The sequence below is a fragment of the Prunus mume genome, linkage group LG6 (genome assembly GCF_029339155.1).
Source record: "Prunus mume cultivar Tortuosa linkage group LG6, ASM2933915v1, whole genome shotgun sequence".
In the NCBI taxonomy this organism is placed as follows: Eukaryota; Viridiplantae; Streptophyta; class Magnoliopsida; order Rosales; family Rosaceae; genus Prunus; species Prunus mume.
Window position 1 is genome coordinate 19,133,516 of NC_142703.1, and position 287,281 is coordinate 19,420,796.

At 38.1% G+C, this 287,281-nt stretch overlaps 24 protein-coding genes, 3 long non-coding RNA genes and 12 pseudogenes across 38 annotated transcripts; 19 read left to right on the forward strand and 20 right to left on the reverse strand.

Annotated features, from left to right (window-relative positions):
- Positions 1-726: 726 nt before the first annotated feature.
- Positions 727-5,201, forward strand: UFD1 (ubiquitin fusion degradation 1). Of its 2 annotated transcripts, XM_016795404.2 has the most exons (11): positions 773-845; positions 1,015-1,097; positions 1,362-1,413; positions 1,968-2,045; positions 2,385-2,409; positions 2,496-2,528; positions 2,638-2,759; positions 2,891-3,021; positions 3,612-3,835; positions 4,554-4,807; positions 4,931-5,201. In XM_016795404.2, the coding sequence occupies exons 3-11, from the start codon at positions 1,411-1,413 to the stop codon at positions 5,027-5,029; spliced, it is 969 nt and encodes a 322-aa protein (XP_016650890.2). In that variant the 5' UTR covers positions 773-845; positions 1,015-1,097; positions 1,362-1,410; the 3' UTR covers positions 5,030-5,201. The 2 variants fall into 2 exon arrangements, with proteins under 2 accessions (XP_008236827.2, XP_016650890.2); XM_008238605.3 differs by lacking the exon at positions 1,015-1,097 and having other exon boundaries at positions 727-845.
- A 1,135-nt stretch (positions 5,202-6,336) lies between these two features.
- Positions 6,337-10,960, forward strand: BPC4 (basic pentacysteine 4). 5 transcript variants are annotated; one of them, XM_089054675.1, is made up of 5 exons: positions 6,337-6,497; positions 7,809-7,945; positions 8,868-8,959; positions 9,055-9,963; positions 10,571-10,960. In XM_089054675.1, the coding sequence occupies exons 2-4, from the start codon at positions 7,915-7,917 to the stop codon at positions 9,919-9,921; spliced, it is 990 nt and encodes a 329-aa protein (XP_088910801.1). In that variant the 5' UTR covers positions 6,337-6,497; positions 7,809-7,914; the 3' UTR covers positions 9,922-9,963; positions 10,571-10,960. The 5 variants fall into 5 exon arrangements, with proteins under 5 accessions (XP_088910801.1, XP_008236825.2, XP_088910802.1 ...); XM_008238603.2 differs by lacking the exon at positions 10,571-10,960 and having other exon boundaries at positions 9,055-10,113; XM_089054676.1 differs by lacking the exons at positions 6,337-6,497; positions 10,571-10,960 and adding an exon at positions 8,328-8,496 and having other exon boundaries at positions 9,055-10,113.
- Positions 10,961-30,350: 19,390 nt separating this feature from the next.
- LOC103335589 (FMN-linked oxidoreductases superfamily protein) lies at positions 30,351-35,665 on the forward strand. The gene is made up of 10 exons (XM_008238602.2): positions 30,351-30,822; positions 30,958-31,074; positions 31,202-31,438; positions 32,158-32,410; positions 32,497-32,753; positions 33,469-33,741; positions 33,983-34,264; positions 34,474-34,594; positions 34,859-35,028; positions 35,126-35,665. Exons 1-10 carry the CDS (start codon positions 30,574-30,576, stop codon positions 35,222-35,224), a joined length of 2,058 nt encoding a protein of 685 aa, XP_008236824.2. The 5' UTR covers positions 30,351-30,573; the 3' UTR covers positions 35,225-35,665.
- An 857-nt stretch (positions 35,666-36,522) lies between these two features.
- On the reverse strand, positions 36,523-38,674 carry LOC103335588 (amidophosphoribosyltransferase, chloroplastic). The gene has a single exon (XM_008238600.3). The coding sequence runs from the start codon at positions 38,532-38,534 to the stop codon at positions 36,780-36,782; it is 1,755 nt and encodes a 584-aa protein (XP_008236822.2). The 5' UTR covers positions 38,535-38,674; the 3' UTR covers positions 36,523-36,779.
- A 6,065-nt stretch (positions 38,675-44,739) lies between these two features.
- Positions 44,740-44,981, reverse strand: LOC148916335 (protein RADIALIS-like 1 pseudogene; annotated as a pseudogene).
- Positions 44,982-45,454: 473 nt separating this feature from the next.
- On the reverse strand, positions 45,455-45,690 carry LOC148916336 (protein RADIALIS-like 1 pseudogene; annotated as a pseudogene).
- A 283-nt stretch (positions 45,691-45,973) lies between these two features.
- LOC148916337 (protein RADIALIS-like 4 pseudogene) lies at positions 45,974-46,350 on the reverse strand (annotated as a pseudogene).
- A 1,105-nt stretch (positions 46,351-47,455) lies between these two features.
- On the reverse strand, positions 47,456-47,721 carry LOC148916338 (protein RADIALIS-like 1 pseudogene; annotated as a pseudogene).
- Positions 47,722-53,916: 6,195 nt separating this feature from the next.
- Positions 53,917-57,103, reverse strand: LOC148916339 (uncharacterized). 6 transcript variants are annotated; one of them, XR_016128279.1, is made up of 5 exons: positions 57,049-57,103; positions 56,900-56,954; positions 56,686-56,744; positions 56,510-56,582; positions 53,917-54,766 (listed from the first exon to the last, which is right to left on the reverse strand). It is a non-coding gene; the product is annotated as an uncharacterized LOC148916339 (long non-coding RNA). The 6 variants fall into 6 exon arrangements; XR_016128280.1 differs by having other exon boundaries at positions 56,900-56,970; XR_016128281.1 differs by lacking the exon at positions 56,510-56,582.
- Positions 57,104-73,421: 16,318 nt separating this feature from the next.
- Positions 73,422-73,718, reverse strand: LOC148916340 (auxin-induced protein 15A-like). Its single transcript, XM_089054416.1, has one exon. It carries the CDS (start codon positions 73,713-73,715, stop codon positions 73,422-73,424), a length of 294 nt encoding a protein of 97 aa, XP_088910542.1. The 5' UTR covers positions 73,716-73,718.
- A 5,714-nt stretch (positions 73,719-79,432) lies between these two features.
- On the forward strand, positions 79,433-87,676 carry LOC103319286 (disease resistance protein RPV1-like; annotated as a pseudogene).
- Positions 87,677-93,586: 5,910 nt separating this feature from the next.
- LOC103335587 (uncharacterized) lies at positions 93,587-96,521 on the forward strand. Of its 2 annotated transcripts, none has more exons than XM_016794869.2 (3): positions 93,587-93,748; positions 93,899-93,964; positions 96,214-96,521. In XM_016794869.2, exons 1-3 carry the CDS (start codon positions 93,701-93,703, stop codon positions 96,238-96,240), a joined length of 141 nt encoding a protein of 46 aa, XP_016650355.1. In that variant the 5' UTR covers positions 93,587-93,700; the 3' UTR covers positions 96,241-96,521. The 2 variants fall into 2 exon arrangements, with proteins under 2 accessions (XP_016650355.1, XP_008236821.1); XM_008238599.3 differs by lacking the exon at positions 96,214-96,521 and adding an exon at positions 95,756-96,116.
- Positions 96,522-97,296: 775 nt separating this feature from the next.
- LOC148916341 (putative ribosome-binding factor A, chloroplastic) lies at positions 97,297-100,572 on the reverse strand. Its single transcript, XM_089054588.1, has 4 exons — positions 100,028-100,572; positions 98,858-99,031; positions 98,094-98,305; positions 97,297-97,565 (listed from the first exon to the last, which is right to left on the reverse strand). The coding sequence occupies exons 1-3, from the start codon at positions 100,376-100,378 to the stop codon at positions 98,159-98,161; spliced, it is 672 nt and encodes a 223-aa protein (XP_088910714.1). The 5' UTR covers positions 100,379-100,572; the 3' UTR covers positions 97,297-97,565; positions 98,094-98,158.
- An 8,709-nt stretch (positions 100,573-109,281) lies between these two features.
- Positions 109,282-110,097, forward strand: LOC148916342 (auxin-responsive protein SAUR71-like; annotated as a pseudogene).
- Positions 110,098-118,549: 8,452 nt separating this feature from the next.
- On the forward strand, positions 118,550-119,544 carry LOC148916343 (uncharacterized). Its single transcript, XR_016128145.1, has 2 exons — positions 118,550-118,870; positions 118,993-119,544. It is a non-coding gene; the product is annotated as an uncharacterized LOC148916343 (long non-coding RNA).
- A 12,718-nt stretch (positions 119,545-132,262) lies between these two features.
- Positions 132,263-133,109, reverse strand: LOC103335584 (protein SMALL AUXIN UP-REGULATED RNA 12-like). Its single transcript, XM_008238596.2, has one exon. The coding sequence runs from the start codon at positions 132,985-132,987 to the stop codon at positions 132,673-132,675; it is 315 nt and encodes a 104-aa protein (XP_008236818.1). The 5' UTR covers positions 132,988-133,109; the 3' UTR covers positions 132,263-132,672.
- A 7,312-nt stretch (positions 133,110-140,421) lies between these two features.
- LOC103335583 (transcription initiation factor TFIID subunit 14b) lies at positions 140,422-143,713 on the reverse strand. Its single transcript, XM_008238595.3, has 6 exons — positions 143,479-143,713; positions 143,001-143,089; positions 142,686-142,907; positions 141,958-142,145; positions 141,752-141,873; positions 140,422-140,817 (listed from the first exon to the last, which is right to left on the reverse strand). Exons 1-6 carry the CDS (start codon positions 143,590-143,592, stop codon positions 140,728-140,730), a joined length of 825 nt encoding a protein of 274 aa, XP_008236817.1. The 5' UTR covers positions 143,593-143,713; the 3' UTR covers positions 140,422-140,727.
- Positions 143,714-160,402: 16,689 nt separating this feature from the next.
- Positions 160,403-161,001, reverse strand: LOC103335582 (auxin-responsive protein SAUR21). Its single transcript, XM_016795356.2, has one exon. It carries the CDS (start codon positions 160,868-160,870, stop codon positions 160,583-160,585), a length of 288 nt encoding a protein of 95 aa, XP_016650842.2. The 5' UTR covers positions 160,871-161,001; the 3' UTR covers positions 160,403-160,582.
- Positions 161,002-162,442: 1,441 nt separating this feature from the next.
- LOC107881484 (auxin-responsive protein SAUR21 pseudogene) lies at positions 162,443-163,178 on the reverse strand (annotated as a pseudogene).
- A 1,030-nt stretch (positions 163,179-164,208) lies between these two features.
- On the forward strand, positions 164,209-165,230 carry LOC148916344 (auxin-induced protein 15A-like). Its single transcript, XM_089054209.1, has one exon. It carries the CDS (start codon positions 164,526-164,528, stop codon positions 164,823-164,825), a length of 300 nt encoding a protein of 99 aa, XP_088910335.1. The 5' UTR covers positions 164,209-164,525; the 3' UTR covers positions 164,826-165,230.
- An 810-nt stretch (positions 165,231-166,040) lies between these two features.
- LOC103335782 (auxin-responsive protein SAUR21 pseudogene) lies at positions 166,041-166,885 on the reverse strand (annotated as a pseudogene).
- A 1,062-nt stretch (positions 166,886-167,947) lies between these two features.
- Positions 167,948-168,801, forward strand: LOC103335842 (auxin-induced protein 15A-like). Its single transcript, XM_016795385.2, has one exon. The coding sequence runs from the start codon at positions 168,109-168,111 to the stop codon at positions 168,406-168,408; it is 300 nt and encodes a 99-aa protein (XP_016650871.2). The 5' UTR covers positions 167,948-168,108; the 3' UTR covers positions 168,409-168,801.
- A 778-nt stretch (positions 168,802-169,579) lies between these two features.
- On the reverse strand, positions 169,580-170,326 carry LOC103335783 (auxin-responsive protein SAUR21-like). Its single transcript, XM_008238808.3, has one exon. It carries the CDS (start codon positions 170,040-170,042, stop codon positions 169,737-169,739), a length of 306 nt encoding a protein of 101 aa, XP_008237030.2. The 5' UTR covers positions 170,043-170,326; the 3' UTR covers positions 169,580-169,736.
- Positions 170,327-171,161: 835 nt separating this feature from the next.
- On the forward strand, positions 171,162-172,441 carry LOC103335784 (indole-3-acetic acid-induced protein ARG7-like). Its single transcript, XM_008238810.3, has one exon. It carries the CDS (start codon positions 171,559-171,561, stop codon positions 171,859-171,861), a length of 303 nt encoding a protein of 100 aa, XP_008237032.1. The 5' UTR covers positions 171,162-171,558; the 3' UTR covers positions 171,862-172,441.
- A 93-nt stretch (positions 172,442-172,534) lies between these two features.
- LOC103335785 (auxin-responsive protein SAUR21-like) lies at positions 172,535-174,411 on the reverse strand. The gene is made up of 2 exons (XM_008238811.2): positions 173,905-174,411; positions 172,535-173,306 (listed from the first exon to the last, which is right to left on the reverse strand). Exons 1-2 carry the CDS (start codon positions 174,200-174,202, stop codon positions 173,284-173,286), a joined length of 321 nt encoding a protein of 106 aa, XP_008237033.2. The 5' UTR covers positions 174,203-174,411; the 3' UTR covers positions 172,535-173,283.
- Positions 174,412-174,984: 573 nt separating this feature from the next.
- On the forward strand, positions 174,985-176,133 carry LOC103335786 (indole-3-acetic acid-induced protein ARG7-like; annotated as a pseudogene).
- Positions 176,134-177,073: 940 nt separating this feature from the next.
- On the forward strand, positions 177,074-178,158 carry LOC103335787 (auxin-induced protein 15A-like). The gene has a single exon (XM_089054151.1). It carries the CDS (start codon positions 177,450-177,452, stop codon positions 177,750-177,752), a length of 303 nt encoding a protein of 100 aa, XP_088910277.1. The 5' UTR covers positions 177,074-177,449; the 3' UTR covers positions 177,753-178,158.
- A 12,721-nt stretch (positions 178,159-190,879) lies between these two features.
- Positions 190,880-191,991, forward strand: LOC148916345 (uncharacterized). Its single transcript, XM_089055110.1, has 4 exons — positions 190,880-191,114; positions 191,204-191,307; positions 191,499-191,588; positions 191,662-191,991. The coding sequence occupies exons 1-4, from the start codon at positions 190,880-190,882 to the stop codon at positions 191,989-191,991; spliced, it is 759 nt and encodes a 252-aa protein (XP_088911236.1).
- A 1,790-nt stretch (positions 191,992-193,781) lies between these two features.
- Positions 193,782-196,247, forward strand: LOC103335789 (indole-3-acetic acid-induced protein ARG7-like). Its single transcript, XM_089054216.1, has 2 exons — positions 193,782-194,430; positions 194,520-196,247. The coding sequence occupies exon 2, from the start codon at positions 195,609-195,611 to the stop codon at positions 195,888-195,890; it is 282 nt and encodes a 93-aa protein (XP_088910342.1). The 5' UTR covers positions 193,782-194,430; positions 194,520-195,608; the 3' UTR covers positions 195,891-196,247.
- A 688-nt stretch (positions 196,248-196,935) lies between these two features.
- LOC148916346 (auxin-induced protein X10A-like) lies at positions 196,936-197,951 on the reverse strand. Its single transcript, XM_089054218.1, has one exon. The coding sequence runs from the start codon at positions 197,644-197,646 to the stop codon at positions 197,371-197,373; it is 276 nt and encodes a 91-aa protein (XP_088910344.1). The 5' UTR covers positions 197,647-197,951; the 3' UTR covers positions 196,936-197,370.
- A 599-nt stretch (positions 197,952-198,550) lies between these two features.
- Positions 198,551-199,433, forward strand: LOC148916347 (auxin-induced protein 15A-like). Its single transcript, XM_089054217.1, has one exon. The coding sequence runs from the start codon at positions 198,815-198,817 to the stop codon at positions 199,094-199,096; it is 282 nt and encodes a 93-aa protein (XP_088910343.1). The 5' UTR covers positions 198,551-198,814; the 3' UTR covers positions 199,097-199,433.
- A 419-nt stretch (positions 199,434-199,852) lies between these two features.
- Positions 199,853-200,690, reverse strand: LOC148916348 (indole-3-acetic acid-induced protein ARG7 pseudogene; annotated as a pseudogene).
- Positions 200,691-202,083: 1,393 nt separating this feature from the next.
- LOC103335844 (putative disease resistance protein At1g50180) lies at positions 202,084-205,844 on the reverse strand. The gene is made up of 2 exons (XM_008238880.3): positions 204,543-205,844; positions 202,084-203,707 (listed from the first exon to the last, which is right to left on the reverse strand). Exons 1-2 carry the CDS (start codon positions 205,603-205,605, stop codon positions 202,320-202,322), a joined length of 2,451 nt encoding a protein of 816 aa, XP_008237102.2. The 5' UTR covers positions 205,606-205,844; the 3' UTR covers positions 202,084-202,319.
- On the forward strand, positions 203,145-203,900 carry LOC148916349 (uncharacterized). The gene is made up of 2 exons (XR_016127818.1): positions 203,145-203,273; positions 203,375-203,900. It is a non-coding gene; the product is annotated as an uncharacterized LOC148916349 (long non-coding RNA).
- Positions 205,845-212,525: 6,681 nt separating the features above from the next.
- LOC148916350 (uncharacterized) lies at positions 212,526-213,924 on the forward strand (annotated as a pseudogene).
- A 9,179-nt stretch (positions 213,925-223,103) lies between these two features.
- On the reverse strand, positions 223,104-224,517 carry LOC148916351 (putative disease resistance protein At1g50180; annotated as a pseudogene).
- An 18,316-nt stretch (positions 224,518-242,833) lies between these two features.
- On the forward strand, positions 242,834-244,145 carry LOC148916352 (indole-3-acetic acid-induced protein ARG7-like). Its single transcript, XM_089055366.1, has one exon. It carries the CDS (start codon positions 243,510-243,512, stop codon positions 243,789-243,791), a length of 282 nt encoding a protein of 93 aa, XP_088911492.1. The 5' UTR covers positions 242,834-243,509; the 3' UTR covers positions 243,792-244,145.
- Positions 244,146-245,440: 1,295 nt separating this feature from the next.
- On the forward strand, positions 245,441-247,176 carry LOC148916353 (uncharacterized). Its single transcript, XM_089055111.1, has 2 exons — positions 245,441-246,240; positions 246,393-247,176. The coding sequence occupies exons 1-2, from the start codon at positions 245,441-245,443 to the stop codon at positions 247,174-247,176; spliced, it is 1,584 nt and encodes a 527-aa protein (XP_088911237.1).
- A 4,035-nt stretch (positions 247,177-251,211) lies between these two features.
- Positions 251,212-258,567, reverse strand: LOC148916354 (putative disease resistance protein At1g50180). Its single transcript, XM_089053803.1, has 2 exons — positions 257,074-258,567; positions 251,212-252,453 (listed from the first exon to the last, which is right to left on the reverse strand). Exons 1-2 carry the CDS (start codon positions 258,137-258,139, stop codon positions 251,384-251,386), a joined length of 2,136 nt encoding a protein of 711 aa, XP_088909929.1. The 5' UTR covers positions 258,140-258,567; the 3' UTR covers positions 251,212-251,383.
- Positions 258,568-287,281: the final 28,714 nt, after the last annotated feature.

Here is a 287,281-nt window from a genome sequence, read left to right on the forward strand (position 1 = left end):
CTCATTCCTTTGCGAGTTTCATATATCTTTCAAAGAATGCCTCGTGCCATCTCTATAAAATAGTACACGCCTTGCACTGCCTTACAACATCTTGTTGTCAAGGCATACGTTTTCCATGACCTTACCTTAGCTAAACAACTGTAAGCTTGAGGCGATTCATTGATGTATTGCCTCGACGAGTACCTTACAATGTATTTTAATGTGTTGTTTAAAATAGAAAATGTAAAGGACTCATTAGTGTAGGGGTTCAAGTCCTAGCATCCGTGTAGTACTTGTGAGTTTAGTATGTTATTGCTATTTTCAATAGGAGAAGTCTTTAAAAAAAAAAAAAAAGTCTTCGTAAAATTAGGGCTACTCTTTGTTGGATTATTAATTTTACAAATTTATAAATAAACCCAATCCTAGGGCACTATTTAAACATAGAAACACGACTTTTTGGGTGTGTTTATAAATGGATTTTGAGTGTGTGTAATGATGGGTTTTGAGTGTGTTTATATGTTTAAATAGTCAATAATTTAATTTTGATGAACCATTGAGCCCAAGCCCAAAAAAAAAAACATTAGCCATTGCTCTTGTTATGCAATCCCATATTTCAGGCCCAATGATATCCATATTAGAATCGGACTTAGATTTGGGTTTGGATTTGGATTTGGACTTGGATTGTAGGCCGACAGTGAACATAGCGTGCACCAAACGCACAGAGGCGCATCTTAGCCTTTTCTTGCGCAATCGGTTGTCTAATTCTAGTATTCTACACATTCCACAGCACATCTCCCCGGAGAGATCAAAAGACAACCAAACACACAGTGACTTGATCGTCTTCTTCTCTTCTCTCTCCTCAGACGGTATCGCAATTCTCACCTTCGATTTTCCACTTAATTACCGTTTTGTTTCTCGTTTAGTTTTCCAATTCATAATCTATTTAAATCCTAGATCCATCAAATTTTGCATGCCCAGCAAAAACCCATCAAATTTTGGAGCTTTCTCTTTTGACCACATGTTTTTCTTTTGAAGAAAGGTCAAAACTGTGTTGCTTTTGGGTTAAGTTTTGAGTGAAGGGTATTTGAAGTTCTCCCCTTTTTTGGGTTGCTGCACTAGTAAGACATTGATCAATTATCTGTATTTAGAAATTTAATACAATATATTGATTATATCTTTCTTACTGATATGAATGTAATTGTTTATTTGATTACTCTAGCCTGAAGTTTTCGCTCCGAGTACAATGAGAAAAACTAAGGAAAATTTGATAGAAGTTGGAAAAGTTGGAAACTTTCAATATTTGTTACTATGATCTGGGCATTAATTTCTTGTTAGGTTTTGTATAAGTATTTAAGCTTGTGCTTTTCTTTTCTTTTTGGTAGGGAGCTTTTGGAGGTTGTTAGCCAGTGTGCAAATCCATACGCAGTGAATATGGTATGAATTCAGCTCAGTATATATAAGTATTTATCCAAAAATAAGAAAAAAAGGTTTTACTTTTCACTGTTTAGGCACTTGATACCAATGGGTAGGTGATGATGTTCTGGGTGGAAGAGTATATTACTGTTTATATTTGTTCCTTCTTTAGTGAAAACAATGTTTTATGTGAAGTCCTTGGCCTTGGTTCACTGTGAGTAACACTGATTCAGTGCTTCAGATAATAATTGCTTGAGTGGTTTTGAGTTTAACTCATGGCTTAGTATCTACTTTGCATTTTCATGTTTTCGAAGAAGTTACTGGTTATGGACTCTTTTTCGTTTAGATTGATGATGGGCATGTGTTATTGCAGACCAAACTATATATTATTGGCACAAATTTTTTTTTAAATTTCAGTTTATGAAATAAACATGTTAACAGCTACCATTACTGCGTTTGTACTTGAAAAGATTTTTCTCATTCATTTTTCTTCATTTGGATTTTGTGAAAGTTTTATAACCTGTTGTCCTGGATTAGCCTTGAATTTTGATAAAAATTATTCTGTAATGTTGCAGTATTTTGATGGTTATGGGTATCATGGGACTTCATTTGAGCAGACATATCGATGTTATCCTGCATCTTTTATTGAGAAGGTTGGAATGCTGTCTTATTTTCGTTTTTCTTTAAGAATTGTTACTAAACTGTCATACAGCTCTTTTATCAGTTCTATATAACTCTGTGCAAGGCTTTCTGCGCCAATTATATTACTGTTGCATGATGAATGTACACTTGATTATTAGGTTTCTGTTGTCTACTGGATCACCTCCCCCCCTCCCCATTCAGACATTTTTTCAGTTTTGGAGATATTTTTCTTTTAAGAGAAAAGAATAAAAGATTAATATCCCCCTGGGGAGTGTTTTAAGCAGCCAAATCCTGTACACTTTCCCTGTTGGTCCTATATCTGATATCAATTTATATTATCTGTTTTGCAGCCACAAATTGAAAGTGGTGATAAAAGTAAGTCTCCAATGTCTTGTCAGTTTCATTAGTTAGCTCTTCCTTCAGTTGTGTATTCCTGATTTGTTTATTTTCTGTTTTTTCAGTTATAATGCCTCCCTCAGCCCTTGATCGCCTTGGTTTGTTGTTTCACTTTAGTCATTGTTTTGGTGATTTCTACTTCAAATTAATTTATTTTGTAATATGTGTCGCCTCTGATCTAGAGTACTTATATTGAACATGATGCAGCATCTTTACATATTGATTATCCAATGTTGTTTGAGCTTCAAAATGATTCTGCTGAGCGGGTCTCTCATTGTGGGGTGCTGGAGTTCATTGCAGAAGAAGGCATGATCTATATGCCTTATTGGGTAAGAATTCAGTGAGTTTGAATTTATGCCTGGCTTAACTTGAACAAGTTACTGTGCGGTTGTTTTTGGTAGCCAAAATGTCTTCTGATCTTTAATTTGAGTTGTTTCTATTTTGAATTGGCTATACTTAGATGATGGAGAATATGCTTTTGCAAGAAGGTGATATTGTGCGAGTGAAAAATGTGACTCTTCCAAAGGGAACATATGTTAAATTGCAACCCCATACAAAGGACTTTCTAGATATCTCAAATCCAAAAGCGATGTAAGTTAATGTTTATTATGCTATTGCTTATTCATTTATGTATGTATATTGGAAAAGGGGATTCTTGAAGGTGAGCTTCACTTTGTTTTCTTGTATTAAACTTGGTTGTGTTATTTTCAACATGTCTCTGCAGTGTGTTACACCTGTGTCATTTCAATTATTTTCGGAGACCCTAGGCATGCATGGAACTTAGGAATGTTTTGGTTTTTCTATTTCATCCTTATTTTAGATTATGGGTTCTTCGATTTGTGTGAGGTAGGAGGAAAAGTTTGCTTCTAGAGGAGGATTATTGTAGGAGGAAATAAAATCAGTGTTATAGCAGAGGAATGAATTGATATGAGCTGTTTCTTAGAGGACAACAAACAAGTTAATTATGCATATTTGATTTGTTGCCATGTTATTGTTGAGATATTGCCTTTCTTTGCAAGTATCTTCTGTGAGTGGTGTGTCTATTTTATGCTGAGTAGCTGTTCCATGTTCATTCCAGGAAACTATCTTTTTTTAAAACAAATAATTTCTGCAGGTTGTTTGCTAAGTTTTCTGTAAACTATCTGATGTAAAAGAAGTTGATTATGTTGTTTTTCATGCAGCTTGGAGACAACACTGAGGAATTTTTCTTGCTTAACCACGGGGGATAGTATAATGGTAGCATATAACAACAAGAAGTATTATATAGATATTATAGAAGCAAAGCCTTCTCACGCAATAAGTATTATTGAGACAGACTGTGAGGTGGACTTTGCACCTCCTCTTGACTATAAGGAACCAGAAAAGCCTGTTGCATCTGGTCCTCTAAACAAGGCAGCTGCTCAAGGTACATATTTATTTCCGCATTGCCGCAAGTATCTCTGGCATTTGCTGTTTTTTATAATGTGGCCTTTTCTTTCCCAAAAAATTACTTCCTGTCCATGCTCTTTCCTGAGATTGAGTCAGCTTATATGTGAGCTTTATGCTAAAAACATTGTTCTAATGAAGTTAGACATGGGCATTATACGATACGTTTGATGCACTTACTTCTAGAGGCTACACAGGTATTGATTGAAATATCTTACTAGGGAGTTTATTGAGGAAGAATCTTACTTGGTAACTGTGTGAGTTTTACCAACTTCACTTGCCACTGGCCCTGCCTCTCTCTGCGAATTATTTAAGAATTATCTACATTGTTTGCTACAACTGGTGACAAATATTGGTGATTAGAGCTTTTTTGGTGGAGTCTTTGACAGAATCCCCATAAAAACCAGTTTTCTGACCTTCATCTACCTGGTAGAATATATTCACCAAAAAGAAACTTGGCAATATAAAATCCAGTAAATTGTGAGATACTGTGAAATGTTTACAAAATTTTCTGCTTGAAGGTCTGAAATTGAAAATATGAAATGGTGGCATACAGTGATGACTCTTAAAGGTTTTCTTCAAGTAACAGAAATTACATAGCTTGCGCTGCCTTTAATTTTGATTACTCCATGTATTTCGAATTAATCTAACTATTCCATTGTCCAAGTTAATTTAGGAATTATATGATTGTCTTGCAGTTGAAGAGGATCCTGCTGAGACGGAGCCGAAATTCAACCCTTTTACTGGAGCTGGGAGACGCTTGGATGGGAAGCCTTTGAAGTATGAGCCGGCACCAGCTTCTTCGTCAGGTTCAAAAGACAAGAAACCTATGGTCACTAATGGCAATGCACAGCCTTCTATGGGATCTAGTTCACAAGCTACCAGTCGTCAAGCTCAGGGAAAGCTTGTTTTTGGAGGAAATGCCAACCGTGCTCCAAAGGAAACACAAAAGGTACTCACTTTTCTTGCTTCGACTTCCATCAACTTTCTTTGGAATTATATTACAAACTTTAACCCAGTCCGAAGCTGACTGTAAATCATTTGCACTTATTTTATTTTATAATTAACTCTGCAGGAAGCTGTAAAGGAGACTAAAAAAGAGGAGCAGGCTGAAAAGAAAGAAGACCCGAAGTTCCAGCCTTTTACAGGGAAAAAATACTCATTGAGGGGTTGATTGGATTGTGAAAACCATGTGTTACTTTTTAACTTATGTTCCACAGATTGGGTGAATATAACAAAATTATGTACTGATCTCAGATGTTGTATTGTTGGATAAAAACAGTAGATTTGTCAAAACTGAGGATAGAGTAACTTCAGTTTGTGTAGCATTTTGATTTTTGATTTTTGATTTTCTCCATGGGATCCACCTGCTTCTTAACATCATGATTACAATTTACAACAATGAACTTATAAATGTGTCAAATTACAGTTACAACTCACTTGGGCTCTTTTAATATTTTGATGTGGGATTCTGGACGCAGCATGTGTCCTCGGTACGAAAAAGGGCCTCGCGCCATACGCATCCAAAGCACGACAAGCTATAGACCAGAGCACACAAAACTGAGTGATGGAGTTGAGAGTCATGAGTGAGGGAGCACGGATTCTTCTCTTTTATTGGAATTTTCCAATGTCTAGGTCCAGCTCAGGAGGTAGTAGGGGCCTTTTTAGATTCTTCCCTTTTACTGGAATTTTCCAATGTCTAGGTCTAGCTCAGGAGGTAGTAGGGGCTTTTTAGAGGGAGATGGGAATTGAACCCAACTAGACCTTTCCCCCCAAAATCTAATGAAAAAAATCATGAGTAACTGTATTGTATCTTTCTGGAGACGTACCCTTGTATCCCTTAGCCCCTGACACTAGAATTCATATTTCTCCATGTCAATAATGCTAAAAAATAATTTATAATTTCATATTATATAGTGAGGTACCAGTAAACTGAGATTTATCATAATTTATAATTCCGAACTGTATATTGTATACTATTGGAAGTTCATCATCAAACCTATATTGTCAACATACTACTATACTAGTAAAGCAACTCACTGTTCAGAATTCTAGAACATACTATTCGAGCTTTGACATTTTCAACCCTATTGTTGCGGTCTGAAATCTCCATGAATTTGAACATGTACTATAAAAGAAACAGGTATTTAAAAGGAGTTTGGATTTAAGAAAACTCAGTTTATTTAGTCTTGTAACGTCAAAATTCACTTCCTTAGATAATGTCATGAGTTCAAATCTCATGGACGACAGTTATAATTATAAATAATACAAAAATCATGTATTTTTGTAAATAAAAATTATATTTTAATTATAAAATTTATAATTATAGAAATCTTATTAAAGATTAATTATGGTCACCATTTTTGTTCATTTTCTCTTAAATTGATGGGAGGCGGGTAAAATGGGGACGCTGTCGTTTTGAGCTGGGAATCGTAACGACGTCGTGCGGTACAGCCCGAAAATGATTGAAGCACAACCCGAACACACGTACCACGCCCTCCTCTCTCTCTCTCTCTCTCTCTCTCTCTCTATGCGACTGTTTGTTTAGTCAGAAAATAAAAAACCGAGAAACGGAAACTCTTCGAACTTCCAACTTCAAAGCAGGCGAATCGATCGGAGCCGATGCGGATTCTTAAATTTATGTGAGTGATTTTCGTTCACTTTTCATTCTTTGGAGCTTTCAAGCTTCAATCTCGGAGATCCTCATTCAGAATTTCCTGCTGGAAAACCTAATTTCACTGAAACTCCAGCGCTTCATATTCGAAGTCATTGATTTGTCATTCATTTACAGTTTGATACAAAAATAAAAATTCTCCTGAAAAAAATGGTAGATTTTACTCAGAATTAGCTTCCTATTTGACTGAGATTGAGCTGTGCATAATGTAATTGCTTATGTTTAGCTCTTGCTTGTTTGAATCACTTTTTCTTCTGTCCTTTTCGCTCTTGGATATTAGCACGTTGAGTTAGTATGCGAGGGAGTGTGTGCTTGTTTGTTTGTTGGTTTGCTAAGCTACATCCTATATGGTGTATGCAACAGACAGATTAGTACTTGAATTTAAGATTTGTATTTATTTAATCAATTTGAAAAAGGAAAAAAAAAATTCTCTAGTAGCTGTTGTGGAAATGGAAAACATGAATCCTACTGTGGATTTAGGTTTCTAAACCTTTTCTTCTTTTTTTTCTCTTCGAAATCGTGAATGTTTTGAGCTCATGAATGATTGTTTATGGAAGTTGAGAACTGAAACATACTGCTTAGGATTGTAACTGGTTTTCTTTTGAGTGAATATAAACCATTCTGATGAGTGACTTGACTTGTTGTTCCCTTTTGAGACCATAAGTTACTGGCTAGTTTTGGATTCGCTTAGCTCAGTTTGGTGTGTCTAAGTAGTATTTAAAATGTCTGTTTTTCTTTGGTTAGATTATGGGGAAGTAAATTCAAGCTAATTAGTAAAATTGGTTGTTGGTTCTAGAGTGATGATTTTGAGTCTTTCAAGAAGGGGACGCTGCTGTGTAGGAGAGTAAGTGCAAGATGGGAGGATGATTAAAACAGAGATAAGGATATCAGTTTATTTATTTTTCTTCGAAAGTTTGAAATAGTGGAAATATGTTTTCAGTTTTTTTTCTTGAAAGTATCTTAGTTTTCCTTCACCAAGCATTTAGTGCTACTATAGTTTCACCAAAAAGTTACAAAAATTTCTTTTATTGGTGTTACCCCACTGGATGGGGTTCTTTTTAGTGTTTGGTGCCCTTATATGTGTAATGACGTAGTACTTTGAAGTTATGATTAAATCACTTCTTTATCACTCTGACTGGAATTTTTGTGTACTAATATTTTGATTTAAGCATGCTTGCATGCTGTTCTTTCAAAACAAAAAGTATTTACATGTTCTTGCATATGTGTATGCCTCCTTCAACTAATTCATTTACTTCCTTTTTCTCTTTGAGCATTTCAGATAGGAGATCTAATATATGGTAACCGCAACAGATTTTGCCATGTTTGGATGACTTATTGTGTACCTGTTACTTTAGCTGTATTAAGCATGGGGATGTATTCGTGGTATGCAGTCAGCAGATAGCAGGAGAGGACAGAGTAAGTTTTGAAGTATTCTAATTTTCTTCTTGTGTTCTGAAGTTAAAATAGTATCTTTTTTTGTTTGCTTAACATGGATTTTACTTTATTTTTGGGTCAAAGTGATTGCTTAACATGTATATATTACACTTGCTAAGGTATGAATGCAGCAACTACTAGAACTCATTCTCAATGAGGATTGTTGCCATTGTTATCATCCATGTTGCTTGGCTTAACATATTCTTGCTAACTGTATTTGTACTCAATAAATGTCCTTTAAGTTTCACTAACAGCACTTGAAGTCCAACTGGCTCATTTTCCGCCTAAACTATGCATTAGTTTCAGATTTCAAGACTTTGGATTTGATGATTAAAATCTAAGAATCCCCAGTAACAATGGGCAGGTGCTCTTTTGGCTAGCTCAAGTGTTATGGGATGGGACCATTACCAAATAAAAATTAGAGAGAAAGACATACATAAGGGACTCAGGTGGTGATGCTATTAGCAGTTGTAATTTGCCGTAAGCATCTAATGGGAGTTGGACCCTTTTCATTTTGTTGTCTTCTTAATGAAGTAAGTTACAAAAGAAATGCCAATATCATTGAGCCAACTCTTCACACTATTTGAGATATTTCATTTTTTCGGGTGGAATTTGAGATATTTCTTGCTACATGATTTGATAGGTATATGATAATATTTCAGTAAATATGGTTCTTCCTTTATAACTGGATTTTGTTTCTAACTTAATGTTTAGTGAATTGGTAAGATGATTATATGTAGAATCCTTTCTATGTGCTTCTTGACAAGACTAATGTGTTTTGGGTTTGTAACTGTGATTACGATTCTTTGCTTCTCTGTGATACGTTCACAATTCACAGTTGTATAGTAGCTTAGCATTGATTCCAGATGTTAACAAATGTATAGTGGCTTAAAACTGATTTCAGCACTTGCTGCTAATAATTCAAAAATGGATGATGGTCGGCAACATGAAAATGGGAGACACAAGATGGACTATTACAGAGGGGCGGCCTCTCCGGTAAGAAGAAAGCATGTACTACCATGTGGTGTTTATTCTTTGTTACATTATGCAATTATGGATCCATTTGAATGGGGTAGATTTGACATGTGCAGTGGAATATGGCGACCCAGCAGCAAGCGAAGGAACCAAATGCCTTAGTCATGAACAAGAAGATCATGTCCATTATTGCTGAGAGGGATGCTGCTATTCGAGAACGGAATGCAGCACTTACTGAAAAGAATGAAGCCTTAGCTGCAAGAGATGAGGCTCTCCGTCAGAGAGATGAGGCACTTGCTCAGCGTGATACTGCCATGATGGAACGAGACAATGCCTTTGCAGCCCTTCATATGCGGGACAATGCTGTGAACTTCCCATTGGGTGGTGGAGTTCAACGTGGAGCCAAGCGCCTGCACCACCCTTCAAACCATTCGGTTACACTGGCTGAGGCTCATTACAGCACAAAAGATATGCATATAACCGATGCCTTCCCTATTTCAGTTATATCTGCTGAAGCTGTCAAGTCACGTCAGACAAAGCGAGCAAAGGAGAACAAGGCATCCAGGGCATCAAAGCCGTCACGAAAGAAAGTAGGCGAAGATTTGAATAGGCAGGCTTCATCTGATGGGATAAAGTATAAATCAGAGTGGGATACTCATGATTTGGGATTGAATCTTGTCTCTTTTGATGAGTCTACAATGCCAGTGCCAGTTTGCTCATGCACTGGAGTACCACGCCAGTGCTACAAATGGGGGAATGGTGGGTGGCAGTCATCGTGTTGCACCACCCATATGTCCATGTATCCACTACCCCAGATGCCAAATAAGCGCCATGCCCGGATGGGTGGGCGCAAGATGAGTGGAAGTGTTTTTACAAGATTGCTCAGTCGGCTAGCAGCAGATGGTCATGATCTGTCAATACCACTGGATCTGAAGGAATACTGGGCCAGACATGGGACAAATCGCTACATAACGATCAAGTAGCTCACGAACAATAATTTGGAAGGAAGTATGTTTCCTGTTTAGGTGCCTTCTCTCTCTCTCTCTCTCTCTCTCTCTCTCTCTCTCTCTCTCTTTTTCTTCCCACTCTCCCTCTCCTGTCTCTAAATTTAACTGATATCTTCATTGGCATGTGGTTGTATTGAATGATATCAAAGGGAGATCTTTTTTTAAAAAGAGTATTTCCTTGCCCATTTGGTTAACATAGACATTTGTAGGGTACTAGACATGTAGCACTGTACCTGGCTTCCTTCTGTCCAACCTATTTCTATAGGATATAACACACGGCAAAAATTTAGGGCCCATGGCTTCCAATAAAATAACCCCTGGGTTTTTGAGGTGATGTGAAAAGAGGCACAATATGTGTATTCTGTTAGCACTCCAAAATAAGCCTCCTAGACGAAACTTGCATGCACCAGTGCTTTTCCTCATAATTTTCTCCTGTATACTTTCTCCGTATCTCTAGCAAAAAGAAAAATGATACTTTCTCCGTATCTCTAGCAAAAATAAAAAAGAAATGATTACCAAACGGCCATTACAAATCTTAATGGTATTAGCATATATGAGTTGCTAACATTGTGTGAACTATGGACCAAAAATCAGTTAAAACCACATCATCTTCGTTGTTCTCCAGATCTAAATCTTTCTTAAGAAGAACTACACAAAGCAGCGCAACCACCTTTTTAGACATTGACATCGCCACCAAAGCGATCTTAACCCTTCCAAGTCAGAGCAGTTAAAGATTCATGTTCAGCCTGCACAATTTCAGGCATTAGAGAAACAGCAGGCCATGGTGCAAATTCAACATGCAGTATCCACTTGAACTGATTCTCTCTCTCTCTCTCTCACACACACACACACACACACACACACACACACTGTTTACCCTTTTTGAATTTGAGCATGTTGAAGGCTAAGTAAAATTCCCCATTAATCTTTTAACCATTAATGGTTTCTAAGATTCTTTTATGTGAGTGTGCTACTGTTGCAATTTAATACCCTAACAGACTTGAATAATTTTATATATTTGCGCCCCAAGTAATAGACTTTAAACAAATGATTGTGATTTTGGGTGAGGAAACTCCAAGAGAGTTCTTTATGCCTCAAACTGATGAGGACTTAACAATTTATCTAGATAAAAATGGTAAGTAAAGCAAAATACACGGATTTATGAAAGATATAACAAACTAGTCTAAGCAGAACTGCCTGAAGTACAAAGCACAAAATGAATTGCCAAGTCTGGATATGCCTTAGATTGTTGGACTTTGACTAATGCTTAAAAATACAATCACAAAGATGATTTAAGATCAGATTGGACTGGACTTCTATTAATTGAACTGGATGTTTCTGCACTGTAATTGCATGTAATCACCTTCAACTAATAGAGATTAGCTGGAAATTGATACCAATGTTGAAGTTGACAGAGATATAAACGAGTTGAAGCCATAAATAGGCTGAAAAAGTGAGCAGAATTGCAGACTGATACCGATTCTGGTTGATTTTGAGTAATTTGGTAGCGTTCTAGACAATTTTAAGACATTAAGATGTTCTTTGTAAATTTTGTTGAGGTTTTCATATGATGAAAGACTTGACTTTTGCCTGATTTATCTAATTTGCTGAACCAAATTTGTAAGAGAAATTAAATCTATTTTGAGTTCTAGTTGGAATGCTTTTTCTGGGTTGCAAAAGAAATCTTGTTTTTCTCCTTGACTGTTTGGGCTTTCCTTTGAGTTAGATTGCTTCGTGATGAAGATTGCTTGCTTGCTTTTGGTTGTTGCAAGATCGTATGATCTTTGACTGTTTGATCAGTTTAAACTGTCACAAATATCCTGATGAAGCAATATTTCGACAATTTGTAATAAATAGCCGTGATTCTTAACTAAAGCAAGACTGAACTCTCTTTCCAGCTTTTGAGGTCATCAATTTTATTTGGACTTTATTCACCAATGGTGAGGAATCAATCTTGATATACCTTAATGACTAAGAAATTGTGAATTGCGTCTAAACTAATTCAATTAATTTGATACTTGGATTATATCACCATTGGTGGTAACTTACTTCTCAATTTATGGTAACTTCTCAATTTATCAAATTAACATGATTTATTTTAGTCAATTTAATCTATTTTGTTGAATAGTATGGGCCATTTACCCATTTTTTTGGTAACCAAAGCCTAATACTCTTTGTAAAATGAACCCAAAAGCCAATTTGGGCTGGTGCACAGAATTTAGGACCAAATAATGCCCCCTAAGTCTGAATCATTTTCTTAAAAACGGTTTAAGACTTAAATGACAAGCCTTTTTAATAATGTGCGCTCTATATTGATCCTTTGAATCGCGCCCCACCCACACCTGCTTATTGATTGGACCTTTTGGGAAAGTGGGTATTAACAACTAGTTAATTTTGGGCAACTCTTATTCTCCCACAATCTATCATCTTTAAGGTATAAAGCTGCAACCTCCTTTACTATTTCAAATCACAAATAAACAAAAATTTAACCTCTTCACTTCTTTGAGTAAACCCAAACTGAAACCTTTGAAACCTCTTCACTTCTTTGAGTAAACCCAAAAATTTAACCTCTTCATTTCTTCCTAATTATGTCTTCAATTCCTTACTGATGGCCTCTCCTAAGTCTCATGCTCGTAGTTTTGTCTATTTCCCCCATCCTGTATATTTCAAGCGATGGCGTTGACAAACATGCCATTGAGATTCAGAGTAAACTTCATCCATATACCAAGAACAACAAGCTTGATGAAAACATTCTTCATATGATTGGGAACACACTTCTCATAGGCCCTCATTGGTTGGGCCATGCTTTTCAAGGACGATGCTAAAGCCCCACTTTGCTATCGCAATTCCTCTTTATCCTTTCATACATGGGTCAGCAAGAATTTGAGCAGATATACCCCTCCATTGAAGTGAGGAACAACGCAGTGAAGTGGTCTGATTGGTTTGATAAGCTATCTCCAAGATATGAGAAGCATTGGAAACAAGCTGGTATTTATGATGCTATACTTTTGTCCAAACTCTCATAAACATGGATAAGAACCTACTTGTTGCTGCCATGTGCTTTTGGAATTCTTCCACAAACACTTTTGATTTCCGAGTGGGTCCAATTTCTCCAACTTTGTTGGATATGACTAAGATATTTGGGTTTAGGCCCCATAGAAGGCCTGTGGATTGAGATTACCACAGAGAGAAGAAAGGTGAGAAAGTGGCGCATACCTTTGACATCCTAAATGCATAAATCAACCAGCACTGCTCCTTTTCCAATTATTTGAAGAAGTTCAAGAATGAGAAGGATAAGAATCAAAGGCACATGCTATAACAACCCGATCCTTAATTAATATTTAATTATTAATGTATTTCAATAAAAGACCAATATACTCCTAGAATATTTTAATATTATAAAAGTTGACTTTTTGATCGGAAAGGAATTTTAGGATTTCAGTTATACCGTTGCGTAGAGCGCAGCGAGATGAGTCCGTAGACACGTAGTGGACTCAAATCGGAGTTGTAACGAAGGAGTTATGATTAAAAGAAGTTCAGTGGCATAACCGTAAATATTTTGAACTTCAGTTTATATAAACCCAGAAATTTCTGGATTCGGGGGCACAACCAGCCGACTTTGGGAGCTGTTTCCTCTCAAATCCAACCTCCGATTCAGGCAAGACCAGTGCCAAACGAACCACCAAACTTCCCTCTTCCAGCCCCAACCCTTCACCGCCTCGATCCACAGCCATAGTCACTGGAATCCGCCACGAAACAGGCGGTGCTGGGCGATTTTTGACAGAACTTCCAACCTTTTGTTCTTCGTCGTCCGGCCACCAAATCGGACGAGTGAGGTATGGTTTTCTGGTTATTTTTCATGCCTAGCTGCTGGTTGGGTAGGATTTCAGAGATTTCAAGCGTAGATAATTCGATTGTTTAAGTTAGGTTTCAGCAGATTTTCGGGTCACTGTTTCGGCTACTTCCGGCCAGTTTTTGGGGTATATCCAAGAGCAAAAGTTGTTCCAAATAGGGTATTTTACCTAAGTTAGGAGTTTGGGCCGGTGGTTTGGAGTTTTTGAGACCGCCAGAAATTGATCAAGCCACCCACGCGCTGGGCGCATGTGGCGGCGTGGTCAGATTGGTAGGGACCATTTTCAGTTCTAGAATGATCCTTTGGTCGTCACGAGCGCGTAGGAATTCGCGGATCTCAATTTGGTTAACGTTTGAACCCCGAACGGATCTCGTATATTGTGTGATTTCCGGGTTCAATAGTTTCAAACCGTTGGATCGTAACCATTTTCGGATATGGTAATCTAGACTTGGCCAGGATCGTATAGTGTTTGACGGATCGTAAAACGGAGTCTCGGATACTCTAGGAATGCCAACCCTAGAATTAGGTTTACAGAAATGCATTCGATTAAAGATCAGAACAGAAGAAAGAACTACGTGTGGCTTGATCCCTCGAAAGATACGTAGGCAGCCTATAATTATCGAGCACACCACGAGTTAGGGCTCGGGTTTATGTTACTTGTTTTGGGCATTTTGGTCATTTGCGACCCACGGTTCCCAGGTGTTAGTTTTAAACAGGTTTCGACCCGGATTCCAAAGTTGAAATTGGGTTAGGTCATTTCAATTGGTATCAGAGCATTAGGTTAACTTCCTGTAGACATTGCATTACTTGTGCATTCTTATTTTTAGAATTGCTGGACATTTCTTATGGTTGAAAAATTTGTTGAGGTTTTTATTTGAAAAACTTGTTATACATGTTATTATATATATACTTGTATGTCGAGAACTGAGGTTTAGCAAGTTGAGCATTTAATTATCTGTTTATTCATCACCTATTTATACTTGCTCATATAATTAATTGTGTTATAAGAGTATAAATATGATATTGGAATAATATGCAAGCAGAGAGCAAGGTGGTTAATTAACTAGTTAAGTAGTTGATGCATATATTTGGTGGTTGAAAAGGAAGTAATATAACTTTTGGTTTTTATCAGATTTTGGTATGTATATATATATGGATATATTTTAAGCTTAGTTGAGAACCAGTTTATTGAATAAGTTCAGTTCAGAACCAGTTTATTGAAAGTTTATGTAAATAACAGATTATGGTTTTTAAATCCACCATAGGGTACCCCCCAGTTGTCTTGAGATAGTTTATGCCTCACGAGTATCGAGGACGCCTGAACCGTGTGGTGCAAGGATTGAGGCTTAGGCTGACTAATGGTCCCCTAAGACCTGCGAGGAATGCGGCTCGGATGGACTTGGTGTCTCCGGGACCTGCGAGGATTGCGGCTTAGATTGAAGTTTTATCTCTAAGACCTGTGAGGAATGCGGCTCGGTTAACTTTGTGTTTCCGAGACCTGCGAGGATGGAATTGACGGATATATGGAATTGACGGTATTAAAGGAATTGATGATATCAGGAATTGACGGATCAGATATGGGGGTACACCTAGGTGGAGAGGATTTAAGTTTTGAGATGTTTTTAAACTAAATTAAGAATTTTATACAGTTACCATTATTTATTTAAACATCACAGTTGTTTTACAAGTAATAGATGGAGTATATACATGCATATATATATATATGTGTGTGTGTGTGTATTTACTTATGGACTTTATTTATTTTAGTTTAGTTTGCTTTAATTCATCTTAGTTTATTTTATTTAAGTTGTTTTATTTTATTTCATGCAAGTTGTTGGCTTTCATATTTTACTATCGGATATGGTATTAAACAGTTCCAGTAATACTAGCATATTTTGCTCCACGAGTCTTACAGATTATCCAGATTGTGAGAGCGAATTGCGGATCAGTTGACCAGATGTCTCCTGAGTCCAGCAAGGATTACAGAACAGGATGAATTATACATTCAATGTTTTTCAGCAGAACTACTATTTGATAATCATACATAAGTAAGAATGCACGAGTTAAAATGTTTGAGGTTGCCAGAGTATTTTTATTGATCTCAAAGTTGACATGAATCTCCTGAGCAGATTGAATTATTTGATTTGTTGCAACTTGAGACTTGAGTGCTACAATGCTTGATTCCTTTTGGATATAATTCATTACATGCTGGCAGTTGTAATACAGATACATATTTAAACATATATGCTTGTTTTACAAGTAAAATGTTTTTGGGAATGTTCATTTACGAAAACTCTGCCAAATTTTCGATAAAGTCGCACTTGAATTTCAGTTAATTTCAGTTAAAAAGGGCAAATTAGTCTTTTGTGCCCAACATTAGCCAGTGTCGGACACTCCTAGGAAAAAGGGGATTTTAGCTAAATATCAGATTAATGACAGCAGAGTTTTAAATTTATCAGAAATTTAGTTAATTAGCAGATCTTTCCAGAGTTTTATACTTTCTTAAGCCACCTCAGGTACCCATATATACATAGGTTGCCTTCAGATTTTATTGATTATCTTATAGATACAGTTATTGAGATGCAAGTGGAGAGTACAGTACTAGAAGAGCGTACTTAAGCACCCGAGTAGCATCGTAAGCCCAACACCTCCACCCCATCCAGTGAAGGATAAGTAAATTTCGAGGAAGAAATTTTTATAAGGGGGTAGATTGTAACAATCCGATCCTTAATTAATATGTAATTATTAATGTATTCCAATAAAAGACCACTATACCCTTAGAATATGTTAATGGGAGTTTCACTAAAATACCCAAAATGGGGGCTGAAATTATAAAAAAACCCAACACCCAAAACACTTTATAAACACACCCAAAACACATCATTACACACACTCAAAACCCATTTATAAACACACCCAAAAAATATACAATTGTTGATTTTGGGTGTGTTTCTATGTTTAAATAGTGCTTAGGTTTTTTTTTTATAAATACATGTCTAGGATTGAGTTTATTTATAAATTTGTATATTTTAATAGTATAAAAGTTGACTTTTTGACTGGGAAGGAATTTTGGGATTTCAGTTATATGGTTGTGTAGAGCGCAGCGAGATGAGTCCGTAGACACGTAGTGAACTCAAATCGGAGTTGTAACGAAGGAGTTACGATTAAAAGAAGTTCAGTGGCATAACCGTAAATATTTCGAACTTCAGTTTATATAAACCTAGAAATTTCTGGATTCGGGGGCACGACCAGCCGACTTTGGGAGCTGTTTTCTCTCAGCTCCGACCTCCGATTCAGGCAAGACCAGTGCCAAACGAACCATCAAACTTCCCTCTTCCAGCCCCAGCCCTTCACCGCCTCGATCCGCCGCCATAGTCCCGAATCCGCCATGAAACAGGATCTTGGACAATTTTTGACAAAACTTCCAACCTTTTGTTTTTCGTCGTCCGGCCACCAAATCAGACGAGTGAGGTATGGTTTTCTAGCTATTTTTCATGCTATAGCTGCTGATTGGATAGGATTTCAGAGATTTCAAGCGTAGATCATTCGATTGTTTAAGTTAGGTTTCAACAGATTTTTGGGTCACTGTTTCGGCCACTTCCGGCCAGTTTTTGGGGTATGTCCAAGAACAAAAGTTGTTCCAAATTGGGTATTTTACCTAAGTTAGGAGTTTGGGCCGGTGGTTTGGAGTTTTTCAGATCGCCAGAAATTGAATCAAGCCACCCACTGGCGCGTGTGGCGCGTGTGGGCAGATTGGTAGAGACCACTTTCAGTTCTAGAATGATCCTTGGGTCGTCACGAGCGCGTAGGAATTCACGGATCTCAATTTGGTTAACGTTTGAACCCCGAACGGATCTCGCATATTGTGTGATTTCGGGTTCAATAGTTTCGAACCGTTTGATCGTAACCATTTTCGGATATGGTAATCTAGACTTGGCCAGGATCGTATACTATTTTGACGGATCGTAAAATGGAGTCCGGATACTCCAAGAATGCCAACCCTAGAACTAGGTTTACATGTTCGATTATAGAATCGGGAGAAGAAAGAATTACGTATGGCTTGATCCTCGAAAGTGCGTAGGCGACCTACAATTATCAAGCGTTAGGCATTTTGGTTATTTGTGACCCACGGTATCAGTTTTAAATAGGTTTTGACCGGATTCAAAGTAGAAATTGGGTCAGTCGTTTCACATGCTATTTCGATGTATTGGTTAAACCATTTTTCTTCCCTAATGAACTAAAGTAGTTTTGTTCGAGTGCAAGCACTGCGAAGCACTCCATAACCATACATATGTAGCTTTGGGTCCATCAGTTCTGGACCATCTTTCAAGAACCTGCACATGCCACAGTGGATAGCTCCTTAAATGTCAATGCTCTAGGTGCATTTTGGATGATTCAGGTCTGACTCTAGGTGCATTTTGGATGATATGGGAGCAATATGTTTTCAAGATCCGGTGAGCTCTAGGTTTAGTAAGGGGAGGAATGGATGGGTGATGGTTGGTGAGGGAGGTGGTGACCCATGGGGGAGAAAGGGAGAGAAAGATAGAGTTGAGTTAGGAAGGGTGGGCCATACTATATATATATATTTTATATATTTATATTATTAATGATTTTGAACTTTTTTTAACTGTACATTGGATGGAATGTGGGGAAAATTAAAGGTAAGGGTAAATTGGTAATAAAAAATAGTTTAGATCCCTAATTTTCTATATAAAAAGAAAAAGGAAAAAAAAGAAAAGGGGTAAATCAAAAGTATGCTACATGTTCAAGGGGCATTTTACTAGTTTAGCATTTTAAATATAAAATGTTCTTAATTATTATTTTTTTATCATCAAAATCCAAACCCTAATATCAATGTTTGGTGAAGAGAGATTGATAGAAGAGCAGGCGTGAGTAATAAACAGATTAATTAAAATTAGCATAAAATAATGCCGAGAGGTGAGTAAGATAGCTCTTGCAAAGCTCAAACCAATAAAGACACTCTCCAAGAGCACAAATATCGATTAGCATAATTGTGCCAACAGAGTAGAGCCCAATGAGAAATCCCTATTTTCTATGTCTTTTTGTGTCTCTTATATAATTTTTTGAGTCCACTCACTTAACCCCAACAATAACACTGTTAACTTTCAATAAAATTTAAATAAAAAAAAAAAGTTAAAACAAAACAATAAAGTTAACCACAAAATTCCCCACCCAAGTACCTAACCTCGCCAGCCACGAAACCTTATCGGTGTCAGCACACTCACCTAAGCCACACACAACCGCCACCTTGCTTCCCTTCCCTGCTTCCACCACCACCACTTCCTCTCCCTCATCTCGCCTCAAATTTAGGTTTCAAACTTGGTTTGTGGGTTTCAATTGGGTTTCTGGTATTCATGCACACACCAAAAAAAAAAAAAAAAAGGCATGAAACATTGATCTTATAATTTTATTGAATAAATTGGATGGTCTTGATGAGTTGGTGTTGTGAGGGAATTTCAAGGAAGGGAAGAGGTGGGTATAGGAGAGTTTGGTATATTGGTATATAGTGACATTGTGGCTAAGGAAAGAGGTCAGGGAAGGGGAATAAAGGGAAGGCGTATGGTGGTCACGAGGGGTGGTGGCTGATGCTATGGTGTTTATTTTCTCTTTCATTTTTAGGTTTTTCTTTATAGATTTTATTAAATTACTGGTGTAAATTCATGGTTAAGTGGTGGGTTATGTGTCAAATAATTAGATAGGAGATGTTTGTGCAAATTTCTCACAGGAGAATATTCGGGTGTAGATTCTTCACATTTCGAGCTTCCTTCGTTCTCTTCCTCTATTCCTGTGAAACAAATATGAGTAAAAGACCACACCCAGGAGTGTTGGCCAAAGGCCCTCCGATGCCTAAGTTAGTTCAATTGAATCTTTGAGAAAAGATTTAGGTTTAAGATACCCTCGAATGCTTAGTGTAGCCATGTATTTATAGCCTCCTTGTGTGGTTAGGATTATTCTTCCTCAAAAAGATGATAGGAATTACTCTTAGAGATTTGGTGGAGATTGGTTCCTTGATTTAGGGAGATATTCTTATCATAAATAAAAGATAATTCCCCTAATTAAGTAGGATTTAATTAGAGTAATTAGTTTGGCCTAAGGAATATTCCTTTTCAACAGGTCATCTTTTTATTGGCCGGTGAAATTTATGCTCCCATAAATCCCCCTCCCCCAAAAAAATCTTCTGCATGGCGCTTGTGAGGTATGGAGGAGATGAGAAATATTTTTTGGGCTTTCCAACTGTCTTTCTTCATTGAGTTAGGCTCCAAATTGGAGTAGGCTTTTGACTTCTTCTTGGAGTTGGGCTCCCAATGAGAATAAGCTTGTGATTCCTCATTGACCTAGGATGCCCAACTTTAATAAATACAAGGCTTCTATTCACTCATCATCAAATTGCAAACTTGTTTTCTTTACTTTCTATCTTGTGAGAGAGATCTTGGAGACTTGTACTGTTTGTCGAGGAGAGGAGTCGTCGTGCACACCAAGGTAGGTTGAATTTATTATTTTATTATTTTTCTTCACGCGAGGACAGGTTGGGCTCATTGGTTGTAAATCATGACGGCACGGATGGCCAGGCGTGACGATGGCGATGGCGATGTCTATGCTGGTGGCAAAAGTGAAGCCGGGCGGCGGTGGTGGCTGCTGAGCATTCTTGCTGCGCTTTTCTTCCCCATTTTTTGCCACGACATGGGCCTGGCCTATTTAGGTTAAGGAGGCACCGACCAACTACTTGGTTGCGAACTTGCTGCTTGGGCCTTGAGTTGCTTTTTTTCAATTGGCCGAGTCGTGGGCTTGTTGCTACGACTTGCGGCTTGGGCCTTACGGACGGGCTTGGGTGCTCCGCGACTAAGGCCAATTCTTCCCCCTCCCCACACACCCCCAACTTTTTTTGGTAGCAATTGCAAACTAGGGTTTTGATATGCAATTTGACTTGCAATTTTTTTTTTCTTTTGTTTCACAGTTGTTCAACCATCATATCTTATGAGGGAGGTAGTCGATCACTGAGCTCACATGTGCCCTTATATCTGTGGGGTGGTTCCAAGGTGCACAAGAAAAGATTTGTGACTAATCTGCATCTTGCTACGTCCGTGGCTCACTTCCAGAAATGGCGTGCCACCGATGCTTCTGCTATACCTAATGATGTGCATATCAAGCTGGCAGCGTCTTTGATTGATGATGCACATTGTGTGGACTCGAACGAACCAGATGCCAGAATTATCACATTTTGTCCTTTCTACTTCTCATTAGTTTCAAAGTTCTTCAGGAAGGTGTTCTACGCCATGGAGTGTGCCCCAAGCCAATGTACTCTGAATGTCTACCGGGCGATAATGTGTTTTGAGAATCTGAGCCGTTTCTTCAAGGGATTTGACAGTGCGATAGTTCTTCTACTTCTTCGAAGTGAGGTCAAGTTGGTTGATCATATCCATTATGTTGGTGACCTTGCCACTTTCTCTCGTCTTTCGTTAGAGATGCAAATTAAAATGGCTGTCAATTTGTTTCAAATTAGAGTAGTTTTTACTTTTGAGGCCATCCAGAAATTGTCTGCTGATGCCATTTATTCTACTTAGGTTCGTGAGTTGGAGAAGATGATCTGACTGCCAAGGTCTCGGCAGGGCAGATCCACTATGAATCGAGGATGTCCGAAATGAAGGAGAGCATGTCTGTGCTAAAGGTTCTCTGCTTAAAAAGATAGTGAACTCAAGTTTTCTGCTGCTACCTTGCATGGTCTCAAATAGGTCTACTTTTGTCATAAGTGCAAGAATACACCTTATGACCAAGTTTAACGCCTACAAAGAGGCTGCTGAACAATCCAAGTTTGAGGCTATTATTGACACATACAAATTGGGCTACATGGATTGCAAGAGTGGGGTTGCTCATTATTATCATATTGAAGATGAAGATGTTGAGATGTTCTGCCCATACATGCTTCCTTCTTAAGGTGTGCATATCAATGCTACGAATATGGAGGTAGCCGAAGAGCAAGTAGCTGATGAGATTGTAGTTAAGGAGGAGGATGCCAAGGAGGGCGCAATTGACGAGGTGGCAGCAGACTTGGCACAGCAAGCGGCTAGAGTTCTTTGAGCAGGATGGTTGCATCGATGAGCAAGTAGGTGAGCTAGAAGGAGTAACGGAGGGCACAGTTGATCAGGTGGAAGTTGAGGAGGTCGCTGACTAGAAAATGAAGACTCTTTATCTTTTCAAGCTTTGTAATATGCTTTCCTATTTGTAATAATTGATCTTGTTTGACCATCTTCTTTCTTTTGAACTTAGCCGGTTGGTTATTTTACTATGAAAACTTTAGTTATTTGTCTAACTTCAATTCGAATTGTGTCTTGTGAATCGCTTGAGTGAGCGGCTGGAGCCTTGGTTACTTATTTCCCTTGGGATGTTTGAATGTTTACCCACTGCTTGCTTGAAATGTGCTATTCTATTTCTCCAATATGATGCTTCATGGTAGTCTCCATGCATCTCCTTAGGACAGTTCTTATGGACGATGGCTTGGTTGGCTTACATCTCCCTTAGGACGATTTATAATGGTGCTTGCGCTCCCTAAGCATGCTTCTTATGAACGATGTCCTGGTTGGCCTGCATCTTCCTTAGAACGCTTCATGATAGTCATCATGCGTCTCTTTTAGGACGCTTCTTATGGACGACAGCCTGGTTAGCGTGCATCTCCTTTAGGACGCTTCACAGTAGTCACCATGCGTCTCCCTTAGGACGTTTCTTATGGGCGATGGCCTAGTTGGTTTGTCTTTCCTTTAGGACGCTTCATGGTGGTCACCTTATGTCTCATTTAGGACGATTCTTATGGACAACATCCTGGTTGACCCGCGTCTCCTTTAGGATGCTTCATTGTGGTCGCCCTACATCTCATTTAGGACGTTTCTTATAGACGACGGTCTAGTTGGTCTGCGTCTCTCTTAGGACATTTCATAGTGGTAGTCATGTGCCTCCCATTGGATGCTTCGTATGGACGCTGGTCTAGTTGGCCTGCATATCATTTAGGACAATTCATAGTGGTCATTGTACGTATCCCTTAGGGTGCTTTCTTATGGACGACGACTTGGATAGCTAGCGTCTCCCTTAGGACGCTTCATGGTGGTGGCCCTGCGTCTCTTTTATAACGCTTCATGGTGGTCACCTTACGTCTCCCTTAGGATGATTCTTATAGATGAAGACCTGGTTGGCATGCATCTCCCTTAGGACGTTTCATGGTGGTCGCTCTGCGTCTTCCTTAGGACGCTTCTTACGGAAGATAGCCTGGTTGGCATGCTTCTCCCTTAGGACGCTTATAGATAACTGCAAACTTCTTGTGAACGAAAAACTGAACTTGTATTGATGTTTGTGAGGTTACAAAGCTTTATTTGAAATTGAAATAACTAAATAAATAACCTAAAATCATTAGTAGCTGCTTTTCTTCTTCAGAAGTGGGCATGGCTTAGTCACCTGCTAGGAACTGAGCCAGTAGGCAGAAGCTTAATGGGTAATATCTTTGGAGGTGACATGCATTCCATTGTCTTGGAATCTCCTTCCCTCTTAGAGTGTCAAGTGTGTAGCTTCCTTTGCCCTCCATCGCCTGATTACGTATGGGCCTTCCCAATTGGATTTCATCTTCTTCGATCCTTGTCTTTGCATAGTAATGAAAGCCTTTCTAAGTACAAGGTCGCCAGGTTGAAATTGTCTAACCTTGGCCTTCTTGTTGTAGTAAGACTTCAACTGCTGCTAATAAGAGGCAACTCATACAATGACTCTCTTACGTTCTCCCCCAAGTAGGTCAAGGTTGAATTTCATTTGTTCAGAGTTCTGATCAATACTTCCCACCTCAATGCAAATGGAGGGGACATAAATGTGCGAAGGAATGATTGCCTCAGTTTCGTAGGCTAAGGAAAATGGGATTTCGTCGGTCGATCTCCTTTTGGTGGTTCAATAAGCCCATAGTACTCCAGGGAGCTCATCTATCCACTTTCCTTCGGTGCCTTATTGTTCATTCTTTAGGCAATCCAATACAATCTTGTTGGATGCCTCGGCTTGGCCACTGCCTTACGAATATCTCAAAGTAGACATGTGTTGCTTGATACCATACCTTTTCTGCACACTTGAAATCAAGATATCTCGATGGCGATCAATTAACCAAAAAGGAAGCGTGGTTAATTGCCTCCACCCAGAACGATTCGGGCAGCCTTGCATCAATCCTCATGCACCTCTCACCCTCCATGAGAGTTCTGTTCATCCTTTATGCGGCTCCATTTTGTTGGGACGTCTTTCTCGAGGTAAAGTGACTCTTGACCCTTGCTCTTGCAAAACTCAAGGAACGTGCTATCCTTATATTCACCACAATTGTTACTCCTTAAGAAGACCTTGGATATCTCCTTCATGAAGTAAACCCAAACCTTTCTTGAAAAATTATCCATGAATGTCACGAAGAACAACCGAGTAGCCCCTCCCCAAACCCCCGCGACCACTCTCCCCACTGATTCCTTGGACAAGCTCATTCCCTTGTCTCTCAACATTGCTTGTCTCTCCTCCAAACGGCGCAATTTCAAGCCCCCTTGGACTTCACCGACTCTCTGTACTCCTCGATCCTTAACAGGATTTTGCAGATGTTGTGGATCTTCAAGATTCGTTGAATTTCGAGGGTAGGGTTTTTAATTTTCTTAATAAGTTATTAATATTATTTTTAAATATTTCAGCATTTTTATATTTAATTTGAATTTCATAATTTGTAACAGTTAAATCACCAAAATACCTATCTCACATCATCAAATTAACACTTATTCTCATCAAATTAACTGAATGGGGTAACAAGTTTTAAACCTTAATGGTATTTTTTAGGTTTATGTAATTGAAAATATAGATATCAATGATGTAAACACAAAATGCAATAAAAAAACTACTCTATAACAAAACAATGTAGATATCAAATGATGTAAACAAAAACAAAAATTGCAATAAACAAAAAAAGCCAAAACTTCAATTAGAAATAATAATATATAACTGTTTATACCTAAAATTCTCAACCTAGGGGCGCACAAGATTTGCTGACGTGTCACCATTCTTCTCCCGAAGTCTCTGGCCCAAAATCCAAGGACCAAATCGAATCTGTCAAGCCTCTCTAGCCCAAGGCCGTTCTCGGCCCAATTGGAGATAAGATGGCCTAAAGGTGACAACCCAGCCCATACCGAGCATTTCACTAGGTCATGACCAACGGTCACAGTACTCAAGGTCGAGGTCAAGCTGACACAAGATGATGGCCACGACGTGTCCACTATATTGAGACACGCATAAGGGTCCCACTGAGGGAAACTTGAAAAGGGGTTTCTCGAAAAGTGAACTTTTTTCCTCGTGTCGAAAAACATTAATTTAAGTGTGATCACGATGCCGTGGGACCCATGGCAAATCATAATTATGAAAATGGGCTGATTGGCCCTACCTGAGCTAGCGAATCGTCCTCCAATCATAGTAAGCCGTAGATTGTATTCTCGGCCTTGACCTTTGATCATTGGAGACCAAGGATAAGGGTCGAGGATTAGAAGAACGTGTCCACTATCTAGAGAAGCATGCCAATTGAAAGCCACTAAAGCCAGAAAAAATAAACAGTTGACCGAGGGGCCCACGACCGAAAAGTAGATGCAGCCCTCCAAATCCTTGCCTTTGCCAGCCCTTTCTCCAATTCCTCCTATAAATACAGACCCTCATGCAACATTCAAAAGGTCCAGAACCAACCAAAGCCTCCCACAGAGCAAATTTATCTTTTCCTGTCATTTATCTTCCTGTCGTGTTTTTTCAATATCTTTAAATGCTTTCCTAGGAGTAGTTGTAAACTTAATTTTCCATCCATCAATATATCAACCGACCTTTGATTTTCAAGGAGCTGGAGCACCATCTTGGTTACTTTTCCGTCCACCCCATATATCATACAACATTCGTGATCTAGCGAGGCATTGGAGCACCATCCAAATCTACCGACCGTCGTTTCCAACACCATCAATGACCTTGTAGCTCAGGCCATGAACCTGACAGCCGAGAACTGTTCCCCACTCGGCCATAATCTCTTTAAGCATAGTCATATCAAACAAGCGCAATCTACACATTCATCCATTTATCTGTATCATCATCAATCGCACAGTAATCTGTCCTAACATGCCCATGCACACCCTATCCAACACAAAGTAAGACGACCTGTGTTGGCGCATATCTCCTCGGCCCGAAGCGCCAAGTAGTAAGATTTGCGTAACCAACAATAACAAAATAGTATAGATATCGATGATGTAAACAAAAATTGCAAACAAAAAAGAGAAACTGCAAAAATACAATATGGATATCAATGATGTAAACAAGAATAAAAACAGAAACTGGATCAACAACAAAAAACAAAAACTACAATTAAAAAAAAATACTGTATAACAAAGCAATGTAGATATTAATAATGTAAACAACAGCAAAAACAAAAACTGCAACAAAAACAAAAATCAATTCTCTAGAAATAGAAACCATAATGCATTTTGTATTTTTAAGTTACTCTTATGTTGGTATTTTTGGGCTTATAGAATATAAACTGCAACACAATTTGTATTACTCTTATTACTACTATAAAACTGCTCTAAAGACACATATCAAAGTGCACAGAAGAAGGGTTTATGCCTTTTCAATCTCATTTAACACAAAAAATACTTAAAGATGTCTTTTACACAAAAGACACAATAAATGTATGTCTAAGAACGAATTTATTTGTGCATATTGAAATTGGACACGACCTTTGTGTCCAATGCTAATATCAGCTTTAATCTTATCACCTCACTGTCAGTGAGACAAATTATTATAGTTTAAAAGCATGATTAATTGTGCTTTTCATAGGACATGAAAAACTTTTGTGCCTTCAGGTTTTATATACTTTTAAAAATAATAATTTATTCTATTTATCAACTCCTCATTTTAGGAGAAAAAAATTTATCTTCTCCTCCTTTTGCCTTCTCCCCTACTCCTCCTCCACCCTTTGCTTTCCCAAAGACCATAACTCTTATCTCTAGAAACCCAAAATGAGCCTCCTTTATTCTCCTCCTTCGATCTTACCGATGTCTCCCTTCTCCCCCATCTTCCTCAACCACAGCATCCCCAATGTGAAAAGCACTTGAAGCAGCTGAATAATAGGACCAAGAATAAGAAAATTTAAAGAGATCAATCAGATGGAGACAACGATTCCAATAATTCCATGAACAATTGTAAATTGAAAGAGGTGATATATATATATATATCTCTCTCTCTCTCTCTCTCTCTCTCTCTCTCTCTGTTGGTGCTGCTCTAATTTTTTATGGATGGTCGACTACGTTCTTTGTGCAATGAACGAAAATGAAATGTTTGTGTTATGTAGGACAAGCCTAACAAGTTTGTAGTTATTCACTATTCCAATTGTAAGACAAAGCAATTTTGCTTTGACTGTATTGAAAGATGGTAAGTAAGAATTAAATGTTGACAGTTTTAATTTGAGTGAGCTAATTGTGTATTTGCATAATTTTATTTATACCCAATTCTTAAATCTAATCTTGTATTTATTTGTGTGAGTTTGGTTGAAATTTTAAATTTAGTGAGCTCATTGTGTTTGCACTACTTGAGAGAGAGAGAGAGAGAGAGAGAGAGAGAGAGAGAGAGAGAGAGAGAGAGAGAGCGAAATGGTGCTGATTTGGATGGCAGAAGGATGTAAGAAGTGGCGGTGGTTGGCAACCCTATTTTTTTTTTTTTTTTTTTGAAAAAATAAAAACATTGGGCACAGATGAATGGTTTGTGTGTATGTACAAAAGTCAAATCAAAAGCAGCAATCGATATTGTCTGATATATGTCATATACATGCCCAAAAGTATTGAGTTTTATACACCAAAAAGTAAAATCATGCCCTATGAACAATAGAAACTCCTATAGAGGAAGCCGACTATTTTAAAGTGGCTGTAGTGTGGCCATTAGTATAGAGGATGAATAATTGTGCCTTTTTGCATTAAAGAGCAAAAATAACAATTGTGCTCAAAACCAGATATTTTAGTAGTGTATATTGATATTTTTTAGGTTTATAAAATAGATTAAAACAAAATTAAAAGTCAAAAGCAACTAAATATAATTGCAAGAGCAAAAACACCTTTATATAGCTAATAGAAACTACGATAAAATACTATCGAATTCAAGTGATATCAATGAAGTAAACAAATATTGCAAAAACAAAAATAAAAAAAAACAAAGAAATCTAATTAGCTACTATACTCTATAACAAAACAATATAGATATCAATTATGTAAACAAAAACAGAACCTGCAAACAAAAACTGAAACTACAAACAAAAATAGAAACTACAGCAAGAACAAAAACGAAACTGCACTTCAGAGTTTGGTGAAAAATGCATCTATTAATAAGTTCGGAACCAAAAGGCAAAACCATGATGAAAGAACTAAAACAATTAAAAGACATATCAATTGTTGATAGAATTGTATAAGTTCCATATACTTAACATATTCATACTAAAATCCTAATGCTTCCTAAACAAATGTACATAAAATGTAAACTGCACAACAAGTTCTGAGCAAAAATACACCTATTAAAACGTTAGGGGCAAAAAAAATACAATAACATGATGAAAGTACTAAAACAAGTAAAAGACAGTGCCTTGGATATTGTGGTGCTACAGTGACGCAACTGCTGGACTATTCGAACCAAAATTGGCCACAAACGTCGGCTGTTTAGGTCAGGTATTTTAGGAAGATTATAGAGGAGGTGATGGCAAGCAACTTTTGTGAAGGAACGACATCGAGATACGGCCGTTTTGGCGATGGAAAGTCGCCATAAAATTGGGTCTGCAGCTGCCATGTTTTCCAGTCCAGAGAGGGAGGCTCGCATATGATTTTGGCTTTCAAACAAAAAGGTAAATTGTATTTTTCTTTTATAATTTAGACACGCCCAACAAATCTGGGCCCTTGATTAAGCTATTTCAAAACAAAATTTAAAATCCACTCACTAAACCCAAAACAAAAATGCTCAATTTACAATATCCTTATTATTAAACTTTTTTTTTTATCACTATATACTAATTTTTCTTTCATTCTTCCACTTTTTGAAGAAAATACTATGCACATTAAGGACCATTTAATAACCATTTAATTTTCTTTTTAGTTTTCTTTTTTTCTTCTTTTTTGGTCCGTAAGTACGGGTGGGTATCAAGACCCGAAAACCGGAATATTGAGCCACATTGAATAGAAAAAAACGGAAAAAAAACCCATGTTGACTTTATTAAAAAGTCAACAAACCGAACCGGAACTATTCAAATTGGTTCTAATGTCGATTTCACATCTTATAAAACCGGACCGGACCATACTAAACTAGTTGCATATTTTTTAAATTATTTAAGTCCAATGCTTAATTTCTAATCACATAAGTAATATTTACCCAAGCCCAACTTCAAAGAACATTTCTTTTCTAGGCCAAATCATCTCTGTTTGCATGAAATTGAATCATTTATGAATTTTTAAGCCCAATAAATAAAATTTTAGTTGAAATTTATAAATAAATAAAAAAAAATTATGGTTCAAAACCGAAAAAATCAGAAACCTCATTGGAACTGGTGTAAACTGGACTAACCGATTTCATAATTTTTTTTTCGACTTTTTCTATTTAAACTCCACACTTTTCTTTATTCACCCCAATACTTATATTCATTACTCTTAAGTTTTATTATTGTGTAAAAAGACAAAAAAGGTCATCCAACTTAATATTTAACCATAATACATGAACTTCTATGAAATGCTTTCACGGGATTTAGCCAATTGTCTTGATTCGTGGGATATCATTGAGAAATAGGAATCCATGTTATCAAAAGATTTCCTGCGATTATTTCTAGTATGAAATGAGTCAATCATCCACTTTGGTATCTTATTGAACAAAAATGGTAATATTGTTCCTCCATTGATCAAGAATTTATATTTTTGGGAAGTCTCATGATCATCCAATAAGAAGGGTTTTAATTTTTTGAAATGATCGATTTGAAGACATATACACACACCCCACAGACCCCACCACTCTTCATATTAAATTTTAGAAAAACACGACCTCTTCTACATCCTATTGCCATATTACTCTTCTCTTTCAAGAAACTTACTATACTCTCATCTTCTCTTTACAAACTCTAAATACTTTATACAAATAGTGACTTGTGGGTCATCAATTGAGATATGTAATATGAGATTATTTCTTGGTTTGGGACTCCTCCTAGAATTATTGAGGATGCTGTGATCAAAGATTTGTTGTAATTCTCTTTGTGAAGGGCAAGATAGCGGGGTGTGTGGTTAATGAGTTATTTTATTTTATTTTCTGTTGGGTGTGTATTTAGGGGTAGTTTGGGAAGATAGTGTGATTTTCTTAGAAATTGTGAACATTTGAATTAGAAGTTTGGGTGAACTTAGAATATGAGGTGAACAAATTTTCTTTCTTTTTTTATACCAAAACTGAATCGAATCACACCAATTAAATAATATCAATTCCAAGTCCTATGCAAATAAAAATCGGACCAAACCAAACCGCGTTCACCCCTATCAATAAGTGCGTAACGTTTTGATTTGGGGCTCAAATAATATTTGAACGTCGTTTCGTATCACCTGGTCTCCATAAACACCCAGCAAAACCCTACTCTCACTCAGACTCCAATCCAATGCATCGGTGCTCCCCCAACAATACCAATAAACTCTAAACCAACCCTAACGAGGTAGCACGGGTCAACTCGGTCTGCCATGGACGAGTCTCCCGCCGAAACTGCCCCGGTCCCAGAGGTATCGAACGGCTGGGCTGACCGAACGCCGGAGGAGCTGGTAGCCAAGTCCATAGCTCCCGTGAAGAAACAGTTCCTTTGCCCTCCGCCTATCAGAGCTTGCTCTAACGAGCAGAACGGCGCCGTTTCGGGTGGGAAAACAAAGCCTGCCCAGACTAGCGTAGTGAAGGAGAAGAAGTCCAAGCGGCAGCTCAAGCGCGAACGCCAGCAGGTTTTTGTTTGGATACGAGAATAGTGAATCCCTTATTTGGGATTTGAAATCAAAGAAAAGGATGGGGTGGGAATTTGAGTTGTTAGCTGAGAGCTTGAGACAATTTTGACAAGTTTGTTATCTTCAACATTGCAGGCGGTGAAATCGGCTGTAGGCATCTGCCCTGAGGTAGCAAAAAGAGGAGATGTTAGTCGGTGTCCGTACAACGACAAATGCCGCTTCAGCCACGACATAGAAGCGTATAAAGCTCAGGTATTGAAGATTGGATTTGAATGCTTGTGTAGTGTTTTTGAGTTTTTGGCTCGTTGGGTTTTCTTGTAAATAAAATGTTATGTGGCGATTGACCCTTGTAAGGATTCGATGTTGTTGTTGAATGTAGAAACCTGAGGATATAGAGGGAGATTGTCCTTTCATGACTGCCCAAGAGACATGCCCATATGGGTTGGCATGTAGGTTCTTGGGTTCACATAAAGATGGCGTTGAAGCTGGAGATGTGAGCGCTCACAGGAGAAGCTCTGAGATGAATGGATTAAGCAAAGATGTTCAAAAGCTTTTGTGGAAGAATAAAGTGAAGTTCCCCAAGGCAGATGCCGAACTCAAGGCTCTTGGTCTTCTGGTATTAACATACATTATCCGTGTTTTCTTAAATCTCTCTCTCTATCTGTATGTTTGTGTGGGTGTGTGCCCATTTATATGTATGCTTGTACAAATGGGAATTTATTGGTTTTGATTCCCTTGCTGCTATATTTTGATTATTTCTATGATAACAATTCTCCGTGGTTCTTTTCTGTTATCATGGTGCTTTACCTGCACCCTGAAACTAAGGTATCAAATGATATCTAATTAAATTCGTAGAGGGGTGTATGGGGTGCTTGAAAAAACTATGGGTTTTGAATATGATGCAGGAAAAAAAAAAAAAAAAAAAAAAAAAAAGGTGTAGTTGTACATCCATACCTCCTTAATTCAAAGGTTTCAGATAGAAAAATGCTCTGCTTAAATGTTTGAATTGAAGACGCAGGAACTTCTACACTTTTAAGTTGAAATAATCTACTGAGTAATTATAATGTTGGTGTTCTTTCTTGTTGTAAAAAGCCACAATCTTATCACATTAATTTGTTTCAAGTGAAGCAATGGCCTTTGGCTACTGCAAAGGGATAATTAAATATCTAAGTTATAATAAGTGATAGTCGGCCACCACATTTATAAATGTCTTCTTTCATTCATGTTTTTGTCCTTGCCTTAAACATTAATAGTGGTGACAGGGAATTTGTGTCTGGTTTACATGCATTTCTGTGATTTTCACTTGGATTTAATATTTCTATTATTCTTCTGCAGGGGCATGCTAATTCAAAAATAAAGATTTTGGAAAATAAGAAGGATGACCAGGTTGTTTCAAATAACTGTCATGTTACTGACGGAAATGGCTGTACTGAATTGCCCAATAACTCAGATGATAAAATGGAATTGGCTGCTGAAATAAGAGAGGAGAATGGTGTCGATGAAACATTTTCATTGGAATCTCGGCCTTCGAAGAAGCCAAGATCTGTAATTGAAGAGGAGATTTTATCTGGTGAAGTAGATGATGGAGGTATAGCCCTTTTTTTCTTCTTTAAATTATTTTATTTTGTTTTAATAGTTGGGTCCATCCAATTTAAGGTGATTATACTGCAATAGGTGCGAATGCTACAGCAGAAGTGGTTGAGCCAAGCTGCACATCACCTGAACCAGAGGCTACTGCTGATATTGTATCAACAGAAAGTGATAGAAGCCTAAAATTACACCCACGTGAAAAGAAGCTTATTGATTTTAGAGAAAAGCTGTACCTTGCGCCTCTGACCACTGTTGGAAATCTTCCATTCCGAAGGGTGTGCAAAGGGTTAGGAGCAGATATAACGTGTGGTGAAATGGCAATGTGTACGAATCTTTTGCAGGTTTGTTCTATGCTTTTGCCAGCTGATTATTGTAATTGCATTTTCTGAATTTTTTTTTTAAAAAAAAAAAAAACTAATGGTTAGTCTAAATCATCTCGAATTCTCATACTATCATAAAAATGTCATTTCACCTGATGACGCCACTCAATGCTGTTGATCTCATATACTTCACTGTGTGATTAATTTGATGATCCGCAATGTTTGCACCATCCCACAATCGGAAATTTGAGTTTTATAAATTCTTTCAAAAGAATACTTTCATCATTTGAAGTGAAAATAAATAGTACTTTATACCATTCCCTAGATGAATTATATCTTTTCTCTGTTGTTTGTGGAGTTTTATACTTAACATTAAGGCTAGTGAAGCTTGTTCAGATAATTTAACTTGCCTGATATGGATATTGGTGTCATTTGATATTTGTTCTCAAGCGTGCACCGGAAAGCATGCGTTTTCATTTTCTCTTTGACTTGCTAAGAAAAGAAATGGCTACATATCCACAGCTCTACGATGTATGCCACAACACATAGGCGGTGTCAAGATCAGCAGTGTTTGCGCTTTAAACTGGAGTTGTGCTAATCATTTTTCTTTGTTTCATATGTTACCTTTTCTATTCTTTTTTTTTCTTTTTTTCTGGTTTTGTAATTTAATTGGTAAATGCTGTAATCTACCCTCCAATGTCACATTTTCCTAATTGCAATTCTCATATGGGAATAGGGTCAAGCATCAGAATGGGCACTTCTGAGGCGACATTCATCTGAGGATTTGTTCGGTGTTCAGATATGTGGAGCATATCCAGACACTCTGGCACGCACTGTTGAACTTGTAAATCAGGAATGTACGTTGGACTTTATTGATATAAATATGGGGTGCCCAATAGATATTGTTGTGAACAAAGGTGCTGGATCAGCTCTCCTTACAAAACCAATGCGGATGAAAGGCATTGTACAAGCAGCTTCTGGTACAGTGGACTGTCCTATAACTATTAAGGTACTGAATTGTATGCCAGTTCTATGCAACTATGAACAAAACATTCTACATAAGTTTGCAAGATAGCAAGTTTTAGCTGAAGGATGTGTCACATTTTTGTTCAATTGTTTGGTTCCGAAATGTGATGTTCACTGCAATTTCTAGCTTTAATTGTGTTTTCTGCTTGATTGCTTCTTATGTGAATTTCTAGTGTTTAAAGTTGTTCAAGAAATATTATACTGCTGCTTTCTTGTTGCTCTAGGTCAGGACAGCCTATTTTGAGGGGAAAAATCGCATTGATTCGCTTATTGCAGACATGGGAAACTGGGGAGCCAGTGCAGTAACAATACATGGTCGATCTCGACAGCAACGCTACAGCAAGCTTGCAGATTGGGAATACGTATACCAGTGTGCCAGAAAGGCCCCTGATGCTTTGCCAGTACTTGGAAATGGAGACATATTTTCGTATTTAGATTGGAACAAGCACCAGGCTGAATGCCCTGAGCTTTCTACATGCATGATTGCTCGAGGAGCACTAGTTAAGGTCTGTGTTTTGCATTTTGTCTTGTCCACAATCTTCTCCCCCTGATACAACTACTTTTGTTTATTTTTTGATGCATCTTTATTTATGTTGTAGTAAATTCCTGAAATTTACATCTTACATTTGTGTTTGTGCGTGCATATTCTAAACTTTAAGTTTCTGTTGAACCATGTTTAAAACCTATGAGTTCTAAACATCCATGTGATTTGCAGCCTTGGATTTTTACTGAAATAAAGGAGCAGAGACACTGGGATATCAGTTCTGGGGAGCGTTTGAATATTTTAAAAGATTATGTACGTCTTGGCCTTGAACATTGGGGCTCTGACACTAAAGGTTTGTATTATTAGTTTATTTAACATACTGGCTGTAGTTTACTTAGCAACCGTGCCCTCGTAGGAAGTTTAATGCTTTTATAAAATTACGTGATATTGAGCTGAACAGTTACCCAACTCCATGTTGGTTTCTACTTGAAAGTTTACTTTTCTTTTTTCTTTTTTCTTTTTTTGAAGTTGTCAATAAATGGTGTAAACCTTTTCCAACATCTGTGCTTATCGAAGTTCTGTTTTCTGCGGGCTTTTATCCTGTCGTATGTCTCAGGTGTGGAGACAACTAGGCGTTTTCTGTTAGAATGGCTTAGCTACACTTGTAGATATGTACCTGTTGGCCTTCTAGAGGTCATTCCTCAACGGCTGAGCTGGCGCCCACCGTCCTATTTTGGTCGTGATGACCTTGAGACACTAATGGCCTCTGATTCTGCTGCGGACTGGGTATGGCTTTACCTTCTCTTTCAGCTGATCAGATCCACTGACCCAACCTGCTTAACATGTAGTTTGATTGCATTTCTATTTATTCTTCCCCTTGCAGGTTAGGATCTCTGAGATGTTGCTCGGCAAGGTTCCAGATGGCTTTACATTTGCCCCAAAGCATAAATCCAATTCCTACGACCGAGCAGAAAACGGCTGATTTTCTCTGGCTTCTTGATGTTCTCGTGTATGAACCAGATGATCTTCCGCTTAATTGTCCATGTGGATGAACCAGATCTAATTTACTTGCCTCATGCCTCATGCCTCATGCTTCATGCCTCATTCACTATATGCTAAATGTCCTCACAAATAATTCTGAGGTATGCCCTGACTTGGGGGAAACAAAGGGAGAAGCCAACAGTTCATAATTTAAAGTTCTCCTTAGGTGCCAATTTGTCCATCGACCCTTGAATTTTGAAGCTGTTCGATTAAAATCTGATATTGGTGTTTCGCTATTATTCTTATTTTAAAAATATTTATTTTGTATTGATATAAAGTAGTGGCATGTAATTGGAATCTATCTACTGCCGCATTTGTAATTTTGCCAAATTTGGTTCGCCTGAAGAAAACGAAAAATAGAGAAAAGATGGGTTAAAATGAACTTTATTTGTCTGCAGTGAGAAATTGCATAAGAAAAACATCCCGACTCCCGAATGCGAAATTAGATTCGATTCTTTTTCGCCTAAGAAGGTCAATAAAACAGACTACAAAAAGAACAATCTCCATCCATTCTTTGATGGTACTTGGTATCTCTTCATTTCTGTCCGTGTTTGAGTGTATATTGAAGGTCAAGCCAAGATCTGCCAAGTCCCATAACTAATCAACTTCGGAAAAAATTGAGTTTTGAGTTAATTTCTCACTCATCTTGCTACATATATATTGTTCTTGGAAATATAATTATCACGCTATAATAAAAATTTGTGAATTACCTTGGTTCATATTTTTTTCAATAACATATGATACAGCCAATCCTCCTGTAGTACCATTATACAAACAAAAGATGGAATGCATCTAAGTCCATAGATGTTAAAAACTTCAAGAAGAAAAATGGTTATACCAAACTTTTCACTAAACAAACATGACACATACGGATCATAACATGGAAGACAATTTACGCGATACGGTTTGGATACGGTTCGGCCAAGCAACGTATATCAAAGAAAAGATAGATGAAAGGATAAATCTTAAGTAATAACAAACATGATCAGAGACTCAAAAATGATATTTGCCTATTTGTCCCAGTAATGGGGACTAACCTTGGCCCTAACTTTCCTTGCAGTGAGTTTAAATCTTAATAATAGGGACTAAAAATTAAAATGCACTAGCAAGAAAATTTAAAATGCACTAGCAAGAAAATTTAAAATGCACTAGCAAGAAAATTTAGAGCTGGTCAAGAGACATAACCAAAGCTAGAACTAGAAAAAAAAAACTAACAAAACTGGTAATGTTAGAGCTGAATTCAGACAACTTAACCAACTGTGTATCATCAAGAAAATATAAATTCAAACAATTATCAGATGCAAAATTGAAAAGGAACCATGTCTTGGATTTTGGAACCCAAAATTCAAGAAGCACGTAGCCATAATTTAGATCATTGAAGACATCAGTCACTCACTGCAATGGATTCCCTGTTCTGCTCCTTTGATAAATAAAAAAAAAGCCACCTATACCATAAACTGGAGGCACCGCAAGCAATGGCATGTCGACGAGCACTATTAAAGAACACTACCCTCAAATTCCTTATCCTTCTCCTCTTTCTGAGTCTGGTTTGCTTGAACCCAACCACCACCAATGGACTCAAAACTACCATTCAACCCATCATCCACAAAATCACCAACCTTTTTCACTTTAACCTCTCTAGGCTCCACAGGGTATTTTCCAGAGAAACAAGCATAACAAAAGTTAGGAGACTGATTGCCCAACATCTTCTCCAATTTAGCAATTGGCAGAAAAGCAAGTGAATCCGATCCAATAAACTCCCTAATTTCTTCAACACTCATCCTATTTGAAATCAACTCCTCAGAACTTGGTGTGTCCACCCCATAATAACAAGAACCAATAATGGGCGGGCTTGCAATCCTCATATGAACTTCCTTAGCACCTGCCTCCTTCAACAACCTAACAATTTTCGAAGACGTGGTTCCTCTCACAATTGAGTCATCCACAACCACAACCCTCTTCCCCTCCAACACAGCCCGGACCGGGGACAGCTTGAGCTTCACACCAAAATCCCTAATCTTCTGTGATGGCTCAATGAAGGTCCTCCCAACATAGTGAGACCTAATCAAACCCTGCTGAAAAGCCACACCGGCTTTAGCAGCATAACCAAGTGCAGCCACCACCCCAGAATCAGGCACTGCAATCACAACATCACAATCAACCGGTGCTTCAGTGGCAAGTATCTCACCAAATGCACGCCGGGATTCATACACTGATCGTCCGAAAACCACAGAATTCGGCAGAGCAAAGTAAATGTGCTCAAAGATACATTGCTTTGGCTGAGGATGAGACATAAGGCAAAGTGATTGAACCCCCTCTTTATCTACCACCACAACTTCTCCAGGAAACACCTCTCTCTCATATGTGGCTTCAATCAAATCAAGTGCACAAGTCTCAGATGCAAACACAACAGAGCCATTGCTCCTCCTCCCCATAACCAAAGGCCTAAACCCATGCGGGTCCCGGACCGCAACAAGCTTATCTTTGGTCACAAACACCATAGAATAAGCCCCCTCCAGCTGCTCACAAGCATCAACAATTCTCAAAAGAAAAGGTCTATGCTTTGAAATAGCGATAAGGTGAAGAACAACCTCTGTATCAGAGCTGGTGTTGAAAATGGACCCAGTGTCTTCAAGCTTCGCTCTAAGGGCACGGTAGTTGACCAAATTGCCGTTGTGGGCAACCCCAACAGACCCAAACCTGTACCCTGCAACAAAAGGCTGGACATTTTTCAGCATAGAGGCCCCTGCAGTCGAGTAACGAACATGCCCAATTGCCAAGTCACCAGGCAATTGGTCGAGCTTGGTCTGATTGAAGACCTCAGACACGAGCCCCACGCCGGTTATAGACTGAAGCACGTCGTCTTGCACACACACGATTCCAGCCCCTTCCTGGCCACGATGCTGAAGGGCGTGTAGGGCCAAATAGCAGAGGCGAGAGGCTTCTGGGTCGCCATATATGCCCACGACCCCACACTCCTCCCGGGGCTTATCGTCATCATCGTAATCAATAAAATCGCCATCTGGGTTTTGTTTGTTTGCTGGGAAAAACTCGGAAATTGGGTTTTTGGAGCGGAGGGTGAAGGAGGAAGCTTTGTGGGTACGTGAGAGAGAGGAGGTTTTGAGAGAAAAAGAGGGTTTAGGGAGGGTTTTTGGGGAGAGAGAAGGAGGGGTTTTGTGGGTTAGAGGGAGGGGTGTGGGTTTGGAGACAGAGGACGAGAGAGGGGAGGGCTTGGTGGTGGTGGAAGCCATGGGATAGTTGCAGAGAAGGTGTGTGTTGAGTAAGTGCAAGCGTAAAGCGACAGTGGAGGGAGGGAGAGGGTTTTGGGACTCGGAGTTAGAAGTGGAGGAGGAGTTTTGTTCTAGGTTTTTTTAGGAGTTTGATGGAATCAAGTACATTGGATTGAAATCACCCTTTGGTGAGGTAGCTGCCTCACAAACAAAGATTCGCATTGGAAAACACTTTTTTTTGGGTGTGAAAATACTTCGAGTCACCCTCGTCGTTTTGGGGCAAATTAAAAATTAAAAAATTAAAAAAAATTAAAGAGAGGTTGGTTTCTTCTACTATCATTGCTATTATTTTCCAATTCTAGCTTATTAGTCTAATTTCACGAGGGAGCTTTTTAAAGGGATTCATATTTTAAAGAAAAGTACGGGATGATAGCAATTTTCCAATTCTAGTTTTTTTCTTAAAAATAGTATTCACTTATATGTTTGATCACAATTATATAACTACATCGTTTTCGCTTTGGTTCTTTTTATACATGTAATCTACTTAAACCTACAAAATAAATGGGGATCGTATTGAAGGATGATCAACATTGTGTGAGGCACACCTGTGTTGGTTTGCATAATAAACTTCTTGAGAATGAAACTCTCATGTCTAATCTAAAGAGATAAGAATGGAAGATGTAGAGATGGAATGAAATATCTTCATTCCCATGTTTGGAAATGAAGACTAGGAAATGTCACTTCCTCTCATTCCATGTTTGGTTTGTGCAGTATTATGAATGTGAAGTTGTTGAGTTTTCCAATAACACCCTTTACTTCGTTATTTAAAGTTACTAATAAAAAGTGGTATTTAAAAATTAGAAATGGGTAATTTAGTCTTAAAAAGTGCATTAAAAGCTTTTTCAAGTGGGAGAAAAAGATTACCAAACTTTCACGTTCATCCCCATGAGTCAAGTATTGCAATTTCATATTGCACTTACCAAATATGAGAATGCAATTTCGCACCTATTTCTAAGCTTCTGAACATTGAACTGAACGGGCATAAAATCAAGATAAGATGAAGAAGAACAAGTAGAACCTAATTTCAGGTTTATATTGTACGCAACATAGGGTAAGTTGCAAAAGGAGGAAATTGGAGTTGAGAGACTGACTTCATTTCATTGACTTCAACATCTGTAGTCTTTGCTTTCGGCGCAAAGGCACAACACCACAAAGATCTCCTCACACACCAGATGGCAACACGACAAAAATATGGGGTCCATCCATAGTTGCTTCTACTGTGGTTTCTTTTTTACTATTAAATTATATATTTTCAATTGAGAAAGTAGGGCATCCAAGCATGTCATGTCACACATGGCATGAACTTGGTTGAAAGCCATGCATGGCGGGTCCCATACATAGACCAAGAAAGAATGAGTCAATTGAGACTTACACGAAAGAGGAGAGTGTGAAAGCGTTCCCTCATTACTCACCGACTCCCTCCAAGTCTCCGGAGCTACTCAAGTGGTCATCAAGTCAATCTTCTCATGAATGGTGGGCTGGTTTGAATGATTCTTCTGTAGTGGGTTCCGGTGAGATCAAAATACATAAGGATTTAATTTTTGTGACAATGATCGCACATTTACGTGGTCCAAACTATCAGATGTAATAATATCTCCCGTTCAATACTCTCTAGGTTTCAAAACCTTCTTATCGGAGCATTAATTATGTAAATAATTAATGCTCCACTTATGGTGTGTTTATTAATTAGAAATTGAAATTATAATTAGAAATTGAATTTCAATTATTAATGATTTCTATGATTACTTTATATCAAAGAATTAAAAAGTGAGTAGAGTCCATACAAAATCAGGAGAATTAGATTCTTGGGTGGGATGCGGTATTCTAATTTCTAGAGAACTAACCCATTAGGAATCCATATTTATTACCCATTATATCCTCACACAATTTTTAAAATTCTAAATTTATCATTTACTTTAACCCAACAATAGGAACATTTTAATAATGAGTACCACTCTTATCCTAATTTCACATGGATAAACAACTTCAATAGGAATTCAAAATCTAATTATTCACAATCCAACTCATCCTCAATTCAATTCCTCCTAACCAGATTACAAATTAGTAAACATGCCATTAGATGAAAAGATTCCAAATCTATGAATTTGGATGAGGTGTTTATACTATAATCTGAATATGGAAAGATTTGGAAAAGATAAAAAATAAAGAATACAAATAATTCCTTGTATATAAAGAATACAAATGGTTCCCTGCATATAGTCATTTCAAATGTACTATATATCTAATTATTTCAAATACATTCAATTCTATGTGTTTCTTTATTTTTTAGAATCTTCCATTTGTTGCCGTCCTTACACAAGAATCACTCCATGTCCTAGTAAACCCCTCTTTTTGGAGGTTTTTTGTTTGAAATTACTTATGTAGGAACTTTCTTCCCCTTATTATTAGTAGATGTTATCCTTATGCATACCATACGAATATTGGACCAAAATGCATGGTAACACAACAACCTTGACTTGCCTTTAATTTACAAGTTGTAAATATTGCATATCCTTTGGATTAAAAAAATAAAATTGCAAGTTAGTACAAACAAAAACTTAGAAGTAGTACTATTTTTGTCGAGAGCTGATTTCCCATTCTTGTTTTGTCTACTTATACTCCCTTGCATGTTATAGTAAAAAGTAATATATAAAATACAAAAGATAGTGTGTAAGTGGACAAAAAGAGAGTAGAAAAAGCAGCACCATTAATAGATAAAATTATATCACAATTCAAATTAACAACCATTAGTTTAACAAATAATTTAATTAATAATCTGACAACATAATATCTTCGAGAAAATATATAGAAACTTTTCGCAAGTTCAAACTACTTGCAACTTATAGTCAATTCATGTTACATAAGCCTTAGAAAAAGCAGCACCCTTAATAAATAAAATTAGATCACAATTCAAATTAACAAACATTATTTTAACAAATAATTTAATTAATAATCTGACAACATAATATCTTCGAGAAAATATATAGAAACTTTTCGCAAGTTCAAACTACTTGCAACTTGTAGTCAATTCATGTTACATAAGCCAATTGGTGGTGGGGATCGACTCAAGCCTCTTATTTGGACTCAATCCATTCATTATGTGCAAACAAGTAGAATATTCCAAAACTTCACAAAAACGTCTTTTTGCAATTTGTGTGTTTGAAAGTGAGTCTTCAAGTCCTGCAAATCAAGAGAAGTGGCTAACAATTATGGGGATGACAAAGCAGCTACCACAGCTTCAAGACAAGAAGGGATATACCACAACCATAGTCATTGGCCACTAACTTGCCACAAGCCAGCCACTCCATGCATGCCCCACATAACATGTTATCCCAAAATAACAACAAAATATTGATCAAATCCATATGTATTCGTGCAATATTATCTTTCCAAAACAAACGTCCCATGACCAACACGGTATATATATCTTCTTCTAGTGTCTTTTAATGCAAAATAGCAAACCCTAACAATTGCATGTAACTCATGAAATTGAAATGTATATGATTAAAGGAAAAATTTATGATGGAACTCTTCTTTGATCTTTGTTGTTGATGAGTAGCTTACTGAAATTTTTGTTGGTGGGTTACTAATCCTTCATAAGCCTTCGCGGTGTGCATTTGGTGTCATGGGAAGCAAGGCCAAATTCTTTGGTTGCTCTTGTATGTTGGGCAAATTTGTGAGCTTTTTTTAAGATGACACAAGTCTATCATACCACCCGCTAACGGATTGTAAATTTGTTCCGACGTTCAATAGTATCTAATTTTTTTGTATAATGTGTGATCATTAATTTTTTTTAGTGCCTCAAGAACACGGTGGAAGGAGACGGAAAAGAACCATAATAATTTACCTTGCTTTGTGCCATTTTTAAAATGCCGCTTTATAAAGGTGTTTTTTATTTGAGAACACTTGGATGTTCAATAAGAGTTTCAACGTACTTCTAGTAAATGTGCGTATGAGCATAAAGAGTTCCTACCTTTTTTCTGGGTCATACTTCATTCATTGAAAGTGAAGCACATTAAAAGATGTGGAAAGCCCAATGATGCCCAACGGAGAAGCACAAAACGGGAAGTTTACACATGGTCAAAGCCCATATATGAAGATGCAGCCCAAAAATAAAAATAAATAGAAGACTCCAAAATAGAGCGAAATTTTTCAGTGAGGGTGTATGGACTCCTTATGTGAACTTTCATATTAGCCACGTGATCATTTTATTAAACTTAAGCGAAGTTACTATTCAGATGAATCTAGTGGCTAATACGAAGGTTCACATCTATGGTTCATATAAGGCATCCTTACCATAAAACGATTCCTAAAATAGAAACCCCTAGATATGAAATTAGGCTATAGTCACACCACCATAGCAAATCCATTGCCACCATGGAGAACTATTTGGTAACTAGACAAGGGTGAAACAGTGCACACTGAAAAATGCACTTCCATAATTCAAGAAAATAATGCACACTGCACGTTAAACACATCCCACCACCAAAACGTGTCACCAAGGAAGATCGACTATAGAGACATTCATGAAGTCGAGGAACATAGGTTGGTGGTTGAGAGTTGGCATAGGCAACAACCTCATGCGAGGGGATTGAGGATGCCATAATAGAGAGGGGGGATAAGGGGAATGTAGAAGTGGGAAGTGGAGGTTGAAAAACAATGTTAGTGGTTGGTGGAGAAAGTGTAGAATTACGATTTTAAGATTTGGGCATAACTTAGGAGAAATTAAATTGAGGGGGAAGAGGAAAGGGAAAGGGATCCAAAAAGAGGCAATCCAAGAAAAAACCACATTCTCAAGTGGGGAGGAGCCACGACTCTCAATTTGGAGGAGGGGGAGGACAACAGCAACATTATCCCAGCGGTTGGCAGTGTCCTTGTCAAACACAGCCAGAGTTTTTTCAAAATCTTTGTTTCGCTTAGCAGTCCAAAAGAAACTAGAGCCAATTGAGGACATTCAACTTGATGCCATTGAAAATGGTATTTTGTGGAGGAGAATGAGGGTCCAAAGTGAAAATGGTGGTGAGAAACAAATAGGAAAATTTAGGAAAACATTTTATGCATACTAAAAAGTACTATGAAACAATGGTTTCCTTGAAGTTGTAAAGGAACTCTAATGTATAAGCAACCCAATTTGCTTCAATGACATGAAGCTGTGAATAAAGAATTCAATTTACTTCATCGAATGAGTTGCAAGCACATTCTCATGTAGGGACAATCATTTGGCTCACGGCATGCAGGCCGAAGTAGATAACCTGAGGTCCTATGGACCAAACCCCAACATGGCCCAATAGTTAGGCTTGCTCTAAGGTTGGGTAAGGCTTGGGCTTAGGATCCCTGGCCTGACTAGGCCTACCTGGGCCAGGCCTAGGACTGTCTGCCTATGTTTTTTTTGTTTTTTATTTTAAGATTTAATTGATACACTCCCTAACCTCATTTTTTTTTCCTGTAATACGGATGGGCATTTGTCCAGGCTCAATAAACATGATATCTTCAACAAGAAGCTCATAATGCTTATTGACTTCCTCTGGCTTTTTTCACCAACTGCCTCGGTAACATTATCCTAGTGGTTGGCAATGTCCTGGTCAAACACAACCAGAGAGTTTTGAAAATCTTTGTTTTGCTTGGTAGTCCAAAAGGAGTTGAAGCTAGAGCCAGTCGATGACATTCGACTTGATGCCATTGAAAATTGTATTTTTTTGGAGGAGAATGAGGGTATAAAGTGAAAATGGTGGCAAGAAACAAATAGAAAAATTTAGGAAAACTTTTTATGCCTACTAAAAAGTACCATCAAACAATGGTTTCCTTGAAGCTGTGAAGAAACCCTAATGTATAAGCGACCCAATTTGCTTCAATGACTTGAATCTGTGAATAAAGAACTCCCTTTACTTCACCGAATGTGTTGTAAGCACATTCTTATGTAGGGATAATCATTCGGATTGCGACCTGCTGGCCAAAGTAGGTACCTCGAGGTCCGATGGGCAAAATTCAGGCCCGACCCAATAGTTAGGCTCGCTCTAAGGTTGAGTAGGGCTTGGGCTTAGGATTTTTGACTTGACTAGGCCCACTTAGGCCAGTCCTAGCACCAGCTGCCTTTGCGTTTTATTTATTTATTTATTTATAAAGATTTAATTGCAACATTCCCAAACCTCTTTTTTTATTTATTTATTTATTTATTTATGTAATCCGGAATGGGCACTTGTCCAGGCTCAATAAGTATGATATCTTCAATAAGAAGCTCATAATGCTACTTGACTTCCTTTGAGTTTTTTCGCCAACCGCATTGGCAACATAATCCAAGCGGTTGGCATTGTCCTTGTCAAACACAGCTAGAGCGTTTTCAAAATCTTTGTTTTGCTTGGCAGTCCAAAAGGAGCCATAGCCAGTTGAGGACATTCCACTTGATGCCATTGAAAATGGTATTTTGTGGAGGAGAATGAGGGTCTAAAGTGAAAACGGTGGTAGGAAAATGTAGGAAAACTTTTTATGCCTACTAAAAAGTACCACGAAGCAATGGTTTCCTTGAAGCTGTGAAGAAACCCTAATATATAAATAACCCAATTTTCTTCAATGACATGAAGCTGTGAAAAAAAACTTCCTTCTTCATCGAATGTGTTGTAAGCACATTCTCATGTAGGGATAATCATTCGGCTCATGACTTGGAGGCAGAAGTATGTAGCCCGAGGTCGATGGGCCAAAACTCGGCTCGGCCTAGCCCAATGGTTAGGCTCGCTCTAAGGTTGGGTAAGGCTTGGGCTTAGGATCCCTAGTCGAACTAGGCCCACCTGGGCTCAGCATAGGACCCCTACCTATGCCCTAATTAAAAAAAGAAAAAGAAAAAAGATTTAATTGATACACTATTTAACTTCATTTTTTTTCTTCCTCTAATCCGGTATGGGCACTTGTTCAGGCTCAATAAGCATTATATCTTTAGCAACAAGCTCATAATGCTTCTTGACTTCCTCTAGGTTTTTTCGCCAACCATCTTGGCAACATTATCCCAACGATTGGCAGTGTCCTTGTCAAACATAGCCAGAGCGTTTTCAAAATCTTTGTTTTACTTAGCAGTCCAAAAGGAGCCTAAGCCTGAGCCAGTTGAGGGGATTCCGCTTGATGCCATTGAAAATGGTATTTTTTAGAGGAGAATGAGGGTATAAAGTGAAAATGGTGGTGAGAAACAAATACGAAAATTTAGGAAAACTTTTTATGCATAGTAAAAAGTACCATGAAACAATGGTTCCCTTGAAGCTGTGAACAAAGAACTCCCTTTACTTCACTAAATGAGTTGTAAGCACATTCTCATGTTGGGATAATCGTTCGGATAGCGTCTTGCGAGCCGAAGTTGGTAGCCTAAGGTCCAATGGGCCAAACTCCAGCCCAGCCCAGCCCAATGGTTAGGCTCCCTATAAGGTTGGGTAGAACTTGAACTTAGGATCACTTGCTCGACTAGGCCCACCTAGGTCCGCCCTAGAATAGCATGCCTATGCCTTTATTTTTTAAAAAGATTTCATCGATACACACCTTAACTTTTTTTTTTTTTTTTTTTTTCTATAATCCGGGATGGGCACTTGTCCAGGCTCATTAAGCGTGATATCTTCAACAAGAAGCCCATAATGCTTCTTGACTTCCTCTGGGTTTTTTTACCAACCACCTTGGCAACATAATCCAAGAGGTTGGCAGTGTCCTTATCAAACACAGCCAGGCCGTTTACAAAATCTTTGTTTTGCTTAGCAGTCCAAAATGAGCCATATCCAGTTGAGGACATTTGGGTTAATGCCATTGAAAATGGTATTTTGTGGAGGAGAATGAGGGTCTAAAGTGAAAATGGTGGTAGGAAACACATAGGAAAACCTTTTCTGCATACTAAAAAATACCACGAAACAATGGTTTCCTTGAAGCTGTGAAGAAATCTTAATGTATAAACAACCTAATTTTCTTCAATGACATGAAATTGTGAACAAATAACTCCCTTTATTTCATTGAATGTATTGTAAGCACATTCTCATATAGGGATAATCATTCGGCTCGCGTGCCGAAGTAGGTAGCCCTAGATCCGATGGGCCAAACCTTGGCTCTACCAGGTTCAATGGTTAGGCTCACTCCAAGGTTGGGTAGGGATTGGGCTTAGGATCCTTGGCCCAACTATGCCCACTTGGGCTCGACTTAGGATCGCCTACCTATGCCTTTTTTTATTTTTAATAAAAATATTTAATTGATACAATCCCTAACCTTTTTTTTTTTTTTTTTTTGTAATCCGGTATGGGCACTTGTCTAGCCTCAATAAGCATAATATCTTCAACAAGAAGCTCATAATGTTTCTTAACTTCATCTGGGTTTTTTTTTGCCAACTGCCTTGGCAACATTATCCCAATGATTAGCAGTGTCCTTGTCAAACAATGCCAGATTGTTTTCAAAATCTTTGTTTTTCTTGGCAGTTCAAAAGGAGCCAGAGCCAAAGCCAGTTGAGGGGATTCCTCTTGATGCTATTGAAAATAGTATTTTTTGGAGGAGAATGAGGGTATAAAGTGAAAATGGTGGTGAGAAATAAATAGGAAAATTTAGGAAAACTTTTTATGTCTAAAAAGTACCATGAAACAATAGTTTCCTTGAAGTTGTGAAGAAACCCGAATGTATAAGTAACCCAGTTTGCTTTAATGACATGAATCTGTGAACAAAAAACTCCATTTACTTCACCGAATGTGTTGTAAGCACATTCTCATGTATGGATAATTATTCAGCTCGAGGTAGCTCGAGGTTTGATGGGCCAAACCCAGGCCCAGCCCAATAGTTAGGCTCACTCTAAGGTTTGGTAGGGCTTGGGCTTAGGATACCTGGACCCGTCCTAGCACCGCCTATGTATTCCTTTTTTTTTTGTTAATAAAGATTTAAATGATATACTCCCTAACCTCTTTTTTTTTTTGATAATCTGGGATGGGCACTTGTCCAGGCTCAATAAGTATGATATCTTCAACAATAAGCTCATAATGCTTCTTGACTTCCTCTGGGTTTTTTCGCCAACCACCTTGGCAACATTACCCCAACGGTTTGCAGTGTCCTTATCAAACACAGCCAGAGTGTTTTCAAAATATTTGTTTTGCTTGCCAGTCCAAAAGGAGCCAGAGCCAGTTGAGGACATTATGCTTAATGCCATTGAAAATGGTATTTTATGGAGGAGAATGAAGGTCCAAAGTGAAAATGATGGTGAGAAACAAATAGGAAAATTTAAGAAAACTTTTTATGCATACTAAAAAGTACCATGAAACAATGGTTTCCTTGAATCTGTGAAGAAACCCTAATTTATAAGCAACCCAATTTGCTTCAACGACGTGAAGCTATGAGTAAAGAATTCAATTTACTTCACCGAATGAGTTGCAAGAACATTCTCATGTAGGGATAATCATTTGGCTCACGACTCGCTGGCCGAAGTATGTTACCTGAGGTTCGATGGGCCAAACCCCTATTCGGCCCAATGGTTAGGCTCCCTTTAAGGTTGGGTAGGGCTTGGGCTTTGGATTCCTGGCCCGACTAGGCCTAGGGTGACAAGACCCGCCCCGAATTTCACAGAACCCAAGACGAATCCTGCGGAGACCTCGGCATCACACCCATGCCGGGTTCACTCCTCGAAACTATGTCCTCTTTTACCAAAGAGGATTAAGGGCATGAGACTTTCTGCCGAAATTTAAACAAAGTCTCCCCTGTAAATTGAACATTTCCCCAAAATTTCCACCTGCATAAAATATATTTTTATAACCCAACCGGCAGCATGCACAAGATAACAACATGCAATTCAGCAAAATGGCCTCCAACCTTCAGATACTTCAAAACAAATTACCAACACATTTCTTACGCCAAATAATATAATCAAACGCACTTATGCAAGCCAAAAGTAATTTATATCATTTAGTTTTTCCCAACCAATTTAGCATACGAGGCTCCAACCTCCTAACACAAACGCATCTCATTCTCACTAAAATAGTAGGACCAACTACCAGGTCCGTATCATACTCAACAAAACCACCTAAGTGGAGTCTAATCTGTGGCTGCACCTAGTAACTTCAGGCTGTCTACGTACCCTACTAAGGGATCAAGCCATACGTAGTTCTTTCCCTAAAACCCATTTTTCCTCTGAATCACAACTCAACAAACACAATCACATCTCCCCTCATACGACGGGACGCACCCGGACACATATGGGATCTGTCAACACGCCGGCTACTCCTATGACACGTGCGACCTCAACATAATCTCCCTCATACGGCGAGGCCTTTGGCCTCGTAGGGTCTGTCAACACGTTGGCTACTCCTCGACACGCGCGACCTCAACACAATCTCCCCTCATATGACGGACGCACCCGGCCTCGTGTGGGGTTTGTCAACACGCCGGCTACTCCTACGACCGCGACCTCAACTTTGGGCTGGCTACATTCTCACCAGCGCACACAATCATATCTCTCCTCATACGTCGGGGCCGCCGGCCACGCGTGAGGTGCATCAACTGCCGGCTACTCCTCGACCGTGCGGCCTCAACAGGGCCCGGCTACATTCTCACCAGCCCGCACACAATCATATCTCCCCTCATACATCGGGACGCACCCGGCCACGTATGAGGTCTGTCAACACGCCGGCTACTCCTACGACACGTGCGACCTCAACAGGGCGGCTACATTCTCACCAGCCCACACACAATCATATCTCCTCATACGTCGGGGCCTTTGACCACGTATGGGAGTGCATCAACTGCGGCTACTCCTATGACACGTGCGACCTCAACACAATCACAATATCACCTCTCATACGACCAGGGACGCACCCGGCCTCATATGGGGTATGTCAACACGCCGGCTACTCCTACGACACGTGCGACCTAACAACCATAAGGTGGTACTTACAGTATACTCAATAACCAGGGAGGTACATAGGGTAGTGTGTATAGCACTCCAAACTGACATCTAAACTCTTTTATACCTTTGTATACACACATGATTATATGTAAATATAAACTTCTATTTCATAAACCTCAACCCTGGAATAGCATCCAATAATCCCCTAATTATGAACCGTAACTACTATCCTAATCCCAAATAACCCACATACAATCAAGACCCGTCACTACGGTCATTTTGATCTTCCTAGGAAGGTAACACTACCTAGGAATTCTCACGGTCAATCCCGGAGTCAAACTACCCACCCTTGGTCAAACGGGCCCATGGGGTCCACAACCTCCAAATTCTAATCTGACATTTCCTATAGGTTCTACAAGGTCTAGGACACACGTTCTGCAAGTTTGGTCCAGATCGGATGGTCGGATCACTCACGATCGCACGATCGGACGGTTACTAAAACTCTAACCCTGGGTTGGCATTTACGGAGTATCCGGGACTCCATTTTACGATCCGTTGGATCCTACACGATCCTAGGAATACCTAGATCAACATATTATAAACTCAGGACCATCCAACGGTCCAAACCTAGTGAACCCGGATAATGCATAATAGGCGATATCCGTTTAAGACTCAAACGACGTCCGAATCGAGATCCGCGAACTCCTACGCACTCGTGACAACTTGAGGATCTCGTCGGAAGGTATTATAGCTCCACCACTCTTGCCCACACGCCGCCACACGCGCGCCCGCGCGTGGGTGTGTAAATAAATTCCAACGATGTCCTCCGGGAAATCCACAAAGGCATCTGTGGTAATCATTCAGGCGCTCGCTCTCTAGCGCATAAGGCCATTAGGCAAGGATACTTCTAGCGACAAGTGTCAGCGGTTTGCCAATATCCCTCAACTCCCAGCTGAACCTTTAACAACCATGGTTAGTCCTTGGCCATTCGCCCAGTAAGGACTTGACCTCATTGGACCTATGCCCGAGGGCAGGACCAGTCAAATCTGTGATCGTGGCCGTCGACTACTTCACTAAGTGGGCTGAAGCCGAGGCCCTAGCCACCATCACTGCGGCTCGCATTGAGAGCGTTCATCGGCAAAATATCGTGTGCCTCTTGGCATCCCCAGCGCCATCGTCACGGACAACGGTAGGTAATTTGACAACATAAAATTTAAGCGATTTTGTTCCAACCTCAAGATTAAACTTTGCTTCGGCTTCCCACCCCATCCTCGGTCTAATGGCGGTCGAGCCGTGAACAAAATTATCAAGAAGACCACGAGACCAAGCTTGCAAAGCCAAGGGTTGCTAGCGAGCTACTTCGAGTTCTTTGGGCCTACCGCACCACCTTACGTACCTCAGCGGGAGAAACACCGTTCTCTCTTTCCTTTAGGTACGAAGCCGTGGCACCAGTGGAGATTGGCCAGCCCACATACGAACCTCCACTTATGAAGGCCGAGGCCAATAACGAGCGGTTGGCCCTCAACCTTGACTTCATTGACGAGCTTCGTGACCAGTCCAATATGCGCAGCGTCGCGTACAAGCAGCGTGTTGCCAAGTACTACAACTCAGTCAAACCCGAGTTTTCTGGCGGGGCTGGGTCATCGCATAAGGTTTCCTTGGCCACTAAGAATCCTAATGAAGGTACCACAGGGCCCTACGTGGGAAGGTCCATATGAGATCACCAAGGTTAGCTGCCGGGACTTATCGACCGGGATCCCAAGGGCAAAACCTTGCCTCATCCTTGGAACGCTGACCATCTCAAGTACTACTACAAGTAAACATACCTAGACCCTAGGACATTATGTTTTCTTATACTTCGGTCTTGAGACTTGACTCAAACCTACGATTGTACTTTCCGCCCTTCGGCACCCATCTAATAGAAGCACCCAACTGGGCCCTATTTCTACTCATTCACACTTCAGAAGTTGGCAGAATGCATAAAGTAAAAAGATACCAGGCAATCATAAATATACACAAGCGCTCAGGCATCGGCATAGTCGTCCGCCTCCTTCTCGGCAGTGTGTCAAGATCCACGGTTGACTCCCCTCCGCTCGCATCGGCACCTTCCCTCGTCTCGGCGGAAGGACTCGTGGCCTCGGCAGAGGAGTAGTTGCAAATAGTGACTCCTACAGGAAGGAATGGGAGGAACATCAGGTGTCGAGTTTATATCCAACTATGGATTAAACCTGCAACTAGTTTCTCCTATCCATCTTGCTCCTCGACCATCGCGTCGGCACAAGGCTCTTGAACACAGCCGAACCCTAATACTCCTCCACGGCCTCGGCACAGCGCGGCGCTCAGCTCCTCGGTCCTCCTCCTCTCGGACTCGAGGCCTAGCCTCCTCCACCGCCTCTAGCCGGGGCTGTCTCCTTTAGCTCCCGCTCCAACCTCCCCACCTTGGCTTTGAGCGCATTCCTCTCCCGGATGGCAGCTGAGCCTCGGCGGTAGCGGCTTTAGCATGTCTCAGTGGCGTCTAGCCAAGTCTACCTCTCTCTCCACCTGGCTGGGGTGAGGTACATATCCCCAAAAGCTTGCAAAAGATATGTTCATAAGCGGACCATTTATAACTACACTACTAGAAAGTTAAAGGCACAAGACTACTTACACTGGCGGTAGAGAACACCGTCTTACATGCCCGATCGGAGAAGGCGTTGATAAGAGGCACTTCTGGCGATGCATGGCGGGGTTACCTCCTTCGCCTCCCGTCGAACCGAGGCAAAGTCTATATCCTCGGTACTGCGAGGAACAACTCCTCCATCTCGGCGGCAGGCTGGGTGAGGATCTAAGTCGAATGGCGCGACCTTCCACCCATGGCGTCATGGATCAAAGACTCAAACCCCTCCGCTTCTTCTCGGCTCCGTGTGGCTCATCATCCTCTTGCAGGGCCCATTGTGACAGCCGGGCTCTTTGTCCCTCGGTTGTCTTTGGGCGCACCCTTTGCACCTTCTTGGCCCTATTGGCCCTATCTTTCTCTCTTCTCTCTGCAACTTTCGTTGCCTCTCCTTGGATCCACCACTACCTTGGTGAATCCTCGCCCACGATCACCACCTTCTTCGGCACCTTAGCCACTGCAACCACAAAACCGAAGCAAAGGTGAACACATATACAAAGACAAACATACAAAAGGGAGGGAGAAGGCCAATACTTACTTCCTTGAAGCAACCCCGACTGTAGAAGAAGAGCGGTGTCACAATATTCTTGACTCATGCGCTTCACAGGGCACTGTCTCCTCACGACTCTATCTCTTCCTCTTCCTCCACGGACCTTTGGCCTACACTTCACAGAACCTGCACATGGACAAAGGCGTTAGTTTTCACAAGCTTCGGACGACAATACATATTCATACCAACACATTCAACACAAAGACAGGAGTTATAACCAAAGACCTATAGATTGAAATTGGGTGGGCACATGTTTCTTTGACGAGTCGTCAGTCGGCACTCCCAATCACCAAGGAAAAGAACCACCGATTTCACCACGTCTTCTGCGACGATGGTGGTTGTCCTATCTCCTTCACCTTTCGACGGTTGACCTACACCCAGCCAAAGTTGCCTGTTGCTGGACACTAAGTACAGATGCATGAACTGCTCAAGGAGGCTCCTCGCCGCCAACCACCATGCTATGTACACCCGTGCGGTACACACCAGATGTTGGGGTTATCTTGCTTGAGGCATAGCCCAATCTGAAAGCATCATTTGCACCCAAGGATGCAATGGTAACCTCAATCCATGTTTGTACATGGCTGAGAACACCATAACACAACCCTCGGGAGGGAATCTTGCCGCTTCAATAGGTATGGGCAACCTCAGCCCCACACACTCAGGTATAAGCGTAATCTACCTTAAGCGACTCTAGATCATACAGACTCATCATATTTTTCCCCATTGAAGGTATGGGGACTTGGGGAGCTTTGACTTTCTCTTTCAGAATTATCGACATCTACAAACATAAAAAAGGGAAACTAAGGGGTATGCGGAGATTGAAAACACACTACAAGGAAAAACACTTTTGGCGACCACCACTTTTGGTCGCTAAAAGCTGTAAATTCGTCGCCAAACCCCTTTAGCGACGAAATAATTTCGTCAAGCTTGGTCGCCTAAGGCTCGTGGCTGAAAGTAAAAGTGACAAAAGGCGACAAAAAAAAAATTTCGTCGCCAAAACCTTTATGCGACCAATTGGTTTCGTCGCCTTACAATGATCAGTTGGTAGCCTATAAAGAGTTCCATAAAAATACCAAAATTTGCATGAGAGAAAGGATTATGTACGACCAAATAGATTGGTTCGTCGCCAATAGTTTTTGGTGACTACCAGATTTGGTCGCTAAGGCTTACTTAGTTGGTCACTAAAATATGTATATTTAATTATTTTATTTATATTATATTTTATGATAATATTAACCTTTTGTGCATTAACATATTGTAATTTTGAAAAACAATACATTTAGATAAATAGATCAATAGAAACTTACATGAATAAAAATTTCTCTCATTCAAAAGTACACAAGCATCCTAGTGATTCAAGTACACATAACATATCCAAATTCCACTGAAAGACTGGAGGCCAAGCTCCATATATTCTTGCCCTTGGTAAACCCAAGTTCTACAATCATTATTTCTCCACTCTAAGACTATTACCAAGCCTGTATACTATTTTCAACAAAACAAAATACATGTATACTATGCCTTTTGTATCCTCAAGTTTTGTAGTCATGATCTTTAATAGGGATTGTGATCTAATATCGTGGAATTCCCAAACACTGTCAATTGTTTGCTTGATCTTCTCAAACTCATCATTTTCCTTTACAAAAGAAACAAAATAAGGAAATGTCAATGGTCAAGAAGATGCCAAAACCAAGAAAATTAAAATTAATATATATAAGAGAGAGAGAGAGAGAGAGAGAGAGAGAGAGAGAGAGAGAGAGAGACAAAGCTGAAATTCACAATCTTAACTAAATAAGCCATCAAAAAAGAGTTCGACATAAGAAAACTGATTGCAGGTCATCAATAAACCAACTTAAAAAAATTGAATTCATTTTTCATACCTCTCAATATCAACTGTCTAAGCATACCTTTGTGATAATAACAGAAATCAAATCATCAATTACCACAAATAAATAAGGAAAACAGTTACGAAAAACCAATGTAAAGACTAATATGATGCATGGCACAAACCCATTAGAAAACATAAATCATAAAATCCAAAGTATAATCCACACGTTAAATGGAACTAAGTGTAATAGGAAGAAGAGGTTCTTACCTCAAATGGTCCTCTGTCCAAAACCCCAAACCAAATCCTTCCACCTCCTCAAATAAATCTGAGATGGAAAAACAGGATACTACCCTAGTAAAGTTAAAGACACCTAAATGACATTGTTCTAAACACATTATAAGATAAAGAGAACTGAAGGGTAGATGGTCAGGGGGCATAATGGAAAATAACTCTAAGCCATCAGAAATCTTTGGGGAAAGACAGTGGGTATGGTTATATGAGTACATAGAGGTTATAGAGCTTTTTCTCACAAAGGAAGCATCCCATATTCTATTCAACCTGTTTAGTGAACTAAAAACAATAACAACAATAGTGCAGAAGTCCTTGGCAGAGCTATGTAGGTATTTTGGTTTAGGACCAGCTTTAATTTAAAATATAATTCTTTTTAGTGTTAAAAATTAATAAAAACACAAGGACAATGATATATCTAATTGCTCAAACAGAAAAATTATGTTGTGGACCAAAGGGGCAGCAGCAAGGTAAAGTGAAAACAAGCTGCAATACCCAAGCACCTTAAGACTTAATTGCATTTCCTACAAAGAAAGAACTCTAACCCACCTGCAATGCCAATGCCATATCATTTGAAAGTTAAAGCACAAAACACTACCTTATCAATCTAAATCACTATAATCATCACTGTGATTACTAGATTGCCATCATTTTGTAATCAATCACAACCTTAACTGGAAGACCTTAGTGCCTAACAATATTTCTTCTTATTATAGTTCATCTTGCACATTTACAAACACATAAATAGGAGCACCATACTACACTAAAATAAAGAGAAAAAGATCAACCTTGTTTATCTTCAAACTACACACTGTTTAGCTAACAGTTTCAATTGGATAATGGGAACAAAATTTTAAGCAAAAATGAGATACACCTCTTTTCGTTAATGAATATAACTCTTAAAAATCAGTTTAGAAATCACTCTCCCTCACTCCCTTTTCCAAATCAATGTCCAAGAAATTAATATAGGTATTTGCAGTCATCAAATAAGTTCACGTGTATAACAGATTCTTAGAAACTTATTGCTTCAAATGAGAATTTGGTTTAGTTTCAAAAAGTAGAAAGCAATTCCTTATAGCTAAATCTTCTAGCCAAATCAAAATGGCTACTGCTACATCAAACCAGAGAAAAATAGAAAAATAGAAAAATAGAAAATCCAAATCAAATAGGCAATGTATGTTTTTAAATAGCTCCTCAACCTGATTGCTAATTCACAATCTCCATTAGCCAAAAATGAGAGTAAAATTTCATCTCAGATGTTTGAAAATCATATACGCAAGTTCAACTTCAAAATCCTAGTCATGTTAGACCCAATCTTTTCTTAGGCATTTTCCTACAAGCAAGAAAGCAAAAAACATAAATGTCCAACTTCAAAATCCTAGTCATGTTAGAAAAACTTTCCCAAAGGACATACGTATAATGTATAACAACAACCTTTAGAATACTCGCTTCTTCTCGGTTGAAATTTAAACACTAGCAAAAAGATATTTTAAAGTGGAAACAGGGGAATACAAAATTACATCAATAACATATACTTATTCACAATACATAACAAAATATCTCTTGCAGACTAGAGACCTTATCAATTTAAGTGAATTCATTGAAGTCCTCCGATATATAAAAAGAAGGAAAAAAAAATATAATGCAGGGTCTTTAAAAATTAAGTTTCAAAAGAATATGAGCCAAACAAGAATTTTTAAAAGGCACAAGAAAGAAATAAAATGGTGGCATAATTTTTTATTTCTAATAAAGAGGGAAAACAAAGGATGCTCAAACCTACCATCTGCAACAATAGATTCATAGCCTAGCGTTGGTCTCTTGGTTGTCTGAAGGGGCCTTCAAGTCTTTAATAGCTATAATTATCCATAATGGAAAATTCTCAAATGGCAGTGCTCAATCAAGGTTGCTTCTCTTTTATTTCTTCTCATAGTTTACATAAATAAAATATAAAAATACCTTAAGAATTAAGTTCTTGAATGAAGGCTTAGCAAAGAAATCTGAAAAATGCTGAATCACTTTGCAAGATCCAGCAAAGAAACTAAGTATCAAATACAAGACACCACCAGGCAACGCAAGCACAAGAAATCTTCATAATAATAAAAAAAGGTAAATCTTAACATTTCCATGATTCCAAACTCGTAACTCAAAATATTTAGAGAAGTTTTCATACCTAACATAGAGGCAGCAGATGAGAAGTGGTTGAGGAGTCGTCGACCACCTCGTTACTAAGACAAAAACCAACTAAATTTTATTTTTACAGAATCAAAATCAAATAATTACAGAAAAATAGCTAAATAAACAAAAAAATCATAAAAGCACCTTTGAATCAGAGTTGGTATGTGCCTGAGCACATTGCAGAGAATCTCTAGTATATATTCTGTAGCAGCAAGTGGTTGGCATTGTTGAAGGATGATTTTGGGAAAGAGAGTGAGAAATAAGGGCCATGAGAAATCTGAAGGGGGATGAAGAGATAGTGGGTACATAAGAGATTGGCCGGCATCGTTGGAAGATTTCATTGCGAGCGTCCGTGGAGGACTTAATTGAAGGCATCGGTGGTGGAAGACGGCGGAGAGAGTGATACGAGAGAAGTAAATTGGGAAGTAACGGGTTAGGGAAATTTTTTTAATTTATAGTCTTCCAGAATCAGCCACCAAGCTATTTGGTTGCCAACATGTCAAATAAGGAAAACGACACAGTTTTAATACTTTATATTCTTTTTCACAGGAACAGCGACCAAAAAAATTGGTCGCCAAGTTTCAAGAAATATTTGGGCGGTATCTCACAAAATATTTTCGCGGCATCTCAAATTTAGAGACGACACAGGCAACCTTAGAGACAACATAATTTGGTCGCCAATAATTTTCAAGCTTAAAGGCGACCAATCTTGTGATTGGTCGCTAATTCCTCCCCTAGCGACCAAATCTTTTGGTCGCCATTCGGACATATTTTCTGGTCAATTAGTTGATAAATTTGACGAAATTATTGGCGACGAAATAAAACTTCGTCTCCCATAACCTTGATTGGCGACCAAATTTGGGTTGGTCGCAAAAGATTTCGTCGCGAAAGAGGTTTTTTCTTGTAGTGACAAAAGCCTAGGCATGTTCTTCATATGTTCATGGAAGTTCATCTACGTTCATACCAAATTCATGCAAAACTCAAGCAAAAGAGGCATTTCAATCCAGAAAGGGAGAAAGAACACAAGGCATACCTTGTTATCACCACCGTACACGGTTGCCGAAAATCGCCTGGCTCACGAAAATATCTTTTCACGCCTTGCCGGAAATCGCTCCGCCGTACCTGATCCATATCGGTAATCACCCTTGCTCGTCTACTCAAATCTTTCGAAAATTCCAAGTGCTCACTCCTTCAACCCTCCACAATCTTTTAAAGGCAAACGAAGGATCCCTCGATTCTTGCTCCAAGCAATAACTCATCATACCGTTGGGACACCTTGATTTCCACAAACAAACGTTTCTATACCACTGCCACATGGCACTCGTGACGTCATAACTTCCCTTGGAAGGCTCCCTTCGAAGCGGAAAAGAATCACCACCCGTGATGGCGTCACAACTTCCATTCGAAAGGCTCCTTCAGAAGCTTGAAAGGAATCGCGACTGCGATGGCGTCACAACTTCCCGGAAGGCTCCATTCAAGCTTGGAAGAAACCTCGCGACCGCGCAATGGCGTTACAACTTCCCGGAAGGCTCCGTCCGAGCGGAAAGAATTCATAACCCGTGATGACGTCACAACTTCCCGCCAAGGCTCCTTCCAAAGCTTGAAAAGAATCGTGACCCGCGATGGCGTCACAACTTCCCGCCGGAATGCCCCCTTCCGAAGCTTGGAAGAAAGCTCGCGACGCGCGATGGCGTCACAACTTCCCTTCGAAGGCTCCCTTCCGAAGCGGGAAAGGATTCATGACCCGTGATGACGTCACAACTTCCCTTGAAGGCTCAATTTGAGCGTGAAAGGAATCGCGACTGCGATAGCGTCACAACTTCCCGGAAGGAGACCTCGTGACACCCGATGGCGTCACACCTTCCGCCGGAAGGCATGATGACATCACAACTTCCCTTCCGGAAGGCTCCCTTTTGAAGCTTGGAAGGAGACCTCGCGAGACCCGATGACGTCACACCTTCCGCCGGAAGGCATGATGACGTCACATCTTCCGTTCGGAAGACTCCCTTCCGAAGCTTGGAAGGACCTTGCGACTCGCGATGGCGTCACACCTTCCCTTCGGAAGGCATGATGGCGTCACAACTTCGCCGGAAGGAGACCTCGCGACACGTGATGACGTCACACCTTCCCTCGGAAGGCATGATGATGTCACAACTTCCCTTCGGAAGACTCTCTTTGAAGCTTGGAAGGACCTTGCAGTCGCGATGGCGTCACAACTTCCTTCGGAGGCTCTTCGAAGCTTGGAAGACTGGCGACTTCGCAATGATGTTACACCTTCCCTTCGAAAGGTACCCTTGGCGTCATACCTTCTCTTCAGAAGGTCACCTTCGGCACCCCCAAGACCGAAGTCCCAAAAAAAAAAGAAAAAAAGGGGTGTCTTCTAGTTTTCAAACTTGGGGGAGTAGGGGACTACCCTTGGCACCCGCCATGCTGACACGCTTGGTTTAATTACACAACCTCTTTACAAGTTCCCAGGCCAGAAGCCACTTCTTGATTGACAACTTGAGGGACTCTGTTTACACCATAATTAACCAAGCGTGCCTAGCACTAAAGTGACTAAACACCAAGGCGGACATGCCTTCTTCCCGCCAAAGGAGATGCTCTTCCGAAGGACAACCACTGCGAGCTTGAACTGCCAAACCTAAACCACAGGAGACCGCGTGCCATCATCACGAGCAACTTGCACAAAGTCCCACATCGGAACTTTGTGCAAACCTCTACTTTTACTTCTATAAATAGAGAGCGATAACCAAGAAAGGGCAACTTCTCTCTCACTATTCTTTGTTACTGCGGTACTACCTAGCTAACTCAAGCATCGGAGAGCCTTCGGCTGGCACCACACGGTGTCCGAAGCTTAATGACTCCTTCTCCTATTTTTGTCTTCTGCAGGCTAGTCCTTTACTAAAGGCCCAGGCCCTTCTCTTGCTAAAGACAAACCCCTATCTCTAAGTTGACCCTTTCCAAAATAGAGCATCAACAGTATTCCTAAGTGGTTCAAGTTGGTCGGTAATGAGTACAATGAAGTGGATTTTGAAGTGCCCCAAATTTTCAGTTGTGATTTAGAAGGGTTAACGTTGTGTTGTGTTTACTCTTCAGGACAACCCAAAACCAAAAGATGGTCTTGGCATTATGGTTAGAAATGTAACGCAGAACTACTTTGCACGCTGGCCAACAATTGCCTCGGTAAAAACAGACATTAAACACTGAAAATTATTATCTTTGGCAGGGACAACTATCGAGCGATAGGCTCAGTTTGCAAGGTGGGGATAAAGTCTTGCTTTCTGTATTTACTCAGATTGATTTTGTGAGAGTGAAGAAAGCAAGGGTCAATCTAGAATGGGACAAAGTTATGAAGGAAAATATGCATAATTCGGATCCTCATCTATATGAGTTGGACCAAAATCCTGATTGGTTATCGAGAGCACCAGATCTGACGAGGACCAAATCTCAAGAGGTTGATGTTGAAGGTAATATGTGCGAGGTTCACTCAGGTTGGAATTACTTATCGGGTGCGGGCTTTGAGTGATCAGATTAGATGTTAAATTATCGAAAATTTTGAAAAAGCAGGTTCTACAGATGTTCGCATGATTGGTATTTGGGGGATGGGCGGCATTGGAAAAACAACTCTTGCCAAAGCCATTTGTAACAAATTTGAACGTAGCTTTGTGGTAAGAGTTTCCTTGAGCGTGAGGGTGTAATTGCAAACCAACCCATTAATGGTCTGGTTGGTTTGCGAAAAAACTTCTAAATGATATCTGGAAAAAAAAAAGGACCACATAAAGGTTGATTATGTTGATGTAGGGATCACTATGATACCAGCAAGACTTCGTTACCAAAGAGCACTTGTCATAATTGATGATGTAGATGAAGTACAACAAGTAAAAGCAATAGCTGGAGATCGTCATTGGTTTGGTCCTGGGAGTAGAATTATTATAATCACAAGAGATGAACGTTTGCTAGAGCAAGTTGAAGTGGATATAAAATATATGCCGCTAAAGAAATGGATGGAAAAGAAGCTCTAGGGCTCTTTAGTTGGCATGCCTTCGAAAGAGATTATCCTGATCAAGAATATGTTGACCTCTCAAACTGTGTAATTTGTCACCGTCAAGGTTTGCCACTCGCACTTAAAGTTTTAGGGTCTTTTCTGAATAGAAGAACCACAGAAAAGTGGGAAAGCCATTTGGACTTCTTTTCTGCAACGGAGGAATCCCTATCCTCATTCAAGGGTGCCTTGTAAATGTTAGTAAGGAAAACAAGTTGATGATGCATGATTTGCTTAGAGAAATGGGAAGAGAGATCTTTCGTGAAAATACCCGAAGTCATCCTAAAAACTTTACTAGATTGCGGAAATCTGAAGACATAACAGATGTATTGAGCGCTGAATCTGTAAGTACTTTCCTAGTAAGGTTTTAGAATGCATCATGCAAGAGTAGCATATGTATCCCGTGTCTATAATAAATTAAATTTCCTACATCTGTTTCGTTTTTCATTTCTTTATATGTATTCACTAAGATCAAAGCTGATCAATTAATCAACAAAAAATATGTGCTTTGATTGCAAACACAAAGTATAGGTCGTAACATGTCCAATACTGTTAATTATACCTTTCGTTAACGTGCATATACAATTTGGTTAACACATAAATGGATTTTCATGTTTGTAAATAATTTTTCATAAATAACCCTTTTCTTACTCAGTAGCTTTTGTTGTTGGGTTGTAGGTGAAGGAGTTTAGGAAATATAGGACTTAGGCTAATTGGCCTTTTGGTTGTAGCTATTGGCAAATAACTAGGCTATTGGCCTAGCTTCAGCTTATTGTTCCTTTGGCTTTTGGGCTTTTTCACTAGCTTCACTTGATTACATTAAGAGGGCTTAATGCCTATTTATATAAGTGTTTCTAACCACAACTTTGTGGTTCCTTCTATCTAGTATCTGACCATATTAACTGAATACAAGATTTTTTACAAGATTATTCTAGTATCAATATGGATTTGCCGACTCTATCTTAGTTATTTACTACATTTTTCTGAAGTTATTTAGCACAAATGTGCATTATAATTCTAGCATTTCCATTCTAATTTTGTTTTTGTGTAACAGTTGCGTGAGAAGTTGAAAATCCTTGATCTCAGTCATTCCCATCTAACAAAATCACCAGACATTTCAGGACTCCTAAATCTCGAGGGATTGATATTGAAAGGTTGTGAGCGGTTTGCTAAAATATGAAAACTATGAGAGAATATTTGTTTGTGGAAATTTTGTTTGTATTCTTCTCCTTGTAGGAGGTCATATTTATAATACAATAAAACCTGAATGGGCAAGTAAATAATAAATTCCTAAATCTATTTACAGTAGGAAATCAGGAATTAAAGTAAATCAATTACAAATAAAATAGGAATCCTTGGTGTGTGAGGAAAGTAAGTTAATATCCACAAGTCACGCTAACACTCCCCCTCACGTTGGTGCATAGATGTCGCCAATGCCCAACTGATCCAGTGAATTGTGGAATGCTTTACTGGAAATCGCCTTTGTCAAAATATCCGCAATTGATCCTCGGTTTCACAAAGGAAACTGAAACACTTTAGCCTCAAGCTTCTGTTTGATGAAGTGTCGATCCACCTCAACATGTTTAGTATGATCATGCTGTGGATTTTGTGCAATGGCTATAGCAGCCTTGTTGTCACAAAGAGATTCATTGTAGATGTAGGTTTATACCCAAGTTCAGATAAGCAACTTTCTTAACCAAAAGAAGTTCACAAATCCCTTTAGTCATGCCTCAGACTAAGCTTCGCCTGGATAAAGCTACTACATTCTGTTTTTGCTCCTCCATGTCACCAAATTACCTCCCACGAATGTAAGTAACCCGATGTGGATTTTCTATCTGTTACATTACAATCTGCATCCCGAATAACCATCAATATTTAGATGACCATGCTTTGAGAACATAAGTCCTTTTCCAGGTGCAGGACTTCAAATATCTAAGTATCAGAAGAACTGCATTCATGTGGTCTTCACTTGGAGAGTGCATAAATTGATGACAACGCTCACTTTGCATAAGCAATGCTGGTCAGTATGTGACAAATAGATCAATCTTCCCACTAACCTTTGGTATCTTTCTTTGTTAGTTGGAACTTGATTCGGATATTCTCCAACATGATGATTCTGAACAATAGGAAGTGTCAGGTTTGCAATCTAGCATTCCTGTAATCTATCAACAAGTCAAGATATATTTCCTTTGAGAGATATGCCTTGCTACGATCGAGCCACCTCAATTCCCAAGAAATACTTGAGTCCACCTAGAGCCTTCATCTCAAACTCTGTAGCCAGATAGTCTTGTATTGTGAGATTTCCTGTTATTATTCCCAGTAATAATCATATCATCAACATAAATTATTAATCTTTACCTTCCTTTAGATGTTTCAAGAACAAAGTATGATCTGAGTTGCCTGTTTGAAACCATTGTTCTTCATTGCCATGGTGAACCGTCAAACCATGCACGTGGTGTATTTCAACCCATACAATGCTTTTCGTAGCCTGTAAACTGTTTCATCTGAGTAGTATTATAACCGGAGGAATGTCCATATACACCTCCTCAGTGAGTTCGCCATGCAGAAAAGCATTCTTTACATCAAACGGTGTAGTGGCCAATCAAATTAGCTGCAAGGACAACAAGACTCTAACGGTGTTTAACTTTGCAAGCTGGAGCAAAGGTTTCTTCATAGTCTATACCATAGAGTCTGTGTGCCCTTTTGCCACAAGTCTTGCCTTGTATCGCTCGATAGATCCATCTGCATTGTGTTTTATAGTAAACACCCATCTACATCCAATAGTCTTTTTCCTCGTGGTATAATCTCCAATGTCCAAGTCTGATTTTTCTCAGCAGCTTTCATCTCCTCTTTTATAGCTTGGACCCACTTAGAATCTTTCAATGCTTCATAGACCTTGGTTGGAATATGGATAGCAGACAACTAATGCACAAAAGCCTTGAGTGGTTCAGACAGCTTCTCAGTAGATACATGATTTGCAATTGGATACTTGGATGTCTTGCCAATATCAGGTGAATAGCGGTTTGGTGGCTTCCCACGATTTTGCAAAGGTAATTAATATCCAATAGTTTTATCCTCTAAATGCATAAGTCTAGTAAGAGTAGTTACCTCAAGGATATTCTCGGAGATTAGTGCATTGATCTTTGTTGAGTTAGAGGGTTCTTCATCTTGTTGTTCTGTATTATCTGTAGGTGTGAGACTCGGATCAGAAGTATCTTTGTATGGATCATGTGGGTCAGGTAATTGATCGCTATGAATGGGCGATTGGTCACTTTCGGCAGAGTAATCTTGTGCTCCAGACTCGGGATGATCAATCATTTCTGTACATAGGAGAATTTCTTCGTTTTCCAAGTTGCTCCAATTCTGCTCTTCATTTCGTATCTCCCCCTGAAGCGTAGAATTGGATGATGGGTCATGGAAGAACAGCTCAGATTCCAGGAAGGTCACATCCAAAGTGACATGATGCGTCGGGTATGAGGTGATAACAGCGGTAGCCTTTCGATGAGTGGTATAACCCACAAAAACACAACGAAGCGCACATGGATCAAGTTTGCTCGTTGATTTTTGTGGAGATGAGCGAAAACCACACATCCAAAGATTGAGGTGTAGTACCAAAGCAGAGGCGGAGGCTGTGTTGCAAAGCACCTGTAAGGGAGTTTTAAAGGTCAATACACCAGAAGGCATGCGGTTGATTAGGTGAACTGCGTGACAATAGCATCATCCCAGTGATGGCGAGGAACATGGCGCCAATCAGAAGTGCTCGAGGCGGTTTCAAGAAGATGTCGATTCTTTCGTTCAGCAACACCATTTTGTTGCGGTGTCGAGGACAAGTCGTCTCATGGATAATTCCATGTTGTTGGAAGTAAATCGAAGTCATGATTGACAAATTCTCCACCATTGTCGGAGCGAAGAATCTGGATTTGAGCATTAAAGCGAGTTTACATCTGTTTGTGGAATGGTAGCGAGAAAACGCGTTTTATTCTTGACAAATAAAGCCATGTCATCCGTGTACAATCATCTATGAATGTGACAAACCATCGAATACGGAAGGAGCGTGATAGGTGAAGGTCCCGGACATCGAGTGAATTAACGTAAATGGAGTAGTACACTTGTTCGTACTCAGCGGGTAGGGCACACGGTGACTCTTAGCCAAAATACAAGTATCACATGTGAAGTCGAGTCCTTGAAACACGAGAATAAATCTGGTATAAGATGCTTCATATAACTAAAGACGGATGTCCCAATCGACGGTGCCACAACCAAATTTGCTTTTGTTTGCTATCAAAGGGATCGTCCTGCTGTTAGCCATGCGGGTGAAGTCATCGACATAATATAGCCCCCTCTCTTAACACCACGACCAAGAATCTCCTTAGTGTGAATATCCAAGCAAACAAAAACTAGGGTAAATGAGTACACAACAATTCAATTATTCAGTAAGCTGACTAACGGACAATAATTTAGTGGATAAAGATGGAACAAGTAAAGTATTAGACAGTGTGAGAGATGATGAGAGTGCAACAGTGCCAGCCCCTGTCATAGGATAAGTAACGTCATTGGCATTTGCAATCTGAGTTAAATCGAGGTTGTGTAGTATTCAGAAAATCATCAGGATCAAACGTCATATGATCGAGTTGCACCGGAATCAATTATCCAACTCCTGGAATCAATCTTATTGGAAGTATGGAATCCATAACCAGTACCATTACTGGTCGTATTATATTGTCCTCGATCTTTAAGAGTAGCCCACCAATGTCAGGTAGCCATGCAATTTAAAACAAGTCTCACGAGTGTGTCTCGGATCACCACAATATGCGCAATCTAGTCCATGTGCCGGTGTCGTTAGTTGAGAAGTCATAATCTGTGCGCGGAAGATGCATAGGATCGGTAGAGTAGGAATTCGGATCGGGATTTGAGCCTCGGTTGGGGCTGAGGTCGGAGTCGAAATCGGGATCGAGGTCTGAATCATAGAAAAATTCGAGGTTGTGGTCATCATCGGAGTTAGGGTCGAGGTCGTCTTCGGAGTCGGGGTCGGGGTCGTCGTCGTCATAGTTGAGGTCGGGGTTGGGGTCGTCAAAATAGGATCCTGATTCCGGATCGGGTTCGGGGTCATCAAAATAGGATCCTGATTCAGGATCAAATTCGGGACCAAAGTCTGCATCTGTAGGAGCTGAGCCATTTGGGCACTCAACTCAGCTATGGTTGGTTGAGAAGGAGAGAAGGAGTTGGTGGTGCTACCTCCATGAAGGTTGAAAAAATCATCAACCCCCATAGCAGTGGCGGGGGTTTGAAACTAGAGTCAGCAATTCCAAGATCGCCGCTCTGATACCATGCTAAAATATGAAAACTATGAGAGAATATTTGTTTGTGGGAATTTTCTTTGTATTCTTCTCCTTGTAGGAGGTCATATTTATAATACAACAAAACCTGAATGGGCAAGTAAATAATAAATTCCTAAATCTATTTACAGTAGGAAATCAGGAATTAAAGTAAATCAATTAATTGTCCACCATTTTGTCCATATGCTTCACATAAAATGAGTCATTCATGTTACAATTCCTAAGACTCATCATATTGACCCTAGCTATATTAGTAAATCGGCCTGCTTTTCTTTGACAAATATATATATATATATATGTATCACCTTCTTTCTTTTTTGTCGAAGAAATCTATGGAAGAAAAAAAATCATTAAAAAGTGCATTACATAAAATGCAATCCGATTTTGTAGTAGCTTACACATAGTAGAGATATGCCAGATCGCATGAGAGTAGGGGTGGGCATCGGGATGGAAAATCGAACACCGAACCGAACCAGTGAAAAAAACCGGTTGATCAAAAAATTCAACAAAGCTGGATCGTAGAAGCTATAGCACAGAGAGCTATATAAAGCTAACTCCTTTTCAGAGTGAATAATAATCAAGAATCAATTCCGTTTCTCTCTAGCTTTATAGCTTCCTCATAGATGAAGAGGCCCCTTTCTTTCACCTAATTGGATCAACATTTGGTGGGAAGGGTGGTGCAAGTGGAGGGGAGGGAGGGGCTGCCGCAGATGGATGGGGAAGATTGCGGAAGGGCATACAAATATTTATTTTATTTTATTTTTTCAATTTTAAAAATATTATTATTTATGATTTTTAATATTTTAAATTTGAAAATGAATTAAAAATTAAAAAAAATTTAAAACAAGTCCGCAATTAACAGTTGTACATCTATATATATAAAGCAAAAGGCAGAGAATGGTAAAATATTCAAAATACCAGAAAATGTCATTGGTTAATGCAAACATTAAGAATTGAAATTATTAATTAAATGAGGATAATATGGTAAATTCACACTCTTTCATATTAAAACAAATGTAAATTAAAAGAAAAAATCAAATAATAGATCTTATATTTTTTTTAAAAAGCCTCTCGCAAAAGCGCGTGTGAAGAAGCTAATATATATAAAGTAAAATGTAGAGAATAGTGAAACATTCAAAATACCAGAAAATACCATTGGTTAATTCAAACATTAAGAATTAAAATTATTAATTAAATGATGATAATATGGTCAATTCACTTTTTTCATATTAAAAAAATTAAAATTAAAAAAAAATCAGATAATAGGTCCTACTTTTATGGAACATAACTACTGTGTTATCTTTTCTTAATTCTAAAAATAAAATAAAAAAGAAAACTAATTGGCACATGCGTGAGCATGTGCCAAGGGGCTAGTGTATATTTAAATATGAAATTAAAACAGGTCAAAACTTATAATTACTTATGTCGCGGGTGGGTATCAATTTAAACATATATATATATATATATTATTATGTATATAATACATAATAATATATATATATTATGTATATATATATATATATATATTATGACAGTAAGTATTTGATCGATACACATTAGGTTTACTTTGTACTAGCTCCAACTATGCATGTTTTATATATCTTGAATTGTTCTGTATGCTTTTTATTCAATTAAAAAATATATATATATATATATATATTACTTGTGTGGAAAATGTTTATCCTAACCTATTACATTTCCCTAAAGGCACTGGTGAAGTAAAATTTTCCATGTCGATTTAATTGTGCACCATTTTGTCCATATACTTCACATAAAATGAGTCATTCATGTTACAATTCCTAAGACTCATCATATTGACCCTAGCTATATTAGTAAATCGGCCTTCTTTTCTTTGACCAATATATATATATATATATATGTATCACTTCCTTTGTTTTTTGTCGAAGAAATCTATGGAAGAAAAAAAAATCATTAAAAAGTGAATTACATAAAATGCAATCCGATTTTGTAGAAGTACACATAGTAGAGATATGCCAGTCGCATTAGAGGAAGAAGATATGTTTTCTGGTTTAAAAGGGAAGGGTGAAAAAGTGATCGTGGGATGAGGGGTCAAGCCAAGTAGCATGCTAGGTGAAGTATCTTCATCTTCGGGGTCGGCCTAATTGCTTTCATCCCCAAGTCGCATCCTAATTTGGGACAAGTCTCAATATGATTGCCACACACCAAGCTCGGATCAGGTGAGAACCTTATATGAGAATCAATCGTAGCCGTTGAAATGCATCTAAATGGTTTAGGAGAAAAAGCAAGCTTACGGTGCAAAGAGGTAGGTTGTAGTTTCCCCTTGGCCCATGTTTATGTACAAGGATATTAACTTTGCTTATATGTGCACTACAGACCTTTGTAGACTCTTTTAATTTACGGTGAGATCTCAATAGATGGACTTTATCAACTGTGGTCATGTCATGATTGTGTATCTCATTGAATCGTACAACAATGTAATTATTCTTGTCTTTTACCTTCAAAATCGCAAGTTTAGCCTTGCAACCAGTTCCAGTACAATCTCGTTGTCTTCTATTACGACTAACAGTGCTTGTCAACGAATATCCTTACTTACAACATACATATTCTTTCCTTGTTACCTCTCCTATCAATGTGCACGTTCTCGTTGTAGAACACCGAATGCTGAATCCGCCTTTCGTGGCATACATATTATAGAAATTGAACACATCCTCACAGCAATCAAATTCAAGTCCCAATTTTGGTTTCAACTCCGAACTTACTTCCGGTGTCACCTGTCTTTCACACTCCATTTCACAATTCTTGCAATTTAACCATGAATATCACATCACCACCATCATACCAACATTGGCACATGCTTTCAAAGAGCTTTAAAATATACATTAACGAACATATAATATGAAAATGAGTCTATGGTGAAACATTAAAGACCTACATACAAACTACCGTAACTCATGTTGATGCCCAATACAAAATTGACAAATACAATATATCACTTACCTCGTAAGTGATTTCCAACTTCAAACTTTCAACAAATATGACAATGTCGCCCTTTTAAATATGGACATCAACCCCAAAAACTTTCCTCAATTCTTTATAAATTACAAGCCTTTTCAAGAAATGGAAGCAACAAAGCTTTCATGGTTGTGGCATACATTACATTAGAAGCTAGAGTAGTATATTGGTTGGACTGTACCTCCAGTAATGACCATTTATTCCACTTGGGCTGCACGTTATGAAAGAAAAAATAAATGAGTAATTACTAAAGTAGAAAAGGATTGAGTATTCTTAGTCCAACAATTTTTTATTTTTTATTTGTCTTTATGTTTCATTATTATCTTTGTTTATTTTATTTTTTGAGAAAGAGAAGTCATTCATAGAACCAATGATGTACAAAGAGCGACATGATACAGTGACCTCGTTAAAATCTTTCTAGGACAACCTCATGGGACAAACTCCAAGGGAGGAAAGAGTATCACACATGTCATGGACTAACATTAGAGTCCAATTTAGGTCACTTTGGACCATTACAATAAAAGAACAAATAAAAAACGAAAACTAACATAAAGGCCTCCGACAAGAACCGTAACTAGAGACCAACATAGTAGACCCACATGAGAGGACCGCAGAAACCCCAAATAGTAAACCCACAGGAGAGGACCGCAGAACATCCCAACTTTCAAAAGAAGCCTTCTATGAGCAAAATTATAGTTCTTTGACACCCACACAAACTGCAAGGCATGCCATAGCAGAAACCAGGAGAGAACACAGAGGAGGAACTCATAAACAATAGTAAAAAGTGTTAATGTATGGTTTTTTGTTATTTTCTTTTGGCTTCCCTTGACAACTTTGTAATAGGATGTGTATTGTTATTTATCAAGCTCAAGTTTAGATTAAGGAAAACCTTTCTTGGTGTTCTTCTCTAATTTCTGCTCTATGGAGGTTCAAGCAAGTTGACAAAGGTATTGTGCATTGCATATCATGACATTAAACAGTCTTCATAAAATGATGACTAGTCATCCGTTTCTCAGATGACTAGTCATCCTTGCTCTGTAGGATTTCCAGCTGGATAACAAACTGTTTTGTCATATTCTTCTTTCTCTCTCTCTACTGCCATGTGGGTTTCTGACCTAAGGAATTTTTTGGTCTGTAAAGGCTACGATTTTGGTCATTTGGCGGTTGTCTCTTTTGGGTGGAAGTTTTGGAAAGTTTGGCTTGCCATCTTTCGCTTCTTCTTCCTCGAGAAAACCATCTTATTTTCATTTATGAGTTTTTCGAATTGATTTCTTTTTGAAAAACTGCATTTGAAACACGAATCTGCATCTAGCTACTTAAATCATTCTCTCATTTATACCTAAGTGAGATTCAAGACTGATTTCTTCAAGAGTATGGTTTCTTGAAGAAATTGGTCGTTCTCCTTTGAATCCAAATTTTGGTTTCGATTTGTGTTGCAGCTTGCAAGCTAATGCCATGGGATGAACGACCTGGAGAAGGAGCTGCCATTACCATGAAGAACTGAGCTTCAAGCTTTGCTAAGTTGGAGAAGAAGATTGCACAAAGGAGGTATAACTCATCTTCCTAAATAGATCTAGGTTTTTCTTGAGCTTCCTTGTGTTCCTTTGTAAGAATCTTTTTCTACTTAGTGGATTGCCTGGTCGGTTGATGACCCCTAGTTTTTCCCAATGGTGGGTTTCTGGGTGAACAGTTTCTGGTTTCCAACTCTGTAAATTTTCTGGGTTTGTGTTCTTGATAGTTGACTAGTCATCTGGGTTTGTGCGGTTGACTAGTCATCTTTTTCTGTTGTTTGGTGTTTGCTTGATTATGCTATCTTCACACACTTTCACCATAGTTGTTGCTAGCACAAGAGATGCCTAGATTAACGGGTCCGTCTGAGTGCCTAGGTTGTCACTAGTAATTCTCTAGGCTTGTAGGTACATCTTTGTATACTCTGTGTATGTTATTGTTTGGTATAATTCATATATGACAGTTGACTAGTCATAAGAGTATTTGGTCAAGGTCTAGAGTGTGAAGTTTGCTGCGTTCTTGGTTGAATATCTTTTAAATTTACCCCTCGTCACTTAAGTACCATTTTCAAAAAGACCCCTGAGAAGCACTCCACTTCAACTCATAACCTGACGAAGAAAACCTCCTATGACCTGGCATAGTTCTTGATCGTGCGCAGAGTAAAGAAAAGCATCACATCCCAACAACTACCACGAGGGCCGCTGATGCCACCCCAGTTAAAACAGAGACAAAACATCAACCACCAGGTTTCTCAACTCTCCTCAGGGGAGACACAATCCAACATCACTACTATCACTGCAGTCGATACAAAGACAACACCAATCATCTAGAACACTGCAAAAACAACCAAACAAAACAAATAGACAAACAAACCTAGATTCAAACAAATCTAGACTATCTGGGGAAGAGAAGTGGGGATAAGAGGAAGGGAAAAGATGAGAGAAAAAGAAGGGGAGATGAGGAGAGGAAGGGGAAGATGGGCGGAGGGGAGGGTAGTGGCCACCTACCCTACTTCCTTGGGTTGAGTGTCGTGAAGGAGAAAGGGGACCATGGTGTAGCTAGGATTTTTTTTAAAAAAATCATGGATCCTTTTTCATTATTATCCTTATTAATTAAAATTACGGTTTAAGTATTTGATGTGTACAAGTCCAAGTTATGATTTGTAGTTTATCCAAATAAAAAGTTCTAATTTATAGATCCCAAAATATTTCAAACTGTGGGAGAAAATCTACACGTCAATAATGCCGTGCCACTTAAAATGAAAAGAGATGATGGAGAGAGAAACAGTTTATGATTTTTTCTATTTAAACCCTACACTTCTCTTAGTTCACCCCAATACTTAAATCATTCAGCTGTATGTTTTATTATTGTGTAAAAAGACAAAAAAGGTCATCCAACTTAATACTTAACCCTAATACATCTATACACACACCCCACACACCCCACAACTCTTCAAATTAAGTTTAAAAATACAAACTCTTCTACATCCTATGCTCATTTGATGTACATCTTGATGTATATTGATCCCTTACTATTAGATGTTTTGTCACAATAGTTTTATTTTCATCCGACTTACTGGGTTTTGTAAACTTTTATATATATTATCAGGTTACACCATCTTTCAGAAAATACATGATATGTTCTCCTCACTTATTTATAATTAAGTAGAGTTTGTTTAGCAACCAAAAGGCTAACGTATCTGGCCTTTCGGTTGCTGCTTCAACAATAGACATGGTCTATGTATTTGTATGCATATTGGGGCAGAATGATAAGGAAATATCAACTGAAACAGCAAGCTATGCTTTCATCCACATGGAGAATAGATAGCCAGAAGCAAAAATACATACCAGTTATGTTCTTATCCCTCGGAACGTCAACTAACAATGCAGGACCTATTGACACAAAACATATATAATCATCAGAAAATATCAGTGACACAAGCAACACAAGTAATAAGCTCTTCCCCCTTGGAAAACCAATTTTCCATGTCTTCAACTTTTAAACACCGAGCAGCCCCACTTTCCTAACTCATACAACCCCAAACCCACCATACAAATAAATAAACATATTTTCTGCTCTAAAGGTAGCTTGTGAGGTTTAAATAGAAAATCTCTTTTATTTCTTATTTTTTCAACTTGGGGTGTATTTAAGGGTAGTTTGGGAAGATAGTGGGGTCTACTTAGAAATTGTGAAAATTTAAATTAAAAGTTGGGGTGAACATAGAACATGGGGTGAACTAAGAGAAATGTGGGATTTAAATAGAAAATCTCCAGTTTATTTGCTCCACCTAAATTACGTCAGTTTGTCTGTCAATGTGAGACAGTAAGAAAAAAAAAACAGACATTTTTTGCTCCCAAAAAAAATTTACACAATGTGGAAATCATACCTGAAAATATTGTCCTATTTGATTTATGAAATTTCTCTCCATTATCACTCTCACACCTTCGAGTTAGAAGATGAGGGATCTATTCCATGCAAAATTTTCTTAAGCTCCATTAAAATCTCTTAGAACAAATACATCTTTCACTCCCCAAGGGAAAAAAATTAAAAAAAAGAATTGTATACACAATGTTGAAACTGTTTGCTTTACAAAAATGTGACAACCAATTTGTGAAATTGTTGTCCGTTATCCACTCTCACAATGAATTCAAGCGAGAAAGGAGATCCATGAAGTCATCTTGTCTGCAGGGAATTGTTAGACCACCCATTGGATGATCAAATCCGAATTCGTCTTCAGCCTCACTTAGTAACTCTTGGAATAAAGGTTGGTTGAGGTATGATATAGGAATGACGAACCGCTGCCATTCGCCGTCCCCAACATAAACTGCTAAATAACCTTTAGGGACATCTGATAAATTAGGTGAAGCTCTTCGCTTCGTATTTGAAAAGGACCGCTGAAGAAGCTGCTTACTAGGACGATGGAAACCCATGGTTCTATTTTCCAGAGAAATGTAGGGTAGAAGATATTGAAAACAAGAGGAAGAGATCTCAAAGCACTTACAAAAACCAAAAAACTGAAGCAGTTTACTTCAGAATGTGAAGACAGTTAAATGGATGGAAACAGCATTGCTTTCCCTCAGGTAGTCCATGAAGGGAATATTGTGGGAATGATGTTGTATATAAAATCTCTAAAATCAAACTTTGAGAGTATAAATCACCTAGCATGCCATATTTAATATGAAATCAAAGTAAGAGCAGAAGCATTAAATAAACTAGGGATTCATGCAAGTCTCATTTGGTCCCAATCTTTATAAATCTATGAAAGTGTGCACCAAAAACTCTCTAAATCCTATTTGAGAGAAAGATAAGATGTTCAGACCCTTGGAGCGAATCTTGAAACCAAAAATGGTGTTCAAGTAGAGGGAGTTGTCCCTTTGTTGTTGGCTCTCTCTTTGATGTTTGATGAGTATATTTTATATTATATATTTAACCCCATTCTTATTACATTTTGGTTAATATTTTGGAAGAATTTTGATACTTTGAATTATATTTCCAATATAGGACTTTCGACTTCCTCTAGAACAAAACATAATCAAATGGACAAATTTTGGAGTAATTCCAGTTGGAGGATGTTCGTGAGTCACTTAGCTTGATTGTATCAGAATTGCATACTTTTCTACCAAGCGATTATTTTCTGACGATAAAATAAAGGAGCAGTGTGCGGTGCTAGAATAGTGACATTTTGGGATTTTATTGCGTTTTTGGAGCCCAAGATGACCTCGGATGGGTTCATGGCCTCCTGGAGAAGTGTTCGGAATATTTTTATCTTTAAAACGAGCTATCTTGGGCCAGATTTGGAGGAGATTTGAGATTAAAACATGGCTGGGCAGATTGTAGGCAGATTCTCCTAATCCAATTTGGACTTTATTTCATAGTCTTATTTTATTTTAACTTAGTTTCCTTGTGGAGATTGGGTAGCTAGGTTTAGGAGGTATTTAAGCTCCTTTTCACAGCAATTTAGGGGATTCTCTCTTTTGACTTCTTTTTGGCTTTTGGAGCTATTGCTAGGGTTTTGAGATTTTCGCGACTTTCAGGTGTTTTCATTCTTATTCTTCTTAATGATATTTTCTTGGATTTTAATTATGAGTATGCGTAACTGAATCTCTTTTGCTAGGGTGAAGCCTTGAACCTTAGCATGAATATGTTATTTTTATTTAATTGCTTATGATTGAGTGCATGCCTACTTTAAATTGTTAATCACTGTTTACTTGATGTGATAGATTCAAGGGGTTAGGGAGAGAGAGCTTGATGTTTTCTCTCTTCCAATTTCACAAACTTGAAAAACCCTAGGATGATAGGATATTCCATAGCTACACACTTAGGATCAAAAATGTCAAGAGAGTGACAAAAATGCCCCCAAGCCCTAGTTTAGCCACACCCCTTTTTTTGTGCGTCATCTTTTGCTATCTTCGTCCAACACATTAATCCTATAATGTGTCACATATGTGCCTAAGTGCATATGCTCAAATCCCTTTTGAATTCCAAAGTCATATGAGACATTTAATTAAAGTTTCATAACTTTAATTGAATAATTAAATTAATCTAATCAATTTAATTACTCTAGTGACTTAACTAATTTAATCACTCACTTGTCTAATGAGTGTTGGTTCCGGTCATCCTTAGTTGATCGTGACAAGTGTCGGGTCAACCATTTGACTTTTGACTTTTGACTTTGACCTTTGACTTTCATATTGACTTTGACTGAGTCACAAAATCATTCATTCTCTTCATAATTTCCCAATCGATTCCTTTTCGGTGTGCGATCTTATAGGTTCTAATTAGCGAGGTAGTGGGTATGAATGATTTACTCTAAATCAAGTGTGAATTGTATCCCTCCATATAATTCTCCCTATTGGCTAAGGCTAATTATAATTAGTCCTTACAGGGCTTCCACAAGCCATGAGTGACACCTAGCAGTATAGCTACCCAAGCTAAAAAGAATTCATTTAGAGAACCTAGTTAGTTTGTGATTACAATGCAATTTGATCCTACTCTAATTCAATACTCCATGTCATATTCTCGGAATATGGTAAACTTGTGTCAAAATTCTTAATATGAAATCTCTTTATTATATGATTCAATTTGATGAAATTGAAAACGTTCTTGTTTCAATTCCATCAAATACTTTGGCCAAAGATTCACGAATCATATCTTTAGAGTATTCTCTCTTCTCACTAAAAGCAGAGATTTCTTGTTGTACATTCACCTGTCCTTGCGTACACGCTGAGAATCCTGAGGAACACCTTTAAGTCACATCATTTTGACACAACCGTATAGTGCTCTTAAAGAGAAACAACATATACACAAGACAATTGTGATGTCTCAGGTCTAAGGATTAATTTGCATTATCACAACTTAGAATTCTTTGTTTGATACTTGTGAGTAAGACTTCCATATAAGAATTCTAAAGTTGATCGCATGCAGTTGACTCCATCTTTTATAGAGCACCTACACATCTGTCTCAGTGTCTCTACACGAATGACTTGAGACTAGTCATCCTCCCAATTGAGTAGACATAATGTTTGCTAGTCTTTGCGGGTCACCATTGTCCAATTGCTTATCCTATGATCAGGAACATTTTATGATACGATATTTATATGAATGGAAAGGTCTCGTGCATCTAACTTCTTTAAACCACTTTGTGTACGTTATGTATCTAAAGCAACGTTCTTGCCCTTTTACTATTATATATTATTTCCATGGAGAAACAAATATGGAGGAGCCGGTTGGCTAGGGATGCCGTTAGCTAGAGAGAGAGGGGGAAGAGAGATTTCAGGTATTTTTGCAGGGTTTTGGAGCTAGGTTTAGAATTAAGTTTCAGATTACCTTGAGTATTGAATGAAGCCATTTATTTATAGGGCTCTAGGGCTCTAGGGTTTTTCATAGAATAAACTCTATCTTATTTGGAAAAAGTTTATTCTTTCCCCAAATTGTAGAGATTGAGTTCATTAGAGATTTGATTGGGATCAGCAGATCTAACAGATGATGATATCTCCAAATTAAGATAATATCTCCAAATTCAGTAGCAGTCCAGCAGATCGTGCAGCTAGGAGCGACAGAAAATTGTTGGAATATTGATTTCAACCGATGCACACTCACAAACTTTAGTTGCACAATCTATCAAGCATTAAGATTAAACAATGGAATGCAGGGGAATAAAAAACTGAACATGAATCAGAGGAGCTTCTTTCGCTCTCTGTCTACTTCTATGCCATATATTCTGGAGGAGACTTGCTCTCCCTCAAAAGTCTTCCACGGATATACACTTTTTTAGAAGTCGGAAGTACAAGGCTTCTCTTGCAGAAGTCAAACCTTTTCACATCAACCACACACTTAAAAATTTGTGGAGTTGTGTTGTGCACTCCTCTCTAACCAACAACAATTTAATAGAACAACTGATAGATATTTATTATCTGTCTAACAACCAAATATCACATTAATATTAATAACATCAAATTGGACATTAAATTGAACAAAAATGGCCTGGTTTTTTTTGCTTAAAAATATATATCCTCCTTTTCCCACTGTTCTTCCTCTTTGTCTCTCTGCATCCATTACGCGTCGATAGAATCATGCGGACTTTTTCTTTTATGGGCTGAAAATGCTTAAGGAGCTTGACCTTGACTTGGGTATTTCAATATTATCTGTGCGGCAACACCCAAACCACTACCACAAAAAATAATCAGGAAACTACAATTTAATAAACTAGCTCTCCCTCAAACGTCTCAAAAGTATTCCACGGATATACACTTTTTTTTATATGTCTGAAGTACAACGCTTGCACATGTCAACCCTTTCCATATCAACCCCTCACTTAAATATTTATAATTTATTGAGTTGTGTTGTGCACTCCTCTCTTACCAACAACAATTTAATAGAACAACTGATGGAAATTTATTATCTATTAACAACTGAATATCACATTAATATTAATAACATCAAATTGGACATTAAATTTAACAAAAATGCCACGGTTTCTGCGTCCATTACGCGTTGATAGAGTCATGGGGACTTTTTCTTTTGTGGGCCAAAAGGTTCAAGGAACTTGGCCTTGACTTGGGTATTTCAATATTATCTGTGGGCACGGTCAGAATAATGAATATATGTCATGTTTGACACGCCTTACTGGACTGGATTAGGTTAAATAGCACTCGAAATCCTTGTTTGGTAAGAGACGGGACTAGCTTGTGTAATACAATAAGCCAATAGTGAAAAAAAGAATACGTGAGTTCGACGGCTTCACTCGCTTATCTAATACAATAAGCCTGAAAAGTGGTAAGAGACGGGATTGTATAGTCCAATAGTGAAAAAAACGCCTCACTCGCTTGTCTAATACAATAAGCATGAAAAGTGGTTCGCTAAATAGCACACTCGCTAAATAGAATACGTGAATTCGACGGCTTTATTTAAAAAATATCAGAATTTTATTTGTTTTCTTTTAATTATTGTTTTAGATCTTTGAATGGGGTTTTTTTTTTTTTTTTTTTTGCAGCATTTATTTATTTTAGATAAAAATCCTTAAAATAGTACAATAATTATTTTGATATTGCATTTGGAAAATCAAACTATAGTAATTTACAAATGTTTGATATTTTTTTGATATTGAAACAAGTTTAATAATTCATGATGTGATGCTTTCTTTATCCCAAGCAATTTTTACCTTGTCAAATTATATTTTTCAGTTAGAAAAAAAAATTATAAATATATATATAATTTTTGTAATTATTGTTTTACTTGGTCCCTGAAAAACCTAGAATTATATAGAGTGAGCTTAGCTCATTTAACAATGTTTCGACCAACTAAGATTAATCTTGAGAAGCCAAAAAACAAATATCATAATTTTATTCATCTTAAAAAAAAAAAAACAGAATTTTATTTGTTTTCTTTTTATTCTTGTTTTAAATCCTTTTTTTTGTTTTTTTTGCGCCAGATATTGTTATAATTCTTTGAATTGGGTTTCTTTGTAGCATTTATTTATCTTTTAGGTCAAAAACCCCAATTAAATTTAAATTAAGAACTATTTTTTAGTCCGACACAGCACCAAACATAGGTCTTTCACTATTTTTACAATCCAACTTCTTTGTCCGACGCAGCACCAAGCGTAGGTCATACTTAATTCAGCTTAGGCCAATCCGAGCAAATCCGAGACAGCCCCAGAATTTAATCCAATCCATGCCAGTTCGCCTAGCTAAAAATGACCCCATGGAGAACCAGAATATGACATTAACAACTGATTGTTGTAAGCTTCGATATACAACAAATATAACCCATTGCACCGCCTATTTATAATTGAACTTCTACACAACAACACACAACTCTTGAATTAATTCCAAGAGATCAAAAGAGATACAAATTTGCATATATAACTAAGAGACACAACTCTTCACTTTAGGAACACTTCACATCACATTAATTGGTTGGGTCAATCTTCCCCTTTGTAATTTTGTGCTGGTCTCTTAGTTCCTGCCTTGTTCCCTTTCCCTACCCCTTGCAAGCTCCTTGCCGTCTATCTTTCCTCTTTATCCCTATTTCTCTCCAGACTCATCTCACTCCAACAAACATGAGTTGGGCATGTCCTTTTCGTGGTTGACGCGGATTCTATATATCCAAGGCATTCTTTTTGTGGACTGAAACGTTCGAAGAGCTTCACTTGACTTGGGTATTACAGAATTATCTTTGCTGCAACACACAACCACTGCCAAGAAAAAATAATCACGAAACAAGTCGTTCAGTTCAACTTTTGCCATTTTCTAGTGGTGATCAGAGCAGCTGCAGAGTTCAAGCTCATGGGTTCCAGGGCAGCGCATGAAGCCTCCTCAATACAACGGAAATACCACATATTCTTGAGCTTCAGAGGTGAAGACACGGGCAAGGGCTTCACGTCCCACCTTCACAAGGCATTACAAAGCAGGGGATACGATGTTTTTATGGACGAGGACGATCTACAAGTAGGGCAAATTATAAAACCAGAACTGTTCCAGGCAATCGAAAAGTCCAAGATCTCTGTAATTGTCTTCTCAACCAGTTATGCAGATTCCAGTTGGTGTCTTGATGAGCTGGTGAAGATCATGGAGTGTAGAAGAACATTGAATCAAATCGTTTTGCCAATATTCTACAATGTGGATCCTTCAGACGTCAGGAAACAGACTGGTACTTTGGCATCTGATTTTGAGAAACATATCATCCGACATAAAGATGAGGTGGTAAAGGAGTGGAGAAAGGCTCTTACTGAAGCAGCGGATTTGTGTGGCTGGGTTCTCAAAGATACTGCGGACAGGTAATCACTGATTTCTTTGGAATATGATCTCCTTAATTACGTGTTACTGGAATACAATGGCCTCTTTTTCAGTTTTCAATTTTCATTTTCACTTTTTTTAAAAAACTGAAAGTTTGGTAACAATTTTTGTCTTCTGTTAGCGAACACTAGTTTTCAAAATCATCCTTATTTTTTAAAACAACTTCAAAGTGTTATTTGTTTTCAGTTTTCTTTTTAATTTTTTTGTCGCCCTTTCCTTTTCACCATATTTACATTATCAAACATACATTGCACTTTAATAAATAAATAAAAACATACATAGCACTCCAGTTTCGACTTTTAAATATATTTAAAAACAATTTTCAATTTTTTTAAAACTAAAACCGGTTATCAAACATATTTCTTGTTCAGTATTTTTTTGTCGCCCATATTTTTATTAGGAGACTTTTACTATATGCATATAATGATACTACTTAGTAGTTTAAGTATTAATAAACGCTACTATGATAGGATTTATGTGTATGGTTTTAGTACATATATATCTTTATGTTTAGAAACTTTATGCAGATCTCGACAAAATATGAGTTCTTTTGGTAATTACCAAATTTGGTAAAAAAATTTGGTGATTCATAAAATTGGGTGGATTTTGGTACTTTACAAAACCAAATACATTTTTAGTGATACTTTTAAGTTTGAAAACATGAAGAAGAAGAAATTGTCTCGGAAATCGGTCAATTCAGCAAAATCGGATACATGATGATATGTTTGTGTATATGTTCCATAGGTAATAATTTGATGTACTATACGTAAATATACTTTAAACTAAGAATCAACTTTATAGTGATCTAGATTCATAAAATTTTAAATTATTTGGTGAATTAAGATATTATGGGAAAAAAACATTGTCGGAAATATATATTTTAGCTAGTTAGTGCTTGTGTTAAATCCCCCTTGTTTTTGGCAGACATGAGACTTAGCTAAATTGATAAGAATAGATGTGTTTCTCACTCTAGACCCGAGTTCGAATCCCCTCCTTGTAGTTTAGATCAGATTAAAGTAAAATATCATTTGCATAATAAAAAATGATAATCAAGATGTTATCATAATTACTTAAAGAGTAAACTGCAGAATTGCCTATGAAATATCACCTAATTTTCGAGTTCCTCCTGTACTTTTATTTAATCAATTAAGAATACAAATGAGTTTTTTTTTTTTTTTTCCAGTGTCCTCCGTATCGTTAAATTCCATAACATTTAATTAACTTCTCCGTCAATATTAAGGTTAAATTTGTGATTTCCTATATACTTATTTCAAAGAAAAATAAAACTAATCATGAAAGTTAAAAGAAGAAAAAAATATATGCAACACCCATATGGATGTCGGTTCGAAACCAATACAATTAAGTTAATCTGAATCCGATCCAATATAGATTGGATTGTGATTTTTTTCAATCTAATCCAATCATATTAGATGTTTAAATCCAATCCAATCCAATTGATATTTGATTGGATTGGATTGGATGATCGGTTTTTGATTTTTTTTTTTTCTGTAATTTTTGGTATTTTCGCATGTGTTGTATTCAGAGGTGGGCTTGGTGCTTTAACAACTTTAATTGACAAATGATTTGTAGTTGTGTTTGTTATCGTTTATGTGCTTGAGGTTTTGGTGGTGAAGATCTTGAGAACTTGCCTAAGAAGCATGGGGCCCCATTTGGAGGAGGAGGAGTGGGAGGGGGAATTGGACGGTTGTGTTGAGAGTAAAGGAGAAGATAAAGTGATTGGACGGTTGTGTTGAGAGTAAAGGGGAAGATAAAGTGGAGAGAGAGAGAGAGAGAGAGAGAGAGAGAGAGAGAGAGATGGGAGAGGGAAGGTACGAAGAGGAAGACGGAGTCTTAGACGAATATTCCTGTGGCATGAAAATATCGCTCCCACAATAGTTATGGGGGTAATTCGACAGTTTACTCTTACTTATAAACTAGGTTAATTTGGCAATTTTCTTATTTTCTGGTTTGATTAAAGATAACTTTTTGTACTTATTTTGTTGGTTGGTTAGCTGTATGTTGAGACTCTTTTTTTTTGTTTTTTGTTTTTTTTGGATAAATTAATCCTTGGAGTCTTTACTGTGCTCCCTATTGAGTTTGATATTTTAGACTTTAGCGTTAGGTTTTTTTTTGGGTCAAACTTTAGCGTTAGGTTTAGTGGAGTTAGGTCTTTTTCTTATAATTATTTGTAAATTGGGTTTTTGTTTTAAAGATGATGTATCAAACTTTAATCTCTTAGATTAAATTTCAATGAGGTGGCGTGTGGAGCACAAAAGTCAAGCCGATTATGGCAAAGAAAATCAAAGTAGAGGATCCGAATCCTATCCTTGCACCCCTAGTTCGAATTCCATCCCTGTAATTTAGAATATTGCTTGTATAAAAAAACTAATAATGATAATTGAGACCTAACATAAGTGCAAATAATAGAAAGTTGACATGTAGAAATCTAATGTTACATCATAATGAGTCTTTTGTTTTGCTTTCGAATTCAATTTTCAGGAACGAAGCAAAGTTTATCGAGGCATTTATTGAGAATAATATTATCTGACGGCTTTCCACAACTCCCCTACCAGTGGCCGCCTACCCGGTTGGCAATTTCGGATCTATTAAGGCGCAAGGAGGTGCAGTTGGAATTTGCCCCTTTGATGGTGCTCACCATTTGTTCGATTAAATGCCTCAAAGAGGCTTTCCTGTTTTGGTAGTGAAAAATCGCATCTATTATGACAAGACTCCTTCATATGTGTGTCTAGTTAGAATTGCATACTTCTTTTTCTGGCACAGAGACGCTACGCAAGGAAGAAGATGCGCGAGAAAGAGGATGCTCGAGGAAGAAGATGCACCAGGAAGAAGATGTGTGCTGTTTATTTTGGGTTTCTCATTAAAACGATGTCGTCTTAGTATATGAGTTTCATTTAAAATGAAACGATGTGTTTGCTCAAACCTTCATAGGATATAAAAAAGGCATGTTTGGTGGAATAGTCACCGAATCTAAAAAAATAAAGAATGGAACGATGGATGCTCTCCATCCCTTCCTTTCAAGTCATGTCATCATGAGCAATAGTACTCTCTCATAATCATATTATTAGGTTTTGTTATTTTAAATGCAATGGTGCCTTTTGTTTGTAGTAAAACCTTTATTAATTTTTTTGGAACATATTCGTTATTCGATATTACATTAGCCTAGCCTAATATGAAAACTTAAAGGTATTTCTTAGAAGAAAAAAAATTTATGTTATGAAAGGCTCCTCAATATCTCAAGGCTTACACCTGACCTTAAGGCTTGTGGAAGGGTACAAATGAAGGCCATGTACATGTAGCTACGAATTTTGGATGGTATTAGTTGGTAATATATATATATATATATATATTTAGCTTTTAGCCTTTCAAATTTTATCCCTTCTTCAAAAAAATTATGAGTCCGTCAGTGCCGGTTGGAGTTGACTCTCGTGTACATAATATGATCAGTTATCTTTTAGGAGGTGGATCACAAGATGTTGTCATGATTGGAATTTGGGGGATGGGCGGACTAGGCAAAACAACAGCTGCGAAGGCCATTTATAATCGAATTAAGGATATAATGTGCAAGGATTCAGGGCTTCAAGCTTAGAATAAGAATTCATTTGTTAAATCCCATGTAATTTCTTTTGAGTTGTAATAGGTGTTTTGTCTAGGAAATGCCAAAGGGGGAGATTGTTAGTACGAAATTCGTATTGGCATTTCCTAGACTTTAGTATAGGGTGAAAATTAGTTTGTGAGGAATTGTTATTGAACGCTTTGTCACTACTCTTTCAACCCCACACTTCCGAGGTATGACCTGACCATATGAGAAACTTGACAACAGGTAAATCATGACATAATCATGCATTCATTATAGGATTCCTAGTTGGAATTATTTTCACTCAAGTATTTTTATGCTAATTCTATTTTTAATAGGATTATATTTTATCTCTTGAGATTACTTTCCTAGTTGGACTCTATTTTGATTTATATCAAAATATTATGTTTTCATTATCTTGGACTTGGAAAGGATGTTTTAATTAATATCCTATTTGGTTTCGTGTTTACATCTTGATATATATTGTTTAATTGGATAAACAATTGATGGTAGTGCAATGGAGAATATGACGAAATCATATAGGATTCTAAGACTATCAGATTGAATGCATGGCAAGATATTGTGTTGTGATTGTGGGCCTTCACGTGGATTGTGGAGAATAAGTTTTGTATAAATCTTTGTGTGCATCTCTTTAGTTTTGTAGAGTTTTCATACAGTTGGTTTGAGCATCTAAAATTCCAAGAAAGCTGCTGTGCGTATATTTGAGATAAATCATCAAGTGTTCTATGTTTACTTGGTGATTTATCAAACACTTTAATCATTCATATTGCATTCATATGCATGTCGGTGACTCATACGGTTGAAGGCACCAAGACCGTGGTGGCGGTTTTCCTCCGGTGAGCTTGAAGCAATCGTGGCCAGTATTGCGTTCAACATAAGGAGTGTCGAAGATCATCCCGTGACAGGTTGAGTTATGAAGAAGTCGGTAAACATTATCTAGAATGTGTCTAGGATAAGTGTGTGAGTACTTCTTGTAATCATCGTTCTATAGTGGATTTGTGTTGGACTGAGGAGTCCCGTGGATTTTCCCCAGAGGTGGGGTTTTACCACGTAAAATAATTCTCTGCGTGTTCTTTTATTTTATGCCCAGCACGTTACAGGATTGATAAGCCATATCAATCCTGCTACCGAAGTTTATTTTTATTTATTTGATTAGAATCTTAAATTGACCTATTCACCCTCCTCTAGGCATTTTGAGTCATCCTGCAGGTATTTTCACCTTTGAAAAAGGTTATCCTAATAAACGATATCTTGAACTCTCAGAACAGGTAGTTTCTTATAGTGGAGGTTTGCCACTGGCACTTAAAGTTTTAGGCTCTTTCTTGATTGGAAGAACCATAGCAGAGTGGGAAAGCCAATTGGAGGAATTGAAAGGAATCCCTCCTAATGGTATTCTAAAAAAACTGAGAATAAGCTATGACGGTCTAGATAGCAAAGAGAAGTGTATATTCCTTGATATATCTTGTTTCTTCATTGGAATGAACAAAGACCATGTCAGCAAAATATTAGATGGATGTGGCTTTAATGCAGAAATAAAAATCAGTGTCCTCCTTCAGCGGTGCCTTGTAACTGTTAATGAAAAGAACCAGCTAATGATGCATAATTTACTTCGAGACATGGGCAGAGCAATCAGTCAAGAAGGTGACGCAGAAAACCGGAGTAGATTGTGGCAAGATGTGACCGATGTATTGAAAGACAAATCTGTAAGTACTTTTTCAATAAAAGTTTAGAATGCATCATACAAGAGAAGCCTATGTATATGCGTGACATAGTTGGTTTTCCAACCCCTACTAGATAGAATTCCAGGCATGTGTACGTAATATAGTCGATCGGTCTCGTTTCCAATTCTTTCTATTGGTTTGAACTTGCATTAAGAAGGCTCAGTCAGGCAAAATCAACCAAACCACATGTTCTGCCAACCAAACTTCATGTGTACGTACTATTATAGCTTCTGTTAACAAACCTGTGGATAAAGATTTGGTTAATACATGCAATTTTCATGTGTGTAATCATTTGCCAACAATGCTTTTCTTACTGAGTGCTTTTTTTTTAATAGGGAACTAAAAAAGTTGAAGGACTTGCTCTAAATGTGCTAAGCTCGCAAAAGGCTAGCTTCGGTACTGAAGCATTTAGAAATATATGAGCGAACTGAAATTGCTCCAGCTCAACTATGTAGAGCTCACCGGAGAGTACACATATCTTTCCAAAAAATTAAGATGGTTGTGCTGGCATGGGTTCCTTCTAGATTCGATACCAGGCGACTTTGATCTAGAATGCCTAATTGCTATGGACCTGCAGTTTAGCAAACTCAAAATAGTTTGGAAGGATTGCGAGGTAAGTTGGAGAACTAAACCAAAGGTGATTATTATTGCATTTAAGAAGTTTCAGTATTGAGTATTTTTTTTATTCTTTTATTTAATAAGTTCATGTTTTAGCGCAAAAAACAGACAAGAGAAGCCTAAAGCCTGCAGTTTAACAGATGATGAACTCCCTAAGGATCTCGGGAGCCTAAGTTCCTTAGAACATTTAGATTGTGGACAAAATTCTTTTTGTAGACTGCCAAGCCTAAGTTGTCTTTCAAAGCTGGAATATTTGTGTTTAAATGACTGCAGAAAACTTTGTGCAATGCCAGAATTACCGACAAATCTGAAAGTTCTGAGAGGGTTTGGCTGCACAGCATTGGAAACAATGCCAGATTTTTCAAAAATGTCAAGTATACGAGAACTGTATTTATCAGATTCGTACAAACTCACTGAGATTCCTGGCCTGGATAAGTCATTAAACTCCATGACAAGGATTCATATGGAAGGCTGCACCAATCTCACCACCAATTTCAGAAAGAAAATCCTACAGGTCAACCCTTCTCTCTCTCTCTCTCTCTCTCTCTCTCTCTCTCTTTCACACACACACACACACAGATGCACATCCACGTCCACCGCATGTATACACATGAATGAATACGAATGTACTTACACAAATTTGGCTCTACATGGTATAGGGATGGACTTCTTGCGGATTTGGAGGCATTTATTTTGAAGGAATTTATGGTATTTGTTTACACCATAATTAACCAAGCATGCCTAGCACTAAAGTGACTAAACAGCAAGGCAGACATGCCTTCTTCCCTGCCAAAGGGAGATGCTCTTCGAAGGACAACCACCTACCGAAGCTCAACTGCAAACCTAAACACAGGAGACACGTGCCATCATCACAGCAACTTGCACAAAGTCTCACATCAGAACTTTGTGCAAACCTCCTACTTTTACTTCCCTATAAATAGGGAACAGAACCAAGAAAAGGTAACTTCTCTCTCACTATTATTGTTACTTTGCAACAGCATTACTACCCTAGCTAACTCAAGCATCGGAGAGCTTCGGCGGCACTACACCTTGTCCGAAGCTTAATGACCCTTCTCCTATTTTGTCTTCTGCAGGCTTAGCCCTTTCTGAAGGCCCATGCCCTTCTCTTGCTAAAGACAAACCTATCTCTAAGTTGACCCTCTCCAAAGAGAGCATCAACAGTTTACGCCGTCTGTGGAATCGAATACTTAAAACCCATTTTTCTCTACCGGCCAATTGCTCCTTCACCTATCCACCTTGTCACACTTCTTCTTCACTCCACACTTAGCCATGCCTCCGAGGATAACCATGATGCCCAGCATAATACCCCGGAGGTACCTCCTGAGGGGACCGTCGGTGGAGGTCAATCTCGAGGAGGAGCTCCTGCGCCAGTGTTGTCAAGATGTCCGAGAGGTGTGACCATCTTCATTCCAAGAATGTTGAGCTGGAGCACGACTACCGCATCTGAGCGTAGCGAAATGAACCAAGCCCAAGGCTCCCGCAGCCTTACCCAGGAACCGAGCGCACACAGCCAAACCAGCCGGAGCATTCCCACCATAGTCCCCCAATCTAGCCTAGGCCTGGGAAGGGTAAAGGCCCCCTCCATCCGGAGACTCCCTGCCGAGGAATCGGCCTCATGAACCAACGAAGGTCTCAGGATTGCGAGGACCGTATCCGGACCGCATACGGGACCCCTTCTTATCTCCGTTAATCTCCAAGACCCAAAGGTGACACACCTAGGCCCCCACCAAAGCCAACCCATGTGCCCGCAGGAGAGGGTATGGGGACTCGGATAGCTGGGGCATGATTACTCGAAGAGCACGAATCTTATCACACCAGGAGTTCGGTGGACCTGACTTATCTAGCCCTTGGCCACCCACACGCCCGGACCTCCGGCACCTGAGACTCTCCCTCATGCCGACCGGCAATGAGACTTCTCTTTGAGAAGGTCCAGCGCTGGAGAATGAGCATAATACAACCACTAACCCCTTTGGCGAAGCCACGACTGAGCCCTTACCAACGCATCCTTAATTACCACCAAGAGAGGAAATCCAGCCCTCTGCGCGCCTTCTACACTTGCCTGGAGGATCCCTCACCCACATACATTTTTCCAATCTCGCCTGGGTGCAAAGGCAACGGAAAGCATGTGCCTCATCTTCCCATCCACTCTCGGTGGTGCGGCCTGAATTGGTTCTACTGGTGAGCCGTACCATCAATACGTTTGATCAAACAGCCTTCCTAGACCATTTCATGATCGGTGATCGCCTCTACCGCGGACGACACTGTACATGCTTAGGTAGGGTGAGGATGAGCCCTTCCGAGTATGCAGCCGAGTTATTACGAGTACTCCTGCTCGAGACGGATGATCGTGCCCTTTGGTGCTTTCAAGAGTGGCCTCCGAGTCCAACTTCCGATACCTAGTGCACAAAGAACCCTTGGAACACATATCTTGAATTAATGGGCAGCGCGATTCATGCCAAAGCCGGTACTTCAACTCCAAGCGTGGCCCGACCACCGGCACATCATCCTTCACTGATCCCCACCCGGACCAAACTCAGCCCGCCTCAACATTCTACTCCGCCTAAGTACCCGTGGTACCCAAAGACCCCAGCGGAAGGATAACTACCAGGCATACCTTCAATAATAGCAAGGCGGAGCGCACATAGCAACCACCAACAATCCAAGGGGCAACCCACACAGGGCAAGTGATCGGGCTCCACTCCCCTTCTCACCCAAGCCTAGGTTCGATGTCTTCACCACCTTGAACACTACCTACGAGAATGTCCTGGTGCACGAGGCACCTATCATACCCAAGCCTCCCCCCCGGAGACCAGGCAGCAAGCCCATGCCCAACATGGGTGTCTTACACGCTTTCATCGATTCGGTGGACACGACACAGAATCTTGTGTTGCTTTACGCAACATCATTGAAGGACTTATTCGTGAGGGGAAGCTGGATAAATACATGCACAATCTCCCACCCCTACCTAACCTTCACCAACGGCAGATCAACATGATCTCAACTATCAGTGGTGGTCCCACCCTGTTAGAACCTCCAACAACTCCATCAAGCATTATGTCCGCTCCACCTGCACATCAAGTCTTCATCTGAGCAGGGGGCGCTTGCGAAGACCCATAAATCAGGTGGGCTCCCATTACCTTCGCAATGAGGAGCGCGGTGTTGTCTCCCCACGATGACCCACTCATTATCCGCGCCGACATTTCTAACTTTGATGTGGGCGTATCTTAGTGGACACTAGCAGGCTCGGTCAGTGTGATGTTTGCTGAGGCCTTCAACGAGCTCCGTGTCCCATCTCACCTGCTTGACCAAGCATTACACCTGTAAGCTTCTCGTGAGGTGGTCCAGCCATTAGAAGCATTCATCTCCCAATCTCTATTGGATCGGCGCCCCAACGGCGGACAATCACCACTCCCTTCCTCATTATCGATGCCCCACAACCTACAATGTCATCCTCGGCCTTTGCCGCCATGGCCCAAATGAAGTCTTCATCTCCACCATATCTCGCTGCTCCAGTTTCCCTATGCCTTATGGCATAGGCACGGTGTCGAGAGACCAACTTAGCGTCCGAAGTTGCTACGGCTTCAGTGAAGTCCACCAACCGCCAACATCGAGGTGAGGCCTCGCAGTAACAGGCTCGGCCCGGTTCAAGCTGCGCACCGAGCACCCGAAAACCCGAGGAGGAATCTGTCACCCCACAAGGCGAACCCTCTCACCGGAGCTTCGTTACGATCTTGTCGCCTTCGCTTCGCCTTAGTGCGAGGTCTTCGTCGGTCATACAATGACATGCCTAGCATATCACTGAGATCAAATCCCATTGACTAAGCATTAACACTGCCGTCGGCCGTTCGGCGAAGCATCACGCTTATGACCCGGCGATATAAGGCCATGAAGGCGAAGTGGACAAGCTAACTAGCATTGAATTTATCAAGGAGGTGGACTATCCCACCTGGCTGCCAATGTGGTGATGGTTCGAAAGGGCACAAAGGGCTAGGCGCATGTGTGTAGACAACACCAACCTTAATCGGGCCTCCCCAAAGGATAGCTTCCCCCTACCCTGCATCGACGGCTAGTTGATGCCACACCGCCACGCCCTCCTCGCTTCATTGATGCTTACTGGGTACAACCAGATTTTCATGCATCATGAGGACCAAGCCCACACCTCCTTCATCACGGATCGTGGCCTCTCTGCTACAAAGTCATGCCCTCCGCCTCAAGAACGCCGGGGCCACGTATCGTCGATGAAGCAGCATCTTCGCCTAATTGGCAACACCATGGAGGTTTATGTTGATGACATACTCACCAAGAGTCGCACTACTAACCAGCACATCCCCAACCTCTCAGCCATGTTCACCATTACTGAAGCGGTATAAGATGAGGCTCAACCCCACCAAGTGTGCATTTGGGGTGGCTTCAGGCAAATTCCTTGGCTTCATGATCAGCCAAAGGGGTATTGAGGCCAATCCAGAGAATATCAAGGCAATATTGGACATGGCAATACCTAAGACGATCAAGGACATCCAGAGCCTTACAGGGCGTGTCGCGTACCTGACAGATTCATCCACAAGGCCAGCGATCACTGCGCCCCTTCTTCAAGGCACTTAAGGGTAGCAAGCGGAGTATTACGGACGAGTGCGACAAGGCTTTCAACAGTGAATGAGTATATGAGCCGGGCCCCTTATTGTCAACACGAGCACGGAGGTACCCTCATGATCTATCTCTCCGTCTCACGGTCAATTCATGCTCATCGGACAAAGGATGCGGTCTGAGCACCCAATGCATTACGTCGAAAGCGTTACAGAATGCCGAGGTTCGCATACGGACATGGAGAGGCGGCATTCATGCCGGTGGTTTCGGCTCGCGCCTCAGGCCATACTTTTAGGCTCATACCATTCATGTCTTAACCAATCAACCACTCGGCAAGTGTTGCAGTCGGAGACTTACGGGAGGCTAATCAAGTGGGCCATTGAAGCTTAGCGAATTTGATATCCACTTCAAACCCGCCCGACCACTAAGGGCCAAGCCGTGGTGACTTTATATCTGAATTCACCAGAACCCCATGTCGTGGCGGTCCACGATTCGATGGAGCCCACTCCTACCACTGAGCCAAGTCCACATCGCCGGCAGCGGCACCTAGACTTGACTCGGCCCTCATGAACCTTGTATGTGGATGTCTCTTCCAACGCCCGAGGGATGCGGGCTGGCCTTGCTCTCATCTCTCCTGACGAGGTTGTCCTTGAATCGGCCTCCGCTTCAAATTCCACGCCTCCAACAATGAGGCGAATCGAAACACTCTTAGCTGGCCTTCGGTGAGCCAAGGAGATCCCGCCAGGCAAATTCAGATTTTGGCAGCGACTCACGGCTCGTTGTCCACCAAATCAACTAGGACTTCACTGCCAAAGACATGTCCATGATAGCCTACCTCCAACATACTTGCCATTTGCTTACAACCTTCAATGCTTATCTCATAAGCCAGGTGCCTCGCTCAGAGAATAGCCATGCCGATGCCCTAGCTAGATTACCCTCACCATAGAGCGGGTATTGGCCACAATATCTACATGGAAATCTTGAATCAGCCAAGCACACAGGCACCACTCATCTGCGCCATCGATCACAGGCCAACATGGATGGACCCCATCCTCCAATTTTGCAGAACCAGACGCTACGACCTGCTGAGCGGCTGTTCGCTATCGCTCCGCCGATACTGATCATTAATGGTGCCTGCGCGGATTCAACCACTACCTTGGTGCGACCCGAGGAAGGTCACTATGGAAAATCTCCACATCTCGGCTCAAGACTCCTACCCTAGGTGAATCACTATATTTGGAGCCACTTTTGTTCTTGGGCATACCCCGAAAAATGGCCGGAAGTAGCCGGAATAGCAATCCAAAAATTGGCCGAAACCTAATCGAAAATCGAGTTGTCTACGCTACAAATTTCTCAATTCCTACCCAACATGCAGCTAGAGCTCGAGGAATAGATGGATTTCCATACCTGGATTGCCAAAAATGGCGGCCGGACGACGGAGAACCAAAGGCGAAAATTCCTCTCGAGTCGATCGGTTTTCTACAAAATCCGGCGATGTCACTGCCGGTGGCGTCGGAAAAATAGGTTGGGAAGGACGCGGAGCAAGGCGGTCATTTGAGACCGGTCTCGGCCCCAATGGTGGCGGGGTGGTGGTGGCGGCCGGTGGACTCACGGCTGCTCTGATCTAAAGAGGGTTTGCGACAGGCGAGAGAGAGAGAGAGAGAGCTAAGGGCAAATCTGACTTTTTATCAAAAATCCATTTTCCAAATGATTACGATCGTGCCACTGAGTTTCATTCGATCGTAACTCTCTCGTTACAACTCCGATTCGAGCCCACTACATGTCTACAAACTCATCTCGTCGTGCTCTATGCAACGGTACAACCGGAATTCCCAAATTCCTTTCGGATAAGAAATGACCAAATTACCCCTATCCTCAAGGTAAATTCGGAATTTCACTTAAATCGATTAAAACGGAAATAAATTTGGAGTCGGGGTGTTACATAGGGATGGCAAAAATCCCCACCGGGTTGGGTCCTCGTCGCGTACCCCCTAACGGTGAAAGATTTGGGAAAATCAAGGGCGGATAGGGGATCTCCGAATTTTAAAATCCCCGGTTAGAGATGGGCCGGAGATGGTATCATTATCCCCGTCCCTAAACCCAATATGATTAGTGATATATATATAATTTTTTTAATTAATGAATATAGAATATAGAATATATATTTCAATAAACCAATAGGAAACAATTCATGATTTTCTTAGTTGACCAAGAAACATATGAAATTTTTTTATTTATGTGTTCTCCCTGATTCGTTACTAGAACCTCATTCCATTCCGTATTGTCTGATGAAGCTACGGTGTTGGTGCTATAGTGCTACTAGGTTTTTTTTTGTTTATTTGATCTTTTATTTTCATAGGTCTTGAACGTGTTTTGTTGTTGTTAATTTTAGCGGTAAAATAAGAATTTTGTGATAAAATGTTTAGTTTTGATTGTGGAATATATGATTTCTATTAGTTTGTCAAACTGTTTAGATGATTTTAAGTAGTTAAGTTGAATTTTATGGTTTAATTGAATGTAATTGAGTTTATTTTTTTGGTCAAAATGGAGTGTAGTATATTTTTAAAATATAAAAATTGGGGATTTGGGGCGGGTTTGAGAGACAACCCCCAATGGAGACTAGGATGGGGACGGGTGCAAGGATGGGAAGCAGGAACGGGGATGGTATTGTCATACTCATCCTCGAACCGGCCCATTACCATCCCTATTCCAATCCAATAGTTTAGGAATCAACTTTGAATGAAAAGAAAAACCTAAGGACCAAAATGGAAAAGTCCTAAAAGTTAGGGGCCAAATTTGTAATTAAATTTTTCTTTGGAGGAAAAAAAGAGCGACGTGTTGGTATTTTATTGGTTGACTCCACAAAGAGTGGGAGCGGGTGGACGGACGATCGTGATCGCATTACCTGATAGATATATATATATATATATATATATATATATATAAAGGCTTAGCGAAGGCTGGTGTAGGGCTCGGGCTTTGGGACTTTGGAGGTTTTACAGATTTTCTTCTTGTTCGCTTCGTCTATTGCTTATCATCTACCAGTCTCCGGAACAAAAATGGCGCCGCCTCCAGGACCCTATTCTGGAACCAGCACCCTCGCCTTGGTAATTCCCTTGAAAAATCTTTTTTTTTTTCCGGTCCGGATCTAACTATGTATATATATTTTAATTTGGTAAAAACTAGAAGGTTCGAATTTTGGACGAATTTGTTGATTAATAATCTAATTAGTGATATGGGTTCTTCTGGATTTGCAGGTTGCTCGTGCTTCCGCATTCTCCTTTGGACTCGTATACGGAAGCATTAAGCTCAAGTATCTCAAGGTACTGCCTTTCCTATTTCTTTTATCTTTTTTTGAATGACCCATTTGTTTGTTTTTTGTAAAATAAGTTCATAGTGTGTTTCTGATTACAAATGGTTGTTGGGTTTGCTTTAATTTTGGTATGAGTAATAAGATATGTAGATTTTAATCGATGTTGGTCAACTTGTATCTGCAGATTGGTCTTTTTTTTATTCTTTGGGTTCCATTTTCATATGAAAAATATGTATGTTTTCCTTGTGTTCATGGAAGAGTATGTTTATGTTTAATCACCATTTGAAAAGCTGATTTCGAGCCTAGTTTCAGTGGCTAGTAGCAGTAATCAGGAAATAGTTCGGTTATATATTATCATCTTATCCTGATGCTTTCTTGGATATTATTTAGTTCTTCCTTTGTCCTGCTGTTTTACTCAGGAGTAATTGTTTTCGTTGTCATCCAATTCCATCGACATTGGTTTGAAGAGTGGCTGCTTAGTGGCAGGTTTATTGGATGATGTCTCTAATGTAACATGCATCCAGTGATAGATAAATAAAAGAAAGTTACTGAATTCTCATAGAAGAGTTAATGAAAGTCTAGAAGACGTGCATACGTAGTCTTTAAGTGAAAAGGACTCTCTTACAGATTCCTTTTTTTTTTATTTGGTCACACTCCTATAGTTCAAAGCCAACTTGTTAATTGTTATACACAGTTTGAGCAAGTTTCACTTTGCTTGAGTAGTGTGTTCAATACACAATGGTGTGGTCAGTATTGAGTGAGACTCTGTGGAAGTGAAATATTTCTAGGTTGCAAGAACTTCACGAGCAAAGTACAAAGCATGAGAACTTCTAGGTTTAGCAATTAACTTTACCTTCACTGTAGCTTCGTAATTGCTTAACAGTCACAACCCACAATCATGACTCACAAAGACTCACTGCAAAAAATAATATGTAAGTACGAAGGGAAAAGGGGGGAAAAAGACAAGGATGTATACAGAGCTTTCTGAAAAAAAGAAGAAAAGGGAGAGATTATGGAAATTTTTTCCTAAGCAACTAGCAATATGTTCTTAATATCATCTCATATTAATAAGCATTGGAGGGGGAAAAACCAAACACGATATGTTTTAAGGATTGCTCGGGTAAAATGTGAGAGAGAACAAACACTTTGTAGCCTTCTGGTTTTAAGATAATAAACTAAGGTTACAAGTAAGGGGCAAAAAACCAAAAATGATATGTCATCAAGATTGCTTGAGTAAATGTAAGAGGACGAAACTCTTTGTAGTTTGTTGGATTTGTAAGTTAATAAACAAAGGCCTCAAGTTAGGGGCACATTTGAGATTTATGTTCAAATGTAGATGGAAATCATGCAACAGTATTGGGTTAGAAAGGAAGTGGGGTTGCTCAAATGTGCGGAAACTGGAAATGAGGAATGAAGACAAGTGATGAGGTTAACATTTTAAACAACTAAATTACCATCTTATATTATATTTTGTTGTTCCTAATCATGTTCTTGATCTTCAACATGACCTAAGATGTTTTAACCTGTCAAGACAAATCCGTCAGGTCAACCTGGCTTTAGTACATGGTTAACCAATGCTCACCTTTAAGGCTGAATCAAATTACTTGTGTTGTCTTGTGTTTGAGTTGTGTTTGCAAGTAGTGACAGTCTTGTATTGGTTTGTTGGATTGATTAAACCATGCCGTTTTATGTGTTAAGAATTTTTTTTTTCACCTTTACTTTAGACATGCACAAACACACACTTGCACACCAAAAAATGTCTACAAGTGCTAATTTCCTTTTTTGTTATCTCCCCACCAAGGCAAAGGCTAAATCTGCAGCAAAGGCTCATCACTGAAGGAGATGTGTTCTATCAGAAGTTGAGTGAGGAATGAGTTGATTTGGAGATAGAAATAATGAATGGGGGTGGAGTGTACCAATATTTCACTTCTGAGAGCTATAATGAAAACCTTGCTTAAAGCTCCAAGTTTTTTTGGTTTAAATTGAGAATTATGAATTCAGCACTTTAGGACGATTTATGTACTTGAACTCGCCTATCGTAACGGCATTTCAATTTCTATTGGTTTTAGTGAAATTGTGAGGGTAATGCTCCCTTGATTAATAAGTTGCCTAACTTTTTATTTATTTATTATTTTTAATATCATGATTTGGCTTCAATTTCATTATTGGGTTATTTTGCTGTAACAGTTAATTATACCTGAATATTATTCTTTTGCATGTTATGAATCTCTGGTTGACTGATGCATTGCTCATTTAAAGTGCGCCTATCTTACATGGAGTTTCTGATGTGGTTGGCATGAACCCTAGACATTTGAGTGCCATCAACAATCTTACCTACATGGATGTGTGGCACCATCAATGTCTCTCCAATTATTCCCCCTGGTTCCATGAACCCTAGACATTTGCGTACTATTGGCAAAGGTCAAGTTGAAATTTGTGGAGAACTTGGAATTGTGATCCCATGTTAGGCTGTATAATTTGTCCAGTATTCATATGGGTTCAGTTTCTTTACTTTACGTTCATGTGTTACTAATAATTATTTAATATTTACGAAAAAGATTTATATACCAGTTTTACCAATTCATGACAAATGGGCCAAAGGGAAAACTCATGTCTGTTGTCATCCTTCATTAGTTCATTTTGTTTATCCCTCGGTACTTTTGTCACCCACGGCAAAAATGTCAAAGAATCTCGTCCCCCAATACTTTTGTCCTCACTCCTTGTTTAAGTTGTTCCCTAAACCCTTAAAAAAAGGTTCCCTTTGTTTGATTGTGTTTCCCTTTGCCTTTGGGCTTTATGAAGTGTATTTTCTAACCAAAATGGAAGCACTCTTCCAATTTGTTGTAACTTCTCAAGTGTGACATGGTGCACATTGCTAATCCCTGATTTTGGAGTAGCTTGATTAAGGGAAACAAGGATCTTGTAAAACAAATTGTGTCGCATTAGAGAAACCTAAGATCTTTAGAATTCATATATATGTTAAGGAGGGTAATAGCGCATGGCATACCGACATGCTACGAATCCACTCAAATTATAATATTTTAATAATTGTAGATGTGTTATAATTTGAGTACCCTAATAGGACATGTCCACATATCAATCACGTGTTATTGTCATCAACAAAATTCGTCAGTGAGGATCCTGAACATTTTTGGTTGAATCTCTAAAGGGCTAGATTTTTTCTTTCTTGCACCACTAGAAAAAAAAAACCATTTACATCATGTTCATCCTTGTCTTTACTCTTATAACATTATGCATCAAAACGGTTCTTCAAAGTCATCTTTGCCTGATTGGGACTACCAACACCAATAACTAGTGTCCGTAATCAATATATCAGCGATTGTGGTAGAACAGAAACAGTAGAAAATCCCAAAGGCAGACGGGTTTACATGATAATTCCATTCACCATCTGCATTGACACTTCTGTGAAGGGCTTTGTATTACGACTAGCCAAAACAAAAAGCAAATCACAAGCATACCTGAAGAAAAGCACAAAAATATTTTAGGTAATTTTACAATGTGTGACATGGCTGAAGCTTGTAATTAAAAAGATGGCTCCAACTGCGAGGAGTTTCTTCTGTCCGGTTAGCATTGTGACGTATGGTGTTTGCCTGCATCACAGAAAGTAAAATAAACATTATACACTTCTTCCCTGCATTTTATGAAACGCATTGCACCATTGCAAGCAGTTCCAACTTTGGAGACCCCGTGGAGTGAGAGGGGTTTCAGAGATCAAACGCCCCGAAAACACAGCTTACATATTAATTTTGGCAATTTTGTGGGTCCATTTCAGAAATTCCAACTCCAAACATAGTATGCTATTACTTTAAATCCTAGTATAAACATACTATGCCACTATTTTATTACATCTTAATTGTAGTCAAATACACAATGACAACAGCATTTCTTTCCTAAAGCTTATCCAACAACCCTTCATATATTGCACCCAAATCGATCATCATGATTCATTATAAACCAAATTTCAGGTAATCAGCTTTATTTGAACTATGTGTGGGTCCAATTTCAGTGTCTGGACAAGAAACAATTAGAAACATAAATATTTGTAAATACTATAGCATTGATAGCAATCAATACAGCCAGAGTGTCACAACATTCAAACTCATGAAAATGAGACGAACCTGCTGCCAAGCAAAGCCATGCCTGAATCCAAACAAGCAAAATGTTAAGAAAGTAGGGGAAGAAACTAGTTTATGTATATAATGTCTTCATCAGGGTCATCACCCTCCCAATCTGTGTCATCCTGAGGTGCCTCGGATGATTCCAATTGCTCCTCATCTTGAATGTCGGGATCTTTCTTTTCATTCTTTATCTTATCTAATATTGCAATAACCTGAAATGGTTCAACTTTGACGAATTAGTATAAATTGACACCCACCTTAGAAGTAAGTCTACAAGCACAAAATTAGTCGAGATAACCAAGTAATAAACAGAAAACAGAATGTGAATGTTCATTAGCAATATAAGCAACCAAAAGGGGAATCAACTTTTGTTATTTTTTCCTTTTGATTTTTAACCTGCTAAGACCAGCAAAACTAATCAATAGCATAAATGGGGAAGTATTTTCTACAATTCTTATAGGCTCAAAGTCAAGTTATACTTCTACATTAAGTAATCAAGGAAACAATCAAAGTTGGTTATTTATGAGATACAACTTGTGCAAAGCTGCATATTTCAAACTTTTTTGCGCAATCAGACTTGTATTAACTTTTAACCAACTTATATCTGAAGCTTAATTAATGCAAGAACCACCGATATAACAACTTAAGTACTTTAATGGGAAAAGTAGGAAAGAAATTGCAAGAGGAACCGATTGTATTGCTCTCTCCCCAGTTATAGATATATAGATAAACATATCAATGAAATAAAGTAGTACTAATCTTACCCTGCTTCCTCTCTCTAAAGACTCGTCTTCTATGAAGCGTATCTCAGGAGTCAACCGCAGCTTCATACGCTTTCCCAATTCACCGCGGACATATTTGGCTTTTGACTTTAGCCCCGCAAGGGCAACCTCCTTTCCTCTTTCATCGCCGAAAACAGAAACATATACTTTAACCACCTGTAGTCAAAGAAATAAACTATAGTTAACAAGATGTCTAGAACCATAAGTTCCCTCACATTATAAGCATCACCACCGTCACTGAAACATTGAGGGAAGCTACTAATAGAGGCAACTAAAACTAGAGGAAAGAAGTTTTGATTTCCTTAGTATCATTAAAATGGGAAATGTGCATTGAGCCAGATGATTTTTACCCAGACAGTGTTAAACATGCCACAGAAACTAATTTGCCTCAGAATCCAAACAAGATAGCAACTATGGGCTTAGTCACCAAGAACTTGAACAATGAAATGCATTTTCTAACTCTCAATCAATATATTTGATGATTGGTCCAAACATGTGCATCCCTCATAAAGCATAATATTGAGAAAAAATTATGTCTAGAAATTTTTGTGCCTTAGACGTATCGAACAACTGTCCCACCTCATAACCATATTAGCCAAAGCCTAATGCAATCATGCAAATAGCAAAAGCATAATTGTATTCAATACAATTTCACGTATAACAATGATTGCAATGGACATAAGATACTACAGGAGTCTCTCACCATAGTCGAGGAAATCACGTAGGGAAAACAGAATGCAAGAATAGAGAAGTTAAGCTAGATGTTATTTGAAATCGAACCTTCAGATAACAAAAGATAAAGAGATAGCACTAAAGAAACACAGAAGGCCTTGTCATTACCCGAAATATAAACAAAAAATAAAAGCAATGACATTGCAAAAGGAAAAAATAAAAAATCACACACACAAAAACACAAATTTAAAGCTATCCCATTTGTTTCCACTGCCTCCCACTTTCCTAAAACAACATTACAGCAATGAAAAGTCATAAACTTTACACTAAACAACCTTATAATCACCCAAATCCCAAGCAATTCATAAACCCACAAACCAAATATTCCAAATCCAATAAAACCCGCAAAAATTATCCCAATTCAAAAATGAAAACAAAAACAACCACACATGTGCTAATAACTAAATGCTATATGTATACCTGCAAGTCAGTAGAAACTTCGACATCACTAATGGTGGTCAAAGAAGAGAGATAACGGTCGGCACCCAAAGCGACCTCAGGAAGAATAGCGTACTGCAAGACATTATCAGTTAAGAGCATATCAGAAAGCTCCCTCCTTATCTGCTTAGCCACCATTGCAACTCTGCGAGGGTTAGCCATGCACCTGATGGTGGTGGTGGGATGCCAGCGGAACAGACCCGCATGATTTCTTTGGGAAATCCAGGCCGTTGATTTCTGGGTTCGAATTGGAAAGCTTGATGTTGATGATGATGATGGAAGGTGAGAAAGGCAGGGCGTGAGGAGTGGGTGATGGAGGACCACGTGTGGCATTGCTGTACTCTAACCCAGCTCACCTTCCGTTTGGGTTTTCTATATTTTTGTTTTTGTTTTCGTTTTGAATTTTACTGCAGAATTTGCTTTGTGTGGATATAGTGCCTGCAAGTGTGCAAGAACGATAGACAAGGGTTTGCTAAGGCAAGAGGAACTGTCAAGGAAGATAATTTGCGGGACAGTCCACCATATCTGTTGTATGAAATTTAAAAGGGTACTTCTAGGAAATAAAAAAAATGAGGGTACTTTTTGGAAAATAAAAATAAAAATTGAGGGTTCTCTATGCTACATTCGGAGCTGAAATTTTAAGAGTTTTGGAGTTCGTTTGATGACTTTTTCAGTTCTTAATTTTTAGTTTCCAATTTTTACATTTCATTTGTAAAAAAATAAAAATCTTAAAATGGGAAACTTTTTTATTATTATTATTTTTTTGAGAAAGAAAATTTATTCAAAGAACTAAAGGCGTACAAAGAGCGACATGATGCAATGACCCGTTAATACATTCTTAGGACTACCTCATGGGACAAACTCGGGGAAGAAAAGTACATATCATGGACTAACAAGAGAGTCCAATTCAGTCACTTTTGACCATTACAATTTAAAAAAATAAAAATAAAAGCGAAAGCGGAAACTAATACGAAGACCAACAACGAGAACCGCAACTAAAGACCAACATAGTAGACCCACATGGGATGTCAAAAGAAGCCTTCTATGAGCAAAATCATAGTTCTTTGACATCCATACAAACTGCAAGGCATACCATAGCAGAAATCGGAGAGAAAACAGAGGAGAAACACGAAACAACAATGAAAATACCCTTGAAGCACTTCACTTCAACTCGGAACCTGACAAAGAAAACCCTTTATGACCAAGCATAGTTTTTCGGCGTAGAGAAGAGCACCACATCCCAACAACTACTACAGCGTCACTGTTGCCACACGCCATTGAAAGCAGATACAAAACATCAGCCACTGGTATCACAACTCTCCCGAGGAGAGACACAATCCGCATCACTATTGTTGTCGCCACTGAGACAAGACAACACCAGTCACCTAGGCGCTATAAAAACAAGCAAACAAAACAAACAGACAAACATATCTAGACTATTTAGGGAGGAGAAGAGAAGGAGAAGAGGAGATAAGATGAAGGGAAAAAATGGGAGAAAAAGAAGGGGAGATGAGGAGAGGAAGGGGAAGATGGGCGGAGGAGGAGAGGCGTGGCCACCTCCCCCTTAGCTTCCTTGAGGTTGGTTGTCGGCAAGGAGCTTAAAATGAGAAACTTGTTTGGTGGTAATTGTTACCAGCTTCCAAAATATGAAAAACTAATTAAATGTTGTTTGGTATCCTATGCTCGAGTTTGACAGTCATTGCGAGGTGATCGAAGGATAGCATGTACGTTCACATGGGTACCTCTCGATCACCCTATAATGACTATACTATAAGGCCACTTCGGCAACCCCTAGGGCTAGGGTGGGGTGGGGCAAGAGCCCAAGGTCAAGTTCGACAATAGAGGCTGGCCGGGCAAGGTGGGGTCCACTAGCTGAGCTGCCCGGCGAGGAGGCCCGAGTCTTGGCCTGAGAGACGCGGTAGCGTCATTGCTAATGCTAGCGTGGCGTCGCGGGTTTAAATTTTTTACCATTAGCGCGTGCAATGCAAGTGCCAACGTTAAAACAATTTGCTGCTTGTAGCGTCGGTTGTCATCACGCCACGTCGTCAATCTAGTCCTCGATTTGATTTTTCATCAATCAACGGCTTGGAATTTTTCAAGGCAAAATTATGAAAAAAAATCGTAAAATTTTTTAAAAAACCCCCAAAAAATACTGAATTTTTTTCTAGAAATACCAATCCCTACTCTTCACTTTTAACAACAAATTCACTTTCTACTCAATAATTTTTTCACTTTCTACTCTAAATTTTTTTCACTTTCAAGTTTAATTTTTCTCTATCAAAGAAACTATTAAATAAAATTCTTTTATTCAAACATTCCATACACAAAAAAACTAACCACAACCAAAGCATTAAAAATATAAAAACAAACAAACCACAACCAAAGCATAAAAATTTCTCTATCAAAGAAACTATTAAATAAAATTCCTCTTTGAAATTCAGATGAAATTTATATGAAATTGAAAATTTGAAATTTATCTGAAATTTAAAACAAAAATTTATCAAAAATTTGAAACCGAAAATCTTATCCGAATATTTTATCAGAAAATCTCACCTCCGTTTAACTTCCCTATGAATTTGTTCCTTTACGTGGAGAAGAACTTGTGCATCATATCCCTCACAATTCTAGCTCATAATTGCAAACCTAAAAAATCCAAAGTATAAATTTTAAAAATAAAATAAAAAACCGAGTTCACTCCATATAAAATGTTCCTCTAAGTCATGTAGGTGTTGATAGACAAGCTCCAAATGTACATCCACAACGAATATGGATAGTAGATAGCCAAAAGAAAGTAGAACTCAAAGGCTTTAACCAATTTGTGAGTTACATTTTGTGAATCGATTTCATTGATGAATTCGAATTTTCAAGTTTGTAACCGAAACTCATTATCCGTTTTCCCCTTCAAGTAAGTGTTGAAGAGTCATTTTTCAAAAATAAAAACGATGAAAAAAATGTCGAAGATGTGGCTTTGTGTTGGGAGTGATTGGCGGCTTAGGGTTCTGATTCTTCTTGTTAGAATATTGCATTTTCTACGAAAATTTGCACTGCCTCCTTAGTTCTTATATCTGTTGTGTTTTAGAGACAATTGTACCCAACCCAATGACCATCGAACTTGACCCGGTGTCCCTTGGTTCTGATCTAGTGACACTATGAAGAACTTTGTCATCGTATCCCTCAGAGTTATCTCCCAATTAAACGAACTATTCATAGAGATTTCATCTAATGATTGGTTCTTAGGGCATGTTCACAACACTTCAACCATCACTTTGTCTTTACAATTTCTATTACAATCCCTCTCCATTTGCTATTTTATTCTTCACTTGGGTGACTGTCACTACTTCTCTTTGATGATGTTCTTTGGTTGAATTTCTGATAGGCTGCAAGAGACGAGGCTGAGGTTCATCAAGATAATTTGTTATCTTCTTCTTCTTCTTTTTTAAATAAAAAATTTGGATCATTTTTCTATATTTCTTCTTAAATTAAATAAAATGGAAGTGGTAAAGTTGAAAGCTTTTGCGAAAATCTTAAGCCATTTCCAACGGTGAGCTAAATCTCACACTGAATCGATCTCTAGTAAGTGAGCTAAATGTGCTATGTTACTGGGCCAAACGCAATTAAAGGGCCAAATGTTGCCTGATTCTTGGGTGGGCTATATCTTTTTCTTTTCAAAAGCAAGCAATTGCTGCTTTTGTTCATTGGATAAAACCTGCAAAGTCCAGCCTCTCTCTAGCTATTGACGTTAGCTAACCGTTATATATATATATATATTTATAAAAAATCCTAAATTTTTTCTATAAATTCCTAAACTTTTTGGTAAATACCAACCTCATTTCTACATAATTTTCCACATTTTTTTAATCAATTTTTTTGCATACTATCCTTACTCTTTTCATCACTCTTCATAATTTCCCACAACCCTAAATAGGAGCTTTAGTACACCTATAAAAAAATTTAATCCACCATTTATAGTTTCATGTATGGACCACCCACCTCTGCATGTGGTTTTTGTTCTCTGTGCAGTTCCATTTGCATTTTTTGCATGGCCAGTAAAGCATCTGAGCGCCTATATAAAGTAGTGGGAAGTTGAAGGTAGGTGGGCTGAGTGATGATATTGCATATTGTTGGGTGGGTACTACTGTTGTGTGGGTTTGCTTGCGCCATTATATTTTCATTTGTGGTCTGAAGACCCAAACAATTTTCTTGGTCCAAGTTTTCTAAGTTACAGGCCAAATCCAATGTATAGGGCCCAGTCAGCTATTTTGCAATGCCTTAGGTGAGGTCATATCTTTTAACCGTTGGATTAAATCGGTTTGTCGTTGAATTAAATTAGTTAACCTGATTCAACGGTTAAGAAATAGAATCTCACCTAAGGACCATAGATAAGACCCTCACAATAAAAAGACTCGGCTAACAAATGCGCAAGAATCACAGCGTAATAAACTTTCATGTTTTATTTTGGTCAGAAAACAGTTTGAACTCTTCGATTTTTTTCCTCTTTGGGCTGAGATGAACACATTGAAGTTTGAACAGCCACATTTTCCATTTTCTATTTTATTTTCATATTTGGAAGTTTTAAAAATATCCGTGGCTCCTAATCAAATCACCCCACAAAATGGTCCCATCAAATATTCTCCAAATCTTGATTATGTTCTATTTTAATCAAGTATTACTGTGATAAAAAGATACTGGTCGACAAGAGATCATGGGGTTAGGGAAAAAAAACAAAAAGCACTAGAAGAAAAATTATATCTGTCCATTTCGAGCTTAATTAATATAATTTTGTGGACTTAAGCAGTGAATACCAGTAAATTGATTGTGCATTTCCAAAGTTGCTACTCATGATTAAAGGCCAAGCACTCAATGAGAGCCAATAATTTTGCTGGCTGACCCTTTAAATAATAAGTTTACTGTCCAAGGACATAATCATCAAGCTGTATATCACCAGTTTGAGAACATCATTTTCAACCACAAAACCAACTGCCTTTTTTAAGGATTTAAGCCCAAGACTTTCTCTAATAAAGTGAAAACTAAATGCTACTAGATTTACGAGAATGAGTCGCTAAATCAAATCTTTCCGTTAAACAATTACGCATTATGTATACAAGAGTTTTCCTATACTATTTTTCAATGAAATCTAAACGTCACCAGGGCTACCTCATTGAAAAATTATCTTGACTTGCAAACTTGTAACCTCAGGTTCGAATTCCATAACTTTAGCAACATAAAAAAAAAATCGAATGTGGGGTCAAATGATTATTAACTATAACTATAGCTTAAGTGTATTTAAAATTGTGATACCATGTGGTCCATTCAACCGCAAACACAAAAACAGTTAGCTTTCTGATCGAATCGAATCAAATATAATGCCAAAAAGGATGGCTAAGAAATGGGGAGGGATGTTGAGAAAAAACTCAAAGGGCTCCATAGCAGGTGTTTCTGCATAAAAAAATATTATTGATGCTGTGGTCCGAAGTCTGGTTTGCTGATTTCGTGTTTGGGAAGAAAATCTTGTCTGAGCAGAGCCTGTTTGTTGATCAGAGAACACTACAAGTTCAGACCAATGTCATGCTCCTAAGTTGCCAAAACCAAGTCCAATAAATTATTCATTGATGCCCTATTATATTGTTTTGGGTGCATTTCTGAAGGCTTATTTGATGCACATGTATCTTCCCAGCATAAAATCCTATGCACATTTTATCAAGATTAAGAAGAGCATTTGAATTGATTTCATTTTCACTTGAAAATGATTAGCATGCACTTCATTGATCTTCAACTTGTTCTATTGCATTGCACAGACAAATAGAATATAATTGAATCATATCAGTATTGTTATATAAATATGGGGCAACAATATATACAAAACAAACATGAGTAATGCTACCAGGGGCGAAGCTACAGCCAGGCCTGCCGTGGTCCTGGCCCCCCACTTAATTATTAATCTCTTGTAATATATTATAAAATATATGATATAGCAATACAGGGACTTTCTCTATTGCGAACTCTAAGTGTGCGGAGTGGATGCGAACTTCTATTTGTGACCATTAGATGTCTTGTACGCTCTAGATTTAAGACATCATTGAGAAGGGTTTTAGTCTTTTGGTAAGAGCCAAAATTCCCGTGCTTACACCTCCAATCTACTAACCTCTGTTTCCTTCTTCCAACGCAACACCTTCTCTTCCCTGTGCTTTCATCCCTGGCAATATCACAGCTGCTCCTCTAGGTTATAGTATTTTTATTTCTTCTTTTTAACACCTTCTCTTCCCTGTGCTTTCATTCCCTTGCATACACCTCCAATCTACTAATCTCTCTCTGTTTCTTTCTTCCACCACAAGACCTTCTCTTCCCTATGCATTCATCCGATGCTTTCATCAATTGCTATTTGCTATCAAGCGCTGGGTGGGATTTTTTTATAAATTTGTATTTTTTATATGACCTTGGCTGATCTGTTGTTTAATTATACTCTGTATTTACCTGACGTTTACAATTACTAACTATATTTCATTTGCATATGGGGATATTGAAGCTAACTATGATCTCCTGATATGATTCGAAGAGTCATGCCTTCTTCGGATGATTTGCAAAGTTTGTATACAGGATACCTTCAAAAGTTTAGAAAAAATATAAACAGATAAATGATTGAAATAGATGGTCCCAAGACTCCATTATAAGACAAAGGAATTGAAGCTGCAACAATAATTGACTTTGTGGGTACAAGTACAAAATTTCAGCTTCATACAAAATTATAGCTTGAACAATACAGAACTAATCCAGCCACAACTACATTCAAAGTTCAATTTCCACGACTATTTACTTCACAGAACGATAATTGATATTAGGTGAAATATTTTCTGCATCCTTGCACAAAGAGGACCTGCATAAGAAATAAGAAATTATATATTTAAGATAAAATAATCGAATATATTTAAGACAAATGGGACATTGGAAAACAATGGCAAAGAATACTGTAACAATGCTTAAACCAAAAGCCAAACTCGTAAGTGCATATCAAACCTAAATTAGATAAATTTTCAACCAGAAAACAAAATAGAATAACTGAGCCAAAACCATACAAAAACAAAGACCAATTAGTAGCCAAATCCATATAACCCATACATCAGTGCTTTCTGTTTTTCCGATTCCAACGAAACCCAAATCTATTTAGTAAACAATCCCATACCATAAGAAAATCAGAAAACTTTGTATAAACAAAATGGAAAATACGCATATATCATAAAGCAAAAAAAAAAAAAAAAAAAGAAGAAGAAGAAGAAGAAATAAAAATATTCTAACCTGGAGGAGCAGCTATGATATTGCCAGGGATGAGAGCACAGGAAAGAGAAGGTGTTAAAAAGAAGAAATAAAAATACTATAACCTAGAGGAGCAGCTGTGATATTGCCAAGGATGAAAAGCACAGGGAAGAGAAGGTGTTGCGTTGGAAGAAGGAAACAAAGGTTAGTAGATTGGAGGTGTAAGCGCGGGAATTTTGGCTCTTACCAAAAGACTGAAACCCTTCTCAATGATGTTTTAAATCTAGAGCGTACAAGGCATCTAATGGTCACAAATAGAAGTTCGCATCCACTCCGCACACTTGGAGTTCGCAATAGAGAAAGTCCCTAGCAATACAATTACTGCAATTAGATTAGTGATGGCCTTCCCAGTTGAAGATGAAAAATCTAGTAGAAGTGATTTTGAAATTTTGGCCCCTCCATACTAAGAATCCTAGCTCCGCCACTGAATGCTACTCACAGTTGCTATTGCTTAGACGACTGTTATAGCATAGTCTATCTTTACTAGTTTTAGGGTTGGGCATAAAAACCGGTAGGTTTGAACCAAATAAAACCAGACCGATTCTGTTTTTGTTTGAATTTCTTGATTCGGTTAAAAAGAAACCATACGAAATAATTGTTTCTTTTTTCCGTGTGCTCACATAGAAAGTTACGTTGTCCTCATAGAAAGTTACAGAGCTGCCCTCATTGTCATCCCTCTCTCGTCTTCTCTCACTTTGTCACTCTCTCATCATCCTCATGTCCCTCTTGGTCGTTAGTTTTAATGTTGAAGAGGTCCCAATTTGGAGTGTCCCTTTCTTGTTGATAAAAGAAAAAGGAACAATTTAATTATATCGTTTCCCTTCCATTGTAATTGAATTTGACTCTGATGATTATGATCTCCTTGGGGTAGATTTTTCCTTTCATTCCACTTCATCAATGGAAAAATTACTTTATTTTCCTTCCAATCAGACTTGAAAACCTAGTTTCTAGTCCTTGGTCCCATCATGAAGCTATTTGAGATAAAGCTCACAGGCCCCTCTCCATGTTCCTTGACTCACAGACCCCTCTCCATGTTCCTTGATTGACCGTACCTAAAAACACATCTGTTTTGTAACATTACTAAACACATTGCATCTGTTGGTTGGAAGACATTATTCCCAAACCTAAAATGTTTTTTAGGGACAGAAACACAAAATGCTCTTTTCTCTTTTTGGTGCATTACCTGAGAGAATCCAATTGAATATACCTGCTTGTTGGTCACAGAACAACCCATGTCATGCTTCAAAGCTTCCAAAAGTAGTTTTATTTCATATTATTTGTTTTCATGGGCTTTTCATATATGAGCCCATCTAACATGACATAATAAATAAATAAAATCTTTATCGAAGGAAAAACTCAAAATTAACTACTTGTCACTTTCTAATTGGTTTTTAGTATGTTCAAATCTTTTAAGATGACGAGTGGCTAGTTTTGATTTTTTCACTTCAAATAGATTTTATAAGGATTTTTATAAGGGTGAGATTAATCCCCGCTCAAGATTTGGCTTGCCTTGGTGAAAAGTCTTTCAAAGAATTTGAACCCCTGCCTCTTAAACACTAGCTAGCTCGTCAACTGAATGTGACAGTTTACCAACTTTGTGGTTATATTTTCCTTTCTTATTGCACATTGTGCATTACTAGTACTTTTTTTTTTCTTAAATTAATTTTTCCTTTACGCCGCCAATCAAGCAAAATATTTATTTATTTGGTGAGGAGAGGAGCCAATAAAGCAATTATCTATCTCCAAATAAATGAGGGGCACATCTATCAAGAAACTAAAGATTAGCAAAACTAAATCCCATGTTATCATCTCAACTTTTCCGTCTACCCCGTCACATGGCCTTGACAACAACTTAAACACCCACAATCTCGTAATTATCTCCAACTCCAGGGGCATTTCTCTTCCCCCAAACCCATATAACATCCCTTCCCCCAGACAATTCTCATACCCCCACCCATTTACATTTTTTTCTCTCAAGACTTATTTTTCCCACACTTTCTCACTCTTTCCCTCACTTTCCCGGAAAATGTCACCAGCAATCAGCAAATGCAACAAAATCCGACGCATTGTGAGAATCCGTCAAATGCTACAAAGCTGGCACAAGAAGGCCCGCCTCGCGGCAGCACGTGCGCCGTCCGACGTCCCCGCAGGACACGTGGCGGTCTGCGTGGGGAGCAGCTGCAGGCGGTTTATCGTGCGCGCGACGTACCTGAACCACCCCTCTTCCAGAAGCTTCTAGTACAAGCCGAGGAGGAGTACGGCTTCGCCAACCAAGGGCCTTTGACTATCCCGTGCGACGAGTCGTTTTTCGAGGAGGTTCTCCGGGTCGTGGCCAGGTCCGAGTCCAGTAACTCCGGGCGGTTCTTAAGCATCGATGATCTCCAGAGACGCTGCCACGTGGATGTTTTGAGTCAGCTTGAATATTTGGGTGAATCTCGGCCGTTGCTTCACGGGCTTGCTGATAAATCAGTATGTTAGCTGTGGATTTTGAGTGGAGCGGGTCGAGTTGAGACGACTCAGCTGAGTTTCCGAGTTGCATGGACTGCTCACTGCTAGCTAACTAGTGACTACAAATATGAGTTAACTAATTATTTTTTATTTATTTTTGGGCAAAGATAGAAAATTAGTATTTTTTGTTTTGTTTTGAGATGTGGTTAATATTTGTGTAATATTGTAAAATTTGGGAAGTGTAATTGTAGAATTTCAAGACAGAAATATTCAAACAAAATATTTGTTGTGACTAATTCCATCATTTGCGACAATATATTTTCATTTAATTACTTTTATGTGCAAAAAAAAAAAAATTTAATATTCAAAGGCACTTAATTTTTGTTTTTCTAATGTTTTTAACATATTCCTAATTAAAGATCTGTATTTTTCTTGTATTCTTTCCTCTTCAAAGTTTTGGTGGAGAAATGTTTACAATCCACGCGTTTTTCGGATGCTTTGTCACGATCTAGTTGTTCTTCAAGTACGGCGTCACAATTTAATTGTTCTTCAGATACACCATCACGATCTACTTATTCCTCAGGTATATTGTCACCATTTACTTGTTCTTCAGATACACCGTCACGATATATCTTATACATTACTTTAAGAAAATTTAGATAATGTGCGACCACCCACCAACGTAGTGCACAAATGTATGCTCGCATTAGTACTTATTTTGTGGCTGACAAAGAAGTGATGAATGCGGCAAAGGGAGCAATTCTTCCGTTTCTCATGTTTTCTCGTTTTTTGAAATAGAATTTGGAAACGGAAAACATCATTTTGTTTTTGTTTTCCAACTTAAAGAGTAATTCTGAAATCGTTTCTGTGTTTCCATTTAACCCACGAACGCGTATTTGAAATTTTCATTCTTCGAAAACAAAAAAAAGACCCTAAAAGAGGCATGCTCTATGGCAATCCAGGCCATGGCATCGGTGTGACCATCCATTTTGGCCTTTCTTTGTCATGATTATCGCAAGGCTCTAGAATTTAATTTAATTATCTTAATCTTCTCCCGTACAAAAAAAGGCAGACTTATTACACTAGACTAATAAAAAAAAGATAGGAATTAAAGGTAAGCAACATGAGGGACCACCAAAAAGAGAAGCACTCATTGAAAATTTTGATCCAACTATTTATACCGTTTAGTAGTGTTTTCGAAAGGACTAAGAACAGTTTAAGATAAACACATTTTTTAATTAGTGCTTTATTAGGAAGTATTTTCAAGCGGTTTTTTAAAAAGCACTTTTTCGTTTTTTAAAGTTAAAAATTCCGACATACTGCTCAGTCAAGAAAGTGAGTCCGTCCTCTTAGGTCCCGTTTGTGATTGTTTTTTTTTCACTGAAAACATTCTTCATTTTAAAGTTAAGCAATTTAAGGTGTTTGGTAAAAATAAAATACCCCGATTATTTTAAAAGTAGTGTAACCTTTAGACAACAGCTTTTAAAAGTAGACTTTGGGTTACTTTGCAAAGCTGCTTTCAAAAGTAGCAGATATGAGCATTTAATGAATTTTTTAATTCCCAAAATATCATCATTAATTTTTTAAAATGACACCACCTCCACCTCCACATCCAGCTCCACCACCACCTCCACCACTACCACTGCCACCATCACCACATCCTCCTCTACCATTAACACCACCTCCTCCACTTCCACGACCACCACCACCACTACCACTACCACATGATTAGCGCATAATACTTTCAACATTATGTCTATTTTAGTCATTATTCACAGATTACAACAGTTTTACATTAATATTTACTAAACGATTTTGACACTGCTTTTTCTACTAACAACACTTTAAAAATAGGGAGTTTCACTAAAACACCCAAAATGGGGGTTGAAATTATAAAAAAACCCAAGCACTATTTAAACATATAAACACACCCAAAACCCATCATTACACACACTCAAAACCCATTTATAAATACACCCAAAAAGTTGACTTTGGGGTTAATTTTGGGTGTGTTTCTATGTTTAAATAATGCTTGGGTTTTTTTATAAATACATGTCTAGGATTGGGTTTATTTATAAATTTGTATTAAAAATATTGTTTACCAAACATGAGCTACTTTACTTTACAACTAATTATTTTCAAAGTACATCAAAATCAACTTTTTAAAAAAGTGACAACAATCCCAAACTGGCCCTTACACCTAAGTTTGAATCTCCCACCTCATAAACTAAATTAATTTAAAATAATACATCATTGTATTAATAAACCAAAATTTTTTAAACCTCAATGTAAGAATGTCACCTAGATTGAAAGACCAAATAAAAAAAAGTTGAGCTAAATGGTTTGGTTTATTTTTTGTATTTGTTTGTAGTTTTCTTTATTATGAGTTAGGAGTTACCTAAAAAATGTAGTGACTTTTAGGAGTCAAGATTAGGTAATAGGCTGAAAAGAGAGCCAAAAAAATATGAGGCAGGAAACATGGTAAGCGTAAAAAGGGTCGAGGTAAGGTCCTACCAACATGTGGAAAAAGAGGGGAAAAGCTTGAAATTGGTAGCACTTTGTGTAAGTGCTATTACCAGTTATGCTTGCTAAAGTCGTCATCAAAACAACAACAACAACAACCTTATCTTTTTATCTAAAACCCATCGCATTCCAAGAGGAGTAACTTAAACACATTCTTCGAACTGACAACATGAAATGTGTCAACCAATATTTCATTATCATGATGAAGGCGGGCTTGAGAAATTTGGAAAAGTATCCAATTGTCCAAGTCGATTGATTGCAAAATATAGTATGACTCTGAGAACCACAGGTTTGATCAACTTGATCTACTTGGTGTTCAATATGGAGGGGCTATGTTGAGGGGTTACAATGATGGAATTCAATCATATTAAACGGCCTACTAAATGTTAAATTTCAAAGAGATGGGGTCATCGGCCCATGACTAATAACATTGATATTGTTCCTGTTGAAGAAAAAATGTGAACCTCTTCCAACATAATTTCACCACCACTAATTAAATAGTTTTTATTATTTTAGGTTCGAACCATTCGAGACGCAATGTCTTTTAATTACAATCTCTTGCTTCAAAGGAACACCTTTTGATTCCATCATAAAGAAACATAACGTGTGTGTGTGGTTTTGTAGCTGCTCCTAAGTTGAACCTCAAGGTGCCTACGTATCCCTTACGGAAATCAAGCCACTCGTAGTTCAAAAAATTGCAATGAATAAATGACTCATTGCGATGGAAATTTGATTTGAATTGTATTGAGTGAATTTAGATTAATAAACCAAGAATTTGGTTATGAATAAACCAGGGATTTTGTTTGGATTTACGATTTGGGCGGTTGCATCTAGATTGAGTCTCTAGATTGCCTACTTACTCTTTCGAAGGAATCAAACCAACGTAGTTCGGAATTGATTTGGAAATTAATGGGTAAGTGTGACCCACTAATTAAGAATTTGTGTCTTTGAGATAATTTGGAGATGTTGAAATAGGTGACCCATGAGAAAAATTGAAAATTAATGGGTAAGTGTGGCCAACTAATTGAGAATTTGTATTTGAGAGATTTGAATTTAATCTCATTGAAATTTGCATGGGTAGATGACCCATGGGAAAAATTGGATGGTTTTGTACCATTTTTCTTATTGTCAATGTCAAAGAAAAATAATGAGCAATTTTGATTAACCCACTAATTTTCTAAAATTGACATTTGCACTTGGAAAAGTGTTTTTGCAAATTTGGTTGGGATAAACCAAGGATTCAAATTTGGTTGTGGTTGCATCTATTAGGATGCTAGACTGCCTACGTACCATTCACAGGATCAAATAGACATAGTTCAAAAATTTGTATTTGAAAGATTTGAATGTGATCTCATTGAAATTTGCAAGGGTAGATGACCCATGAGAAAATTTCTAATGGTTTTGTACCATTTTTATTGTCAATGTCAAAGAAAATTAATGAGCTATTTTGATGAACCCACTAACTCAATCATTGACACTTGTATTTTTTCCTCAAGCATGGTTTTGAGGTTTTGAGATTAATGGGCTCTTATGATGAACAAACCCATTAAGCCATACTGATGCTCCTTGATGCTCGGAGCTTGACCAATCATTTATTTGGATTGGAGTCACCGTCACAGCATGGTTGAGTCGCTTGACACTCCTTTCTAAATAGTTTCTTTGCCACAACGATTGATTCCCATATTTCTTGTTGGGATTTTGTGGGCATGTTTGGTAGCCATCATGCATTTGAGAATTGAGGCAGATAGACCCGAATGCCATAACCATTTTATTGAGCCTCCTTGACCGTCAATTGATTTAATTCTCTTGAACCTTTCCTTACACTGTTGTGCACTTTCTTAGCTTTGTGCTGCAAGTAGTGAACTCACATGTTCGTCCCATGGAATACGTAGGGGGCACAAGTGTCTGAACACTTTATTTTCTTTTGTTTCGGGCACCGAGAGTGGTGTGAGGGTTTGAAAAAGTTTTGGTTTCAAACCTTCACCTTGTCTTCTATCTGTGTGAAGCCCAATGCTTATTTTATATTGTAAAGCAATTTGTGAGCTTACTGGACATTTACAAGGAATGGGCCATCTCAAACAAACATGCCTCTGACTATCTGTTTTTGGTTTAAATGCAAAAATGATCCCTATGTTTTACTACATTGGTTAATTTAGTCCCTGTGTTTAGGACCGTTAGCCAATATTATCCATTCCATTAAATTTGTTGTTAAATACACATAATAAACATTTTTGTGTCTTTTAAAAACCTATAAAAAATTTTAAAATTAATCTAAAAATATTAAAAATTCATTAAAAGTAAATCATAACATGAGAAAAGAAGAAACTTGAAGAAAAAAAATGTTGTCAGGGATGGGATGGTTTGCCCAACGAATGGAGAGGTGGGAAGGAGAGCGATGAGCGGAGGGGCAAGACCAAGAGGGAGAGAAACAAACGAAACCAAAAAGTAATTCAAGGAAATCCCCACAGGGCACTACCTACTGAAACATTTAGAAATGTGAAGGTAATGATTGTTCTTGAGAGAGAGAGAGAGAGAGAGAGATAGTGAGGTTGATTGGAGTTGGGGTGGCTGTTGTTGGGAGAGAGAGAGAAGAGAGAAGGGTGGTGAATTGTGGCTGGGATTTGGAGATGGTGGCTAGTGGGTGGGATTGAAGGTGGTGACGGCGGTTGGGATTAGAGTTGGCGTCTTTCTTTTTTTGATTTTTTTTGTTTTTGATTTTGATTTTTTTAGTTTTGTTCTTATTTATTGAACTTTAATTTGTATTCAAATAGTTATTTTTTAAAATTAATATTTAAATAGTTTTTAATTTTTTCATCAAAAATTTAACAGAATGGATAACATTGGTTAACGGTCCTAAACATAGGGACCGAATTGGCAAAATTGAAAACATATGGACTAAATTGGCCAACGTGATAAAACACAGGAACCATTTTTGCATTTAAGCCTTTTTATTTTATTTTATCGGTTGTTTCCCTCTTTTCAGCCGGGGCGGTCGACGGAAGGAACTTTTGGTCCTTCTTCTTTTTGAGTGCGGGGCGTGCCAGCACCAAGCCCCGAATTTGGGCTTGAATGGAATGTGAGTAGATGGATGTGTTGCGTCAAAGATCTGACTTTAATCAAACGATTGTTCGACCGAGCAAGGAACATCCTCACGACCTAGGCCCTTTCACTACCTCGGGGTCAAGGTTTTATGTGAGCGACCAAATGATATGGAGTGGGTGGAGATGAAGATTGAAGGTGAAACGTAATGAAATGAAGAATAAGTGCGTAAAGTAAAGATGTTTAACCTTAAATATAATTTAAAGACAAATGCGTAAAGTAAAGTGCGTAAGATGAATAACGTAAAGACGAGAATTAAAGTGCGATAAAATGAATCAAAGTGATAAATAAAGCAAGAACGAAATGAAAGCTTCCTTGGCCCGACTTTGCTTACTTAAGTGTTGAGAGGAGGGCGCCAAGGTGAGCAAGGAGAAAATTCACCCTAGCCCAGCTTTTTGTAAGAGAAGTGGTCGACCAAGGTATTGAAGGAGTGCCTGGCCCAACTTTTTGAGAATGAAGCATTTGGCCACTTTTGTAAGGATATGTCCGGCGACTTTTGCAAGGATATGCTTGACTAATTTTATAAAGGGAAGCGCCCAACCATATTTTTAAGAAGGCACCATGGCCTTTGAAGAAAGCATCTCGACCCCATTTTCGAGAAGACACCATGGCCTTTGAAGAAAAGATCTCGACCACCTTTTTGAGAAAGCACTTCGGCCGCTAGGAATTCCGCCGCTAGGAATTCTTGGCCGTTAGGAATTCTCGGCCGCTAGGAATCCTCCGCCCACTAGGAATTCTCGCCCATAGGGATTCTCTGACCGCTAGGAATTCTTGGCCTCTAGGAACTCTTCCTTGGTAAATTGGGTGAATTTTGACCACCCCCAAACATCAGTACAAGCTAGCAACTGTGAGTTTGTTGCTAAAGCTTTATTTGAGCCTTTTGGTTTGAGGGTGTTGAAAATCACAGCGGTGCTATCGAAGAGATCGACCGGGGTTTGAAGAATTGCTGCGACCGGGTCTGCTAGGAGCTCGGAGTTTACGCCAACTGGGTTTGGAGCTAGAATGGGATTTGCGGTCGGATCCCTCTGCAAGGTTACAACCGGATAAAATGAGCAGTGGGTATGGAGTGGGCAGCGATTCTTTGCCGGGTAGTTCGAATGAAGCTGGAAATCTCGGCCAGGATTGGAGAAGTCTGCGGCCGAGATGTTGAAGCTTAGCGTCGCAGTAATTCGGGCTGAGCAGAGTTACGGCTAGATCTTGTTAGAAGTTGCGGCCGAGTTTCATTATAAGTTGCGGTCCCATTTTTTGGTTTTGAGCAAACATTTTTGGAAAATGAATAATAGGTATTTGGCTTCTTGGCAAATTGGGCTGAAATTGGTTGACCTAATATATATATATATATATATATATTAACATATATATATTAATATGCGTATGTGGGTGAATGAATCAAGTAAGTACGACTAGAATGCTTGGTCCATTCGGATGGGCTCATTAAATTGAAACTTCATTGCCTATTATATATATGAATTTAATTTAAACTATACAACTCAAGCGGCTAGCCCTAGCCACATAGACATAAAGACCAATTTTAGAGCTTCAGGAATTCAAGGGACATGAAGGGCACCTCATGTCATGCCAAGAGATCAAAGTTCTAAGCCCAAGACACTGATTCGAGCCCATATTTTCGGAGGATTATGTGCACGTGGAGGAGGCCTCACAAGGAAAGAAATCAAGGGATTTTTTTAATAGTAACTCCTAGTGTTCCAAAGCAAGGAAGAATCAAACATGTCAGAATGTTTCAATCAATGCAATCTCACGGATTTAGGAGGGCTATGAAGAAAGTTTTAAAAGAGTTGACCTTTGGCCATTCGATGGCCAGCCCATGGGCTGATGAGTGCCCTATATAAACCTTGCTCGATGAAGACACTAGACACACAACATCAGATAAACAAACTTATCTTTCGTCTCGCACTTTTCTTTTCCTACACTTAGGATTTTACTTTTCAAGCACCTAGTATAGTGAGTTCTTCATATTTCTAGTGTAAGTTTATATTTTTTTTGTCATTTAAATTCTTGTTTCGATTTATATTCCTTGTCATTTAAATTCAAGTTTATTTCTATTGCTTTAATTTTCATTGTTATCGCACTTCAATTAAGTTTAATTTCAAGTTTATTTCCTTTTATCATTTTTATCGTTCTTATCGCTTTTATCTCATTCTTGCTTTATTTATCGTTTTGATTCATTTTATCGCACTTCAATTCTTGTCTTTAGGTTTATACGCATATTTAGTTTAATTGCATTATTTTTACATAAAACCCTAAAAATTACAAAAACATCCGAAGAAAACCTAACCATCCTCGAGCCCGAGGAAGTGAAAAAATCTAGGCTAAGATGAGGTTCCTTACTTGGCCGATCAATCGTTTGGTCAGAAGTTAGAAGTACAACACATCCATCTATTCACAAGCCATTCAAGCCCAAATTCGGGGCTTGGTGGTGGCACGCCCCGCACTCAAAAGAAGAAGGACAAAAAATTCCTTACATTGGCTGCCCTGGCCGAAAAGAGGGAAACAGGGGCTTCCAATTGCTTGGTAAAGTGAAATCGTGTTAAAGCAATTTGAACAATCACTTTACCTTGTGGCTTGATTTTCCCTTCAATTTGTCATTGGCATGGGGCCTTTTAAAAGAAAAGTATTGTATCTCCTCGATTTATCTTATTTTTCCGTAGTTCTGCTTCCTCCTATTTAGAAGCTTGATAGCTTGAACCATAGAGGATGAACTCAGAGAAATCTGCACTTCCTTTGGATTGGTTCGCATGAATTTGGACCCAGACTTTGTGTATTTAGATTGTTGCAGTTGGCAGCTTTGGGTTTGTTAGGTTTTGTCAAACTTGCCAATTCTTTCTTCTCTGGTCTCTTGCATACGACTTGTTGGAGGGGATAGGAATTTGGCAAAACACATCTTGCATCAAACCTTTTTGTTTTTCCTTGTTTATAACAATCAAAGAGAACCCAATATAAGCTTTTGTTGTATGGTATTTTTCTTCCCAACACTCAATCTTTCACTTTCAAAAAGCTCCCAACCCTAGCCCCCTCTTGGCGCCGAGAAAGTAGTCACCGACCCTTCTCCCCACCCCCTTCTTGCCTCCTTGATCCTCCTTTCCTCTTATCCTCCATTCCCCCTTCTTCTCCCTCTTTTGGTTCTTTTTTTTTTTTCCGGCTTTTTCTCAATCTTCTCCCCCTTTCCTTTTTCTCTGGTTCTCAATCCCTCTTTCTCCTTCATCCCTCTTCCTCTCCTCCCTTCTCTGTTCTCTTTTCCATATCTTTATCTTCACTTTTTCCTGTTTTTTTGCTTTTGCTTTATGTTCTTTTACTCCCATCTCCTTCTTTTTAATTTCTTTTATGATTTTCTCCTTTACCCCCCTTTTTCCCCTACCTTCTCCTCCCTCTTCCATTCCCCCTCCCCCAAATTTTTTCCTCCACGGGTTCCTGCTATGTTTTTACAGAGTCAGTTTCCTTTTCGTTCTTATTTTTTTGTTTTGTTTCCTTTTTCCTTTTAATTAAGTTTAATTTGTTTCATCTTTTAGGCCTTGAAGGCTTCAGATTTATTTTTCTGGTGTTCTTTACAGGTTTCTGCCACTGCGTCACATCGGTTGGTCTTAACAACTATCATCAGCTTCTTGACTCCACGGATGTTTCTTCCGTTGTCTATCATCGGTGGAATTGTTGGAGTTTGGGATGCCCTTAAAGTGCAAATCGCACTTATTGCTTGGATTATGGTAGCGCTACTCCTACTTGGTGCAGTTTTGGTGGCTTGCCAACCACCGTTTTCTGTTGGTTACTGGTTTCTCCTTGGTGGTTGTCGGCTTGCTATGGTGGCGCGGCTTGTGACTGTAGGATTGTGCGGCATATGTCTGTTAATGGTGTTAGGGTTTCCTAATGTTGTGTTGTGCTTTATGGGCTTTTGCTTTTTGTGGGTTTTCTGCAGTTATGTGGGCCCTTCGCCTCTACGTGGGCTTAATGCCTTTATATATGCTTTATGCATTTTGTTAGTTTTATTTGTAGTGAGCTATGTCTGTTTACATTGCATTTTGTGTGAACTCAATTATTTGAGTTCATTTTGATGTAATATGGCGTTTGACCTTTTATTTAATGAAACAAGATTTCGTCCAAAAAGAGAACCCAATATCAAATTTTCTTCGATAGCCAATCATCCATATGGCCCGTTTTCTTCCCAATCAAGAGAGAGGTCATTCGACATGTGGCCTTCCTTTTTAATTATTTTTAAGCTACAGACTATTCCCATTATTGTTTGTAACAAATCAATTTTGGGTGAGAATGGCGCAGAAGCACAACGTCATGGACCACACAAACCATCCCCACAGCTGCATAATTTTTTTTTTCTATCTGCATCCAAGATTTTTAGGGGTGCAAAACCCAAGCCTTGATTGAGAGTGAATCAGCCATACTTTATTTTTAGGGTGCAATACCCATATTTGTTTTCAGGGTGCAAAACCCAAGCTTTGTTTTCAGGGTGCAAAACCCAAGCTTTGTTTCCGGGGTGCAAAACCCGATGCCTTGATTTGAGGGTTTAATACCCAATGACGAAATTTGCATCCAAATAATTTCTGTGTTTCTCATTCATGAATTTGTGGCATGCTATGCCTAACACACCAAATAATAATAATAAAATAATAATAATAATAATAATAATAAATAAAAAATCATCATCATCCATAGAATTTGGTTTGCAGATTTGACCCTATTTGATTGAAGGATGACCACAAGATGAATTCATCATTCGTAGAGTTTAATTTGTGGGTTTGACCACATGATGACTTGTGGGTTTTGTACCCAAAATGAATTCATCATCCAAATTCGCTCGGCTGAGCATTATTGAGTTGTGGGTTGCCACTCAACATGGATTGCAATCCATTTGTTTGATTTGCGGGTTTCATACCCAAGAATGGAGGACTTCAAGATAAGAGCCTTGATTGCCTATGTTCTTCAGCACAGCTCCATGTTGTGCTCTTCAATAATAATAATAAAAAAAACAGGGATTCTGTTACCCTCTTTTCGACCGGGCGGCCGACGGAAGGAACTTTTGGTCCTTCTTCTTTTGGATGCGGGGCGTGCCACCACCAAGCCCCAAAATTGGGCTTGAATGGAATGAGAATAGATGGATGTGTTGCGCTTCTAACTTCTGAGCAAACGATTGATCGACCAAGCAAGGAACCTCTTCTTGGCCTAGATTCTTTCACTTTCTCGGGCTCGAGAATGGTTAGGTTTCGTACGGATGTTTTTGTGATTTTTATGGTTTATATAAAAATAATGCGATTAAACTAAATATGCGTATAAATGTAAAGACAAGAATTGAAATGCAATAAACTAAATCAAAGCGATAGATAAAGCAAGAATAAAATAAAAGCGATAAGAACGATAAGAACGAAAAGGAAATAAACTTGAAGTTAAATTTAATCGAAGTGCGATAACAATTAAATGTAAAGGAATCAAAATAAACTTGAATTGAAACGACAAGAAATATAAATTGAACGAGAATTTAAATGACAAGGAAAATATAAACTTACACTAGAAATACGAAGAACTCACTACACTAGGTGCTTGAAAAATAAAATCCTAAGTCTAGGAAAAGAAAAGTGCGAGACGAAAGATAGGTTTGTTTGTCTGATGTTGTGTGTCTGATGTCTTCATGGAGCAAGGTTTATATAGGGCACTCGTCAGCCCATGGGCTAGCCATTGAATGGCCAAATGTCAACTCTTCTTTAAAATCTTTCCTTTCGAAGCCCTCCTAAATCCGTGAGATTGCGTTGATATTCTGACAGGCTTGATTCTTCCTTGTTTTGGAACACTCGGAGTTACTATAAAAACTCCCTTGATTTCTTTCCTTGTGAGGCCCTCCGTCACGTGCACATTATCCTCCGAAAATCTAGAATAGGATGGGAAGGGCTTCAATTTTGAAAGCTGGTCGTGCCCAACAGTTTCCTTAGTTTACACATATTTGTATATGTATACAAATAATTATATATATATTAGGTCAATAAGTTAGCAGCCGCATTCATCCCTTTTATGCCCAGCCGCATATTCATCCGGCCGCACTAAATTGTGTCCAGCTGCCTATTCATCACACCCGGCCGCATATTCATCACACCGGCGCGATCTTCCAATTCTGCCCGACGCGGTTCTCAATTCTGCCCGGCGCGGTTCTCAATTCTGCCGACGCGGTCTTCCATTCTGCCCGACGCGGCTCTCCAGTCTGCCCGACCGCAGTCTTCCAATTCTGCCCGCCGCAAATATTTAGAAGAACAAATATTTAGAAGAACCAATACTGCAGATGTTGGCAGAAGTACAGAATACTCTTAAATCTAGTTAAAATTCCAACCCACCAATAATTCATGATGTTGAAAAGAAACGAACATGCGTCATTAGTGGTCAAATTGTTAAAACTTTTTATTCTTTGTAAAAGTCACATTAGCCTTTTGGAAACACATCACATAGATCATTATTAAGGTCTAAAATATCGATGGTTTTGGAAATATCAGTAGTCTAAAAACACATAAATTTTGATGGAAATATGGGGATATTATCGATATCGATAAAAATTGAATAAAAACCACGAAAATTATAAATAAATAAAAAATTGGAAGGAAATGCATTGCATGGGTTTAACTAATTTAAGTTGATTATATAGCAAGCTGACAAATCTGCGAGTGTAGAAAATATATAGTAATTAATGAAAGAAAATTAAACACACCATAATTATTTATTTATAATGATTTACCACAATATTTTACACTTTTGCATGGTAAGATACATGAGTGACTTAGTACAACATAGAGATCTTATAAGGTCAACATAGAGATCTTATAATGTTCAATTTGAGTTATTTACACTAACACCTCATGAGGTTTTCAGCTTTTTCATAAAACTTCTTGAGATTTTAGAAATTACAAGAACACTCCCTGAGGTTTTAAATTGTTTTCACAAAATTCCTTTTTCATTGACTTTTCATCCAAAGATTGATGATTTTATACAAAAAAAATCTCCAAATGACAAAGTTGGCCTTTGAGATTAGATTTCATATATATACTTCATTGAGGTTAATTTTGTCATTGTATAATTTTTTTTTCTAGTGGAATGTGAAACCCCGTATTTATAAAATTATGTAGGTTGAAGATTTAATATTTTACCATTTAATTTATATTATATATATATGTGTGCAATTTTCACTATTAGTTTTTATATATATATATATATATAAGAACCCATATTAGTTGCATGGTAGTGTGCACGTTGAGTGATAGATTTGAATAAATCTATCTTATCATGAATTGTATTTTATTGAAACCTTAGGAGGTAAGTCTTAAAGGATATTTGGTAAGAAGCATGAGGTGGACTCATTAGCATGAGGTGTTGGATCAAGAGTTTGATAGCTAGAGTTGGTGCTACCATTCTTGCTAGGTAGCGGGACATTGCAAGATTAAAGATAACTTCAAAGTTGTTGTTATCCTATATTGTTGCCGCCAAGAGTATTAACCAATGATAGAAGGATAGTTGCCGACTTTATTCTAGTATAAATAGGAAGCTTACAAGTTGTTTTACTACTACTTCCAAAGATAACAAACATGTAACGTGAGAGAGAGAGAGAGAGAGAGAGAGAGAGAGAGAGAGAGAGAGAGAGAGAGAGAGAGAGAGAGAGAGAGAGAGAGAGAGATGAGGATGATGATGAAATTCTTGGAAGAGATATAAGGCTTAGCTTGTATTTTCTTAACTTGGAGCAATGCTTTGGAATCGAGGTAGGGATTTCTTGAGGTTCTTTACAGAAGATTGATTTAATTAAATTTCGTGAGCTCTATATTATGTGTGCTATTATAATTGGTGTTCTTGATATTGTATAATGTTCTTGATATACTATATTTACGTATTGTGAACTATTTGAATAATGTAGGCATAATTCTGTCATGTCAATGTAATTGGTTGGAGTAGTTGGGTGGAGAAGATAATAATGGAAAAGAGGGTAATGGATATAGTCTTTTGTGTAGTTGAGTCTAACTCTTGGCAGGTACCAGGTCTCAGGGATCCCACAGTGCATATGGTTTTTATTGGGTGATTCGGGACTGGCGAAAGGGAGTTAAACAAGATGACTAACAAAAGAGGAATTATGGGATGATTGAAATGGGTGTTAGTTCATATAAATGGGCATTTGGGATCAAGTGGTATAAGCATGGTATGGGACGTGCAGGTCTGCTTGTCCAGTTATATGAATTAACGGGAATAGAATTGAAGAGCATTCATGCATTATTATTAGTATTATTATTATTAATGTGATATTTGGTTATGTGATTGCATATCACCTAATTTAATTATATCAATCTATTGTGGTAAGGTCTCATATCCCTACTGAGCTGTGGTTGCTCACCCCTCCCCTATTTAATTTTTCAGATGAATTAGTGGGTAAGACGATGACTAAATCAATTGAGGCTAAATTAGATGAAAGTAGTAGAGCTTTATTTATTAATTGTAAAGTTCTAAGATTTTGGAGCTATTTTTATAAGAGAAGTTTATTTTAAACTCATGTTTCGGCATCTTTTTATTTTATTTTAGTTATTTTATCTTCTCACGCACCAGGCGTAGGGGTTTCTATCGACCCCCGGGTCCGGGGCATGACATGGAATCATCAATTTTTGGACAAACAGTCAACAAAAAGGGGTGTTGTGAAAACAAACTGAAATCTTAAGAGGTGTTCGTGTAATTTTTTCAGACTTAAGAGGGTTTTATGAAAACACAAGAAACCTCAGGGAGTGTTGGTGTAAATAACTCTTCAAATTTTTTATTGTCTCCATTATCTTGATATTTTTTATATTATAGCGATATTTTGGTCTGAAGTGTGAGAGAAATTATCGACATCGATATTTTTCAATATTATTGATATTTATACAATATGTGTATGGATACACTCCAAAATATCCTTGATTTATGTAGGGGCTTTTTTGTTCCGGTAGCTACAGATGGAGTGCAGGCTCTGTAAGAAGTAAATGGTGAAAATTCCCTCTGTGTCTGAGTTCAAGAATTAGACCCCAAGAGTGCTTCGAAAGGGTAGCTGAGCTTTAGGAACACCTTGGTCTTTTTCACCAATGAAACCAACAGTTTCTTACAGATAAATTCTTGGCTTGGCTTGAGAAGCTTGTGACATGGAAGCTAAGCCTTCATGAGTTTAACATGAGAGAGAGAAAGACCAGGTTTTCTACGAGAAATAAAGGTTAAAGCAAAGGATTTCGTGAGGATTTGCTGAGGAGAGAGTGAGATATATATATATATATATATTAGGATGGAAGAATGTGTGCTTTGGGTAATTTTTCAGCAACTTGACGAAAACTTCGTCAGACTTTGGAATGGCTTGCTAGAAGAGAAGATGGAAAGAGATGGAGGAATATGGCTCTAATTTGAAGAGTTCCAAGGATAAGAGTTGATGCTTGCTCTCTCTGGATGTGTTTATGGGAGAGAGAGGAAGAATATGGAAGAACAGAGCATGAAATTGAAGCTTCCAGCAATGAGTAAAGATGTTGCTTGCTCTGGCAGAGTTTGCCAGAGGAGAAAAAGGAAAGAGATGGAAGAATAGAGCTGGAAATTGAAGTGTTCCAGGGATGAGAGGTGACACTTGCTCTCTTTGGATGTGGGTTTTGGGAGAGAGAGGAAGAAGATGGAAGAACAAAGCATGAAATTGAAGGGTTCCAGAGGGGATGCTTGCCTTCGATCCGTTATCTTTGCTGGGTAGAAAGTGTCTCCTTTTATAAGTGCTGGAACACTTAATTTTATCAAGCCACCCTCTCCCATTTTCCTTCACTTTCTTCCATTCCATATTACTTGGTGAAACTTTCCCAGCCTGAGCATGTAGGCATGAAGTTTTTTGGAGTTCCAAGACCTTCACGTAACTGGACTTCTCCATGTGGGTGAGGTGCCACTCACTTTTCCTTCTTGTTTTCTCACCAAAGCTTGCAGAGGAAAGAATGGGTAAATGTGCTGGTCAAAAGGTGATTTACTTCCATCAGCACATGAGTTTACTTGGTTTTGGTGGTTTGGCTTCAATCTGGTTTTAACAAAGATGCTGGATATTTCCACGTCGTTGGATATTTTATAAGGTGCTGGGCTAGGCTATTTTGTTTCTAGCAGCTTGTGAGTTCCCTTTGATTTCGTCAAGCTCCTGGAAACTTTGGTTGATGTGGGATTTTTTCAAGTGTTATGGGCATTTTCTTAAGGTGATGGGCTATTAGGTTTTCTCTCATGCTTACCCATATGTTTGGACTCAAGGAATGTGCTTGAGTTTTGGTGCTCCCAAATATTAAAACTTCCCCTTCTTGGACCATCAATAGGCGCCGTGAATCTTTCGTAATTATTTATACCATTTCAACCCGCCAAGAAGTCAGACATTCGCGTGGATTGGACTCACTTAAGCTTGGCGTGGCGTGTTGCTTATTTGATTGGCGTGGCACGTGTGCAAGCACATATGATGAATTCTTGCATACCCAAGTTGGGTTTCTTCCCAAGTTAGGTGTCGTACTATGTTAGAAATATATTTGGTTGAATTTTTTGGGCCTCAATAATCCCAGCGATAATATCCTCGATATTTCGTCATATTATCAATATTTTAGATTATGATCATAATCAATAGTTGAATTGTAGAACATTTGAATACTCTTAAAAATACTAGACACATGTTTGCTTTTAATTTTTATATTAGAAAACTGGCATATAAAAAATTTCAACTTACGACTTCCTTGAGCATAGACACTAAATATTTCATAAACTAGATGGTCATATCTTTTCTTTTCAAGTTGTCGTTTTTCGAGTTTTTCTTTTCGTAAATTAGTTTAATTTAGAGTAATTTAAACAATCTCTTACATTTGAAAAAATTGTCGATTTTTATTATATTACAGAAGTGTTAAATTGTGACTTATTACGGAATGATAAATTTTGCACGCGTGAGAGAGTTGGAGGACGGCAAAAACTAAAACAGGAGTTGAAGAACTAAAATGAACTGGAGAATAAATTCAAAGACTATTCTTGCATTGTATGATCGATGCATGGTAACATACCCGCACACTGTCAAAGGACTATCATGCACGTGGTGAGCAGGTTACGTTCCACTTGTTTTAAAATGTGCGGGCCACGTGTGGGGCCTCAGTAACGTGCTACTCATACCCCCAGGGACCCACAGGAGATATCCTATCATTACCCTCCAGCCAGGACCACAACTACAATGACAACAGCAACAGCTTCAATCTCACATTTACCGTTTGAGAAAGCGTTGGAGCAAACGCAGGTGACATTATCATTGCCCATGGAGTAAAGGGAGGATGGCTAGAAACACCAAGTACAGGGGGCTTCGTACTTTTGGTGATATAAACCAGTTTTGTCCCTTCTCTCCTCTTTCTCTCTCTCTCTCTCTGGCCTCAAAGACTTTGGTGGTCTGAGAAAGTTGTTGGGACAATTATGGCAAAAGAAGAAAAGAATATTGTTATTTTTTAGAAAATGACATAATTGACATTGCCATGCCAACTTGGTAAAAGGGGGACCAAGATATACCAAGCAACATTTGCATAGTGTTCTTCTGTCACTCATCCTAGTACAACTATCATCCAAACTTAACTTTGGAGTTATGATGAATTGGTATGAAACGAATGGGAACGCCGAAACTCGTTAATGAGTTGGGATCCCATCTCCCTTGAAACTAAGAGATGAGAGTGGAGGCTAAAAGCTATGGAGTGAAAGTGTGGAATCATCGTCGGTCCTCATTTTAATTTTAAATAAAAATGAGGAATACCCAACGACATTTTCTTTTCAACTATTTCTTTCAGGTGATTATAATGTAATGATGATCGCTATAAACCATCCTCAATCTTTCTTTGGCTATTTTTCTTAACTCTTTCTCTCCCACTTGACTCTTTTTCTTCAGTGTTCAAGAATTTTATGTGTGAAAAATGAAAACCATATTTCCTACTCAATAGAAGAGACTCAAAATCATATAGTCAGATAGAACTCATATTGAGAGTATGCATCACAAATTCAATCTCAACTTAGTTTTCAGTTAAAAAATTTGCCCGACTCAATCATAAATCCAATATTGCTTAACTTTCTCATTATATTAATTCAATGGTACTTATGGGCCAGGTTTGGTATAGAGGATTAGACTGAACTAGCTGAATGCCTAGATTTCGTGCGCAATCAAGGAATATAGGATGTTGTCTTTTAACTTGGAGGATTAAGATGGACTACTCATAAGAGGTTGATGTCTAAAATTTATCCCTACCAATCCCACCATTTTCAAGGAGGATAAGTTTTAGACATCAATCTCACATGAATTGTCCACCTTAATCCTTCAAGTTAGAAGACAACATCCATATTAATTCCTCCTTGATTGCACATGAAATCTAGTCATTTAGTCAGTCTAGACTAGTCCAGTCTAATCCCCCGTACCAAACGTGGCCATATAACTCTAGTGAAAGAATGCTTAACTCCATACACCGACTCAACAACAGAATTTTACTCTCGCCTTCCCTTTCAAATTTTGGTTGCTTTTTTGGCAATTTAGCAAGGAGTACATCAAATTTAATTTGGAGTATGTCTAGTCCACGTTCTATCTGCTATAGTGCAATCCAATAATTAACCGAAGACATTGCCAACTCATACTATGCCTTTGAGGCCTTCATAGCCATGACATATAGTACACTCTAAAAGTAATAGCATGTACTAATTAATGTACCTATATATATATGCCATCCAAAAGTCATTTCCCCAGTTCACCATGTTCTCTGCTCCCTACCATAGACAAGACATAATTTCTTTTTAGATACATTTGGTTAGTGAAGAAGATTAGGTTTTGTAATTTGCATGTGAGATGATTGCGGGGAAGAGAGGAGCTGAGAAGGATTGAAAATGAAGTGAGCAAAGGATACTTTGTACTCCCCGACAATATCAACTCAGATTATTTTCCAAATATATTTTGGAGCCCAACATGCCTTCCCCATCTCACCCTACCAAATGTCCTCATTGTCTAGCTAGTTCATCCCACATTCGAAGAATATGCGTGCAGCACCAGTTGTATACATTAAAATAATTTTTTTTTAAAAATGGAATTTAAATTAAGTTATAATTAGAAGATAACTTTAGCAATAAACATAAATAAATTAATGCAAATTATGGGGGGAGAGGAAGGAGAGAAAGGGGGGGAGATGATGGATCATACCTTAATAATCACAAACAACCTATGTCCATGTTTAAGGTTTAAATTAATTTAGAATTTGAATTTCGGCATTGAGTAGAATGTAAGGGGAGATAATCGAATGTAAGATATGTAGTAAAATTTCGAGTGCATTGATGAATGCTCTTTAAACTTCTTAATTCAGCACACATATATTTACGGAGAATGAACTTATGAACACTATTTCTCAATAGCCACAGTGAGGCCATGGTAAGTACTCTAAGTATTGTGATCAATGAAAACAAGGAATTCGAACTTGTAACATTTTTCCGAGATTTAGGAGAAGTGAGTACCATTAGATCAAGTTTTGTTGGCTCAAGTACTATCCTTTAGGAGATTTAGATTAGCAGGTCTATGTCTTGCTCTACAAAGGACAAAATCTTGTGACGTGATTTTAATTGATCATGCATGTCTTGTTTCAGATTATACGACCTTTTTGAACCGATCAGAAGCCTCCTTCCAAGAAATTTCGAGGACTATAGCTACATAGGAGACTGCTGGGACAAGAATGCAGAAGCGACGTGTATCTAACTGTAAACTGACCCACTCGATGACTTCTGTCTTCTACTCTCTTCATTTTCTTAGTTTCTTTATTTTATTTTTGTGCACAAATATAATATATTGTAATTGGATGTCGTTTACTGGGCATTAGTGCATTAGTGGATGCAGTGTTTGAGTTGAAACTTGTCTACTTTCGAAAACTTTCCTAGTCTTTACTAGGGTTGGTAATTCTTCTGAGTTTAAGTTGGATTGACCCATGTCATTTGCTTACATGTTCTAAGTTTTTATCGTTCCCAATGGAAAGAGGTGACGAACAAGAAGGGGACCATAATTAGAGTAGATATTTTTTCTTTTTTCTGAGGAGGAAATTTTGATCCGGGATTTGAGGCAACGAATGGAAGATATGCTTTTGCAGTTGAAGAAGCAGTTTATGGTAGAGGATGTGAGTGTCAGAAGAGAGACTTTGTGTTGTGTGGCTGCGAGAGAAACAAACAAAAGTGCATTAATAAGAAGGAGAGGACCAGCTATCCGTAGGCAGCCTTATTTGCTTCCCTTTCCCTGCTGGTCCTACTCTTCTTTGTAAAAATTAAAATTGTTCAATGGTTTGGTTATGATGAGTTGGCCATTTCTTACCAGATTGTCAGTTTCGCGTGTGGTGTGTGTGTGTGTGTGTGTGGAGAGAGAGAGAGAGAGAGAGAGAGAGAGAGAGATGCACGCAAATGAAAATCTGAGTAGGTTGTCTTTTGTCCTTTTGGTGTCTCAAACCAGAAAAGTATATTAGCTTAAGGACTTGTTCAGCAAAAGCATGGAAGATGTAAGGCTATAGAGTAATCACTACAAGAATATAATTGAAATAGACAATACTCAATAGATGATGAATGAACTAAATACTGTTATTTTATTTTGTTAGATGACAGTTTGTTATAAAATCGTCATCTAATAAGGTGTTAAATATTTGAAAAACGACAGTTTTTAAATCGTCGTATGATACGTTTTTTTTATTCTAATGAATATTTCTAAAACGGTATCGCTTTAAAATTTCAAGAGGTGTTAAGTTAAGAAAATGTACTACCATAATAAAGCTGGATGCCATCACAAAAACACAAGTAGAGTTCATAGATTTTCTCATGATCATAGGAGAGTTCATAGATTTTCTTATGATCATAGGATCATACTCAATTTGTCATTTGCCATCACAAAGTAAATGCTTCTACTTTCTGTTCATTCTTGGATTTTCCGCAATATGTACTTTTAACAGTAGTTAATGCTTTTAGGTGCATTTACAATAGAGTACTTCTACTAGTACTAAATTTATTCACCAAATTACGTGTCAGTACATGTTCGATTGATTCACTTTAAGTCAATTTAACTATTATTTACAAGTGATGAATAAGAATTTACTTAATGAACGGTTTAGATTGAAAGTTTAGTATAAGAGAATTTTATGTGTATTTAAGAAAAAAATAATTAAAAAGTTCCAATAACATATAATATATGATATTAATCTAGCAGTCACTGACCTGTTGTATTCGAGGACAAGGAGAGCTGAAGGAGTAAGGGCTACCAGTATATACATTCCAAAAGCTATATAATATACGATATGTCATAAATAAAGGATAAGATAAAACTGATATTTCATTTTCAATTTATATATACATGCTACGTATCTTCTGCAATATTCAAAATAATAATGCAGGCTCCAAAGTTGCATATGGGTCGTTGTATTGTTGAACATATAATTTGGATCATCATCTCTATGGAATTCACTTACAGATATATGTGTCAATAGCGTTTTCTAATCTCTAAGTTAAGGTTAGATACATAACAATGGAAGGAATCGAACTCTTGATCCTAACGTAATTCTTTCTCATTCACTCTCACCACTTGAGCTAATCGTGGACTTGACTCGAAGATATCTTTAAATATTTATGAATTGAGTTTTAAGAACTGTAAACTCATATATTTAGGAAACTTACCCCTTTCAATTCTTATTTGAATAATATTATTTGTATCATATTTATTCAACACATTTCTCGTGAACGAGTTACATATAATCTATTATAATGTATAGTTAAATTATATATTTGTAAGAGATGGTCTAGTCTGAAAATAGAATGACATTTTTCATTAGGTAATTGATGGAATTACGGCTATATCACACACACACACACATATATATATATATATATATATATATATACTCTTGATGTAAAAGTTAAGTTAAAATCATGTTGGTCATCATCATTAATGTTATAGATGCTGTAATAATATTCCACCATCTCAAATAACTATTGCCTTCTGGAAGGCCACTCAGGTAACAAAATTTTGTGCTTCTAGGTGTCTTCCATTCCCAACCCATTTTTGGCTGCCAAAATAGCACTTCCCCACTTACATTTCTATTGTTACAAACTTAAAAGAGAAAGTTAATTACAGCAATGCACCTGAAAAAGGAGAAAAAAAAAAGGCACTTCGGCATCTCAAAGTCAAATTTTATTGTAATATATCATTTACGACTAACTTCATCCATTTTTATGTTTAGGAAGTTTCATATAATTTGTACGTGATTCTTCAAAGTGGTGCATTAATTGATATTTCGGATATCAAAACATCATTCAAAAGAGTCATGAGTGAAGTATGCGCATCTTTTTTCACCAAAAAAAATAGACGAAGCTCGACTCTAAGTGGCACATTGCAATAAAATTTTACTTGAGATGCATATGTGTTTTTATTTTTATTTTTTATTTTATTATAAAACAGATGGCAAATTCCAACAAAGGCTAGAGTTCATGTGATATTTGACTAATTTTTCCGGTTTGTAATTAGTTTGAGTACCGACTTTCTTATCCGCAAGCGGTACATACAATAATGAAGAAACCCTGATCGAAAATCCGTACCATATGCCAATGTACCCCACATTCTCTGACAAGCTACTTTTTTTCACATGCTTTTGGTTACACTTTTTTTTAGCTAACAGATGCTCCTGATTATGATTTGACTCCCAGATTTTATTTCACGTAGCCTAAGCTACTAGTACTAGCTGCTGCTGCTTCAAGCCATGCACAGATCTCAATTTCATGTTCTTAAATTTGTATGAGAGAGAGAGAGAGAGAGAGAGAGATAGATTTGGTACAAGGCAAACAAGCAATGAAATCTCTCATTAATTCCATAAAAACAGTACTAATATTTCTGTCACAGGGTACATTTGACAAGCCACCTCTGTGAGCAAAATGGATCTCAAACATTAATTTATACAAAATGTAACCAAACCCAACTTATGTTCATGGGTTTCAAGTTAGAGTCAAGAATCTAACATCTCAGAAGGGTTCAAAGAAAACCACCACTCCCAAATTTCCAACCCCAAAAAAGAATTAAAAAAACACCCAACAAATTGAAGTCAAGATTGATGGATAAGGTAAATGAAGAAAAAAAGATGTTAAAAAAAGAGAAGCTCTCTGTGGTGCTTCATCTTGGGCCATCTTTTTCTCCATGAAAATCCCACAAATCTCTTGACCTTCAAAAACTTGAAATCTATTCATCTGAGCATTGAAGTTAGGGAGCGAAAAACGACTTCTTCACAAGGGATTGTGAGGCCCATGTCGTGATCGAAACCAAATTCCTCCTCGGCTTGGCGGAGGAGGCACTGGAACTGAGGATGTGTCAAGAAGGAGATGGGAACAATGTACCTTGTTCTGTTCTCTCCAACATAAACTGGGAAATGACCTTTTGGGACATCTAGGGGAAGGCCATCTTCATCATATCCATGTTTCTTCCCCAAGCTTGAGCACCTTTTCAGGATTTGCTTGAGCACTGCGGTTTGAGCCAGTTTGTTTGATTTTCTGATGCCCATCTTTTCTCTTTCTTTTCTTTTTCTTCTGTTTTTGTTGGGGTTGGTTTTGGGGTGAAGGAAAGCTAAGAGAGAGTGGAGTGAGAGAGAGAGGTGTAGGTGGTGAAGTCAGTGAAGGGTAAGGGGGGTATTTATGAAGAGGGTTTAGAGAGAGAGGGCGATAGAGAGACTGGGGAGGGTCATGTGGTGTGTGGGGAGGAAAGGACATACCACGGGTGTTTTGGGGTATGTGTACGTGATCAAGGACATTGGTGGGAGCCAAGCCCATTGGGTTTACTCTTGTATGTTGGCCCTCCAAATGACAACATGGACCCTCCCTCTCCCCCTCTCTCTCCTCCTCTCTCTTTCTTCAGATAAAGGGATGTCTAAATTTGAAAGTTTAGTTGAAAAGCTCTAATGACTTCTTGATTGAGCTTTGACCAAATCATTTATTAATTAATCACTTTCCACAAGGAGGTATTATTGTTATATTTAATGACTTTTGACAAAAAATAATAAATATCGGTAATAGAAAAACCTTCACAATTCACATAAGTTCTCATCGAATACAAAGTTTTAGGGTAAATCTCAAGCACATGTAATCACGAATAAATCCATGAAGGTCCAAACCTAACATTTACAATTCACCCCATATGAGTTACTGAAAGTTGAATATCCTAGAAACTTTGCAATTTGCATTTCCAAAAAATAATTTGATTTGGATTATAGTTTGATAGAAACTTAAGATTATTTGCCTTAATTAAGTAGTATTTAGTCCTAATTCCACCTCTTTCTCTCTGCCTAAAATCACGGACCGATAATAAGTACTATTCAGTACAGTCTTGTGGATGTTTGGCTTTTTCTTATTGTTGGGCAACCTGGTCTGGTGATTCCGTGTACTGCAGGACAGATAAAACAACAGTCTCCCTCTCTCTCTCTCTCTCTCTCTCTCTCTCTCTCTCTCGCACATAGCAAACTAAAATTGTTGCAGAAACCCATGTGTATGTTACTGCTACCTCTGCGGCTTTCCACCATACTTTTTTTATCTTCAGATTATGCCCACACACTTCCCTGAGGGAGATACCAAAAGATTAAACAAAAGCATGCCTCAAAACACTTTTCTTACTTTCATGATTCCTATATTTAACTTTAAAACTCAACCTAAATCAAGTGTAGGTGTAGGTGAACAATTTTTGATACGAATATGAGAAGACATACACGAATACGACCTGTTAACACAAATTCCCGTCCGTAACTAAGTAGATATACGTTCACAAATCACATGAATTAAGTAAAATTATGTACACTTTTATCAGACTCTTTGCTTGATAAGTACTTTTTGTTTTGTTTGAAAGGTACATAATCTTCCTGCGCATGATGATTAAAGTTGGAACACACCATGCAGAGCCACGGACCTAGAAAAGTTCGTACGTAAAATCCATAATTGCACCATGTGTACTTTAATAGTGAACTCTCTCAGCCGTTGGTTTAAGATAGGAAAACAGAAAAGCGTATTTAGTCAGCAAAGGAACATGGCCAATTCAGAAGTCTACCTCTCACAAATCACAAATCTACGTCTTCTCTACTAAAGAGGGTGAAGGCAGTGAAAACAGATTCTAATTGAACAGAAAGCGTCCTCCCTTTCTGTTCAAGTTATTGTACATCTAATTGACCAAAAAAAAATAATTTTTTTTTAACTACATCTCCAACGGTGCAGCTATCATCAAGGGGCTGGTGGGCCAGTCCACCGTCTTCCATGGGGTAGCCCTATACAGAAGGCCTCTCATGATGAGGGGACCGACATGTACGTTCAACAAGAATTGCTCGTTAATGACCCTTCTTTACGGACAGGTCATTGATTTTTAAGTGTATGGAAATTTTGTAAGGGAGATACACTTGCGCTGGTTACATAAACCTAACCAAATTAAAAAACAATGCTCAACCTTGGCTCCCTTCCGAACTCAACTCGACTAATACGACTCACCGAACGGACGATTCAATGGCTGTGGACCTATAATGCTCACACTGAAAGTGCAGTGTCTTAATAACATGGAGCTTTGTGGTCCTGATGAAACCACTACCACTAGAAAAAAGAAGATTTACAAGAAGACATAAATCTATTACAAACGTACACCACTAGTATATTCCAAGTCTGCCTACCTCCATTTGAGCAAAGTCACCCCTCCACGTTCTAAGACTCATAAAGTGGTCCGCAAAGCTAAGATTTTGTGCCTGACACGGCCTTGTCCTACATTTTTGTCTTTTCTTTTTGTGTTCTTTTGATCAACCTCTAATACTAGTACATATATCCTTACTTCCTTACCATCATTAACACAATCACAAACCAATAAAAATTCAGTTTTAAAAGGCACTCAAAAGATTAGGGTCTGTTTGGTATCATACTAAAAAAAGTAAACTAAAAAATTATGATTTTTTTTTAAGAATATGAATTTTCAAATACTGATTTTAAGATTTAAAAACTTATTTAGTATTGGACTTCAAAACTATTTTAAAAATCTACAAACTTATTCCAATTAATTATTATTTTATGGGTTTTTAGGTCTAATGGTCCTTGAACTTTGACCGATTCACATTTTGGTCCCTCAATTTCCAAAATCGTTCCCATGGTCCTTCAACTTCACTTTCGTTAAATGCAGGAAAATGATATTTTTTGTATTATTTTTAATTTCCAATATATAAATATTCATTTCACCCAAAAAACAAAACTAAAAACAAAAAAACCTTCTTCCTATGCTCGTCACCATTGGTGGACCCATGAATTTTTCAGCGGATGTGCCATTTTGAAAGACTAAAAGCTTTAAACAAAAATTGACAACCAAATAACCTTATAATTTAAACAATACCAATGCCATTCATATGCCAAAAATGAAATTGGTGCAATTGTTGATGAAGAAGAAAAAAAAAACTGTAGTATGTTTCATCTATTTTATTTTCCTCGATTAACTATGAATTACATTCGAACTTATTTGGAAGCTTGATTGATACAATATTTTCTTTCTTGGCACAAGACTTGATTGATGAATAAGTTTTTATAAAAGATTTGGAGTTCTCTCTATAAAAAAAAAAAAAACTAAAAATAAGAAGAAAATAAACAGATTAGTGGTGCAGACCGAAAATAAGATGAATTTGATGATCTTTTTTTATATAAATTTGGATTGGTGGACGTAAAGAATCTCTCAAAAAAGGGAGACTTTCTTTTTCTATTTTTAAGAAAAATCTCCTTATTGCTGAAGGAGTTTCCTCTTTTTTCGTCTATAGTACGGATTCTCTCTCTCTCTCTCTCTCTCTCTCTCTCTCTCTCTCGGTCCAAAATGACGTCTTTTTGGCCAGGAGTTAAAAAAAAAATTAAGCGCGCAGCACAAAAAAGGAAGGAAGTTTATCAGGCCTTTTGTCGAACAGATGGAGTGCACAACTAAAGTAAACGAAGGGGCAACTTTCAGGCACTTGAAAAGCTTTCTTCGGCTAGGGGAGGTGCAGGTCCACCAGTGCTCGTCACAGTAGCCACAACCTCTCCAACCCAACCCCACCTAAACACACACAACCCACAACCACCACCAAGCCTTCCTCACCCTCACCATCCCACCGAGTCCCAAAACCTCTTTCCCTGGGATGAAATATTCAAATTGATTTTTTCAATTTCTTTTGATCAACAAAATCGAGGATTTGAAATAGAGCAAGGGATATAAACCATCGCAGTGAAGGTGGGTATGGTTTGAGTGTGGGTAAAGGTTATGGGAGAGCCATCAGTTGTTGCCCGGGTGATGAGTTAATTGGCTCGGTGTCCGGTGTCGGTTGTCCATGACTTTATTGGATTGGAGGAAGGGAGATATATTATTCCTCGATTGGTGGTGGGTTTTAATGGGCTTGGCTTGGGGAGGGATGGAGATATATGGACGGGGAGAGTTATGTTGCAGTGGTGGGGGAATCTGTGTGGGGTTTGGGTGAACCAGGAATTGCCCATGCACCCCAAGGGTGAAGCAATTTCCAATTTTGACTCTCAACAGTACACCATGTGCCATGCATATGCTCAAATTTAACAAAAAACAGTTAACAAAACTGACGTTAGGACCATATGTCCTAATGAAACTAAAGTTGAAGGACCATGAGAACAATTCTGAAAATTGAGGGACAAAAATACTAATCGAGTCAAAATTCAGAGACCATTAGACCTAAAAACCCTTATTTTAATTAACAAAAAAGGAAAAACAGAGAGCTTATGTCTCTTACTCTCTCTCTCTCTCTCTCTCTCTCTCTCTCTCTCTCTCTCTCATCAGGGACTAACGAAATTAGGGTTGTTTTCTCTACCACAAGATCGGGCTTCTTAACGGTGACAGTGTTTCGAGGAGACTAGTTGGTACGAAACTAGTAGGTGCCAACGACGAGATCTAGGAATAGGTCTGCAGGTTGGGTCGAGCTTTGAGGAAAACAGAGAGAGATAGAGAGGAAGAGAGAGGGAGACGGCAGAGGGATGGGAGAGATAGAGAGAGCGTGGAGAGAGGGAGGGGAGAGATAACAAAAAAACTATAAAACCTAAGTTTTTTTGTTTTCAATAATGGGGGTGTTTTTGAGTTTTTTTTATTTTTTTTTTAGGTTAGAGTTTTTAAAAATGGGCCTACCAAACAGTTTTTTTGACTTTGGACTTAAAATCCGTTTTTGAGTTTATAAAATTAGATCTAAGTAGGATACCAAATGGACCCTTAACATCCCAAAAACACTTTTCTCTATTTCTACCAAACATTATAGATAACACTTTTCAATAATTAGGATTCGTTTTGGGACTGTTTATGTAGAAAGCAATTTTGCTCATAATTTTTATTAAAAACCCAAATGTTTCATGAAAAAACACTTGGAAGTGATACCTAAAGAAGCACTAACATCATAAAGTTTTTTAATTTTTATCCAAATTACTTATAAAATTTTCTTTCAAAGGCTAAAGCTATAAAAAAAAAAAATGCTTTTAGTTGTCAGAAAACAGTTTTAGCCCTTTCAGTTGCAATGCCAAACATGCCCTTAGAAATGGCGTTAGCATTGTAGAATACGCATCACGAAAAGCACTCGCAAAGAGCAATTGGCAAAACTTTATTCTTAGCCAAAAACACTTTTCTCTATTTCTTCTAAAAACACACCCAAACAGGTCCTTAGTTGTTAGCTATGGTGTTACTAAGTGAGCCTTACCAAGAACAATCTCAATAACCCTTAATTTTTAGCTAAACGGTATTGCTAAGTGAGCTTGCCACGCTTTAGTTACCTTCAAAACAATTTTAGCTTACTAAAAACACTCTAAATCGGGGTCGACACAGCTTGAGTTCTATTTGAGTTTGACTTGAATTTGGCTCGTTTGACTCGTAATAGAAACAAGCCAAGCCAAGCTAGTTTAAGAAACAACCCAAACTTGAGCTTCGTTTTGTTAAAGACGCCCTTCATTTTTAGCTAAGTCAACCTTACCAAAACCAAAACCTCACTCAGGAGGAGGTAGATAACAACATTACCAATTACAAATTAGCAGGTAGAAAGTAACCAACTATGGGGCCAGGTTGAAGTTAAATCTGTTGCCATAGTCAGCACCAAATACAAGAACAGATACAGGTATGAATTACCTACATGTCACCGTCATTTGAAGAAGCCTTCCCATGTTCTGTGAATGAGATTGATTGGGGGAAAAAAGAATATAAAGAACAGCAGAGGGACTACAAAAGGCCCACCAACCACCCTAGTCATCACCCAAAATGCGGTGCCCTGCAAAGCCAAATAGACCTGGGGGGTTATTTTCTTCTGTGATTGTGACTCTGCCTTGGCTTGGCACATGAAGGCCATGTTACTCTTGCCCCAAAACTCCTGTAAAAGACAACAATGTAAGGACCTGTGAGATCATTTCCAACTGCTTCGAACGGCTCTCTTTTAATACCTTACCCAAAAAGATTACTTCATCAACAGTAATTGCATGTCACAGGGATAACACTACTTTGCTTTATCCTCATTCAATTACATTCCGCCATGTGGAAATCTTATCACGCGTGGCGGAATGTGATTGGTTGGGGATAGCAAAACAATCTTATCCCAGTGACATACAAGTTTTTCTCATACTTCGGAAGTTGGAATATCTTTTGAGTGCCCTGATTTTTTGTGTCAAAAGCAAAAAAAGAAAAGAAGAAAAAAAAAGAATTCATTTTCTGAGCAATTGTCCTTTCCACTGGCTCTCTTGCTGAAAACTTGGTAAGAAATGAGATCATGTTAAAAAAATTAACCAAAAGCTGCCATTTATTTATCTATATTCTATAGGCATGCATAAAACAAGAGGAACTAAATGAATAAACAAAAGCAATCTTGCCCATGTGGGTTGTAAGGAAATGCTTTGCCAATGGAACCTGAAGCTGCTGCATAATGGAGTCTGATGATGATGATGATGATGATGATGATGTAAGAATGCATGGTCTCATGGGTTGTTCATAAGAAGCATAAAATATATCATACGCATACTAAGAAAATACATGGAAACATGATTAGTCCATGAATATTTATGAAAATGGTGTTATCCATATCCATATGCATTCTCTCAGCGGATGGATAGGGCCAGAAGATCAAGTAACTGATGGTGATGCCATCAAAATGTAAAACCCATGTGGCCTGTAAGGGAAGAAATGACACTAAATATGACATAAAGATGATCAATGAGGTGTGCTCTTTCTGCAACAAATTGGCAATTACTTAAAAACAGTTAAAATAAAGGGCAAATGGGTAAACAACAATCATTAGGCTATAACCTACACTATAAGAAGCCTAGATTCAGTTGTGCAATTATGGAGAAGAGAAATTATTCGTATGGACCCACCTCAGCAAACTTTGAAAGGGTTTCTGAGAGTGAAGGATAGGCTCATATCTGAATGAAATGTGCAAAACAAAGAATGGATGTCATGACTCGACATGCTGGTGCAACCTGGGCTGTTACAATGACAGATGACAATGGGTTATTTTCACGAACCCTACCAAAATATGCAGGGTCCAGATATAAGCAAGACTTGATATGATGCAATTGAGGTAGTGTGGAAAAAAATGAAATTGTTTATAGTAAAATGTCTACCACTGAGAGTATAAGCTAGTACAAGAACAATTCACACCAAGTCAAGATTTAATGTATCTTACTCATTCACTAAAGAAAAGTAGCAGCAAAACCGTGAATCTGACTTACCTGCAGAACCATCTGAAGCTGACTTACATAATCATCTGCACAGAAAACCTAACAATTGAAAGAGCAAATTGATCCGGGATGATATTTAATGACAGAATGCATCAGCCATACCTATGACATTCTTATTGCGGAAGTTGTTTGATACATTTTGGTCTATTGAAAATCAAACACCCGAAATTTCAAACTACTGTTCTCATCATCTGTACTTTCAGAAAATTAAGACAAATATGTTGGGCAATAAATAATTGGTATCTAAGTAAACCAAAATTTTTAATCTTGTGATGGTAAAAACTTATAGCGAAGATACACCTTATACTTTCTTCCTTTAAATTGTTTATCGATACAGAGCCGCATTGTGATGAAGAACACCACCAATTCGTGTAGAACAGAAAAATAAAAGAATGCAAAAGGACAAAATTTTTCCACAGCTGGGAAAATACATATAATTGCTACATTTGAATGTCATCGAGTGCATCTGCTACGAAAGCAATCTGAAAGCATCTTCTGTGAAATCACTTTGGAACTGAAATATCAAAAAATCTGCAGGTAATGTACATTCACTGGTCGGAGACAGAATTCACTTGTTGCTGCTGCTGTCCATCTAGCAAACTTATCTCTCTTCGAAATTTAGCAATATGAGCTTGAACCTAATATACAATGACATTTAAAGCCCACTGTCAGTATAGTTAACTTGAGCCTTTTTCTATCACTAAGTAACTATTACGTCTCAACTAAGACAGGGAGTAAACAAACTTATAGTTTCCATTACTTACTACTCATGCCAAAACATCAAATACTCTCATATCTCTACAACATGGAATACATCTCATTAATCCTTAGAAGATTCAGATTCAAAACACATGCTTAGGTTGGTTCCCCTCACTCTATTTTCCTCATATGAACTTTGATTCATAGAAGCCTCTTGTACGTGACTTGGCCCAGTCACCAAGCGTGACTGGCAATTCAAGAGGTGAAACTCTAATGGTTGTTTGCTGACCTATGGGATCTTAAGTCTTTTGATCAGAGTAAGTTTCGTGGGAGCAATATGACCCATAAACGCAAAACACATGCTGATTTATTGTTATTTGTTTTGGCTGGTTTTCGCCCCAATATCATAAATCAATTTTTTAGCATTTGAGTACCAAACACTGTTCAGTCTAAAACTAGCGCAGTAGTACATGGCTGGCTGGTCTCTGGGGTTTACAAAACACACTCTTGGATTCAAACATTGTAACCCCATATCCATGGCTGGCTGGCTAATAAAATTGCACTGAAGACAGAGCTGCAGAAGAGGGACAGTATTTGATCATACATATATAAATGAGAACGGTGAATTACTTCTAATAATGAAAAAAAGGCCTCCAACTTATAACCAAGGTTCTTTTTTGAGTGCACAAAGGGTAAGAATGGAGAGCTCTCCCAGGAAGTCTCTCAACAAAAAAATTTAATATGCAAAAACGATAAGCCTAGGCACTCAGCGCCAGCAGGTAAAGTTTTTGCCAAGAATACGCACACCGTGACAGCTCTTCATGCTCACAAAGCAAATCTATATCCAGAAATTTCAGACAAAGTAATGCTTACCTGCTGACGAGCTGCTGCAAGTTGTAACAGCTCATCTGCTTCTGAGAAATTCATGAACCACTGGGACATCGGATGATCTTTGGTGTCACCTCTCTTTCTCTTACTTGGATCCTCAACTGGCACTACATGCAATGAAAAGAAGTAGTTATTACATGCACGACATGATAAAGAGAAATTACAGACAACACAGCAAAAAGAATTCATACCAGGAGGAGGCAAAACAGAGCCAGCAGGTAATCTGGGCACAATTAAAGCTGGCTGATTCTGCACACGAGCTAAAAACGCCTCTGAAGGCTCGGGGAACACAATCTCATCATAGGATTCCACGACAACAGGTTTTTTAGTTGACATAGGACCAGACTCATCCTCTGGGTACAACTTCAAATGATGAAATCTGTAACAAGTGAAAGATCAAGTTCAGCCTGCGCTACCAAATGTATGACAAAAAGAAGAAGAAGAAACAGTTGTTTGTTTGTTTCAAGTTGGTTGGCTCTAATTAAATGTAAAATCAAACTCTATGGACTCTAATGTGCCCAAACATGTTATACACAAAAAAAGACAAACAAATGTCCTACAATCACAGAATATAAAGTAGTTCAATCAAACTCGTTCTTTGCACAATTGATCCACCAATTAAAGACATTTGAAGGTTAAGCGAAATCTAGTTGCCACATTTGGTAACAATATGGTGAGATATAGCAGGATGTGTTGGTGGAGGGTACTGATAATAACTCAGATGGAAAATGAATATAATGACATTGGACATTAAAACACAGAGTTGCTTCTATTCAACTAGATTTGCTTCTATTATTCCTTTCTTCGGCATTATTTTAGTACTTTCTCCAAATTCCCAGAACACAGACTGTGTCAAATAAAAAACTGGCAAGCCTACTACCAAGTAAATCACATAAAGATGATATTTAAAACAACTCACAAGTTTAATGGCTTATCACAAACATCACTGTGGAAAAAAAGAGTAATAGCGATTTCAAATTCGCCCCAACCACATTCTGACAACTCGAATGGTGGTGACTCAATCACCCTTGTGGGATTATTAAAACTGGAATGCAGCTGAAAAACAGCACGCTTTATCACCACTCCCAAATCCTCATTGGTTGCCCCGCGGACGTATACAGTCCACTTATGTGATTGGTACCTAGTTAAATATCACAAAATGTAATCAGATATTCTATTTCGCATTTAAGTAACTCAAGAAGCCAATAAGCCTAGCACAATGAACAATACTTACTCGTTTGCCTTCTTACCGAGCCAGAATGAAATATTGCCATACACTATCGGAACACTAATCTCAACATCTTTGAGTTTCTTATGAAAAATCTACACAAAGTTACATGAACAAAATACAATAAAAAAACTACAATTCAAGTTCAAAACATGGACTCATAGTATTAGCATGTGCTCAAAACTTGTTTCATAATATTCTGCTGATTAGAATAATGGGCAACGATTTTATAAAAAAATTTAAAAATTTAAAAGTTTTATTTTTAAAATTTGAACAAAGATCTACCCTCACCCTCCATAACAAAAACATAAACACATTATACAATGTGAAACAATACTTGGCAAAACAAATCAATCCCAAAACAGGGTCTTGAAGTTGAGGTTCATAACTAGTTCCAAAACCAGTTTTGGGCATCTGGGCATTCTTGCTTTGGTCAATTAGGAAATGGGTAATTGTAAAAATTTGAATTGAACAAGAACGTTACCTTCTTTTCACTGTCTTCTGGTTTGCCCATTTTGGTGCGCAGTGATTTGGGCGTGGGCCCACTCAACTCAGGCTGATCTAGACCGTGCGATTTGGAAGAAGAACTATTGTTCATATCCTTGCAAAAACCTTTTACTTCTCTGGAAGGCAAGTGCAATAAGAGAAACTAGGGTTTCTTCCCGCGAAGTCACAGAGCGTACGGTCTCCAAGCTCCCTTACGCTTTCAAGAGTTTCCTATACGACGCGGCTATAAGGTTTTCTCCTTCTGACCAATGAGGTCAGGACATGTGGTGCCGAGTGAGGGCATTTAAGTATGTCCAAGATAAATAGGTTTTGAGAAATGACCAAAAGACCCTCTCTTGAAAGCACTGGCGCTCTGTGGATGGCTAATGTGAAAGAGCAAGCCATTTCCTGAAATTGATTTTTTATAAATTTTTATTTTACATTTATTTCCAGAATTTTATATATATATATATATATATATAGTCATATTGAGGATCCTCAATAATTTTATTTGAGAGGCCTTTAAGTCTCATACAATTTTTTCCCAATGATCCAAACCATCTATTTTTTAGGTCTTCATTCATAGATCATCCTTACAAAAAATTAGACAAATCGGAAACCGTTTCGACATCCAATTGTGTCATACAAAATCAATGAACACGGTGCTTCAAGAAAGTACTAAAATTTCAATAAATCAATTGAATGGTCAAATGATATCGGATTCAAGTGATTTTTTGTAGAGATGATCTTTGAATGAGTATCTACAAAATAGACGGTTTGGATTATTGAAATACAATCTGGAGTGGGGCCTACAAGGGGTGTCCTCAAATAAGCTTATTTGAGGATCCTCAATGGAAGCTTTATATATATATATATATATATATATATATATATATTTTTGGGCAATGATTTCCCCACTCCTATTTTATCCACTTACACTCCTTTTTAGTTATAAAAGGAGTGTAAGTGAATAAAATAGGAGAAAAAGGAGTGGGGAAACCACCACTCATATTTTTTCCATCTATTCTGTTTTGGAATTTCCAACATGGATGAGCTTGCCTCGGTTGATTTCATCAATATCCTTGATGTAGCAACAAACAAAGTTTGAGACCAAATGAACTTGATATATCATATTCAAGAGATGATAATCCCTTTTTTTTGGGGGGAACAATGAGGAATAAAATCCAAAGACAAACTACTCAGATTGGTTTAAACTAGGGTTGGGCATACACACTGAAAACCCCGATTAAACCACCCAAACTAAACTGTTGGTCTGGTTTGGTTTCATTTTGTAATTATTTTTTTATTGGTCATTGGTTTGAAATCAAACCAAACCGATATTTATGGTTCGGTGTTCGGTGCTTGATATTGAAATCATTGGTTAAACCAAACCAAACTAGTGGATGATACTCAGAAATACTAATAAAATATTAAAAATTGTTAAAGTGTTGTAAAATAAACGAGAATATGCGAGAATATTGAGTTGCACGTAAAGTAAATAAGGCACAATATTTAATGAGGTTCGGCCATGCCTACATCCTCAGAGAGCAGCAACAGTAACTTTTCACTATATAAAATAATAAGACTACAACTTTAGTGTTTGTAATAAATGTGGCTTAATGATATTTCTCTCTTGGAGAATTTCTCTCTACTATCTTTTTATCTCCACTTACTCACCCTCTTTCTTCCTTCTCTTCCTTTCTTTCCTTCCTACCTGGGCTTTTATTTCTTCTCAGATGGTGTATCTAGCAAAAGGAAGAGGGAAGCCTAATTTGTAGGCAGAATTCTATGGCTGCTTACTCATATTCCTTTGGCTTCACGTGGGTGTTGGCGGACAAGCTTCATCATCATTCTTCAATCAATTAGGTAGTGGGCTCTACCATTTTGGGCTCCATTCTTGACTTTACAACACTCCCTCTTGGAGACCACAAATGATATGTCGGTTGCCTCATTAAAATCTTGCTTGAAGAAAACCCAGTGAAGTAGAAAACTAATGGAAGGAAGAAGAGTACATTAATTAGTGTAACATACTTCTGGATGCTCCCCCTGATGACTATTTCCCCTTGAAATCTTCATGACTAACTTTCTGGAGAGAAAATCTTTCGGAGTGAGTGGAGGATATAGCCATCAACAATTCACGTAGCTGAGTAAGTACATATATTTCCAGTGAGCTATCTCTATGTAAATCTTAGAAATTTCTAGAGTTCGCATGTCCAACAAAGTCTGGGCTATTTGTATGTTCACTTGAAAAGAATATGCCTGTATATGGTGTTATACGGAGATAGCATCAAATATGCCTCACATCATCCCAAAGTTGTGGTGATGGAGCTGAGCTCTATCTAGAAAATACAATGTCTGGTCCAGTATACTTCCGGAAAATCATTTAAGTGCCTAACGAATAACCCATATAAAAATGCTTCAATACTTTCTTAGTAGTAAGCAAGAATGTCATTGGCATAATGCTTGATCTTCAAACCGAGACAAATATTTATTAAACTCTTCAGGAGTTTTTTTACCAAGTATTAACTCTTCAGGAGTTTTGATCAATTATCAACTCTTTAGGAGTTGTAATGTGTTGCAACCATATCATAATTAATGTACTCACTGAGGCAATTTATACATTTTAGTATTGAGTACAGATTTTGTGCTTCAGGCACATGTCCTTCAGGGACTTGCTTCATGCAATTTCAATCATTCAGGGATTTTGTTTAAGGGATTACACTTTATGACACATTATATAGCTTTAACCTAGCTATTTATAAATCTTTAGGGAATCGCTTCTAGCGATATGCTCCGTGCATTTAATAACCCGTAAAGATAACAGGTTGGTCTCATTTAATGTGCAATAAGAAGGCACGATTACATCTGTAAACATGGAGAGACCCAACATTCCTTGTTTCTACCAGAAACATTGTGTCATACAAAGTGAGTGTATTCCTATTTATTCCTAACACCCAAGTATAACTTTCAGGGTTAACATCTTTCGTGGTTCGTACAATGGGTTTGTTCTTTCAAGGTCATTCTCATCTGTAATGGAATTGCCTCTTTCCATTTTGGCCAATGATATTGTCGACATTTGATAATAGAACGTGGTTCCAATCAACATAGCCCATTGATGATTTGAGTAGCTAATCCAAAATCAAAAACTGTCATTCATCAATTTGTGATCCCACCATTCTCATGTGCAAGAGAATGCATCAATTATAATCATTTCTTTGCTTTTGGGTACCCAAGCCACCTCAGGGGCTGTTATTGTCTCTTTCCAGATAAACATATCTTATAAGATGAATTATGTGAGAATGTGGATCTTAACCTCCAATGGAGCATTATTTTATAGGAGGGTGTGGATAATCTCCATTTAGGAAGTTGGAACATTTAGAACCCATATATTTGTCATGCTGCAGACATGCCACAGATTAATACACACATGTCAATGAATTATCCTTCTGGGACTTTAAATCATATAATTTGCTACGCATTAGGCGTTCACCGTATTAATATTGACATGTTAATGGATTGTCTTTTCGAGACTTCAATCCATATCATTTGTTACGCAACAGGCATGCATTATATTGATCACTGCTATACCCATATTCTATTCTTATGGGACTTTAATCTTTGCAGTGTATTATCAATGTATCTCACTTGCAATTTGTGAAATTTGCATTAATAATTCATGAATACATATCAGAATGATACAATCTTTTGGAATGGTTATAATACAAGTTGTTCATCTGGAACGATCTATAATGCAAGTCATTCTTTTGGAATGGTCCTTTGCATGGCGTTCTTCTGGAACGGCCTTATCTCCCCTTTTGGTTACATTTAAGGATGTCATACAAAATATCAAAATAAGAGTACAAACATGAAATAACATAAGTATTGCTTACATCCTTAGGTGGGAGAAACTTTGTTCAAATATCATTCAAACTCGTATTGGCTCAGCAAATACAATGTAACGCTTGATGATCTAGTTATATCCTGCAAGAGTAAAAATCACAATTCTTCTGTCTCTGTCGAAAAAATAACCCTCAGTGTTAGGTTCACTACATGGATTTGTTCTTCAGATGTTCGTTCTAAAGAAACAAATTCCCTTATGAACAGAGAGTTGTAAAAAGATAGAAAAGATACAAAGAAATGTGATATTGATTGCAAGGTAGGTAAGAAATCATGGAAGGAAACTAGTGAGGTAACAGACAACAAACTCTCATTTCTCCTAGCCTAGAAGAACTTTAGGAGATTAGAGCATGTGGTCGTCCTTATAGTTCCCTGATCTAGCTGAAACATGTTCAGGGATAGTCTCACTTCCTGAATGGATGATCAGAGATAGTCTCGCTTCTCAAGCACATCGACCGCTCATTGATAGGAAAAACAGGTGAATATTGCATCACTAGATATGAAGAAAACTAGAGAAAACTGGATGTATTCTGCAAAGAAAATTTTGTTAGTAGCATATTTATACACAAATTAGAGGAATATTTTGATCCGATGAATCTGAAATTAATTACAAAAAATTGTGAGGTGCTCGAGATGCTTTTGAAAAATTAACTCCGTGAAATCCGCAAAGCAAAGTGCCGACAGACATTAATGGAGGCCGCGTGAAGTTTTAGAATCTGAAAATAAAAAGAGAATATGGGGATCCGAGAAAATATTGGGATCCAAAAAACGGTGCCACATTTTCATCTATAGATATTGCCTTTGCAAGGCCTGATTGGAGTGACTGCGTTTCAACTCAACTTCCTTCCATTTTCTGAAAATTCAGCTTTTCTAAGACTTTTCTCGAAACTTTCTTAAAATGGCTTCCACTTCTTCTCCCCCAAAGCATTTCGATTTAAATGTTGCCCCGAAAACAACCCGTGACGCCAAAGTCTGGTGTCCATCCTTTGTATCCCAAAATCGTCATTTCACGGTTAATGATTCTTTGTTGATGAATGATACAACTGCTGTCATAGTAGCTATGAATTTCCTTACTCCTATGGATGAAATACTGTTAACAGGAAGGTCTGACGAATAGGCTATTGATGACTTAATGGGTTTTGGCATTCAGAGTACTGCTTCTATTTCTAACATGGCTAATCGTTTGCATGCCAGAGCAAACGAGATTCAGGAGCTGAACATTGAAAATTCGTCTCTTCGGAGAATGCTTCATGAGTCTTAGTAAGAGGTTGAAAAACCTAAAGAGGAAAATAGGCCTTGTTGAAACTGGTGAGTTCATTCTCCATTGATACTCAGACAAGGCTTGACACACTGCATATTTCCAATGAAAAGATTCTAGGAGACCACGAGAGGCTCATGGCTAAGCTTAAGAGGTGTCGTCCTCTTCCTTCAGAGTCTTCTAGAACATAATGCAATTTTATAGATTTTACAGAGCCTGCTTTTTCCTTGCAGGTGAAAAGAATCTATCTGTTTTATGCTCCTTTCCTTTTATAATAATTGGATGAATTCTTAAACTTGCACATGTAGTTTTTACGTCTTTTCAAAATGACGGTTTGGAACCTTATAGGTTCAAATAACCACATCAAATCCCTCAAATTACATATTTCAATGCATGTGAGTCTGGAACTTCTTGCCTGGGCTAAATACGACCTCAGAATTTATTTGCCTTTTTCAAATGGGCATGAAATATAAATTGAGTAAAAGCCATGATAATATTGCAATATAGTAGTGAAGAGCATTAACTACTATATACCCAAAACTTCATGTTCGGGATCTCACATATATTTGAATTCATGGGCTTTCGGCCTATATCATATAATATAACAAAATTTGTGGGGAGCCACAATTCATCCTTTAAGGTTTATCCAGATATTATACATTTGATGGTGTATTCTTAACAACCTGAATTCACAAAATGTATTTCTTCCTTGAGGTGTCGATTGTAACAGAATCAAACTTTATTAAATTTATCATTTTCTTATGCCAAAGTGTTGAACCAAAAAAAAAAAATTATAAAAAAAAAATTGTGGGTTTAGATATCCCCCATAACGTTGGGTGGGTGATTCCCACAACCACATGACACTTGCTTTCAAAACAAATCGGAAACAACGTGTGTATCAGATTGTCCCTATTCTTATCCCTAGAAAAAAGGAAGGGATAAATAAAGGAAGAGGATAATCATATAATGGTGGGAAGAGATCGTGTTTATTTTGTGGCAACTCCATTTAGCAGAGAAACTGCCCACTTAGCAAACATGCTTCCCCAACTGCTGTTCATCTTTTGCCTATAAAAGACATGAACGTACAGAGGTAAAAAAGAGGAGGGGGATGAGAGGAAAAGGTGCTGTAGAAAAGTGGGGTTGAAAAAGAGCCTGCAAGGTGACAAGGGCTTGGAGAAGAGGCAGCCGTGAGGCTGCAAAAAAAAAAAAAACACAGTGGCATGTGAAGAGATACAAAAAGAAAGCCAACAAGGCTTGGGGAACGTGGAGGATGCACGACAGTGCTGAAGAAATGTGACAGAAGCAATCAAGGCTCCTCTCTTGAGGTCCTCCATGTTGGGTGGCAACCCTTTTAATCAATCAAACGGGTGGCAACCCTCAAATCAAACTCTTGGATGATGAATCCATCATGGGTGGCAACCCACAAATTAATAATGCTCTGCCGAGCGAATCTCCATACTCTTCTGAGCAAATCTTCATGCTCTGCAGAGCGAACCACCATGCTTGGGTACAAAACCCATAAACTAAATCCATTTTGAGTGTTGAACTCATAAACTGAATTCTCTTGGAAGAACCTCTTGTCCTGTTGTTGTTGGGCACCCAGTCACAACAAACAAACAAAAAAAATAAAGGAGGAAACCAGCCCCGTTTTGGGAGGGTTTGGTGTTGTTTGCATATAGACGCAACATACTAAGCAATACAGGAAGATGAGGAATAGCCACGCTGGTTGGAGAAACGCTTGGTGTGTGCAATTAAAAAAAAGAAAGAAAGATAGACTTGCAGCCACGCCTTGAATTCTTGGCTGCTTGTTGCATATAGCAGCAACAAACAAAAAAATGATAGCCACCTAAAAAGGCAGAAGAAGAACAGCAACAAACAGAAAGAAGAAAAAGGGCCAGCCACCAAAAATTAAAAGAAAAAGAAAGTGGCTATACGCCACTGTCATTCTTTGGGTTAAAAGAAGAGAAAGGGCCAGCCAAAAGAAAACATGAGTAATAAAAAAAAGGAAAAGAAACAAGGCTTTGAAAAGGCTAGGTGCCATGCCTTGAATTCCTTCTCTGTTGATTGTTTGCAAATAATCAAAAGCTGCACTGGTCCCTTTTGTCACAAAGACCACAGTTGTGAACCAATTCTGCTCATGGGTCAGTTAAAATATCAAAGGCCCAAAATAGAATAATGGGCTGTCAAAAATAATTGCCTGTTAACTCTCAAAAGTCAATAGTAATTAATGGGTAACCTAAATAATTACCCCTTAAATTTACAGAGGCCCAAATTGCCTATTATATGGTTCACGAATCAATTTTAAAAAATCCTCATAGCCATATTTGGGTTCAAGTGCAAATGTCAATTATAGAGAATTAGTGGCTTAATCAAAATTGTTCATTATTTTTCTTGGACATTGACAAAAAGAAAAATGGTACAAAACCATCTAATTTTCCCCATGGGTCATCTACCCATGAAAATTTCATTGAGATTAAATTCAAATCTCTCAAATAGAAATTCTCAATTAATGGGCCATACTCACCTATTAATTTCCAATTTTTCTCATGGGTCATCTACTCATGAAAATTTTGTTGAGATTAAATTCAAATCTCTCAAACAGAATTCTAAATTATTGGGCTACACTTACCCATTAATTTCCAAAATTTGGAACTACGTCGGTTTGATCCCATTAAGGGTACGTAGGTAGTCTAACATCTCAATAGACGCAACCACAACCAAATTCTCATCAATCAAATCTCCACCCAAATCATTTTTGGAACTACGCCGGTTTGATCCCATCAAGGGTACGTAGGCAGTCTAGCATCCCAATAGACGCAACCGCAACCAAATCTCCACAAATCAAATATCTACCTTTACACAAATCAAATCCAAACTACGTTGGTTTGATCTCTTTGAAAGGGTACGTAGGCAATCTAGAGATTCAATCTAGATGCAACCATCCCAAACACAACTCCATATCGAATCCCTGGCTTATTCAGCTAAATTCACTCAAACACCCCTCAATCAAATTCATTCAAATTCCCTCTTTTTGCAATGAGTCATCTATTCATTGCGAATCTTTGAACTACGAGTGACTTGATTCCTGCAAAGGATACGTAGGCACCCTAAGGTTGAACTTGGGAGCAGCCGCAAAACCAAACACATACATTCTGTTTCTTTATGATGGAATCAAAGGGTTTTCCCTTGTAGCAAGGGATTGTAATTAAGAGACTTGCGTCTCGAATGGGTCGAACCTAAAATAATAAAACCCCATTAATTGATTAGTGGTGGTGAAATTATGTTTAGAGGTTTATAGTTTTTTCTTCAACACAAAGAAATATGTGGTGTACCACAATTTGTAATAATACTTCAAGGGTTGTCCATTTAACTGTTGAAACTTTAGGTTCTCAATATTGTCAGATTTTGAACTTCAGGCCAAAATCACATATTTTATGGTATGGACATTCAATACTCTTAGATTTTGAACTTCGGGCCAAAATCACATGTTCTCAAGGTATGGATATTTTTATAATTTCCTGTACATATTTTTGGGACTTCAGGCCCTTACATAATTGTCCATGTTTTGAGGAACTTTTGGCATCTCATTTAATTGCTCATCCATGAGTTTAAGGAACTACATGTTCTCTTTTATATACAATGACGGTTTACCAAAAATAGTTAATATTTATGCATATGTCACTATTCATGTATATGGTACTATTCATCAAGTCATGAATACGCGTCTATTCATGCGTACAATATATTTGCCAGTACAGTTACTATTCATGTGTACGACACTATTAACTGATACGACACTGTTACATCATCAAGGAACTCCATGTCCTTACTTACATGTCAAAGATCAATGATCTTCAGGTCCGATATCTTGTTTACAAATATAGTACTGGAGAGACTGCCAACTCTCATATCATTATCATTATCATCATCATCATCAAGGATCTTTAGGTCCTGATGTAGTTGTATGATGAGGATCCATGAACTTCTGATCCTGATCTCTGTATGCTGTAAAACTCATCATACCACACAATTAATTCATAAAATAAATTGTTATAAATTGCTTGTAAATAAATTGCTGGTATGGACGATAAACCCGCACCATACTTTAAATAAAAGTAAATATGCGATAAAATAAATTCATAAAATAAATTGTTTGTTGTATGGACGTTAATTTCGCACCATACTTTAAATAATGAAGTAAATGTGCGATAAAATAAATGTGCTAGTATGCACTAATTATACTCCATACTTTTAAATAAAAAGTAAAGGCAGTTGTGTGGATGATGTTGGATGGTTCGGCGTTGGCGTTGGAAATTGCTACACCGAGAGCTTTAGTTCAGTATGCTAGTTTGGCTCAAACCCGAACCAACCCAAACCAAGCCCAGGCTTAGTTTAAACAAACCAATCGAGCTCTAGAAACTCCTAATAAATCATCAACAATTTTCAAGCCAAGCCAAGAGAGAGCAGAATAAAAAATGCCCAATCTAAGATCCATATTGTAACTCGAGTTAGGTAGGGAATCCACCGACACTCCATTCTATTCCCTGTATATATGCTGGAGAGAACAACTACCAAAATGGCTCATCAAATCACAACAACACAATAATAGAGTTGCAAGAGGGTGGTGATATCCAAGTAAATCTAGTTTCTAAATAAGAAGAACGACTGTGGCAGCATCTATTTCAACAGCAAGATCTTTAATACCCTTATCAATAGCTAACCTCAGACCAAAATACAACCCCTTGACTTCAGGCTCCAAGAATCTAGCCTTTCCCTAAATTAACAGAGAAGTCACTCACCAAATCTCCCATCAAGTTCCTAATAATACCTCCAGCACTCAATAACAAAATTGAGATAATCCCACAACTTATATCTATTACAACCACAAGTACTAGCATAGATTCCAGTTAAAAGCCAAGGAGAATGACCCTTCCTAGTCACACAAGCAGAGATAGACTGGTAAAAAATACCAACAATTTCCATATGAATTTTATTAGCATCCAACAACAGCCACATACCACTAGCAAACCCAATGAAATCTACAATTTCATAAGAAGGAAACCCTAGAGATTTAACCATAGCAAGAGCTTTCTCACCACTAATTTGAGGCTAAAAATGAACAACAAATCCATGCTGTGTAAACGAATGAACTCCGATATATTATTCATAAATTTGGTGCTAGCATCACCTCTCACGTTCTAACAAACTATATCCATTAAAAAGGAAAGAGGCAAAAAGGTAATCAAAATGCAAAACTCTTCTAAAGGCCAAAGGTTATACCTTCAACATCATTGAAGGTATTGCCAGTCATCTGTCCATCTAATGGGAGATAATGTCCCTTAAAAACATCCATCCTTTCATCTTGACGTAAACTGTCAGCAACAAGGACACCAAAGTTCACATCTTTGTTCTCAGAATCCGAGCTCACTTCCAAACTTGGATCCTCTAGCCTTATATTCGGGGGCTAATGGCAAAAAATAAAAACACCTTCCTCATTGTGCACATTTTGATCCCCCACCCAGCTAGCAAGCTTATCAGTGAGAGGCTTAGTATTTTCCCTCCAATCACCAGCTTCCTTTTGATAAAAAAAACTCATAAGTATGAATTTTAGAAGCTTTACCTCTCTTCTTATCACATATAGTAGCTAAAGACTTACTAGGTGCAACCTTATTCGAGATATTATTCAAGGCTGACCCAGGATCAGCTTCGGTGCTCTTAGATTTTGTCCACTTCTTGTTGTGTTGGTCAAAAGAAGGCCTAATATTGGCAGTTGGAAGAGAAGAATTCAAAGATAGCTCCACACCCATCATTTCCACCAAAATTCTCATTAACACCTTAATGCATCAAAATAAGATCCCTTAGCCTCCAAGTTTGAACTCTTTCCACCTCATGTTACAAAGTTGGGCTTAGTTTTCCTTCTTGGAGGGACCACCATCTAAGGACCCCTCAGACCCTCCTCAGTAAGCTTATTAGTCCCAGAGCCCTCACCATCCTTAGTGCCCATACAAGCATCCTTTGCTAAATCCTGACTGTTCCCATGTTGCTTAGTTTGAACCTTAGGCTTCCAATTACAAGCTTCCATTTTATAACCATAGTGCCCACATAAGTAACAAATCTCAGGTAGCCTTTTATATTCAATATTGTACCAATTTTAGTTAATTTGGACAAAGGCTTCTAAGGCCTTGGTAAGGTCAAGCTTCACAATTAGTCTGGCAAACTTGTCACAATTCTAGACAGTAGTAAGGGAATCAATCTTAAGTAGTTTTCCCAAAGGGTTCTTGATAGGCTTAAAAAACCAGACATCAAAGTATTCAAGTTATATAGCAGAAACTTGCAACCAAACTGCCATACGGGTAATATGAGCAGTAACAGGATAAAACCCAGTCTCCATTTTTGCATTACCAAGTACTGCCCAACTATGATCCAAGGGCAGCCAATCAAGACAAAATTCAGGTCCTCCTCTAGATAAGACTTCACCACAAAATAGTCATTAACTAAATCAACCAATTCCAAACCCTTTTCAGGCTCCATTTTTGTTGCAACCTAGCTTTGAGGTAATTATACGTGTGCAATCGACCTAACAATTTAATGATCAAAGCATTTTCCCAAGGTTTAAGCAAATAATCCATAGTCTTATATGAGAATTGAATACAAGGCCCTCGCTCACGACAAGAAATCACCACATCTTCATCATCATTTATGTCCTCATAGGCATCATGAAGATTGTTAACATCAATACCCAAATTTGAACCTAAATTCCCCTTACCTAGCAGTTTATCCCTAAAACTTTATGTCCCAAACTCCAACCTAGCACCAGGAAAAGAATTAGTACCTTGTTTGTGGTGAGGTGTCGAAGTGGGGCTAAAATTGGACTCCAGATCTCGCTTAGGATCAAGATACTCTGAGGCTCGCACTTTCTTTGTCAAACAGTAGTTCTTCAGAAAAACCCCAGGTGATCCTTCCTCCAAGATCAGAGAAGGAAAAACCAGCAATCAATCAGCACCCAAGCAGTTCAAGGCGAAAACTACCGCAAACGGTAGTTTTCAGTAGATGGAGACAAACGTATAGAGAAAGAAGAAAATATTGTCATGCATGGGGCCCGTAGTAAACTGGTCATGCATTTAGAGAAGTTAGAGGTGATAATCCCCTTCCATCCAAGGGAAAATTACACCAAAATGGTGAATTGCACAAACCTTTTTTCTCTCTACTTTTTCAGCCAAATTGAAAACTTGCCAATTATTTGCTACAAGATCACATTACCATACATTCAATCAATTAACTCTGCAAAACACATCACTTTCCACATCATAAACTGAATGGAGTTGAATACAAGGGGGAATAACTGGACATCAAAAAAGGATGAGGGGGTTCACTTGTAATAGGCTTCTGGTACTTTTTAGGCAAACTCATAGAGATAGTTATCCTTCAATTCATACAACAACATGTGAATTATTTATTAATATTATACTTTAGGTCTATGACATATCAATCATGTCAACTGTTTATTTTAAAATACATGAATTAGTAACACCACATGTTGGTCTGGCCGTCACACTTCAAAGTTTGAAATTACCTGTAGGATGACTAAGAATGCCTAGAGGGGGGGTGAATAGGCCAATTTAAAATTATAATAATTAAATAAACTTCGGTAGCAAGATTGATAAGAATCCTGAAACGTGCAAAGCATAAAATAAAGTAACACACAAAGAATTATTATACGTGGCAACCCACCTCTAGGGAAAAATCCACGGGACTCCTCAGTATCAAACAAATCCACTATAAAACAATGATTACAAGAAGTACTTACATATTTACCTTAGACACATTCTAGATAATGTATACCGACTTTTTCATAACTCAACTTCTATCACGGGATGATCTTTTGACACTCCTTATGTTGAACGCAATACTAGTCACGATTGCTTCAAGCTCGCCGGAGTTCTTCTGACTTTCCTTATGTTGAATCTGATACCAGTCACGATCGATTCAAGCTCATCGGAGAAAAACCGCCACAACGGTCTTGGTGCCCTCAATTGTATGAGTCATCGAACAATGCAAATGAATACAATATGAATGATAAAAAGTGTTTGATAAATCACCAAATAAACATGGAATACATGATGATTAATTTATCTCAAATAAAACGCAACTCTCTTAAACATTTAAGCACACAAAACTAATGTTGAAAAGCTTTAAAAGATGAAGAAGACAAAGGTCTTCTTTTATATGATCTTCGCTCCACCAAAAAATAAAACCACGTTAAAAAGATGAGATTGATTTTAACACAAATAAAATCAATCACCAAAGATTTTTGTCCTATTCTACAATTATGCAATGCATGGTCTAATTAGGGCTGGCAATGGGTCGGGTCGTGTCGGTTGTGTCGTGTCGGAATATTAAACGTGTCAAGAATGCTCAACCCGAACCTAACCCATTTAATAAACGTGTCGTGTCGGGTTCGGGTCGTCTTTTATCGTGCGGGTTTCAAGTCGTGTAACGGGTTGATAAATAATAACATGCATGTTACAAAAGTCACAACTGAAAAAATTTAAATTAAAAAAACGGAGAGAGGAGAGAAAATATAAGGAAAAGAAATAAAAAAAAGGATAGAGAGAGGAGAGAAGAGAGAAGGAAAAGAGAAAAAATAGAGAGAGAAGAGAGAAGGAAAGAAATAAAAATAAAAAAGAGAGGAGAGAAAACTAAAGAGAAGGAAAAGAAAGAAAAAAATAAGAGAGGAGAGAAAACTAAAGAGAAGTGAAAAAAAGAGAGGAGAAAAGAGATAAGGAAAAGAAATTAAAAAATAGAGAGGAGAAGATAGACGGAAAATAAAGAAAAACAAAAGAAGAAAAAGAAACATTATAAATATCAAGATGTATAGTATATAATCACAAAGTTGTATCTAGCATGGTGGATAAAGTGTTGGAGAGTAATGAGGATGGGTAGGGGTTCGAAACCCCATATGTGTGTTTTGAAGTATCTATTTCTCTATATTTTTTTGCGGGGTTGACACGGCCTGTGACACGACCTGTTTAATAAACGGGTTACACATGTGTTCTAACGGGTTGGCGAGTTGACCCGAAAGCCACCCGTTTAATAAACAGGTCAAAACGAATTGACCGAAAATTACCCAATTATTAATCGTGCGGGTTCGAGTCGTGTTTTTTCCATGCGGGTTTCGAGTCGTGTAACGGGTCGTAAAGGAAATTGCCACCCCTAGGTCTAATCAATAGGAAAATAAAAACCCTATAAAGGAAATTTATGATAATCCCACCATTAAAGGAGTCCTAATATTCTTAGGTCAACTACCAAGAATATCTCAACACCTTTAATAATGTGATTTGATTAAAACTTGATTTCCACGTAAATTACTTAAGAGATAAGTAACAAATCATGATTGAGAGAAAGAAAGAATAAGCAAAAAGATATTGTAAAATATGCCTAAATTAGATGCACTCCTAAAGGGATTCTAATTGATTAAAATCAAGGAAAATCAAGGAAATAAAATCATATTAGATTCCAAAAAACATTCCTATTATGAGTGCATGAAAAATGACATGTCTTACCCTTTAGATCAAATGTCTCACAAGTGTTAAGTCACAATTATGGAATTTGGGGATTGCTGAGCCATTTCAATCTTACAGTTTCTGGAAATCAGAGACAGCAATTTTGCTTCACCCCTATAACTAAATGACTTATCATTCTAACAAAGTTCTAAAAAATGCCAACACAATTTCATACTAACAAAGCTTCTTGTTCTTTTCTCATGTGTAATAACTTATCAAAGAGGGGAAATGTGTGGGATGATTTTGACTGTTGAGTATGCTTGTATGGCCAAGCCCAACTCACATTAGTTGGACTCTCTAGCGTTAAGATAGACCATGGGGGATGCAATTAGCATTAGCGGGCTTGTGTTTGAAAGCCAATTTTCCATCATGGAATCATTTATTTTCATATGCTGGTCATGACGCCATTGGCGCAACTAAAATTAACTCTGAAAAATAACTTCCTATACAAACAGATTATATTAATTACCATCATCCATTAATTAACATGACAATCAGCTAAGAATAAATGCTAACAAGGTTTAGTTCAATGAAAAAAAGTATTGACTTGTAGATCAGTGATCTTAGGTTCGAACTCTCATGACACCTAACTTTGACTGTATATTTCTCGCAGAGTGCATGCATGCAAACTCTTGACTATATGCACTTGAGGAGTGTGAGGAGTGTGCTGGAAGTACAAACACTATCCTTGCAATAATTATGCCGATATAAGAAAACAACTTGAAATTTTTTGGTAGAGGCAACTTGAAAACCTATTGTGTTGTGTCCATTTGTTGGTAAAACACTATGCCCCTACAACATCCAATTAGGCCAATGGAGTGCCAGAAAAAGATTGGAGGTGGAGAGCTGGTTACTCGACACTAGATATAAATTTGTTCACAACACAAACATTTTAAGTTGTCCCACAATGTCCAAATAAGCCAAAGGAATAACCAGCTAAAATTGGAATGGAAAGTTAATACAATTTGACATGTTGTCTTGGAGACACGCTTGAGACATCTAATGCAGTGTTCTTCAATGAAAGAGATTAGTTGTAGATGTAACTTTTGTTGAGGTGGTGGTGGTGAGACGAACATTAAGAAACTTAGTTTGAAATTCATTTACTTGTAATTTCATTTAAGCAAAAGATTATTGTTTGGCTTCTTACTATAAGCTGTGATTCTTTAACCACAGTCTGAGAGCATATAACTCATTACAAACACATAAAGAAATTTTTTTATACATGCATCACATTATTATTTGTCAATAAAGAGAAATGGCTCATTACAAGTAAGGAGCTACATGTGTGTGTATATATAGAGCTTCAGTTGAGGTACACATATAGAGTCCATCGTGCATTGAATTTCAATTATCTAAATCGTCTAGTTTTTAGGTATTCTCTCAAAGATCATCTATGCAGAAAAGCACTTGAATCCGAAATTATTTGCCCACTCAATTAAATTGTTGTTATTATAGTCTTTTTTTAAAGTACTGTGTTCTTCTATTTTGTTGGTCTCAATATTTCGTTGAAAAACATTCTTAGAGGACCCTACGGTTGGTCCCGATGTATCTGGTATAAAAAAAGAGATATATAGAGAAAAAAGGGTAAGGTTGTGAGAATTAAGCCCAAAGAAAAAGAGAGAAACCACAGCACAAGTTGAGAAGCCCACAATAATGCGGTGGTGAAGTATGAGCGAAGAAGTTAAATTAGAAGTTTGCTAGCACTGGATTTGGGTGTTGGGGAGTCTAATAGTAAGCTAATAACGACGTAGTGGCTGCGTGCCAAGTGGAAAAACTTAGTTTTGAATAAATGAGTTCAGATCGGTCGGTTTATTCAGTTCGGTCATATATTAATTAGTTAGGATTTTAGAAACTCGGTTATGGACCATCTGGACAATCTAGACCAATATAATCCGAATTTGCATCAAATTTTAAATAAAACTTGGACCGAACCGAACCGGACGATGCGGTTTGACCGGTTGTATCAGTTTGCCAGGCCACATGTATTGGCGAAGGAATTCATTTAATCCAAACGTTTGATAGGAGGCCCATCCAAACAGATTGACTAGGTAAAGGACTACCAAATGGAAATACACATCTCTGTTTTTCTATCTATATTTTAAAAAGTAATCTTCTGAAGAGGTGAGTTCTTTTAGGACTTGGGTTTTCACAAAGAGTTGTAATGTTGTCGACCAAATCAATCATTCTGGCAAGGAGATGAGACATAACTTCAAAGAAAAAATTCGATTGAATTATGTCATTGATCAACTTTTTGGGTGGTCATACAATTTCCTCCAAAGGGAAAACACTAGAAAAAGGAATGTACAAGTACACGATTACTTTACAAAATTCTCTCCTAATTCATATATTAAGTAGTGCATGCATATGCTGCAAATCACAATCCATTAATTCAAGCGGGAAGTGAGGTCAATGAAGATGTCTTCTCTACAAGGAATTGTGAGTCCACCCATTGGATAATTGTATCCGAATTCTTCCTCTGCCTTCCTTAGCAACTCTTGAAATGAAGGCTGATTCAAGAACGATATCGGAACGACAAATCGCTTCTTTTCAAATTCTCCAACGTACACTACAATGTAGCCTTTTGGAACACCAACAGAAGATGATGATGATGCGGCTTTGTTTGCAAACAATAAGCTCGATTGTCGTAGAATTTGTGATAACCGAATCGCCATGCTTAATAAGGAAACTTAATTATCACCTTATTAAAAGGGGCTGGAAAAAAAAACACTTGGAAGAAAGAGAGAAGAGAGAATAGATTTTCTAGCTTGTGGAGAATGCGAGGAGTACTTTGGTTTGCAAATTTTGTTGGGATATTGTGTGTGTATAAATAGAGAAGTAAGATGGAGAAAAATGTATGGAAAATTGTACATTTGTGAGGGCAATTTGGGAAGGGAATGGTAGACATATAAATATTAGGTTAATGCACATGGTTGTGTTCCTTCTTATGCTCAAAATCTTGGTAGCTATGGATTGAGGGTAGCATATTTTGATGGGACCATTATGCCCCCAAACATTGTTCTTGACCACAAACCTACAAGGAAGTGAGGAAAACTGGTATTGTTGTAAGTTCTAGTGGCTGACCTTAAATAGCGGAGAGCCATAGACACATATGTCTATGATTTCTTGACAACAACATTTAAAGATTGTATGCATCATCTTACTTTTAGCATTATTATAAGGTGTGATATCTAGTTATTTATCAGTTTTAGCTTATGCATGCCAAACAAAACAAAGTATCTCATTAGTTTGAGGCTCATTTTCTTTACCTTAATCAAGCTTTGGACAAACATCTTTGAAATATTAGTCTCACAATATATAAATTCAGCCCTTCTACTTCAACCTACCATGCACCGATATTGTCCACACTTTAACCACCTAGAAGAGAGAAGACCCAATGGACCTTTAGGTGTGGTCACAAAAGGTCTTGGTGCAATTAGGAGTAGACCACCTATATTTAAACCGTGGAGTATTTTTGTATTCTTGACTTGTATTCGAGCCACCTACATCAATACTTAATAGTTCAAGCTAGAATTTATTCTCGAAACACCTTTAGCACTACTGTGACAAGTTTTTTTAACTTATGAAAATCTTATTGTTTTTCTTTTCTTTCATAAAGGAAAATACTTGCCTCCTTCTGTGGAAGTAGGAACTCATACTTTCCTCCAATCACAGTTTGACATGTGTGTAGAGATTTTTCTTTTTGTGGTTTTCATGAATTGTTTTTGCAAATGTGTCATGATTTGCGAGGAAGTAGGAATGCCTACTGAGGAAGGAGGGAAGGAGGGAAGCAGTGCCCTTAAAAAAAACCTTTAGCCTATAAGTTCATTTTTTTGTCTAATGTAGTATATATAAGTTTTTATTGTATTACGAGAATTTTATTCAAGTCTATTATCTGTAATTCTTGTTATTGTATGAACAAACATAAAAGGTTTAACAAGTATACACTACACAACACACAAATTTATGAATGGATGTGGATATAAAACAAAGTTTTGGGGAAAATAGTATATATATACAAAAGCTATACACAAAATGTACGTCTTCTTTTTGTCCTACTACATCAACTTGCTAGACATTCCCTCTTGAAGAGCACATGACGTGCGGCCTACAGTTATCCAAAGTTTCAAGTTTGCAACCCACCCCATTTGAAGTTAATAACTAAATCCTGTTGTGACATGAATTTATTGTCATTTTGGTGTATAATAAAAAAAGTAAAATGGCAGGAAAAGAAAGTAACAAGGTAATGGACTGAAAGTAATTTCAGAATCTAGCGAGGAACACCTTACATTTGATGTTGCAAATTCTAGAACTGATAAAAAGAAATTGTACGGTGTCAACAATTTCTATTTACAATTTCCTCAACTGGTCATACAAGTTGGAAGATTTCTTGTCATTTCTGTTTACAATTTCTGTTCACAATTTGTATCACAGATCACATGTCATTTAATCTAGAAGTAAGATTGATGAAGATTTCTTCTCTGCAAGGGATTGTGAGTCCACCCATTGGATGGTCAAATCCAAACTCTTCCTCTGCCTTACTTAGCAACTCTTGGAATGAAGGCTGACTCAAGAATGAAATTGGAACCATGTATCTCTTCTTTTCACTCTCTCCAACATACACTGCTAAGAAGCCTTTTGGAACACCTATAGCAGATGTTGAAGCTGCTCGGTTTGCGAAAAGACTTCCTCGTCGGAGGATCTGCTTAGCATGCATAATATTAGGCAATCGGATAGCCATATGTTTAAAAATCTGAATTATCTCTTTTCAAAAAGAGCTTGAAGTTGAAAGTTGACTGGCAGAAAAAGATTTAGGTTAAGATGGTGATGAGGAGTTGATTTATGGGATAATATGTGTGTGTATATATATATATATATACAGATGAAAATTGAAAGGGTACTGTAGAATGTGGAAAGAAATGTATGGAAGCAAATATGGTCGGGTTGGCAAGTGACATAAGAACTTGAAGGATCACATGGCTGTGTTTTCCATCTCAATATGAACTACTTGGTAGCTGTGAAGTCTGTATATTTTTTTGAGAACAATATGCCCCCAACTATTTATATGACAACCTACAAACATGAAACCCCACTTGAAATTTTAGAGAGATAGATGTGTGGAAAGCAAAAGCTTCTTGTTGATTCGAGTGGCTGACTTCCTTTCAATACAGGACAGTCTTCAGACATATTATGTCTATAATTTCTTGACAGCAATAGATTAATTAGCACTCTTTGGACCACATTAAATATGTACACATTACCTACTGCAAGGTCAATAAGTATCATACTACAAGAAAAACTGCCTTGACGGTTAAGAAGTGTCAAGAATCTATTTCCTTGACGGCTGAAAAAGGGTAAAGAATGAATACCAGTGTCAATAAAGGGTACCCACTGATCAGCTTTCCAAAAATAAGATCTCAGCAAGTGCAGGATCATTTTATTCACCTAATTTTTCATTTTTAATTTTTGGCAAAGCTCTTTGAAATATCCTGCAGATCAAAATTCCTATCGTTTATTATGTTTTGTATCTGAATCATCAGTTCCTTGTTTCCACTGTTTCAATAAACCATTGAACACTGATAGTAAAATATTTAACCAGTTCAGTTTTCTGGTGACAGTCCAGAGTGTTCAAACAAATGAGATACTTCCTTTTCTTGTTGAAAGGACAAAGCCACATGGTAGGGTTGTTTGGTTCTCCCACCCAACCAATCAAGAAGCATCCATTCTAATAGCACCACAAATTCTTGTTTTCAAAGCAGCATTAAAAGAAAAAACAAGAAGAAAAAGAAGAAAGAAAAGAATACTAGTTTTTTGCCACACAAGCTAACAACGTAGTTGTCATCCCACACAAGCTTTTATTGGGTAGGGCACATATGCAATACTGTTGGTTATCTCTTGTGACTCTGCATGAGCACTCAATTCAATGAATTTATTGGCCTCTTGTCAAACAGGCTTATCTCTGAAATTTAGCATCTAGTGGTCCCAGAGGAGATTGCTAAGTAGGGAATGCTGTTTCTCCACAAGGATAGAGCTTGGCCATTATCCAGAGAAAGTTTTTGGAGGATGAGTTACATAACAGGAAGACAAGCCCATATGATTTGGTACAAGCATATGGCCTTCATTGCTTCCCCTCTCAGTGACTCTTCACCAATCATGTCATGTAGTGTACCGTATAGTTTTGTACATACCCTTTCATCTATATATACACACATGATCAAGTTCATCATGAGCAACTAAAGTCTTCACCTTCCCAAGCATCAAAACTCTCTCTTTTTCAAGTACTTGGCATTCTTTTTCTTCTTCTTTTGTCCCCTTGAGCATCTAAAAGCCATGGGTTTCCTGTTGCCTGGAATTGTTACCGCAAGGAGAAGTCTCATTCGATCTCGATCTACTTCAAACCAGACAGCTGAATCAAAGACAGATATCACAACAGGCTATTTTGCAGTGTATGTTGGAGAGAGCCAGAAGAAGCGGTTTGTGATTCCAGTATCATATTTGAATGAGCCTTTGTTCCTGGAATTGCTGAGTCAAGCTGAAGAAGAATTTGGATACAATCATCCCATGGGTGGTATCACAATCCCCTGCAGTGAAAGCACCTTCCTTGATCTTACTTCCAGCTTAAGTGTATGAGTGAACGAGAATCGATCATCAAGAGCATTGAAACGATCCTCATTGCAAAACTCACTGAGTTAAGTTGTTGGAAGAATATTGATGTGATCATATCCAAGGAATCCTCATTTCAGAAATCACTTTGGATTGAAACAGCGGCTACCATCGATCATCCACAGAATCAACTCACATCTTGTGTTGGAAGCAGAGCTTCTGTAATCCTGAAGCTGCTTGTGATCTGAGCAGAAGCATAGAAATTTATGTAGCAGAGGCTGCTTGAATTCCACAAAACTATCGGTCCAAAATTCATGACTCCAATTTTGAACTCAAAGGAAGTCAAATTATTGTCTTTTAATCCCATGTAAACATCTTTTTTGGTCCACCAGAATATTTAATATATGATAAATGCCTCATCCATTCTTGTCATATACTTTTCACATGAAATAAATGGCAGAAGATTTGCACAAGAACTGCAGTATAATTGCTTATTAATACTTTTTTTAAAATTTTTTATAAACATGGTGCCTCATAAAGATTGGGATCTTGAATTAGAATGCATTTTAAAATTCTAGTGAATCCAATCTCTCTAAACTAATGATATTGGGGGGAGGTGAGGTGGGGGACTTTTCACTATACGATATCTACATACAGTCATATGTTGGAGTTTTTAATTTTACCCCATCGATATTTGTGACTTTGGTTCGCCAAAGCACATGGCAAATATCATGTTCATATTGGTTCCATTTGATGCTTGACGCTAAGTAATTGAATGATTCACTCAAATTTTTGTGTGGATTACTTTATCTGTTACTCAAAAGCTGTGACACTAAAATTTGGTTAATGATTCTGTCATTAATTTCTTGAATATAGATAGGGATGTTATCTTTTGGTGCCTTTGTGGCTTCCTGATCTATCAGCAGATCCCTGCATATCCCATCTGATGATTCTCATTTGTTTGAGATAGCTGTGGAAAACATGAATTTCCTCATGGCAATAACATACTTCCTTAGTTATACGGTTATCCTTTGTTCACTTACTGTGATTCCTCAACAATTGGAAAACCATCATTAGAGACATGTAAATGTTGGAAGTTACATGTCCGCAGTTGGTACAGACAGACCATACTTCTGTGTGTTGTTCTTTTACCCCTTCATGTTACTTAAATTCTGTTAATATTGTATCGAGGACAGGAAAATAAATTTAACAAGGTAAAAGGAATTTTTTCCGGCATAGAGCTATCCCAATGTATTCTGTTTTATTTTGGTCTATTATCCCAATGTATTCTAAAATCAATAACAAATGTACAGTGTGAACAATTTCTATTTACAACTTCCTCAACTGGTCATACAAGTTAGAATTCCTTATATCTTATGCTGGAAAGCATAGAAACAAGAGAATGCACAAGTCTTTACAAAATTGTTTCTGATGATTTATCTTTGAGCGATAAATCACATGCCATTCAACTGAGAAGTGAGATTAATGAAGATTTCTTCTCTGCATTGGATTGTGAGTCATCCATTGGATGGTCAAATCCAAATTCTTCCTCTGCCTTACTTAGCAACTCTTGAAATGAAGGCTGACTCAAGAATGAAATCGGAACCATGTATCGCTTTCTTTTGCTCTCTCCAACATACACTGGTGAGAAGCCTTTTGAAACACCTACAGAAGATGTCGAATCTGCTCGGTTTGTGAAAAGACTTCCTCGTTGGAGAATCTGCTTAGCATGCATAATACCAGGCAATTGGATAGCCATGTTTAAATGTCTGTGTTATCACTTTGGAAGAGCTTGAAGTTGAAAATTGACAGGAAGAAAATATTAAGGTTAAGATGGTGGATGTGGAGTTGATTTGTTTATGGGATAATTGTGTATGTATATATATACAGATGAAAATTGAAAGGGAATGTGGAAAGAAATGCATGGAAGCAAATATGTTGGGGCTGGCAAGTGACATAAGAAGTTGAAGGATCACATGGCCCTGTCTTCCATCTCAATATGAACTACTTGGTAGCTGTTAAGTTTGTATATTTGTTGGAGAACATTATGCCCCCAACCAGTTTCATGACAACCTATAAATCCCACATGAAATTTCAGAGAGATGTGTGGATAACAAAAGCTTTCTTTCAATAAAGGACAAGGCTTCAGACCTTCCTATGTCTATAATTTCTTGACAGCAATAGATTAACTAGCATTATTTGGACCAAATTAAATATGTACACATTAGCTACTGCATGTGCAGCTTTTCCAAAATAAGATCTCAGCCAATGCAGGATCATTTTTTTCACCTAAATTTTTATTTATATTTTTTTTGCAAAGCTCTTTGAAATATCCTGCGGAACGGAATTCCTGCCATTTATTATGTGTTGTATCTGAATCATGAGTTCCATGTTTCCACTCTTCCAATAAACAATTGAAAACTTGTGGTCAAATATTTTACCAGTTCCGACAGTCCAGAGTGTTCATACAAATGAATACTTCCTTTGCTTGTTGAGACTGAACGTCATAGATGAAAGAAAAAAGCCACATGGTAGGGTTGTTTGGTTCTCTCATCCCAACCAATCAAGCTATAGAGCATCCATTCTTATCCAGGCCCCATGTCAAATTCCAATAGCACCACAAAAATTCTTGCATTCAAAGCACGATTAAAAAAAAGAAGAAGAAGAAAAAGAAGACTAATTGTTTGCCACACAAGCTAACAACTTAGTTGTCCTGTCACACAAGCTTTCGTTGGGTAGGGCACATATGCGGTTCTGTCGGTTATCTTTCCGTGACTTTGAATGAGCATTCAATTCAATGAATTCATTATTCAAGAACATGTATATGCAATTAAGGGTTAGCAGACCTAATCTTGAACAGTAATTAGTGATTAGTCCAACATATATGGGCCTCTTCTCTAAGAGGATTTTTTTCATTGGATTGAAATTTCACATCTGCTGGTCCCTTCGTTGTCTGTTACACAGAGAAGATTGCTAGGTAGAGATGCTGTTTCTCCACAAGGATACAGATTGGCCATTATCCAGAGAAGTTTTTTTGAGGCTGAGTTGCATAAGCAGATAGACAAACCCATGTGATTTGGCACAAGCAAGTGGCCCTCATTGCTTCCCCTCTCAGTGCCTCTTCACCAATCATTTTATGTAGTGTACCATATGGTTTTCTGCATACCCTTTCATCTATATATACACACATGATCAAGTTCATCATGAGCAACTAAAGTCTTCACCTTCCCAAGCATCAAACCTTTCTCTCTTTTCCAAGTCCTTTGCATTCTTTTTCTTCTTCTTTTGTCCTCTTGAGCATATAAAAGCCATGGGTTTCCGGTTGCCTGGAATTGTTAACGCAAAGAGAAGTCTCATCCGATCTCGATCTACTTCTAACCAGACAGCTGAATCAAAGACAGATATCCCGAAAGGCTATTTTGCAGTGTATGTTGGAGAGAGCCAGAAGAAGCGGTTTGTGATTCCGGTATTATATTTGAATGAACCTTTATTCCTGGATTTGCTGAGTCAAGCTGAAGAAGAATTTGGATATGATCATCCCATGGGTGGTATCACAATCCCCTGCAGTGAAAACACCTTCCTCGATCTCACTTCCCGCTTAAGTGTATGACTGCGCGGGAATGGATTTTCAAAATCATCGAAAAGATCCTCATTTCAGACCTCACTGAGTCAAGCTGATGAAGGATGTTGAAGTGATCATATCCGAAGCATCATTGTTTCAGAAACCACTGATTTTGGATGGAAAAAGAGGCTACAATGGATCATCCTTAGAATCAGCTCACCCTTCTGTAATGCTGAAGCTGCTTGTGATCTGAGCAATATCATAGAACTTTTTGCCGCAGAAAAATGATGATATGATGAGGTCCACAAAACCATTGTTCCAAAAATCATGACTCCAATTTTGAACTCAAAGGAAGTCAAATTTGTTGTCTTGTAATTCTATGTAAACTTCTTTGTTACTCTACAGGAATATCAAGAATATATAACATATGATAAATGCTCATCCATTCTTGTCTTCTAGTTTTCACAAGAACTAAATGGCAGCAGCTTTTCACAAGAACTGAAGTATAATTGGTTAATCATACTTATTTATACATGGTGCCTCATACAGATTCGGATCTTGAATTAAACTGCGTAGTCATATTCCAGTGAATCCTGTCTCTCAAAATTATGATTGGGGTTGTCTTTCCCTATAAGACATCTGCAGATACATTCGTATATGAGATTTTCTACCCTATTGATATTTGTGACTTAGGTTCACCAAAGCACATGGAAAATATCATGTCCATGTCGGTTCCATTTGATGCTTGTTGCTAAGTAATCGAATGATTTCATAATTTTTTTGAATTACAATGCTGTAACTCAAAAAATTGTTTAATAGTTCTACCATTAAGTTCTCGATATATAGATAGGAATGTTGCCTTTTGGTGGCTTTGTGGCTTCTTGAGCTCTCAGCAGATCCCTGCTTATCCCATCTGATGACTCTCATTTGTTTGAGATAGCTGTGGAATTCTTGAAACTCCTCATGGCAATAACATACTGTTATCTTTTGTTCATTCAGTACATGAACTTGCTAGGCCTTTTGTGTACTTTCAGCATTGAAGTGACTGAATTTCTATTGTGACTGATTATCAAAAAATGGCAAAAACCATCATAAGAGACATGTAAATGTCTGAAGTCGATACAAACAGTCCATATTGCTTAAATTTTGTTAATAAATTAATACCCAAAAAATAAAAGTGACAGGAAAAGAAAGTAAGCAAGGTAATGGACTGAAATCATATCAGAATCCAAAGAGAAACAATATCCTTTAATGTTGTTCTTTCTGTAATCTATAACAAATGTAAAGTTTGTCTACAATTTCTATTTACAACTTCCTCAGCTGTTCATATAAGTCTTTACAAAATTGTCTCTGATAATTTATATTTTAAGCACAAATCACAGGTCCCTTAACCGAGAAGTGAGATTAATGAAGATTTCTTCTCTGCAAGGGATTGTGAGTCCACCCATTGGATGGTCAAATCCAAATTCTTCCTCTGCCTTACTTAGCAACTCTTGAAATGAAGGCTGACTCAAGAAAGAAATCGGAACCATGTATCGCTTTTTTTCGCTTTCTCCAACATACACAGCCAAGAAACCTTTTGGAACACCCACTGAAGATGTTGAAGCTGCTCCGTTTGCAAGAAAACGTCCTCGTCGGAGAATCTGCTTAGCGTGCATAATACTAGGCAATCGGATAGCCATGTTTAAGAGTCTGTATTACACTGTTGAAAGAGCTTGAATTTGAAAATTAACTCGAAGAAAAGATTTAGTAAAGATGATGATGAAGAGTTGATTTGTTTATGGGTTAGTATGGAAGTGCCTGTATATATAGATGAAATTTGAAGTGGTGGATGGGAAAATATTAGCAATGTGGAAAGAAATGGATGGAAGAAAATATGGTTGGGTTGGCAAGTGACATAAGAATTTGAAGGATCACATGGCTTTGTCTTCCATCCCAATCTGAAGTTGTTAGCTGTTAAGTCTGTATATTTGTTGGAGAACCTTATGCCCCCAACCATTTTTATGACAACCTACACGCATAGAACCCCAAACTTGGAATTTTAGATATGTGTGGATAGAAAAGCTGCTTGTTCCTTTGAATACAGTTTTAGGTTAGGCTACAGACATTTGTGGCTATAATTTCTTGAGAAAAAAAAAATTAGCACTCTTTAGACAAATGTCTACAAATCTTGTTAAAATACGGTACTTAGAATTTTAGAAATGTACGCAATACCGACTGCACGTTCAATATGTATCAACTTTTCAAAAATAAGATCTCACCTGGTTCATGTTCATTTTTTCACCTAAATTATTTTTCTTTTGCAATGCTCTTTAAATATCCTGCAGAACTAACTTCTTGTCAGTTATTTTGTATGTTATCTGGTAAGTCTGATTAATTACAAGTAAATGTCGGAATAACATTTGATTACTACAATGTAAGAGGTGGGGAAACATTTGACGAAATGGCAAAATAAATTTGTAGATTAATTACAGGTACTACTTGCTTGTTAACAGATATCTTCAGTTGCCACAAGGAAAGAGGAGAAGAGATTGTCAACACAGCTTCTCCCTTAGCTCTAGAATTTCTAGATTTCTCTAGTAGGTGGTTTTAGGGTTTTAGCCAAACGTGCCTAAAACAAAAATGTCAATGGTTTTACTAAACCAAGAGTTCAATTAATAAATCAAAACTGATGGTCAAATAAATGATCTGTGGGGTTTTCTGGCTACAATTCAGATAGACCAAACAAAATGAGATGCTTCATTTTCTTGTTGAGAGTTTTGAGATTCAAGATCATAGCTGAAATGACAAAGGCACATGGTAGGATGGCTTGGTGCTGCCAATCAAGCTATACTAAATAGCATCTCTTCTTATTCAGGCCCCATGTTAAAGTTTTCATAGCACCACACATTCTTGTTTGTACAGCATTTAAAAAAAAATCTAATTATGACACAAGTTGGTTCCTTATCAAGCATGCATAATTTTATTGGATTGTTAATTCACATTTGGCTGTTCCCTCTTATCTAGCAAGGTAGGGAATGCTGTTTCTAAACAAGGATAGAATTTCTGCACACCCTTTCGACTATATATATACACACATGATCAGGCTTATCATCGGCAATTCAAGTCTTTACCATCCCAAGAATCAAGGCTTTATCTGTTTTCCTAGTCCTTTAAATTCTGTTTCTTGTTCTTCATCCTCTTGAGAATATAAAAGTCATGGGTTTCCAGTTGCCTGGAATTGTTAATGCCAAGAGAAGTCTCATTCGATCTCTATCTAGTTCAAGCCAGACAGCTGAATCAAAGACCTTGGATATCCCAAGAGGCTATTTTGCAGTCTATGTTGGAGAGAGCCAGAAGAAGCGGTTTGTGATTCCAGTATCATATTTGAATGAACCTTTGTTTCTGGATTTGCTGAGTCAAGCTGAAGAAGAATTTGGATATGATCATCCCATGGGTGGTATCACAATCCCCTGCAGTGAAGACACTTTCCTTCATCTCACTTCCTGCTTAAGTGTGTGAATGTAAGCGAATGGATCGAAACCATCCAAACCATCGTCATTGAAAAACTCACTGACTCAAGCTGAAGAAGAGAATTTGGATATGATCATTTCCAAAGCATCCTCATTTCAGAACTCATCACTGAGTTAGGATGAAGAAGAGGCCACAGTTGATCATTCATTGAATCAACTCACATCTTGTGTTGAAGGCAAACCTTCTGCAATCCTAAAGCTGCTTGGATATGAGCAGAAACAGAGAAATTTTGAAGCATGCAAATGATGATATCATGTTTTGAACTTAAAGGCAGTCAAATTCTCTGTCTTTTAACCCTATGTAATCTTCTTGGTTGCTCTCCAGGAATATATGGTGACATATAATATACTTTAAATCTTTATCCATCCTTGTCTTATACTTTAATTACTTTGTTATCTTCTTGTAGCTCTGTTATATAGTGAATCACCAAATGGCAGCAGATTTGCACTAGAATTGAAGTATATAATTCGTTTGTTTTATAAGTAGTGGCTCAGAATGAATTCTTCTGGGTATTTCCCTATAAGATATCTGCAGATACAGTCATATTTATGACTTTTAAGCCTGTTTATATTTGTGTCTTCGGTTCACATTTTTTTTATTTATGGAGTACATTCTTGTAACTCAAAAGTTGCAACACAAAAATTTCTTTCATTAACTTCTTAAATATACATAGTGATGATGCCTTTCCATGCCTCTGTGGCCTTTGAGATAGCAGTGGAAAATTTTGATTTTGAACTCCGGATAGAGGAAAATCAATATATCTTGCCAAGCAAATATTGATGGTAGGACAAGTTGGAAGAACAATTCCTACTTCTTACACAGATGAGACTGGTTGCAGAACAAATAAAAATCTCTTAAAATAAATTATTTTTTCATTTTTTTCATCAATATTAGATAGATTGATTAAAGTCTAATGGGAATGTTAGTATCAGAAGCTAAAATATTAAACAACCAGTCCAGCATCCCTATTCCAGTGATAGGAACCGTTGTGCCGGGTAAAATAAGCTGCAACTGGATGTGCAGCATTGTTGCACCCTTGGCGTGAACTCGAACATGATATTAATCAGTTGAGAGCTGGGGCAATTGATATCATGGATGACACCCTCCACTGAAGCATCTGTGATCTCACCAGTTTGGAGCATGTCAATTAACACCTTTGAGTCAGACTCCACCTCCACCTGAATGTACCCATTTCAACACAACTTAAAACATTGCTCCTTGCACTGCCTCTCTGCCTCTAGAGATGCATGGAAAGCCGCCCACACCACCTGCAGCAATAAACAGCCCACAGATGATCTAGCCACCCATCCATAGCCACCCTAAGACATGGTCGCCGACCAAGGGCCATCACAATTCACTTTAATGAATCGATGCGCTGGCTTATTCCAAGATTGAGCTCCATTTTATGCCTCATCTCCCATCTACAAAATCTCCTGCAGCAAAACGGAATACAACCATTTCACTTCCATGTATTCTCTCCATTGGCTTAGTTTTTTTTTCGATTCATAAAAATCCAGTTACTTGATATGCAGGCCTAGTTTTTTTAGGCAAGAAGAAATGAAAAAAATTTATAATATGCTGGCCCCCTAGTTTACCAGGCTTTTGTTAGCTTAGTACATCAATTTGCTAGACAAACCCTTTTGAAGAGTACACATAAGTCTGCCATATTTTGTAATTTTAACTTTGAAGGGGGTTAATACAAACAAACTTCTCTCTGTTGTATTTTACCCCTTCATATTGCTTAAGTTTTATTAATAAGGTGTCATAAACAATCAAAAAATAAAATGGATGGTAAAAAAAGTGGCAGAAAAGAAAGTTTCCAAGGTAATGGACTGTAAATAATTTCATTCAATGTTGCGAATTCTAGAATCGATCATCATGTACAGCCAACTATTTCTATTTGCAACTTTCTCAACTAGTCATAAAATTTGGATCCCTTTCTTCTTATGCTAAAATGCATAGATGCAAGAGAATGTATAAGTCTTTACAAAATTGTTCAGATAATTTATATGTGAATCATGAATCACAAACCATACAACCGAGAAGTGAGATCAACGAAGATTTCTTCTCTGCAAGGAATTGTGAGTCCACCCATTGGATGGTCAAATCCAAATTCTTCCTCTGCCTTACTTAACAACTCTTGAAATGAAGGCTGACTCAATAATGAAATTGGAACCATGTATCTCTTTTTTTCATTCTCTCCAACATACACTGCGAAGAAGCCTTTTGGAACACCTACTAAAGATGTTGAAGCTGCTCGGTTAGCAAACAAATTCCCCCGGCAGAGGATCCGCCTTGCTTGCATAATACTAGGCAATCTGATAGCCATGTTTAAAAGTCAAAGTTATCACTTGAGAATAGTTTGAAGTTAAAAAATGACTTGGAGAACAGATTTTGGAAAGTCTGGTTTTCTTGATTATTTTATGATCTGTCATATATATAGATGAAAAGGTCTATAGGAAAATACTGAATGTGGAGACAACTGTGTGGAAGCAAATAGGTTGGGGTTGGCAAGTGACATAAGCATTTGAAAGATCACATGCCTCTGTCTTCCAAGTAAAATCTCTATCTCAACAACTTGGTAGCTATATATTGTTTGAATCAGTATATTTGTTGGCAAACATTATGCCCCCAACCATTTCTATGACAACCTACAAACATGGATGCCTACTTGAAGTTTTAGAGATTTGTGGATACGAAAAGATACTCGTTGATTTGTGGACGGGATTCAGATAAATATGTTTATAGTTTCTTGACAGCAACAAATTAGCACTCTCGAGACCACATTAATCTTGATACAACATGCTTTTTAGATATGTACTCATTACCTACTGCGTGCTAAAAAAGTACCAATTCTTCAACCAAATGAAAGACTTCTCTTGCTTGTTGAGTCTGAAGATCATAGATGAAAGGACAAAGCCACATGCTAGGGTGGTTTGGTGCTCCCAACCAACCAAACTATAGAGCATCCCGGGGTCCATGTAAATTCTCATAGCACCGCAAATTCTTGTCTTTTGAAGCAGCATTTATAAAAAGATGAAAAAGAAAGAGACTACTAATTTATCACACAAGCTAACAAGTTTTTGTTGTAGGGCATACTATATGCGGTATTATTAACCAGAGGAGCATCCAACTCAATGAATTCATTTTTCAAGAACATAGTGGTCCCTTTTGTTGTCTGTTAACCAGAGGAGCTAGCTAGGTAGGGAATCCTGTTTCTACACAACGATAGAGTTTGATCATTTTCATGAGATATCTCTTGCAGAAGGGTTACACGAGCACGAAAACAAACCCATGTGATTTGGTACAAGCTAGTGGCCCTCATTGCTTCTCCTCTCAGTGCCCCTTCAGTACCAATCATTTCATGTACCTGATGATTTTCTGCATACCTTTCATCTATATATATACTATGCTTGGGTTCATCATGAGCAACTCAAGTATTATCCTTCCCATGCACCAAAGCTCTCTCTGTTTTTTCCAAGTCCTTGCCAATCTTTTTCCTGTTGTTTTGTCCTCTTGAGAATACTAAATCATGGGTTTCCGGTTGCCTGGAATTGTTAACGCCAAGAGAAGTCTCATTTGATCTCTATCTAGTTCAAGTCAGACAGCTGATTCAAAGACCTTAGATATCCCAAAAGGCTATTTTGCAGTCTATGTTGGGGAGAGCCAAAAGAAGCGGTTTTTGATTCCAATATCTTATTTGAATAAGCCTTTGTTCCTGGATTTGCTGAGTCAAGCTGAAGAAGAATTTGGATATGATCATCCCATGGGTGGTATCACAATCCCCTGCAGTGAAGACACCTTCCTTCATCTCACTTCCCACTTAAGTGTATGATTGAACACTCAAGAAAAGAAACTATGATCCAAATTCATTCATGTATAAGCATCCTCATTTCAGAACTCACTGAGTAATGATGAGGATGGGGCTATTCTTGATCACCCACTGAGTCGACTTACATCTTGTGTTGAGAGGAAGCAATCTGTAAGCCTGAAGCTGCTTGTGATCTGAGCATAAAGATGAAAAGTTCATGAATCCGACAAACGAAGATACAATGGACGTTGAAAAACTTTAGTCCAAAATCATGATCGAAATTTTGAACTATTGTTCTTGAGAGTACATTCGGAACTTAAAGCCGTGCATTGTAGTATAAAAGATCTTGGGCCTCTCCACATTTGGGTTGGATGCTATGATCTTCTCATATGTAACCTTTGTTACTCTCCAGGAAAATATATTGGAATGTAAGTTTAAATCCTGATCCACTTTCTTGTCTTATTTTTCATTGTACTTGTAGCTCTGTCATAAAATAAAATCATCAATGACAGCATATTTTTCAAAAAATGAAAGTATAATGGTTTACCTGTATGACTGTGTCTGATAATTTAATAATATATTAACTTATTAAGCACAGTATGCTTAACATCTCTCAATGGAGAGTCATCTGAGCCGAACCACTAAGTTTCTTTCATTAAAAAATGGCACAATATATATCCACGACTTTCCCTATGCTAGAGACTGCAAGCCAAGTTTAAATGGCTCCTTGAAATCATGTAATTGTTTTTTTTCTGCAAGGCTCCTTGAAATATCCAAACAAAGGTAAAATGCAAGATTCTAATTTTCTATTAATCCTCTAAGATATCTTCAGTTGTTGCCATAAGCAAAGGCAAGAAGAGATTATCAACCTAGCTTCTCCTTCTCTCTAGAATTTTCTAGATTTCTCTAGTAGGCTTTTCGCCGAACTTGCCTAAAACAAGACTGGCAATGGTTTTGCTAAACAAGACTGGTAATGGAAAATGGTTTTTTAAAAATTGAGTTTAGACCGAGTAGCTTAAGTTCTATTTATTAACTTCAGTTTTCTTGATCAAGTACTGTCAACTATTTAAATCAATACTGTTTTCTGGTTAAGTCCAGATTGGCCTAACAAAATGAAATAAATACCTCCTTTGTTTGCTGAGACTGAAGATCAGAGACGAAACTACAAAGCCACATGATAGGGTGCCTTGCTGGTCCCAAGCAAGCTATTTAGCACCACACAACACAATTGTATCAGTGTTGGGTAGGACCACAACATATGCAGTGTTGTTGGTCTTTTGATGAAGTGAGAGGGCAATTCATTAGCAGACCTATTCAAGAAACTTTGTAGTAAAATAGTCCGATTATGTGGTCGGTTGAATTAGTGTGAACAAAGAGAAGTGCATGTCTCAAGCATAAATGCTACTTACCTAACAGACAATTCTTTTGGATTGAATCACCTCTGGTGGTCCTTTTGTTGTCTGTTACCTAGAGGAGGTAGGGAAGAGTTCCGTGAGAAATCTTTCGAGGATGTGTTGCATGAGAAGGACCACAAGCCCATGTGATTTCTCACAATCAAGTGTCCCTCATTGGAGCCCATCTCAGACCAATCATTTCATGTAGCTGTTGATTTTCTGGATACCCTCGATCTATATATTACACATGACCAAGTTCATCATGAGCAACTCAAGTCTTCACCTTCTCAAGCACCAAAGCTTTCTCTGCTTTCCAAATCCAAGTCCTTTGAATCCCTCTCTTCTTTTGTCCTTTGAGAATATATAAGATCATGGGTTTCCGGTTGCCTGCAATTGTTAAAGCAAAGAGAAGTCTCATTCGATCTCTATCTAGTTCAAGCCAGACAGCAGATTCAAAGACCTCAGATATCCCAAAAGGCTACTTTGCAGTCTATGTTGGGGAGAGCCAGAAGAAGCGGTTTGTGATTCCAATATCATATTTGAATGAGCCGTTATTCCTGGATCTGCTGAGTCAAGTTGAAGAAGAATTCGGATATGATCATCCCATGGGAGGTATCACAATCCCCTGCAGTGAAAACACCTTCCTTGATCTCATTTCCCGCTTGAGTGTGTGAGTGTACACGAATCAGTCATCCAATCCATCCGAACCATCCTCATTTCAGAGCTCACCGAGCCAAGATGAAAGAATTTGGATATGATCATATCCAAAGCATCCTCATTTCAGAACTCACTGAGTTGGGATGAAGAAGAGGCTACCACGGATCATCCATGGAATCAACTCATATCTTGTGGTGAAAGCAAACCTTCTCAAATCCTGAAGCTGCTTCTAGGCTGAGCAGAAACATAGAAATTTATGAAGCAGACCAGTGATGATATCATGAACTCCCTAGAACCATTGGTCCAAATATCATCCCCCCACCTAAATTCAGTCAAATTCTGTCTTTTAAACCTATGTGAACTTCTTTGTTGTTCTCCAGGAGCAATGTACAATCTATTTGAAATCCTTATCCTTTCTTGTCTTATGGTTTGCATTATAGTATTATCTTCTTGTAGCTCTTGTTATATAGTTAATCCCCAAGTGGTAGCAGATTTGCGCAAGAATTTGACTAAAATGCTTACCATATAACTGTTTACATTGTTCCTCATACAGATTGGGGAAATATCATGTCCATTTCAGTGGCATTTTTAATGCTTGATTGATCCTAAGTTATCAAATTTTGATGAAGCACATTCTCACAAATCAACTCCTGACACAAATATTTGTTTCATAACAATATGCTAGCAACTAGTACGTTGACAATATGCTATTACCTTAATTTTCTCTTGCCAAAGTCTATTTGCAAAATTGCAGCTTGGTTCTTTTTTGTTTTTGGGTGGTGCCTAAAGGTAGCATGATCTCATATCCCTATTTCCTGAGGACAATATTCCAGCTTGCATAAACTAGATTTTGAAAACCCTTAGAAAAACAAATTATCTGAGGGAAAAAAAACCTCAATGTATTATTGACAGGTGCATGACAAGATTTTTTATTTTTGACAAACTACAAAATATTTACATACCGTGATAAAGATATATTAGAGTCAGCAACTTGTCTAGCTTCCTGTCCTAGCAAGGACTTCAGATTAGTTAAAACTAAAACACAATCCAACAAATATGAAGTCTCAATCATTGCCAAATTCTTGATGCTGTGGAAGACAGAACCATGTGATCCTTCATATGCATATGTCTCCCCATTCATCCCCACCACACCATATAGCCTCTACACCACATACTGCAGATTTTATGGATTTTCCAATCTAGCATTCATCTCCATATAAATGTTGATTGGACCTGAATTTATAGAGGCCCGATGAATGGCCCGTTGCGGTAAATGGGTTTCTGGAGCAACAAATTAGAAGCCCAATAGCATTCATAGTCCGGCAAGGAAGATCATAATCAAGTAGAAGGCAGTGACTCCTTTTTACTTTATATATTTTGGAGCAGGATCAGTCTTCTACATCAATTTGTACTGGTACTTTCTTACATCTTCACTAGATTTCTCTAATGCTCCGTTTGGATGAAGGAATTGCAAATTACATAGAATTTTAAAATGATGGAATTTAGATTTCCGTCATTTCAATTTCTGCAATTGAAGATTTCAGTGTTTGGATTTATATATGTCGAATTTTGTAAATTACAGAAATTGAAAATTTCAATGTTTGGATAGCTCATGTAAATTATAAATGAAAGAAATGAAATATTTCGAAAGAACAAAAAAACTAATAATCGACATAGAAGGTATTCCTCGAAGTATGAAATAACATATTGTTTGATGAACTAAATAACTCAACTTAAACAAAGAAAGCATATTAGCAAACCAAATCACTCCCCACGTGCAATGAACATCAGTAACATACTTTTTTTTCTTTTTCTCAATTGGGAATGCCTATGGAATTAGAACTAGAAGCAATCAGCAATCAAGACCCTAATACTTCTTTTTCACTTGGCAAAAGACCAATGACCAGAGAAACTGAAAGGGCTTTGATTAAAAAGTTGCAAACAAAAGTATAGGAATAAATGATGAAATCAATGAATCACTATCATAAGACTTAATTCAAGTCCCAAAGAATGAAGGAGCACCTTGGCCAAGCTGCAGCTTATGGGCAAGTTGGTGTAGCTTTTTTTTTTTTTTTTGGTCAGGGAAACTCTATTCATTAATAATGGGAAACATTACAAAATGAGAAAAACTCAATCCAAATGCAGCCCAAAACCAACAAATACAGCAGGCCCAAAGATACAAAACCAAAAAAGCAACAAAGCCCAGAAAACTTTAAACAAAAAACCCTAGATTTAGAACACAAGAGCAGCCACCCAAAGCAAGCCAACACCACCACCAGCAGATCCACCACCACCAAGGAGAAGTAAACGATACCAAGGGGTACCAAAGAGGCCGACGGAAGATGGGGTGAGCAAGCCACCCGCACGGAAGCGCTCCCATAATCCAAGAGGCAAGTGCACGCGAACCAAGAGCAAAAGGTGGTGGTTGAAAATCACCAAGGTGAGCGTCATCACAACAAAGGAGAGGCGAGGATAGTGGAGATGGAAGAAATGGAGGGTGGACAGTGAAGGTGGTTGGGGAAGAAAAGAGAGGGAGAGAAGGAGGAGATAGGGTCTCATAGAGGGGGCTTAACTTAGGGAAAAACAGAAAAAAACTAAAGGAAACCGAAGTGGAGGCAAGGAGCCCCAGATCAGACAGAGCTCAGGGGAAAAACACCCATAACGGGTGGGAAGAAGCCAAAGACTCTCAAAATAGAGGAGGAGGAAGAGAGCTCTCACAAGAGAGCTCTCCTTTTGTTCTGTTGTGCAGCAGACTTGATAGTTCTTCTAACTCAAGTTGGTGTAGCTTACAATCAACATCTAATGGCTCACACAAAGCGATAAAGCTAACAAACAACTATAGAGCAAGGCGATAACACAAAGTGATAAAGCTAGCAAACAGCCACAGAGCTGTACCATAAACATCAATCACACACCAATATCCATGGGCATAGAGTATTTTGTTAAAACTTCCCAAAAATCGAGCCATAGTGCCGCAAAGATCACAAAACCCAACACATTCATAAATTTAGTCAGAAACACTCAATTTTGATAGCCATTCAGAAACCATGGTAACCCTAAAATAAAAAAAAAATATAAATTGAAGGAGAGAAAGGCTGGAAGACTAACCTTCAAACTTGATCCAAAGAGCCACGTAACCCAAAGAACTCCTTCTCCTTACTTCTTTGACTATACTCGGTTTCATAGGTTTTTGGTGCTGTTCTTTTTTTTTTTTAATGAAAAGTTTGGTGGGTTTTTTTTTATGTAAGTTTTGGTACACTGGAAAATATGAATTCCCACACTACGGAAATTGTGAAATGACGCCTATTTTGGTGGAAATTAAACTCAGGAATTTGATGCCTCAATTTCCATGATTTTTTCCGCGCATATCATTTAGTAAGTTCGGCGTTTAAGTTGCCAAACAAGGGAATTGTCAATTTCTCTTCTTCAATTCCCGACTTTTACCTAAATTCCGAGTTATTTTCCTTCATCCAAATGGAGGGTAACTTCATTTCCATTTTATTCAGTACTTTCATTCACAAAGAATTCAAGTCTTATTACTTGTAAGTCAAGAAAAGAACTTATACCAAATTACCTCCCACTTGATTTACGGTGGCTTGGTTAGAAGTTAGATTTCTTGGTCCACAAGCAGTCTCAAATTCACTCATCATCTTTACAGACTACAGTGCCAGTGACACCCTAGCGCCATTCAGTGTAAGATCAACTAGATAGCTAAATCAAGTTCTCACATTGTCCAGTAGAAAAATCTTCTCAGCAATCCCACAATTATAAGTATTGACAAAAATTATCAAATTTCATTATTATTCTATGAACCATTGTGTATATTTTCTATTTTCCCTTTTCCTCGGAGATGTACATCTCCGCCTTTAATTTTATTTTTTAAATCTTAAGGTCCATAAAAACTCAAAAATTCTAAAACTAGCAATAATTGAAAAATTAATAAAGTGAATGAGGAATTATTCACTAGTTTGAGAAACTATATTTCATATCTAACATACTTGTAACTTTCGTTTTAAGTTTGATTATGCAATTGAATTATTTAGTGGCGCAAAAACTGGTACTAATATCCCCAAAATCCAAAATCCAATTTTGGAAAACAAAAAACATCACTTCCCTTCACCAACCTATCACGGTTTTGGATTCTTTTTTGTTCATAGGTGTCAGATGTAACGGCCGGTTTCTCTTTATCTCTCTCATCGTGTTCATCACGTGAACTGATAAAAGAAATGGTTTAATAGGTACATCAAGACTTATTTTACGACGTGTGGGAAGCATGCAAGAATACCAACCGAATTTTCCTTATCGCTTCCTCATGAAAATTGCCAAAACATGTGGTGAAACAACTACGATGGCACACAGATTCCTCACCGTATGGAAACCATGGGCACTATAGGTTATTTTTTGAACTTATGTACCCTTGGCTTCCCTATAAATAAAGGGCTCTAAATCTTGAGAGCATAATACACTCTTAGAATTGGCTGACTTGAAATGGGAGATAGGCCTCCCAGAGGCCAATGGAGATGTGTGGCTGGGAAGGATCCTCATATTTTCTCTGCATTTTCTTAATTGAAAACTAAGGAGGTGACATAATAGGGGCTCCCTCCCATGCCACACATTTCTATTGTTTCTGGGATTCTCTCCCTTTTCCTTTTTTGCCGGCGGGTTGAAATTTCAATCTCTAACTGTTCCATAACTATGTATGCAGGTATTTCTATTTTTTTTCCATTCATTTGTTATAATCAATTTGTCAAGATATATTTCCTAATCACAAAGTATTTCACTACCAATAATGACACTCAATTTTAGCCTCATGCACTCCGAATTGGATATTTCCAGTGATAGGGCAAAGTGTAGGAAGTTAAAACCGAAGCCTTTTTGGTAGTAACATTTTGGATCTACTAGGTGTACGAAACTGACCTTACTTTCAGCTATAAATTTTACTTTGGTGGAAAAATGGTGAAAGCAATAGGAAGCAACATCTTTATAGATCACAAATTGCTTGTCCATTAAACTTGTAATCTACAATTTTTTTAAAGGACAGCCCACTTTGTCAAGCAATTTTGACGATGTTTCATTTGTACTCTTATTCATTACAACAAGCAAAAAAGAAAAAGTAAAACTGTAATTAATTAGCAATCATTTTTGACAAAAAAATAATTTAAATAAAAAACCCTCCCAACGGTTGAAAAGATAGAAAAAGGATCTAAAAGATGACAACAACCAATTTGGAATCTCATTTGTTCAATTTTTAATGTACTTATACGAGGGAAGAAATATGTTGGAAAAACAATTTTTCATATCCATTAAAAGTCTTCTTGTTTTCTTTTTATGCAATTGAACTATTTAGTGTCGACTAATGGGGTGTTAGGTGGATTTTCCCAGGCTTTAATTTGGTGTGCTCTCAAGAGGTCTTGAGTTCAAGCTCCCATGGTACCCGTGTGTGTGAGTTTCCACTCCCTGCTTCCTAATTTTGGCACCAAAGAAGGGAGACTAGGCAGAGGCTATGACGCTGGAAGGTGTGGGCTGCAGAAAGATAAGCTTGGGCCAGAGAAGATGATAGGCAAGTCCGACGACAGAGAATGATCTGGAGTAGGAGCAACATGGGCCTTGTTAAACGGAAAAGAAAATTCATCAAATAACACATGACGCGATAAAAAAAACACGACTAGAAACAAGATCCAAGCATCGATAACCTTGATGGTTCAAAGAATAACCAAGTAACACACATTTGGAAGACCGAAATTGTAATTTATTATTATTATATGGTTGTAAATAAGGAAAACATGCACATCCAAAAGTGTTTTGAAAACGAATAATTAGGTTCTTTGAGAAACAATAATTCATAGGGTGATTTATACTAAAGCAACTTAGAAGAAAGACTGTTAATTAAATAAACAGCAGTGTGCATGGCCTCGGCCCAATAGGAAGGAGGCATAAAGGAATGGGCTAAAAGAGTGAGCCCGGTGTCAACAATGTGACGATGTTTACGTTCGGTTAAACCATTTTACTCATAATGATGTGGGCAAGAAAGACGATGATGAATGCCATAATGACATAAAAAATCCTTAATTGATGACTAGTGTATTCCCCACCCCCATATGATTGAAATGCCTTAATTGTAGTGGAAAACATATTTTCAACCAAAGCCTTAAATTTAATGAAGTGAGAGAAAACTTCTGATTTCAATTTCATCAGAAAAATCCAAGAATAATGAAAAAAATCATCAATAAATAAAACATAATAATTAAAATCAGCAATAGATTTATTTGAAGAACTCCATACATCAGAGTGAATAAGTTTCAAAGGAGAAGAAGGGACGTAAAAAGGACTGAAGGGTAATTTAACACTTTTACCCAACGTACATGATTGACAAAAAGAACTAGATAGAGCCAGAAGATGGCAGTTTATTATAAGATAACAAAAATTGCAAAGTAGACAAAGCAGGATGACCAAGGCGAGAGTGCCACACAGAGCGGTCAACACAAACACCTAGTAAAGCAACATGATCACGCAAAACTTGAAAAAACTCATTCGGTGTAAACGAAAAGGGATATTGGCCATTGCTACTCTTGCCCAAGAAAAGTGTCTTCCTCGTCGCCAAATCCTGGATAGGGCACAATGTTACCAATGCCCGTTTTCCATGGCGTGAAGAAACACAGGTTGTTTAGTATTTCCTGTCAGATAGCTATATTTGCCACGGCCAACAACAAATGTCTCCACAAGCTAAGGATGGAAATGGGTTGAGTAGGGGCCGAGTATGACAATACCATCTCTGTCCTCGCTCTCCATCCCCGCCCTTGTCCCCGTTTAATAGGTTTCAATCGCTGTCCCCATCCCCGTCGAGGACTATCCCCCATACCCACCCCAAATCCCGATTTTTTTTCATAAAAAAATATTTATCATATATTTTAACATTAAATTTCATATTAAATTATCATTCAACACATCCAAATTAACTATAAAATTCAACTCAACTATTCAAAATTACATCAATATGAGATTTCAAAGAAGATTAGGAAGAATTCGGAGAGGGAGGTTAACTTAGGATTAAACATAAATATTATAATTATATTTATTTATTTAAATATAAACATATATATTTTCGGGTAGGGTTCGGGGATGGGGACGCCAATACCATCCCTTCCCCATAGTTGCAAAAGGAAACGTCGGGTTTAGCATGGCGTTGTTGGGATCGGAGCACTACAATATGTCGGGAGCACAGTGGCGGTCGTCGGGTTGTGAGAGAGCTGCCGCAATTCTAGGATCGCAACTTTGATACCAACTTAAAATCCGCGTATTAGGGTAGAATAATTCAGAGTGATTTATTCTTCTCTCTAGGAGAGTATTTATGTGTATAAATATACAATTCCATCTAATACGGGAATCCTGTAATTATACAAGATTACAATTCCTAATTTATGTGTATAAAAATGATCAAATTTCATTATTATTCTATGAACCATTGTGTATATTCTATATTTGCCCTTTTCCTCTGTGATACATCTCTACCTTTATTTTGATTTTTTTAATCTTAAAAAAATCTAAATTAGGTCCATAGAAACTCACAAATTCTCAATCTAGTAAGCATAATTGAAATTTTGAACACAATGAATGAGGAATTATTCACTAGTTCAGAGCGGCAACTAGATTTCATATCTAAGAGGACATACCTGTAACTTTCATTTTAAGTTTCATGCAATTGAATTATTTAGTGGAGCAAAAACTGGTACTAATATCCCCAAAATCCAAAATTCAATTTTGGAAAACAAAAAACATAACTTCCTCGCCAACCTGTTACAGTTTTGGATTCTTTTTTTTTTTCTGTTCAGAGGTGTCAGATATAACTGGAAGATTTCTCTTTATCTCTTTCATCGCGTTCATCGTGTGAACTGATAAAAGAAATGGTTTAATAGGTACATCACGACTGTATTTTACGACGCGTCGAAAGCATGCAAGAATGCCAACCCAATTATCTTTGTCCTTCCTCATGAAAATTGCCAAAACATGTGGTTAAACAAGGGCTACAGTGGCACACAGATTCCTCACCATTTTGAAACCATGGGCACTATAGGTTGTTTTCTTGAACTTATGTACCCTTGGCTTCCCTATAAATAAATGTCTCTAAATCTTGAGAGCATAACACACTCTTAGAATTGGCTGACTTGAAATCGGAGATAGGCCTCCCAGAGGCCAATGGAGATGGGTGGCAGGGAAGGATCCTCATAATTTCTCCACATTTTCTTAATTGAAAACTAAGGAGGTGACATAATAGGGGCTCCCTCCCATGCCACGCATTTCTATTGTTTCTGGGTTTCTCTCCCTTTTCCTTTCTTGCCAGCATTGCATGTTGAAATTTCAATCTCTGCCTATTCCATAGCTCTATATATGCATGTATTTCTAATTTTTTCCATTCATTTGTTATATCTATTTGTGAAGATATATTTCCTAATCACAAAGTATTTAACTACTAATAATGACACTCAATATTACCCTCATGCACTCCCAATTGGATATTTCCAGTGATAGGACATAGTGCAGGAAGTTAAAACTGAAGCCTTTTGGAAGTAACATTTTAGATCTACTAGGTGTACGAAACTGACCTAGCTTATTCTTACCGATGTATATTACATGGTTCATGTATTCATTAAACTTGTAATCTACATTTTTTTTAAAACCCTCCCAACGGTTGAAGAGATAGAAAAAGGATCTAAAAGATGACAACAACCAATTTGGAATCTCATTTGTTCACTTTGTAATATGCTCATACGAGGGAGACACTTTTTCGCTTCTCCAATTCTTGCTTGTTACTTTTGTTGTCAAATTTGATGAGATCTATGCTTGTTCAACCTTTTTTCCATTTAGGACTCTAGCATCTGAATTTTAAGAGTCAGTGCTAGCTCTATACAATTCTTCCCATGCCGGTTGAAGTTGTACGCGCCATGTACATATGCCCTTGATCAAGATAGATTGTGCTTTGCGCTCAGATACAAATACAAGATAAAACCTTGAAGACTCACCATAAATTAAATATTAGGTTGTGAGCTATATTAGTTCAGTCACAAAATCTGTTAAGAACTGTTAGCACATGAGAGCTACATAAGAACTCCTTTCTATTGTAATCAGGAATCAGTTTCGTTTCTCTCTAAAACCCAAACAGATTTTAGAAAAACACGTCTCAGATTTCATGTTTGTAAAGACTCAGGATTTCAATTGTTTATGAGGATCATCTGTGTGTATGTGTGTGTGCTACGTATAGATGAAAAGGGTGTGTAGAGGAAAATATCTGAAATGTGGACAATTTAATGGGTGGGGGGGATTGGAAAGAGTCATAAGCAATTTGAGGGATCACATGGTCTGTTTTCCGTCTCAATTCTCAAGAACTTGGTAGTTATTAAGTCTGTATGTTTGTTGGAGAACATGATGCCCAACAATTTTTTTTTGTGACACCTACAAACTCTTTATATGTGGATAGGAAAAGACTTCTTTGAAGTACAAAACAGGCGTTAAGACATATCTGTCCATAGTCTGTTCCGACCACATCAATCATGTAATTTATATTACTTACATATGTATGCATTACCTGCTAAGTGTCCAATAATAGCAATCTTTAGACCACAACAAATTACTCAATGAAATAAGACGTGGGGAATGATGTTTGTACGTAGGGATACAGTTTGGTCATTTGCATGTGGAGATGATTTATGTGAGTGGGAAGACAACCCATGTTATGTTTTGATTTCTCACAAGCTAGTTATCCTTCACAGGAGCCCAAATCTCTGCGCCTTGAGACCACTCATTTCATGTAGCAAGGCCATACTCTTTCATCTATATATACACAAGAGATCAGGTTCATAACCAACAACTCAAGTCTCTCTCCTTGCCAAGCATCAAAGTCTTCTCTGTTTCCCAAGTCCTCTGAATTCTTTCTTGTTCAAATTTCCACTTGAGAATATAAAAACCATGGGATTCCGATTGCCAGGAATTGTTAACTCCAAGAAGGGTTCTAAACAAGGCTGCTACTTCAAAGACCATAGACATCCCAAAAGGCTACTTTGCAGTGTATGTTGGGGAGGAGCCAGAAGAAGCGATTTGTGGTTCCAATATCATACTTGAATGAGCCTTTGTTCTTGGATTTGCTGAAGTCAAGCAGAAGAAGAATTTGGATATGATCATCCAATGGGTGGTATCACAATCCCCTGCGTGATGAAACCTTCATTCATCTCACTTCCCGCTTAAGTGTATGAATGAACACAAATTAGAAGTGAATCTGGTTCATATTCAAATCAGCCTCAGTTTGATCAGAAGAACTCGCCGTTGTCAAGATGAAGTAGAGGCTGTGATTGATCATATGCACATTTTTCCTGTTGCTTATGAATCTGGGAAGCCTTCTTTGATGGTCAAAGTGCTTGTGAGCATGAGGACGAAGATACAAAATTTGTGAAGCAGTCGAATGACGATATCATGAACTCTCGAAGACTATTGAGCCCAAAATCATAACTCCAATTTTGAACTCGATGACAACAATATTTGTCTTTTAAGCCATGTACAATTCTAAATGTTTTGTTCTCCAGGAAACATGAGAAAATATAATGATATATTTTGATTCCTCATCCACTTTATTGTCTCATTTTTCAGTAAGTTATTATCTAATTGTAGCTTGTTGCCTTCATACAAAAATAGAATCTGGAAGTAGACCAAATTTGAACATCTCACAATCTCAAAGTTGAAGATGGCCAAATATTCTGATTTTCTGCTCCAATATAATGTTAAAGATGGCTTATATCAGAAGTAGTTCTATTCAGTGGTTGGACAAGAGGGTAAATATTGTGACTTTTCTAGACAAGATTGCTTGGAATTCCAAATATTGGAACGTTTATACTAAATGTCTCACTTGTTTGGGTTGGATATTATCCAAATAAAGGTTATCCATCTAAATTCAATTCTAAGTGAGAACATTAAACATGGAAAAGATCAATTAGAGGATAAAAGGTACAAATATGTTGCAGTCCCTAGTAGTGTTAAATAACTCGCCTTCTAGATCTTGTTCTTTGATGTAACCAATGGCAATAGACTACACTAGCAAATATTAAAACACTTAGAAACACACAAGAATTATACTGGTAAGGCAGAACTTTTGCCTACGTCCAGTTGTGATTTCTCTAGGTAGAGAAATCACCGCTCCTTTGATTAATAATAGAGATTACAGAACTTTTGCAACCCTAGAACTAATCTCAAAACTCTTGGCTGTCTCTGGCTGTTTTTCCTCTCTTAAAAATAAGCCTTGCCACACCCTATTTATAGATATAGAGTTGGCTTACATGTCCCAAGGCTGATTGGATTCCTATTCCTAAGTGGATTAGGAAATTACACTTATCCAAATCCTAATAGACTTCTAGAAATCCAAACCTGAATTGAATGAGGAAAACTGTAATTCTTTCCTAATCCCTCTAGGACAAGAATTGGTATACCTCTAATTTTCCTAAAACAATCCTAAACCAACTAGGACATATTTGACGAGCCAAAATCCTAACAATCTCTACCTTGGTGAGCCAAAACCAAGTCTTGATCGTTGCACCCCAGAGTATCTTTGAACCTCCTTGAAACAGTCCTGGAAATCTTCAAGAGTCTTCACCTTGGCAATCTTCTTCTTGCCTTATTGCACCTCAGGTGAGGAGGTGCTCTACTTTAATCAATCAATGAGATTGATCAAGTTCAAGCAATGCTTGAACTTCTTGGCCGACACTATCTTTGTAAGGAAATCTGCGGCATTGTCATCCGTATGAATCTTTTCAATCCAAATCTCCTTAGACTCCACCCAATTTCTGATTCTATGATATTTTGCTTCAATGTGCTTTGATCTTCCAGAAAAAACTTGATTCTTTGCCAAGTAAATGACACTTTGACTATCACACTTCAGCTTCACACAATCTTGGGTGATTCCCATTTGACTTACCAAGCCATTAAGCCAAATTGCTTCCTTTCCAGCTTCAGCCAATGCAATATACTCTGCCTCTGTGGTCGACAAAGCTGTAATTGGATTTAGTCTTTGACTTGCTTCCTTAACTTGGAATTCAATGAAATTTTGATATACTGAAATTTTATATGTCTACTTGTGATGTGAAACTTTGTACGCCATTTCGAATCAAAATAGATGTTTAGTGATTTTCCAAAGTTTTGATGATGATCCTTGTTGTTTATAGAGATTTCCGACTCTCTTGGAGCTCTAACGTGACGTTTGGTTTTACGGTTTCGTGGACACCAGGTAGGGGGTATTTCCTGTGTATATGTATGTAAATATTGATGCGTGAGAACTTTGCATTGTTTTTGTTTACTAGTATACATGTTAGGGAAATGGATTTGATTTTTCTAGCATGCCCTTCTTGTGATAAAATTGATGCTTAATTTGTGAGCTGAGAGTGAAGGGAGCCATGTGACTACCTTGGGTTTCAATCCCCTAAACCTCCGGAGGGGCTTGTACAGACGAACTTGTACTGATGTAAAAGGTATGAGTTTATGTGGTATGGAGTTAAAAGGACACTCTCGCTAACCCTTACTGTTGCGTTGAGTTAATAATCGGGTATGGGTAGTTGGTCTGTAGGAACCGATCACATAATTTGTGGTTATTGAGGCCTCGTATTCTATCAACTTGCTTGAGCATGAAAGCTAATTTGACTCAACCAATTGTTTTTGTAGTGCATTCTTTCCTCTTATAGTGTCAACTATATTCTTATTTTCAAACCCCGCTGTGGTGGCCCTTTTTGGGCAGTGGTTATTTAGTAAAGCTCACCCCTACACTTTCAGGTACTGTGCCAGACACCTTGTTGGACTGAGGTGATCAAGGGCGTGTCCGTGATCTTGTCAATTATCTTTACTTCTATTTTGTCAACTAAGGTTTAGGTTCTTTCCAGTCTTCTACGGTTGTTGTTTTGGATGTTTTGAACTGTGTTCTGAAAAGAATTTGTTTTGTTGTCGGAACCTACTGTAAATTTTGTACTCTTGTGGGTTTTGTAAATAAAAGGTTGCTTGTGAATATAACGAGTTTATTTCTGTTTCCGCGCTGTTTTCAAAGTCTTATTCCCAACTCATAGGTCGGGGAGATAGTGTAAAATTTTGGGAGGATAATTGGGTTACTGATGCCCCTTTAATGCAGCTGGCTGGGGTTCTCACCATCCCCGATAGCAATTGTCCTGTTTCAAGTTTCTCTAAGAATGGCTGGTGGGACATTGACAAGTTGAGAGGCGTTCTTTGTGAAGATCTTGTTCAACAGGTCATTAGTGTTCCTGTGGGGTTTTTAGGCTCTTTACCTGATACTCAAATATGGAAGGGTAGTACTAATGGGGACTTTTCCGTTAAATCTGCTTATAGTTTATTCTTTGGAGGTTGTTCTACCCCTGACTCCTGCTGGAAGTCCTTGTGGAGTTTAAATGTTCCTCCTAAGCTTCAATATTTTATGTGGCTGCTTCTCAAGGCAAAATCTTATCAAATGAGCGCGTGTTCGAAGGCGATTGGCCGACCCTTCATGTGGCTTTTGTTCTTGGCCTACTGAAACTGTCCTTCACATTCTTCGTGATTGTGAGCGTGCTCGATCTACGTGGAATGCTATTCTCCCTGCTGTGCTCATCATTTTTTCCATTAGATGCTCACCTTGGATGAAGGTCAATATGCTCTCTAGAGAGAAATGGAATGGTGATGTTCCTTGGAGTACTGTTTTTGTGTTTACTTGTTGGCATCTATGGTGTTGGAGAAATAAGCATGTTTTTCAGAATGAGGATACAACCCTCTTTAGTCCAAGGCAAGTTATTTGTGGGGCTGCTCAGGAGTGGATTAAGTCAACGTCTAATCTCACTGTCAGGGTAAATAAAGTTCAAATTCATGTTGCCTGGGAGCTTCTGGCCTGGATAGTTCAAACAATGTGGATGGTTCAAGGAGAAGCGCATGGTTGCATTGGTGCTGGGAGTCATTCGTGACCCTTTTGGTGGCTGGGTAAGTGGTTTTGCTATTAATCTGGGAAAATGTCAAGTTCTTGAGGCTGAGATATGGGGTCTCTTCTTTGGTTTGAAGTTAGCAATTGAGAAAGGCATCAGTAGTCTCATTATTGAGATGGACTCAGCTATTGCAGTCAATCTCTGCAGAAATCCTTCCATGCTTTCTTTGCACCCTTTAGCTACTTTGGTTAGGAACTGCTGTGACCTTATGCAGCAGTTCCTGTGTGCTCTTCATGTTTTTCGTGAGAAGAATATTGTTCTGACCGGTTAGCGAATTGGAGTTATCAAGTGGATCTTGGGCTATGCGTGTTTGAGCAGGCTCCTAGTTGGTTAAGTGATTATCTTGTTGATGATCTGCTTGGAATTGTTCATTCTAGATTGGTCTGTTTAGACCAGGTTGTGTAATCTGTTCCTTGGGGTTTTGGCCCCCCTACTTAATCAAAAAAAAAAAAAAGTCTTATTCCCAACTCAAAAGCCAAGCTTATGTTTTATTGAGAACGTGGTGTTATGATGTTCGGTTTTTAACATTGTCGTTGTCGATAGGGCACACTGTTACCGCCCGTGCTTTCCATGGCGTGACACAGGTTGTTTAGTATTTCCTGTCAGATAGCTATATTTGCCACGGCCAACAACAAATGTCTCCACAAGCTAGGGATGGAAATGGGTCGGGGAGGGGCGGGTATGACAATACCATCTCTGTCCTCGCTCTCCATCCCCGCCTTGTCCCGTAATAGGTTTCGGGAATCGCTGTCCCCATCCCCGTCGGGGACTATCCCCCATACCCACCCCAAATCCCCTATTTTTTTTCATAAAAAAATATTTATCATATATTTTAACATTAAATTTCATATTAAATTATCATTCAACACATCCAATTAACTATAAAATTCAACTCAGCTATTCAAAATTACATCAATATGAGATTTCAAAGAAGATTAGGAAGAATTCGGAGAGGGAGGTTAACTTAGGATTAAACATAAATATTATAATTATATTTATTTATTTAAATATAAACATATATATTTTCGGGTCGGGTTCGGGGATGGGGACGCTAATACCATCCCTTCCCCATAGTTGCAAAAGGAAACGTTGGGTTTAGCATGGCGTTGTTGGGATTGGAGCACTACAATATGGCGGGAGCACAGTGGCGGTCGTCGGGTTGTGAGAGAGCTGCCGCAATTCTAGGATCGCAGCTTTGATACCAACTTAAAATATGTGTATTAGGGTAGAATAATTCAGAGTGATTTATTCTTCTCTCTAGGAGCGTATTTATGTGTATAAATATACAATTCCATCTAATACGGGAATCCTGTAATTATACAGATTACAATTCCTAATTTATGTGTATAAAAATGATCAAATTTCATTATTATTCTATGAAACATTGTGTATATTCTATATTTGCCCTTTTCCTCTGTGATACATCTCTACCTTTATTTTGATTTTTTTAATCTTAAAAAAATCTCAATTGGGTCCATAGAAACTCACAAATTCTCAATCTAGTAATAATTGAAAATTTGAACACAATGAATGAGGAATTATTCACCAGTTCAGAAACTAGATTTCATATCTAACATACCTGTAACTTTCATTTTAAGTTTCATGCAATTGATTTATTTAGTGGAGCAAAAACTGGTACTAATAACCCCAAAATCCAAAATTCAATTTTGTAAAACAAAAAACATAACTTCCTCGCCAACCTGTTACAGTTTTGGATTCTTTTTTTTTTTTTTCTGTTCAGAGGTGTCAGATTAACTGGTTTCTCTTTATCTCTCTCATCGCGTTCATCATGTGAACTGATAAAAGAAATGGTTTAATAGGTACATCACGACTGTATTTTACGACGCGTGGAAAGCATGCAAGAATGCCAACCCAATTGTCTTTGTCCTTCCTCATGAAAATTGCCAAAACATGTGGTTAAACAACTACAGTGGCACACAGATTCCTCACCATATTGAAACCATGGGCACTATAGGTTGTTTTCTTGAACTTATGTACCCTTGGCTTCCCTATAAATAAATGTCTCTAAATCTTGAGAGCATAACACACTCTTAGAATTGGCTGACTTGAAATGGGAGATAGGCCTCCCAGAGGCCAATGGAGATGGGTGGCTGGGAAGGATCCTCATAATTTCTCCACATTTTCTTAATTGAAAACTAAGGAGGTGACATAGTAGGGGCTCCCTCCCATGCCACGCATTTCTATTGTTTATGGGTTTCTCTCCCTTTTCCTTTCTTGCCAGCATTGCCTGTTGAAATTTCAATCTCTGCCTATTCCATAGCTATATATGCATGTATTTCTAATTTTTTCCATTCATTTGTTATATCTATTTGTGAAGATATATTTCCTAATCACAAAGTATTTAACTACTAATAATGAGACTCAATTTTACCCTCATGCACTCCCAATTGGATATTTCCAGTGATAGGACATAGTGCAGGAAGTTAAAACTGAAGCCTTTTGGAAGTAACATTTTAGATCTACTAGGTGTACGAAACTGACCTAGCTTATTCTTACCGATGTATATTACATGGTTCATGTATTCATTAAACTTGTAATCTACATTTTTTTTTAAAACCCTCCCAACGGTTGAAGAGATAGAAAAAGGATCTAGAAGATGACAACAACCAATTTGGAATCTCATTTGTTCACTTTTTAATGTGCTTATACGAGGGAGACACGAGTGCAAGGGGTCCCGGAGCAAAAGAAGGTAACTTTTTCGCTTCTCCAATTCTTGCTTGTTACTTTTGTTGTCAAATTTGATGAGATCTATGCTTGTTCAACCTTTTTTCCATGTAGGACTCTAGCATCTGAATTTTAAGAGTCAGTGCTAGCTCTATATTCTTCCCATGCCGGTTGAAGTTGTACGCGCCATGTACATATGCCCTTGATCAAGATAGATTGTGCTTTGCGCTCAGATACAAATACAAGATAAAACGAAGACTCACCATAAATTAAATATTAGGTTGTGAGCTATATTAGTTCAGTCACAAAATCTGTTAAGAACTGTTAGCACATGAGAGCTACATAAGAACTCCTTTCTATTGTAATCAGGAATCAGTTTCGTTTCTCTCTAAAACCCAAAAAGATTTTAGAAAAACACAAACAGTAGATTTCATGTTTGTAAAGACTGAGGATTTGAATTGTTTATGAGATCATCAGTGTGTATTTGTGTGTGTGCATATAGATGAAAGGGTGTGTAGAGGAAAATATCTGAAATGTGGACAGAGTTTAATGGAGACAATTGGGTGGGGATTGGAAAGAGGCATCAGCATTTGAGGGTCACATGGTCTGTTTTCCATCTCAATGTCACATGGTCTGTTTTCCATCTCAATCTCAAGAACTTGGTTGTTATTAAGTCTGTATGTTTGTTGGAGAACATGATGCCCAAGAATTGTTTGGACACCTACAAACTTTTTATATGTGGATAGAAAAGACTTCTTTGAAGTACAAAACAGGCTTCTGACATATCTGTTCATAGATTAGCAATGTTTAGACCACATCAATCATGTAATTATATATTACTTACATATGTATGCATTACCTGCTAAGTGTCCAATAATCAATCTTTAGACCAAATTACTGGATGGAATAAGACGTAGGGAACGGTGTTTGTACATGGGGATACAGTTTGGTCATTTGCATGTGGAGAAGATTTATGTGAGTAGGAAGACAACCCATGTTATGTTTTGATTTCTCACAAGCTGCTCCTCGAGACCACTCATTTCATGTAGCAGGCCATACTCTTTCATCTATATATACACGAGATCAGGTTCATAACCAGCAACTGAAGTCTCTCTCCTTGCCAAGCATCAAAGTCTTCTCTGTTTCCCAAGTCCTCTGAATTCTTTTTCTTGTTCTAATTTTCCACTTGAGAATATAAAAACCATGGGATTCCGGTTGCCAGGAATTGTTAACTCCAAGAAGGGTCTAAACAAGGCTGCTACTTCAAAGACCTTAGACATCCCAAAAGGCTATTTTGCAGTGTATGTTGGGGAGAGCCAGAAGAAGCGATTTGTGGTTCCAATATCATACTTGAATGAGCCTTTGTTCTTGGATTTGCTGAGTCAAGCAGAAGAAGAATTTGGATATGATCATCCAATGGGTGGTATCACAATTCCCTGCAGTGATGAAACCTTCATTCATCTCACTTCCCGCTTAAGTGCATGAATGAACGCAAATGAAGTGAATCTGGTTCATATCCAAATCAGCCTCAGTTCGATCAGAAGAACTCGCCGTGTCAAGATGAATTAGAGGCTGTGATTGATCATATGCACATTTTTCTGTTGCTTATGAATCTGGAAGCCTTCTCTGATGGTCAAACTGCCGTGAGCTGATCACGAAGATGCAAAATTTGTGAAGCAGTCAAATGACGATATCTTGAACTCTCGAAGACTATTGAGCCCAAAATCATAACTCCAATTTTGAACTGGATGACAAGAAGATTTGTCTTTTAAGCCATGTACAATTCTAAATGTTTGTTCTCCAGGAAACATGAGAAAATATAATATATTTTGATTCCTCATACTTTATTATCTAATTGTAGCTTGTTGCCTCATACAAAAATGGAATCTGGAAGTAGACCAAATTTAAACATCTCACAATCCCAAAGTTGAAGATGGCCTCCTTTCCCAATAAATTATCAGATACAGATACAGCCAAATATACTGATTTTCTGCTCAATGAAGTTGAAGATGGCTTGTATTAGAAGTAGTTCTATTCAGTGGTTGGACAAGAGGGTAAATATTGTGACTTTTCTAAACAAGATTGCTTGGAAAGTCCAATTATTGGAACTTTTATACTAAATGAGAACATTAAACATAGAAAAAAGTACAATTATGTTTCAGTCCCTAGTAGTTCACACTTAACAGGTCTCTTAATTTCAAAAATCCCAATAGTTTCTTGGTCCTAATCGATATCAGTAGATTAAGTAGTTGTTTCAGAGGAAGCCCCATTTCTCTTGTCCTAATCCATTGGATTCTGCATGAAGGCATAGATCATGAAGTCTTCGTCTTCAACATCAACAAGAAGAGTTAGTGCCATCACAACTCAGATAGCACTTGGTACTTGCTAAATACTTTGGTGAAAAACACAAAAAGAACCCACTAATACTTTGGCATAGGATAAAAGATTCCATAATAATTTTTGAAGTAAGCCATTATACTTCAGTTCTTGTGAAAATCTGCTGCTATCTGGTGGTTAATTATATCAGAGAGCCAGAAGAAGATAGTAAACATATATAGTGCAAAATATAAGATAAGAATGGATGAGGATCTAAATTGTCTTATAGATTCCCATATTCTCTTCTCCTCAAGAGAAACAACAACGTTTAAATGGGGTTCAAAGAGCAAACTTGACTCTCTTTTAGTTCAAAATTGGGTCCATGTTTTCGGGAACAATGGTCATCAAGAGTTCATGACATTGTCATTCGACTGCTTCAAAAATTTCAGATCTTTCTGCTCAGCTCATGCAGCTTGCAATTACCAAAGGTGTCGGTTGATTACTGAAGACTTCCCAGACTCACAAGCAACACAAGATGTGAGTGTGATCAATTATAGCCTCTTCTTCATCTTCACTTAGTGAGTTGTGGTCAAAATGAGGAAAGATTAGGATGCAGAAGGCTTCCCACATTAACTTCCTTAGCATTCACTCATACATGTAAACGGGAAGTGAGATCAAGGAAGGTGTCTTCACTGCAGGGGATAGTAATTCCACCCATTGGATGATCATATCCAAATTCTTCCTCTGCTTGATTCAGCAAATCCAGGAATAAAGGCTCATTCAAATATGATAATGGAATCACAAATCGCTTCTTCTGGCTCCCCCCAACATACACTTCAAAATAGCCCTTTGGGAGGGTCTTTGAAGAAGCAGCCTGGTTTAGACTTCTCTTGGTGTTAACAGTTCCTGGCAACTGGAAGCTCATGGTTTTTAAATTCTCAAGCTGAATCAGAACAAGAAAAAGAATTCAAAGGACTTGGGAAACAAAGAAAACTTTGATGGTTGGCAAGTAAGAGATGTTGTGTTGTTGATGAACTTGATCATGAGGGTATATATAGATGAAAGCACTGTGAAAACTTCTCTGCTACATGAAATGAGTGGTGAAGACAATGGATTGTGAGAAATCAAGAGATCACATGGGTTGTCTTTCTAGTCACATAAATCATCTCCCCACAGATTTCACATGCAAATGACCCAACTGTATCCCTATGTCAAAACATCATTCCCTACATCCTTCAGGTAACAGACAGAATCACAAGAGAGATATCAACCTAGTAATTTGTTATGAAACATAAGCCTATTTAAAAATAAATAAAAATTAGAAGCATGCTTTAGGTATCCAAACTTCTCTGTGTTCACAAACTGAATTGACCAAAGTGCACTAATTACTCATTTTGTGGATCAGGCACTCTAACCACTGCATGGATACTTGTCCTTCATGCTCAGTGAATGGAAAGACCTACACATCACTGACAAGGACTGGTGGGCCTGGATATGAAAATTGGTGATGTATAACTTGATGGACTTAAGTTGATACTAATTCCCATCTTTTGTTGAAGGAACGTTCGGCTCCTGTAGGGGAGCCTCTCGTATCAGTATAGCGTGCCAAGTGTGGTAGGCTGATAGGGGTCACCACTCCCCGTGCTAGCTCATAGGGAAAAGGGAAGAACCAGTCACCAAACCACCCTAGCATGACCATCAATGTCCCCTGTCTCCAGTTGTAAATAAAAAGCTTGAAACCGATAGATGAATGAATATATAACTCAGTTGGTTTTGCAACTAATAAAAATTGTGACAACAAAGATAAGTTCCTCAAGCATGCCCCTACTGGAAAGGAGTAGGAAGGCAAACCCATGTGACCTCTTGAATTCTCACCAGCCAGATTGTCCTGCATTGGTGCCCACCTCATTGTCTCCTTACCACTCATTTCATGTAGTTCATGATTTTCCGCAGGTCCTTTCATCCGAATATAAACACATGACCGGCCATGAGCAACTCAAGTCTCTCCTTCAAAGCATCAAAGCATTCTCTATCTGTTTCCCAACTCCATTGAATTCTTTTTCTTGTTTTGATTCCTCTTGAGTCTAAACACCATGGGGTTCCGGTTGCCAGGAATTGTTAATGCCAAGAGAAGTCTAAGTCACATAGCTGCCACAAAAACCTTAGATATCCCCAAAGGCTGTTTTGTTGTGTATGTTGGGGAGAGCCAGAAGAAGCTCTTTGTGATTCCGATATCATACTTGAATGAGCCTTTATTCCTGGATTTGCTGAATCAAGCAGAGGAAGAATTTGGATATGATCATCCAATGGGTGGAATCACCATCCCCTGCAGTGAAGACTCCTTCCTTGATCTCACTTCCCGTTTACATGTTTGAATAAACACTAGTGAAGTTAATCTGGGAAGCCTACTGTATCCGAAGTATTCCTCATTTTGACCACAACTCACTAAGTCAAGATGAAGAAGAACATGCATGATCACACTCACATCTTGTGTTGCTTGTGAATCTGCCAAGCCTTCGGAAATCATCAAGATGCTTGTGAGCCGGGATCCAAAGTTACGAAACTTTGTAATACAGTCGAATTACGTATCTTGACTCCAATTTTGATCTCAAAGAGGACATTATTTTGTGTTTATACCCCATATACAGTTCTTAATTTTTTGCTCTTCTGGAACATATGGGAAGATATGAATATATTTTAATTCCTCATCCACTTTCTTGTCTTATTATCTAATTGTAGCTCAGTTTTATAATCATCAAATGGCAGTGAAGATTTTCTCAACAGTAAAATATAATGGCATACTTTGCCCCATGTTAACATTACAGTCTCCCAAAGTTTATAAAAATCAAATAGTTTATTTGTTATAGGTTTGGTAAAATCTGAAGTAATGTTACATCTGGTTGAGAGAGGTGTAAGTTATGATGACTAATGACAATTTCCCCCTTTTTTTCTTGACCTATATCATAACACTACCTGCAGGAATCATTAATTTGGGAGACTGGCATGGGAAATTAATGGATACAAACAAGAGTAACCATCATGCTTCGTTCATTATGAAAATCTGCTGCCATATGGCATATAACAGATCCGGTAGAAGATAACCCTAATGCAAAATCTAAGACAAGAATTAATTAATGGAGAAGCAAAATGTCTTATATATTCCCATTTTTCCTGGAGAGAGAAAAAAATTTACATGGGGGTACAAACACAAAATTGGACTGTTTTTTAGTTCAAAATTGAAGTCATCGTCTTGGAGCTATTGGTCTTAGAGAGTTCATGATATCTATCGTCTTTCGACTGCGTCAGAAATTTTGTATCTTTGTGCTCAGCTCATGCAGCTTGACGGTTGCAGACGTTGTCCCAGATTCACAACAACAGAAGAAGCAAGTATAATCCATCATAGCCTGGTCATCATCTTGACATTCCAAAAAGAGCATGCTTTTGATATGAAGTTGGATCCCAGATTACCTTCATTAGTTTTCACTCATACACTTGAGCAGGAAGTCAGATGAACAAAGCTGTCTTCACTGCCGGGTATTGTGATACCACCCATGGAATGAACGTATCCAAATTCTTCTTCAGCTTGATTAAGCAAATCCAGGAATAAAGGCTCATTCAAGTATGATACTGGAATTACAAATCTCTTCTTCTGGTTCTTCCCAACATACACTTCAAAATGGCCTTTTGGGATCTCTAAGGTCTTTGAAGAAGCTGAATGGTTTCGACTTTTCTTGGTGTTGACAATTCCTGGAAACCGGAACCCCATTGTTTTTAAATTGGAGTTGGAAGAAGAAAAAGAATTCAAAGGAGTTAGGAAACAGAGAGAGTTTTGATGATTGGCAAGGAGATACTTGATGCTTGTGAACTTGATCATTTGTGTATATATAGATGAAATGGGATGAGAAAATTCATCTGTTACATGAAATGAGTGGCGCAGAGGCATGAGGTGGGCAACAATGAGGGACAATGGCTTGTGAGAAATCAAGGGATCACATGGCGTTGTCTTCCTACTCACATAGGACATTGCACATGGAAATGAAGGAACGTTTTCATATGTTGAAATATTATGTCCTACCTCTTTTCCAGTGGGGCAGGCCTGAGACATTTACTTCTCTTGGCGCTCACTAGCTAACACAAATTACCCAATTGGACTTCTTAGTATTTTCTCGGAGATATGCTATGCTTGAATTTCATGGTTACTATTTAATTTGGACTAACTCTACTGCATATGTTGGTGTCTCAATTAATGCTGCTTTACAAACAAGAACTGGTGTAACACCCCGACTTCAATTATTTCCTATTTTAATTAAATTAAGGGAAAATATGAATTTACCCTTGCGTTAAGGGTAATTTTGATCATTTTCTTATCCGGGAAGATTTTGGGACCACGAGTGGTTTGGTTGCGTAGGTGGTACTGAGACGAAACCGTAGACATGCAGTAGGCTTGAATCGGAATTGTAATGAAGTTTTGGCAATCAAATTAAGTTCGATGGCGGAACCGTAATTATTTCGAAAAATTTGGTAAAAATCAGATTTTTTTCAGTTTTTACCCCTCACTCTCTCTCTCTCTCTCTCTCTCGCGTACGCTCTCTCTCTCCTCGGTTTCTCTCTCCCCGATCCGATCACTCTCTCTCTTCGATTCTCTCAACTCCGGCCACGGAAAGGGCCGGCACCGGTCCCGTTAGATTCGTCTCGACGTCCCGGTCAAGACCCACCGGTTTTCCCCCCGGAAAACCCGATTCCAGCCGACGGTAGAGACTGGTTCAAACCGGATTTTTCACGGCGTTGCGCCGTCGTCTCCGCCGTCCAATCCCGGTGAAACAGGTGGGCTTTCTCCCTCATTTTATCTGCTATAATTGATCACACTCACATCTTGTGTTGCTTCTTAATCTGGGAAGCCTTAGGTAATCATCAAGCCGCTTCTGAGTGGAGCTCAAAGTTATGACACTTGGTGAAGCCATTATCATCGAGTCTCTAAATTCATTGGCCTCGAAATCATGACTCCAACTTTGATCTCAAAAGACAATCAAATTTTGTGTTTATATCCACTTTATTCCTCTTCCGGAGCATGTGGGAACTTATGATATACTTTAATTCCTCATCCACTTTATTGTCTTATTACCCAATATGCACTGGAGATTTTCATAAGATAATTGAAGTATATAATAGCATTACAGTCATCCACTTTTGGCTCATAGAAATGGAATCTTGAAGTAGACCACATTTTAGCATTACAGTCTACTAAAGTTAACAATGGCCTACTTTCCCAATAAAGTGGAGGAGTGTTAAATTTAATGCACATTCCAAAATAAGGTTAAACAGACCAACAGAGAAAACTAACAGAAAAACCACAGCAGTCCCATAGACAAATCCTAGACCCCGTAACCACATTTATATAGAGAACAAGTAAAAGTAGCTCGAGCAAATTCGATTGATCAACAAATGGGCATGAGTAGACGATTGTTAAGCTTAGGCAGGCGGCTTCCCGGGAGTGGGCATGATCAGTCTTCCTCATTTTTCAGGTACAAAAGCATCGAAAAGGTGATGTTCAAAATAAAATCTAGTAATACTTCTGGAAGCTTCACGCTAAGATGTAGTCTATTGGAGAGTATTCTGGTACTTCAGGAAGATTTTCCTTCTATTTTGTTTCAGCTTCTCGAGGCGAGGACAGCATGATCTGATTTTTGCAACATCTATATTTTTTGTAGCATTCATCCGAGTATTTACTGACAACGATCTCAGATGGTTAAATGTGAATGGTGGTTGGAAGATTGCCATGAACTCATCGAGCTTGCTGTCATCAGGTATTTGTACTACCAATTTTCTGAGATTAGGCAGTGTGGTCAGATCCTTCACATCTGCTATCTTTGCTGGAAAGTTTTTTAAGGTCTGCAGGTCATTGAGATTAGCAAACTGTAACTTCTCGGTACGCCTGCCATAGTGCACTGGAAGATACAAATGCCTCAATCTTTTCATCTTCCAAATCACATCTGGAATTAGTTCTGCTGATCCGTATGGATCTATGTATAGGGCCAACAAGAATCTCCAGTTGCCTATAGATGACAAAAGCACTCCTGTCCAAGCAGAATTTACAGTCAAAAGCCTTAAATGGATCAAATTCCCTATTCCTTTTGGTATTGCGAATCCTCGAATATCTTCAAGATCTAGGACTGTAAGGAACTTGAACCTGCTGACTATGGATTCAATCAGCTCCTGACTTACTCCGCTGTACCCGTCTTGGCTGAATCCTAATGCAGACCTAATCGGAGGACATTCTTCGGTTCCCAAAGAGATCAACCCACGAAAATTTTTTAAATGAATGGAAACTCTCCGCATCCTACCTATTGAAAATGGTCTGTTAATCATTGGGGAAGATAACAACTCCATTTCCCTGTTACTGTCACGAAGTTCTATGATTTGGAAGAAATCATTCTCCTTGGCCTTTGTCAAACATAGTTCTCGTATAAGATCATGCATGCGGCAAATTTTAATCCTTCCGGTTGAACTTCTTCTCTCCACTTGAACCAAATACCTTTCTGCCAACATTGTCAGGTAACGATATGCAACATCCTCTAATGTTTCCTCGTTCTCTCTTTCATTTGATGATGGTATCATGCCTTCTGCAACCCACAGATTGATTAGTCTCCGTGTAGGCATTTCAAAATCCTCTGGGAATTGGCCTAAATGAAGGAAGCATGGTTTCAACTGATATGGCAAATCATCGTAACTTAGTGCTAACGCCTCCATACTTCCAAATTCAGCACTTCTGTGGTCGCCGTTGACTGTTTTCAGGTGTGATTTGATAGTTTTATGTACTGTCTCCCATTCATCAATGAAATGTTTTGTTGCCAAAACACCTCCAAGCACAATAATGGCCAGCGGCAGACCACGACAATGTCTTACCATTTCTTTCCCAAGTTTTTCCATGCTTTCCACTGTTATCAAAGGATTTTTAGAATTTTTTGGCCCGGTAGCTGGTGGGTGATCTACAATACAACAAAGATCAAACTATAAGCACTCTTTGTTGTTATGAGATGTATATTTGATTAGAAGATTTATTATTTAATTTGTATAGTTGACCTATTAGGTACTAAGGTTTTAATTACTTTGCTTGTACAAAAGTACCCTAGCTCATGTACTTTATTAAGGCAATTTTTAGTAGAGTACAACTTTCTATAAGCCCTTTTGAGATAAAATCTCCACACAATGTGGGTGTTAAAATAATGCACATTTGGAGACACTCACCAAAATGTCGGCGGACTAATTAATAGCTATACTGCATTAATTAGTCAACTAGTTATTTGGTCCATACTGTATGTAAATGAGCTAGAAGCAAGAAGCTTCAAGTAGCCAATACAACAATCAAATGTGGATTTGCCAAGAGAACTCCCAACCTAAGCCACCAAAGAAGCCAAGAGCTAACCCACCAATCCATGGCCAATAGCCTAGAGTCCTATGTTATCAACAAAGAGTTGAGTACCCGATAGCTACACAAGCATTGGAGAGCCAATAGCCTAGTCCTAAATCAACCTACCAACTAGCCAAGAACTAAACAACTAGAAGGCCAATAGCCTATAGTCGTGTCACAAAATCTAATAAAACACTTTGTTTCAGTTTCAAATGTTTTCTACTATTGTCCTATACTTCTTAAACCCCTTCACACTCAATCCAACACTGGAATCAAAGCACTATAGTGGGCAACACTAAAGCAGTATTAGATTGGTTGAAATGCTACAGATTTGTGAACGCACAAAAATGTAGTACTAAAATTTAAATGACAATCTAGAAATTATTAAGCATGAGATGAGACGTTGGTGTTACCTCCATATGGTTGCACCCTTTGAACAATTGCTACCTTATGGAACAGTTCCCAGCTATCGTCATCATTTAGACACGGTGGTTCATAGAGGAAACCTCTCGGATCTGCTCGATATGCTACGCTTTTGTTGCGCGATGTAAGTAGCACTTTGGTTTCTGTGTCCTCCTGAGTTGGAAACCCAGCACTTAGCAATGACCACGCATCCTCATCCCAGATGTCATCAAGAACCACCAAGCTTCTCGTCTTTTGAAGTAGCACAAAAAGTTCTTTAGCTACCTCACCATCTTTCATCTTTGTGATCTTCTCTCTCTCCTCTTTGTCAGGGGACGAAAGTTTAAACAGAAATTGCTCCCAAATATCCCTTGTTTGATATTGTTGAGATACGCACACCCAAATGAAGTGAGAAAAATGATCCCTAACTTCATCATGATGGTAAACCATCCTAGCCAGAGTGGTCTTGCCTAACCCTCCCATTCCACATATCGAAACCACTCGACTGCCGGAGTTTCCTGGTTTCACAAGCTCAGTCGCTAATTTCTTGGCAGCTTCCACCAAACCAACAACATTATGGTTGCCGAAGTGAGAGAAACTGCGGCGTAATTCGGGCACAACCCTGTCAGAATAGCTCGGCCCCTCTCCTTCCTTCAATCTCCTTATGCCATATGTTTCTAGGTTCACCCTCAGTTGAGAGATTTTGCCCTTGATCTCCTCAATCTTTGACCCAACGTTGTACAGCGTTTTTAATTTTCTGACGTATTTGAAACATCTGTAAAACAGAGAGATCTTGTTCCACCGACGGTTGAGTTTGGTGGACTCTATTTCGTGGACAAATTTTTCGATGACATATTGCGCCGAATAAGCAGCATCTCTGATTTGTTCAACGTACTCTCGTACAACTGCTTCTTTTTCTTGTCTTGAATCTGCATCTTTTAGGAAGCTGCGCATAATCTGTAACTCTTGCTGCAACAGCTTAATTTGGTTACGGACACCCATCAAGAAGTTGACTTTTTCTGTGAGCAAATCATGGATCCTTTCCAACAGAAAAGAGACGACGTTCTCAGCCATTTCACTTCGCTCAAAGCAATACCGCTCAAAGCAATACCACTCGGTGCTTTGTTCTCTCTATTAATGTTGAAATTTTAGTGTTAGTTTAAGTGTGAAGGGATTGATGGATATGTTGTGGAAAGTTCACAGATGAGAGACAAGTGAAAAGAAAGATACGGGAAGCAATTGTTGTGGACTTGGAACACGAAAAATAATTCAAAGGTGGGCAATGCACTGTGTGTGTGTGTATCAGACGAAAATTCTACCATGCGCCCAAATTTTAGTCCTTAGATAACTTTGAATTTATGGCTCTTCATACACTGAAATTGAATTCCACCAACCTGTACTATCAGTGAAGGAAGAAAGAGAAAAAAAACAAACCAAAAAAGCTGACAGCCAACATGGGCTATATAAAAAGGACAAAAAACATGTTTATATTATTTATTTCTCTTTTGAGTTGATTTAATGTATACGAATAGTATGCTAGTTTTTTTTTTTTTTTAATTAATTTCTCTTTTGGGTTGATGTTTATGTATATGAAAACTTAAAGAAAGAACGTAATTAATTGAACAAACCAATATAAATTAAAAAAAAAATTACAATAAACAGAAAATTTTAAATATATTTAGATGAAAATAATAATAATAGGCATTAAAAAATTTGTTCCATGTTTTTCTTCCACTAATCTCACTTCTATTATTTCTCTATTACTCCACCAGTAGCTAGCATGTGAATGATTTCTATAAATAAAAAACCAAATATTTTAGTAAAATATAAAAATATTAAGAATGATCAAAATTAGGAAAAATAATAGATTGATCTAACGTTTCAAAAAGTAGCTAGTAAAACATTTTCACATGTCAAATATTTATTTATTTGTGATTATGTTAAATTTCAATTTTAAGTGATCATGATAACATCTTGATTACCATTTATAAAATATATATCTCGTTCAATGAAAATTTTGTGTGCATAAATGTATAAAAATTATAGTATCACCCTGTTTGGCAATTAAAGGTTACCTAGAACAAGTTCAGATTTCTTGAAGTTTTTGGATTTCATGCATCGTTATGCCAGTCCAAGTTGGTTTCTAAGTTTAGGCGACTACAAATTTATGGATTGAGGTGAATCATGACGTTTTAATTAACATGAAGAACTATGTAAATTAGGACCCGAAGTCTTGTAGCATATGTTGTAACACCCCGACCCCGTTTATTTTCCTATTTAATTTAATTATGGGAAAATATTTAATTATTTATGGGTTAAGGGTAATTTTGGTCAAATTCTTCCCCGGGAAGATTTTGGGACCGTGAGTGGTGTGGTTGCGTAGGTGGTACTGAGACTAAACCAGACAAAGCGGTAGGCCTGAATCGGAGATTTAACGAAGCTTTGGCGATCAAAACTTGTTCGGTGGCAGAACCGTAATTATTTCGAAGTAAGTTGGGGTAAAAAATCTGATTTTTCACATTTACCCTCACTTTCTCTCTCTCCTCCCGCGTACACTCTCTCTCTCTCCCTCCCGTTTCTCTCTCCCCGATTCTCCCTTTCTCTCTTGAATCTCACAAATTCCTAACGGCTCAAAGCGAAGGGCCTGGAGACCGGTCCTGCTCGACTCACCTTGAAGCCCGATCACAACCCACGGTTATCCCGACCGGAAAACGCGAAATCCGGCCGTGTTATCGATCGTTCAAGTCGGAATTTCACGGCGCGCTGCCTCTCCGCCGTCCCACCGGTGAACCAGTGAGGTTTCTTCTCCTTTACGTGTTCTAGCTGATTTTGGGTAAGGATTAGATCGAATTTGAAGTTTGGAACCGAATTGGATATCTAGGTTTTGGCGGATTTCAATTTGAAATTCCGGCCACTTGCCGTCCGAATTGGACGCTGCCGTAGTTGAAAAGTTGCTCCACTCTTCGAGTAGTATCTAGGATTGGAAGGGTGAACGTTGGTTTGGAGATTTTCCGTCGCCGGAAATCTCTCTACACACCCGCGCACCGCCGCGCGTGTGGCGGCGCGTGGGCAAGGTGGGTGAAGTTGTTTTTCGTCCTGTTGAGATCCTTAGGCTGTCACGAGTGCGTAGGATTTCGCGGATCTCAATTTGGATATCGTTTGACTATCGAACGGATTTCGCATATTGTGCGCTATCCGGGTTCGATAAGTTCGACCGCTTGGATCGCTTTCCAAATTGAAGTATGTTGTTGTAGGTACTCTTAGAAACCTATAGGAATTCGCGGATCGTGAATTGGAGCCCCGGATGTTCCGATTCAATAATATGAAGTTTAGGAAATCGCGATCACCGTGCGATTGGGAAGCGAATTCCAATCAGAATCGACCTTAGGATGTTCCTTTGGACGTGAGCGCACCGGGAACTTGGGGATTTAAGTATTTTCCTTTCGTGAATTTCCGTTTTGGAAGTACGTACTGTTAATCAAGGATTTGTATCTTGGAATAGGTACTTGCTGATCACTCAAGAAAGTGGGACCTCACGGGGCCGGGCAGCTTGGGATTACTTGTGAGTGGACTTTGTTTTAAGCATATGCATGGTTTTTATTTATGGAAGCTTTGTGCATATATTTTAAATGGTGATTTTGATTTAATAAGCATTTGATTGATGATTTTGAATATGTTTATATATTTGGGATATATATATATTTTGAATACGAATATATATATTTGAGTATGATGATTATGTTGATATGGATTTTGGGATGGCTATCTATATTGTCTATGTATAGAGTATGAGAGGTTGTTGTGTGAGATTGTGGAAAGATAGGAGTTTGATGGATGGTTGTGAGAGATGAGTATGGTAGGTGAGTACCATTCCCTAGTTACTAGGCTTCCCACACACGTCGTTGGCAGTGCCGGTGGGGTGGGAAGGCCATGAGATTACGGGTCTCACACATGGCGTTGGCAAGCCGGTGTGCAGAGACACTTTCCATACGTGTCGCTGGCGCACGGCGATGGGGAGAGTATGTATATTGCTTGAGTATCATCACACACGCTGCTGGCAAAGGCCGGTGGGGTGATGATACTGTCTGCGCGCGTAGGACTTGTTATGAGATTTGTGAGCTACACGTGTCGCTGGCAAGTGCCGGCGTGTGAGCTATGGAGTTCCGCCCCCTTGACTACTCATCCCGGACGCGGGTTCGGTTCGAAAATCTCGTACCAACAACCTCTGCTGATTGTCTCCCCGGTACATTAGTTTGGAGTGAAGTATATATATACTATACTAGAGTCCTAGCTATATGTATATTTATATATGGGTATTTACGGGTGCTGAGAGCTGCATATATTTTGGGAAATGAGTTGTGAGCCTGTGATGTGGAGATGTTTTGGACTTTGGGACTATTGTGCTTGAGTTTTGGTTTCTGAATTGTGAAACTGCATGCTAGAGCATTATTTTTACATGGTGGGGTTACTATGTTGTTTTAAAGTGAAACTTTATTTCTGTCCCACTCACATCTTTCTGTTTGCGCCCAGCATGAGTTGCTCTCAAGGCATTCGAGCAAGTCACGAGCCCAAACTTGTCGCTCTAATAGTCCAGTATAAATTCTTTCTACTCCCCTTGTTGTAAATAAATTCTGTAGACGCTCTGTTATTGCCCATGTAGGCTACTACTTGAGGCCGGAGGCCATTTTGTGTTGGATTGTAGTATGTTAAAAGCATGCTGGCAGTTGGATTGTATATTGATGTAAATTATTGCAGGTTGTTTATTGTTGGTTTGAGCATTTTACAGGGGAGACCCTGCCAAAATTTTGGTAGAATGTCTTGGGTTTTAGTAAGGGGCCCGCATCAGTGTGATGTCGGCACTAAGATGGATCCGCCTTGCCGGGAAATTCGGGCGGGTCCTGTCAGCTTGGTATCAGAGCATTAGGTTCATTTTCCTTCGACACTTGCACTTTTGCTGCATTGTTGATCTAATGATTCGATGGTTTCTTTGTGTAGAACCATGGCAACACGCCGACCGAGAACACGAGGTCGTGGTCAAAGATGGGGCCCAAATCCTCCACCACCATCTCCGTCACCACCTCCTTCACCTCCAGTTCCATCTCCTCCACCATCTCCACTGCCGGAGAGAATGCCTGGACTTGCGCCATGTGCCGAGTCAATTCACCCGCACCATGACTACCGCTATGGGAGGCGGGCAAGGAAAGTTCGAAATTAAAAGGTGAAAGAGCTCGAGCCAAAGAGTTCATGGTGGCCCAGATCCGTGAGGGCCGAGTGCTGGATTCTGATGTGGAGCGGATTTTCGAGGTACTGGAGTGTCTCGATGAAGATAGGGTCCGTTTGGCTACCTTTCAAAAGGAATGCCTATCACTGTGGAAAGTCGCAAAGAGGGGCTATGGGAATCCAATGCAATTACTCGGAGGAATTCCAAAGGATCTTTCGATCAGTTCCTATCCACCTTCCTATCGCTATGCCAAAAAGACAGAGTTCTTATATCCGAAGCAAGGGTCTATGTCGTGGCCGAATATGAGCACAAGTTTAATGAACGTCGAGGTTTGCACCGGAATTAGTGGCTACCAAGAGGACCGGTGCAGACGTTTTGAAGGCGGTCTATGGTGGAGATTCACTGTGGTTACCGCTAGCACGTATCCCAACATGAGAGCTTTAGCTCTGCCGACAGTATCTAGGACATGTGCCTTGGGTGCAGGAAGGCGCCGGAGAGATGCGCAGGGATTGGGTGGCCCAAGTCGTGGTCCATCCAAGAGAGGAGGATCTAGTTCCAGGCTCGCTAGTGGTGGATGGTCGGGTGGACGAGGATCCAGCCTGTAGTGGGAGATCCGTACTGGCCCAAAGATGGACTCGCCAGAGCAAGAGCCTGATCTAGCACAGCTAGGACTCCCTCCAGCGTGTCGGGTTGACATGTTACGATTGCGGACAGGTGGGGCATTTTGCAAAGGATTGCCCCCATTCCATTCAAGGGTAAACCAAGCTTGAGCGGCGCCCAAGATGCTATTTTGTGGACAGGCGGTGGCATACCAAGAGATTTTGCCCACGATTTACCCCTGATGTACCAGCAGGGATCTGAGCCCACAGGGGTGGTACTATGGGTCAAAGATCGAGTCGTGAGTGGTGCTACTTCTCCGCAGCGGGATCTTCCAAGAGGCGAGGCACCGCCATCTTCTCTGGGAAGAAGTGGCAGAAATTAAGAGGTCACCATGGCGTCTACCACTCAGCTAGGGTGTTCTCTATGACCCAGCAGGAGGCACAGCCACTCCGGATGTGATTACTGTATGATCCCTATTTTCGGCCATCTTGCTCGTGTTTTAATTGACCCGGGCCACACATTCTTTCGTAGCACACAATTTCGTACCCTATGTCAGGTGAGGCCGACACCCATGACAGAAGTTTTAGTATTTCTCTACCCACTGGGAAGTCATGTTTGCAGACCGGGTATTCAGAGAATGCTATGTTCAAGTAGAAGATGCATGGTTGGAAGCCAATTTGATCCCTTTAGAATTGGTGGATTTGGATATCATCCTGGGGATGGATTGGCTAGAGAAGCATCATGCGTCCGTGGATTGCTACCGGAAGGAAGTGACATTCCGGAGTCCAGGACAGCCTAAAGTAATTTTCCGGGGGGAACGTAGAATTCTCCCTACTTGCCTTATCTCTGCTATTACAGCTAAGAGATTACTCGAGAAAGGATGTGAAGGATTTCTAGCTCATATCATCGACACCCGAGAGATCACCTTGAATCTGGAAGATATTCCTGTGGTTAGTGAGTTTCCTGATGTCTTTCCAGATGATCTTCCGGGGTTACCTCCTGAAAGGGAAATTGAGTTCACTATTGAACTTCTTCCAGGCACCAATCCTATCTATCTAACTCCTTATAGGATGGCACCAGCTGAACTCCGGGAGTTGAAGATTCAGCTGCAGGAATTAGTGGATATGGGTTTCATCCGACCTAGTGTTTCCCCATGGGGTGCACCGGTGTTATTTGTGAGGAAGAAGGATGGGACCATGAGGTTATGTATTGATTACCGGCAGTTGAATAAGGTGACAAGTACGTAACCGGTATCCTTTGCCGCGGATTGATGATTTGTTTGATCAGTTGAAGGATGCCAAGTATTTCTAAGATTGATCTGAGGTCAGGATACCATCAGTTGAGGATCGAGAAGAGGATGTCCCCAAGACCGCATTCAGAACGCGGTATGGACATTATGAATTTCGTGATGCCGTCGGTCGTTGATGAATGCTCCAAAGCAGATTTATGGATCTCATGAACAGAGTGTTTCGACCTTATTTGGATCACTTTGTGATTGTGTTCATAGATGATATCTTGGTTTATTCTAAGACTTTGGAAGGGCATAAGAAGCACCTGAGGTTGGTATTGAGGACTTTAAGAAGGAAGCAACTCTATGCCAAATTTAGCAAGTGTCAGTTTTGGCTGGATAGAGTGGTGTTCCTTGGACATGTAATCTCCACTGGAAGGATTTATGTGGACCCACGAAGATTGAGGCTATTGTGAATTGGGTACAACCCACAAGTGTAATCAAGTACGAAGTTTTCAAGGGGTTAGCAGTTACTATCGTCGATTTGTGGAAGGGTTTTCTTCGATAGACACCCCTCTCGCGGTTGACAAGGAAGGATGTTGTATTTGAGTGGACGGAAGAGTGCGAACAGAGTTTTCAGGAGTTGAAGAAGCGGTTGACCACCGCACCTGTTTTAGCTCTTCCTGATAACTCGGGGGGCTTTGTGATCTACAGTGATGCATCTTTACAGGGATTGGGATGTGTTTTGATGCAACATGACCGGGTGATTGCTTATGCCTCGAGGCAACTCAAAAAGCATGAGCGAAATTATCCAGTCCATGACTTGGAACTTGCCGCAGTAGTGTTTGCTCTGAAGATTTGGCGACATTACCTGTATGGTGAGACCTGCTGATTTTCACGGATCATAAGAGCCTCAAGTATTTCTTTACTCAGAAGGAACTGAATATGAGACAACGGCGCTGGTTGGAATTGATCAAGGATTATGATTGTACGATTGAGTATCACCCAGGCCGAGCTAATGTGGTTGCAGATGCATTGAGTAGGAAGGCTCTCTGCGAACTTAGCCCATATTATATGGCCCTATCTTCCGTGTTAGTGGAACTACGGAAAGATGGAGTAGAAATGGAGATGACTCAACAAGGTGGAATCCTTGCTAGCTTGCATGTGAGGCCCATTATGGTGGAACGGGTAATTGCAGGCCAGTTGGAAGATCCTATACTTTGTAGGATAAGGGGAGAAGTAGAGAATGGAACACGGAAAGATTATGCTGTAAGGGGAGACGGAGCCTTGGTGAAAGGAGCTTGTCTATGTGTACCTGGTAAGAATGTTGAGTTGAAAAGAGAAATCATGGAAGAAGCTCACTGCTCCACTTACACCATGCATCCGGGTAGTACGAAGATGTACCGGACGCTACGGGCATATTATTCATGGCCGCATATGAAGGGAGACATTGCTAAGTATGTGAGCAGATGTTTGATATGTCAACAAGTGAAGGCAGAGCGACAGAAGCCATCGGGACTCATGCAACCACTTCAGATTCCTGAATGGAAGTGGGAGCGATACCATGGATTTCGCTTTTTAAGCTTCCACGTACTTCGAAGGGTCATGATGGAATTTGGGTGATAGTGGATAGTATCCGAGTAACAAATGAGAAGGTGAAGATTATAAAAGAGAAGTTGAAAACTGCACAAGACCGACAGAAGAGTTATGCAGATAACAGGTCCAAAGATCTTGAGTTTACAGTTGGGGATTGGGTGTTCTGAAGTTATCTCCTTGGAAGGGTGTGATGAGATTTGGGAAACGTGGGAAGTTAAGCCCTCGTTACATTGGACCCTATGAGATCACGGAGCGCATTGGACCTGTGGCTTACAGACTAGCCTTACCTCCAGAACTGTCTCAAGTTCATGATGTATTCCATGTATCTATGCTTCGGAAATACATGCCAGATCCTTCCCATGTATTAGAATACCAACCTGTGGAATTGGAAGAAGATTTGACGTATGAGGAACAACCAGTATAGATCTTGGATAGGAAAGAACATGTAAGTTGCGTTCTAGATCCATCCCGGTAGGAAAGTTTTGTGGAGAAGCCAAACTGTTGAAGAAGCTACTTGGGAACCCGAAGAGCAGATGCGGGCCAAGTATCCTTATCTCTTCCATTGACAGGTATGTGAATTTCGGGGACGAAATTTCTATAAGGAGGGTAGAATGTAACACCCCGACCCCGTTTATTTTCCTATTTAATTTAATTATGGGAAAATATTTAATTATTTATGGGTTAAGGGTAATTTTGGTCAAATTCTTCCCCGGGAAGATTTTGGGACCGTGAGTGGTGTGGTTGCGTAGGTGGTACTGAGACGAAACCGTAGACAAAGCGGTAGGCCCGAATCGAGATTTAACGAAGCTTTGGCGATCAAAACTTGTTCGGTGGCAGAACCGTAATTATTTCGAAGTAAGTTGGGGTAAAAATCTGATTTTTCACATTTACCCTCACTTTCTCTCTCTTCCTCCCGCGTACACTCTCTCTCTCTCCTCCCGCTTTCTCTCCCGATTCTCCCTTTCTCTCTCAATCTCACACCCGCAGAACGGAAGGGCGACCGGTCCCTGTTCGACTCACCTTGAAGCCCCGATCACAACCCACCGGTTATCCCGACCGAAAACGCGAATCCGGCCGTTATCGATCGGTTCAAGTCGGAATTTTCACGGCGTTGCAGCCGCCGTCTCCGCCGTCCCAATTCCGGTGAACCAGGTGAGGTTTCTTCTCCTTTTTACGTGTTCTAGCTGATTTTGGGTAAGGATTAGATCGAATTTGAAGTTTGGAACCGAATTGGATATCTAGGTTTTGGCCGGATTTCAATTTGAAATTCCGGCCACTTGCCGTCCGAATTGGACGTTGCCGTAGTTGAAAAAGTTGCTCCACTCTTCGAGTAGTATCTAGGATTGGAAGGGTGAACGTTGGTTTGGAGATTTTCCGTCGCCGGAAATCTCTCTACACACCCGCGCACCGCCGGCGCGTGTGGCGGCGCGTGGGCAAGGTGGGTGAAGTTGTTTTTCGTCCTGTTGAGATCCTTAGGCTGTCACGAGCGTAGGATTCGCGATCTCAATTTGGATATCGCTTGACTATCGAACGGATTTCGCATATTGTGCTTATCCGGTTCGATAAGTTCCGACCGTGGATCGTTTCCAAATTGAAGTATGTTGTTGTAGGTACTCTTAGAAACCTATAGGAATTCGCGGATCGTGAATTGGAGCCCCGGATGTTCCGATTCAATAATATGAAGTTTAGGGAAATCGCGATCACCGTGCGATTGGGAAGCGAATTCCAATCAGTAATCCGGACCTTAGGATGTTCCTGGACGTGAGCGCACCGGGAACTTGGGGATTTAAGTATTTTCCTTTCGTGAATTTCCGCTTTTGGAAGTACGCATCTGTTAATCAAGGATTTGTATCTTGGAATAGGTACTTGCTTGATCACTCAAGAAAGTGGACTCACGGGGCCGGGCAGCTTGGGATTACTTGTGAGTGGACTTTGTTTTAAGCATATGCATGGTTTTTATTTATGGAAGCTTTGTGCATATATTTTAAATGGTGATTTTGATTTAATAAGCATTTGATTGATGATTTTGAATATGTTTATATATTTGGGATATATATATATTTTGAATACGAATATATATATTTGAGTATGATGATTATGTTGATATGGATTTTGGGATGGCTATCTATATTGTCTATGTATAGAGTATGAGAGGTTGTTGTGTGAGATTGTGGAAAGATAGGAGTTTGATGGATGGTTGTGAGAGATGAGTATGGTAGGTGAGTACCATTCCCTAGTTACTAGGCTTCCCACACACGTGCGTTGGCAGTGCCGGTGGGGTGGGAAGGCCATGAGATTACGGGTCTCACACATGGCGTGGCAGTGCGGTGGTGTGAGACACTTTCCATACGTGTCGTGGCAGTGCGGCGTATGGGGAGAGTATGTATATTGCTTGAGTATCATCACACACGCTGCTGGCAGGCGGTGGGGTGATGATACCGCTGCGCGCGTAGGACTTGTTATGAGATTTGTGAGCTACACGTGTCGTGGCGCGGCGCAGTGAGCTATGGAGTTCCGTCCCCCTGGTTGGACTACTCATCCACGGACGCCGGGTTACGTTCGAAAATCCTCGCGACAGCCAACAATCCCGCTGGATTGTCTCCCCGGTACATTAGTTTGGAGTGAAGTATATATATACTATACTAGAGTCCTAGCTATATGTATATTTATATATGGGTATTTACGGGTGCCTGAGAGCTGCATATATTTTGGGAAATGAGTTGTGAGCCTGTGATGTGGAGATGTTTTGGACTTTGGGACTATTGTGCTTGAGTTTTGGTTTCTGAATTGTGAAACTGCATGCTAGAGCATTATTTTTACATGGTGGGGTTACTATGTTGTTTTAAAGTGAAACTTTATTTCGCCCACTCACATCTTTCTGCTTTGCGCCTGCATGCAGAGTTGCTCCAAGGCATTCGAGCAAGTCACGAGCTCCAAACTTGTCGTCTGTTAATAGGTCTGTATAAATTCTTTCTACTCCCCTGTTTGTTGTAAATAAATTCTGTAGACGCCTGTTATTGCCCATGGTAGGCTACTACTTGAGGCCGGAGGCCATTTTGTGTTGGATTGTAGTATGTTAAAAGCATGGCATTGGATTGTATATTGATGTAAATTATTGCAGGTTGTTTATTGTTGGTTTGAGCATTTGGGGAGACTCGCCAAAATTTTGGTAGAATGTCTTGGGTTTTAGTAAGTGGGCCCGGCATCAGGTGATGTCGGCACCAAGAGGATCCGCCTTGGGGAAATTCGGGCGGTCCTGTCATATGTAATGGAATGAGATTTGGACAAATTTGCAATTACCAAACAGAGTGTAATTGCATTTGCGAAGTGGTTACCGCATGCCATGGCCATTTTGCACGTAAATAATGGCTCTAGTTTGAAATTTTGACATTATTTGAGAGACATTTTGGACATTTATCACATTGATCGCCCCACACCCTCATCTACACTTCCCATATGTTATTAGTGACTAAACTCATAGAAAGTGATTCCTCGCAATTACCAGACAGGGAGCCGTAATTGCATATGGAAATAGCTTAATACATTGCAAATTGCATTTTTAATGGCATTTTCATTCTTTAACTTGTTTCAATGGTCATATAGAATTTTATGCCACATAAAAAAAATTATAGAACTGATTCCTCCAATCAATAACTGAAACCATTGAAAGCATTGCCTAGACAAATAGATGAAAGAGGCATTATTCAATCAATCACATAAACATGGAAACGAAATAATAATGGAAAGGAAATGATAAAAGAAAATTGCTCAATATCCCATGCAGAAACCATTTCCAATTGCAGTAAAAACCTCTTTGACGATTACATAAACACAGCCAAATTACATGTGATAGATATGGGCATATATAAGCATATGCACCAAACCTATTAAAATAAATAAAAAAAAAAATTCTCCAAAATCAAACAATCCAAAATTCAGAGATTCCAAAACCAACTAAAACAAATCTCTAACCATTCCCCAAAATAAAAACAAACACTAACAGACCAAACAATTTTTTTTTCTTCTTCATATTTTCAGCTATATATCTTTGACATTTTTTTTAAATTTTTTGGTCATTCAAGCTTGCTTCATTAAAGCATCAGCTAGAGACACCAAAGGCCAGCAAAACAATAGAGAACGACAAACAGAAAAGAAGCATTGTAGGGACCAACATGAGTCATTCTTAGTAGTCCTTCGCTCAGCACACTCCCTCTAATCAAATAAAATTCACCAAATTTTGACAAGAAATACCTAAAAATCTAAGGTTGTTAATTGGACCTTGGAAGAGGTAATTAGAGAAAAAATTTATATTCAATGGAAATTTCAAAAATTATGAGAAGATCATCGTTATATAATTTAAACACTAGTATAAAGTTTAGTAAAAAACAATTTATAGATATTCAAACTGACCCACCAAAAATTGGAATTTCAATCTAAAATTTCATACCAAATGGATCGTGAGAGTTAATTCAACCAAAAAACTGCAGCAGAACATAAAATCTAGAAAATATTAGGCTCCACAAGAAATACAAGAAAATTATAAATAAATAAACAAAATCAAGGAAAATGATCATTGCTAGAGGGTGATGAGATGGGGTCCAAGATTTGAATATACAGTAGTAACACATCAAGCCGTCGTCACTATCGAGAGAGAAGAGAGCTTAGCAATCTGTACATGGCAGGAAGACTTAGTCACCATCACAAGAAATAGAGGAGTTGGCAATTGAGATGGGTGGAGTTTTGGTCGCCGTCAAGAGAGTGATAAAAGAGTAGGTTTTATGTTTCTAAAAAACAAATCTCAAATGAAATTAAGGATTAGGGTTGAGATGGAGAGATATGTTACAGTGTGAAGAGCACCATCATAATCTTTTCTATTTCTTTTTTATTTTTTGTTTTTGTTTTAAAATATAATATATATATATATATATAATATGGGGAATGCTAGCAACCTTCTCTCTAACCTTCTCTTTTGGACCTTTCTCCCTTTTTTGTTGACTTGTGTCATTTTCTTACATTAAAACAATGTCATTAATATATTATACAAGCTAACTTTTGCTTTCCAAGTTTACCCTTATTAAATGTATTCAATTTAAACCAAAAAAAAATTCACAACTTTCTTACCATTTTTTTAACGCAATTTTTTATTTATTTAAGAAAATGTCTGCTTTAAAATTAAAAAAAAAGGGAAATGTCCTTTTTAACATCAAGTTTAGACTTTTATTATTTAAAAAAAAGAGGACATTTCCTTTTTTTTAAACAAATATTTCTTTAAAAAAGTAATTGAAGTTAAATTTTTTTTTAAAATAAGATGGTAAAAAAGTTGTCAATTTTTTTTGGGTAAATTGAATACATTTAATAAGGGTAAACTTGGAAAGCAAAAGTTAGCTTGTACAATATATTAATGACATTGTTTTAAGTGTAAGGAGAATGACACATGTCAACAAAAAATGGAAAAGGTTAGAGAGAAGGTTGCTAGTATTTCTCTTTACCTTTATACTTTGCAGCCTTTCCCCCTTTTCGATGGTTTTCATTTGCCTCATCCATCCTCTCAATCACTATTAGAAAATTCTTGCTTCTAATTTCACTTTTGCATATCAGTTTTACTTCTCGAAAAAGCCTAATGGGTCTGATGTTGTTAATGACGACCTTGAGGAAATGGGTTTGAAGCGTGAGAAGGTAAGAGAGTTGGTGTGACAATTATATCCTTCATAAACGGGCGCCTGAATTGTAGGTAGCTACAGTGCATGATGACATATAACTGGACTCATTTGTCAAGAATAATAAACATAAAATTGAAGTCACATAATTTATTAAAAGAACTGAACCAAACATTAGCAAACAAATAATTGAACTGTCTTTAAGAAAATAATGAAATTAAGTGGATTAAAACTCGGCCTCACTGAATTTGCATATCAAAATTGAACGACATTAATGAATTAATTATTAGAACAGGGTGTTTTGAAAATGTTAGATTTTGAATATTTTAGCTAGATCAAGAGAAATTGGTTTGGAGTATAGTCAATCACCATTCATTAATGAATTATTTGTCGTTTAACTATACTTTAGAGTATCTTCAAGAGAGATGTCAAATACAAAATATTAAATTTGAATTTAATAACTTATGTGGCAATTTGACACTTTGGGGGGGTGGTTGGGGGTGGATAGCTAGGAAGAGAAGGAAACACTTGAATATTCTCAACTAATAATCATATACAATTACAAAAGGGAAAGTAGCCTTCAATTCGAACCTACTTTTCTTCGACCGACAAGGGGTCTTTATTATATATAGTGATCTTTTACTTGGAAACAAAGAAGAAAGAGAGGAATGCATGATAATATGCAATCTGATTACTGCAAAAGCATTTCTTATCCACACAAGATAACAGAAATCCCTATCCCCTACATAGAGGATTAGTATAATTGATTACGGTCAAGTTTGGCTGCTTAGGTTTACTTTTTCCACACAGCTCAATCATAACATAAATTCCCTTCAATTCTACTAATACTTTATAGAGGAATGCTAGCAACCTTCTCTATAACCTTCTCTTTTGGACTTTCTCCCTTTTTAACGTGACATGTGTCATTCCACCTTTTTAACTTGACATGTGTCATTCTTCTTACACTTAAAACACTGTCATTAATATATTAAACAAGCTAACTTTTGCTTTCCAAGTTTACCCTTATTAAATGTATTCAATTTATCCAAAAAATTTCATAACTTTCTTACCATCTTATTAATTTTTTTCTAACGTCAATTATTTTTTTTAAAAGAAAATATTTGCTTTTAAGACCCCCCTTTTTTATATATATATAAATTTATAACACAATGGGTAGGAAAAAAAAAATTCCTTTGTGTTTAAAAAAAAAACGAACATTTCCTCTTCTTTTTTTTAAAACATACATTTTCTTTAAAAAAATCATTGATGTTTAAAATAAAATAAAATTAAAAAAAAAAAAAAAAGAGATAGTAAGAAAGTTGTGAATTTTTTTTTGGATAAATTGAATACATTTAATAAGGGTAAACTTGGAAAGCAAAAGTTAACTTGTAATAAATATATTAATGACATTGTTTTAAGTGTAAGGAGAATGACACATGTCAAACAAAAAAGGAAAAAGGTTCAAAGGAGAAGGTTAGAGAGAAGGTTGCTAACATTCCCCCTTTCCGAATATTCTAAATGATTTATCTTAGTTGGCAAGAATCTTTGCTTGATTCTATTTAGAGAATTATCCTAGATCAGGAAATGAAAGTTATAAATAAGATGGAGTGTGTCTTTCAAATCATTGATGTTAATTGATTGAGATTTTCTATTTAAACGTTATAAATAAGATGGAGTGTGTATTTCAAATCATTGATGTTAATTGATTGAGATTTTCTGTTTAAACTCCGAATTTCTCTTTGTTCACCACAATACTTAAATCATTAAGCTGTAAGTTTTATTATTATGTAAAAAGACAAAAAATGTCATTCAACTTAATACTTAATCCTAGTACATCTATACACACACACCCCATACATCCCACCACTCTTCAAATTAAGATTTAGAAAAATACAAACTCTTCTACATCCTATTGCTAGCTTAATTTTCTCTTTTAAAGACATAGAACATTGATGAGCCTACCTCTTTGAAATCTGTGCGGAAGCTGATGGAAAAACTTGTTGATTGTTTCGCTGTAATGGTCTTATTCTCTTCCCTTTGTTGATTGCTTTTTTTTGTTTTTTGTTTTTTTAATATTTTTTTATTGTTTTTTTTGTAATCTTGGCTGTTACATATTTTGGAGAGCACTTGGGCTGGGCTTTTCCCAAAATTTTGGGTCAATAGTATTCTATTCTACTGCCACCAGTTAACTTGTTTTCGTCAAGCCGCTGGAAGTAGTTGGCCTATAGTGTTTTTTTTAAACAAAGTATTTGGGTACTCTAATTAACATAGGGTTTCCAAAGCAAACTACTATATTCTTTCTAAGGCATTGAGTTATGTTCTCTCTCCCATGCTAGCCCATGTGTTTGGGTCCAAGAAATGAGCTTGAGTTTTGGTGCTTCCAAGGTAGCGCCAAAACTTCCATTCCTTGATCCCTCAATGGGCCTTGCGAATGCTTATACCCATTCACACCACAACCTTCTCCCAAGCCCCGGGTAATTACATGGTTTAGGCCCACTTAAGCTTGTAGCATGGCTTAGTATTAAAATAGTGATTCTTCTCATGGCTTTGCATATTGATTTCATTGCACGGTAATTTGGCCAGGACCAGATCAAATAGCGTTGGATTAGGTGAACGTGAATTTACAAAGCTAGTGAATTTTGGTCCCTTTGTGCATGCTTGCTTGGTTTGACTCATGGCTCCCGGCCTATGTAAGCGCGTTCTTCGATTTCTCTTATGCAGGATTGAGGCCTTTCTCGATTTATTCAAGTTGGGCTAAAGAATGACCCTGGCCTAGCCCTTGGATTTTTGGGCCTCAACAGTGGGATAAACATCTCGCAGAAGAGTCAAGACGTCAAATAATACATGCAGTAAAACTAGATGAAGATGGATTTCCTATATTTGATGAAAATACTAATACTGGAATTGAAGATGGAGTCAATATCTTATTATACACGATAATTGAACATTTCATAGGTACACCTAGTAACACTACAACCAGAATTCATGATCAGCTTAGTAACCTTGGATGTCCCAAGTTAAGTGATTTCAGACGGTACAAAGATGTCTTTAAATCTAGAGTCATGCTAAGAGATGATATTAACCAACCATTTTAGAAAGAAAAATTCATTAATGGTCTTCCTAATCTTTTCGCTCACAAAATACGAATTGCCTGAGTAATGATCAAGGTCACATAGATTTCAATGGTTTAACTTATTGAAATATTATCAGTACAATTAACCAAGTAGGAATGAAAATGTGTGTTCACATGAAAATAGGTAAACAAATTCAATCAGAAAGAAATTCAGCTAAATATGAATTGGGAGATTTCTGTGAACAGTACGATCTAGAATCTATCCTCCATCTAGAAAAGTCAAGCATAAGAATTATGACCAAAACAATCGAACCAGACGTTACAATAGAAAACGACAACCTTTCAAAAATGATAATGAATTTTATAGTCAAAACAGATTTAACCCAAAGAGAAAAAACTGGTCAAAAGCACCCAAAAAGAGCAAAAAGGACAAATTTAAAAAGAACACCGACAAAGGAAAATTGAATGTTAGAAGGTAAAAAATATGGTCATTATGCTAATGAATGTAAAGTTAAAGACACAATCAAACAATTAAAAATCACAGACGAAGAAAAAACTCAATTAATTAAAGTTTTAGAATTAAAAAACTCCGAGTCTAGTGAAATTAGTGAACCAGAAACCCCAGTAACAAGCTCAGCAGATTATAGTTCCTCTAGTTCCCAATAAAGTTCCCCAAAAATCCAATTTGGTTGTAGAGATAAATGCTGTAATTAATGTCCTAACCAAGTCAATAAAAGTCCTTACAAAACAAGAAGAGCAAGAAGAATTATTAATTGATTTAATTAGTAAAGTAGAGAATCCAGAATTAAAGTCAGAATATTTAAAAAAATTTAAGAAAAGTCATTGGTAACGAAGACACAAGTCAACACATTCCCCCCAAAATAAGTTTAAATACTACCCTAGAAAAATTCAACAAAAGAAAAGAAGTCACTTTACAAGATTTACAACTTGAAGTCACTTTAATTGATTTAATCTGTCACTGTTAATGTTTGCGAATTTCTGAAGTAAAGATATGACCTCATTCACAATTTTCCTTTTATCCCACACACAAGTGGAATGAGGAGCTTATTCCTTCGCTGATGGCGTTGCTTTTTTCTTTCTTTGTTTTGTTATTATTATTGTTGTGCCGAGGCAATAAATATTGTTCAATTTTATAATTTTAAATTTGTTATTATTTCTTGAAAATTTAATTTCTGTTTAGTTTATTATTGTTATTAGAGGACAGTTCAGACACAGTGGACTATTGGATTTTGGATGCTTGGTTTTGAACAGGACTAAAAGACCTGGTTTTGTTGGTTGCCATAGGACTGCTCGATATGCTACGCTTTTATTGCGCGATGTAATTAGCACTTTGGTTTCTGTGTCCTCGTTGTGAGTTGGAAACTCAGCGCTGAGCAATGACCACACATTCGCATCCCAGATGTCATCAAGAACCACCAAGCTTCTCATCTTTTGAAGTAGCACAAAAAGTTCTTTAGCCACCTCATCATCTTTCATCTTTGCGATCTTCTCTCTCTCCTTTTCGCGAGGGGACGAAAGTTTAAACAGAATTTGCTCCCAAATGTCTCTTGTTTGATATTGTTGAGATACGCACACCCAAATGAAGTGAGAAAAATGATCCCTAACTTCTTCATGATGGTAAACCTTCCTAGCCAGAGTGGTCTTGCCCAACCCTCCCATTCCAGATATCGAAACCACTCGACTGCCGGAGTTTCCTGGTTTCACAAGCTCAGTCGCTAATGTCTTGGCAGCTTCCACCAAACCAACAACATTATGGTTGATGGAGTGAAACTGCGGCGTAATAAGTTGGTCACAACCCTATCAGAATAGCTCGGCCCCTCTTCTTCCTTCAATCTCCTTATGCCATATATTTCTAGGTTCACCCTCAGTTGAGAGATGCGGCCCTTGATCTCCTCAATCTTTGACCAAACGTTGTGCAGCATTTTCACTTTTCTGCCGTATTTAAAAAATCTGTAAGACATACAGATCTTGTTCCTCCTACGGTTGCGTTCGGATTCTATTTTGTGGGCAAATTGGTCGATGACATCTTCCGCGTCATAAGCAGCATCTCTGATTTGTGCAACGAACTCTCGTACAGCTGCTTCTTTTTCTTGTCTTGAATCTGCATCTCTTAGGAAGCTGCGAATAATCTGTAGCTCTTGCTGCAACAGCCTAACTTGGTTGGGGACCTGGATCAAGAAGTTGGCTCTTCTTCTGTGAGCAAATCACCGAGCCTTTGCAAAAGAAAAGAGACGACGTTCTCAACCATTTCACTGTTCGCTCAAAGCAATACCACTCGATGCTTTGTTCTCTCTTTAGCTCAACTACCTACTAAAAATGTTGGAATTTGAGTGTTAGTTTAAGTGTGAAGGGGATGATGGATTATTGTCGTTGCTGTTGCTGTTTGGAACAAAGATTATAGATTTTTGTTAGCAGAGAACAAAGGTATTTATGATTATGAGCAATGTTATTCACAATCGCTCAAAAGCGATTCTCACCTAGACACGTATACATGCGTTCTCTATGTATTTCTCCTTTTTTTTTTAGGAGAAAAGGAAATAAAGAGGAAGAAGAAGAAGAAAGAGAAAGAAAGAGATGGAGACAAACAGAGATAAGAGCTATTCCAGCCGTGCAGCCCAGCCTGGGAACAAAACTCGTCAGCGAGAAGCCCAGGCCCGGGCGTGGGACCCACCAACCCGGCAGGTGGCCCAAGGCAACTTCCGCCTGTGTCCAAAACGCGTGGGAGTGACGCCACGACGACGCCAGCCGACACGCCGTCATCGGAATTACAAATTTTTACCCACCGCGGCGTGGCATTGGGTTGGCGTCTGGCCGCGAGCGGCTAACCCAGCGGGTGGAAGCCCACGCACTCCCAGCCCTCCGATTTGATTCCAAATGTTCATCCAACGGCTGCGATTTTGGACAATAAAATTATGAAAAAAAATTGAAATTTTTTAAAAAATCCTAAAAAATTCTGATTTTTTTTCCTATAAATACCTATAAATACCCTTCACTTTCAACACCAATTCTCATACATTTTATTCTACTTCTACAATTACTCAACATTTTTTTCACTCTTCACTCAACATTTTCTTCACTCTTCACTCAACATTTTCATCTCTTTCACCTTGTAATTTTAGTTTTTATTTTTATGGCTTCTTCTATTGAAACCAGAGGGGGCGTGGAGCACCATGGAAGATGTTTCTTTGTGTGAGGGTTGGCTCTCGAGTTTGTCATTGTCCTTGTCAGGCAATGAGATGAAATTTTTCCATATGTGGAAAATTCATGCAATTTTGCGATAAAAATTCTGGACTCGGCCTCGTACGGAAATGGCATTGTCGAGTAGGTGGAAACTTCTCAACAAAGAGATGGCAAAATGGAGAGATGCCTTGGCAAAAGCAATGAACTTGTATAGAAGTGGAGGAAAATCGTACTAACGAGGTAAGTATTTTGTAATTTTCGTTTTATTAAGTTTAATGTCCTAATATATATATGTTGTTAATATTTATTGCATTGTCAATATTTTGTTAATATTTCTTGCATTTCAAATATTTTGTTAATATTTCTTGCATTTCAAATATTTTGTTAATATTTTTTCATTTTCAATATGTTGTTAATATTTATTGCATTTCAAATATTTTGTTAATATTTCTTGCATTTTCAATATGTTGTTAATATTTATTATTTCCAATTGTTTCTTCATATTTCTTGCACTTCCAATTTATTTGTAAGGTTAATTGCATTTCCATTATTTTTATTTTGTTACTTGCATATCCAACATATTTTAAATAGTTATTGCATTTCCATTTTTTTGTTAAATAGCTCATTCAAGCATGTATGTGTTCGCAACTGCAGGGTAAAAATTCACCCATCATGAATGTTGGGAGGTGGTGAAATACTGTATAAGCGCTTCAATCTTATACCAACGGTCCCGACGTTGTGTTAAACGAGATGCTCTCGCGGGCCAACGACATCGCCATTCACTTCGATTCTATGAGTGAAGACTCACCCATCCAAATGAACCGAGGCCCATTGGCCGAAGGCTCGCGAAGGCAAAAAGCGGGTAATTCAAGCAATCATAATTCAAAGTTTTGAGGAAATTGCAAGGCAAAACGGCATAAGAATTGAAATGGAGCAAAAACGCCAAGATATGGAGGTGGTAATTCAAGCGGTGTGCACGAGAAATGAGTATTTGCGCAAAAGATATGGAGAAGACGGATCGAAACTATGGCGATGGATACAAGCCATATGTCCCCTCGATACAAAACAATATTGAAGCTAGAGCGAAGGGATGTTATGAGAAGAAGACTTCCCACGATGATGGGCTAGCAACACGGATTGGTTAAATGATCAAAACCATTAAATTAGTTGGCATACCTTTTTATATATATTTTTAATTTTCTTGTTTTCTATTAAAGGTGTACTTCATGTTTTTTATTTTAGTCGTTAGTAATTTTAATGACTTGTATTGGATTTTTTATTTAATAAACAAAGCCTTCAATAAAGACAATTTTATTCAACATATTCCATACATCAAACAAAACATAATTAAAATCAAAACAAAAACTACAAACAAGGCACAATAATAAATAAAAAAACAACAAACCAAACCATAAGCAATACTAAACACACAACCAAAACATAAGGCCTAAAAACATAACCAAAGCATCTATGCTCCATCATTCATCTTCATTCCCTTTCACCGTCCATAAATGCTCTATCAAGTCAAGTTGTGGCTTTCATGAATATCGAAGATTGCATCTCTGTATATCGATCTATCATCGTCATCATACGATCGTCCTTACCAACGCAGTTCCGCTCAAACGGTTCTCCATTTGGCCCCATGGGCCTTTCATAAACCGGTCAAGGCCGTGTTTATTGGATCCGGTTCATAGACCTTCAAAGATCATAATCGCACATCATCCTCCACAATCATATATGGAGGATGATGCAAGTCATCATAATGCTCCGGAGGATCTCCTCATCAAACATACGGGCTCCGAACAATCAACCATCGAGCTTGAAGGATGCCAAAACACCTTTCGACATCTTTCCTGTATCGCTTCTTGATAAGTAGCAAATAATTTTGCTTATGGGATCGGGATTCGGAGTGGATTTGACAAATGTGGTCCATTGGGTAGAACCGTCGCAGCTAGATAATACCCCGTCTGGTAGACTGTATTGTTGACTTCATAGGTAATATGGGGCCTTGGCGCTCAAAACATCGTTGAAGACCGGAGATTGACCCAGGAGGCGTTGAGGTCATTTTGGGCCGGCAACTCAAAGTATGCAAACCCATGTATGCAAGAACTGGCTGTGATGATACTTTTGTGCCTTTCCTATTTCGCACCTTGCCCGGCAGCTGGGCAATTCTTCCATTGCCAATGCATGCAATCGATGCTACCAATCATTCCCGAAATCTCGAGCTCGGGCTTTATTATAAGCCGTTGAGGTCCTCGGGAGTAGGTCTACACGCATGTAGTCCTAGTGTACAGATTTTCAACCGATCACAAAATCTTACCAAAGCCTCCAGCGAGGGACTTCCCATTCGGGCAACTCATCCACTGATCGCATAGATGTCCATACGCCAACATGATAATACCTACCGAGCTGCTCTCCGCAGAAGGCCAAAACCCCAGAGCATCACTTTTGAACAAAGTATGCATCATAATTGCAAATATCATGCATGATTTTATTGAACAAGTGGGGTTGCATTCTAAATCGCCTTCGAAAATCAACATCAGAGTACAAAGCAGTTGGGATAAAATAATCTTCCAAAAGATTCTTACCCCGAGAATGCCTATGTCGTGTCGCCATTCCGGCGCGACGCCGACTTGTGAACCACTTCATGACTACATGACCTTGGTTCTCTTCTCTTCCATTGCCACTGCTATGAGAACTTGTTCATCAACTTGCCTCTGCAACTCATTGATTTCCGCTACTTGGTTTCTCCTCTTTCTCTCTCTCTCATGCCTCTCCAAGCATCTCCTATATTCTTCCATTGAGAATGAATGGAGTATGAATTCTAAACTCTAAGAAATGAAAATATTGAAAGATGTGGTGTGAGAGGTATGAGGTGAGCCTTTGGTTTTATAGAAAAATTTGGCAAGATAAAGATGCCACGTGGCTTGATTTGATTGGATGAAAATCTTATCTGAAATTTGAAATTCATCCGAAATTTGAACCCAAATGTATCTGAAATTTGATTTTTGAAATTCATCCGAAATTTGAATTTTGAAATTCATTCAAATTTGAACCCAAAAATTTATCTGAAATTTGAATTTTGAAATTCATCCGAAATTTGAACCAAAAAATCTTATCCCGAAATTTTATCCGATTATGAATAGTCTTGACACGTAGGAACTCGTAAATCTTATCCAATATTATCCAAATTAATTATTAAGGTAAATAAAATTGTGAATAAAACAAAAATAAATAGTAACCTTAATGAAGAATGGGTGGAAACACAAAATGATTTTGTAGGCAACCACTATTCACGTGAATAATCGCCTAAATTTCCACTGCAAGAAATGGCTGAGTTGCAGAGACATGGAGACTGAGAAGAAAAAGAAGAATAAGAACAAAAGAGAGAGAGAAGAAAGAGAAAAAAGACAGGCACGTTTCTAGCAAGTATAGTGAGAATCGCTTTTGAGGGATTGTGAATAGCATTGCTCTTGTAGGAAGCATAGGAAGCTGTTGCTTGTGGTTTGTGGTTTCTTTGATTATAATTATACCCTAGTGTTGTAAAATCATGTAGAGCCAAAAGAAAGATGAAAATGGTAATGGGTTCCACCACAGTGGTGGTGGATTCCTCCCGGGCCCATAGCACTCAAGTTCGAAATTTCAAAAAGTTTCTTTCCTTTAATGTAAAAAAAAAACAAAAATGAAAGCTTTTGATGCATGCATTATTTACGGGTGTGCAATTTCCTGGCAGATGGAGGTATAAAGCAACATTTACGCACCTCCTCCAATGAGATGGATGCATGTAAATGTGAGGGCATAAATTTGCATACCTTTATATAAATTAGTTTTTGTGTTAATTTTTGTGTTGTGTTAACTTTTTTATTTTTATTTTTTTTTGTGTTTTTGTTTTTTAGTGTGATGTTAATTTTTTTTCCAAACAAATCGATATAAATTTTTTACAAATTTATAAATAAACCCAATCTTTACATGATTATAAAAAACCCAAGACTATTTAAATATTAAAAACACACCAAAATTAACAATTGTATATTTTGATGTGTGTTTATAAATGGGTTTTGTGTGAATGATAGATTTTGGAGCGGTAATTAAGTGTTTTTTGTTAGGCATGTGTTTTATTATAATTTCAGCCATTTTGGCTGTTTTAGTGAAACTCCCTAAATTTTTTAACATCTCGAGAAGATATGATTTTATGTAATATAAATCGTTGGTTTTGTTCAAAAATAAAGCTTGTCATCCGATCCCATCATGAATAATATGAACCATCAGATTTTATAGCCGTTAAAGTGCAAATACAAAATCAATAAAATCTGGGTCATCAAGTTTAGAGGGAGCCACGGCCGCTGACATGTAGACCCCGCTCTGCTGGCTTTATCCGGCGAGTAATGCTACAGGCTAAAAAGAAGTGGCGAGTCATTCTCCCTTTGTCCCACTTTTCCGCCCCCACCATGTGTTCTCTCTCATCATTTTCAACAAGAGCTGCGAAGGTTTCCTCTATAAATTATGGAAAATAAAGCTGGAAACGTGACTAGACATTAGAAGCTAGAGCAGTATATTGAGTAGTAGACGAAGGAGGTTAAGGTTTGACTCCAAATTCGATTAGTAATAGGGAGATTAGGTTTAGTTTCTTAATTTTTTAATGTGGAATAAATACTCAACACGCTCCATGTTGTCGAATTTTCGTCAATACATTAATAATATATTGCTCGACACAGAAGACGTGCGACCAATTAGCGCCAATATAATGAAACCTCTGCTATACCACTACATGGCAGCGAGCCAAGCCAAGCTCCACTCAAAACCAATCGACAAACTGGAGGAGTTACTCCTTACAAACCCAGATTTAATTCTCTTATTTTTAATTTTAATGTGAGACAAATACTCTCAGAGAGAAGTTGGTTGGACTGTACCTCCAAAATTGAACTTTTATTCCACTTGGGCTGTACAATATGACTATTTTGTTGGATATATATTAGGTAACTTCTCTGCTTTAACAGAGTAGCTAACTGAGTAATTAGCAAATAAGGTTTGAGTGGTTCAATTCAATCTTGGATTTTTTCCGTTGTTTGTAAGAAAATGTTTTGAAAAATTTGACACCTTTATTTGTTAGGTAAAGTTTTATGTATCTACTGTGTTTTTCTAAAATCTAATTGGATTTCAGGTAATTAGGTTGTTCAATAATCTTCTTAGTTTTTATCTCAAATTTCTATCATTCCAAAAGGAGAATATTCCTTTTCAATGTCTATTTGAATAATTGCAGAGCTCTTGTTTCTATTTTGTTTATGGGTGGTGCCTAAAGGTAGCATGATCACTTATCCCTTTTCTCTGAGGACAATATTCCAGCTTGCATAAATGGTCCAAGGGCATGGGCTATTAACTGGATTTTTGAAAACTCATAGAAAAACAAATTATCTGAGGGGAAAAAAACCACAAAATATTTACAAACGTACTGTCGTATAAGATATATTAGAGTCGGCAAACGTTTCCTGTCCTAGCAAGCACTTCAGATTGGTTAAAACTGAAACACAATCCAACAAACATGTAGTCTCAATCATTGCCAAATTCTTGATGATGTGGAAGACGGAACCATGTGATCCTTCATATGCATATGTTTCCCCATTCATTCCCATCATACCTCTACACCACGTACTGCAGATTTCATGGTTTTTCCAATCAAGCATTCATCTCCATATAAATGTCGATTGGACCTGAATTTATAAAGGCCCGATGAATGGCCCGTTGTGGTAAATGGGTTTTTGGAGCAACAAATTAGAAGCCCAATAGCATTCATAGTCCAGAAAGAGAGATCATAATGAAGTTGCGGGCAGTGACTCCATTTTACTTTAGATCAATTTGTACTGGTGATTTCTTACATCTTCGCTAGATGTCTCTAATTTCATTTCCATTTTATTCAGTACAAAGAATTCAAGTCTTATTACTTGTAAGTCAAGAAAAGAACTTATACCAAATTACCTACCACTCGATTTACGATGGCTTGGTTAGAAGTTAGATTTCTTGGACAACAAGCAGTACTGTCTCAAATTCACTCGTCATCTTTACAGTACTAGGGACAACCTAGCGCCATTCGGTGTAAGATCAACTAGATAGCTAAATCAAGCTCTCACATTGTCCACTAGAAAAATCTTATCAGCTATCCCCCAATTATAAGTATTGACAAAAATTATCAAATTTCATTATTATTCTATGAACCATTATATATATTTTCCCTTTTCCCTATTCCTCTGAGATACATCGCGGCCTTTAATTTGATTTTTTTAATCTTAAGGTCCATACAAACTCAAAAATTCTAGAACTAGCAATAATTGAAAACTTGAACAAAGTGAATGAGATTATTCACAAGTTTGAGAAACTAGATTTCATATCTAACATACCTGTAACTTTCATTTTAAGTTTGATTATGCATTTGGTGGAGCAAAAACTGGTAGCAATATCCCCAAAATCCAAAATCCAATTTTGGAAAACAAAAAACATCACTTTCTCACCAACCTGTCATGATTTTGGATTCTTTTTTTCTATTCATAGGTGTCAGATATAACCGGTTTCTCTTTTTCTCTCTCATTGCGTTCATCACGTGAACTGATAAAAGAAATGGTTCAATATAGATACATCACAACCGTATTTTACGACGTGTGGAAAGCATGCAAGAATGCCAACCCAATTGTCCTTATCCTTCCTCATGAAAATTGCCAAAACATGTGGTTAAACAACTACAGTGGCACACAGATTCCTCACCATATGGAAACCATGGGCACTGTAGGTTGTTTTCTTCAACTTATATATCCTTGGCTTCTCTATAAATAAAGGTCTCTAAATCTTGAGAGCATAACACATTCTTAGAATTGGCTGACTTGAAATGGGAGATAGGCTCCCAGAGGCCAATGGAGATGGGTGGCTGGGAAGGATCCTCATAATTTCTCTACATTTTTTAATTGAAAACTAAGGAGGTGACATAATCGGGGCTCCCTCCCATGCCACGCATTTCTATTGTTTCTGGGTTTCTCTCCCTTTTCCTTTCTTGCCGGCAGGTTGAAATTTCAATCTCTGCCTGTTCCATAACTATATATGCAGGTATTTCTAATTTTTTCCATTAATTTGTTATAATCTATTTGTCAAGATATATTTCCTAATCACAAAGTATTTAACAACTAATAATGACACTCTATTTTACCCTCATGCACTCCCAATTGGATATTTCCAGTGATAGGACATAGTGCAGGAAGTTAAAACTGAAGCCTTTTGGAGGTAACATTTTAGATCTACTAGGTGTACGAAACTGACCTAGCTTATTCTTACCGATGTATATTACATGGTTCATGTATTCATTAAACTCGTAATCTACATTTTTTTTAAAAACCCTCCCAACGGTTGAAGAGATAGAAAAAGGATCTAAAAGATAACAACAACTAATTTGGAATTTCATTTGTTCACTTTTTAATGTGCTTATACGAGGCAGACACGAGGGCAGGGGGTCCCGGAGCAAAAGAAGGTAACTTTTTCGCTTCTCCAATTCATGCTTGTTACTTTTGTTGTCAAATTTGATGATATCTATGCTTGTTCAACCTTTTTTCCATGTAGGACTCTAGCATCTGAATTTTAAGAGTCAGTGCTAGCTCTATATTCTTCCCATGCCGGTTGCCATGTACATATGCCCTTGATCAAGATAGATCGTGCTTTGCGCTCAGATACAAATACAAGATAAAACGAAGACTCACCATAAATTAAATATTAGGTTGTGAGCTATATTAGTTCAGTCACAAAATCTGTTAAGAACTGTTAGCACATGAGAGCTACATAAGAACTCCTTTCTATTGTAATCAGAAATCAGTTTCGCTGCTCTCTAAAACCCAAAAAGATTTTAGAAAAACACAAACAGTAAATTTCATGTTTGTAAAGACTGAGGATCATCAGTGTGTATTTGTGTGTGTATATATGGATGAAAGGGTCTCTAGAGGAAAATATGTAACACCCCGACTCCTATTTTTCCTAATTTAATTTAATTAAGGAAAATATTAAATTACTCCTGGGTTAAAGGTGATTTTGGTCACTTTCTTATCCGGGAAGATTTTGGGACCGTGAGTGGTGGTGGCGTAGGTGGTACTCAGACGAAACTGAACTTAAAGATGTGTAGGGCCTCAATCGGAGATTTAAAAGTTTTACGATCAAAATCTGGTTCGGTGGCAAGGAACTGAATTATTTCAAGTAAGTTTGGGTAAAATCAGAATTTTACTATTTTCACCTCACTTTCTCTCCTCCTCGCGTACACCCTCTCTCTCTCCCCGCTTTCTCTCAGAAGTTTGGGGTTGCCGAATTTTCACGACGCTGCGCCGCCGCCCCGCCGGCCCAATCCTTGGAACCGTGAGGTTTCTTCTCCTTTTTACGTGTTCTAGCTGATTTTGGGTTAGGATTAGATCGAATTTGAAGTTTGGAACCGAATTTGAAATTAGGTTTTGGCCGGATTTCAATTTGAAATTCCGGCCACTTGCCGTCCGAATTGGACGTTGTCAGTTGAAAAAGTTGCTCCATTCTTCGAGTAGTATCTAGGATGGGAAGGGTGAACGTTGGTTTGGAGATTTTCCGTCGCCGGAAATCTCTCTACACACCCAGGCTGCACGCGCTGCGGCAAGGTGGTGGTGAAGAGTTTTCATTCTGTTGAGATCCTTAGGTTGTCACGGTGCGTAGGATTCGCGGATCTCAATTTGGATATCGTTTGATATCGAACGGATTTCGCATATTGTGCGCTATCCGGTTCGATAAGTTCGCCGCTGGATCGTTTTCCAAATTGAAGTATGTTGATTTAGGTACTCTTAGAAACCTGTAGGAATTCATGATCGTGAATTGGAGCCCGATGTTCCGATTCAATAATGTAGTTTAGGAAATCGCGATCACCGCGATTGGGAAGCGAATTCCAATCAGAATCGACCTTAGGATGTTCCTTGGACGGAGCGCACCGAACTTGGGGATTTAAGTATTTCCTTTCGTGAATTTCCGTTTTGGCCAAGTACGTGATGTTAATCAAGGAAATTGTATCTTGGAATAGGTACTTCGGTTGATCACTCGCAGCAGGCGGGACCCTCACGGGGCCGAGCAGCTGGGATTACTTGTGAGTGGACTTTGTTTTAAGCATATGCATGGTTTTAAATTATGAAAGTTTTGTGCATATACTTTAAATGATGGTGACTTGGATTTAATAAGTCTTTGGTTGATGATTTGAATATGTTTATATATCTTAGATATATATTTTGAGTATAGACATATATATTTGAGTACGATGATTATGTTGATATGGATTTTGGGATGGCTACCTATATTGTCTATGTATAGAGTATGAGAGGTTGTTGTGGTGAGATTGTGGAAAGATAGGAGTTTGATGGATGGTTGTGAGATGTATGAGTATGGTAGGTGAGTACCATTCCTAGTTACTAGGCTTCCACACACGCCTGCGCTTGGTGGGGTGGGAAGGCCATGAGATACGGGTCTCACACATGGCGCTGGCAAGGTTTGGTGTGTGAGACACTTTCCATACGTGCCGCGGCGCGGCCGCGATGGGAGAGTATGTATGGTTGCTTGAGTATCACACACGCTGCTGGCGGCCGTGGGGTGATGATACCGCTCCCGCGCCGTAGGACTTGATATGAGATTTGTGAGCCACACGCGGTCGCTGGCGGGTCGGCCGCAGAGCTATGGAGTTCCGCCCCGCTGGACTACTCATCCCGACGCCGGTTAGTGTTCTGAAATCTCGCGATCAGCCAACAAATCCCCTGCTGGATTGTCCTGTATTAGTTTGGAGAGGAGTATATTTTATATTAGAATCCTAGCTATATATATATATATTTATATATGGGTATTTATGGGTTGTTGAGAGCTTATATATTTCGGAAATGAGTTGTGAGCTGAGATGTGAGATGTTTTGGACTTTGGGATTTTTGTGTTTGGAGTTTTGGTTTCTGAATAAACCGCATGCTAGAGCATTATTTTTACATGGTACATTATGTTGTTTTAAAGTGAAACTTATTTGGCCCACTCACATCTTTTGTTTTATGCGCCTTCGAACAAGAAGTTGCTCAAGGTATTCGAGCAAGTCACGAGCCCAACTTGTCGCCTGCTAATAGGTCAGACACTTCTTTCTTCTCGCCTTGTTGTTGTAAACAAATTCTGTAGACGCCTGTATTGCCATGTTAGGTACTACTTGAGGCCGAGGCCATTTTGTGCTGGATTGAAGTTTGTAAAAGCATGCCGCGCTTGCAGCTTTATTGATGTACAAAGTATTGCAAAGTTGTTTATTGTTGGTTTGGGCATTTTACAGGAGACTCTGCCAATTTTGGTAGGATGTCTTGGGTGTTAGTAAGTGGGCCCGCATCAAGATGATGTCGGCACTAAGATGGGGTCCGCCTTGCTGGGAAATTGGCGGTCCTCCGTCCGCCTGGTATCAGAGCATTAGGTTCATTTTCCTTCGACACTTGCACTTTTGCTGCATTGTTGATCTAATGATTCGATGGTTTCTTTGTGTAGAACCATGGCAACACACCGACCGAGAACACGAGGTCGTGGTCAAAGATGGGGCCCAAATCCTCCACCACCATCTCCGTCACCACCTCCTTCACCTCCAGTTCTATCTCCTCCACCATTTCCACCTGCGCTGAGAGAATGCCTGACTTACGCCATGTGCCGAAATCAATTACTCGCACTATGACTACCGCTTAAGGGAGGCGAGCTGAAAGTTCGGAAATTAAAGGGTGAAAGAGCTTTGAGCCAAAGAGTTCATGGGGCCTGCATCCGCAGTAGGCCGAGGTCTGGATTACTGGTGTGGAGCGGATTTTTGAGGTACGGAGTGTCCTCGAAGGAAGATAGGTCCGCTTGGCTACCTTTCAAAAGGGAATGCCTATCATCCGTGGAAAGCTGCAAAAGGGGCTATGGAATCCAAATGAATTACCGAGGAATTCCAAAGGATCTTTTCGATCAGGGCTTCATCCACCTTCCTATCATGGCAAAAGATGTAGTTTGTATCGCTGCAAGGATCAATGTCGTGGCCGAATATGAGCACAAGTTTAATGAATCGCCGAGGTTTGCGCTCGAATTAGTGGTATCAAGAGGACCGGTGCGTACGCTTTGAAGGCGGCTCATGGGGAGATTCACCGCGGTTATCGCCAGCACGATCCTAACATGAGAGCTTTAGCCTGCCGCCGTGAGTATCTAGGACATGTGCCTCGGGTGGGTGCAGGAAGACGCCGAGAGATGCGCAGGGATTGCGGCCTGGTCCCAAGGGTCCATCCAAGAGAGGAGGATCAGTTCCAGCTCCGCTTAGTGGTGGATGGTCGTGGACGAGGATCCAGCTCGTAGTGGGAGATCTGGGCCTGGCTCAAAGATGGACTGGGCTGTGAGAAGAATGATCTAGCACATGCAATTAGACTCCTCCAAAGCAGCATCGCTGACATGTTACAGCTTATGGACAGTGGGGCATTTTGCAAAGGATTGCCCATTCCATTCACAAGGGTAACCAAGCTTTGAGCGGCGGCCCAAGATGCTATTTTTGTGGGATGCAGTGTGGCATACTAAGAGGTTTTGCCGACCGATTTACTCCTGGATGTACCAAAGGTAGGGATCGAGCAGCAGTGTACTATGGGTCGCAAGATCGAGTCGAGTGGTGCTACTCTCTCCGCAGCCGATCTTCCAAGAGCGTGGCACCGCCATCTTCTCTGGGAAGAAGTGGCGTAAATTCGGGTCACCAAGCGTCTACCACTAAAGTGCTAGGTGTTCTATGACCCAGAGGCATGTGCCACCCGACGTGATTACCGGTATGATCCCTATTTTCGCCATCTTGCTCGTGGTTTTAATCGATCTGGCACACATTCTTTCGAGCACACAATTGTACCCTATGTCGGGCAGGAGGCCGACACCTATGACAGAAGAAGTTTTAGCATTCTCTACCCACGGGGGAAGTCATGTTTGCAGACCGGGTATTCAGAGAATGCTATGTTCAAGTAGAAGATGCATGGTTGGAAGCCAATTTGATCCCTTTAGAATTGGCGGATTTGGATATCATCCTGGGGATGGATTGGCTAGAGAAGCATCATGCGTCCGTGGATTGTTACCGGAAGGAAGTGACATTCCGGAGTCCGGACACCTTAGTAATTTCCGGGAACGAGAATTCTCCCTTACTTGCCTTATTCTCGCTGCTATTACAATAAGAGATTACTAGAGAAGTGTGAAGGATTGGCCTCATATCATCGGACACCCGAGAGATCACCTTGAATCTGGAAGATATTAGGTTAGTGAGTTTCCTGATCTTTCCGCATGATCTTCCGGGGTTACCTCCTGAAAGGGAAATTGAGTTCACTAGTGAACTTTTCCGTGCACCAATCCTATCTATTTAACTCTATAGGATGGCACCAATGAACTCCGGAGTTGAAGATTCAGTTGCAGAATTAGTGGATATGGGTTTCCATCCGACCTAGTGTTTCCCCGGGTGCGGTATTGTTCTGAGGAAGAAGGATGGGACCATGAGGTTATGTGTATTGATTACAGCGGTTGAATAAGGTGATGATGAACCGTATCCTCCGCATGTTGATGATTTGTTTGATCGCTGAAGGATGCCAAGTATTTCTAAGATTGATCCGAGGTCGAGGATACCATCGCTTGAGGATCGAGAGAAGAAGAGATCCCAAGACCGCATTGAACGCTGTATGGACATTATGAATTTTTAGTGATGTCGTTAGCTGTGAATGTCAGAGCATTTATGGATCTCAATGAGTGTTTGACCTTATTTGGATCACTTTGTGATTGTGTTCATAGATGATATCTTGGTTTATTCTAAGACTTTGGAAGGGCATAAGAAGCACCTGAGGTTGGTATTGAGGACTTTAAGAAGGAAGCAACTCTATGCCAAATTTAGCAAGTGTCAGTTTTGGCTGGATAGAGTGGTGTTCCTTGGACATGTAATCTCAACGGAAGGGATTTATGTGGACCCACAGAAGATTGAGGCTATTGTGAATTGGGTACAACCCACAAGTGTAACGGATACGAAGTTTTCTGGGGTTAGCAGGTTACTATCGTCGATTTGTGGAAGGGTTTTCTTCGATAGCGACACCCTCTCGCGGTTGACAAGGAAGGATGTTGCATTTGAGTGGACGGAAGAGTATGACAGAGTTTTGAGAGGAGTTGAAGAAGCGATTGACACCGCACCTATTTTGGCTCTTCCCGATAACTGGCTTTGTGATCTACGAAAGCATGCATCTTTACTGGATTGGGATGTGTTTGATGCAACATGACCGGAGTGATTGCATGCCTCGAGGCAACTCAAAAGCATGGCCAGAATTATCGATCCATGACTTGGAACTTGCGCAGAGTGTTTGCTCACGAAGATTTGGCGACATTATTTGTATGGTGAGACACTGATTTTCACGGATCATAAGAGCCTCAAGTATTTCTTTACCCAGAACTGAATATGAGACAACGGCGCTGGTTGGAATTGATCAAGGATTATGATTGTACGATTGAGTACCACCTAGGCCGAGCGAATGTGGATGCGGATGCATTGAGTAGGAAGGCACCTGCGAACTTAGCACATATTAAGGAGGCCTATCTTCCGTTGTTGGTGGAACTACGGAAAGATGGAGTAGAAATGGAGATGACTCAACAAGGTGGAATCCTTGCTAGCTTGCATGTGAGACCCATTATGGTGGAACGGGTAATTGCAGGCCAGTTGGAAGATCCTATACTCTGTAGGATAAGGGGAGAAGTAGAGAATGGAACGCGGAAGGATTATGCTATAAGGGGAGGCGGAGCCTTGGTAAAAGGAGCTTGTCTATGTGTACCTGGTAAGAATGTTGAGTTGAAAAGAGAAATCATGGAGAAGCTCATTGCTCTACTTACACCATGCATCCGGGTAGTACGAAGATGTACCGGACGCTACGGGCATATTATTCATGGCCGCATATGAAGGGAGACATTGCTAAATATGTGAGCAGATGTTTGATATGTCAACAAGTGAAGGCAGAGCGACAGAAGCCATCGGGACTCATGCAACCACTTCAGATTCCTGAATGGAAGTGGGAGCGTATTACCATAGATTTGTTTTTAAGCTTCACGTAACTTCAAAGGGTCATGATGGAATTTGGGTGATAGTGGATAGACTTACCAAGTCTGCTCATTTCCTACCCATTAAGGAGACCTATCTTTGACAAGGTTGGCAAAACTTTTGTGGGCGAGATTGTCGATTGCATAGGCCTCAGCTTGTCCCATTGTATGAGAGGAGGATCCTAGATTCACTTCTACGATTTTGGAAGTGTTTGCAGAAGCTATAGGTACTAGATTGCAATTGATCGCCACCTGCAAAACCGATGGACAATGGAAAGGACTATCCAGACTGGAGGACATGTTGAGAGTCCCGTATTGACTGATTTAAAGATGCATGGGATGTTCACCTTGCCTTGGTGAGTCTCGCTATAACATATATACTATCATTCGAGTATTAGGATGGCTCCTTATGAGAGGCGTTGTATGGGAGAGGCGATGCAGGCACTCTTATTGTTGGAATGAAGTGGGTGACAAGAAACTGGAAAAAGTGGATAGTATCCGAGTAACAAATGAGAAGGTGAAGATTATAAAAGAGAAGTTGAAAATTGCACAAGACCGACAGAAGAGTTATGCAGATAACAGGTCCAAGGATCTTGAGTTTGGTTGGGGATTGGGTGTTCCTGAAGTTATCTCCTTGGAAGGGTGTGATGAGATTTGGGAAACGTGGGAAGTTAAGCCCTCGTTACATTGGACCCTATGAGATCACGGAGCGAATTGGACTGCTTTTACAGACTAGGACCTTACCTCCTAGAACTGTCTCAAGTTCATGATGTATTCCATGTATCTATGCTTCCTGAAATACATGCCAGATCCTTCCCATGTATTAGAATACCAACCTGTGGAATTGGAAGAAGATTTGTCGTATGAGGAACAACCAGTACAGATCTTGGATAGGAAAGAACAGAAGTTGCGTTCTAGATCCATCCCGGTAGTGAAAGTTTTGTGGAGAAGCCAAGCACTGTTGAAGAAGCTACTTGGGAACCCAGAGGAAGAGCATATCTCGGGCCAAGTATCCTTATCTCTTCCATTGGGTATGTGAATTTGAGGCGACTAAATTTCTATAGGAGGTAGAATGTAACACCTGAGCTCCGTTATTTTTCCTAATTTAATTTAATTAAGGGAAAATATTAAATTACTCTGACAGGTTAAAGGTGATTTTGGTCACTTTCTTATCCGGGAAGATTTTGGGACCGTGAGTGGTGTGGTTGCGTAGGTGGTACTCTGAGAAGACGAAACCGTGAAGGCAGTGATAGGCCTGAATCGGAGATTTACAGTTTTAGCGATCAAAACTGGTTCGGTGGCAGTAACGTAATTATTTAAGTAAGTTTGGGGTAAAATCAGAATTTTACTATTTTCACCTCACTCTCTCTCTCTCCCTCTCCGCGTACACCCTCTCTCTCTCTCCCGTTTCTCTCTCCCCGACCCTCTCTTTCTCTCTCTTGGTTCTTCCAGCCTTAACGAAGAGCTGCACGGCCCGCGACTCACCTGAAGCCCGATCACAACACCGGTTATCCCGATAGAAAACGCGAGAAGTCGATCGGTTCAAGCCGGAATTTTCACGACGCGCCGTCGTCTCTCGCCGTCCCAATCCCGGTGAACCAGGTGAGGTTTCTTCTCCTTTTTACGTGTTCTAGCTGATTTTGGGTTAGGATTAGATCGAATTTGAAGTTTGGAACCGAATTGAAATCTAGGTTTTGGCGGTTCAATTTGAAATTCGACCACTTGCCGTCGAATTGGGCGTTGCCGTAGTTGAAAAAGTTGCTCCATTCTTCGAGTAGTATCTAGGATTGGAAGGGTGAGCGTTGGTTTGGAGATTTTCCGTCGCCGGAAATCTCTCTATACACCCAGCACTGCTGCGCGCGTGGGTAGTGATTGTTTTTCATTCTGTTGAGATCCTTAGGTTGTCACGAGCGTAGGATTTAGCGGATCTCAATTTGGATATCGTTTGACTATCGAGCGGATTTCGCATATTGTGCGTTATCAGGGTTCGATAAGTTCTGACCGTTGGATCGTTTCCAAATTGAAGTATGTTGATTTAGGTACTCTTAGAAACCTGTAGGAATTCGCGGATGGTGAATTGGAGCCCCAGATGTTCGATTCAATAATGAAGTTTAGAAATCGCGATCAGTGCGATTGGAAGCGAATTCAATCTGTAACAGGACCTTAGGATGTTCCTTTGGGCGTGGCGCACCGGAACAGGGTTTAAGTATTTCCTTCGTGAATTTCCGTTTTGGAAGTCGTGATGTTAATCAAGGAAATTGTATCTTGGAATAGGTACTTGGTTGATCACTCGTGACGGGACTCACTGGCGGCTTGGGATTACTTGTGAGTGGACTTTGTTTTAAGCATATGCATGGTTTTAAATTATGAAAGTTTTGTGCATATACTTTAAATGATGGTGACTTGGATTTAATAAGTCTTTGGTTGATGATTTGAATATGTTTATATATCTTAGATATATATTTTGAGTATAGACATATATATTTGAGTACGATGATTATGTTGATATGGATTTTGGGATGGCTACCTATATTGTCTATGTATAGAGTATGAGAGGTTGTTGTGGTGAGATTGTGGAAAGATAGGAGTTTGATGGATGGTTGTGAGATGTATGAGTATGGTAGGTGAGTACCATTCCCTAGTTACTAGGCTTCCACACACGTGCTTGGCGTGCTGGTGGGAAGGCCATGATTCTGGGTCTCACACATGGCGTTGGCGGCCGGTGTGAGACACTTTCCATCGTGTCGTTGGCGGTGCATGGGGAAGTATGTATATTGCTTGAGTATCATCACACACGCGCTGGGCGGTGCCGGTGGGGTGATGATACTGGCGCGTAAGACTTGATATGAGATTTGTGAGCTACACGTGTCGTTGGCGTGCCGGGTGTGAGCTATGGAGTTCCGCCCCGCTTGGACTACTCATCCTGGACGCGGGTTAGTGTTGGAAATCCTGCGTACCATTAACAATCCCCCGGTTGGATTGTCTCCCCGGTACATTAGTTTGGAGAGGAGTATATTTTATATTAGAATCCTAGCTATATATATATATATTTATATATGGGTATTTATGGGTTGTTGAGAGTTGCATATATTTGAAATGAGTTGTGAGCTTGAGATGTGGAGATGTTTTGGACTTTGGGATTTTTGTGCTTGAGTTTTGGTTTCTGAATTGTGAAACTGCATGCTAGAGCATTATTTTTACATGGTGGGGTTCTTATGTTGTTTTAAAGTGAAACTTTATTTCTGTCCACTCACATCTTTTTGTTTTGCGCCCCCAGATGCATGGTTGCTCCTGAAGGCATTCGAGCAAGTCACGAGCCGAACTTGTCATAATAGGGTGCAATATTAATTCTTTCTACTCCCCGCTTTGTTGTAAACAAATTCTGTAGACGCTTCTGTTATTGCCCATGTTGGCTACTACTTGAGGCCGGAGGCCATTTTGTGTTGGATTGAAGTTTGTAAAAGCATCTTTGTGATTGGTTGTTTATTGATGTAAGTATTGCGGGTTGTTTATTGTTGGTTTGGGCGTTTTACTGAGACTCGCCAAAATTTTGGTAGGATGTCTTGGAGTGTTAGTAAGTGGGCAGTATGATGTACTAAGAGGGTCCGCCTGTGAAATTGGCGCTCAAAATATCTGAAATGTGGACAGAGTTTAATGGAGACAATTGGGTGGGGATTGGAAAGAGGCATAAGCATTTGAGGGTCACATGGTCTGTTTTCTATCTCAATCTCTAGAACTTGGTTGTTATTAAGTCTGTATGTTTGTTGGAGAACATGATGCCCAACAATTGTTTGGACACCTACAAACTTTTTGTATGTGGATAGAAAAGACTTCTTTGAAGTACAAAACAGGCTTCCGACATATCTGTCCACAGATTAGCAATGTTTAGACCACATCAATCTTGTAATTATATATTACTTACATATGAATGCATTACCTGCTAAGTGTCCAATAATCAATCTTTAGACCAAATTACTGGATGAAATAAGACGTTGGGAAGGGTGTTTGTACACAGGGATACGGTTTGGTCATTTGCATGTGGAGATGATTTATGTGAGTAGGAAGACAACCCATGTTATGATTTTGATTTCTCACAAGCTAGTATCCTTCAATGGAGCCCATCTCTGCTCCTCGAGACCGCTCATTTCATGTAGCAGGCCATAATCTTTCATCTATATATACACGAGATCAGGTTCATAACCAGCAACTCAAGTCTCTCTCCTTGCCAAGCATCAAAGTCTTCTCTGTTTACCAAGTCCTCTGAATTCTTTTTCTTGTTCTAATTTTCCACTTGAGAATATTAAAACCATGGGATTCCGGTTGCCAGGAATTGTTAACTCCAAGAAGGGTCTAAACAAGGCTGCTACTTCAAAGACCTTAGACATCCCAAAAGGCTATTTTGCTGTGTATGTTGGGGAGAGCCAGAAGAAGCGATTTGTGGTTCCAATATCATACTTGAATGAGCCTTTGTTCTTGGATTTGCTGAGTCAAGCAGAAGAAGAATTTGGATACGATCATCCAATGGGCGGTATCACAATCCCCTGCAGTAATGAAACCTTCATTCATCTCACTTCCAGCTTAAGTGTGTGAATGAAGGCAAATGAAGTGAATCTGGTTCATATACAAATCAGCCTCAGTTCGATCAGAAAAACTCACCATGTCAGGCTGAAGTAGAGGCTGTGATTGATCATATGCACATTTTTCTGTTGCTTATGAATCTGGGAAGCCTTCTTTGATGGTCAAACTGCTTGTGAGCTGAGCACGAAGATACATTTGTGAAGCAGTCGAATGACGATAGCATGAACTCTCGAAGACTATTTAGCCCAAAATCAACTCCAATTTTGAACTCGATGACAAGAAGATTTGTCTTTTAAGCATGTATAATTCTAAATGTTTTATTCTCCAGGAAACATGGGAAAATATAATATATTTTGATTCCTCATACTTTATTGTCTCATTTTTCAGTAAGTTATTATCTAATTGTAGCTTGTTCCCAATAATTTATTAGATGCAGATTCAGCAAAATATTCTGAAATAGTTGTATCCAGTGGTTGGACAATAGGGTAAAATATTGGGAATGTTGTAGACAAGATTGCTTGGAAATTCCAAATATTGGAACTTCCACACTTAACAGGCAAAGATAGAATCCAATGGCAGCTGCAATAACAATCCCAATAGTTTCTCAGTCCCTGGTAGCCGCATTTTATTGGTACCTTACTTTCCCAATAAAATATCCTATACTGATACAGCCATACACTGATTATTTTTACCTCTGTTGCTTGCCTAAATTTGGTTAGCATATATGAATTTATCTGGTGTTTCAATCATAAATGACATGTTAAAAAAAAATAAAAAGAACATGAAGCATTGACGCATAAAAGACAGAACACGAAACATTGACAGAGAAATAAAGGATGACCATCCAACATTAAACAAACCAACAGAGAAGAATAACATAAAAACAAACAACAGAAAAACCACAGCAGGTACCACAGACAAATCCTAGACCCCATAACCTCTTATATATGGAGACCCAATAAAAGTAGCTCGAGCAAATTTTACTGATCGACAAATGGACATGAGTAGACGATTGTCAAGCTAAGGCAGGCAGCTTCCCCGGAGTGGGCATGATCAGTCTTCCTCACTTTGTAGGTACAAAAGTGTCGAAAAGGTGATGTTCAAAAGAAAATCTAGTATGTTGAGAATTAAGCTACTCACTGAGCTTAATAAGAAACTGCAGATGACAATCCTGCAGGTTGTTCCTGAGAAGAATGAAGAATTGAAGAACTTTCCTTTTTGGGAAGTAGCCGTTAGCTACTCAGCTATTTTGGGATAATTTCTACAGCTGGTTTTTTGTCTGTTTCTTAGCTGTACTATGTTAACAGACTCTAGCCTAGGTGTAAGAATCGTAGCCTCCAATCATTATGGATGGTAGGAGATGAGTTCTTGTATCCTAAAATATAGGATCCTGATTTTGGCATCTTAAGGAATGTATATGAGGCAGGTTTCTGCTCTGACCTGTATATAGAAAAATACAGAACTTTTTCTCATTCTCTCTGGTTTTTCTTCTCTCTTCTGCATAAACGTTTTTTAATATACCAAAAATCAACATGGTATCGAGCTCTGGTTTGAATCCAGAGAGAGGCGTGAGTGTGAAAAGAGAGCTTTCCTGAAAAAATTCCCAAAAGGGATAAAGGTTGCTCTTTTATTGTTTTGGTTCACTAAGACTCACTAGGAAAATGGTGGGATCAGGTTCTTCAGGTGGAGATCTACGAACTCCACAGTTTGATGGTGCAAACTATGATTTTTGGGCTGTCAAAATGGAGACCATCCTCATAGCACATGATCTATGGGATGTAGTTGAGGTCGGAGTACAACCTCAGCCAGTTATTGAGGAGGAAGAAGACTCTGGAGGTGAAGGAAGTGAAGCTGAGCAAATTCCAGCGGAAGCACCTACTATCTCCAGAGAAGACAGAATCAAAAATGCCAAGGCACTGAGTCTCATTCAAGGAACCTTAACTGATGAGCTCTTCCCTCGCATCAGAAATGAAAAGACTGCAAAAGGAGCTTGGGATATCTTGAGGAGAGAGTTCAGAGGAGATAAAAAGGTAAGAGTAAAACTTCAAGCTGTTAGAGCAGATTTTGAGTATATGAGAATGACTGATGGTGAAAGCTTAGATAGCTATTTGGCTAGATTTTTTGGAACTGTGAATAATCTGAAATCTCTTGGTGAAGATGTGACTGAAACAAGAATTGTGCAAAAACTTTTGATGAGTCTAAGTAGAAAATATAAATCCATTGTGTCTATCATTGAAGAAACTCGAGATCTTGATGTTCTTAGAGTTGAAGAAGTTATTGCATCTGTCAAAGTTTATGATAAAAGGGAAGACCTGCATGATGAAAGAGATAAAGTGGCTGGAACTGAGAAAGCTTTTAGTAGCCTCAAGGTTGGAAATAACCAAGTTCATGGCTCTAATAAGGGCTCACAGAGTAGACCAAATCAAAAGTGGCAGGGACAAGACAAAAAGGGATCAAATTGGTCTCAAAATAACAATGGCTCAAGCTGGAATAACAATGCTGGAGGAAATTGTAACAATAGTTTTAATTCTCGAACAAGCAAGGTAGCAGCAGTCAAGGAAGTGTGAAACCACAATGCCAAGTCTGTCAAAAGTATCATTTTGGTGTGTGCAGGCACAAAGGCAAACCTAGATGTGGAAAATGTAATAGGTTTGGTCATACTGCAAAAGACTGTGAAGGCAACAAGCAGGTGGCTAACTGTGCAAAGGAGGAAGAGGTAATCACAGGCACCATGTTCTATGCTTGCCACTCTGCAAGTGTGAAAAATGGAAGTGTATGGTTTGTGGACAGCGCCTGCAGCAACCACATGACTTCTCAAGAGTCTGTGTTAATAAACATTGACAGGACTGTGACTTGCAAAGTTAAAATGGGCACTGGAGATCTTGTACAAGCAACTGGAAAAGGCACTCTAGTAGTTGAAACTCAACATGGGAAAAGGTATATACATGAAGTGTTGCTTGTTCCGGGCTTGGATGAGAATCTATTGAGTGTAGGCCAAATGATGGAGCATGGTTATTATGTCCTATTTGGGGGTAACATGGCAGTTATTTTTGATGATGACAGCCTCAACAATGTTGTAGCTAAAGTGGTCATGGGAGGAAATAGATGCTTCCCTCTCTCACTAGAATCTATGACACCTGCAGCTAGAAAAGCATCAGTGATTGAAGATTCTTGGATCTGGCATAGAAGACTTGGACATTTGAATTTTGTTAGCATGAAAAAAATGCAGCAGATGGAAATGGTGGCTGGACTACCTATGTTAACCGAAATGAAGGATGTGTGTGAAGGTTGTGTTTCAGGAAAACATCACATAGAAGTTTTACAAAGAGGGAGCATGGAGAGCAAGCTGTCCACTGGAATTAGTGCACACAGACTTGTGTGGACCAATGCAAAATGAGTCAATTGGTGGAAATAGGTACTTCATCACATTCATTGATGATTTTTCAAGAATGTGCTGGGTATACTTTCTCAGAAACAAATCTGATACCTTTAATGTGTTCAAGAAATTCAAAGCCTTTGTTGAATTGCAAAGTGGATTTAGTTTGAAAAAACTAAGGAGTGATAGAGGTGGTGAATATACCTCACATGAGTTTCAAGAATTCTGTACAAGCATGGGAATGGAGAGGCAATTAACCATTGCCTACTCTCCTCAGCAAAATGGAGTTGCTGAGAGGAGAAATAGAACAATATGTGAGATGGCAAGATCCATGATGACAGAGAAAGGAATCCCTGTGATTTTTGGGGTAAGCTGTAAAATTGTGTATCTCAACGATGTTTTACAACATCTGTGCTAAGTAAAACACCATTTGAAGCATTCACAGGAAGAAAGCCAGGAATCAAGCATCTGAAAGTGTTTGGTTGTATCTGTTATACTCATGTTCCATCACCCTTGAGGCAGAAGTTTGATGACAAGGCTAGAAAGGGAGTTTTTATGGGATATGGAAGCTGTGAAAAGGGTTACAGAGTGTATGACTTGCAATCTAAAAAAATTGTGCTCTCAAGGAGTGTAATTTTCAATGAGGACAAGGCATGGAATTGGAAGAGTGATCAAGAGGAATCTGTTCCAATACCATTCAATCTTGGAGGAAATGAAATAGAAACTGAATTTGGTGAAGAACAAACTGAAACAACTCAGGTTGATAATGGTGGCAGCTCTCACTCAAACACAACTGTTGGTGTTTGAGTAGGAAATAACAGTCAAGCTTCTACACCTAGCTCTACTCCAGTGAAGTTGAGAACTCTGGAAGACATATATGCAAGATGCCACATGTGCATCATTGAACCAGAGAACTATCAAGAAGCAGCTGGTGATTTAGCTTGGCAAGAAGCTATGAATGCTGAGTTGGAAATGATAGAGAAGAACAATACCTGGGAATTGGTAGAGAGACCAGCAGATAAACCTGTTATAGGTGTGAAGTGGGTGTTTAAAACCAAGCTTAATTTGGATGGAACAGTTCAAAAACATAAGGCCAGACTTGTAGCAAAAGGGTATGCACAGAAACCTGGAATTGACTACAATGAAACCTTTGCACCAGTTGCAAGGTTAGACACAATTCGAACTCTCATTGCTCTTGCAGCACAAAAGGGGTGGAAGTTGTTTTAGTTAGATGTCAAGTCAGCATTCCTAAATGCTTGTGCTTGATGAGGAAGTATATGTAGAGCACTGAGGTTTTGAATCAAAATGGAAGTCACAAGGTTTACAAGTGAAAAAGCCTTGTATGGACTTAAGAGCTCAGAGCACAGTACAGTGAGATTGATGCATATTTATCTATGTGCAAGTTCAAAAGAAGCATTAGTGAAGCTACTCTGTACACTAGATCTGATAATGAAGGAGGTTTAATCATTGTCTCAATCTATGTTGATGACATTGTTTATACTGGAAACAGTGAGAGGATGCTTGCTGAGTTTAAAAGGGAGATGATGCAGAGATATGAAATGTCAGACCTTGGACTCCTTCATCACTTCTTGGGCATGGGAATACTACAAACTGATCAAGGGGTTTTCATTCATCAAAGCAAGTATGCCAAATCCTTGCTTGTGAAGTTTGGGCTTGAAGATTGCAAACCAGTATCCATTCCATTGCCTACTGGTGAGAGACTCAAGAAAGTGGATGGAAGTGACTTAGCTGATGAAGGACTCTATAGAAAGATAGTAGGAAGTCTACTATACTTAACAGCAACTAGACCAGATTTGATGTATGCTGCCAGTTTGCTGTCAAGGTTTATGACTAGTCCTACAAAGAAGCATATGGGAGTTGCAAGAAGGGTCCTAAGATATGTGCAAGGAACTCTCAACTATGGCATTGAGTATGTGAAGGATAAGTCTGCAATTCTCATTGGATTCGTGATGCAGATTGGGCAGGTAGTGAGGATGATAGCAGGAGCACTTACGGCTATGCATTCACTTTGGAAGTGGAGCATTCTCTTGGGCCTCTGTGAAACAAAATACATGGCACTATCAACATGAAGCTGAGTATGTCTCAGCATCTGAGGCAACAACACAGGCTATTTAGTTAAGGTTTGTCCTTGATGATTTTGGTGAAATGCAAACTGAGGCAACACCTCTTTTCTGTGACAATATGTCGCAATTTCTATGGCCAAGAATCCAGTTTTTCATCAAGGACAAGACACATAAACAGGAGATATCATTTCATAAGGGAGGCTCTACAAGAGGAAGTGATTGACATGAAATTCTGCAGAAGTGAAGAACAACTTGCAGATATTTTACAAAACCTTTGCCTAAAGACAGATTTAATCAACTAAGGTTGAAACTTGGAGTTAAGCCAGAAGGCGCTTAGGAGAGCTGTTGAGAATTAAGCTACTCACTGAGCTTAATAAGAAACTGCAGATGACAATCCTGCAGATTGTTCTGAGAAGAATGAAGAATTGAAGAACTTTCCTTTTTGGGAAGTAGCCGTTAGCTACTCTAGCTATTTTGGGATAATTTCTACAGACTGGTTTTTATGCATTTCTTAGTGTACTATGTTAGACTCTAGCCTAGGTGTAAGAATCGTAGCCTCCAATCATTATGGATGGTAGGAGATGAGTTCTTGTATCCTAAAATATAGGATCCTGATTTTGGCATCTTAAGGAATGTATATGAGGCAGGTTTCTGCTCGACTGTATATAGAAAAATACGAAACTTTCTTCATTCTCTCTGGTTTTTCTTCTCTCTTCTGCATAAACGTTTTTAATATACCAAAAATCAACAAATACTTCTCGAAGGCTGCGCGCTAAAATGTAGTCTATTGGAGGGTATTCTAGTGCCTTTTGTAGATTTGCGTTCCATTTCGTTTCAGCTTCTCGAGGCGAGGACAGCATGATCTGATTTTTACCGCATCTATAGTTGTAGCATTCATCCGAATATCTACTGACAACGATCTTAGATAGTTAAATGTGAATGGTGGTTGGAAGATTGCCATGAACTCATCGAGCTTGCTGTCATCAGGTATTTGTATTACTAATTTTCTGAGATTGGGCAATGTGGTCAGATCCTTCACATCTGCTATCTCTGCTGGAAAGTTTTTTAAGGTCTGCAGGTCATTGAGATTAGCAAACCGTAACTTCTTGGTACGCTTACCCAAGGATTGAAATATCGGCCGATACACCGATATATCGGCCGATATATCGATATTTTGAACTGTCGACACCGATATTGGGGGGTAAGGTCATATCTTCCCGATATCGACGATATATCCCGATAAGTCACGATATCCCCGATATTTTGCCGATATTCCCGATATTTTCCGATACCCATAACAAAACCCAAAAAAATTCAAAAGTTTTGAAGCAAATTGAAACTGAAAAGATTTTTTGGAGGTATATGTGCAGTGATTAGATATATGTGTGAAGGCTTTTGGCAATATTCAATTCAAAAGATGTTTTGGAGTATGCATGTTTTAGAGTATGCATCAAAAGAATATAGACTATGCATCAAAAGAATATAGACCTAGTACTAACTCAAATGAATCTTATGATGGCTATGGTTATGTCATGTCTGATTATAGTGGAACTAGATATGGAGCTCAAGATGATGAAACAGATTATGGACCTACTAGTTGGGTTAATCCTAACTATCCCATATATGGGATGACAGTAGGGAGCTCAAGAGAGACATATGTGCACCATGTTCAAACATGGCTTACAAACTACTCGGGTTACATGACTTAGTATGATTATTGTACGAATCTAGATGGTTGTTCCACATTGTTTGAACCTCATAGGAGCTCTTCATTTATGTAGTTGGACACTCATCTAAATTGTAATCCAATGTTCAAATAAACTATGGATTTATGCATGGTTTATTCATTCTAATCAACTTTTTATTTTCAAACTTTTCATTAACGCGTATTACATACCACTTATATTTCATCATATATATATATATATATATATCTTATTATTAGTAAATTTTGAGTTTTATTTGTTCAATACATTCATTGACAATGTACATAACATCTATGAAAGTTTTACATCAAAATTATGTGTTTCAATGCCTATATCTGTCATTTTTGTTGATTTTTTCCCGATACCCAAAACGATAACGATATATCCCTCGAAATATCTGTAAATTGGAGGCCCGATATTATCTACACGGCCGATATTTTAATCCTTGCGCTTACCATATTCCATTGGAAGATACAAATGCCTCAATCTTTTCATCTTCCAAATCACATCTGGAATTAGTTCTGCCGAATTGTTTGGATCTATGTATAGGGCCAACAAGAATCTCCAGTTGCCTATGGATGATGAAAGCACACCTGTCCAAGCAGAATTTACAGTCAAAAGCCTTAAATGGATCAAATTCCCTATTCCTTTTGGTATTGCGAATCCTCGAATCTCTTCAAGATCTAGGACTCTAAGATACTTGAACCTGCTGACTATGGATTCAATAAGCCCCTGACCTATTGCACTCTGTATGTTGCTGAATCCCAATGCAGACCTAACTGGAGGACATTCTTCAGTTCCCAAAGAGATAAACCCGCTAAATTTTTTGAAATAAATAGAAATTCTGCGGATCCTACCTATTGAATTTGGTCTGTTAATCATTGGCGAAGAGAACAACTCCATTTTCCTGTTACTGTCACGAAGTTCTATGATTTGGAAGAAATCATTCTGCCCAGCCTTTGTCAAACATAGTTCTCGTATAAGATCATGCATGCGGCAACTTTTAATCCTTCCAGTTGAACTTCTTTTCTCCACTTGAACCAAATACCTTTCTGCCAACATTGTCAAGTACCGATATGCAACATCCTCTAATGTTTCCTCGTTCTCTCTTTCATTTGATGATTCAGATGGTATCAGGGCTTCTGCAACCCACAGATTGATTAGTCTCCGTGTAGGCATTTCAAAATCCTCTGGGAATTGGCCTAAATGAAGGAAGCATGGTTTCAACTGATATGGCAAATCATCGTAACTTAATGCTAACGCCTCCATAACTCCCAACTCAGTACTTCTTTGGTCGCCGTTGATTGTTTTCAAGTGTGATTTGATAGTTTTATGTACTGTCTCCCATTCATCAATGAAACGTTTTGTTGCCAAAACACCTCCAAGCACAATAATGGCCAGTGGCAGACCACGACAGTGTGTTACCATTTCTTTCCCAAGTTTTTCCATGCGTTCCAATGTTATGAAAGGATTTTCAGAATTTTTTGCCCTTGTAGCTGGTGGGTGATCTACAATACAACAAAGATAAACTATAAGCACAAATATACTTACTAGAGATAATAATAGCACTCCTTGTCGTTATGAGTTGTATATTTGATTAGAAGATTTATTATTTAATTTGTATAGTTGACCTATTAGGGACTAAGGGGCTGTTTGATACACAGGCTTGCCTTGGACTAAATTTAGTCTCATGTTTGTTTCATATAATACTAGTCTAAATGAGATTGCTAATACCGGGCCCACCAAAAACACCTCTTAGGAGGTAGAAAAACTTGTATGAAACGGGGATAACACTATTTTGCTATCCCCAACCAATATAGATTGCCACGTGGAAATGTTATCACGTGTGGTATGTTGTGATTGATCGAGGATAACAAAATAGCGTTATCCCCATTATCCCCATTGCACACAAGTGTTTCTCGTTAGGATAGCAAAATAGTGCTATCTACCAATGTGGAAGGAGAGGATTACCTAGTCTCATGCTCACCAATGTATAAGATGCATATATATATTTTTATTATAATAATAATAACATATTATTATTATAATATACCCACATATATTATATACATATATACTAATATATATACACATATATATTATATATAATGTATTTGCATGTTAAATGTTAGTGGTTCAAGTATAGAACAATTTAATGTTAAATGTAATGATTTGCATGGCTCTTACAAATATTGCTAGTTTGTTTATCAAAGAATGTGTTGGTATTTTTAAATTTTCCAAAGTAACCTTTTTGTTGTCTATTCTCCCAAAGTTCAGTATCATCAAACTCTGAAGTTGTTTCCAATTCCACTTGTGTGTTGTCCGAAAAACACTCCAAGACCTTGTCGTTGATGGACTATGCAACGACCACACACAAGCCACACAAAGATAAAGCGCACACACAAACCGAAAAGTAAACAAGCACACAAAGAACACAAGAATTTATAGAGGTTTGTATTAGATTTTGTGAGAATTCTCTTTCATTCATATATTGATGTATAACAATATAGGAAGGTTATATATATAGAGCCTAGGAAACTATTCTAGGAATGTAATTATAAGCCTATAATCTTGCAGAATCAAATAGTTGACTTAGACTAATTAGGAATGTATAGCTCGCTGACACTCCCCTTCCTTAAGTTGGAGCATGTATGTCGTCAATGCCCAACTTGCTACGTGAGCTGTGAAATACCTTGCCTGTGAAACTTTGGTGAGGACATCTGAAAGTTGATCTTTGGATTTAACAAATGATACTTCAATGATCTTTGCATTGAGTTTCTCCTTGATGAAATGTTTGTCAACTTCAACATGCTAGGTTCTATCATGTTGCACTGGATTATGTGCAATGCCTATTAGTTGCTTTGTTGTGACAATTTAGTTGCATGGCATGTTTGGGTTTGAACCCCAATTCCCCCAAAAAATTCCTTATCCAAAATAGCTCACATACTCTTTGTGCCATACCTTGATATTCTACTTCAGCATTTGACCTTGACACTACTTTCTGTTTTTTACTTTGCCAAGATACTAGACCCTCAACATCTAGATGACCATGTCCTGAGAACATCAATCCTTTTCCAAGAGCTAACTTCAAGTATCTCAGACTTCATTTTACTGCATCCATGTAGGCTTCACTTGGTGTATGCATGAACTGACTCACCACACTTACGGCATATGTTATATCAGGTCTAGCGTGTCCTAGATAGATTAACTTACCCACAAGGCGTTGATATCTTTCTTTATTGGTAGGTACCTGATTAGGGTATTCACCAAGCTGATGATTCAACTTCATTGGCATGTCTGCTAGTTTGTTGACATTCCAGTATCAGTTAAAATGTCAAGGATATATTTTCGTTGTAATAGAAATATTCCTTATTTGGAACAAGCCACTTAGATGCCTAAGAAATACTTCAGAGCACCAAGATCTTTCATTTCAAACTCACTTCCCAAGTGGTGGTGCAATGCTGCCTTTTCCTCTGGGTCATTCCTGGTAACTACCATGTCATCAACATATACAATAAGGGTAGTGACTTTACCTTTCTTAAATTTCAAGAGAAGTGTATGATTCGAGTTACTTTGCTGTATCCAAAATCCTTCATTGATTTGCTAAACTTTCCAAATCATGCTCTAGGTAATTGCTTCAATTCATAAAGAGACTTTCTCAATTTACACACCATGTTGCCTATATTGGTCCCCATCTTGCATCCTAGAGGGGAATTCATACAGACTTCTTCTTTTAGGTCGCCATGCAGGAAGACATTTTTGACATCAAACTGGTGTAATGGCCAGTCTAGGTTTGCTGCCAGAGAAAGAAGTACTCAAATTGTGTTGATCTTGGCTACTGAGGGGCAAAGGTCTCCCCATAGTCAATCCCATAAGTCTGAGTGTAACCTTCCGCCACCAGTCTTTCTTTGTATCGTTCAATGGCGCCATCTGCCTTGAACTTTATTGTATATATCCATCTACAACCCATTGTTCTCTTCATTTTACGAAGGATAGTCATCTTCCAAGTGGAATTCTTCTGGAAGGCCTCCATTTCATCATTTATCGCTTAAGTCCATTTGGGATTTTTCAGAACTTCATGCACATTACTTGGAATAGATAATTGGATAACTAACATACAAATGATGCACATGACAGAGACAACCTATGTAGGGACACATGATTAACAATAGGGTATTTAGCTTTTGTTTTAGAGTCAGGGTCATACTATTGTCTAGGAATCCCTTTAGTTGTACGAAGCGGTAACTAATAACCTGTGTTTCCTATATAACTTGACTCAAGTAAAGTACTTGAGTTGGAGTTTGAATGTTCAGTTACCTGTAAGGAATCTTCAGGACCTGATCGGATGAGTGGTGATGGTATTGTAATAGGAGTTGTAGGGGGAAATTATCTGAACCATTATCTGGAGTTTCCAGCAACTCTTGATCTTGTTGCACCACTGTAGCTGGTTGCTCGGACACTGATTGCTTTAAAATATTTTGTTGAATTTATTGCTTTTTGTGCTGGTGCTGCATATCTAGATGGAATATTGCAAAAAGGTGATTTGAGATGGAATATGGGTTGGTACTGGCTTTTTGAGATGTAAGGTTAATGATCTGAATGTTTGGATGACGGTTGCTGCTACGAAGGTAGTGTTCGGTTTGTATGACAACTGCTGTTGCATAAGCGATTGCTAGGGTTAAGGCAAGAGATAGTCAAGATTGACTGCTCTGATACCATATCAGATTTGGTGAGAATTCTCTTTCATTCATATATTGATGTATAACAATAGGAAGATTATATATACAAAGCCTATGAAACTATTCTAGGAATGTAATTATGAGCCTATAATTTTGCAAAATCAAATAGTTGACTTGGACTAATTAGGAATGTACAGCTCGCTGACAGTTCGGCATTGTGTTTACGTCCTCTTGGTGATCCCTGAGAAATTCACTCGTAAGAAAAAACCCCATTTGCTCTCTCTCAAACTCTAGCTCTCTTTTCTCTCAGCCTTGGCTTAAACACAATTTGATGCCTTAGTTTTCTCACTTTATAAAAACCTAGTTCTAAAATGCCTATTTATAGTTCATAGGATTTAAGTACAAACCTAATAGGAACATAAGTCTTAACCAAGCCCAAATAGGCTAGCAAAATACCCAAAACCCGGGTAAATAACCAAAACACGCTAGGAGACAAAAGACGTGGGGAGCGTCGCTTTTGAGCCATGCAACTGGTTGCTTTGCACTGTAACTTGCGACTTGCTCTCGGGTTTGGACGACCGGTCATTTCTGGAACTGGTGATGGGTCGCTTCTTGCTCCTCCTTCCTATTCAGCATCGTTTTAAGCCGAGCCAACTTCAACACTATGATCTACTTAGTTTATCTCATGAAGGAAGCAACTTATGGTTTGACACTAAAGTGGTTATGTGTTGAAATTGGAAAGGTTTTGGACCCAGCTGATAAATCCCATGAAGGTACACACAGTTGACAAGGCTAGTGTTGTTTCATCTTTGCTAGATTTCAGTGCGCAATTGTCAACTTCCATTTTTGTGTGATGCATTTGAATTTGAATGATTGTCATGCAAAAGTAGTGATCTTGACTAGAGAGTTTTCCAAAGGCTTTTGTGTGGATGAGCTGGGCTAGATTAGTGTCATGGTTGATTTAGTTTAGAGATGATGGATCATACATAAAATCTGTCACTGTTCATTGAAAGTAGTATAAAAATAATGTCTGCGAATTTCTGAAGTAAAGACATGACCTCATTCACAATTTTCCTTTTACCCACACACAAGTGGAATGAGGTCTAAAAGACCTGGTTTTGTTGGTTGCCATAGGACTTAATACATTATTGTTATTAGAGGACAACTAAGAGTGGACTAAAAGACTTGGTTTTCTACTATTGTCCTATACTTCCTAAACCCCGTCACACTCAATCCAACAGTGGAATCAAGGCACTCAAATTCCAATAGTGGGCAACACTAAAGCATTATTAGATTAGTTGAAATACTACAGATTAATAATTTGTGAAATGCAAAAAAATGTAACACATTTTATATGCACATGAGATGAATACAATCTATTACTAAAATTTAAATGACAATCTAACAATTATTAAGCATGATGGAGCTAGGATGAGATGTTGGCGTTACCTCCATATGCTTGCACTCTTTGAAAAATTGCTACCTTATGGAACAGTTCCCAGCTATCTTCATCATTTAGACAGGATGGTTCATAGAGGAAACCTCTCGGATCTGCTCGATATGCTACGCTTTTGTTGCGCGATGTAATTAGCACTTTGGTTTCTGTGTCCTTGTCTTGAGTTGGAAACCCAGCACTTAGCAATGACCACGCATTCGCATCCCAGATGTCATCAAGAACCACCAAGCTTCTCATCTTTTGAAGTAGCACAAAAAGTTCTTTAGCTACCTCATCATCTTTCATCTTTGCGATCTTCTCTCTCTCCTTTTCGCCAGGGGACGAAAGTTTAAACAGAATTTGCTCCCAAATGTCTCTTGTTTGATATTGTTGAGATACGCACACCCAAATGAAGTGAGAAAAATGATCCCTAACTTCTTCATGATGGTAAACCTTCCTAGCCAGAGTGGTCTTGCCCAACCCTCCCATTCCACATATCGAAACCACTCGACTGCCGGAGTTTCCTGGCTTCACAAGCTCAGTCGCTAATGTCTTGGCAGCTTCCACCAAACCAACAACATTATGGTTGATGGAGTGAGAGAAACTGCGGCGTAATAAGTTGGTCACAACCCTGTCAGAATAGCTCGGCCCCTCTTCTTCCTTCAATCTCCTTATGCCATATATTTCTAGGTTCACCCTCAGTTGAGAGATGCGGCCCTTGATCTCCTCAATCTTTGACCCAACGTTGTGCAGCATTTTTACTTTTCTGCCGTATTTAAAAAATCTGTAAGACATACAGATCTTGTTCCGCCTACGGTTGCGTTCGGATTCTATTTTGTGGGCAAATTTGTCGATGACATCTTCAGCGTCATAAGCAGCATCTCTGATTTGTGCAACGAACTCTCGTACAGCTGCTTCTTTTTCTTGTCTTGAATCTGCATCTCGTAGGAAGCTGCGCATAAGCTGTAGCTCTTGCTGCAACAGCCTAACTTGGTTGGGGACCTGGATCAAGAAGTTGGCTTCTTCTGTGAGCAAATCACCGAGCCTTTGCAAAAGAAAAGAGACGACGTTCTCAGCCATTTCACTATTCGCTCAAAGCAATACCACTCGATGCTTTGTCTCTCTTTAGCTCAACTACCTACTAAAAATGTTGGAATTTGAGTGTTAGTTTAAGTGTGAAGGGGTTCATGGATAATTGGCGTTGCTGTTGGTGTTTGGAGCAAAGATTATATTTTTTTTAGCAGAGAACAAAGCTATTTATTATTATGAGCAATGTTATTCACAATTGCTCAAAAGCGATTCTCACGTAGACACGTATACATGCGTTCTATACGTATTTCTCCTTTTTTTTTTAGGAGAAAAGGAAATAAAGAGGAAGAAGAATAAGAAAGAGAAAGAAAGAGATGGAGACAAACAGAGATAAGATGAAGAAAGAGAGATGGAGACTGAGAAGAAGAAGAAGAAGAAGAAGAATAAGAATAAAAGAGAGAGAAGAAAGAGAAAAAAGAAAGGAGAATACATTGGGAATCCGTGTACACGTGTCTAGCAAGTATAGTGAGAATCGCTTTTGAGGGATTGTGAATAGCGTTGCTCTGATAGGAAGCATAGGAAGCTGTTGTTTGTGGTTTGTGGTTTCTATGGTTATAATTATACCCTTGTGTTGTGAAATCATGTGGAGCCCAAAAGAAAGATGGATTCCTCCTAGGCACTCAAGTTCGAAATTTCAAAAAGTTTCTTTCTTCTAATGTAACCCCAAAAAAAAAAAAATTGAAGACTTTTGATGCATGCATTATTTCCGGGCGTGCAATTTCCTCCTGGGGCCATGTAACAAAAATGAAGACTTTCGATGGATGCATTATTTATGAAGACTTTCGATGCATGCATTATTTACGGGTGTGCAATTTCCTGGCAGATGGAGGTATAAAGCAACATTTACGTACACTTCCTCCAATGGGATGGATGCATGTAAATGTGAGGGCATAAATTTGCATACCTTTATATAAAATAGTTTTTGTGTTAATTTTTGCGTTGTGTTAACCTTTTTTTTTTGTGTTTTTATTTTTTAGTGTGATGTTAACTTTTTTCCAAACAAATCGATATAAATTTTTTAACATCTCGAGAAGATAAGATTTTATCTAATATAAATCATTGGTTTTGTTCAAAAATAAAGCATGTCATCTGATCCCATCATGAATAATATGAACCATCAGAATTTATAGACGTTAAAGTTCAAATTCAAAATCAATAAAATATGGGTCATCAAGTTTAAAGGGAGCCATGGCAGCTGTGTAGTGCGCTGACATGTGGACCCCGCTCTGCTGGCTTTATTTGGCGAGTAATGCTACAGGCGAAAAAGAAGTGGTGAGTCATTCTCCTTTTCTCCCACTTTTCCGCCCAAAAATTCTATGGTGCGCTTAGTGCATGGATGCGCCACTTCTTATGACTGTTGGATGAGTAATTTGGGCATGTGAAGTAATCCACATCGTTGCTTGTGGGTTACCAATTAACTTGTTACTATAGGTAAAAATAAAACAATTGCTCTCTCCTTCAGTAGCTGCTCATTTCGTCCTTCTATGACAACGACACAGCACCAACAATTAGGGGTGGGCACTCAAATCGGCAAATTGGAACTTCGAGCCAAACCGCACCGAACCAAACTCGAAAAAAACAGAGTTGACCAAAAGTCAACAACCGGTAAAATCGAACTGCAGTTTGGATCCGGTTCCATGTCTTCAAAAGCTGGACCGTAAGAACAAGACAGTCAAATTAAAAATATATATAATTTCAATATATATTTATATTTATATTTAATGCTATATTTTTAATCTCACAAAAAAAAAAACTAATATTTATCCAAGTTCAATTTCAAAATATCTCTCTTTTCTAACTTTAATATATATTTTTATGTGAAATTGAATAATTTGTTAATTTTCAAGTAAAAATAATAATATTTCAGTTGAGAATTGTATTAAAAAAATAATTTTTAAAAAATAATTTTTATAATCCGGTTCAAAACCGAACCAGACGAAACTTGTTCAACTTTGAACCAGAACATTTTTATTAAAACTGAAGAACCAAATTAGATGAATAGTACCGAATCGATTTTCATTTGAGGCAAAAATCGGTCCAACCCGAACCGTGCCCACCCCTACCAACAACCACATCTCCTCTCCTCTCAGGTAAGTTAGTGTCCTTATTCTCATTCTTCTATCTCTTTACATCTCTCTATGAACAGAGCCGCACTGCCTCCTCTTTTCTTAATCTCTGTCTAATTTTGATTCCTTCCACAGCGCTCCTCATGTGACAGACGTCAACGAGACAGGGTTGGTGGCGTCATATTCTTTCCTCAATTCCTTTCTCATATCAGTTTAAGGTAAGCATCCTCTTCCTTTGAATTTAGGGTTTTTTTATGTTAAATTAGGCTTGTTGAATTAGGGCTTCTAAATTGAATTGGGGATTGAGGTAGATTATTTTTTTTATTAAATTAAGGTTGTCAAGGTGGTTGAGACACTGATGGATTGATAGTTTTTGATTTTCTGAATATTTGGTGGGTCTAATTTATTTGATTTGTTAATCTTTGAATATTGATAAGTTTGGAGCTCATTTATTGAAATGTATTGGTCTTCAAAACTTTTTTTTCACTCGTGCTTTAACTGCCCTGACAAGTTAATTACAGTGTATTGGTCTTTCCTCATTTATTGGAATGTATTGCTCTTATTTTTCTTATATATATATATATATATATATATATTGGGTGCAGTTCCTTAGTGTGTTTGGCTCCTCTCCCTCTGTAGTAGCAGAAGTTTTTAAGCTGAGAAGCTTCTGTTCTGTATCCTCCAACCATGGTGTCTTGCTTATGCATCCTTCCTCTATAGACAGTACATAAACATCGTTGGAGTAGTGATCAATAACTTCAAGATTATCATCAAAGAAAAAGCAAGCATCTGGAGTCCCGGATTTGTGGCAATTAGATAATGCTCCACATTCAACTTTAAGGCTATATCTGCATTACATGAAATCAGTGAATGCTCAGCTAACTTAAGACACATATAAGAAGAAGAACTATTTTTGGCTAGTGACAAACATTCAATCCAAGCATATAAATATGAAAAAGCAGGAACCGAAGAGAGAGAGATGATGACTTCTTATGACGGAACAGCAATTAGGAATCAGGATAGCTAAAAAGTAAAGAGATGTCTACTATTCAACTGATCATCTTTAGAGTCAATCAATCCATATTGGGATGACAGTCTGGTCAAGCATCCCATATTGTTTTGTCTCGTGCAGGTAAGACTACTTTTTCTCTATATTGGTTGTGTTTGAACAAACAAAAGGAAATTGGGTTCAATTCTTTAGTGTGTTTTGTTTTCTAGTTTCTGGTTTAATTTGTTGGTGGGTAGGCATTATGATTCTGCTTTGGGTGGATTTTTTATTTTATTTTTAAATTTATGTTTCTATGCTAGCCATTAATTAATGTGTAGATTTACTGCAATTGCTTCTTCCTGGGTAAACTTCATCGTACATCCCTCGATCTATAACTACTGCTAGTTCTTGGTTTTTCAAAAAATTTTAATTATGGTTATGATTGAAAAAGGTTCTAAGCTGCTTCTGGCCATGGAGTTATGATCTAAACTAGTATTTGCCAAATTGAAAGTTCGACAATGATTGCAGCGCTATTTTATCAAATTTGCTTTTGTATTGTAGGGAATTTTGATTCCTTAGTTCTTTCCATTGAAATACCATTAATCGTTCTGTATTGTAGGGAATTTTGTTTCCTCTGGCCTCAAAGCAAAGACTAGGTAATTTGGATTTGAAAAGTATGTAATTTGATTTCTGTTCTTAGGTAAATTTTCTTGCTTTAAGTGTTGTTTCTGTGCATTTAATTTTGTTTATGTAAGTGAAAGCTCAACAACTGATATAAACTTCTAATCATGGTCATAATAGAAAAAATATAGTAGAGGTTTTTGTGGTCTCTGAGATTGTTGCAGGCCTTTACAAAGGTAGTTCTAACTTCTATTCTATTGATGTGGTCTCTGTGATAGTTTTCATAATGTAGCTGCTTCTTGTTGCTTGTGTAGGGTTGATCTGAAAAAGAGACGTGCAGAGAAGGAGCAGGCAGAAAAGGGGCACGTTGCTTTTAGTTATTTTCTTCCTCTTACTTTCAAAGTTTTAGTAAGTAGTTTCTTGCCTTTTTATGAATGATTTTCTTAATGCCTTGTCTTTGCAATATGCAACATTTGGACTTCAAACAACACCCAATAGTTGACCTGTGGGTAGTTAGCTATAACTATTGTTTTATTTGGCTTGTATGTTTTCCTGTTTACAGGACTTAACCATGAACATGAAACTTCACTGCAATCAATAGTAACATGCATTTGAAGAGTCCTAATTTACATGACTTCTAAATCTTCTTCATGGGAAAGGGACTCACTCTTCTTCTTGGGCTTCTTAATTTGAAATTGGTTTTGATTATGTTTTCCAGTTAGGTATTGTTTTGATTTTGATTTTGGATTTGCAGGTATTCCAACTAGCAGCTCATCCACCTTTCATAGCATCTGATATGAGTAAAATTTTGTTTTTTGTTTTTTTTTCTTCAGATTTATCTCTCTGTCTTTGTCTTTCATTTTGGTGAATGGTTGGAGATTTTATTTATTTATTTTAGTGATGCATGAGGAATATATATATATATATATATATATTCACTTTGGTGAATTGTTTTTCAAGTTAGGGTAAAGAATTAGGCCAAGTACAAGACTAATATGCTATTTTGGAGTCAGTTTATTTGGCTATTTGAATTTGTAATATTTTCATTGTATGCGGAGATTTTTTTATTTTTATTTTTAATTTATACATAATGACTTGAGATTTTAGATTTATAATTATTGGTTATGTAAAGTGAATGTATTGAACAATACTTTCAATTACATGAATGAAGTTTATGTTAGCTTTGATGTAGTACCATTGAGAATAAGCTTTTAAAGTAAATTTGACTATTATATCATAGTTTATGTGCCAATTGAAAGAATCATCCCATTAGCATTGTGAATGGGCGTTGTACCATAAAGTTGTATTTTTAGATTAGTGTATGCATATTGCCATGTTATTGATAGTCTTTTCAATTTTGAGAAAGTATATACAATATGTAATTTGTCAATGCAATTGACAAACAGGTAGTGCCATTTGCATTCCAGTTGTGCAATTGACAAACAAAGTAGCACTATTTGCATTTCAATTGAGCAATTGCCATTATCTATGCACAATTAATTGAAAATGTAAATATAATATGTGATTTGTCAATGCAATTGACAAAAGGTAGTGTAATTTACATTTCAATAGTGCAATTGACAATCAAAGTAGTCCCATTTGCATTTCAGTCTTGCAATAATCATTATCTTTGTACAATTATGAAACATAGAATACTAATGATAAATCCTTCATAATTAATTGTATGTTCAAAAGGTTGTAATCCATGTGCAAAAAAACTTAGTAGAATGCATAAAAACATTGCTTAATAGTGAGTGACCGGTTAAATGGGTTGCTCCAGGTTAAAAAAAGAAAAGAAAAGAGAAATCTGAAAAGAAAGAAGGCTTTCTTGTGACTTCTATCTCTTCCTCTTCTTGACACTTCTATCTCTTCTTCTTCTTCGTACGACTCGTGTAACACCCCGACCCCGTTTATTTTCCTATTTAATTTAATTAAGGGAAAATATTAAATTACTCCTGGGTTAAGGTGATTTTGGTCACTTTCTTATCCGGGAAGATTTTGGGACCGTGAGTGGTGTGGTTGCGTAGGTGGTACTGAGACGAAACCGTAGACAGGCGGTAGGCTGAATGGAGATTTAACGAGTTTTGGCGATCAAAACTTGTTCGGTGGCAGAACCGTAAATTTTCCGAAGGGTTTAGTAAAAATCAGAATTTTACTATTTTCACCTCACTCTCTCTCTCTCCCTCCCGCGTACACCTCTCTCTCTCTCCGTTTCTCTCTCCCCGACCCTCTCTTTCTCTCTCTTGGTTCTTCGGTTCGCGCAACGAAGAGCGCACGGTTCGTTCGACTCCCCTCGAAGCCCGATCACAACCACGGTTATCCCGACCGGAAAGCGCGAAAATCCGGCCGTGTTATCGGTCGGTTCAAGTCGGAATTTTCACGGCGTTGCGCCGTCGTCTCCGCCGTCCAATCCCGGTGAACCAGGTGAGGTTTCTTCTCCTTTTTACGTGTTCTAGCTGATTTTGGGTTAGGATTAGATCGAAATTGAAGTTTGGAACCGAATTGGAAACCTAGGTTTTGGCCGGATTTCAATTTGAAATTCCGGCCACTTGCCGTCCGAATTGGATGTTGCCGTAGTTGAAAAAGTTGCTCCATTCTTCGAGTAGTATCTAGGATGGGAAGGGTGAGCGTTGGTTTGGAGATTTTCCGTCGCCGGAAACTTCTCTACACACCCGCGCGTTGCCGGCGCGTGTGGCGGCGCGTGGGCAAGGTGGGTGAAGTTGTTTTTCGTCCTGTTGAGATCCTTAGGTTGTCACGAGTGCGTAGGATTTCGCGGATCTCAATTTGGATATCGTTTGACTATCGAACGGATTTCGCATATTGTGCGTTATCCGGGTTCGATAAGTTCTGACCGTTGGATCGTTTCCAAATTGAAGTATGTTGATTTAGGTACTCTTAGAAACCTATAGGAATTCGCGGATCGTGAATTGGAGCCCCGGATGTTCCGATTCAAGAATGTGAAGTTTAGGGGAATCGCGATCACCGTGCGATTGGGAAGCGAATTCCAATTTGTAACCGGACCTTAGGATGTTCCTTTGGACGTGAGCGCACCGGGAACTTGGGGATTTAAGTATTTTCCTTTCGTGAATTTCCGTTTTGGAAGTACGTACTGTTAATCAAGGATTTGTATCTTGGAATAGGTACTTCGATTGATCACTGCAGAGCGGGACCCTCACGGGGCCGGGCAGCTTGGGATTACTTGTGAGTGGACTTTGTTTTAAGCATATGCATGGTTTTAATTATGAAAGTTTTGTGCATATACTTTAAATGATGGTGACTTTGATTTAATAAGCCTTTGGTTGATGATTTGAATATGTTTATGTGTCTTGGTTATATATTTTGAGTATGAACATATATATTTGAGTATGATGATTATGTTGATAAGGATTTTGGGTTGGCTATCTATATTGTCTATATATAGAGTATGAGAGGTTGTTGTGGTGAGATTGTGGATAGTTAGGAGTTTGATGGATGGTTGTGAGATATATGAGTAGGGTAGGTGAGTACCATTCCCTAGTTACTAGGCTTCCCACACACGTCGTTGGCGTTGCCGGTGGGGTGGGAAGGCCATGAGATTACGGGTCTCACACATGGCGTTAGCAGATGCCGGTGTGTGAGACACTTTCCATACGTGTCGTTGGCGTGCGTATGGGAGAGTATGTATATTGCTTGAGTATCATTACACGTCGTTGGCGGTGCGGTGGGGTGATGATACTGTCTGCGCGCGTAGGACTTGATATGAGATTTGTGAGCTACACGTGTCGTTGGCGGTGCGCGTGTGAGCTATGGAGTTCCGTCCCGGTTAGACTACTCATCCACAGGGCTGGGTTACGGTTCGAAAATCCTGCGTGCACCACCCACAATCCCCTAGTTGGATTGTCTCCCCGGTACATTAGTTTGGAGTGAAGTATATATATACTATACTAGAGTCCTAGCTATACTTATATTTATATATGGGTATTTACGGGTTGTTGAGAGTTGCACATATTTTGGGAAATGAGTTGTGAGCTTGAGATGTGGAGATGTTTTGGACTTTGGGATTTTTGTACTTGAGTTTTGGTTTCTGAATTGTGAAACTGCATGCTAGAGCATAATTATTTTACATGGTGGGGTTACTATGTTGTTTTTAAAGTGAAACTTTATTACATCCACTCACATCTTTCGCTTTTCGCCCCAGACTGATGTTGCTCCTGAAGGCATTCGAGCAAGTCACGAGCTCGAACTTGTCGTCTGTTAATAGGGTCTGTATAAATTCTTTCTACTCCCCTGTTTGTTGTAAACAAATTCTGTAGGCCTTCTGTTATTGCCCATGTTAGGCTACTACTTGAGGCCGGAGGCCATTTTATGTTGGATTGTAGTATGTTAAAAGCATCTTTGGCAGTTGGGTTGTGTATTGATGTAAATTATTGCAGGTTGTTTATTGTTGGTTTGAGCATTTTGGGGAGACTCGCCAAAATTTTGGTAGAATGTCTTGGGTTTTAGTAAGTGGGCGACATCGGTATGATGTCGGCACCAAACGGGTCCGCCCGGTTTGAAATTCAGGCGGTCTGTCACAGTATCGAGCATTAGGTTCATTTTCCTTCGACACTTGCACTTTTGCTGCATTGTTGATCTAATGATTCGATGGTTTCTTTGTGTAGAACCATGGCAACACGCCGGCCGAGAACACGAGGTCGTGGTCAAAGATGGGGCCCAAATCCTCCACCACCATCTCCGTCACCACCTCCTTCACCTCCAGTTCCATCTCCTCCACCATCTCCACTGCCGGAGAGAATGCCCTGGACTTGCGTCATGTCTGAGTCAATTCACCCGCACATGACTCTGCTGCGGGAGGCGAAATCTGAAAGTTCGGAAATTAAAAGGGTGTGAAGGATTCTTAGCTCATATCATCGACACCCGAGAGATCACCTTGAATCTGGAAGATATTCCTGTTGTTAGTGAGTTTCCTGATGTCTTTCCAGATGATCTTCCGGGGTTACCTCCTGAAAGGGAAATTGAGTTCACTATTGAACTTCTTCCAGGCACCAATCCTATCTATCTAACTCCTTATAGGATGGCACCAGCTGAACTCCGGGAGTTGAAGATTCAGCTGCAGGAATTAGTGGATATGGGTTTCATCCGACCTAGTGTTTCCCCATGGGGTGCACCGGTGTTGTTTGTGAGGAAGAAGGATGGGACCATGAGGTTATGTATTGATTACCGGCAGTTGAATAAGGTGTGACAGTACGTAACCGGTATCCTTTGCCGTGATTGATGATTTGTTTGATCGGTTGAAGGATGCCAAGTATTTCTCTAAGATTGATCGAGTCAGAGATACCATCGTTGAGGATCGAGAAGAGGATGTCCCAAGACCGCATTGAGCGCAGTATGGACATTATGAATTTCTGGTGATGCCGTTGGGTTGTGAATGCTCCAGCGAGCATTTATGGATCTCATGAACAGCAGTGTTTCGACCTTATTTGGATCACTTTGTGATTGTGTTCATAGATGATATCTTGGTTTATTCTAAGACTTTGGAAGGGCATAAGAAGCACTGAGGTTGGTATTGAGGACTTTAAGAAGGAGCAACTTTATGCCAAATTTAGCAAGTGTCAGTTTTGGCTGGATAGAGTGGTGTTCCTTGGACATGTAATCTCAACGGAAGGGATTTATGTGGACCCACAGAAGATTGAGGCTATTGTAAATTGGGTACAACCCACAAATGTAGTCTGAAGTACGAAGTTTTAGGGCTAGCAGGTTACTATCGTCGATTTGTGGAAGGGTTTTCTTCGATAGCAACACCTCTCTCGCGGTTGACAAGGAAGGATGTTGCATTTGAGTGGACGGAAGAGTGCGAACAGAGTTTTCAGGAGTTGAAGAAGCGGTTGACCACCGCACCTTTGTTTTGGCTCTTCACTGATAACTCGGGGGGCTTTGTGATCTGTGATGCATCTTTACAGGATTGGGATGTGTTTGATGCAACATGACCGGGTGATTGCTTATGCCTCGAGGCAACTCAAAAAGCATGAGCGAAATTATCCAGTCCATGACTTGGAACTTGCCGCAGTAGTGTTTGCTCTGAAGATTTGGCGACATTACTTGTATGGTGAGACCTGTCAGATTTTCACGGATCATAAGAGCCTCAAGTATTTCTTTACTCAGAAGGAACTGAATATGAGACAACGGCGTTGGTTGGAATTGATCAAGGATTATGATTGTACGATTGAGTACCACCCAGGCCGAGCGAATGTGGTTGCAGATGCATTGAGTAGGAAGGCTCCTGCGAACTTGGCACATATTAAGGCGGCCTATCTTCCGTTGTTGGTGGAACTACGGAAAGATGGAGTAGAAATGGAGATGACTCAACAAGGTGGAATCCTTGCTAGCTTGCATGTGAGACCCATTATGGTGGAACGGGTAATTGCAGGCCAGTTGGAAGATCCTATACTCTGTAGGATAAGGGGAGAAGTAGAGAATGGAATGCGGAAGGATTATGCTATAAGGGGAGACGGAGCCTTGGTGAAAGGAGCTTGTCTTTGTGTACCTGGTAAGAATGTTGAGTTGAAAGAGAAATCTTGGAAGAAGCTCAACTGTTCCACTTACACCATGCATCCGGGTAGTACGAAGATGTCGGGCTTCTGAGCATATTATTCATGGCCGCATATGAAGGGAGACATTGCTAAATATGTGAGCAGATGTTTGATATGTCAACAAGTGAAGGCAGAGCGACAGAAGCCATCGGGACTCATGCAACCACTTCAGATTCCTGAATGGAAGTGGGAGCGTATTACCATGGATTTTGTTTTTAAGCTTCCACGTACTTCAAAGGGTCATGATGGAATTTGGGTGATAGTGGATAGACTTACCAAGTCTGCTCATTTCCTACCCATTAAGGAGACCTATCCTTTGACAAGGTTGGCAAAACTTTTTGTGGACGAGATTGTCAGATTGCATGGAGCACCTGTGTCCATCGTATCGGACAGGGATCCTAGGTTCACTTCTCGATTTTGGAGGTGTTTGCAAGAAGCTATGGGTACTAGATTGCAATTCAGTACTGCTTTCACCCACAAACCGATGGACAATCGGAAAGGACTATCCAGACTCTGGAGGACATGTTGAGGTCCTGTGTGTTACAGTTTAAAGATGCATGGGATGTTCACCTTGCCTTGGTGGAGTTTGCTTAAACATAATATGACAGCTATCATTCGAGTATTGGGATGGCTCCTTATGAGGCGTTGTATGGGAGGCAGTGCAGGACTCCTATTTGTTGGAATGAAGTGGGTGACAAGAAACTGGAAAAAGTGGATAGTATCCGAGTAACAAATGAGAAGGTGAAGATTATAAAAGAGAGTTGAAAACTGCACAAGACCGACAGAAGAGTTATGGATAACGGTCCAAAGATCTTGAGTTCTGATTGGGGATTGGGTGTTCTGAGTTATCTCCATGGAAGGGCGTGATGAGATTTGGGAAACGTGGGAAGTTAAGCCCTCGTTACATTGGACCCTATGAGATCACGGAGCGAATTGGACACTGTGGCTTCTGAACTAGCCTTACCTCGAGCTGTCTCAAGTCCATGATGTATTCCATGTATCTATGCTCCGGAAATACATGCCAGGATCCTTCCCATGTATTAGAATACCAACCTGTGGAATTGGAAGAAGATTTGTCTTATGAGGAACAACGAGTCTGAGATCTTGGATAGGAAAGAAACGAAGTTGCGTTCTAGATCAATCCCGTAGTAAGTTTTGTGGAGAAGCCAAACTGTTGAAGAAGCCACTTGGGAACCCGAAGAGCGGATCTTGGGCCAAGTATCCTTATCTCTTCCATTGTGGTATGTGAATTTGGGACGAAATTTCTATAAGGAGGGTAGAATGTAACACCCCGACCCCGTTTATTTTCCTATTTAATTTAATTAAGGGAAAATATTAAATTACTCTGGGTTAAGGTGATTTTGGTCACTTTCTTATCCGGGAAGATTTTGGGACCGTGAGTGGTGTGGTTGCGTAGGTGAGTGCTGAGGCGAAGCCGTAGACAGCGGTATAGGCTGAATCGGAATTTAACGAAGTTTTAGCGATCAAAACTTGTTCGGTGTGAGCAGTAAATTTTCGAAGGGTTTAGTAAAATCAGAATTTTACTATTTTCACCTCACTCTCTCTCTCTCCTCAGCGTACACCCTCTCTCTCTCTCCGTTTCTCTCTCCCGACCCTCTCTTTCTCTCTCTTGGTTCTTCGATTCAAACGGCGAAAGAGCTGCGCGTTCGTTCGACTCCCCTCGAAGCCCGATCACAACCCACGGTTATCCCGACCGAAAAGCGAAATCCGTAGCCGTGTTATCGGTGGTTCAAGTCGGAATTTTCACGGCGTTGCGCCGTCGTCTCCGCCGTCAATCCCGGTGAACCAGGTGAGGTTTCTTCTCCTTTTTACGTGTTCTAGCTGATTTTGGGTTAGGATTAGATCGAAATTGAAGTTTGGAACCGAATTGGAAACCCTAGGTTTTGGCGGATTTCAATTTGAAATTCCGGCCACTTGCCGTCAATTGGATGTTGCCGTAGTTGAAAAAGTTGCTCCATTCTTCGAGTAGTATCTAGGATGGGAAGGGTGAGCGTTGGTTTGGAGATTTTCCGTCGCCGGAAACTTCTCTACACACCGCGTTGCGGCGCGTGTGGCGTGCGTGGGCAAGGTGGGTGAAGTTGTTTTCGTCTGTTGAGATCCTTAGGTTGTCACGAGTGCGTAGGATTTCGCGGATCTCAATTTGGATATCGTTTGACTATTGAACGGATTTCGCATATTGTGCGTTATCCGGGTTCGATAAGTTCTGACCGTTGGATCGTTTCCAAATTGAAGTATGTTGATTTAGGTACTCTTAGAAACCTATAGGAATTCGCGGATCGTGAATTGGAGCCCCGGATGTTCCGATTCAAGAATGTGAAGTTTAGGAATCGCGATCACGTGCGATTGGGAAGCGAATTCAATTTGTAGGACCTTAGGATGTTCCTTTGGGCGTGGCGCGGGAACTTAGGGGATTTAAGTATTTTCCTTTCGTGAATTTCCGTTTTGGAAGTACGTACTGTTAATCAAGGATTTGTATCTTGGAATAGGTACTTGATTGATCACTCGCGTGTGGGGACCCTCAGGGCGGGCAGCAGGATTACTGTGAGTGGACTTTGTTTTAAGCATATGCATGGTTTTAATTATGAAAGTTTTGTGCATATACTTTAAATGATGGTGACTTTGATTTAATAAGCCTTTGGTTGATGATTTGAATATGTTTATGTGTCTTGGTTATATATTTTGAGTATGAACATATATATTTGAGTATGATGATTATGTTGATAAGGATTTTGGGTTGGCTATCTATATTGTCTATATATAGAGTATGAGAGGTTGTTGTGGTGAGATTGTGGAAAGTTAGGAGTTTGATGGATGGTTGTGAGATATATGAGTAGGGTAGGTGAGTACCATTCCCTAGTTACTAGGCTTCCCACACACGTCGTTGGCGTGCCGGTGGGGTGGGAAGGCCATGAGATTACGGGTCTCACACATGGCGTTGGCGTGCGGTGTGTGAGACACTTTCCATCGTGTCGTTGGCGGTGCGGCGTATGGGAAATATGTATATTGCTTGAGTATCATCACACACGTCGTTGGCGATGCGGTGGGGTGATGATCTGTCTGCGCGCGTAGGACTTGATATGAGATTTGTGAGCTACGTGTAGTTGGCGTGCCGGCGTGTGAGCTATGGAGTTCCGTCCCCCGGTTGGACTACTCATCCACAGGCCGGAGTTACGGTTGAAAATCCTGCGTACCAGCCAACAATCCCCTGGTTGGATTGTCTCCCAGGTACATTAGTTTGGAGTAAGTATATATATACTATACTAGAGTCCTAGCTATACTTATATTTATATATGGGTATTTACGGGTTGTTGAGAGTTGCACATATTTTGGGAAATGAGTTGTGAGCTTGAGATGTGGAGATGTTTTGGACTTTGGGATTTTTGTACTTGAGTTTTGGTTTCTGAATTGTGAAACATGCTAGAGCATCATTATTTTTACATGGTGGGGTTACTATGTTGTTTTTAAAGTGAAACTTTATTTCTGTCCCTCACATCTTTACATTTTTCGCCCCAGACGATGGTTGCTCTGAGGCATTCGAGCAAGTCACGAGCTCGAACTTGCAAATCATTAATAGGGTCTGTATAAATTCTTTCTACTCCCCTGTTTGTTGTAAACAAATTCTGTAGGCTTCATGTTATTGCCCATGTTAGGCTACTACTTGAGGCGGAGGCCATTTTATGTTGGATTGTAGTATGTTAAAAGCATGCTGGGTTGGGTTGTGTATTGATGTAAATTATTGCAGGTTGTTTATTGTTGGTTTGAGCATTTACAGGGGAGACTCTGCCAAAATTTTGGTAGAATGTCTTGGGTTTTAGTAAGTGGGCGGCATCGGTATGATGTCGGCACCAAAACGAGTCGCCCGGTTTGAAAATTCAGGCGGGTCCTGTCAACCTCGTGTCTCTTCTTCTTGGTACAATCAGTCTTTTTTCCATGGTTGCTCTCTCTTGTTTAGTTGGGCTTGTTAAAATGAAGGTTTGATTATTCAAGAATAGAAGAAAGGAAAGGAAGAGAGAGAGAATAGAGAGAGCAATAGAAGAAAGAAATCAAAGCTTTTGTATATTTCTCAATCATCTGAACAGTACAATTGTAAGCTTAGATATTCTTAGCTTTTGCTTACTGATTAAGCACTATTGTTGACTAGCTTTTCTGAATTTCTAACCACTTCACATGATAGCACAAAGCTTCATGGTTCTATTGTTGTCTCTCTTTGTGGTAGATGTTAATGTTATGTTTTCCTATTTAGATCGGTGCACTAGATACTAAGTCATATCAGGTTTAATAGGAGTTTAAATCAAGTTGTACCTTGAGGCCCAAAACCTAGTGAAATAAGGAAAGGTTTTGAGGCCTATTAAGGGGTCCTATTTTATTTCCATTTATGCGTGAACCAATTAAGTGGGCTTGGAAGATAAGTCAAGTCGGCCCTTGGTGATGAGTAGAGACGACTTGACCTAGCCCTATATAAGCTAAATGCCCTGCTCTCATCAGACACGTTCTCTAAACCTATTCTCATCAAACAGAGAGAGCTGAAACAGATTAGAGAGAGCGAAGTCTTGAGCTATTCCTATCTTTGCTAGGATTGCTGCTACAACGGATTGGATGAATTCAGAGCTGTGTACTCAAGGAAGATGGCTTCAGGTACGTCTTCATGTCTTTACACGTTTTATAGGTTGTGTGTAAGATCTAGAACATGCATATAAAGAATCTAACAGTTAAGTGTTAGGTTATGTAATTTGTTTGATGCTACAGACTTATTATTTAATGATGTCAAATATAATCGTGTATTGTTCTAGCTCAATGGGTTCAATGAGTTAATTCCAAAGGAAGTGACTATACGATGGAAAGGGTACTGATAGATTGGTTCACCTAAGATGAAAAGGTAATAATGTAATTGACAAACAGTTAGTTAGCAATTACAACCGAATAATGCAATTGATAAACAGTTAGTTGGAAATTGCAAACCAATAATACAATTGACAAACAGTTCACACTACTACAAAAAAGGCAAAAAACGCGGGAATTCACCGTCGTGTATTCGGTTTTCAAACCGTCGTGAAATTGACCGACATCTATTTGGGTGTCAAACTACGACGGCTTTTCACCGTCGTTGTTTATCTGTAACAACTACGGTTTTTAAAGAAAATCGTCGTTGTTTAGAGATAAAGATCATTAATTATAGGAGAAAATACGACTATCTTTAATAAAACCGTCGTGTATTGTATATAAAGAGGACGATTTTTTATGAAAACCGTCTTGGATTGTTTATAAAGACGACGGTTGTTTTATAAATACCGTCATCTTTATATATAATAGACGACGGTTTTTATAAAAAGCGTCATCTTTACATATAATAGGCAGCGGTTTTTATAAAAGCGTCATCTTTATATATAATAGACGCGATTTTTTATAAAAGCGTCATCTTTACATATAATAGACGGCGGTTTTTATAAAAGCGTCATCTTTATATATAATAGGCGGCGGTTTTTATAAAAGCGTCATCTTTACTTCATAATAGGCGGCGGTTTTATAAAAGCGTCATCTTTACATATAATAGAAGACAGTTTTTTATAAAAGCGTCATCTTTACATATAATAGGCGACGGTTTGTATAAAAATACGTCATCTTTACATATAATAGATGGCGGTTTTTATAAAAGCATCATCTTTACATATAATAGGCAGCGGTTTTATAAAGCGTCATCTTTACATATAATAGGCGGCGGTTTGTATAAAAAAGCGTCATCTTTACATATAATAGGCAGCGGTTTTTATAAAAGCGTCATCTTTACATATAACGACGACGGTTTAATAAAGCGTCATCTTTACATATAATAGACGACCATTTTTATAAAAATCGTCGTTAATTATCTGTAAAGACCATGATTTATTATAAAAATCATCATCTAATAAGTTTCCAAACTGCTACATTTTAGTTCTTTTTTATTTCCTATGATGCTATACAACGATTTTAACTAGAAAACCAACCATAATGCTTTATTAATGAATATATGCACTCAAAAATAATTTCTTTCATAAAACTTGAAGATCCAATAGTTATTACATAGTTAACCAATCTTTATTCTACAACAAATATAATTCCTAACAAGACCTACGTACTCATAATCCAAGCATTCCTCATCCAAACATAAAAATGATGCTGGCTGGCCAAGTCTCCTCCATCATCCTGTAAATAAATCAAAATGACAAAGAGAAAAAAAAAAAAAAAACTAAGATTATAAACATAAAAAATTAGGTGGAAGAGAAATTTTACCATTGGTCCATATTTCCATAGAAAACTTGTAAAATGAGCATAAAAAGGACCATCGAGAACTTGCAAATTTTCAACAACAAAAAAACATACAACTCACATAGAAAACCTACAAAATAAAAAGTTATAAATCTGCAAGCTTCCTCCTTATCTCCTGATAACCAAATCAGAAAATCTAAAAAGAAACTAGAAATATAAAAAAATATGTAAACAAACCAAACAAATCAAGAGAGACAAAATCTGAAATTAGGGAGACAAAGAACATACCAGAAGCATAAGAGACTAATCTAGAATTCACTAGCAAGATATAGAAGGGTATTAAGAGATTAGGTGACTTTCAAATCAAACATTTCAACTAGCTTTGATTCTCAAATACAGAACATCCCTCTATATCTTATGGATCTGCGAAGACCTCAATCTCTCAACTCCTTCATTGATATCGATTTTTTGATGATTTTGTAAAGAGTTTCATGAGGGTGTTTTAGAGAGTGCAGGAGGGTTTCAAGGAGGGAGATAAGGTTTTGAGGCGGGGGAAAATCTAAAAATTTGTCGACTGCGAATTTACTTAAGTAGCCTTTTTTTAGTGTTTTAAAAGACGACACTTGTTAATGAGAGATAAGGTTTTCAAAGACGGGTGAAAATTTGAAAATTTGTCGAGCGCGAATTCACTTTAGCACCTATTTTTTAGCGTGTTTTAAAACACGGCTTTTAAAATAAAAAAATTGTCATCTTTACACATAATAGACGCGCTTTTTATAAAAGCGTCATCTTTTCATATAATAGACGACGGTTTTTTATAAACAACGTCATCTTTACATATAATAGACGACGGTTGTTTTATAAAAAAAGTGTCATCTTTACATATAATAGCCGATGGTTTTATAAAAAGGGTCATCTTTACATATAATAGACGACGGTTTGTATAAAAATCGTCATCTTTACATATAATGGACGACGGTTTTTATAAAAAGCGTCATCTTTACATAATAGACGACGATTTTTTATAAAAAGCGTCATCCTTATTTCATAATAGATGACCCTTTTTTAAACAAACCATCATCTTTACATATAATAGACGACACAAGTGGATACCACAAAATCTTATGTTATATTTAACGAAAATATAAATAAACTCTTAGTTGTTAGTGAATATATTGTTTTGATGGCGTACGCATTTTAAGAAACTAGTTTCAACGATCCAACCGTCAAACTTGTTTGTTTATACTTCAAGATCATATACACCAGAAATCGAAAAAAGTAAACATTCAGAGATCAAGTAACATGACAAAAAATTTCGATTATAAATAAAAAATCATGATTTAATTGTTATTTTAACTTCAATTTTGATGATTTTTTACCGCTACACTCCTTGACCCTATATGAATACAATGATTGAATTTGATCTTCAATTTAAAATATTTACACTAGTGGATACCACAAAATCTTATGTTATATTTAACGAAAGTATAAATAAACTCTTAATTGTTAGTGAATATATTGTTTTGATGGCATACGCATTCTAAGAAACTAGTTTCAATGATCCAACCGTCTTGTTTATACTTCGAGATCATATACGCCAAAAATCAGAAAAAATAAACATTCAGAGATCAAGTAACAGGACAAAAAATTTCGACGGTTACAAATGAAAAATCATGATTTAGCGGTTATTTTAACTCCAATTTTGATGATTTTTTATCGATACACTCCTTGAGCCTATATGAATAGAATGACTAAATTTGATGTTCAATTTAAAATATTTACACTAATGGATACCACAAAATCTTATGTTATATTTAACGAAAGTATAAATAAACTCTTAATTGTTAGTAAATATATTTTTTTGATGGCATACGCATTTTAAGAAACTATTTTCAATGATCCAACCGTCAAACTTGTTTGTTTATACTTCGAGATCATATATGCCAAAAATCAGAAAAAATAAACATTCATAGATCAAGTAACGGGACAAAAAATTTCGACGGTTATAAATGAAAAATCATGATTTAACGGTTATTTTAACTCCGATTTTGATGATTTTTTACCACTACACTCTTTGACCCTATATGAATACAATGATTGAATTTGATGTTCAATTTAAAATATTTACACTAGTGGATACCACAAAATCTTACATTATATTTAACGAAAGTATAAATAAACTCTTAATTGTAAGTGAATATATTGTTTTGATGGCATACGCATTCTAAGAAACGAGTTTCAATTATCCAACCGTCAAACTTGTTTATTTATACTTCGAGATCATATACGTCAAAAATCGGAAAAAATAAACATTCAGAGATGAAGTGGGACAAAAAATTTCGATGGTTATAAATGAAAAATCATGATTTTACGGTTATTTTAACTCCGATTTTGATGATTTTTACCGCTACACTCCTTGACCTATATGAATACAATGACTGAATTTGATCTTCAATTTAAAATATTTACACTAGTGGATACCACAAAATCTTATGTTATATTTAACGAAAGTATAAATAAACTCTTAATTGTTAGTGAATATATTGTTTTGATGGCATACGCATTCTAAGAAACGAGTTTCAACGATCCAACCGTCAAACTTATTTATTTATACTTCGAGATCATATACACCAAAAATCAGAAAAAATAAACATAGAGAGATCAAGTAACGGGGCAAAAAATTCGACGGTTATAAATGAAAAATCATGATTTAATGGTTATTTTAACAAACCATCATTTTTACATATAATAGACGACCTTTTTTTTTAATATAAAAAGCGTCATTTTTACATATAATAGACGACCATTTTTTATAAAAAGCGTCATCTTTATATATAATAGACGACCATTTTTTTTAAAAAAACCGTCATCTTTACTTCATAATAAACGCGGTTTTATAAAAATCGTCATCTTTACATATAATAGACAGCGGTTTTTTATAAAAAGCGTCATTTTTACATATAATAGGACGGTTTTTATAAAAAGCGTCATCTATTATATATAATAAACGATGGTTTTTATAAAAGCGTCATATTCATATATAATAGACGATTTTTTTTATAAAAAGCGTCATCTTTACATATAATAGACGACGGTTTTTACAAAAAGTGTCATCTGTTATATATAATAGACTACGGTTTTTTATAAAAAATGTCATCTTTACATATAATAGAGCGACGGTTTTATAAAAGCGTCATCTTTACATATAATAGACGGCGGTTTTTATAAAAAGCGTCATCTTTACATATAATAGACGACGGTTTGTATAAAAAGCGTCATCTTTATATAATAGACGACGGTTCTTTCAAACAACCATGTCTTTACCAAAAAAAGGACACTTGATTTTTAAAAGACGCGCTTGTCATACCTACTCGTTGTTTTTTGGTCGATTTAACTCAAGAAGAACCTTTTAATAAGACGACACTTTTTATTTGTATGTGTCGTATAAAAAATATTCAACAGACTCTGTTTTTTTGTTGTTTGTCACTTATCGCAGCGGTTTTATTACCGTCGTCTTGTTAAATACAATGACGATTTTTTCTTCTACCGTCATCTTTTTGGTCGTCTTTTTCACTATTTGTAGTAGTGTCACTGTAAATTGCAAATGTGCCGTTATCAAGTGTGCCTATGTTCTTCACTTTTGGCTTGGTTTTCCACATGGTTTCACTTCCCATTCCAAATAATTCTGTAACCCGAAAGTGAATATTTTTTTTTTGGGTCAAAAAACTCAATATTGTATGTTGTAAATGCGATTTTTGTTGTGTAAATATATTGTAAACATGTATTTAAAAAATATTTAAATTAAAAAAAAATTATAAAGGTAAAGTGGGACATTAGAGAAGAAAATTATGTCCTTACATTGTAAACAAAAGGGTTTACAATAGTAAAGACTCGTATTACTCTGTTGGACATTTGTGTTCCATTATATTGTAAAATCAATCCTTATTCGTGTAATATCATAATTTACAAACGTAAGGACATCTAGAACGATATAAAGGTAAAGTGGAACATTCAGAAGGTAAATTGGGTCCTTATACTTGTAAACACGGATGTTTACAATATTAAGGTCTCGTATTACTCTATATTAAACAATTGTATTTCATAAGATTGAAAAACACATCCTTAATCTTGTAATATCGTAATTTACAAAGATAAAGACATGTAGTACAATATTAAGGTAACTTAGGACATTAGGAAAGTAAATTAGGTCCTTACACTTGTAAACACGGATATTTACAATATTAAGGTCTCGTATTATTCTATATTGGACAGCTGTGTTTCATAAGATTGTAAAACCCATCCTTAATATTGTAATATCGTAATTTACAAGGATAAAGACATCTAGCACAATATTAAGGTAACTAGGGAGATTAGGAAAGTAAATTAGGTCCTTATAGTAAACACAAATGTTTACAATATTAAGGTCTCGTATTACTCTATATTGGACATTTATGTTCCATAAGTAAAATCCATCCTTAACCATTGTTTACTAGAATAAGGACCAAATTTACATCCCTAATGTCTACTATTACCAATCCTTTGTAATATGGATCTATATTCTTGTAAATATATGATTTACAACATTATGGATTTGGTGAACCCTAACGTTGTAATCCAGGAGCAAAACCTTGTAAATTGTTACAAAAAACTTGTAAGTTACGAGTTTAGGGATTCTTTTTACAATGTTTTGGTCCCTCGTATCCCAAAATTGTAAAATCAGCCCTTAATCTTGTAAACCCTCATTTTACTACAATTTACATCCTCTTATTTCGGACTTACCTATTCTTTGTAATTTGGATCTATATCCTTGTAAAATAAGGATTTACAACGTTAAGGATTATGAGAACCCTAATGTTGTAATTGTGGTACAAAAACTTGTAAATCACTACTTAAATCGAGTAACTTACATGTTTATGGATTCATTTTACAACCTTATGGTACCGTCGTATCCCAAAATTGTAAACTCGGCTCTTAATCTTGTAAACCTTCATTTTACTAGAATAATGACCTAATTTACATCATCATGGTCCGCACTTACCAATTCCTTGTAATGTGGATCCATATACTTGTAAAATAAGGATTTACAATGTTAAGGATTATGAGAACCCTAATGTTGTAATTGTGGTACAAAAACTTGTAAATCACTACTTAAATCATGTAACTTACATGTTTATGGATCAATTTTAAAATGTTTTGGTACCCTCGTATCCCAAAATTATAAATTCGGCCCTTAATCTTGTAAATCCTCATTTTACTAGAATAAGGACCCCAATTTACATCCTCATGGTCCGGACTTACCTATTCCTTATAATTTGGATCCATATCCTTGTAAAATAAGGATTTACAATGTTAAGGATTATGAGAACCCTAATGTTGTAATCATGGTGCAAAAACCTGTAAATCACTACTCAAATTGTGTAACCTAATGGATCCTCTTTACAACGTTATGGTACCATCGTATCCAAAAATTGTAAAATCGGCCTTTAATCTTGTAAACCCTCATTTTACAAGAATAATGACCAAATTTACATCATCATGGTCTGCAGTTACCAATTCCTTGTAATGTGGATTCATATACTTGTAAAATAAGGATTCACAATGTTAAGGATTATGAGAACCCTAATGTTGTGATTGTGGTACAAAAACCTGTAAATCACTACTTAAATCGAGTAACTTACATGTTTATGGATTCATTTTACAACCTTACGGTACCGTCGTATCCCAAAATTGTAAACTCGGCTCTTAATCTTGTAAACCTTCATTTTACTAGAATAATGACCTAATTTACATCATCATGGTCCGCACTTACCAATTCCTTGTAATGTGGATACATATACTTGTAAAATAAGGATTTACAATGTTAAGGATTATAAGAACCCTAATGTTGTAATCGTGGTGCAAATCACTACTCAAATCGTGTAACCTACATGTTTATAGATCATCTTTACAACTTTATGGTACCATCGTATCCCAAAATTGAAAAATCGGCCCTTAATCTTGTAAACCCTCATTTTACTAAAATAATGACCTAATTTACATATCCTCATAGTCCGCACTTACCAATTCCTTGTAATGTAGATCCACATCCTTGTAAAATAAGGATTTACAACATTAAAGATTATACAAATTTATAAATAAACCTAATCCTAGACATGTATTTATAAAAAAACCCAAGCACTATTTAAACATAGAAACACACCCAAAATCAACCCCAAAGTTTATTTTTTGGGTGTGTTTATAAATGAGTTTTAAGTGTGTGTAATGATGGGTTTTGGGTGTGTTTATATGTTTAAATAGTGCTTGAGTTTTTTTATAATTTCAACCCCCATTTTGGGTGTTTTAGTGAAACTCCCTAAAGATTATGAGAACCCTAACATTGTAATCATGGTGCAAAAACTTATAAAGCACTACTCCAAATCCGGCCCAAGATAGCTTGTTTTAAAGATAAAAACATTCTTAACACTTATCCAGAAGGCCACGAACCCATCCGAGGTCATTTTGGGCTCCAAAACGCAATGAAAACCCAAAACGTCACTATTCCAGACCACGCACTGCTTCTTTATTTTATTGCCAGAAAATATACCACTAGGTAGAAAAATCTGAAATTTCGATACGATCAAGTGAAGTGACTCACAAACGTCCTCAACTAGAATTACTCCAAAATTCGTTGATTTGATTATGTTTTGCTCTATAGGAAGTTGAAAGTCCTATATTGAGAATATAATTCAAAGTATCAAAATTCTTCCAAAATAGTAACCAAAATATACTAAGAATGGGGTTAAATATATAATATAAAATAGAGCTTTAGTTTTAAAACACAATATAGTTTACTAATGTGGAAGATAAGAATATAATTTCATCTAATTAGCATATGGCCAAAGACCAAATGTAGTACCTAATTTTACAAAAATATCAGTAAAAAATATCAAAATTACACACAATGCCACTCCTTCTAAGGTAAGCATACTATGCCACATGTCTATATCTAGCCAACCACCACCGCCGGCCACTTGTCGCCGACCACCCTCGCCGGAATCCCGCGCCCGGCCATCCCCACGGAATCCGCGGCCGGCCACCCCGCTGGAATCCTGCCGCCGGCCCACGCACCACCACGGCCCGTCGCCGTCGCCTACGCCATACCGTCTGCAAGTGACCAACTCCGTTGCCCTTTATTCACCTTTAAAAAAAAAAAGATTTTGTGTCATTGAATGGACTTGAACCTTGAACCTCAAAGGAGGAATGCTCACTCACAAACCACTACACAAAACTGGATTTTTTTAATATTTATTCAGTTATACAATATATATATATATATATAAACAATCAACGGTTTAAAAAAAAAAAATTATTTCAATATCAATTATGTTAAAAAAGACAAAAACAAAAACAAAAACAGCTACAAAAATAATTGTAATTAAATGAGAACTACAATGCAGTTTCCAGTTTCCAAAAGTCCAATTTTGAGTTCCCTTGCTCTTGGGTGGTTATACTCTTCTCTTGCCCACCCAATTCCTCATCTAGGTAACCTCTACTCTTCAAATTGGTGAGGTTGAAGGCTGAGGAAAGAACAAAAATCAAATTGTAATTAAATGAAAACTGCAATGCATTTTCCAATTTCCAAAAGACCAATTTTGAGTTCCCTTACTCTTGGGTAGTTCTACTTTTTCTTGCCCACCCCATTCCTCATCCGGGTAGCCTCTATTCTTCAAATTGGTGAGGCTGAAGGCCAAGGAAAGAGCAAAAATCCAATTGTAATTAAATGAAAACTACAATGCAATTTCCAAAAGTCCAATTTTGAGGGCTTGACATTGATTTGAAGTCAGATATGAAAATAATATCACAAGATCTGAGCAATTAGAAAAAACATTACACGAAAACTGGAGATTGGAACCTTGGATGTTCTAATCTTTGTTATTCGAAGGGATGAGCAGCAAGTCAATTGATCTTGAACTTAGTAAGATAGCAATCGCAATGCCTCTTCATGTTGAGCTAGAAGACCTTGGAGTCGCCAGTGAATGCCAAAGGATGGGCCGTGAGTCAAGCAGTTAGAGAATTCCATTGTAGATCGATCTCGATCTTGGATCGATGATCGAGATCATGGCGATGTGGTCATCGTTGTTGGGAGGGAGAGAGAGAGAGAGAGAGAGAGAGAGAGAGAGCAACGAATTTAGGTCGGCTTTTAAATAAAAAGGGTACAATTGTCCTTTCAGTGATTAATGTAAGATGGGCCAACGAATTTGGGCCTCCACTTTGGCCAAATCCAAAACAAAATTCAATTCCTCGGTATCAAAACCAAAACAGAAATACTGTTTGTCTCAAATACTAATTAGTAAAGATAATTATGTCTAATACGTAATTTTTCTTATAAATATACCCATCATATATTATATGTAAATATCATATTTATGTATTATATATTGATTACAAAGTGCAATATATATTATTTAAGTATTATATTATTATATATTCTTCTTTTTTTTTTTCGAACATGAACCGATTATATTATGAAGACATGAACCAAAAAACAGATAAATATCATAAGGGAATTTTTTGTTGGAAGATGCTATGAGTCATCTTTTTGTATAAGACATTTGTTTAAAGTTATTTTTAGAATAAGCACAAATACATATATATTTTTATATAATAATATGTCATCTTGAGAAGTAATTATAGTGTGCTTCATAGTATGGTCATATAATATTTATTATAATATAAGTGGATATTTATTGATATTATGTCTTAAAAAGTTGAATATTTTATCATTGATTGATATTAAACACGTAAACGAGTTATACTATATAGTCGTATTTTAGTTCCTTATAGTAATTTATTCACATTCAAGAAATAACAAAACAAAAAGAATAGTTTAGATGTCAAAAATTGTTTTTGGTTACAAGTAAAAAAACAATTTCAGTTTGGCCAATTGGATTTATATAAAGTTACCCAAGTTTTATTATTTTGGTTACAAGTTATATAAAGCAACCTCTAACTCATGAATCATGAAAAAATTTGCAAATGTTGTGAAATAATTGAAATAATTGTAACAACATTATGGTCCACCCTAATCCATAACACTGTAATACCCTAATACAAAGAAAATGACACATAGTACCAAGGTAAGAATGGACTTTGGTGGAGTAAAATTATGTCATTATCCTTGTAAACAAAACTGAAAATCTTGTAATCTACGAGAAAACTTGTAAACTTTCTACTTTTATACTTGTTTTTCTTGACTTTTAATCCTAACCATGTACTATAAAATCCATGGTCATGTTAGGAAAAGAATTTAAATTTATAATACTTCGTGGATGTCTACAAAAGTACAACCATGTAACACAGCGTTCAACAATTAATATAGTTCTTATTTTATAAATTGATTTCAACCTATTGCATAGACAAAACTCGAGGTGAAAAAAATTTGATAGATAAAGACTTTCAAGCTCTCAAATAAAAGTTGATTCGCATTCACCAGTTCTATGAAACAAAAGAAACAAAAAATGAAAACTATCAATCTCAATTATTTTTAAAAACTAGGCATAAAATACAGAGGAATTAACCACAACTAGCTATCATAATTCATATAAATAAAACCAGCAACTCATAATGAACTTAAGTAAAGCTATAATGAGGTGACATATTGAAATCAGAAGGAAAAAAGTAGTCTAAAAAGTTATCATAAAAAGAGTCTAAAACGATAACTTTAGATTTATAAAAATTAAAAAAATGCCATTGCGAAATTCATAAGTATGTCATCATGAGTCAAATAAAATAAACTCAATTGAAAAATAATATGTCAAATCATATGCCAATTGCCAAACAGTAGAGCATAATTGCATGAATTCTTATGCAATTGCATTATTTTTCTTAGCCTTTACCGCTAGCAAAAGGTGTTATGTTTCATTTGTTTATAAATGAATTAGCGTTGTAGAGACAAAAAGGCGATCAATGCTACTGTTGCACCCTTAGCTGGTTCTTTTCCGCTCCCACCATGTGTTCTCTTCTCATCATTTTCAACAAGTGTAAGAGCTACGAAGGTTTCTATAATTATGGAAATAAAGCTGGAAGCGGACTTAGACGCAGAAGCAGAGCAGATATTGAGTAGAGACACAAAGTAGGGCTCTACTACTAAAGGAAAACTAATCGTCGTGTATTCTATATCTACAATTCAAATCGTCGGAATCCACCGACATCTTTTCCATAACAAAACCACGACGGTGAATAACCACATGTTAAACCAAAACGCATCAAAAATAAAACCGACGTCCTTTGTGCTGCAAAAGACATAAAAACAATGAGGATGAGAATAGACGACCAACTCCAATAAAAAACAACGCGTCGTTAAAAGAAGCAAAAAGAACAGATGACAATATAAATACGGCGTCCTTTACAATCATAATAGATTTACGTTATTGACACCTACTACGTCCACAACATTTCCTACAATCCGTCGTGAAATAAATTTTCCACTTCGATTTTTTATGAATTATGACGTGGAAATAGATGTCAGGTTCATTAATTACGACGTATGTATTTACTTAGACGACGCTGAATGAATAAACAACGCGGTTCCAAATAAATGAGAGCCGTACACAGAATTTATACGTCTATATTTTGAAAATAAACGACGGAAAAAATGATGGGGTCCATTAATTATTACACAGTAGATTTATAAGGACGACGCTGTCGTATATACAACGTCCGGTACCATGAAAAAGACCGTCCGTGTTTAATAATTTATACGTCCTTCATTAAAAATTAACGTCCGTCTTAATTCATCTTAACGTCCGACTAATTTAATGGACTTCAAATACCGTCCGAATTCATCCTTTCCACTTCGCTTATTAAAGAACTTACGACGTGGTAAATTCATGACGACGTCCGCTTTTGTAACGCTCAGTTAAAATTTCATCTTTAGGCGTCCGGTATTATGGGATTGAGTCGTGTTATTTTGAATTACATGGCGTTTTTATGCTTGTCCGACGTGTTATCCTGATAACGCTTCACAATAGCGTCCGTGGTTCTTCATTGTTACTTTGCTTTAAGACGTCGTAAATATATTGCGGTCGTTGAATGCTCCAAAACGTCGTTATTTATTAGAACAGACGTCGTGTTATTACATTTTTATCAAAACCGCCGGTTTGTCGAACCGTAATTTTTTTCGATTGTTTTGTACAAAACACTGTATAATGAAAGTGAAGAAATCACATTACAATATATTACAAAATTAATGTCATACACTGAATTAAAAGCATCATTCAACCCATATATCTTCACACCCATCTCGAATATTTTGACTCCCTAACTCAACCACCACTTCATCAAATGTGTCAACATTTGGCATCCCCCTAGTAAATGGCTCACACTCACTTCTCACATCACCTAAGATAACATCATTATATTCTCTATTAGGCATTGATAACACTACCGACCAACCACGATGCATCGGGTCGTCAACAAAAATACTTGTTTGACTTGAGAAGCCAAAAAACAAATTGGTCATTCCTATGTCCAATTTTACTCAAATCTACAAGGGTAAATCCAAGTTCGCCCACTACAAGACCAGAAGTATTATCAATCCAATCACACCTAAAGACTGGATTGTAAACTTTGTAGTCAAGGTCCCAAATTTCTTGAATGACACCATAGAAACCTATATTTGAGAGAATTGGTTTTATCCTTGGCTAGCAACTGCATAGTATGTGCAAGTAAAATAAACCCACTATTTTGAGTTGTCACATCATCTTGTGCCTTGATGTTGAATTTAATACCTTTGAGATAGCTCTATATAATGCTTTGCCATGTTTGGACAAATACTAGCCACCTTAAATTCGATCGCCATTTGTCTTCCTCATTAAGTTCACTTTGAACCTGCAAATTAATCATATAACTTCATTCAATCTAACATAGAAGAGAAAATTAAAAGTCAATATGTTATTCAATAACATATACCTTGAATATAGCCATTGAATGAAAGTGCTATTGTGCTTATCCTGCAGACCCTTTGTTCTCTTTCTAAATTTTGGATAAGTAGTCTGGATGTGAATCATATGTTGCCTACATGACACACAAAATTCAAGTATTACGGTCCCAAACATATAAGATAAACATAAGAAATAATTTAAAATGGAAACTTAAAGAATAAAACTCATACGCACTCGATATATAGGACTTCCTCCGTATTCTCCAAGACATATAGATGTGCTTGGTTCAGCAGGTCCCGATCAACTCGCTCAGCTGTGCAACCTGATAATGGCTTTGAAACTCCCATCTTTTGGCTTGAAGGCACTCCAACTGTACTTTAACATCAGATAAATGCTCAAGGTACAAAACTCTCTGACCTTCTTCAAACTATATACGCTCACAGAATGCAACCTTGGAGGCGAGATACGATTCTGAAACATACCCCTTTAGCACTTTCATATATCTTTCAAGCGGGTACATCCATCTAAAATATCTGGCCCACACAGACGCGAAACTTCTCGACAAGATGTACTACTAGATGAACCATGATATCAAAGAATGAAGGGGAAAGTACTTCTCAAGCAAACACAAAGTAACTACTACATCTTCTTCCAACTTATCTAGCTTGGAAACATCAACATCCTTTGCACATATAGCATTGAAG

Excerpts from the sequence above, each read along its gene's own strand:
- UFD1 (XM_008238605.3), top strand. Across the intron at positions 3,022-3,611 it reads ATCTCAAATCCAAAAGCGAT|CTTGGAGACAACACTGAGGA; the intron begins GTAAGTTAATGT and ends TTTTTCATGCAG. Across the intron at positions 3,836-4,553 it reads AAACAAGGCAGCTGCTCAAG|TTGAAGAGGATCCTGCTGAG; the intron begins GTACATATTTAT and ends ATTGTCTTGCAG.
- BPC4 (XM_089054675.1), top strand. The coding sequence starts at position 7,915 with ATGCAGTCAGCAGATAGCAGGAGAGGACAGA. Across the intron at positions 7,946-8,867 it reads AGATAGCAGGAGAGGACAGA|CACTTGCTGCTAATAATTCA; the intron begins GTAAGTTTTGAA and ends AACTGATTTCAG. Across the intron at positions 8,960-9,054 it reads ACAGAGGGGCGGCCTCTCCG|TGGAATATGGCGACCCAGCA; the intron begins GTAAGAAGAAAG and ends TGACATGTGCAG.
- LOC103335589 (XM_008238602.2), top strand. The coding sequence starts at position 30,574 with ATGGACGAGTCTCCCGCCGAAACTGCCCCGGTCCCAGAGGTATCGAAC. Across the intron at positions 31,439-32,157 it reads TCAAGGCTCTTGGTCTTCTG|GGGCATGCTAATTCAAAAAT; the intron begins GTATTAACATAC and ends ATTCTTCTGCAG. Across the intron at positions 33,742-33,982 it reads ACTGTCCTATAACTATTAAG|GTCAGGACAGCCTATTTTGA; the intron begins GTACTGAATTGT and ends TTGTTGCTCTAG.
- LOC103335588 (XM_008238600.3), bottom strand. The coding sequence starts at position 38,534 with ATGGCTTCCACCACCACCAAGCCCTCCCCTCTCTCGTCCTCTGTCTCC.
- LOC148916340 (XM_089054416.1), bottom strand. The coding sequence starts at position 73,715 with ATGGGTTTCCATCGTCCTAGTAAGCAGCTTCTTCAGCGGTCCTTTTCA.
- LOC103335587 (XM_008238599.3), top strand. The coding sequence starts at position 93,701 with ATGGCGCCGCCTCCAGGACCCTATTCTGGAACCAGCACCCTCGCCTTG. Across the intron at positions 93,749-93,898 it reads GAACCAGCACCCTCGCCTTG|GTTGCTCGTGCTTCCGCATT; the intron begins GTAATTCCCTTG and ends CTGGATTTGCAG. Across the intron at positions 93,965-95,755 it reads TTAAGCTCAAGTATCTCAAG|GCAAAGGCTAAATCTGCAGC; the intron begins GTACTGCCTTTC and ends CTCCCCACCAAG.
- LOC148916341 (XM_089054588.1), bottom strand. The coding sequence starts at position 100,378 with ATGCCACACGTGGTCCTCCATCACCCACTCCTCACGCCCTGCCTTTCT. Across the intron at positions 99,032-100,027 it reads AAGTTTCTACTGACTTGCAG|GTGGTTAAAGTATATGTTTC; the intron begins GTATACATATAG and ends CTTTGACTACAG. Across the intron at positions 98,306-98,857 it reads CTTTAGAGAGAGGAAGCAGG|GTTATTGCAATATTAGATAA; the intron begins GTAAGATTAGTA and ends GAACCATTTCAG.
- LOC103335584 (XM_008238596.2), bottom strand. The coding sequence starts at position 132,987 with ATGGGCATCAGAAAATCAAACAAACTGGCTCAAACCGCAGTGCTCAAG.
- LOC103335583 (XM_008238595.3), bottom strand. The coding sequence starts at position 143,592 with ATGAACAATAGTTCTTCTTCCAAATCGCACGGTCTAGATCAGCCTGAG. Across the intron at positions 142,908-143,000 it reads CTCGGTAAGAAGGCAAACGA|GTACCAATCACATAAGTGGA; the intron begins GTAAGTATTGTT and ends ATATTTAACTAG. Across the intron at positions 141,874-141,957 it reads CTCTGTTTTGCCTCCTCCTG|TGCCAGTTGAGGATCCAAGT; the intron begins GTATGAATTCTT and ends CATTGCATGTAG.
- LOC103335582 (XM_016795356.2), bottom strand. The coding sequence starts at position 160,870 with ATGGCGATTCGGTTATCACAAATTCTACGACAATCGAGCTTATTGTTT.
- LOC148916344 (XM_089054209.1), top strand. The coding sequence starts at position 164,526 with ATGGGTTTCCTGTTGCCTGGAATTGTTACCGCAAGGAGAAGTCTCATT.
- LOC103335842 (XM_016795385.2), top strand. The coding sequence starts at position 168,109 with ATGGGTTTCCGGTTGCCTGGAATTGTTAACGCAAAGAGAAGTCTCATC.
- LOC103335783 (XM_008238808.3), bottom strand. The coding sequence starts at position 170,042 with ATGGCTATCCGATTGCCTAGTATTATGCACGCTAAGCAGATTCTCCGA.
- LOC103335784 (XM_008238810.3), top strand. The coding sequence starts at position 171,559 with ATGGGTTTCCAGTTGCCTGGAATTGTTAATGCCAAGAGAAGTCTCATT.
- LOC103335785 (XM_008238811.2), bottom strand. The coding sequence starts at position 174,202 with ATGGCTATCAGATTGCCTAGTATTATGCAAGCAAGGCGGATCCTCTGC. Across the intron at positions 173,307-173,904 it reads TCTCACTTCTCGGTTGTATG|GAGATTTTGTAGATGGGAGA; the intron begins GTTTGTGATTCA and ends GTTTTGCTGCAG.
- LOC103335787 (XM_089054151.1), top strand. The coding sequence starts at position 177,450 with ATGGGTTTCCGGTTGCCTGCAATTGTTAAAGCAAAGAGAAGTCTCATT.
- LOC148916345 (XM_089055110.1), top strand. The coding sequence starts at position 190,880 with ATGCAGCTGGCTGGGGTTCTCACCATCCCCGATAGCAATTGTCCTGTT. Across the intron at positions 191,308-191,498 it reads CCTTCACATTCTTCGTGATT|AATGAGGATACAACCCTCTT; the intron begins GTGAGCGTGCTC and ends CATGTTTTTCAG. Across the intron at positions 191,589-191,661 it reads CGTCTAATCTCACTGTCAGG|GAGAAGCGCATGGTTGCATT; the intron begins GTAAATAAAGTT and ends GGATGGTTCAAG.
- LOC103335789 (XM_089054216.1), top strand. The coding sequence starts at position 195,609 with ATGGGATTCCGGTTGCCAGGAATTGTTAACTCCAAGAAGGGTCTAAAC.
- LOC148916346 (XM_089054218.1), bottom strand. The coding sequence starts at position 197,646 with ATGAGCTTCCAGTTGCCAGGAACTGTTAACACCAAGAGAAGTCTAAAC.
- LOC148916347 (XM_089054217.1), top strand. The coding sequence starts at position 198,815 with ATGGGGTTCCGGTTGCCAGGAATTGTTAATGCCAAGAGAAGTCTAAGT.
- LOC103335844 (XM_008238880.3), bottom strand. The coding sequence starts at position 205,605 with ATGGCTGAGAACGTCGTCTCTTTTCTGTTGGAAAGGATCCATGATTTG. Across the intron at positions 203,708-204,542 it reads AAGGGTGCAACCATATGGAG|ATCACCCACCAGCTACCGGG; the intron begins GTAACACCAACG and ends GTTGTATTGTAG.
- LOC148916352 (XM_089055366.1), top strand. The coding sequence starts at position 243,510 with ATGGGATTCCGGTTGCCAGGAATTGTTAACTCCAAGAAGGGTCTAAAC.
- LOC148916353 (XM_089055111.1), top strand. The coding sequence starts at position 245,441 with ATGGTGGGATCAGGTTCTTCAGGTGGAGATCTACGAACTCCACAGTTT. Across the intron at positions 246,241-246,392 it reads GACAAAAAGGGATCAAATTG|GCACAAAGGCAAACCTAGAT; the intron begins GTCTCAAAATAA and ends TGGTGTGTGCAG.
- LOC148916354 (XM_089053803.1), bottom strand. The coding sequence starts at position 258,139 with ATGGCTGAGAACGTCGTCTCTTTTCTTTTGCAAAGGCTCGGTGATTTG. Across the intron at positions 252,454-257,073 it reads AAGAGTGCAAGCATATGGAG|ATCACCCACCAGCTACAAGG; the intron begins GTAACGCCAACA and ends GTTGTATTGTAG.